The sequence below is a fragment of the Sus scrofa genome, chromosome 15 (genome assembly GCF_000003025.6).
Source record: "Sus scrofa isolate TJ Tabasco breed Duroc chromosome 15, Sscrofa11.1, whole genome shotgun sequence".
In the NCBI taxonomy this organism is placed as follows: domain Eukaryota; kingdom Metazoa; phylum Chordata; class Mammalia; order Artiodactyla; family Suidae; genus Sus; species Sus scrofa.
This window is the reverse complement of record NC_010457.5, coordinates 45,069,028-45,357,385: the sequence shown is the minus strand read 5'-3', so window position 1 is coordinate 45,357,385 and position 288,358 is coordinate 45,069,028. Positions and strand designations below refer to the sequence as shown.

Sequence of the window (288,358 nt, the reverse complement as noted above, 5' to 3'; positions counted from 1 at the left end):
TGAGAGAGATAGGTTCTTTCCCAAAGTCTGAGTGTGCAAAATGGCCTTCCTGCTGTAGGAGCAGAAAAGCTTACAACAGATACCGCTTCTGTGAGCCTTATCACAGTGTATGACTGTCTGAACACACACATGGCAGGCCCTGTGTGCTGTGGATTGCCTGCCTGCCCAGCACCTGTGAGAGGGCTTAATCAGGGACTGCCACTCTTTGGATCCCTCCCCATGCAAAGGGTAGACTGTGGCAATGCCTGGCTCGTCATCATAGGCGGGGAGAAGGAGGTCTTGCCGACGAAGAGTGTGACATCCTTGCAGAAATCTCAGTTCGTTGCTTGAAATGGTAATGCACTAAGTGTTCCTCTGCTGCAGCTTTCATGCCCCAGAGCAATGCTTATTCAATAACCACCGCAAAGGGGACCCTTGAGGGACCCAGGGTTCCCAGGAAAATGGGGCTCAGGGGATGGAGGCAATGTGATGGCGCCAAATCCCAGGCACTAACCCCTCAGCCGTTCGATTGGGAAACAGTTTGGTCAGGGTGCCACCTCAGAGGCCCGGGGTCTTAAGGAAATTGAAGAAGAGGTGCTGAGCCTGAGTTGAAATGTTTTCAGTTTCGTCTTGTGAGTTTGCTATAGGAGATCCTGTTGCAGTGATCAGAGTCATATACATGTATTATTACATCAGACCTGAGTTTGCACTAAATGAGGCACATCTGCAAATGAGGAGCCTTTTTGTCTGGAAAAGACAACACATCAGGTCTCATCAGGACAATGAAGCCCTTATGTGTTGTTTACCTTGAAAAATGAAAATCTATGCTCCCCCCAATTCAAGAAGCCTGGGAGCTGTCTCTGGGCCTTGAATCATGAGAGCAAAGGATCACTGCTTAAAAATATCAAATTTATCTTCACAAAAGATTCCTAAGGATTTATGTAATACATTTTTAAAGCACCGGCAAACCATCGAATCAACTGGAAAGGCAAATCAGCCTTTGTTATCTGGCTGAAAGCAAATTAGTGCTTTCAGAACACTGGCAGCGGTTGTTGGAATAGGCATCTATTGTTCAAAGTTTCCTTTCTTCTTAAAGGACTTTGTTCTAACAAATCCAGTGGAGCCCATTTTCCTCCCTTGCGAAGGGAGGATACCTAGAAGATACCCAAGTGATTCAATTAAAAGTGGATCCTCAAAGTCAAAGTCATGAGGGTTCAGACATACATACAGTCCTGATTTGTCTTTCCTGTTCTGCTCTGCCGTTTTTTCCTGCACTCATCCTTAAAGTCTTCAAGTTACATAATAAAATGTCAGATATTTATCTGACAAAGTGTAGTTACTCCATAAGTAGGTTTGAATAGATAAATGCGAATAAGATACTTTTGGAATTGTTGAGTGTTGGTACAGAATAAAGAAAATTCAAACACTGAATGGAGAAAAAAACCTTTTGCCTAAAACAATGCATATATCTTAGTGGCTTAATTATTTGGTTAGAATTTTTTCTTCTGATTTTCATTTTAAAGTCATATTATTTTTCCAAAGAAAATTCTACTTTCTCTAAATGCGTTTTGTTCCATCTGGGTAAAATCTGCTAGGATTCTGTATACACACCTTTTCTCCCTGATTATTTTACTATTTTATCAATAATTCTGGGAGGAAGGTAATTGAACTGACCAGCAAATACCAAAGATAGATGAAAGGAATGATCCTTAAAGTAAAGACCAGATGAATGGCTAGCTTCCCTGCCTATACGCCTAATCGCCAGAACCCAATTCAATTAAGTTCTGAAGACTTAAGCTTAAGCTAGAGCAGGCCCAGGGGATTCTTTCTAGCCTCTGAGATCCCTGAATTATAAAGTCCTAACTCTCTTCACTTTTAAAGGACTATTGGAAATCCACAGCAGACCTGAATGTGGACGTGGACAATAGTTTGCAAACTTTCTGGGATTGTAAGCATCATCTGTCTCACTTCCAGAGGTGGGGGTTCAGAGTATCTGGTGTGGGGCCTCAGACACCACTTTTAAGTCACCTCACTCTAAGGTGTGGGTTTTCTTTAAAGAGAGATGGGTTTTGATTTGACTTTGGTAGACCCACGTCTCCTAAGAGCAAATTCATAATCTGCTGGTTTCTTCAGGGGCCATCAGACGGGCATCAGCCCCCATCCAGCTGAGTCAAGCTTCCCACCCTGAAACCAAAGCTGGTCTGAAAGCTCCAGTGATGGAGAGAGGCTAGAGTGTCATCTCCACACCCCAGTCTGTGAGTCTAAGGTTCTCAGCAATGCCATCAGCAGACTCATTATTCAAGACCCACAGCTCTTTCATGTATTTTCTGGTGAGTGTTTTACATTTCTGTAAATATCAACAGATTTCGGAAAGTGAGTGTATTTTTTTTTTTTTTTTTTTTTTTAGAGCTGCGCCCAGGGCATATGGAAGTTTCCAGGCTAGGGGTTGAATCAGAGCTGCAGCTGCCGGCCACAGCCACAGCCACAGCAACACCGGATCCTTAACCCACTGAGTGAGGCCAGGGATCGAACCCGCGTCCTCATGGGCACCAGTCAGATTCATTTCTGCTGCGCCACCACGGGAACTCCAAGATTAATCTTTGTAAGCTGTTTGTGTGAGACCAAAGTCAGCTCTTGCAAACTATGTGCAGGAAGGAAGAGAAATGGTAGCCTCAACAGCCTGGTTGTAAAACATGGAAACTTAGTCTCAGGTCTGTGCTATGGAAGATACAAACATCTGTGTTGCTTTGAAATCATAAAATAACATCTTCAGCAGAGGCTCAAATGCTTCGTCAGTGTCCCATACATGTGTGTTGAATGAATAAAAGAATAGCTGTCATTGAGGAGACTTGCTTTTACCCAGCAGACATTCTCTTTGTCTGTAGTTCCTCAAATTAAACAAACTTTCCCTTCTGGGGTTGTTATCTTTTCTTGTCATCCAACTGACAATATAATTATACTTCATTTCATGGACTAAGCATATTCCATCCCCAGCTTATAAACTTGACAGATGGGTGGATGGAAGGAAGGAAGGAAGGAGATTAGATTTTAAATATACTAACATATTTACTTTTTAAAAATATAGCAGTTTTATTGAGATTCAATTCATAGCCGACATAATTCTTCCTTTTAAAGTGTCAATTTAGGAGTTCCCTTAGTGGCTCAGCAGTTAACGAACCCGACTAGGATCCATGAGGATGCAGGTTCAATCTCTGGCCCACTCAGTGGATTAAGGATCCGGCATTGCCGTGAACTGTGGTGTAGGCGCAGACGTGACTCGGATCCTGTGTTGCTGTGGCTGTGGTGTAGGCTGGCAGCTGTAGCTCTGATTGGACCCCTAGCCTGGGAACTTCAACATGCCGCAAGTGTGGCCCTAAAAAAGCAAAAGAAGAAGAAAAGTGTCAGTTTAATGACATTAGTGTGGTCACGGAGTTGGGCAACCATCATCACAGTCAATTTTAGAACATTTTTATCACTCCGGAAAGAAACTCCGTATTCATGAGCACATTAGCTGTCACCTTCCCTTCCACTGCGCCCCCACCCCCACTATCCCCAGGCAACCACCTAAACTACACTCTGTCTGTACAGATTTGCCTATTTGGGATATTTCATGAAAACGGAATAACCACGATCCCTGACCCGAGTCAGGGCCTGAACCCAGCCTCTAGCCAACGTTACACTCAGTGCTCTCAGTCTCTCCCAGAGCATCCTTATGCTTCACCCCAGAAACCAGTAACCGCCCTATGTCCCTTCTCACCAGCACGCCAGCCAGAAGCGCTACCGTATCTTGTGTATCAGCTTCCGGACATGTTTCCTTGTGATCCTAAAGGTGGCCCCAGCTCCTCTCTTCCATTGAGAGACTTTCTCAAATGCAAGTCAGACCAGGCCGCTCTCCTGCCCTGACCCTGTCATGGGTGTCCCCTGTCTTAATCTCCACCTGTAGCCTATGCTTTAGCAGGGCTGGTGCAACGTCTGCCCTTCTCTCTACTTGATCTCCCGTCATTCTCCCTCTTACTCTGTGAACTCTTACTCCGAAGGCCACTTCCACCACATCACTTCCTCCTTGATCAGTAGCCCCGTCCTCAGCTAGTTGGTGTCCCCTTCTCTTAGAACTCAAGCTAAATGTTTCCTCACCCTCCTCTTTTTTTTTTTTTTTTTTTCTTGCCGCACCTGAAGCATATGGAATTTCCCAGGCCAGGGATCAATCCAAGCCGCAGCTTTGACCTACACCACACTGTGGCAACACCAGATCCTTAATCCACTGTGTCACAGTGGCAACTCCTCCTTACCCCTCTTGACCAGGCGGTACACTCTACCTCTATACCAGCTGCATGCAAGTTCAACTGTCAAAATACTAGTAGCTGGAAGAGTGGGTAAGGATCCCCCCACCCACCCAGAGCCTTTAGAGGGAGTGTGGCTCTGATTATACCTTGATTTCAGACTTTCAGCTTCCAGAAACCTTGAGAGAATACATTGCTGTTTTTGTTTCTTTGTTTTTAAGGGCTCCACCCATGGCATATGGAAGTTCCCAGGTTAGGGGTCTAATTGGAGCTACAGCCACAGCACAGCAACGCCAGATTCCAGCCACCTCTGTGACCTACACCACAGCTCATGGCAACGCCGGATCCTTAACCCACTGAGCAAGGTCAGGGATTGAACCCACAACCTCATCGTTCCTAGTCAGATTCGTTTCCGCCACTCCATGACAGGAACTCCAACACTGCTGTTGTTTTAAGCCACTCAGTTTCTGATAATTTGTTACAGCAACCACAGAAATGAAGACACTCTCCATATTGCTAGCTAGTCAGTCTAGCTCATCAGAGATTTCTTGAGCTCCTCCTTCACACCAGGTACTGGGCCATGTTTTGGGGAGGCATAGAGGATAAACTACCATTACTGTCCTCACAGAACTTACAATGTAGTCATTTCATTTCTTCCATTTAAAAATTAAAAATTTTTATTGAGGTATAGTTGATTTACAGTATTGTGTTAGTTTCTGGTATACAGCAATCGATTCATTTATATATATAAATGAATATATAGATTCAGTATTTATATCCAGTATATTCACTTTTTACATCCTTTTCCATTATGGTTCATTACAAGACAAGATATTGAATATAGTTCCCTGTGCCATTTCTTCCATTTGTGAGCAGAGTTGAAGTCTCATTTCTGTAGAACAAAATGATCTGGTTGCTATGGACAATGCTTGAAGAGAATTTCGGAGATAACAAGAGTAACAGTGAAAGAAGGCATCAGCTCTAGAGCAGAGGAGCTGGAGGCAGGGAGCCCATTCGCTGCCTCCTTTGGGATCTCACTCTTGGCCTTTTGCTGTCCCCACTCCTGTCTGCTCTTTGCCTCATCTGTTTCCTTCTCTCTCAGGAAAAGCAACGACGATCACATTACTCACCTGATTAAAAAAAAACTACCCCTGGAGTTCCTGTCATGGTGCAGCAGAAACGAATCCGACTAGGAACCAAGAGGTTGCGGGTTCGATCCCTGGCCTCATTCAGTGGGTTAAGGAGCCAGCGTTGCAGTGAGCTTGGGTGTAGGTCACAGATGCAGCTAGGATCTGGCCTTGCTGTGGCTGTGGTGTAGGATGGCAGCTGTGGCTCCAATTAGACCCCTAGCCTGGGAACCTCCATATGCCGAGGGTGTGGCCCTGAAAAGACAAAGACAAAAAGAAAGAAAGAAAGAAAACTACCCTTGTCTCTCATTCTTATGGTATTAAATTCCTAACTCTGCCCCTAATCCATTTCTACGGTTTGACGGCCCCCTATATCTCTCAGTGCTTCATTTCAAGTTTCTCAGCTGAGTCCCCTCAATGTGCCATGTGTCAACTCTCCTACGTTGGCCCCACATCCAGGGTGTCCCTCCCCACTCTCTGTCTAGTGAACTTGCATTTGTCCTTCATAGCCTCGATTCTCTGTAAGGCCCTTGTGCTTTCACTTTCTTTTATTTTCTCAATGATTACAAAACAAGTCACACTGCATTGGAATAATTTATTGCCAAGGGTTCTCCAACTAGGCTGTAGGCTAAGCAGAATTCTGAGATTGTAGATTCTTTAAATTTTTGGAGTCTCCAAACCAAGTCTGCAACACCAACAAAATCTGCTACAAAGTATTGATAAATTGCCTGGTGAACTGAATGAATTATTGAATGAATGAATGAATGAATGAATGAAGTGGGAAGCTTAGGATTCTTTGGTCAGAAGATCACCCTCTCCTAGTAGCCACAGGTTGGAAGAACCAGAGACGAAACACTTTGCAGCAAGTAGCAGGATTTGACAAATGACTAATGCATGGCATGGAATTCAGGGGGCAGGGGTTTCTTTTTCAACATTTCAGCAGGTCCCCTCTTTAGGCATGAACACGAGGATGTGTAGCAGATGGGAAGAGAGGAAGAGAAGATAAATGAGCCCTGTCTTCACCATGCTTAATTCGACTTTTCAACAAGTGTGTACTGTCATTTCCCTATGGTGTGGAAGAGACAGGGCTTCAGAGGCTTGGATGCTTAGGCCTGTGGAGGAAAAGGAAGAGCCCAGATCACCAGCCCCCTCCTCCTCATGCTTTCTGAGTCTGATTTGACTTTGCTACTGAAAAGTGGGGAGTGGATGGTAGGAAGAAGTGGGATGCGCTTTCAGAGGGAGGAGAGGGTTACTGAGGCAAGGCCCTTCCTGGAATAGTCAAGTTCTCACCTTGCCCCTTGCCCCTGCCCTTCTGCTGCTTAGGAAAGTCTGGCCTCAAGGTGGTGTCGGCACAACAAGCAGGAGGAGAGCTTCTGCCATATCCCAGAGCAAGGTGTGCTCAGAAGGACCCTGCCACTCCAGCAGTGGTGTCTGGAGGGCTGGGGCAGTCTGTCCACTAGGAGCCCTTGAAACTGACCAGCCTCAGCTCAACTCTGGGGCAGGGCCCCAAACCGAGGAGACCTGGCCAAAAGTTAAGCAAGATGGGGACCACAGAGATAAAAGAAAGAGCCAGTCCAGATAAACATGGCAAAAAAAAAAAAAAAAAGAAAAAAAAAAAGAAAAAAAAAAGAGAGAGAGGCAGGAATTTCTAGCCAGGAATGGCATATTTTTGAATACAACACAAGATAATGTTTAAAACCAGAAACGCTGGCTTGAACCATATCTCCTTCCAAAGTTTAGAAAAACTAATTTCAAATTAAAATGTAAAAAAGGATTGAAGTCAAGTCCCATATTAAGATACTATCTTTAAATGATAATAAAGAGAATAATTGTCCAACAATCAGTGAAATCATGCCAGAAAGACCTGATCACAAAACAGGTCAAAACCATAACTTACTATTACAAGGTGAGCCAAATACATTAAGAAGACAATATGAAAGAACAATATAAATCCAACTATAAAAAGCAGGAAATGGTTAAACTCAAGAAGAAAAAGAGATACAAAGAATTTCAGAAATAAAATCTAAACTAGATGGAACAAAGAGTTAATAATCACAACAGATAATGCCTTAGGAGAAATAGAAAGTAAAAGGGAGGGTTAAAAATCTAAATCAAATTAAGAAATAAAAAAAATATTCAAGAGAAAGTGACAAATATGCAGACAGGCAAAGAACACTGAACATGCAGTGACAGGAATCCAGGAAGAAAAAAATCAAAGCAAAGGAATAGAACAAATATTGAAATTGTAATGCAAGGAAACTTTTATGAAATTAAAAAGAAGAAAAACTAACTCAATATACTGAAAGAATACTTCACATATCTGAGGCTATCACTAGAACCATTAATATCAAACCCCCAAATTACTGGATTTTAAGACCAAGAAAAAAGTCCTTTGGGCATCGAAGCAAAAAGGGGAAATGACTTTGGAGTTCCCACCATGATGCAGTGGGTTAAGAATCTGACTGTAGTGGCTTATGTCACTGTGGAGGTGTGGACTTGATCCCCATTCCAGTGCAGTGGCTTAAAGGATCTGGTGACCTGGTGTTGCCCCAGCTGTGGTGTAGTGATGCAGCTGTGGCTCAGATTCGATCCCTGGCCCAGGAAATTTCCATACTCTACAGGCGTGGCCATAAAAAAAAAAGTGATTTATAATGAAAATGCTTTTTCCAACACAAAACTTTATGGCAGAAGAAAACAGACTAACATATTTGAGATACTAATTAAAAGAAAGTGCGAGACAAAGATTTTTATATTCTGCAAAACTGACTTTCAAGTATGAAAGGTTCAAGCTGTTATCAATAGGAAAGAATTTAGGATATATTGTGCCTCTGAGTCTTTCCTAATCAATCTATAAGAGAGCAAGCTTCAGACAACCAAACTGACCAGGAACACGTGGACATAAGGTCTAGTGATGAACATGAAATAAATAGTTACTATAGAACAAGGGAGAGGGGGCAGTGTCTATGTGATTTGATGCTGTAGATGTGTTGCAACTTTTTATTATTTTTAAATTTTTATTATTATTATTATTATTGTCTCTTGAAGGCTGCACTCATGGCATATGGAGGTTCCCGGGCTAGGGATTGAATAGGAGATGTAGCCACCAGCCTACACCACAGACACAACAACTCAGGATCCGAGCTGAGTCTGTGACCTACACCACAGCTCACAGAAATACTAGATCCTTAACCTACTGAGCGAGGCCAGGGATTGAAGCTGCGTCCTCGTGGATACTAGTCAGGTTCATTAACCACTGAGCCACGATGGGAACTCCAGGTATAATTTTTAAATGGAGGGAGAGTAAATGGGCAGAGAATTTGAGAAAAAAAAAAAAAAGGAAATGCTTTCAGTAGTCTTGCTGGTGGCGGGAATATTTGTGCTGTTGTTCTGAGGCCATCAAGTAAGGAACGTAGAATAAAGCATGAATCTTAGCCTGGACTATTCTGATTATATTATCCCTGTGTCATTAGGAACCAGGATTTCAGGGTGGAAGAAAGGAGATCCAGATAGAAACTAGAAGAGGAGTAAATAAAACTCCTATGTCCTGAGTTTGAATTAGAAATACCATTGAACAATACAGGGAATATAGCCCATATTTTATTTAGCTAGAAATGGAGTATAATCTTTAAAAATTGTGAATCACTATATTGTACACCTGTAACTTATATAAATTATGTACTCAATTATATTTTAATGAAAATAATAATTTTTAAAAGTTAAGTGGAAAGTAAAAAAAGAAATACCAAAAAAACCCTAGAGATTTTATCTTTAAATATATTTTTTCTAGCTTTATCCACTAAAAAGAAACATATCCAATAGCATTGCTAGTATCCTTGTTGTGGTTTTTAAAATACCACCTCCATTACATAAAACCAAGTCTTCTTGAAAAAGAAGTTGATCTCATATCCTCTCAAATATGTATGCAAAAAAATGCAATGAAGAACCTAAAGATATACACCAAAACAGTAACAGTTATTTCTTAGGTCTGGGAATGGCAAGATTGTAAGTGATTTTAATATTCTTCTTTATATTTTCTGCATATTGCAAATTTTCTATAATGAGTTTGCAATTGAAAGAAATAGAGTTTTAAAGCAAAAAGACAGAGAACAAAATTATGTTCTGAAAATACATGTATAAAAATAAATGTATTAAGGTATATGCCTTCAAAGAGGATCATCAAACAGCTAAGAGGGAAATTTTAAATCTTTTTCTTTTTTTTTTTTTTTTTGTCTTTTTGCCATTTCTTGTGCCACTCCCGCGGCATATGGAGGTTCCCAGGCTAGGGGTCCAATTGGAGCTGCAGCCACCGGCCTACGCCAGAGCCACAGCAACGCCAGATCCGAGCCGCGCCTGCAACCTACACCACAGCTCACGGCAACACCAGATCCTTAACCCACTGAGCAAGGCCAGGGATTGAACCCGAAACCTCATGGTTCCTAGTTGGATTCGTTAACCACTGTGCCACGACGGGAACTCCCTTAAATCTTTTTTAAAGGTAGTTATACACACACATCTGTCTCTCTTGACAGAAAGAGAAATGGCCTTGGGACCACGTTGGGAAACGTGCTCCCAGAGGTGACTGTGGAGGACTTGGGGCTCCCCGGAAGCCTGGCCTGCCCTGAAATTATCCCAAGGAGCAAAGGGAATGTAAGCAGTTCAGGACATTATCTTCCATTTCACACGTTTACACTTGGTTGCTGGGAGCTGGGATCCAGAGTCTATCTTTCCAAAGAAATTCAAACAGATGGACACACCTCCCACCTGAAGTCCCCCAACCCAGACATAAAGGATCCTATCTCTCCAGCTGAGCCAGGAAGCTGGCACATGCAGCATCTTCGGTAAAGTGTTTCTATGGGAAGCGTCTCCCCATGGGTTTCCATGAGGACAGCAGAGCCCAGCGGTCAGTGCAGGGAAGGTACATGGTGGCCACCGAAAGAGAAATGATGGACCCGTTTACCTAGACCCCAGTTTTCTTCATATGTCAACTCCCGGATGCCTCGATTTCCCTTCTGCCAGACCAAGACCATCTCATGTGTTATTTACTTGGCAGGGGTGCAGTGACGATGAGTGAGAAGATGTTTATAAATACCCTGAAGGCCCCGGGGACGCTGGTGGATAAGCATAAGGTGCTGCACGTGCTGCACTAGGTTGGCACACACAGAAATAGAGGGGACAAATCCCAAAGGAGAAGTGGAGTCTTAAAAATAACCTCTGGAGCCTTTGTTTGGTTGCTGTGGGTGTTATGTAGGTCTCTGGGTGCAACTGCTGAGAGCAAGGCGATGATAAAATACAGGGCACAAATTGATCAGCGGCCTTTCCAGAAGGCTCTGTGGTCTGTGGATATGTGCGAATGTGAAGCCCAACAAGGCCTGAATAACAACCAGCAGTTCCAGAGAAACCCTGTAGTAGGATTTTGAGGGTCTGTGGTTCTCAGACTTAAGGGAGGATTCAAATCACCTGTGATTTTGATAAGAGATGTATTTCTGGGCCTTACCTCCAGAAACCATCATTGGTTTATTTGGAGTTCTACCCAGGAATCTGTATTTTTCCCCTTTTTATGGCCATACCTGTGGCATATGGAAGTTCCCAGCCTAGGGATTGAATCAGAGCTATAGCTTCGCAGCAGTGTGGGATCCAAGCTGCATCTGCAACCTATGCCTCAGCTTGCAGCAAAGCCAATCCTTAACCCAATGAGCGAGGCCAGGGATAGAACTTTCATCCTTATGGATACTATGTCAGGTTCTTAACCCGCTGAGCCACAATGGGAACTCCAGAATCTGTATTTAAATTAGCCTATTCTTCTGCACCCCAAATTTGAGAATTAGTGGTCTAAATTTTACAGTCTGAAATTGAACTAACACATCCTTTTCTGAAGATAGAGATGGGCAGGGCTTACTGAATTCTAACCCTCATTCTAAATTCTGCTTCAGAATGGATAGTGATGGGGACGGGCAGGCAGAATCTTCTGGGACAAACTCCACACCATTACTAAGTAGAGTCATTTTTGCACCCGGAGCAGCAAGTGGTGACTGACTGAGGTTGTGTCGTGAGTTGGAGAGGATAAATACTGCATCTTCATGCTGTTTAATAGGGTGGCCACTAGCCACCTGTGACTACTGAGAACTTAAAATGGGGCTAGTCCAAACTGAGATGTGGCGTAAGTATAAAATACACATCAGGTTTCAAAGATTTAATGCAAAAAAGAGAAATGATTTTATAAACATCTTTACATGCATACATGTTGAACTAGTACTACTTTGGAAATTCTGTGTGAACTAAAATAGACCGAATTAGTTTCACTTGTTTTCTTTTGTAAATGAGGTTACTAGAAAATTTTTAATTTCTTATGTGACTCACATTATATTTCTACTGGATAGTATTGTTCTAGATCAGTGTACTGCCTCCCTGGGTCTTAATTTATAGAAGTCCTCATCTTGGCATGTGCTCCTTCCGGATATTACTGATATGTCAAGAACCTGTTTTTCATTGCTATCTTAGCAGGAGTAGGTAACAGCTCCTCAAAGAAAAAGGAGGAGGAAAACAGGCCTGACCCAGCTCATTCATTAGTTTCAAAGCCTGCCAGACACAAATACCCCTGCAATATAGGCAGTCAAAGGGTATAAATGAGGAGTTTCCACTGTGGTTCAACGGGATGGTGGCATCACTGGAGTGCTGAGACGCAGGTTCAATCCCAGATCCAGCACAGTGGGTTAAGGTATTGCCACAGCTGCAGCTTGGATCTGATCCCTGGCCTGGGAACTCAGTGTGCCTCAGGGTGGCCAAAAAAAAGGGAGGGGGGCTGGATATAAATGAATAAATCAATGAATCACTTAGAAGATGTTAAAATTTGCAGCAGTGTCCAAAGTGCATGACCACCTGTGCGCTATAAAGTAGCTCTGACTCCTGGTGCCCTGCTCCCAGCTACACCTCTGGGGAAGGGAAGACTGAGAGGGATGCAGAGATAGGAGGAAGGAACTGGTACCCAGCGCGAGCGGGGACAGGGGTCAGTGTGGGCCCACTCACTTTCTCCTGGAGTACCCCTTGTTGTACCCAGACACGCCTGTCCAGTCCTGTCTGCAGTGACTTGAAAGTACCTCTTTGAAGAATGTTTCTTTAAAGTCAGTCATTACATTCTTACTCAGGTTCTTTTATCCCTGGCCCAGATGCCGAGAAAGATCAGATGAGAGCACGAGCATAATTCTTTCCAATGACAGAACAAGCAGAGAGAAATTTGTAGGTTATTTGGGAGCATGACAGATTTTACACCTAGAGAAAAGTGTAAGAAAAAGAGATTCTCACCTTGTTAACTAAACTGGAACTGAAAATAAAGATTCAGATGTGTTCTGACTTCTTGGCAGCCCCGGGTGCGATGGTGTCCTAAAATTCTAACAAGATTCTAACACTCTCACGGGCCTCCATCTTTCCTGGCGAGCAACTTGGGACATCTCTGATGTGTGCCTTCCATCCTAGGGGTTTGGGAAGTTTGACAAGATCTCTGCTTGAATCTCAAGATGCTGGGAGCCATCCATCCTGGCTTGAATTATGGTGATTTCACTGAGTGACCCCAATTGTAACTTTTGGAGGAGGGGGACTTTTAAGGGCCACACCCGTGGCATATGGAAGTTCCTAAGGCTGGAGGGTTGAAATTGGAGCTGCAGCTACCGGCGTATGCCACAGCCACAGCAACACGGGATCTGAGCTGCATCTGTGACCTACACCACAGCTCACAGCAATGCTGGATCCTTAACCCACTGAGAGAGGCCAGGGATTGAACCTGCAACCTCATGGATACTTGTTGAGTTTGTTACTGCTGAGCTACCACAGGAACTCCCCCAATTGTAGCTTCTTGATGTACAAGAAAGAGCTGCAATTTGTGTCCACAACACCCAACTTTTCAGACTGCAAAATTCATAGCATCTTTAGCTTCAGGTGTGACCTCTTTCCCCCAGCAGAAAGAACTAGACCAGACTGGAAACTACATTAAGTCAGAAAGAGGGAAATTGTCCTTCCCTTCTCTCAAATCAGCTACCTGGCAGGACAGCATTCATGAGAACCCAAGACATCTCAGTCACCAGCACTGAGTTATACTAAATTGATTGAGTTATAAATCCAGGAGTTCCCACTGTGGCTCAGTGGTTAGTGAAGCCGACTAGCATCCATGAGGACATGGGTTCGATCCCTGGCCTCACTCAGTGGGTTAAGGATCCGGTGTTGCTGTGAGCTGTGGTATAGGTCGCAAACACGGCTCGGAGCCTGTGTTGCTGTCGCTCTGGTGTAGACTGGCAGCTGTATCTCCGATTGGACCTCTAGCCTGGGAACCTCTATATGCCGAGGGTACAGCCCTAAAAAAAAAAAAAAAAGAAGTTATAAATCCAGGTGAAGCAGCAGCGTGGAAGGGGAGTCACAGACATACTTTGTTGTCACATCCTCCATCTGGCCATGAGCTATTCCTCAGCCGTACAGGTCACGGGGGCCAAAGAGTCTTCCAATTCCACCATTTTTGTTTTACTTTTGGTGGATTTTCCGACAGGAAATGGGAATTTGGCTGATAATTACCAGGCGTACAGATAAGGTTTCCTCATTAAAGTCTCATAAAACCATGAAAATAAATCACTGCAAGTGGAGAGAGAAAGAAAATCTTGTGTTTAGACTTTTCCATGACCACTTAGGCCAATTCTTTTTCCTCTTCCCGCCCAGCGACTCTATTTCCAGCCAGCACAGGGCCTGACAATCAGAAGAAAGAATGTAGAGGCCTCACGGTCCTTTTCTGATTTCAAGTTAATGGCTTGGTATGTCAAGGACAGGCTGAGCCTGGCAGAATAAATTATGAAAGTGCAGCTGAAGAAACACAGTGGAGGAAACCCACATAATACACGTCTGCAGATATGATATAGACATAAATAAATAGTTCATTTTCAAGGCAATCAAAGGGGTCCATTTGGCCTGTCCTGGAGATCAAAGCTGGTGGGGTCACAGGAGCAGCTGACAGTCCCAAAGGTGACTCCAGTAGAAATGGGATCAGCCTGCCCTTTCGTCCTTCCACCTCCAGAGGTGTTCTTGTGTCTGAGCATCAAAGCCAGGCCTTCAGGACCCTGATGCCTTTCAGCTTCTCCCAGGAATGTGTCTTCAGGAATTTCCCAACTCAGCCACAATCCCAAGGGCTTTCCAAGTTTTCTACCATCTTTTCTCTGGTCCCAGGTCCCAGTTTGGGGACGTTTTGTCTTCTCCAGAGTTTAATGCGTCCTGCTGATCGAAGCAATGGTGAAACTGGATCCCTAGATGTTAGCAGTGACCTTCCAGGTGTCCTGACAAATACCTGACCTTGGTATGTTCAGATCGCTTCCAAGGGGAGTTCCCCTGTGATGCAGTGGGTTAAGGATCCAGCATTGTCATTGCTGTGACTCAGGTTCAATCCCTGCCCCTGGAACTTCCACATGCTGCAGACAAGTCCAAAAAATATATTTTAAAAAAAAGATTGTTCCCAGGGAAGCTGAGCCTGCAGCCCCTCCATCACGAGAAGGCCCTATGAGAGCAAGGGGAGACCCACTCTAAAGTCAGTAATTTCAGACTAAAAATAACCCAGATCATTCATAAACCATGTTATTAAATGAAACTATCCAGACAAGATTACTCGGTGGCAGGGTGACTGAGATGGACTTGCTGAGGTGAAACCTGCAAATCCAAGCAGGCCTGTCTCTCTGTTGGGTGGACCAGAGGCATTCACTGGGACCCAGTCCAGTGTTCATTTCCCCCTTCCTACGAGACTGGAACATGTCTTAGGCAGAGGTGCAAGGTACTTGAACTTTTTTTTAACTTTTTCTTTTTTAAAAAAAAAATTAAAGTATAGTTGATTTACAATGTTGTGCCAATTTCTGCTGTACAGCAAAGTGACCCAGTCATACGTATACATACATTCTTTTTTTCATATCATCCCCCATCATGTTCCATCCCAAGAAAGTCCTCAAATTTAAGAGGGTTTGGATTTAAGTCTCTGAGCCCATCTGCTCTCCTTCAGGGGCAAGTGCACATGGTCATGAAGCTCCAGACAAAGGGCTCCATCTGCCTCCAAATGCTTTAGTCTCCGAGCTGCCATAACCAAATACCAGGCTCCGGGGCTTAAACAACAGATATTTATGTTCTCACAGTTCTAGAACCCAGAAGTCCAAGACCAAGGCTCTAGCCAGTTTGGTTCCTGAGGAGTCTCTCTTTCCGGCTTGCAGGTGGCTACCTTCTTATTCTGTCCTCCTCTGGAACTTTCCTCAGCGTGTCTGTACCAGAAGAGAGTGAGGAAAGCAAGCTCTCTGATGGCTCTGGTTACAAGGACACAAATCCTATTGGATCAGAGCCTTACCCTTATGATCTCATGTGACCTTAATTCCTTCTTCAGAGGCTCCATCTCCAATCCAGCCACACTGGGGGGTTAGGGCTTCAATGTACGAATTCAGGAGAGACACAGAGATTCAGTGCAAAACGGTTATGTCACTCTGTCGAAGGAACTGACCATTTTAAAATCTCCTTTCTTAAAGATCTGCTGAGAAAATAGATATGACAGCCCTGGGAGACCTGTACAGGTTGGTCATACTCTGACGAGCAGGGTGATGATGGACCATCAGATGATTTTTTTGTTTGTTTTCCTCATACCCACCTTTCTAAGTGCATTTTCTACCCAGTGGTTTTTGTCTGCTGCTTGTCATCTGTCACCTGCGCCTTCAAATGAGCCCTGAATGGCCTCCCCCAAGACCCAAACCCCCCAGCCCAGCTGCCAGTCCTCCTCTCCGCTACACGCTCTGTCTCCCAGCCCCTCCCTCTCCTCCCCTGCTCTGGTACCCCAGCCAAAGTGGGGGATGTGGTGGTCAACGGAGCCATGATGTGTCTTGCATTGGAAGCTCCCGTCCCAGAAAGGCATTTTCCACATAATTGTGTAAAGTCTCCATTTACCCAGGTAACTTTATTCAATTCGATCTGTCTTACTTGATAAGGAAGGGTGCCTATTGTCCTGTCTTTTCAGAAGTTTGGGGGTTCTTTTAAATTTTTTTTTTTGGCCCACCCACAGCAAACAGAAGTTCCCGGACTAGGGATTGAACCCACACAGCAGTGAAATACAGTGACAGTGCCAAATCATTAATCTGCTGAACCACACAGGAAGTCCCAGAATTTTTTTTATCTTTTGTCTTTTTAGGGCCACACCTGTGGCATAGGAGGTTCCCAGGCTAGAGGTCTAATGGAGCTACAGCTGCTGGTCTCCACCACAGCCATAGCAACGCCAGATCCAAGCCATGCCTGTGACCTATACCACAGCTCACAGCAATGCTGGATCCTTAACCCACTGAGTGAGGCCAGGGATCAAACCCGCAACCTCATGGTACCTATTCAGATTTGTTTCCACTGCGCCACGATGGGAATCCCCCAGAAGTTTTTTTAATTAATGGCAAGAACTGCATGCAAGGAGTTCTTCACTGAACACTCTAAAAGTATCACCAAGTAGAGTGAAGGGAGCCTTAGTCATTCTCTCTCCACCATCCAAGCTAGGGTAATCTAGCTTGTTACCCTTTTTCTCTAATTGAAAACATCCAGGCAAAAGCTTCTTAAATCTCAGTGTCAAGAGCCTAGAATTAGTCATTCATTTACCTGAATTTTCTTGGAAGGAACAGCATGATGATTTCCATAGGTTTTGCAGCTATACCTTCAGGGGTTCCATTTTATGCCATGTATTAAACAGAGTCCCTTGTTTTGTGAAGTGTTGTGTGACCCTGCAGAGGGACAATCCCTGTTTGTCAAGGGGAGTTTAATTATCCAGATAAAGTGCCCTAGTTGAATGTTGGGCCTATTGTAGGAGTGTTTGTTGAATAACTACGTGAAGTTTGATTCTGCTATCTGCTCCTATTTTCATGCTCTTGCTCTTATGGGTTGTGATTTCATGATGATAAAGGTGGGAAGAGTTTTAAATATGAATTCAAGCTGAGAAGAACTGCTGGCTATTCACGGGAAGCATCTGGTGTTCCAGCAGACACTTTGATACTGCCATTACTGTGAGTGGTGTGCATCACCAAACTGTGGTTTGGGGGCACATACGGACTCTCTATGTGTTTGCCTCCATTTGGATCGAGGCACTGCTGAACAGACAGCAAGGCACTCAGACTTTCAAGGCCGGCTGTGTCTACACAAAGCATCCACTTGGTTATATAAGCGGTGCAATCTAGTCAAGGGAATAAGACTTTTTGAAATTTAAAAGTCAGGAAGGGGTGGACAAAGAGAGGAACTTTTCAGTGGAGAAAGCTGACAAACACTTCTTTAGTTTTAGCGAGGTGGCCAAGGTCAAGATCAACAGTCATAACTACATGGATATGTACCCTTAACATGAGGTGATGACACTGGTCCTTTACATTCGTGACCTTCCTTTCAAAAACTCATAGCAGCAGCCTAATCATAAGAGAAACATCAAGCAAATCCCAGTAACGGGGTGTCCTATAATCTACCCAACCAGTAGCTCTCAAAACTGATTTCAAAAACAAGGAGAGTCAGGAGTTTCCTTTGTGGCGCGGCAGAAACAAATCCGATTAATATCCATGAGGATGAGGGTTCAATCCCTAGCCTTGCTCAGTGGGTCAGGGATCTGGTGTTGCCTTGAGCTGCAGTGTAGTTCGCAGACACAGCTCAGATGCCGCATTGCTATGGCCGTGGTATAGGCTGGCAGCTCCAGCTCTGATTTGACCCCTAGCCTGGAAACCTCCCTATGCTTCGGTGCAGCCCTAAAAAGCAAATTAATTAATTAACAAAAACAAGGAGAGTCAGAGAGACTGTCCCAGCCCAGAGGAGTCTAAGGAGACATGACATCTCTATGTGAGTCGGAATCTGGATTGGGTCCTAGACAGAGAAGGACATTAGGTTAAAGGTGAGGAACTCTGAATAAACCATGGACTTTAAGAACGATGTATTGATACTGGGGTTCATTCATTGTGACAACGGTACCGTACTGATGTGAGTGAGATGTTACTAACAGAGGAAATCCCATGAAGGGGGTAGCATATTCCTATATACTCTATTTACTATCTGCTTCATTTTCCTGTGACTATAAAACTGTTCTCCAACATAGTCTCTGTGAGGATGCAGATTCGATCCCTGGCCTCACTTGGTGGGTTAAGGATCTGGCACTGCCATGCTGTGGTATAGGCCAGCAGCTGCAGGTCTGATTCAACCCCTAGTCTGGGAGCTTCCAATATGCCACAGGTGCGGCCATAAAAAGAAAAAAGAAAAAAAAAAGTAAAACAAAACAAAGCAAAAACTGTCCTAAAAATAAAGTGTAACAATAATAGCAAGAAAGCACATGCAAGGCAGTTTGCCAGGGCAGGGGATATACCAAGAATAAGTGAAATATTTATTGCACCTTAATGGGCCATTATGTTAAGGGAAATAAGTTGGACAAAGACGAATACTGGACAATCTCACTTATATGGGAAGTCTTAAAAAAAACAAACTTGTAGATTCAGAGAAAAGATTGGTGGTTGCTTGAGGCGGGGAGTGGGGGATGGGCAAAAGTGGTCAAAAAGTACACACTTACAGTCCCGGGACTGTGAAGGGTAGCACGTTCAAAAAAACCGAAGAAATAAAAATGCCACCACAGCCTTGAACATGAACGTCTACTAAGGAGTGGAGACAATAATCCTACTACGTTTGGGGTCTTCCATTTTATCTACTTCTTTAAAAGAGTTAATGAAAAAGTCAGACACAAAGGTCACATACTGTATAATTCTGTTCGTATGAAACATCCAAATAGGCGTAGAGAGAGAAAGCAGATGAGTGGTTGCCAGGGGCGGAGGCGAAGAAGCAATGGGAATGACTGTCAGCTCCTTTGGGGCTGATGAAAACGATTTCGAATTTGATCATAGTGATGGTTACACAATATTGTGAATGTACCAAACTCTATGGACTTGCTCTCTTGAAAACAGTTAATTTCACATTAAGCAAATTTTACACCCATCAAAAATAATTAATTATAGGAGTTCCCGTCCTGGCTCAGTGGTTAAGGAATCCGACTAGTCACAATGAGGTTTCAGGTTTGATCCCTGGCCTTGCTCAGTGGGTTGAGGATCTGGCGTTGTCGTGAGCTGTGGTGTAGGTTGCACACGTGGGTCCCAAGTTGCTGTGGCTGAGGCGAAGGCCAGCGGCTGCAGCTCTGATTCCACCCCTAGCCTGGGAACCTCCATATGCCAGGGAGCGGCCCTAGAAAAGGCAAAAAGACGGAAAAAAAAAAAAAGGTAAATGATAAAAGTCCTTTTCGTTTGGAAAAAGACAGTTGGGAAGGTACACTTTGGAAAAGGGGGTGTGGCCGCGGGGCCACATTCTTGCTGGTTTGTGGTCTGTGGAGGTGGAGGCCAGGGGGTGGGGCTGGAGTTCCCATCCCAGCTCTGTGGTCTGGAGAGTAATGTGGGTCTCACCACCTCTGTTTGTAAATTGAGGGGAGAGAGCCAGGGTGGGCGCTAGAAGACCCTCCCAGGAAGAAAAATCCAAGGGGTCTCAAGCAAAGTGTTAAACATTGGCGTGTGGGTGTCAGTAGGGGTGGGGGAGGGGAGGGGGGCCTTCCCTAAACTGACCGGTTTTCCTGGCCTCCTGCAAACCAAGTAGGGGAGCCAGGCCCTGCGATATGGGAGGTTTCACCTGGGCTTCTGACTCACGGGTTTCCTGATGCCCTTCGGCAGTGCATCAGGGCCCTGGGATACGCAGTTTTCAGAAGGGCGAGCTGGGAGCAGGTTGAATCTTGTGCCCGGGTTGGGGACTCCTGTTCCTTTTCCAGAAGCATCTCCAGCAGCTGGCAGATCAGGGCCTGTGCTCTGCTGCTGGGGCCAAGAAAGGACACCCGCCCCCACTCCCCCATGTAGGGCACAACCCAGGAAACCCTGCCGAGGAGGTGTGGGGCGGGGTGAGGGTGCCGGAGAGGCTCTTTCCCCTCCCTCAGCCCAAAACGCCCTTTCCTGGATGCGCGATGCCCCGTGATGGGGATTCACCACGACTGGCAGGGTGACCTGCTCAGGGAGGCCTGGTGCCCGGAACGTGGGCAGAGGGCGCTTGCAGGTCTCTTTCCCATGTCGGTGGTTGCCTCCTCCACCCACAGGACTACCTTTGGCTAGGTGCTCCCTCCTGCATTCATCTCCATCGTTGAGTATCTAAGTGGTCATGCCGGCCTAAGTAAGGGGAAGCTTCCCCACTGACCAGCCACTATTACCTAACTCAGAGCTCCCTCTTCTGCCACTCTGTCTAAGTGCCAGAGCTGGAATTGGAAGGCGAAGCCATAGTTTTCAGGTTCGGATCAAGAAACTGAAGAGTAGGGAGTTTCATTGTGGCTCAGCAGGTTAATGAACTGAATTCTCTCTGTGAGGATTCAGGTTCTATCCCTGGCCTTGCTCAGTGGGTTAAGGATTCAGTGTTGCCATCAGCTGTGGTGTAGGGTGCAGATGCTGCCCAGATCCCAAGTTGTGTGTCTGGCAGCTGTGGTTCTGATTCAGCCCCTAGCCTGGGAAATTCTATATGCTTCAGGTACAGCTGTTTTTTTTTTTTTTTTTTTTTTTTTAAAAAAAAGAAGCTGAAGTTTAAGATCTTTTTGGTTTTTTGTTTGTTTGTTTTCTTTTTTTTTTTTTAATGGCAGTACCCGTGACATATGGGCATCTTGCATGATACCACTACACCAGTGGTACTGTTAAGTACCCATGAAGTATGGAAGTTCCCTGGCCAAGGATTGAATCCCAACTCTCAGTCAGATCCTTTAACCCACCGAGCCAGCTCAGGGATCGAACCAGAGCCTCCGCAGTGACTGGAACTGCTGCAGTCGAATTCTTAACCCACTGCGCCACAGTGGGAACTCCTGAAGTTTAAAATCTTTAGTACCTTCAACAACTGTGAAAGATAACATAAAGCTGACACCTGTTTAAAGCACAGGGCAAGACGTGTTTATTTTATTTTATTTTTGCTGTTTAGGGCCGCACTGTGGCATGGAGGGTCCCAGGCTAGGGGTTGAATCGGAGCTACCCCACAGCCACAGCAACTCAGGATCTGAACTGCATTTGTGACCTACACCACAGCTCAAGGCAACGCCAATCCTTAACCCACTGAACAAGGCCAGAGATGGAACCCACAACCTCATGGTTCCCAGTCAGATTCGTTTCCACTGCTCTACAACAGGAACTCTGTAAGCAGGAGGTGTTTATAATTCACCTTCTGAAATATGCCATCAGGAGGCGCCCAAAGCAGGCATAATGAAAAGCTGCTAGATGCCATTTTAGGCTGAAAATGGCAATAAGTTATGTCAGAGATAATGTAAATAAGAAAATTTCAACCCTTTGAAATAACCCTAATAATAATTTTTAAAAATCTCAAAACATCTAGTATACCTTTCTTCTAGTGCATGCTAGAGTAATAACATCTTTTAGACATGGTCATTCAGACGTGTGTTCCTTCATTTATTGAACAAACATGTGTCAAAGATTTAGGACGTGCACATTAAGGAGGTAGTGGAAATACCGGGAAACAATCTTCGCGCTGCCCAGAGTGACTCCATCAGGGAGCACAGGAAGTGGATAATCAGCGGACAGGAAATCCTCCACCTCGGTATACATCAGGATGGCATGAGAGGAAGGCTCAAGTCCTCACTTTCAGGTTAGGGAACGTTCCCAGAAGAAGAGACTCCACCACTGAAATACCTAAAAGCCAGTTCTGGGAACCTCGGGTAGCTCTGTGGGCTCACCCTGCAGATTTTTGAGTCTGCAGTGTCTCGAGAGCAATGTCATAGTCAAACAGGAGAGTTAGACCTGGTTGCATACGCCACCCCTGACACTTATGGCTCCGTGAGAAGCCTTCCCCACCCCATGCTCCCTCACCCTATAGGCACACACATTTTGGTGTAACGGCTCAAAAGTTTCCCCATCTGGAATTCCCGTCGTGGCGCAGTGGTTAACGAATCCGACTAGGAACCATGAGGTTGCGGGTTCGGTCCCTGCCCTTGCTCAGTGGGTCAACGATCCGGCGTTGCCGTGAGCTGTGGTGTAGGTTGCAGATGCGGCTCGGATCCCGCGTTGCTGTGGCTCTGGCGTAGGCCGGTGGCTACAGCTCCGATTCAACCCCTAGCCTGGGAACCTCCATATGCCGCGGGAGCGACCCAAGAAATAGCAACAACAACAACAACAACAAAAGACAAAAGACAAAAAAAAAAAAGTTTCCCCATCTCCTCAGAGTTCCCTTTGTAGCTCTGGGGGTTAAGAACCTGACTAATATCCATTAGGATTCGATCCCTGACCTCACTCAGTGGGTTAAGGATCTGGCATTGCCATGAGCTGTGCTGTAGGTCACAGACTCAGCTCAAATCCTATGTTGCTGTGGCTGTGGTATAGGCCGGCAGCTGCAGCTCCACTTAAACTTCCCTATGTCACAGGTGTGGCCCTAAAAAAAAAAGTTTTCCCACCTCCTAACTTAGAATCAAGAGGTAAGAGATCTAGTAACATACTAACTCTAAAATCCAAAAGGCTTACAAAAACAAACATGTCTTCTTCTTTTTTCTTTTTTTTTTTTTTTTTTCCTGTCTTTTTAGGGCCACACCTGTAGCATATGAAGGAGATTCCCAGGCTGGGGTTTGAATCAGAGCTGTAGCAGAGCAGAGTGAAGATATGATGACATGATGCGAATACTTTTTTTTTTTTTTTTTTTTTTTTAGGGCTGAACCCACAGCATATGGAAGTACCCAGGCTAGGGGTTGAGTCAGAGCTTCAGTTGTTGGCCTATGCCACAGCCATAAGAACAACAGATCTGAGCCACGTCTGCAACTTATACCACAGCTCACAGCAACACCAGATCCTTAACCTGCTGAGCGAGGCCAGTTCTTTAACTGCTGAGCCACGAAGGGAACTCCACAAAAACAAATGTTTCTTACTCATCTTCTACATCCATCATGGGTTGATGGAGGGCTCTACTCCACATGGACACTCAGGGACCCAGGCTGATGGAGGTGCACCTTCTAAACATGTGGCCTCTGGAGACACCACAGAACACAAAGAGGAGGCTGGAGAGCCAGGTAGGGGCTGTTGTGGCCAAGCCTGGAAGTGACAAACCTCATTTCTACCCACAGCTCTCATCAGAACTCAGCCACCTGGGTCCCGTCTAACAGTAAGAGGGGCCGAAACATGCAGGGGAGCATGTGAATTTCCAGTAAAAGCCAAGCATTTCTGCCATACCTGGACTGTCATGGGAAAGACGAGTCAATCAAGGGAATAAGGGGCAAGAGTGAAAAGCATTTTGATTTCCAGAGCAAAGTGTTGGCACGTTACCCTAGAGGCGCAAAGAGGCTCAAGGGAAAGGCCAACGTTCAAAGGGTTACATTAGAAAATTAAAACAAATCCCAGGATGAAGGATGGATTAGAAGAGGGCCCTGAAATGAGGGAGGCCAGTGCAGAGGATGTCACAGCCCTGGCATTTGGTAATAGAGCTGTAGTTGTGCGATAGAAGGAGAGAAGAAAGTGGATGAACAGTACATTCTCTGTAGAAGATTAATGACATGGACTGTTGAGATTGGAAATCCAGATTTTGGAGTCGAGAGGTGATATTTGAGACCACGAGCACCTGCCAAGGAAAAGAGGTGAGGGGTTTGCCCAGAGCTTGGCAAGTGGGGGCTGATGGAGGTAAGAAGGCAGCTGCCTCAGGGGCAGCAAGTGTGGAGAACATAAGACCTAGGTCTGGGCACTCTTTCCTTTTGGAGATTTCTTCATGGATCTTCAGATGAATAAATAGAGATCAAGAATGAAAGTCAGGATTGTTACTGCTGAATAAGTTTGAGGCTTTCTGTATTTTCCACATAATCAAAAATTGAAGCTATGTTACCTTGTAATAAGATTATAAGGTAAGAGATTTAGTTTTTAAAGAAGTAAAGGAAAATGTCAAATTAAAAGCAAATGTCAGAATTCTCATCATGGCTCAGTGGAAATGAATCTGACTAATATCCATGAGGAGCAGGTTCGATCCCTGGCCTCGCTCAGTGGGTTGAGGATCCGGTGTTGCTGTGAGCTGTGGTGTAGTTCACAGATGAGGCTCAGATCTGGTGTTCCTGGGGCTGTGGCACAGGCAGGTGGCTACAGCTCCGATTCGACCCCTAGCCTGGGAAACTCCATATGCCACTGGTGTGGCCCTCAAAAAAAAAAAAAAAAAGCAAACATCCATGTTCATCAACTGTAAAACCAATACTTCTTACCTAAAAATCTGTCATATTTTTGTTCTGTGACCTCGCCTACCCCCCATTCCTGATACACATATTATGGGAACCCAATACCCACAGGGACTAGATAGGAAGGTTCTGTCTGGGTGAATACATCATCATCATCATTATCATGACACACACACACACACACACACACACACACACACACACCCTGTTACGGCAACTCAATGGTTCTCTCTGCCCATCTTTATCAATCATTTTCTGTCCCATCAACTGGTGAATTACACTTTCTATTTAGACTAAAAAATATCACATTCACTGGATTGTAGGAGAAAATGCCCTTTCTAGTCTTTCCACACTCTCCCCTTAGGCCACCACCTCCCTTCCTTATTTCACGAAGCTCCTCTCGAAATGCCAGGTATTGCAAAATGTGAGCTTTTGGGCACAAGACGAAAGAAAGCCAGTCAGAACACAGGTGAGTAAGCAAATTTTCAGATGCTGTTATTAAGAAAAAGAAAGAAAGCTCAGCGCCTGTGCCGTATGGGCAGAGTTAGGAGCCTTGTCTTCACACGTGAAGGATGACATCCTATTAAAAACACAAGGCCTTTGGGCTTCACGTTTGACAATCTCCATCCATGGTGACTTCAGGAGTCTCCTGTATCAATACCCATGATAAACCTAAGTGATTAAAAAAAAAAAAAAAAAAAAAAACCACAGAATAGCCCAGCAGACTGCCTAAAAGTACTGGCTTTGGATTTAATGAGATTCAGATGCAAAGCCTGGCCCTGTCACTCACCGGGGAATAACTCTAGGCAAGTCCCTGGACTCTATGCGCCTGTTTCCTCACCAAGGGAGGCCAGCCCTGTGCCTCGTACCCAGGGAGCCCTCTACAGATGCAGAGCCCTCTTCAAAACACTCCCTGATGATGCAAAAGTGAGGCCCCAAAATTTCATTAATAGGACAGGGCTCAGCATTCTTAGGCCTGGAAAGGGATAAACATTTGGGAAGTGCTGAAAACTGTTGACTGTGAAACGACTTCAGAATCGGTTCCTAGGAGTTCCCATTGTGGCTCAGTTGTAGCACCTCAACTAGTATCCATGAAATTTGGGTTTGATCCCTGGCCTCGATTGGTGGGTTAAGGATCCAGCATTGCTGTGAGCTGTGGTGTAAACCACAGATGCGGTTCAGATCTGGTATTGCTGTGGCTATGGCTGTGGCTATGGCTGTGGCTGCGGCTGTGGCTGTGGTGTAGGCTGGCAGCTGCAGCTCCAATTTGACCCCTAGCCTGGCAACTTCCTTATACTGAGAGTGCAGCTCTTAAAAAAAAAAAAAAAATTAGTACCCAGAAATCTTGATTTTCCCATGGTTGATCCTTTTTCAGCTCCACCCAGAGCCCTGACTGATTTCAAAACCAGCCGTGCAGTTTGGGAAGCAATTTGTAAGAAGATCATCAACAACAACAAATCTAACTCTGAGCTCCAAACTGTTCTCCCTTAAACACTTTGTGCCTCTTATTTCCTCCATAACATGATCTCTCTTAATCCCACTTAAAAGCATGGTTTCACTTTTCAAGAATTACGTAAAACTGGAGTTCCCGTCATGGCTCAGTGGTGAACGAATCCGACTAGGCACCATAAGGTTGTGGGTTCGATCCCTGGCCTTGCTCAGTGGGTTAAGGATCCTGCATTGCTGTGAGCTGTGGTGTAGGTTGCAGACGCGGCTCGGATCCCGCGTTGCTGTGGCTCCGGTGTAGGCCGGTGGCTACAGCTCTGATTAGACCCCTAAGCTGGGAACCTCCATATGCCGTGAGAGCGGCCCAAGAAATTCCAAAAAAAAAAAAAAAAAAAAAAAAAGAATTATGAAATTCCTATCCATTGCAGCAGATAGGACTGTATATTAGCATTGGCTGCCCTGCTTCTTGATAGAATTACTTCACGGCTTTCCATGCTATGGCTTTCCAACCACGGTACCCTTTGTGGTCCCCCATTAGACAAAGAACCAGTGAAACTCGAGTAGCAGTCCATACACGTGAAGTGTAACATTTGCAAAGTCACCGCTCTAACCCTGCAAAGAGGGGACAACATTAATTACCTTGCTCCTGGTGTGGAAAATGACTAAAATGACCCACGCAATGGGGATGTCAAACTGTCTTTTTTAATCTGGCACCTGCACTGAAAATGCTAGGAATCCATGACACTTACAGTTAAATACCTAAGATTACCGCGCACAAGTTCAGACAAGGCTAATTTAGAAATTATCGTCAAGACTCACTGAGGAACCGTCATCATTTGGGAGAGAACAAAAGTTTAAAATACCAGAAAGCCCCGTGGCAGGACTTACTATGTGGTTTCCCCATTTAGAGACTGAACCGAAAGTCAAAGTCATTGACTTTATTGAGACTAAAAGACACAAAGATTCAAAGATATGTGGGATTATGAAAAATCTGTGTTATGGAGCTGCTGCCAGAGGAAAGGTCTTTCTAGGAAGGAAAAGAAGAAAAACCTAAATACTGAACCTCCCTTCTCTCCAAGGTTTTGGCGAAGAACAAAGAGTTCACCTATGACTAACGTTTTTGTGTTAAAGTTTGTGACATTTTTTTCCCCACACCAAATAAAACTGAGACAGGAAGTAGTAAAAGATAAAAGTGCCAGACTACAAGAAAACCAAGATCTATTCTAAAATGTACTCAGACTCTCAAGAAACCTTAAGTATATCCCAAGTCATCTTTTAAAAAGGAAAAAAAGAGAGCGTTCCCATTGTGGCTCAAGGGGTTGAGAACCTGACTAGCATCGATGAGGATGCGGGTTCGATTCCTGGCCCTGCTTAGTGGGTTAAAGATCCGGCGTTGCCGTGAGTTGTAGAAGATTCAGCTTGGATCTGGAGTTGCTGTGACTGTGACGTAGGCTGGCAGCTGTGGCTCTGATTCCACCCCTAGCCTGAGAACTTCCATATGCTGTGGGTGTGGCCATAAAAAAGAAAAGAAAAGAAAAGAAAGAAAATCTCAGAGAAGTACTTTTTATATCTTACAAATAATAGGAAGGAACTTTTCCTCAACATCTTATCTGGCCAAATGAAGACCCTGTGACCCATTTCGAAGAGGCTGCCTGTGTCTATCTGAAATATTTTTATTCAGAATATGAATAAATAAGGTATTTTTAACCAAGGCATGACAGATGTAAACCAAAACTAAGAGGGTGAGAAAGGAAGATTAGCCTAAGAGCATTACATGCAGCATAATGACAAACTAAAACCTGGCCAAGATCAGATAAATTTCTTAGAGGGGGGGAAAAAAAACCTGTGCATTGAATCATAAAGTTGAGTTTTCAGTTCAGTAGCTCATGTTTGGACAATGGCAAGTTCAGGCCCATTACGAAGGTGGGTGTGGTGCAGATGGAAAAGCTGGTGGATGGGGGATTAGAACATGAAACCATTTGGCACTGTTAGCCAGTGACTGCTCCAGAAAGGACAAGAAAAACACACAAACAGGCAGAGGGGTGACAGGTGTGAGAGGCCAGCCTTGTTTTGAGAGTTTCACACCCAAAATCCCAACGGAAAAGAAAGAAGTGGACCCGCCTGCTCTCAGGAGAGCCTGACCCCAGGGTCCCACCGGGGGTGGCAGGCTGGCAGCCAGGCTGCCTACTCCAGGGAAAAACCATTAAAATGGAGTTGCTACTTGTTTTTGACATTCCTGTGACCACTTTAAAACACAATCTTTCAGCTTCAATCTTCAGATTACCAGCTCAAATATCATAAGTGCAGAGTTGGCCTGGGGCAGAACTGAAAAGGAGACAAAGCTAGTTTCTTGGGTGGTCGAGGCTGTCTCTTGCTGAGCTGTTTTCCTGCTGTTTCCTTCCTGTCTACCTCCAAACGTGTTGGGGTCTGCATGTGACATGGAATGGAGGCGGCTGGTCCTCCCATGGTGGGTGTGACACATGCTCTACGAGGCCACTGCGGCTTGTGGTACTGATGTGACCTTGCAGGGCACAGGGCCCATCTCTGCTTGAAAGGATGGAGGCCCATTGAAGAAAGAGTAATGGGGGAGGCAGTCGGCAGGGGAGGGAACTACCTCTCAAATTTAACCCTGGAATTTGGGGGGAGAGCCTCAGATAACACAGAGCAAGGGACCTTGGTTCCTGGGCTGGGATCTCGATGGGTGAGTGTGCTCTCTGAAGATAAGCCAAGAGCTGGGATTCCAGAATGCCAACAGGTTCGTGCCAGGCTTTTGGAGGTGGAAAGTCATTAGCTCAGCCTTTGAAAGTAGGGTTGTTTCAATGCTCACACATGCTGTGTTTTCTTTTCTTCTTCTTCTTCTTTTTTTTTTTTTTAAAGACTGCATCCATGGCATATGGAAGTTCCCAGGCCAGGGGTTGAATCAGAGCTGCAGTTGCTGGTCTACGCCACAGCCACAGCAACTCGGGATCCCAGCCTCGTCTATGACCTACTCCACAGCTCACGGCAACGCCAGATCCTTGACCCACTGAGCGAGGCCAGGGATCAAACCATTATCTTCATGAATACTAGTCAGATTCGTTTCCACTGCGCCACAACGGAAACTCCTTTACTAGTTTTATTAAGAAAGTGGTGGGCTTACATCGCAACACAACAATGGGAGGAAAAAGTATGTATACATGTATGTGTAACTTGGTCCCCATGCGGTACTGAGGAAAAATAAATAAATAAATAAAATTAATTAATTAATTTAAAGAAAAGAAAGTGCTGGGAGTTCCCCTTGTGGTGCAGTGAAAATGAATCCGACTAGGAACCATGAGGTTGTGGGTTAGATCCCTGGCCTTCCTCAGTGGCTTAAGGATCTGGCATTGCCATGAGCTGTGGTGTAGGTCGCAGATGTGGCTCGGATCTGGCATTGCTGTGGCTGTGGAGTCGGCCAGCAGCTGTGGCTCCGATTCAACCCCTAGCCTGCTTCGGGTACGGCCCTAAAAGCCAAAAAAGAAAAAAAAGTGGTGACCTTTCATTCTAGGCTTTCTCCCTACCTCCTAACAAGGCCCAAGACTCACTCTTTTTTTTTTTTTTTTTTTTTTTGGCTTTTTGGCTTTTTGTCTTTTCTAGGGCCCTTCCTGCGGCATATGGAGGTTCCCAGGCTAGGGGTTGAATCAGAGCTGTAGTCGCCAGCCTATGCCAGAGCCACAGCAACTCAGGATTCAAGCCGCATCTGCAACCTACACCACAGCTCACAGCAGCGCTGGATCCTTAACCCACTGTGCAAGGCCAGGGATTGAACCGGCAACCTCATGGTTCCTAGTTGGATTCGTTAACCACTGTGCCACAATGGGAACTCCAAGACTCACTCTTAAGGGGCAAAAAAAAAAAAAAAAAAAAAAAAAAATCAGATCTATTTACTTAGCAAACACAGTCAAGGCTTTCCTTGTGCCTCACTCCAGGGAAGGTTCTGGAAGCTACAACAGGGGACTTCCTTCCTGGCCCACAGGGAGCCAGGTGCTACCTCCCCAGCTAGTTCCATTCTAAGCTTTATCTCTGATAGTGAATGAGAACATTTTATTTTATCCTCCCTTAAAGGCCTATCCGATGTCGCCAGCAGTTCAGGGTCAGTTTTCCAGACCCTTGTCTCTTTGCAGAGCCCGCTGTGGGCATGGATCCGAGCTGACTGTGCTCTTTTATGGCTCTACCACACTGATGAAATGGTGATACCCAGCACATCACCTAGTGACTCGATCTGCTTGCCTGTGAGTAATTAACAGGCAGAAACTTGCTGCACCCCAACAGCCCGGCTTTTGATCGCACTGAGTTACATCTTCTAACAACTGTTGTAACAACATCTTGCCCACGAACAAATTTAAATCGACACAGTGTACACAACAGATTCCAGGTAATAAACTATATTAAATTACAATGACTTTCCTACACTTTGGTTCAGACCAATATGCTGGTCAGGCCTTATTCTGAAAGGAGTGGAGTTTAAAAGTCATTGTTTCCCAGCTCTTCCTGTGAAAGGCAACACCCAGACAGGAAAAAAGGAGAAAAGACAGAAAACACAAGGGTGTTATCCCTATAGCTCCACATGAAAACACAGATAGCCTAGCCTCCCATGAGGAAAGTCTAAACTTCCAGGCCTTCTGGTAAAGCCTTTCTGTCTTCCTCGCATCCCCAGCACTGTTTCAGCCTTAGGCTCAATGCCTAGACCACATATATTTCAGTGCTTGCAAAACACTGTGAAATCTGTGCATCTATCTATAAATAGATAGATATATCAATATATCGATATATCTATATTTATCTATATATCTGTCTATCTAGATATATATCTTAGGAATTCCCATTGTGGCTCAGTGAGTTAAGGACCAGGACCCAACATTGTCTCTTTGAGGATGCGGGTTCAATCCCTGGTCTTGCTCTGCAGGTTACGGATCTGGTGTAGGCTGTGGCATAGTTCTCAGAAGCGGCTCCAATCTGCGTTGCTGTGACTGTGGCCAGCAGCTGCAGCTCCGATTCGACCCTTCGCTTGGGAACTTCTGTATGCTGCAGGTGTGGCTGTTAAAAAAAAAAAATCATAAAAATACAAAAAAGAAACTACATGATTGACCCCAATTCAAATTCAATTAGCTGTCTATTGTTTTATCTTTCTAATACATAACACAGTACCACCGATTGGGTATTTAACACTGAAATTTATTTTCTCACAGTTCTGGAAGTTCAAAGTCCCAGATCAAGGGTTGAAGGGTTAGTTTCTTCTGACGCCTCTCTCCTTGATTTGCAGATGGCCGTCTTCTCCTTGTGTTTTCACAGCGCTTCCTTCATGCGTGTAGGCATCGTAACCGCTTCCTAGAAGACCATCAGTCACTAAGGCCCACCCATAGACCCTCAACTTACTGTAATTACCTCTCTAAAGGCACCACCTCTAAACAGTCACATTTTCAGGTCCTGGGGTCAGAACCTCAACATCTAAATTTTGGGGAGACACAGTTCAGCCCATAATATTTATAAAATATGTCCATATGATTGTTAAATTTAGAATTCACAAATATTTTATTCGCTAGAGATAGTTTATAGATTGTAAATGTTCTCACTTTATACAAATTCCTAGGTGCTCCCAATGATTAAAAAATTATGCCCAAGTGAAAACTAGATAAACTGCTTGCAGACAAGTATTCACAGAAGTGATTTATATTTCTAGCCCACACTTCCCTTCCAAACTCCACACTGGTATAATCTAACCTCCTGTTTGACACTTGCATGTCTAACTGACGCCTCAACCTCAATAGGTACAAATCCCCAAACCTGCTCACCCACAACTTTCCCCATCGTCCTCACGGCAGTCACATCAGGCGCTCAAGTTAAAAACCATGGAGTCCAATCATGGATCCTGAGTTTCTTCTCAACCTAAATACAATATAAGGAAATCCTGCCAGCTCCCAACTTCAAAATGCGTTCATCTCTGGGCACATCTCACCTCCTCCCTGCAATGGTACCCATCACTGTCACCTCCTGCCAGATTACTGCTTTGGTCTCCTCACAGTCTCTCTGATCCAACTCTTGTCCCTTCATGGTCTAGCAGCAGCCACAGCAGTCTTGGTAACATAAGCCAGGCCTTGCCAAATCCTGGAATGCTTTTCTGTATCACCCAGGGTAAAAGCCAAGGCCCCCAACAGCCTACAGAGCCCATCACATTCTGGCTCCCTGCTCCCTCTCGGAGTTCCTCTCTCCCCTTTACCCACTGTCCTGGGCCTCCTTGCTCCTTTCCAACATGTTGGGGTGCTTCCGCTTTAGCAGTTCCTTCTGCTGGGAACAGCCTTCTCCTAGCTAATGCCCAGATACCCGTCAAGTCTTAAGTCAAACCTTCTCTAAAAGGCTTATCCCACCCACCATATTGGAAACTGTAACGTGTCCCATCCCCGCTCTGGGTATTCCAAATCTCCCTTCCCCTGGGCTGCTCTCTTCCATGAAGGGCACTTTCCCCCTTCTCGCCCACCCTCCCCTTAGTGTGTTTCTTCCCAGTGCTGCCCCCACCTGCCTGCCACCTGCTGGAGGTCAGCTCTATGACTGATGTCCACTGCACAGTTGGTGCTCAATCAACATCTGTTGAAGGAGTGAGTCGATGAGCGAATTCAGGTACAAAATTCTTTTCCACATCTTTCAATAATACATCAGAAAGTGGTTCTGAGTGTAGGATATGGAGGAATCGTAAAACATTTGTGTGGGATGTTGCTTCTGGAAGTAAGAAGCTTAGTCTCTAAATATTCTGCTCTGGTGGTTTCTTCTATCTGATTTTTTTTTTTTAAGCCTGCTTCTCTCTCTTTTTTTTTTTTTTTTTTTTTTTTTGTCTTTTTAAGGCCACACCCGTGTCATAAGGAAGTTCCCAGGCTAAGGGTCGAATCAGAGCTGCAGCTATCAGCCTACACCACAGCTCACAGCAACACCGAATCCTTAACCCACTGAACAAAGCCAGGGATCAAACCCATGTCCTCGTGCCTACTAGTTGGGTTTGTTACTTCTGAGCCACAATGGGAACTCCTAAGCTTGCTTTAAAAAAAAAAAAAATTTTTTTTTTTTATCCAAGTGTAGTTGGTTTACAATGTTGTGGCAATTTCAGTTCTGGTTTTTTAAATAAAACTTTTATAAATCCTAACATACTGCCAAATAGTCTTCTGATTTCTGAGGTAATTATTCACTTTCTTCCTATTTCTCCACCTAAATAGCTCCAGGGTCCTCATCTCTTCCTTAGGACAAGGTATTCCCTGGACTAATTCTAAGAAAACAACTTTCCACAAAAATGTCTTTCTGGAGCCAGACAACCTGGGTTTGCACCCTGGCTTCCCTTTGCCATCCATCCAATGCAACAGTAGCTATCACAGTGCTCATTTGAAGATTAAAGGAATTAATTAACACAAATTCTCTAGAAGACTACCTGGCATACAATAAGAACTAAGTGTTAGCTCTTTTTCCCTCTCAATATTCCTGTATCATGAAAAACTTGTCTGTTAGATATATACTCTATTAGTTTAACTTGGTTTTAAATAGTATCGATCAAGATGACTCCAAATAAAGCAAAACAAAACTAAAAATTCTATCTGCATCCCGCAAAATATCTGGACGGCTTTTAAAAAATGTGGAATGATCTGACTTAAACATAACATCCGCAGTATGGTCACAATTCGCTTTGGGAAAATGCCAAAGGAAACTTCCAGAGGACAGGCAGCTTTTATCCAGAACAGCAGAAACTTGAGTATAACAAAAGTCTCAGGGACTGGAAATTAAGAGAGACGTGCTACAATATTAAGATGGCACTGATAGAGATTTTGCACCTGAGCCCTAAACTGCAAATCATTAAGGGCAGGCACTCCTGAATTCAGATACCAAGTGGCTTTCAAGCTGCTTTTCAGTGAGATGTGAGTAACTCTCGGCAGGCTGACCCAGGTGGGAGAGAGGAGTTGTTAAAGACCAGTTAATGCTTCTCCAAAGCAACTCCGGGGAGTCCGCGTAGCAGGCAAGAAATAAATCAGTCCCTTTAGGAATAAAAAAATATAAAAAAATAAAAAAGTCAAGTTATTCACTCACTCATCATCAAGTCTGAGGGAGACTTGATGGAACTGGGTGAAGTCCAGGCTTTGGGGATAGAAGGTCAACTCAAAAGTAGGACGGAGATTTATGACAGAATTTTAAAATTATAAGTGTCTTTAGAAATGGTCGTTTTGTAGTTGAGAGAAATTAATAAATTGAGAGGTGAAGTCCACAGCAGAAAGAAAAGAAAAAAAAAGTTTTCTCTCCTGAGACATGCTATCATGTAAAGACAATAAAACATTAAAAATATATTAACTTGCAGTGTCAAAGAGACTGGAGAGGGAGCTCTCTGCAGATGAGGGATTTCCGCAAAATTCGGTCTGGCAGGAGGACGGATGGATGGATGGATGGACCCCACGAGGAGGAGGAAGCAGCGCCAAGGGCTCCCCCAGGGGGTTTGGACCAGAGGGCAGGAGAGGTGGCAAGCCAGACAGGACTCTTCCTGGGCTCAGGATGGCAAAAAGGGACTGAACTTGAGGCTGCAAACGCAGATTCTTTAAATATTAGTAAATTAAGCAATTAGTGTCCCAGCGTATTACACAGAATGCTATTACCTAGGCCTTCCAAAGCTGACAGATAGGAATTTCCTTTTTGAAAAATGAAATAACCACTCTTCCCCCACCCAAAGACCTCTTCATTCTGGCATTCGATGGACTCCTGGCATGACAGCAGCCTCCCTTGCTAATAGCCCTAAAAGCAAGCAAGCAAGCAAACAAAAGCACCTTACTCCAGTATAGAAACCTCTCAACCTGCTTTTAGAATCTTACTCTTAAATAGGAATGGACAACCTGGGGTCAACGAAAAGCACCAAACAAAGAGTTCATGATTTTAAAAAATTGAAAAATGTGATCCCAGAAGGAAGGAATAATGTGGAAAATAGGGATAAGAACGAAATAAACACACAACTCTAGCATTCCCAAAGAAACTGAAGAATTATACTGTAGCTATAAAATGAAAGCAGGATGTTTTGATAAGGAAGGGGTAAACAAGATGAAAGTTCTTACAAATTAAAAATATGAGAGCCAAGTTGGAATAAATCAACAGGGTAATTGCAGGAAGGAGTCAAGGAAATCTCCTAAAAAATATAACTGATTGACAAAGACATAGTATAAGAGAAACTACAAGAGGACTTCTCTTGTGGCTCAGCAGATTAAGAAGCTGACTAGTATCCATGAAGATGTGGGTTCAATCCCTGGCCTTGTCTCAGGGGGTTAATGATCTGGCGTTGCTGTGGCTGTGGTGTAGGTCGCAGATTGGCGTTGGTGTGGCTGTGGTGTAGGTTGCAGACTGGCGTTGGTGTGGCTGTGGTGTGCGCCAGCAACTGCAGCTCCAATTCAACCCCTAGCCTGAGAACTTCCATATGCCACAGGTGCGCCATTAAAAGGGGAAAAAAGAGAGAGAGAGAGAAACTACAAGAAACTAAGAGAAATATACTTGAGGTCCTATATCCAACAAATAGGGGTTTGGGGAGGAGAGATTAGAGAAAATGGAGGAGTGAAAATTAGCAAAGATATAAGACAGAAAAATTTTGAAAAATAAGTCTCCACATTTAAAGAGTCCATCGTAATAAAGGAACAAATGAATGAATGAAAAAAGACTTGTATCCAAGCACATCATTGTGAAATTTCATAATACTGTGGATAATAATAAGAATCTAGTAACTTCTTGAGCAAAAAATTGAGTAACATACAAAATATCAGAAAACAGAAGCAACACTTCAGCCTAGGAAAGAGCAGAGGGAAAAGAACATTTAACTGAGGCAAATAGTTAATCAGTTCTAAGGGTGGATTATAGACACTTCCAGACAGGATAATCTGCAATTATTTGAAGATATGCTTAAGCTAAGTGAAGAACAGATAAATAAAAGGTGAGGAGAAACAGAGGTTCAGACAAAGTGCAGATGGAGGTAGGTCAAGGGAATTTCCATGTAACAAGGGTGCAGAGAAATTAACCAAGCCTGGAGCAGGAAAATTAGGGCTGTGAATGGGGGATTTCCTGGAAACCACTGGGCACAAGAGAATGCCTAATATTATAGAACATCTGAAAAGCTTGAGGACATAATAAAGAAGAGCAACACAAAAAATAATAATAATTAAAAACTCCAGGATAAACAAAAGGCTGTCTACAAAAAGAAATCTCATACGTAATTTTGTGGCTTTTTAAAAATTGTGGTGAAATGCATATGTCCCAGCATCATTTGTTGGAGAGGCTATTCTTTCACCCATTAAGTGGTTTGGCACCCTTGACAAAAATCAATTGACCATAGATGTTTGAATTTATTTCTGGATGGATTCATCCTTCTAAATGAGACAGCCTAAAAAGGGCAGAGCATCACCTATGCAGGATGGCAGCCGAGAACGTATAACTAGAATTTATCATGAGGAAACATCGGACAAAGCCAAATGAGGAATGTTCAAATAAAAAGGAGCATGGAGGGTTGTATTCTTCAAAATCGGTCAATGTCACAAAAGACAATGCAAGGCTATGGAAATATTCCAGATTAAAGGAAGCTGAAGAGACACAGTAACTGAGCAGAACACCTGGCCCTCTACCAGATACCATACTGGAGAAGACACACCGACAAGGGCATTATTGGATCAACTGACAAAACTCAAATGTGGATATTTCGGTTAGATTAAAAAAATATATTTTTTTCAATGTTAAATTTACTAGAGGTGAAAAATAAGAGAAATGTAAAGGTAAGTGTAAAGAAAAGAAACCATTTCTGGGCATCTGAGCCGTTACTTGTCTAGAATGAGACTCAGGGCCAAGAAAAGTTCTTACACTGATCAGGGTGCAGGGCAATTGGTGCTGTTGCTGGAAGCTCATGACCACAGAGATGCAGCAGTGCTCAAAGGGTCCAGGCTGTTTGGAGTCTATTATGAGCTTCAACAGAGCATCAAAAATGAAGGACCATAAGATTCATGATTAAAGCTAGGCTCCAACAAATAACTCTTTTCCTTTTGGGGCTAAGAGGTCCTGGCTAGACACTGGACCTTGTGGGGGGAGGGAGCACTGACCACAGGCCAGAGTCAACAAGACACCTGATACTAGCTGTTCATGAACTGATGCTATCTGGTCTGCTTGGCCATAAAACTGGAAATTTCAAGAAGTGCTCAACCATTACAGAAAGATGAGACATACAGGTCGATGCCTGACCATTCCTGAAGGCACAAATCAGGCCCAAGAGAAAGGCACTCACACCCCAGCATGCTTGTCCTGGCCACGCTGGCAACCTCCGCCGACAGGCATGACCTCATGGCAGATTCCCAATGGCCAACTGATGAGAAAAGGTAGCAGTTCCAGCCAGAGTTAGAGGCCCTGTACCATATGCCAGCACCAGCCCAAAGAGGGCTGTCAGTCATTGTCACCCTGGACATCGGGGAAAGGGAATCCTCCCAGCGGGCAGCACTTTGCCTGTAAGAGGAGATGGCCTAGAGTAAGACCCAGAATCGATCCATGGAGTGGCTAGTGGCTGGACATATGGTCAGAGACAATGTCATGGTTTAAAAATAATAATAAAAGCCATATATATAATATTAATCTAATTGTATTAAAAGATATATATATATATTGCATATGTACAGGGTATTATAGATCATAAATCTATTAAATATATAAGATATATTAATATATACTTATTAAAAGATGTATATGCACATATACATGTACATGTACAGATAATATTAAAACTGGATGCCGCGATGGTAAGATGATAGGTGGTTTTTAATCTTTTCCTTTAGAGTTTCCCAGATTTTCTTCACTGTGCATTATTTTTATAAATAGGAAAAAAGTTAAATATTATCTAACAAAGAAACTTGCTTGTAGCTTGACTCTGAAGAACCCAGCGCTTTGTGGAATTTATCTTGTTCTGAAGTCTGTTTCTGTAAGCAACACGGTGGTTAGTCCGGGGAAGCGATCTGCTATGATCCTCCGTGAGCCTGGTTTGGCTACTACCAAAGACAGTGGAATCATGCTCTTTACAACCCATTCAGGCCTGTAAATCGAGGGCGAAGTGATACTTCCTGTGGCCCTGAATGTACAGGAGGCAGTTTGGCACCACTGGGAGCTGGAGGTTTTGGGTGAGACTGGCTGGAGTTTGATCCCGACTCTGCTGTGGATTACTGTGGCCAACACCGCTGACCTCCAAGTCCAAATCTCCTCTCCTGCCCACCACCTCCCCTTTTCCTGATAGTGTGATTGAAATAATTAAGGGTGGCGAGTTACGTACGACAGCCCTGTTCCAGGACTGAGCTGTACACACCCTGCTGCAGGCAACCACGGGAGGGGAGAATGGAGCAATTGGAGGTGCTGGATGGGCAAGGGGCTGGCTCCATCTTTCCAGATTCCAAAACACTGCTTGCTTTCATCAGCAAGAAAGGGAGTCAAAGTCTCAATTTACCTTCTGCCCCACAGACTCTGATGGCCTAAATCACAGTGAAGGGTGCAGCGCAGAACGAGGGGGAGGGGTCAGGAGGACCCGTCTCACTCCTCCTTCTTCCTCAGACCTGATTCTTCGGAGGTTATGCCCAAATATGGGAATCTCCAGGTACCAGGAATACTCCCCAGTTAGATGGGACACAACAGACTTGGAAAAGAGTGCTTACAGGTTTTGAAGGTTATGAAGCCAGAATACTCTCCCAAAAGCATGGCAAGAAGCCTCGGGTGTGGCACTACTCTGTGTTCTCTAGTTTGGGAAACACCTTCATTCAAGGTAAACTCTATTCATTCATCCCAGGGCAGGGTAGAGGGTGGAGAAGGAAGCTTGAGAGAGATAAAGGAGCCAGCTCTGCAGTGAGAAAAGCCTTCCATAAACTCCATGGCCACAAGAAAGCCCCACAGCTCCTCTTGGTCCAGTCTCAATTCCTTCCCTACATCAGGAGAGGAGGAACCAGATGCTGCAGGGCCACCAGCAGTCCCCAAGGCGGAATGAGCACTGCTGCCACCTCTGCGGGTCTGGGTGACTTCATGCTGAGAGCTGGGAGCACTTAATCCCCAGAGACCCTGTGCACATACTTTAGAGTTAGACAGGTTTGGATTTGTAGGCTGGATTCAAATCTTATTAGCTTTGGGCCATGAGTCAGGGACCAAGGGCCCTCACACAACTTAGACCTCTCACCCATGACATCAGGGTGCTCAATTCACCTTCCGAGCCATCATTTCTAATGAAGAAGGGCCTAGCATAATGCTGGAGAAGTAAGGAAGGCTTAGTCATTACCAAGTTCACTTTTCTTCAGGCGGCTGCAGACTTTCCACAATTTTCTAGGGAGCTGTTGTTTTTCCTATGATTTTGAAGGCCACAAGGGATAAAGCAAGTAGAAAGGAATCAACCATGGCTCTGGAGGGGAGTTCCTGTGGTGGTGCAGTGGTTAACGAATCCGACTAGGAACCACGAGGTTGCAGGTTCGATCCCTGGCCTTGCCCAGTGGGTTGGAGATCTGGTGTTGCCGTGAGCTGTGGCATAGGTTGCAGATGCGGCTCGGACCCCGTGTTGCTGTGGCTCTGGTGTAGGCTGGCAGCTACAGCTCCGATTCGACCCCTAGCCTGGGAACCTCCATATGCCATAGGAGTGGCCCAAGAAATGGCAAAAAGACAAAAAACAAACAAACAAACAAACAAAACCATGGCTCTGGGGAAGGAGAATTGCAGGAGGCTCGGCCATGGGGAAGATTAGAAGTGGCCATGAGCCACTGCTCTGCGGCACTGTTCACCTCACAGTCCCCTCTGCACTCCAAGTTTGCCACATCTGAAATTCCTCCAGATAACCCAAAGCACCTTGGCCTTCAGCACCAGCTGCAGTGACTGAGATGGGGGCAAATTAGTCCATCAAGTGAGGTTATTAGCCCTCAACCCCTGAATCCTTTAGAAAAGAAAGAAAAAGAAGTGTGTGTGAGAAAGAGGGAGAAGGAGGACGAGGAGGACGTGGAGGGGAAACAAAGGAGAGAAAGAAAAAAAGAAGGCGCACAGCTCTTTTTTTGCTGGTTTCCCTGATGTCATTTATTATGTCTGGGAATGACGGTCTTGCAGAAACATCTGGGACTCATCGTCTGCCTTCTGCTACCCCCGAGAAGAGATGCTTTCTGGATATTAATCTAACATGGGGCACGCTATAGGCCTACCAAAGGGAACAGCAGGCTTTTCTAATTTATGGTGCCAGATGAGAGAATTTCGAGATTTGCGGGAACGCTTTCATTGCAATGTCAAGGTGGGAGTCCTCGGGCCGCTCCCCATCCAGATAAGCACAAGCCCCATCTGCTCCAGCGAACACTCAGACTGCGGAAAACCTGCTCACCTTCCTGGTTTTGTGCAAACAGTCGAGAGAAAAAAATAACATTTCAAGGACTTTTGAGATGCTCGTCAGCTAGGGTAAGAACAAAGATGAACTTTTTTTTAGATTCAGTCCAGCCATTACAACTGAGATTCTCGTCTGCAGATATTGATGATTACTAATAGCTTGAAAAGAGGCACCTCCAGGGGAGACTGACAGTTACTTAACCTCGGGTGGAAACAAGTTGGTTCAAGTCCAAAATCACCATCCAGAACTGACAATGAATTTGCTGTCACCGCTGACCATTTAGCGTTCCCTTCGATGTCAGCAGGTCTTGGGATAATTCTGAAATGATTTCTCTGATGCCTTGATTTCCTTTTATAAGGAAGGAAATTCCCGCTTCAGAGGACGTGTAGGACTATGGTCAATATAATGGATAAAAAGATGATTAATAACCGGAAAAATATATCAGCATCTTGCCAGAAACGATAGTGTTTGTTCCACGGGTATATGGAAAAGATGGTTTTAAGTCAAAAGGCAGCTGCAAGAAGTGCGCTTTTTGATGACTTAAAAAAAATTATAGGATTTATAGGATCTTTTAAAAGCAATCATTTGCTTATTGCCAATTTGACTGCTATTTTAAATTAAGGGAAAAAAGGTCTCTAGCTTTTATGTGTTAAAAATTGTAACTGTTTATTGGGGCCTCGGGGCCCAAAACTCTCATTTTATTGAAGCTTATGACATATACTCGGCTATTAACCTTTAACAGTGAAACCAGAACATTCCTTCTAAGTTCTAGCATTCAATGAGAATATAAACATTTTCCTCCAATATCCTTTTATTACAGACAATTTCTGGTTCAGTGAAAGTGCACTGCATTACAAGACAACATTCGAAACACCGGGGAGAGATATTTTTTAAACTATTTATCATCCTATGGGGTTTTAATTTTCTGCTGACTGTTATAACTTGAGAATGGAGGGCCTCGCTCTGGGGGGTGGGGGTGGGAAGCTATTTATGAATAGTTTGTGATTTGGAGCAGCTGCTTTTCACTATATATCATCCTTTTTTGATAAGCATGTTTTCGCAAAAAGCTACCACTAATAAGCGGGTGCGTCTACCCAAACCGCAGCAGAGCTGTTACCTTGAAAGAAAGATGTCGAAGAGAAAGCTCCTCCAGATTGAAGTATCCTTGAGTTTCTTCATTACAGGAGAATAATAAATCGGAAAACATGTTGCATCTCGGGAATCTAATGTTACCGATAGAGAAGAATACTGTCAAGTAGTTTCCAATGCTGCTTTCACTCTGGACACACATGAAAAACATCTTATAACGAGAGGTTGCATGCTCATGGGAATTAGAAATGCTTTTCATTCAACCCCTACAAACAGACTGAAATATCTGGGTTGTATTGTAAATGTTTTCCTAGCAAGCCGGAGACCGCATCGCACTCACATTATGCTTGGGTACTTGAGAATAAGTGGGAACGATTTTGAATTTGAATATGCTGTTCTTGGCCATCCAGATGAAAAAAAAAGATATGTAAGCCAAAGGGTTGCTTTCTCTCAAAATAGTTATGATTAGAAATGACTAATTCATTGCCCATGGTGTACTTCTAAAGGTGAAAAAGTCAAGAAGTCCTTTATCTTAATATTCTTTTTTTCTCTTTTTGTCTTTTTTAGGGCCGCACCTGCGGCATATGGAGGTTCCCAGGTTAGGGGTCTAATCGGAGCTGCAGCCTCCAGCCTAGGCCAGAGCCACAGCAACCTCAAATCCGATCTGTGTCTGAGACCTACACCACAGCTCATGGCAATGCTGGATCTTTAACCCACTGAGCAAGGCCAGGGATCGAACCCACGATCTCAAGGTTTCTAGTCAGATTCATTTCCGCTGCGCCACGACGGGAACTCCCTAATATTATTTTCTTAAGACTTAATTAGTAGATGTGTCCTTGCCTTCAAGAGACTCTATCAGCAGGCAGAATAATTCTGCAGATGATGCACCAGAACCTAACACTGGAATAAAAATGGTACAGGAATGGTTACAGTCACAAAAAGTACCCAAATGAAAGTAATCTTTAAATATGTTAGAAAATCAATTTTATTATAACTGCTGGCAGGAATGTAATTGGACACAACAAATTGGGAATGGTAATTTGACGACAGATTTTAAAAGCCTTAAACATGCATCTAGCTTTTGACTCAGGAACTCTAATTTCAGGAAACATTCAGATTTCTTCAAAGATGTTCATTGCAGCCTAAAAATTCCAACATCAGGAACATGTTTAAAGAAATGTCCACCAATGAGAAACAGAAGGAAAATGATTCAAAGAAAGACCCATTATGCAGCCATTTCGAGTAAAATGGCAGAAGAACATTTCAAGTCATGAGAAACGTTCATGATATCTATGGGAAAAAAGGTTACAAAAGAGTTTTGGACTAGGTGGTCTCAATTTTGTTTAAAAATACGTAAAAGCATTAGAAGGAAAGACATACTGTATACTGCTTGGTATCATCTTTGGGTGACAGGACAATACATAATTCTCTTTTGCTCCCTTTCTGCTTTCTTATAGTTTTCAGATTTCCTATAATAAATATATATTCTTTTTTTAATAAAAAAAAAAATAAACGTTAACATCAGTGAGACGCAACAAACAGACCAGACATTCCAAATGTTTACCTGTTCCCCACCTGTGAATTGCTCTCCCCTTCTTCACGCTATTTGTGTGATACTGCTGCACTATTGTTTGTGTGAACACACACGTGTGTACTGGAGTCATTTCGGCCATTGTCAACACAGTGATACAAGGGGGTCAGTGGTTCAAAGACAAGGCTATGATGGTTCAGGAGAGAGTTGTACTATAAGCCTAACTCCAATTTTACTCAAGTTCTTTTTCAAATAGAAACATTCTATCATAAATATTTTTCAAATACCAATGATTTTGTTGAAAAATTACTCATAATGATACCTCTCTAGGAATACTGATAAGAATGCCCCCCTAAGAATATATCAGGACCAGAGCCACAAGATTTTGCTTTGAAGTTTCTTGAAAGAATGGATGTTTAGTTTTTTAGTTTTTTGTTTTGCTTTTTAGGGCCATACCTGTGGCATATGGAAGTTCCCAAGCTAGGGGTCTAATTGGAGCTGTAGCTGCTGGCCTACACCACAGCCACAGCAATGCCAGATCCTTAACCCACTGAGCGAGGCCAGGGATCGAACCCTGTGTCCTCATGGATACTAGTCGGGTTTGTTAATCACTAAGTCATGATGGGAACTCCTTTAGTTCTTTTTTTCAGAAATTTATTATAGTTGATTTACAATGTCTGTCAATTTCTACTGTACAGCAAAGTGATCCAGTTATACGTATATATGTATATATATACACATTCTTTTTCTCATATTATCCTCTACCATGCTCTATCACAAGCGATAGGATATAGTTCACTGTGCTGTACAGCAGGACCTCATGGCTTATCCATTCTAAATGTAATAGTAGGATCTTTATTTCTTAGGCTCTTCATTTAGCTGGCCAAACTTTAAAACAAACCAGGATAAAATGAGCTCTAGGCGACGATTATGGCAAAGTTTACCTTACCCTCAGTGCCTACCTTCCCTCTGCCCTTCTCATGCATGCATTTCTTCCTTCCCTCATGTATTCATTCATTCATAAATATCTATGTGTCAGCACAGAAAAGCCAACAAAGGCACAGCCATCCCCACCCCCGAAGCTCATTACAGACTAACGGGCAGAAAGACATATAAACAGACTCTTGTGAAATTAGGTGGAAGGTCATCCTCACCAGCATATCCTCCTATTGTAGATTCTTTTACAATATAAATATCTTTGAAAAGAGAACTTTTCTAGATAGTTATTGGCTTTCCTTCTTCTTCTGAAAGACAGGCCTGTAGGAAAGAATTGATGAGCCGGGACTAGAAAGAGGCTCATGACAAATTCACCTGCTTCCCTGGTTGGCCAAGGCGCCACCTTGGGTATAGTGTGCTCTTCTCCAGAAGCATATTTAAAGGGGTGAATGTGACATTGGATACAGAAGCAATGGCTCCAGGGGTCTGTGTTGGTGAAGGGACCGTGCCAACAGCTGGCAGGTTATTCACGCGTAGAAATAACATGAACATGAACGTGAACATCTCCAGATCGTCATTAGCATCCCTAAGAATGAGGTTTTTTTTTTTTTTTTTTTTTTTTTTTTTTTTTTTTTTTTTTTTTTTTTTTTTTTTTTTTTTTTTTTTTTATTGAATCGCTGTACCACCCCCGCCACCCCTCCCCCGCTCCCACCCACTCACCACGCCATCCCACTGACACAACCCGCACTCATTTCCAGTCGATCGTTAACCACTCCCACAATAAGAATGAGGTTTTCAATTTAAATAGGATTCTGGTAATTGTGGGAAGGAACTTGTTAAAGGTTTCCTGTCCTTGGAAAATGTTTGTGGGTATAGAACATCTCCATAGAATGTGCTTCAGCTTGCAGTGCATAACTTTGCGTTTGGATTTTTAGAACTGTGTCTGATTCTGGTTTGCACATACATTCCTAGGTATTATTTTGTGGTTATCAAAGGGAGAGGAAAAGAGGGAGGGACAAATTGGGACTATGGGATTGACAGATACACACTACTATATATAAAATAGGTAAACTAGAATACACTGTATAGCACAGAGAACTATAGCCATTATCTTCTAATAACCTATAGTGGAGATAATCTGCAAAAATACTGAATCACTATGCTGTACACCTGAAACTGACATAATTTTGTAAATCAACCATAATTCAATAGTTAAAGGAAACGAATTATACCTAAGGAAGCAAAAAAAAAAAAAAAAAAAAAAAAAAGTGGAAAATGTTCCCTAATTTCGGAAAGTCATTTAAAGAAATCACCTGGAGTTCCCGGGAAATGAATCCGACTAGGAACCATGAGGTTGTGGGTTCGATCCCTGACCTCTCTCAGTGGGTTAAGGATCCGGCATTGCCGTGAGCTGTGGTGTAGGTCGCAGACGCGGCTCAGATCTGGTGCTGCTGTGGCTGCAGGGTAGGCTGGCATCTGTAGTTCCTATTGGACCCCTAGCCTGGGAACCTCCACATGCCGTGCGTGCGGCCCTAAAAAGACAAAAGGCAAAATAAATAAATAAAAATGAAAAATAAATAAAATCACCACCAAACTTCAAGCTACTTCTTCTTTGGGGGGAAGGGGCAGGTGGTGAAGCAAACAAACTCAATCTTAGGAAGTTTTTTCCCCAAATTCTCCGGCCTGAGCGCCATTCTGGACTTACAGATTCAGGAGTTTCTGTTGTGGCTCATTGGGTTAAGACCCTGATGTAGTGTTAGAGGATGTGCTAGAGGTTCTATCCCTGGCTCCACTCAGTGGATTTAGGATCTGGCGTTGCCACAAGCTGCAACAAAGTTTGCAGATGCAGCTTGGATCTGGCGTTGCTGTGGCTGTGGTGTAGGCTGGCAGCTGCGGCTCTGATTCAGCTCCTAGCCTGGGAACTTCCATAGGCTGCAGGTGTGGCCCTAAAAAGAAGAAAAAAAAAGAAAAAAGAATAGACTTACAGAAGCAGAATCCTGAGGGCTAAGGATGTGTGCTTTGAAATAGTTTCTCCAGCAACCATTCACACCGCCCCGGTTCACTGATGAGAACCACTGCTCTAGATGTTCTGGAAGGTGCACAGACAGCCCACAGGAAATCAGCTGTCCATTGGAAAGACCAGGAGTAAAACATTTAGTCAGGCAGAAACTCAAGACCGACTGATGTCACATGTAGAAGAGATCTACAGAGGACTTGGCTGGGCCAGGCCCTGTGTTAGGCTCTGCAGGTACTTGAAGATTGAGCATCTCCGCCTGGGGCTCATGGAGCGTGCTCTCAAATGGAGAAGAGAGGGAGGCCACTGGGATGTGCCCCCCCCCCCGAAAGAGGGTCCCAGCTGCTGGAATGTTGCCACCAGCCAGGCCTCAGCAGGAGCTCCCTTCTGGGATTGTCTGGGCCAGAAAAACCACCTGGCCTGGGATGCACGTCCCTCCCACGGGAGGCCTGCAGCCAGTGACCGGCTGCTGTGGGAGTGGACGGTCTGACTCCCTCATCCCGGCAGAGCCCACTCTGCAGGGTCATCCCAGGGTCATGACCTCCTCGGGGGTCAGCTGAGGGTCTGATGAGCCGGCCTCACAACTGCGAAAGAAGAAAAGGTTGTTTCCATGTCTTGGCTGTTGCAGATAGTGCTGCAATGAACATTGGAATATATGTACCTTGGTTGCATTGCTGCTTTTCCACACGAGGGGCTGACTTTCCCTCTGAATCTCCTAGGAGGCAATAATCACATCTTTTACTTTGTGTCCCTAGAACCTAGAAGTATGCCTAGCAGTCAGGAGGAAAGCTCTGAATGTTTGCTACCTAAAAGAGCCATTGAATCAAAGTTAATATTCAAATGAAATTATAATATGCACAGGTATGTGTGTGTCTAATGTTTCTTTTGGGCTCCTTCCACGAACGGTGTATTATTTTAATTTCTGAACTTAGAAAAGTAGTATTCGAGGAAGGATCAAATTTACATCTCACTGGATGAAGGCAGTCAAAAGGTACAAACTGCCAGTTATAAGATAAATAAGTACTAGGGATGGAGTTCCTGTTGTGGTCAGTGGTTAACGAACCTGACTAGCATCCATGATGACTTGGGTTCGATCCCTGGCCTCGCTCAGTGGGTTAAGGATCCGACATTGCATGAGCTGTGGTGTAGGTTGCAGATGCAGCTTGGATCCAGTGTTGCTGTGGTTGTGGCATAGGCCGGTGGCTACAGCTCTAGATTCGACCCCTAGCCCGGGAACCTCCATTTGCCGAGGGTGCAGCCCTAAAAGGACAAAAAGAAAAAAGTACTAGGAATGTCATGTACAGCATATTAACTGTAATTAACACTGCTCTGTGTTATAGATGGAAGTTGTTGAGAGTAAATCCTAAGTGTTCTCATCACAAGGAAAAAATATTTTTTCTATTTCTTTAATGTTTTATCTATATGAGATGATGGATGTTCACTAAACTTATTGTGGTAATTATTTTATGACATATGCAAGTCATCACACTGTATACCTTAAATAGTGTGGTATGTCAATTATATCTCAATAAAACTAGGGGGAAACGCTTTAAACCTCTTTTATTTATCTAGCTTTGCAAAACCTAGTCTACAACTACAGTGCTTCAAATTTTTATTTTTTGCTTTTTGGGGCTGCACTTGTGGCATACAGAAATTCCCAGACTAGGGGTTGAATCAGAACTATAGTTTCCAGCCTACACCACAGCCACAGCAAAACACCAGATCAGAGGCACATCTGCGACCTACACCACGGCTCACTGCATTGCAGATCCTTAACCCACTGAGCGAGGCCAGGGATTGAACAGGCAACCTCGAAGTTCCTAGCTGGATTCATTTCCGCTGCAACACAGTGGGAACTCTGGGCACTAAATTTTAAAAATGCATCTGGGATTTCCTGTTGTGGCTCAGTGGGTTAAGGCTCCAGTATTGTCTTGAGCTGTGGTGTAGGTCACAGACGAGGCTTGGATCTAGCATTGCTGTGGCTATGGTGTAGACTGGCAGCTGCAGCCCTAAAAAAATAAAAAATAAAAAAATAAAAATGCACCTGCTTTAATGGACCTCCTTTTTGGGGTGATACTTTTATTTTTTATTTTTATTTTTTTTTTTGCTATTTCTTGGGCCGCTCCTGCAGCATATGGAGGTTCCCAGGCTAGGGGTCCAATCGGAGCTGTAGCCACCGGCCTACACCAGAGCCACAGCAACGCAGGATCCGAGCCGCGTCTGCAACCTACACCACAGCTCACGGCAACGCCGGATCGTTAACCCACTGAGCAAGGACAGGGATCGAACCCGTGACCTCATGGTTCCCAGTCGGATTCGTTAACCACTGCGCCACGACGGGAACTCCTGGGGTGATACTTTTAAAGTCTATGATTGAGATAAGTTTATTGCAAATGATGACAGGAACTGATTGAAGTGCAGCATGAGGAGTTCCTGTCATGGCTCAGTGGTTAATGAATCCGACTAGGAACGTGAGGTTTCGGGTTCGATCCCTGGCCTTGCTCAGTGGGTTAAGGATCCAGCGTTGCCATGATCTGCAGTGTAGGTCGCAGACACGGCTTGGATCTGGCGTTGCTGTGGCTCTGGCTTAGGCTGGCAGCTGCAGCTCCAATTAGACCCCTAGCCTGGGAACATCCATATGCCGTGGGAGTGGCCCAAGAAATGGCAAAAAGACAAAAAATAAATAAATAAATAAATAAAATAAAATAAAATAAATAAATTAATAAATAAATAAATTGCAGCATGAATTGACAAGCACTAGAATTCCAGGCACAGTGCGGAGGATCAGAAGATTCTCAGATTCTGAGGGCAAATGAGTTGGTTGTGACCAATCATTTGGGAAGAATATTTAATTACTGAGTAATGACTAAGGAAAATGATTTAATCTCCGGCTTATCTGAATGATTCATTGGTTTCCCCTACATGATCACTTTTACTCTGCTCCTAAAGAAAGAAAAAATCCTTACCTTTAATCCTGGGGTTTTTTTCCCCCTCTTAATCCTACCTCATCTGAAGACATTCTGGATTACGTTCTGTTGAGACCAGGAGACAATTTTTGCTCTGGAAAGCAGGAAGCACACAGATCTGCCACTTGAAAAATTAAGAAGGCTTTTTATACTCAAGAGAATCCTGCAAGCTGCGGAGTCTAGTTCCCATCGGGGGCCAGTGGCCAGAAAGTACTGTGGGAAAGAAAAGAAGGACCCGGCTGCTCGTGGAGTATTAGAACACAGGATGCACCCAGGTCACAATTTCTGACCTTTCTTCTGGTTACTGTATTCCTAACATTTTATGTTTTCATAAACAGTGCCCTGTCTTTAAAATGATAGACACAGGAACTTCTATATGCTGTGGGTGCAGACTTAAAAAGACAAAGTAAAAATAATAATCTACACTTAATGTAGGAACATTGGACTATATGGAAAACTATATGGAAACTATACAGACTACATTAAGAGGTAAATTTTCATAGAGGCGATGCTTTCAAAAAGAGTAGAATTAGAAGACACTATTCAAGTTACCTAAAGCATCTCCCAGGGGAACTAGACAGTGTCCTTGTTGAATTCTGACCCCCAACCACATCCCAGGGCAGGACCCAAACCACCATTCCTAAACCCCGGTGCCACCGAGAATAACACAGTTCTAGCATGCCTGCTAAATATGCCCATCCCCAACATCGCAGGTGAACTAGAGCTTTGGGGGAATTTGGTATTAAGTCAACCCAAAGCAAGGCTTAAAACCCTTTTTTTTTTTTTTTTTTTTTTTTTTTTTTTTTTTAGCTAATTTGAGTATTGGGGAGGAAAAGCAAGTCCTTTGCTAGAATTCTGGTTAGGCTTTTATTTTATTTATTTATTTATTTATTTTTTAATTTTATTTTCCCACTGTACAGCAAGGGGGTCAGGTTATCCTTACATGTATACATTACAATTACAGTTTTTCCCCCACCATTTCTTCTGTTGCAACATGAGTATCTAGACATAGTTCTCAATGCTATTCAGCAGGATCTCCTTGTAAATCTATTCTAGGTTGTGTGGGTTAGGCTTTTAAAACAGTCATTGCTGCAAAATGAGTTGGTCACAGCTGGGGACACGGTTGTGGGCAGCTATGACAAAGATCATCAAGAACTCAAAAACAAGAATTTGTTTGAAAAATGGTGTGATGGAGTGGAGGGGGAGAGAAACGAGTAGATTAAAATGAAACATTAGCTGTAGTCAAAATCTCACAGAGGCAAAAGGAGAAGGAGCAGGAGGTTGGGGGAGGGAATGAAAAAAAAAACAAAAACAAACCCAAAACAGAAAGAAAAACATGTGGCTAAGATAGGGGAGAAAACCCCTGAAATTCAGAGAGAAAGTACATTTTTTGTTATATGTTCATGGAATGTTTGCATAAACAATAGTCAGTTGTCTTTAGATTTAAGATATGGTTAAAAGGAAACATACTGTGTCCATGGTCATAAATACTCCTACCACTTTGGGGAAGACCTACCCCCCACCGCCACCCACCACCTGCAGCCCCGCCAAGCACACAGCCTCTCTCAAAAAGGCTCCCTCCAGAGTCACAGCTCAAGAGCAAAGGATGGGGCTCCCACAGCACGTGCCCTTGCAAGAAGGGACTGAAGCTTCCCATCCAGCTTTTAATCTTTGGAAAACGTTTTGACGTTTCCAAAGCCATGCCCTACTTACTGGGGTTCTTTTGTAACAGGGAAGACATACCAAGGCAAAGGAGCAGCAGCAGATCATAAGCCATCTCCAGAAGGTTAGGTTAGATGCAGAGACCAGAAAAGCCCCCAAGGCTGTTGAAATCCTTTCTTGCACAGCCCAGCCTACCAAAGATTTCAAAGCTCATAAGGGCCACGGAGAAGCAATCATAAGAGGAGGTCCCCCTCACCCCTGGCCCCAGGAGACCCAGGGAATAGTATAAAGGTGGCATAAATTATTTAGCTGAGGTCATAGTCTTGGACAGGAGTCTACAGTCCTGACTTTTGAGACAAAAATTGGGAACATAGGGTTGGAAATGATAAATGTTGTACGACTCCAAAAGTGAGAAAGAGGCTATACTTTCATTATGACAATGAAAGTGGGAAGGGGTGTTCAGAGAGGCCCTTGTGAAAGAGAAGGCATTTGATCTGAACCTGGAAATATTGTTAAAAATCAGACATGCAGAGACAGGAAGTGGGGAGAAGAAAGTGGGATCTTATCAAATATATGAATACGTCACTTTCTTTCCAAGTCCTGACAGTGTGACATAGGGAAAAGGCATAAGAAATAATATGTATGAATCGTGTCCTCTCCCCCCTCAACCTTACAATTCTTTAGTGCAATCCCAGTAGGACCATATAAGCCCATTAAGTTTTTGATCTTCACCGTCCTGTCGTATGAAGTAAGCCACCCACTTAGGATAAGTTGAGAAAACTTTCCACTTTATTTCACTTCCATGTTTACCCTTATTTATCTAATCAGTTTTATAAAGTACAGTGGATGAACCACTATACATGTGCACTGCAACTGGATAATTAAGTAGCTGGGTGGGGGGGTGGCAGCCAGGATGCTCATTGCTGGAGGGAGGTTACAGATGAGCAGGGGAAGGAGGCTCCATTGATCAAGGTAAGAGTGGATTAAAGTTGGATTCATCAGTATGAGCTCACACTTGGCTTACTAGAGATGCAGATGCTACATAAGGAAATAGGTGTAGGTGTGTATACACAGGTTAGTACACATGCAGTGTCTCCCTACGCTATCAGTTGGGGTTGCTTAGAAATAATGGCTCTCCAGTACCTGTGGGCATACCTGGCACCTAGATCTTGGTTTCTAAGATGATCCTTCAGTAAAAGAAACCAGGGCTCCTTGGAGAAGTGACTGATTGTGAGAATGTGGCAGCATATAGGGAATGAGTCTAGAGCATCCTACAGTGCCAGGAAGTTCAGACTTGTTCAAAACCAAGTGAACTCACAGCCACAATGATGTGGGTATGTCAAAGGGATCCAGGAGCCCACTGAGGGAGCAAACAATAGCAGAAGCTGGGGAAATTGAGACATAATATAAACAAAGTGGTAATGGACTATCGCTCAAAACATAAATATCTGGAGTTCCTGTTGTGGCGCAGTGGTTAACGAATCCAACTAGGAACCATGAGGTTGCGGGTTCGGTCCCTGCCCTTGCTCAGTGAGTTAACGATCCGGCGTTGCCGTGAGCTGTGGTGTAGGTTGCAGACGCTGCTCGGATCCCGAGTTGCTGTGGCTCTGGCGTAGGCCAGTGGCTACAGTTCCGATTGAACCCCTAGCCTGGGAACCTCCATATGCCACGGGAGCGGCCCAAGAAATAGCAACAACAACAACAAAGACAAAAAGACCAAAACAAAAACAAAAACAAACAAAAAAAACCCATAAATATCCATGAGGGTGTACTGGTGTGAATAAATTACAGTATAAATAAATGGGTTAGGAGAGACAGATTTCCTATACAGAATTTCAAGTGATCTATTTAGATACCTTCCTTCAAGAGATGGCCCATAATTTCTCCCTCAAATGTGAGCTGGGCTTGGTGACTTTCTTCCAAAGAGGATAGTATGGAAATGAAGACAAAGAGGAACTCTGTAGCGAAGACACCTGCCAAACGTGACGTTAGGCCAGGTGATCAAGGTTAACACAGACAGCGGTGAGTCATGTTGATGATATGCATTCTTGCCGTATGATGAGGGGGCATTTTACTTCTGTGATCTCCTTCCCTGTAACATATAACTGCAGCCTAATCTCAAGAAAAGCAAAAGACATACCCAAATCGAAGACCACTGTACAAAACTCCTGTCCAGTACTCCTCGAAACTGTCAAGGACGTCAAAAATAAAGTCTAAGAAACTTGCTCAGACCAGAGGAGGCTAAGGCAACATAATGACTGAAGATAACGTGCCCTAGACAAGCTCATGGCACAGAAAAAATGACAGGAAGGATAAACCAAGGAAATCTGAATAAGTATCACTTTAGTTAGTAAGGTATCAGTTCCTGTCGTGGCTCAGCTGTAGTGAACCTGACTAGAATCCATGAGGATGCAGTTTGGTCTCAGGCGTTGTTCATGGTTAAGGGTGCGGCATTGCCGTGAGCTGTGGTGTAGGTTGCAACTGCAGCTTGGATCTGATGTTGCTGTGGCTGTGGCATAGGCTGGCCACTAAAGCTTCTATTCCACCCCTAGCCTGGGAACTTCCATATGCTGCAAGTGTGGCCCTAAACAAATAATGATGTATCAATATTGGTTCACTAATTATGGTCAATGTACCATACTAAAGTAAGAGTTGTTAATAATAGGGGAAACTGGGTGTGAGGTCTACAGGACCTCTGTTACTGTGGCCACAATTATTCTGTAATTCTAAACCTGTAATAACATGCCTGTTTTAAAAATGCAATGAAAGTGCTTTGCTCTCAATAAGCTACCTACAAAATATTCTGATGGTTGAAATCTTTAGAGAAGTGGAAGTATTGGTATTTCTATCAATTGGTTAGAGCAAAAGTTAATTGTAAAAAATAACTTCTATTGTGCCTGTTTCTCTGACTTCTTCTAGGGCCAGATGGAGGCCCTGATTCATCTAATTAGATGCCTTTTAAAGACAGGAGATACGGAAGGGAAATAACTGTGGCATCTTCTGTTTCCAAGGTCATCGCCCTGAGAATTTTGAAACCTTCCTAGTCTGAATATTGATCCTTTGACATGTGACACAGATGTGCCGTGAACTGCCATCAAAAACCTGTGAAGGGAAGAGAGAAAACAAAAGACCCTTGTCTTTTCCAATCCATTTAAGATTTGTTAATCCATCACATGTCTTGTCAACAATGACAAGCAATGTGAAGTTGTGCTGCTTAGGAAAGACCCACTATTACCTTTGCAACTGGATGAGATGGCAAACGGTGAAAAGTCGTGTTTGTGGAGGATAGTCAAGGACGAGATTTTAGGCAGTTCCCGTTGTTACTCAGTGGTAACAAGCTGGACTAGATTCCATGAGGATGCAGGTTCGAGCCCTGGCCTTGCTCAGTGGGTTAAGTATCCCACGTTGCTGTGAGCTGTGGCATAGGTCGCAAATGTGGCTCGGATCTGGCATTGCTGTGGCAGGCAGTTGCATCTTCAATTTGACCCTTAGCCTGGGAACTTCCATACACTGCAAATGCGGCACGAACAAGCAACTACAACAACAACAACAACAACAAACAAACAACAAAGAAAGAAAGAAAAGAATGAGATTTTAAATCCAGAACTATTCTGTTATTAACATTAAAGCAGGTGCCTTTCAGGGGAAATTTTGCCCGAAATATGGAACATGGTAAAGAATGGCAGACGCTGGCTTGAAACACAGATACAAAAGCGTTCAAAAATAATTTCCCAGGATAACAAATTCTCAACACATTATTAAAAAAGAGTCACACTATATCTTTCTGCATGGTATCTCCTTTTGTCTTGTTGCCACGTACAGAGAACCTGGGTCTAATGCAATAATAATCTATGTATCTATTTAATCATCTATCTACCTGTCTACCCTTCCATCTTCTATCCATCCATCCATTCATCTAATCTCTATCCACCCAGCCATTCATCCATCCAATTTTCTATCTCTCCATCCAGCTAACCATCTATCTAATACATTATCTATCAGTCAATCCTCTGAAAGTCTGGGGATTTCTCAGGACAGATGCTAGTCCTAAATGTGACTGAGGAAGAGAGAGACTGCTCTTCAGTGAACATCAGTAGTTGAATCTTGCTGTCTGAATTCCAAACTAACATTTCTGGCCTTATTCTCTTAGCTAACACATCAAATCCCCTTCTCCCTCTCAGCATAATATTTTTAAGGCTGTACCTTTCAGAAGATTCACCCCAAACCCTACCCAGCCTATCTTGAGTGCAGGTGCCTTGATCTTCCTGGAAATTCCTGCATGGTGTATTGTGCCCTGGGAACATTCATCACACACAATTATTCCCTGTGTTAGATGACTAGTTATTTGCCGTACAGGAAAATTCTGGAGCCCCGGAGCCCAAAGAGGGGGAATAGCACTCATTCCCAGTATTCCCATAGTAGGGATAAGATTTCCCGGTTAAATAAAAATACTGAAGGTAGGTGAATAACTGCTTTTTATTATTCAGTGCCTCTCGATTTCACAGCTGTTAACAGCACAGACGGCAAATATCGAAGACTCTGCTTGAGTTTCTTTACGAGGAAAAAAAAAAAAAAAACCCACCACTCTAAACACTTGGAAATAAGTTAAACCCATACCATTTCCTCTGGAAAGAAAAGATTTGTATGAACTATGACCATTCTCTCAAAGGAGCCAGAACCCTGCCTCCCATCTTCTTAGCGAGTCACCACATTTTCTCCATGTGTCCAGTCACTGGATGGTTCTGAGGGTAACACACAGTTACCTTTCCTCCAGCCCAGCGGCTTTTGGTCTTAGTGTAAAACTCACAGTGTACTTCCAGTGTTGCTGTTCTTCCTTGCTCTGAGCTTGAGAAATGAAGGGTCTCTACTGAGACAATGAAAAAATACAAACTAAAATAAGACTTGTCCTCCAACGTAGTCACTTTGGGTTTCACACACTTACCCCTAAATGACGCTGTCATTGTTCAAAACGGTCTGGGGAAGCCTGCTTTGGGTCTTGCCTTTACAAGAAAACCAGGCTCAACTTTACAGCTCCGTATTGTTTTGGACTAAGTATGCGGTTTTCTTTACTCGTTTGCATGACAGCAGATCACTTTGGGTTGGGAAAAATAATGTCCATTCTCCCAGGACAAAGATTTGCCACCACTGAGGAGAGTCAAAGAATGTATAATAGATTCCGAGGGCAATTAACACGGAGGTGATCCAAAGTTGGATCCAAAGTTGGGCAGGAGCCTCACTGGAATATGTGAATAGCCTCCGAGCATGCGCTAGAGAGGGGAATCCTGTTTGTTTGGGCGTGGAAATTGTGATATGAGTGATAACAAAACAACACAAAAAACCTGATGACAAGACTTTATGATTTCATTTAGAAAACAATTATGTGCCTCTACAAGCCTCCCTTTGTGTTAAAGTTGAACAGCTAGCTAAAGATGAGATTTTTTTCAACATTCCTAGAAAAAGATTTTGATTAGAAATTTCCATTTTCAGCTGTTTTAATTCAAAAGCTCTAACAACCAAGATTGTGCAATAAAAATGTATGACATCATATTAATTGAGGAGAGAAAGAAACTGGCCTCATGGAAGGTATTTTCTCTCAAGTGCCAAAAAAAAAAAATCCACTTAGACATATAACCAAATGTTATTTAATATCTTAAAAAGTAACACAATCCAAAATGGATAGTTCACACAACACTACATAAACAACATGAACACAATATTACCATATGGAGGGACTTTCAAATATAGACTTACAAAAATCCCTGTGCTTTTTTTTTCTTTTAAGTTATTATACTAAGCATGACAAGTAATCATCATTTACAATATGGTACACTGACACGATAAAAACCATGTTACAAATGTGCTGTTATAAATCAGTAACGTTAGGGAAGACATTTCATGAACTGTAATTATTTCATATGAAATACTATACAATATAAACAGAACATCCATCGTGGATGACCTTTACAGCAACCAGAGACCAAGTAATTTAAAATTTTTTTTTCAGTGCAAACACATTTTATTCAAGGCAGTCTTGGCTGCAAAACTCCTTTCTAACATACAGTAAATCCCACTTGCACTTCTTAATTCATTTACCCTAATGTAATAGTCACATTCAGTCACTCAGAGAAAGATACCTGCAGAATTATGATCCCTTTAAACTTAATGTTGAAATTTAATTCTCTTCTAGAAAGTTGTACTGATGTCAACTACTCTAAGGACCTTAATCTGTAGCCGTCAATACTGACATCAAGGTCACCCTAGGGCAGCTCTAGCCTTAACCCACCCTTGTGTGCACTGTATCACACACTGCTTTGCCCTTCCAATGTGGAAACCATGGCGGTGTATTGGTATCTAAGTTGGGGGGAGGATAGGAAGTAAGCAGGGAAGGGGGACCTCCTTGAGGAAAGGAAGGCGAGGAGCCGTGTGTACTTTGAGATGAATTTGCTGTCATTGCAGGGGATTCATGTTGGAGGAGACATTGGATCTCAGATTGGTACCACTTTTTGATGGGCTCCAGGGAATGCGCATGCCCAAACCAGCCTTTGGACAGGGAGGGAGGCAGCTGTTCATGGACCAACCAAACTTTTAGCCTTGCATCGGCTTCCAGAGTCACTGCTGCCTCACCTGGGAAACACCCCCTTTCCTCATTGGCAGCGTGTGTGTGTATTCACACTTGAAGCCAGCAAGGAGCAAAGCCCCGTCACTGATCAGGTACAATCATCAGAAGAATATTTGGTCCCCCTTGAGCCTTGAAGAATTCTGAACCTTGCAAATCAGCACCTGCAAGTCCTAGAATGACTCTGAAAACACAGGGCTCTGTGTTAGAGGAACCACAGCTGGGGACTCCCTCTCTGGGATGTTGCTGCAAAAGACGCAGAGATTAACTCCACCAGGGAGACGCCAGTGTCTACTGCCTAGACCGGGAAATTTAATAACGATTCTTCTCATAGATGTAATTTACAAAATGTCTCCTCAATAAAAATCTGTGGGAAAATATTGGATGCATCCTTAATACTGTAAAACTTTGGGGCCTGCTGACGGAGTGACAGCTGATGCTTTTATCTTACTTGGCAAAGATCAGATTGATAGTCATCTCTTTCCTGCTCGTATTTTACTAACCTAGAGCAAAGCAATGTCTTCCATGGCTTTGGCATTCGATTTTCCTGTGTTCTAGCTTCCTCGAGCCCTACATGTGAGCAGAAATTCGCTCACGAACAGAAGAGTATGGGAGGGGGGCGGTGTCTGGGGGGTCTGGTGAGGAGGGGAAAGGAAGGGATCACTTCCACTGGGGTCCACTGTCACCTGACAGTGTGCTGCTAGCTGGTTCTCTGACTGGCTTGTGGTCACGGGGAAGGTCCCCGACCGGGATCTTTTATCTCCTAATTTGAGAAGAAAGACACCCATTTAAAACTAGATCAGCTTCCCTGGGAAATCCAGATTCTTCAAAGTAGGGCTCAATGTATTGTACTGAATTTCCGTCGTGCTAAGAAGCACTTTGAAGAGGACTTGATCAAGTTTTTAATGAAAATTGCTGTTTCAGCACCTTCCTCTGCCAGGAGCAGTCATGTTCCTGAAAGACAGTATTTGAGCACAGGATTTAGAGAAGCTCAATATGAAAGTGTAAACAAGGGTGTATGTCCAGACCTAACATTGGATTGCAATGGCATTTGGGTGCATTTTGTAAAATTCCCAACACCCTGAACTTTTTTTTTTTTTTTTTGGAATGAAAATGGACGAAGGTGTCAAGTTGTATTTGTTAACTCTGACTTTATTAGCACACATCAGAAAAATAGCATTGTATTTCGTCATGTCTCGTGATGGTCTATCAAATGGATAGAAAATAGATCATTGGTAGCTGCCACTGTGTTTCTGGGTAATCGTATGTCATTCCTCCTGTTTATTTGTTTCAAGTTCAGGTATTACAAATGTGACCTGCTTTGTTAGTTGTGAATCCAAATGCTCTGGAAGCGCTTTGAGAGCCTAAAATAAATTTGCAAAGTCATCATAGGTTGTTGTTGGTTTTTAATTAAGCTCCAATACAGCCCGTGTTATAAAGGGTGAGATTGTTCAAAATATGGTCGCTATTGTATCATGAGCAATATGCCTATAATTTAAGTTAAAAACTTTATTTTCAAGTACACTTTGTGGCGATAAGTGGTTTATCCTGGGTAGAATTTTACAAAGCTGTGCCAACCTAAAAAATACAAACAAGGCTTTCATTATCACTGAACAGGTTTTTGTTTTTTTCTCCCCATGGTGACCGCAATATAATTTAAATGCACACTTTAGAAATGCTGGTTGGGTTATGACAAAGGGAGATCTGGGAACAGCTGGTGTTCAGATCGTTGTGACTCCAGATTAACTTTCAATGGAAGCTTCCTGAACCTGAACTTCAACGGCATCAGAGAAGCAGTAATTTGCTATTTTGTCCTTCGAGGCCTCTTTCAGCTCTTATATGTGTTTCCTCTATTTGATGGCACCCCCCCTTTTCATATGCGCATGAAGGTCCCCTGAGATGTGCAAAATATATAAAACGAAATACAAATTATCGAACAGAAGCGGTGGATATACAGCACAGCTCTTTTAATTCAAATGAAGTCTGGGCTCAATATGGTAGCATGCAAGTGAAGGCGGAGAAGCCCAGAGTGCTTCAGAGGTGGCAGTCCAAATTTCTTGTGTGTCTTGCGACCGAGAACCTAGAATTCAGATCAGATTCGTATAGGAGTAAACAGCTCGCTAGATCATGTTTACCAACTGGCTCTTGGCCAGAGAGAACTCTTAGCAGGAATGGGTCGGGGGCGGGGGCGGAGGAGACAAGAAATTTAAACTTCCTCTCGTTCAGAACAAAATCAAGTGCGCTTTCGTGGGGAAGAAGAGGAGAGACAGGTTTACAGCTGAGAGTGAAATAATGCTGGAAAAGAAAACCATGGCAATGAAACAGCCACGAGTCCACATAGGTCATCACTCACTCACACACACACACACAAACACACACACACACACACACACAACGCCATGGCCTAATGGTCAAGAAAATTTTCAACTTTTCGGAACAACACACGTGAACGCACTGCTGCCGCTTCATCAAATTTATGGAGGTAGTTATATGTAAAAATAAAAATTACCATAAAGTAATATGCTGCATCATAATAATACATAAGTGTGCAAAATGCTGACAGATGAGTTGACCCTTTAAAGTTGAACGCTACACAGAGATTCAACCAGATTCAGTTCTGTAAACCTTTTCCGTTGATAAACTCTACGTGAAGTCTAGATAAGCAGCCGTGAGACACAGAGCTGTCTTTTCCCTGGAGGAAAGGATGCTGGGCAAAGCTTGGAGCGGGCCACTGAGGAGGTCCCCGCAGACCATCTTGGGTCATATTTGTAATGTGCTTCCCGCCAACCACTTCTCCCTGTTCAAGAAAACTGATTCCATTCAGTGAGAATATTTCTGCAGGGAATGTCTGCTGACACCACACCCTCACTGAAGTCCATTGCTGCTATGCGAATGGCTGCTGCTCTAAGGGAGTTTTTTTGCTTTTTGCTTTTTTTTAAAATCATGTACCCCATAGCATCAGGCAAAGAGTGTACACATTTTATTTGAACAATGTCTTCTGTAAACCTATTTCTCATGAAATCTTGATAAGTTCCTATTTTAAAGCTTCTCTTAAAGGTAATGCTTTCCCTTCCTGTTCACACAGTATCTGATGATTATAATGGCTACTTTAGGAGGATCAACTAGAGGCTGACGTATTGTTTCAATGGTTCTATTATTTATGAACTGATAGTATGATACACAGTTGAGGGCAGGTTTTTTGGGGCGGAAAAAAGAATTTAGAATAATTTAGTAATAACTCTATGGTATACAACTCCCCAAGGAAACAGACTCTGCGTACAGTCTATTGGATCTGTTATTGTTCCTTCCGGACAAATTTAAGCAACGAGACAGAGTGCATTTCTGAGCAATCAAGGCATGCCTTGGAGGAAGTAAGGCATGGGACTGAAAGCCAATTGACTTCAGCATTTTAGGGGTGTGGGAGTTTAACCAAGAAACATGCTTATGTGTAAGCACAAAAAAGGAATAAGGAATCCACATAAACTTGACCAGTCCAGTTTGACCCAATGCAACTTCCAGATATCTGAAAAAGCATGAGGGGGTACACAAATGTTTCAAGAAATAGTCCAACTGCGTATAGGACTCCACTCTTTAGACAGATGGCTGCTGATTCAACCTAACACTGAAGCAGAAGTGTTTCACAAATTTGGTGCCAATTCCTGAAATCTGGGGTGAAGCTGTTTCAGATTTATTTTTTAGATATTTATTGTATGGCATGAGGCTCCAAATATCACCTGCCACTCAACTAAATAAAACTCTCTGTTAGACCGTTTACTGGTGTCACAGATCACCTTTTGCGAATACTTTTCCATTATGGGCAGATTTATTGCGTCATTCTGATAAAATGAGGCGTGGGAACTTTGGAATGCCCCTTTCCTAGAAGGCTGAATCTTGATTATTTGGAATCCCTTTGAGGACCTTCTTTGTGCTCAACATGACATGGTAAACCAAGAAAAAGGTTAACAAACCATTCCGAAATCAGCCGGGCTAAAAACTATACATCCGCCTAAAACTGCCTCCTGAAATTGGTTACGAAGTTGTCTGTAAACATTCCTGTGGCATAGTTCATGTATATGCATAATGGTTATTCCGATAAATTTTCAGGGGCGTACAAGTCAGGATTACACCACACTTGCAGAATGATCACATTCTGTTGTTAATTACATGGGCACATGGATATTTCTAATCAAAAATTATTTTTAAAGTTTTCTCTCTAGATATCTTCCCAGGAATAAAAGGCCTGAAGTTCAACTCTCCCTAAATTTGCTCTTTCCTACAACCACTAAAAATGATCTCCCACAGCCTAATTTAGGCATTCTATTTAAAACTACATAAAATAGATTTATGTCCTTCCATTAGAAAGAATAACGCCCAGGCCATAGTCTTCATGTGTATCACAAAGAACATTTTGCTTTTTAAACAAACTAATTACCATATCTATTACAGTTAGATAGCATTAGCCTAAATTTTGCAAGGAGGAAATGATCTTCCTTCAATGTTTGATTAACACCTTTTAAAGTCCACATCACCTCTCCCATCACTCAGTGCTCCGTCCCAGCCAGGCTGGGGAACTCTTCCTTTGTCCATTTCAGATTCAAAGGCCTATATTCCTGTTTGTGATTATGGAAGGTTGTAAAACAAACAAACAAAAAATCAGACAAGCATCTTGACACTTAAAAGCAAAATCCTGAAAACAGAACACTCCCAGTTACTTGGATCTCAGACCCCTTCCGACACACGTCCACCAGCTCCTGCAAAAACTCACGAAAACGCACAGTGCAAAATGATTGGTGCCTAAAAGATTCCCACGCAAAGGGCTGGCTGCCCTCCTGGTCAGTTTGGCATCGATTTCCCTCAAGGTGGACCCTGGCCTTCGACCTTTTTGTGGTGGCTTTGTTTGTTTGTGTTTTTGGAAGTGTCAAGGATCAGTTCTGCGGTACAGGGTGGCCGCAGACTGGGGGGCAACACGCACCTGTGGCATTTTAAAATGGACTTGGCAACGGCATGACATCGAAAATGCATATAACACTTACAGTGTCTAGACTTCCCTATGTGTGCTCAGTTACAATTAGTGAAGCAAAAGTAGACATATCACCCCTACTGCTATTCTTGTTGCTACAGAGCCATACATGTGAAAAGCAATACTCTGAAATAAAGACTGTGTTGTTGTTGTTGTTGTGTTGCCCTAGCCTACTTATTAGCAGCACAGTTTCCATCAACACAAAAACTGTGGCTGAGATGCTTGTCTTCCCAACGATGTCACATCAGTCCCAGTGTCGTAAACATCAGTCCCAGTGTCGTAAACTTGGTCGTATCAAATGAGACAGGAGATCTGAGGCAGGATGACTATCACACACTAGTAACAGAAGCTTGCAAGCAGTTGGAAGGTTTCTGTAATTTCTCGGCTTCGTTGGTGGGGGGGTCCGTACTTGCTCGGAAACTGAAGGCTGGGCCAGCTCCACCGTGGGCCGGGCTCCAGGTAGGGTTCTGACGACGGTTACTTTCAACAATGCTCGACGTGTTGGAAGCCAGGCTCTCCCGAGTGCTAAAAGAGTAAAAAGGTTTTGTTTTGTTTGGTTTGGAACATAAATAATTATACGTTGAGCCCCAGAGGAAGAGCTAATGATGGAGTTAATGGATTTCCTCTGTTGGTTCAAGATGTCATGTCCATAGCATCTCATACTGATCACTCACATATGCTTCTCCAACCTGGACTCCAAAAGCTTTCACAGGACAAGTTCTAAGCAGCGGTGTACTGAATTGAGGGTTTTTATACAGCTAAAGGCACTTGAAATGCCTTCCCTTTCCTTTCACAGTCAGGGCAACACCTTCAAAATTTGATGTGCTAGGTGGCTAGCACATCTGTGTTTAAAAAAGAATAGCTGTCGTATATATACATAGGTAATGATTTCATTTCAGGCTCGAAACTCATTGATAGAATGGTTCCTGAATACACTCAATGATTTTACCCTACTGGTTCTATTTTCAGTCTTGGTTAGCAGATTCTGGACTTTGATGGTGGGCTGCAAGCATGCCGCTAGCCAAATGGCCACAGTGATGGAAATACAATTATTTTTTTAAATGTTCATACCTCTGTTTCAAATGTATAACACTTTGGTTAAAATACATTCTATTTTCAGATAAGGAATCTTAATTTTTTCCCCATTTACATTTATTCCTCCTTTTCCCCCGCTTTGGCAGAAATATTTTATTTTCTAAAAGACTCTTATAGAATAGAGGTGGTTTAAAGGAGTGAGTATTTTGACTTCTCTTTTAATTTTTTAATTTAGACATACTTGAGTCTATTTAATAAGATTACTTGGCCTAAGTGACGGGAACTCTATGGGTTTCACGTTCAAGGTCCTCAAAATGGTAACAAGAAATTTGTCAGCTTACAAATAGGTTGAAGAAGCCTGCTCAAAACATGGGTTGATTCCATAACTGATTTAAGGTCACAATACAAAGCAAACCTTCTCACCACCTCTTTTCATTCCCATCCTAAACGGACAGCGATTTTGTCTGAAAATTACAGCTTGGCTGCCATTCCAACAGGTTCTTTCATCCTGACCCCTTGTGGCCTTAAGTTTGCTCTTCTTCAAGAAGCTAAGAGATAACTGTTTAACAGGAAGTTTGTTCACTGACAGAAAGAAAACCGGACCTTTCCAGACTGCAGAGTGTACTCCAGAAGGTTAATACATTTGTAGAAATCACGTTTTTTTCATGATGCTTCTGGTAAATCTGGGCATATTGAAAGAATACTCCAAAGCGTCATCACTGAAAGGATAGAAAGTGCTAGACTTACCTCCTTACCTGCCTTACACCCCATTCTAAGGAAATTCATCAGTGGTTTTCCAGGATTACAACTGAGGGTCAGGCGGAGAAAGGAAAAAGGGCAATAAACATGTAGAAACCCAAAGATGTCATGACACATTCCTTCAGCTTCATTCTTAATTACAAGAGAAACTGTTCATGGCATCTGACTTCCTCATCTCTCACACAGGGAGAGTGATGGGAGATACTACTCACTGAGTGACTCTGAGGAAAAAACAAGCAATGGTGAAGAATTTGTACCCCAAAGAGCTAGACACACCTTAGTGACCTCTGTTGTACATCTGGCATCTAATGAATTAAACAGCCACTGTGGGGGGGCTGGGGAACCTATATATTACCAATGACATCTTTTCTACAGGAAAATGAGGTCCGAGGGGTCCCCTTTCAAACCAGCTTTCGTGGCACGAGTTTAACATGTATCGAGTCCCTACTGTATGCCAGGCACCGTGCCAGGCACTGTCAACACACGTCACTGCAACAGATCATCTAAGGGGGGAGCTATCTGTGCTCTGAGAGCCTGAGACCGCCTCTCACCACCACCAATGTGTTAACAGTGATCAATATACACAGCCTTCCAGTGTTTCCAAAGGATATATCTCATTATTGCTGTAATACTGAGTACAGCGTGTGACAGTCCCAGGGAAGCTCTGGATAAGACGATGAAACAGTTCATGGGGATGGAGGGTTAGCAGTAACAAGATTCTCAAATTTAAAATTTCTTCTTTTTTAAAAAGAGAGCTAATGGGGGAGTTCCTATTGTGGTTCAGCAGTAAAGAACCTGCCCCCTTTCCATGAGGATGAGGGTTTGATCCCTGGCCTCACTCAGTGGGTTAAGGATTGAGCTTGGCTGTGAGCTATGGTGTAGGTCACAGATGCAGTTCGGTTTGACCCCTAGCCTTGGAACTTCCATATGTCATGGGTGTGATCCTAAAAAGAAAAAAAAAAAAAAAAAAAAAAAAAAAAAAGGAGAGAGACAGAGAGAGAGTTAACAGAGCACAACCTTAAAAAGAAGATGGCATGGGAAACAAATCTGACTAGGAACCATGAGGTTTGGGGTTTGATCACTGGCCTCGGTCAGTGGGTTAAGGATCTGGTGTTGCCCTGAGCTGTGGTGTAGGTCATAGACGTGACTCAGATTTGGCATTGCTGTGGCTGTGGCATAGGCTGGAGGCTGCAGCTCTGATTCAACCCCTAGCCTGGGACCCTCCATATGCTGAGGGTGTGGCCCTAAAAAGACAAAAGACAAAAGACAAAAAAAAAAAAAAAAAAAAAAGAAGAAGATGCAGGATTTTATAGGCAGAAGAAGCGAACCAAGAGGCCCTGCAGGTCTTCCTCCAAGGTCCCCCTGGTTTTCATACTGTGTTTTTAGCGACTGGTTTTCAGCCTCCGATGTGGAACAGCAGGCTTTGCCTGTCAGGACTTTTCAACATTAGATCTCATGGCACAGTTTAAGTCTCTACCTGGTTGTCTTCTCAGTGCACTTGGTTCCCAGCAAAAGGGAATTGAAGAATTTTGGACATACGGCCAAACAGGACCCCTGGGCCAGCATTGAAAGCTGAGAATATAGAGACTACCTTTTTTTGGTCTTTTTTTATTTTGGGGGGGTTTGTTTTGGAGGTGGGGTGGGGAGCAGGTTGGATTTTCACTGTTCAGTGAATTACTGATTGCAAGACCTGAGAAAATGGCCCACTTAAGATTCCTGTATCTCTCAGTGGTGGAGGGGTATCAGCATGATAATATTATCTAGTGGAATCATTCCTCAAGCTAGAGAGTGAAACTCGCTCTAATACAAAAATGCACCTTCACAGACCATCCCCACACATCAGAAAGGCAACTGAGTGAATTCATGGAGCTGTGGAGAAAACAAAGTTTAAAAGTAGATATAGAGGAGTTCCCGTCATGGTGCAGTGGAAACAAATCCGCCTAGGAATCATGAGGTCTTGGGTTCAATCTCTGGGCCCTCTCAGTGGGTTAAGGATCCAGCATTGCCGTGAGCTGTGGTGTAGGTCACAGATGCGGCTCCAATCTGATGTTGCTGTGGCTATGGTGGTAGGCTGGAAGCTATAGCTCTGATTGAACCCCTAGCCTGGGAATCTCCATATGCTGCAGGTGCAGCCCTAAAAGTCCAAAAAAAAAAAAAGGAGAGCTACATAGAGAAGAACTTTGTCACCCAGCTACTAACCAAAGGACATTACATATGAAAGGCATAAAAATAAGGAATTGTTCTGAGGATTCTCTAACTGCGTGAAATTTCTGGGTGACCTACGTATTCCTGTAGAGAAAAGTCTGCCTAATAATAGTAACAGACAGGTAGCTCCTGCGTGAAGATTGTCTCCTCAAGAGGACCTTTATCTTCTACTATGACAAAGCATTTGACCTTGAGTGTATTATTAAAGATATGCAAGTCAGCTTACTTCAAGAAATAATCCCATCTGTAAAGTCCATTGATCTGTACTCCAAATTTAGAGATACTAAGATATATTCTGCGGAGAGACAGGTTCAACTATTACATGATCATTTCTGGTTATCTGCCCCCAGACAAACAAAGACCTCTCAATATTAGGCAGTGGTAGGGTTTTGAGTTAGACCCCACTAAACTACTCTCAATGTCTCCTTAGTAGCTATTTCTGGGGTATTGCGGTTTTCCCTCCACGGAGATCCAGCAGCCAAGAGGCCATGTGAAGAGCTGAAAAGCGCTGTAGGAGAAGCACTGGGTAAGGAGAGGCTGTATAATAAGAAACAGTAGAGCAGAAGCTACAGCAAATGAATGACGCCTTCCACCAGCGATGGTAGTGAACTTCGACCATCAGTGACAGACTTTCAGTTAGGCTTACCCGGTATTCCCCACTAGGAAATCAAGAGGAAAAACAAGAACAGAAGAGGAAAGGAGAAAGAAAAGAGTATATAAAATAATTGGTATATAAATTAAGATTAGATTTGGGATTAAAATGTATTTAGCAAAAATTATTTCTTAGAACAGTCATTTAATAGGCTGGTAGTTTTCAGACTGAGTGTCAGGACTCCCTGAGGTCTCTTAGGGTCCTTGAGGGATGGGCAGAGCTGGGAGGCTCCTGGTCTCCCACCCACTGGAACCAGAGTGAAACAAACCTCAGAGAGGTTTGTTAAAGATATGCAAATCAGCTTACTTCAAGAAATACTCCCATTCATAAAGTCCACAGTCTGTACTTCAGACATAAATTTCCACACGTGTGTTAACTTGGAAAAGAAAGTTACATGACAATAATAATAATAATAGTAATAATAAAGAACTAGCCCTTTAAGAAATAACAAAGGCCTAATATGGGACAGATTCATGAATCCCAATTCTGATGTTGGGATGCTCTGTCCCCCGATTATCCAGAAATAGAGTGAAATGATTACAACATAACTAATTTTTAATTCTTAAGAATTAAAATAAGTAGATGAAGTACATAATCATCTCCCTTGTTAAAATGATAAATAACGTAAAAAGTTGGGAATCATGACTAATGGGAGATGTCAATCTCTCCCCAGTATTTCTGCATCTCAGAGTCACCAATCTGGAGTAGAATTTAGAAGAGGAATCAGGTCCCAAGGTGTTCTTGGAAGAGAAGGAAGAATTAAGGAGAAAAAAAGAAAGTTGCATAGGCGACCTTTTGCTTTCTAAACCCCTGAACTACTTCAGGGTGTTGGATGTGGCCACTGGGCATGTACACTCTCAGCTGTCAACCCTTTGCCGAACCCACTAAAAAGAAGGGACTGTGATCTGTGAGCCTAGACGGTGTCCATTCTGCAGGAAGAGAAAGAAAAGTGCTAGTATGTGCTTTGCTCTAGTGGAGCACAGGCCCTTCATCTTTCTGAGACAGGAACAGGTTCTAGGTGTCTGCAGAACTTGGGAGTGGTGAGAGAAAGGTGTATGAGAGTAAGGGGTGCAGGCTGACCTGAACTGGTAACAAGTTTCTAGATCCACTGGAAAGTTTCGATATGATAAACTATTACATTCACACTAGAGAGGCTTCTTATCCTTGACTCAATCAAGTTATTCCCAAGCCTCACCTCCCACCCTGACACTGACTACTCATTCTGCTTAAAAAAAAAGTTACTATTTCTGAAGACCTTAAAAAAACAAAACAAAACAAAACAAAAAACACCTCTTCCTTGATCAGCGTGGTGGTAATATAAACATTGAAGGAAAAATACTGGGAAATGTTGGTCTTAGTTAGATTGGACGGGAAGGGGCCAACCCACCAGTCCAGATTGGTGATCTCTACAGCTGCAGAAACCTTTGTTTCAATTCCTGAAAAAGAAGTCAGAAACAGGTTGTTAACAATACTGCTCACACCACTCGGAACCCTCACTCACAGCACTGAGACTGAAATCAGACACTGTCTGCATGAGCTGCATAAAGCCCCAGGCCCCAGTGGGTGTATGTGTGTGCAGAGACGCCTCTCCCTACCGTGGGGAGTTGAATCCACTGTCCACCGTGATGCTGCTGCTGTCCATGCTGTCCAGACGTGCCGAATGGGTGGCTCTCTGGTTGCTGCTGCTGTCAGTTTCCTTGGGGGCAAGGAGGGTGAGGTTCTTCTCAAATTTCCTCTGCAAGTCTCTTTCCTTCTCCCTCTCCAGGAGCCACTGCATGGTGCCCACATCATCTCTGTTTTTCTCCTCCTCTGTGTTTTTGTTTGCCCCTTCCTCAGACTCGTCATCATCAGAGACGTTGTAATAGTCGAAAGAGGCCTCCTGGTTCCCCCCAGACTCCTGCTGACGCTGGGAAGCCGGCATGGCTTGTGCGGCCGAGGTCCCCAGGGACGGCTCCAGTTTCTCGCATCGGCCTGGCAGTGTGTCCGCAGGTGTCTTCGGGTGAGATTTGAGGAGGGACAGGCTCGATTTGTGATAGCTGTTTACAGACAAGGTGCTGTGAAGAGGTTTGAACAGTGTGTCTTTGCTGAATAGCTCTTTCCTTTTGTCCAGGCTGCTGGGCTCGGTGCTGTGATGCTGGACGAGGCGTCCATTGGCGATCCCTTCAGCTCCGGTGCCCGATGTGGCTGGGCCTCCACCTGGCCCCTTTGGTGACTCCTCCTTGTGCCCCACAGGCTCCCTGGAAGAATGTGGGGCTTGCCTGTCTGACAGAGGCAGCTTTTTCACCCCTTCCGCCAGGGTCAGAGTGTCATGGTCCTCTTTATTCTTTCCCAGAGGTGATGGCGCCGTGAGCACCGTCTCACTGGAGGTGTTGCACTGGAAATAGTCATCAGCAGCCGTCTTTGCTGGACAGGAGTTGAGTTCCCCATAGGATGGCAAGGTCTCAGGTGGTTTGCCTGGCTCCAGGAGGCTACAAGCACTGGAAGGTTCCTTGCAGCCACTGACTATTTCTGGAATGCACACCTCTTTGTAGCTTGTGGACGAAATGTGAGCCCTTTGATGACTGACAGTCTGTGCAGGCCTTAAAGTACTGTCGTCAATGTAGGATTGGCTGGGGGTTTGGTCATCCTGGCTACAGCCTTCAGCCAGGTCCTCAGGTGTGCCCAGCGAGGAGGCCCCCAGGGGGCCTTTGGAGTTATCCATGGATCTGGACCTCTCCTTGGCCTTGTTGGATCTCTCGTTCCGGGACCTCCGATCCTGGGTATGGCTGTGGCTTCGGTGCACTTTTGAGTGGGAGCTTCCCCTGGAAGGCTCAGGAAAAGGCATCTCAGTTCTCCTTTTGGCCAGTTCCCCAGACACGTCCCATTCTGGGGTCATGGGGAAATGAGACTCGATCACGTTGGCACTGCTGTGCATGATGAAGTTGTCACCTTTGTGTTCGATGATGAAGCAGCCCTCCCGGGGGGCCCGGGTCAGAGGGTCGCAGAAGTCATACTCTCTCTCACCCGGGATGTCCAGATGGGAACCATCGGACGGGTCGCCCTTGGACACTCGTGTCTTGCTGTGCGACCGAGACTTTCCGTGGGACTTGCGATGCGTCCTACTCTTTTTACTTCTTCCGCTGTGGTGGGCGGAGGACCCAGCTTTACTCCTATGTGCTTTCTCTTCTTCAAGTTTCTTCATCAGGGCCGTGTGCCTCATGACGTTTTCCACAGTCAAGTCCGGGTTAATACGCCGAATGATCTCCATTTCCACTTCCCGAGGGATAGTGGTCGGCGTATCCTCATCGCGCAGGGGCCACTCTTCGGGAGGAAACTGGGCGGAAAAATTGGCGAGCTGTTTGGTCTTGTCTTTTTTAAAACTGAGCCGGAATAACTTGAGCCCGAATTTTTTGGACTGCTTTTCACTATCTTTAGGTTTGGAGAGAGTCTCCGTCTTATAGGAGAAGTTGACAGTACTTTTGCTCTTTTCAGTGGGTGGCACCTGGCAGAGGGAAGGGGGGCAATACGGGTCTTTGCAGTCCTTGGCGGGCTTCCTCTGCAGGGTGGCCGCGTGCCCGCCATGCACATCTTCCCTGCAGCAGTGGCAAGAGTCGCAGTGGTTCCTGGGCAACGTTCTTTCCCTGACGCAGCCTGAGGCAGAGGGCGTGATGGTTCCGGGCTGGGGGGAGGTACACTGAGACCTGTCAGGTATCCTCTCGTCCAAATGGTACCATTTACTGTTAGTTCTTATGAGGGACGGAGTTATGAAATAAGTCTGTGGGGTGACGATGAAGTAGCCATCTGGAGTCGGGTAGATCTTCCTCTCCCGGACCAGCGTGTTCAGGGTGTGCCGGAGAATTTCTTGGCTTGGGGTGGGAACACCTGAAACCACAGGACACACATGTGAGAATGAAGAGGGGAATGTGTTGATGATTCCTGAGTTTGTACAGTCTGCCACAGACAATGTTTGTGCTTTCTCCCCAAGATAACCATGTCCAAGCCCTAAGCTCCATGGGATGGTGAGGGGGGCGGAGCCAAATTCAAATTTTTTTTAGCACCGCATCCACAGCACATGGACATTCCCGAGTTATGGCTGAATCAGAGCCGCAGCTAAGGCCTACGACACAGTCACAGCAATGCCAGATCTGAGCCATGTCTGCAACCTCCAGTGCACCTTGTGACAATGCCTGATCCTTAACCCACTGAGCGAGGCCAGGGATTGAACCCGAATCCTCATGGATACTAGTTGGGTTCTTAACCCACTGAGCCATAACAGGAACTCCCAAAGGTGTTTATTAAGTGTAGCAGGAATCCTAATTTTCTCTGCTAACTCTTACGAATGTTACTACCTACAGAACAGGAAAATAGAGAAGCTGGGAAGAGAGAGAGATGGATGTTAGATGGAGTGAGAATGCTACTCTTGTGACAAAGCTTTATTGAACTGAATTGTTAAAGACAGAATATTTTTAAATGAAGGAGAAACATCTTACATGATATAAGTTTACAAGAAAAGACTTTTTCAATAAAAGCAATTACGGAAACAGAGTCGAAAGAGCCATGTTGGTATCAAAAAACAAATCTAAAATATAAAGAGGCTACAACCCATACTTGGAGTTCCTCCATCCATGCATTTATTTAAAGAGTAAGCAGACCTAATAAACCTCATTTTATAAATTACATAAAGGGCAACTAGACTTAACCATTGTTTAGGAAGTACTCTCCAACTGTGAAATCACCACCTTCAATTCTGAAAGTGACTATAGCACTGGTGAAATTCAGGTGAGAACTTCCTCTTCTTGGCATAAGCCAGCAGGATAGAGGTTTTGTTTTTGTTTTCTTTTCTCCCAAATTCGTAACCAGGGTGCTCTAACAAATAACTAGTGAAAGTTTACATGCTCTACGTCTATCTGGTCACTGAATCCCAAACTACTGTATTTGCTAAGATAGAAATTTCAGAAGAAAATCAGAGATACTCCTTATACAGTGACTGATACTGTTCTCAAAGAGTTTTTGTTAACATTTATGCACTGTCTACCTGAAGAGAGAGAATTAAGAATGTACACTCCGAGTTCCCATGGTGGTGCAGCAGAAACGAATCTGACTAGTATCCATGAGGAGGCTGGTTCAATCCCTGGTCTTGCTCAGTGGGTAGGGGATCGGCATTGCCGTGAGCTGTAGTGTAGGTCGCAGATGCAGCTCAGATCTGATGTTGCTGTGGCTGTGGTGTAGGCTGACACCTGTAGCTCTGATTTCACCCCTAGCCTGGGAACCTCCATATGCTGCAGGTGTGGCCCTAAAAAGGAAAAAAAGAAAAAGAAAGTACACTCTTAGGAGAGTTACATTTTCTGGGCTGCAGTGCATTCGCTTTTTTAGTGTTCTCCATTCTTCAGTGCCTGCAAATTGAGGGTGATAATACTTCTAAAATTGACCCAAATGACATCATTTGGAAATAGGTCAGGCTGAGTTATACTGGCAATACTCAACTGTGTCTGACCCACAAAAATGGCAATTTCAGTGGAGACTGAGAGCTTGGGCTTCAGGGCCAGACTGCAGGATTCTGCTTGGTCCATCTGAATGCAAGGCCTTGGGGATTTAAGGCCACTTACCATATAAGCTAGCAAAGCAGTTCTTCTTTTAAGTACAAGTGACCCACAGATTTCTCTACAAAACATTCCAACTTGGTGATATTGTTATCAGCTGTTTGGCTGTGACCCACAACTTACTATTATGTATTTGTTATCTTCTTTTCGTTTTCTGTTTTACAGCCCAGTAATGGGAGATGGGTAACTATGTTTGGAAAAGCTGGGGGAATATCTCATGAAGCTACATAAAAATAGAGGGATTTTAAAAGCTGCTGGGTTTTAAGAAGAGGCTACCCAGGTGAAAGGCTAAAAAGGGACAGCCTTCCTTCACAAGAGCATTACACTGGGGTGGCCTCTGTCGCCTAAGGTGACTCTCACCTGGGATTATCTTACTACTGAAAGGAAAAGGAGTTGCCTGGAAGTTAACAAAGAAAGACACACAATCAGTCGGTGAAGAATATTCAGAGATAATAAAATGTTAGAAAATTTAAGATCATCTGTAGGTTGCAGAGGAGGGTTCATGTTAGAGATTTTAAACAGTACATGGAATTTCAAAACATGGTACAGCTGACCCTTGAACAAGGCTGGGATTAGGGACACGGAACCCCTTGCAGTCAAAAACCTGGGTACTGCTATCTCTTCCTCAAAAACAAAGGAATTGATCAGTGACTCATCCAAGGGCAAGAAGCTGAAATAATGTGGATAGAATCAGGACTCAAACTTGGTTCTTCTGATTCCACATATTATGGAATCTAACTGAACTGATCACGAACACTTTCCCACACTTACTTAGTGATTTATAAAAGGAAATACAGGTACTATGTTTATTGAAAAAAATTCACATGCACAATTCATTGCTGTGCTATTTGAAGGTCAACTATAATTAGAAAGCACTAAAAAGTGTGAAAAAAAATCACTGGAAGAGAAATATAAAGTCGCTTTGGGGCAATAGGAAAAGTGGGGAGACTCAATATGGTGGGTGACTAGTTTAGAAGTGGTCCTTCCACCTTCTCCCCATGGGTGGGCTGCATGTCCCTACGCCTTGATTTTGAGTTTTGCCAGGCTGATTCTGGCCAATGAAATGTTAGTGGGTATGGCAGGACCAGAGGGCCGCAGAGCCCCAGGGCACCTGGGCTTGCTCTCTGGTGCCTCTGTCACCCTGATGAGCAGAATGGGTCCCCTTTTCCAAAGGGGATGGAGTACAGGTGGAGCAGAGCCACCTGGCAAGGTCCAGCCTGGATCAGCTGACTCACAGAGAACCCAGTCTCACGAGCGGCGTAAATGTTCATTGTCATAGTTACTGATGTTCTGTAACTGCTACCCAGCACTTGTGTCAAAAGCTAATGAAGGCAGCCAGCAGCTCATAGACACTGATGTCTAAAGTCTCTTCAGGTCGAATGAAAAATGTGTCAAGTGTTTTTCACTCATTTTTAATTTTTTTCTGTTTAGGGCCATACCTGCGGCATATGGAGGTTCCCAGGCTAGGGGCTGAACTGGAGATGCAGCTGCCGGTCTACACCACAGCCACAGCAACATGGGATCCAAGCGTGTCTGCAACCTACTCCACGCTCATGGCAACGCCGGAAACTTAAACCACTCAGTGAGGCGGGGGCTGAACCCGAGTCCTCATGGATACTAGTTGGGTTCATTACTGGCTGAGCCACAATGAGAACTCGGTTTGTCACTCATTTTTAGTGTAAGCTGTTTTAATCTAGGGACGGTTGAGTTCAATCCAAGTTGGCAAAACGATGGCCCAATAATGTGTTATATTTGACCTGCATGTCATTAGCATACACATGTTAAAATATACACACACAGACACCACACACACACACACACACACACACACCATTGTTACTATGTAAGGGAAGTCTAGAGACTGCAAAGTGAATTTCCAGACAGTCGTAAAAAGTTAGGAGGAGTTCCTATCGTGGCGCAGCAGAAACGAATCTGACTAGGAACCATGAGGTTTTGGGTTCTATCTCTGGCCTCGCTCAGTGGGTAAGGATCTGGCGTTGCCTTGAGCTGTGGTATAGGTCGCATAAGCAGCTCGGATCCTGTGTTGCTGTCACATAGGCTGGCAGCTGTAGTTCCAATTCGACCCCTAGCCTGGGAACCTCTGTATAAGCCTCGGGTGCGGCCCTAAAAAGCAAAGTAAATAAATAAATAATAAAAAAAGTTGCACTTCTTATTTGAAAAAAAAAAGTTAGAAGATTTGGCTGCCCTGGCAGGGTTCTACATTTGGGGCGGAGGAGGGGATACCATACACTGAGCTGAGTGTGAGCTGCCTCTCTTGAGACAGGACACAGAATTCCCTACCGTTCCTAACATCTCCTAGCACTGGAGGCATCAAATGCCATTCATACAGCATGTGGACTATTATCTTCTTTTAAAAATATTTAAGAAAAAAAGAATTATTTTGTTTCATTTTTTCTTTTACAATAAAGTCATGAAAAAAACCATCATTTGAAAAGGCAGATGTACCCCAATGTTCACAGAAGCACTATTCATAATAGCCAGGAAGCAAGCAGAAGTCCACTGACAGAAGAATGGATAAAGAAGATGTGGTACATTTATACAATGGAATATGAGCCATAAAAAAAAAATGAAATAAGGCCATTTGCAGCAACATGAATGGACCCAGAAATTCTCATACTAAGCAAAGTTAGATGGTGAAAGACAAACATCATATGATATCCCCTACATGTGGAATCTAAAAAAAGGATACAAATGAACTTGCTTGCAGAACAGACACAACTCCTGAGACTTTGAAAAATTATGGTTACCAGAGGGGACAGGTTGGGGGAGGGCGGAATGCACTAGGACTTTGGGACTGGCATATGCACACTGAGGGATATGGCACAATTTGCCAACAGGGACCTGCTGTATGGCACAGAGAACTTTACCCAATATTCTGTGATAACCTATGTGGGGAAATAATCTGAAAGAGAATGGATGTGCGTACATGTACAACTGAATCACTTTGCTGGACAGTGGAAATGATCAACCCTCCTTCAACAAAGCTTTAAAAAGAAAAAAGGTCAGACGAATACTTTATCAAATAGCATATTCTTACAACTCAGCAGGCCATGACACAAGCATTCGAGATATGTTTATTTTGGACATTACTCTCTGTGTAGCTGAATCCCTTAGGACTCAAATTTTCAGTTGTTTCTGACTCAGTTCCATCAATCAAGATGTTCATGTACTTTAAGAAGGTTGTGTTGCAAAGGTTAAAAGGAATTGTGGTCGTTTTCCACAGAATTCTTCCTGGATTCTGATTTAATCTCCTTTCTCAGTGCAAATTAAAAAATACTACAGCTGAAGAAGGCAAATTATTTTTGTAGTTAACACTGGTGCCTTGACTTGTAATTACAGAACTGAGAAAAGTTGCTGGTCAGTTTTGGCCAAGAGTGTTTTCCGGTTATATTATAACTGTCCATGTGAAGTCCCAGAACCACCAGAACACATGTCCTTTTGGAAAGCGCCTTGTTCTTTCCGCGTTTACCTGGGAAACAGGTGGTCAGGTGCTCCATCAGTGCTTCTTGGGTGACAGGTTTTCTTGCAGAGTTCATCGCGGAGATGGCCAAGCATAAGATTTCCCCGAGTGGGATAAACTGAGATTGACTGATGGGAGACATACTGATGGGCGATACATCACCTGCGGAAAAGACAATTTTCAAAAAGTGGTTCATTAAGACCCAGCCAGCTGTCACGCACACACCTTCACACACGCGCCTCCTGTGACTCTCACCTACTCCCTGGGCTACGAATGCAATCAGCTCTCCACACTGCAGTGTGTTACAGTCACGTCCGCTCTGGTGGAAAGACTTCCACAGAGGCTCCCATCGCCTTGACAAAGAGTTGCCTTTCAAACCCAAGATCACGTTTAAATAGACTTAGTGGTGAAAGGCTTGCAACAGGGAGCTTTTTAAAGTGATTACTGGTTTTATGAACTTGGAGCTGATTTGCTTTGTAGCCGTCATGCAAATATTGACAAATGTGTTTGTGGTAACTTGAGGATTCATTCATTCAAATTCATTCATTCAAATGCTGGGTGCCCTTTGCACATCAGGCTTCTGCTGGGGGCTTAGGATTCACCCGGGAAAGTGAATAAGCCCCCCTTCCACGAACATCTCTGCCCTCAAGGAGTTTCTGTTTAAGTGGAGGAGACAGACAGACGGAAGTCCACTGTGCACCAGAGAAGGCTGACTGATAAACTCTGGGGCAGAGAGGGTAGGGCAATGTACACCCCCTGGAGGTGAGAATGAGGCTTAAAAGTGAGAGGTTTCACCAGGGTCCTGCAGCCTGAACCCAGTGGGCTCAAGTAGGAGTGTGCCCGGTGGCTGGGAGTCATAGGGTATTTTCTGGGGTGCAGTAGAGATGGGGGACAGATATGTAGGGACAGCTATGAGCAAAGAGCTGAGTGCCCAAGGCCTTCATCCTGTGCAGGGTGGTGAGCCAGAGAAGGAATTTAAGGAATGACAAAGTCAGGTGGGAATTTCAGGAAGATGACTCCGGTGGCCACGTGGAGGATGGACTTGCCATCCGGGAGGGCTGTAGCCTCCTGCACACGCCTGCATCCGACAGAGCCAAGGCAGGCAGAGGAGGCTGCCACCCCACAGCGACAGGCCGACAGGCCCTCAGAGAGACGTCAACAATCAAGGCACACAGCTGTCTTCCTTTTGCCCTCTTCTCATTGTCACAGTGGGCCATTCCAAGTCATGTTCCAAGGAAGGATCCCTTGCATCCCCCAGAGAGGCTTCCGGGGGCAGGGTAGGTTGTCCCCCTGCAGCGGTAGGGGGAGGGCAGGGAAATCTGCTCCTCCTGACATCTGGGTGCCACCTGTTTCCTACTTGGGGTTCTGTAAGGTTTCACTTAGAAAGGGGGGAAATTCTCAGCAGAGCAGAATGTCTGCAAGCTTCTCAGCTTCTTTCTCTTTTTTCCTTTTCAGGGCTGCACCCATGGCACATGGAGGTTCTTAGGCTAGGGGTTGAATTGGCGCTTCAGCTGCCAGCCTACGCCACAGCTACAGCTTATGGCATTGCCGGATCCTTAATCCACTGAGCAAGGCCAGGGATCAAATCTGAGTTCTCATGGATCCTAGTCAGGTTCATTACTGCTGAGCCACAAGGGAAACTCCCTGATTTCAGTCTTGTAATAAACCACTGTGATAGCAAGAACTGGACTGGGGTCAGCCTGTGCCCCTGAGCAGCACCCTCTGGGAAGGTATCTGGCTCTGAGGTGGACCAGCCTCCTGTGCCCAGACATGATCCCTAGCTAGATAGGGGGACTCCTGAGGCCCTTTGGGAAAGAAAGTGAACCCCGCTTGGATGGGCTGGATGAGACAGGTTTTTTTTTGTCTTTTTGTCTTTTGGGGGCTGCACCTGTGGCATATGGAGGTTCCCAGGCTGGGGTCTAATTGAAGTTGCAGCTGCCAGCCTATGCCACAGCCACAGCAATGCCAGATCCAAGCCGCATCTGCTCCTACATCACAGCTCACAGCAATGCCGGATCCTTGACCCGCTGAGTGAGGCCAGGGATCTAACCTGAAACCTCATGCTTCCCAGTGGAATTCATTTCGCTGCGCTACAATGGGAACTCCTGGATGAGACATGGTTTGATGGATGAAACCAGGTGGGAATGAAAACCACCAGGTGAGGGGGCACGTCTAACAGGTGCACCAGGTGGAGCAGCAGGAGCCCAGTGTCCAAGGTGGAAGCCTGACCACCCCCCCAACCCCCGCCTCTCTCAGCCCAGCTCAGTCTGATGCTCCCCTCTCTCCTGCATTCCTCGGGGCCTCAATCAGCTCTGCCGTAGCTCTCATACCCTGCAAGATGGGTCTGAGAAGAGGGAGACAATTCCCCAATGGCCAGAGGGAGGGGGATACCCACATCCAGAAAAGGAGAAGCCAGCAGAGGTAAAAGTCAGCAGAAACCAGGAACTGGCCTAAATTAGAACCCACAGATTGCTGGGGCCTGTGGGATGTGAGAATTATAGACAGATCGCTGAGAGATGCTTGCAGATTTTTGGTGGGGCAGCAGTGAATGGAAGCTAGAATGTGGAATTTCAGGCTCTTTCTGGGGATGGGAGTTTCACTGTGCTGGTGAAGCTCAACTCATCTTGGTGACTCAAAAATGACAGAATTGTGTGGGCTGGGACCATCTCGGTGGGCAAGCTTACTACTGCCTAGAAGAGTGTATTCAAATCTTTTGAAAACTGTTGTACCTTTCGTTCAAACAAAACCTTATTCAAAAGGCGTCTGTGTGAATGATGAACTAGCGGTGCGGGTAAGATGCAGGCGAGGGGGAAGTGTGGAGCTACTCACGTTCAAATCACCCTCCCTACGGTGGCACAGCTGCTGCCACACTAAAGATCTCTCCTGTGAATCCTTCTCTCTCCCCCCACCTTCTACAGGAGAGGATGAGGGGCAGGGAGGCTGGTTTCCTGAGGAGTTGCAAGATTGGCCAAGTGGACCACAAAATTACCTAGAATGATTTTACAAGTCAGAGGGAGAGGAAAATGGGGGGTCAGTGGACAAGGGGGGAGCTCAAAGCATGATCCAGTGCTTTTGGATCTGTGTTATCATTTGGGAGGTGAACACGTTCTAGAATTTTCCTATCATAATTAAGGATGTCTCAGAAGACTAAAGATACAAATGTACCAAATATGATTTTTTTTTAAATGCAGGTCTGTTTTCTGATTTTGTATAGGTTAAGGAGCTTGAGTTCTCTATACAAAAGAAATGACTATTATCAAAATTAGCTAGCTTAGGTCATGCTCGACCTTTTGCTTTTAGCTGAGATTTTTTGTTTCATTTAACTAACAAATACCGAAAGTTTAGCCATCTTCTAAGTTAATTTCTTTTCATTCATTGCAGCCAGTTGCAGCCAAGGGGCGGGCATGTTTTAAGTGCCTTGGAAATTCATTAGCATTGAAAAAGCTCAGTTTCACTATATTACCAAGTGTGTGCAAGACATTTTTTGTTTTGTTTTGTTACAGTTTTTGTTTTTTGACCACACCTACATCATGTGGAAATTCTGAAGCCAGGGACTGAACCTGAGCTGCTGCAGTGATGATGCTAGATCCTTAACCCTGTGCCACAAGAGAACTCTCTGTACAAGACTTTTTAACTCAGACTAGAAACCGAATGGAATTTGGATGCTCTAAGTGACTATCTGCATGTCATCTAGTTTTTATACTGCACTAAGATCAATTATTTTCCACTCCCATCCCACCCCTAGCCCCACTGGCCACCCTGTCTCTTTTATGCCCAAATCCTTCCTGGATTGCCTTCCTCCACCCCATCTCCAGTGCAACCCCTACCCCATTCCACCATTACCTCTCATCTGGCCCATTATGATGGCATGATGACTCCCAGCCCTCCCTTCTACCCGGCACTCCTTCTCCACAGACCAGCCAGGCCTTCTAGAAAAATCTAAAACACGCCACTTCCCTGCATGAGATCCTACAGTGACTGCCTGCTGCTCCTAGAAGGAGATCAGAACTCTTCACCAGGACTATGATGGCCAGAGCAGGGTCTGAGTCTGTCCACCCACCTCTGGGACCACCCTCCCTCCCCACCTCCTCTCTCAGCAGGCTCACAATCTCCTCTGGTCTTTGAATGTGACAAGCTTCTCCACTCAGAGCCTTTGCCTTTATTGAGCCCCTGCCTGGGATGCTACTGGCACTGATCTCTCTAGGAAGGGCTCCTTGTCCTTCTCTGGGGCTCCAATTTAGGGGCCTCCTTAGGAGCCCTGTGCAGGGCGCCTGATCTAACACTGTCCCAATGCCACAGCGCACTCTCCCTCTTGTTACCCAAGACTGTGGTTTATAATAAGAAATATGTTTGCAGAGTTCCTGTTGTGGCTCAGCAGGTTATGGACCCAAGTAGTATCCATGAGGTTTGACCCCTGGCCTTGCTCAGTAGGTTAAGGATCCAGCGTTGCTGCAAGCTGTGGTACAGAGCAGACCTGGCTCAGATCTCGCACTGCTATGGCAGTGGCTCTGATTTGACCCCTAGCCTGGGAACTTCCATATGCCGTAGGTGCAGCCCTAAAAAGCAAAAAGAAAAAAAAAGAGAGAGAGAGAGAGAGAGAGAGAGAGAGAGAGAGAGAGAAAAGAAATATGTTTGATCTTCAGCCCCATATCCAGCACAGAGCTCCTAAAACCCGTGGAACTTCCTAAGTGATGTGAGAAATCAAGGTGTCTTGTTATGTGAGTGAGGTGACTTGGACCAACACCTGAGGATGGGCCCATAGCCTAGAGAACCAACCATGTGGTTAGAGGGTTGAAACTTTCAGCCCTGCCCCTGACCTCCCAGGAGGGAAAAGGGGCTGGAAGCTGAACTGGCATAGTCGTCCACGGCCAATGGCTTCATCAAGCATGCTTTGGTAATGAAGCCTCCATAAAAAACCCAAAGGGTGGGGGTTCAGAGAGCTTCCAAGGTTGCTAAACATGTGGAAATCTGGGGAGAGTGTTGCACCTCAAGAGGGCATAGAAGCTTTGTGCCCTTCCTCCTCCCTGCCCTGTGCATCTCTTCCACCTGGCTCTTCTGAGCTGTTCTCTTAAGACCCATAAGCTGCTGTAGCAAATTAAGTGGACCCAAGGAGGAGGTCATGGAAACCTCCAACGTACTGCCTTTCAGAATCACAGGTGACCTGAATCACAGGCTTGCGACTGGCACCTCAAGTGGGAGGGCGGCGAGGGCAGTCTTGTGGACTGAGCTCTGAACCCGTGGGATCTGATCCTTTCCAGGCAGATGGAGTGGAACTGGGGCGGGTTGCAGAACACTCAGCTGATGTTGGAGAACCTCTGGTGGAGTGAACGCCCCCCTCCTCCACTGGGCGTGGTCTCAGGGTCTCAGCAAGTCCTTGTCTTCACTCTTTGAGTGTGTGCACGTGTGTCTGCTTGTTCCGGTGTTACTGTCTGTCTCACCCACTAGAAGGAAACATGAACCCCACATTCCCACTACGTTCTCAGAGCCTAGAATAATGTACCAGACACCCAGTATATGTTTCTTGAATGAATGAATATCCACTTTTAACATTTTAATCCAACGAATTGCTCAGGGTATTTAAAGCATTGTGATTTTATCATATATTTTGCTAAATAATTGCAAAATAAACAAAAAATTTAATAAGAGACCAAATACACTTGACCATGCAATTTCTAAGACTGCCGCTTCTAACTTCTCCCCAAACACAGCAGTCACTACAGAAAAAATAATCATATTTTAAGCAAGGTGTAAGACAGGCATTTAAGATCTATACAAAAAGAATTACAGGTATCGATCAACACACCATAACACATTATTCAAGTTTACCATGATTTTCTGTGGATCATATATCAGATCTACTCAAGGAGCCAACTGGCCATTCTTAAAATATGCTACTAGAAAATCTTTCCAACAACTGGACCACATTCATGGTCAAAGAAGAAAACAAGGGAATGTAAATACCACTAAAATATTGTTGGTCACCATAATCTATGGAAACTACCACATTCTGCATAAACTATGAATTGTGACCTGTCTATAATTTATAGGCTAGATGTCTCTATTGTCAGAATTAGTACTGAACACATTCATAAAGAAAAGTCCTGTAAAAGTTCATAACTACTTTGAGGGCTAACCAATTCTTGCTAACAGCTATAATTCTGTCCTACTGTTCTAGAAAGAAGGGGTAAATAGGTTTTTATTTCAGCTTTATTTTCTTACAAACATCCATTTAAGTACAGTTCTCAGGGAACATCTGTCAAAGCCAAGATCATTTAGGGAGAACCAAGCACAGTGCCTTGGACAGAGTAGTAAGCAATCAATTACTGCTAAATGAATTTCAAATGTGAGACGACATGACAGTATTTCAATTCTAAGCAAACTTTTCAGATTTTATTTATTTATTTATTTTGTCTTTTTTCCATTTCTTGGGCCGCTCCCGCGGCACATGGAGGTTCCCAGGCTAGGGGTCGAATCGGAGCTGTAGCTGCCGGCCTACTCCAGAGCCACAGCAACGCGGGATCCGAGCCACGTCTGCAACCTACACCACAGCTCACGGCAACGCCGGATCCTTAACCCACTGAGCAAGGGCAGGGACCGAACCCGCAACCTCATGGTTCTTAGTTGGATTCGTTAACCACTGCGCCACGATGGGAACTCCACTTTTCAGATTTTAAAAGCCTTTAACATGAGATTTCAAATATCTCAGTGAATATTTGGACATTACTTTCATTTAAGGAACTAGTCAGCTGAGAAGCATGAGGACAGAGATAAATGTGACTGGTGGGGCTGAGATGAGCGGAAGATGAGGACGCAGCGCTAGAGGCGGGAGGGAGCATGCGCAGGGCATGAAACAGTGCGCTGCGCTGGAGCAGCTGGGGGCGTGTTTTGGCACAGCTGGAGCATGCTGGTGGTGGGATGGAGAGAAAAGTAGGAGCCAGATCCTGGTTGACCAGGAGGCTGAGATCTTACCCTCAATGCTGGAGGGAACCGTGTGTGTGTTTATACAGAGGAAGTACATGACATGTTTGTGTGAGAAAATCACTCGTGCAACTGTGGGGAACAAACTGGTGGCTCTTACAATCTCCAGGCAGTTGACAAGGAGACTCTGATTTCTGCCTGTTGAAATCAGATATATGCTGACTTTCTCTGTATTTTTTTTTTTATTTTTTATTTTTTTACCTTCTACAGCTGGTGACTTCCACCTTGGAAATACATTTATCACACACATGCATTTTTACAATTTAACCCATCAATCTATTCTCCCTTCTAACTTCTGGAATTATTTCAAAAAATGCTCTCTTGCATAACTCATCCTTCCAAGAAATCTATTTGAGTGTCTATTAGATACCCCAAACCTTTGGGCACTCGAGTTCCAAAACTGTTCCTATCTTGGTTCTATTTGTATGTGTGTGGGGAAGTACTTTAATAAAGCTCTGTCCTCTCTGACTGGTCTTCTGTCCATTTCCCCCACAGTCACTAATTGAGGTTCTCTGTACTCCCTAACTTTCACACATGAGGGGGGAAAATATAACTAAGAAGATGTGATTTCCATGAAGAAGTTTTCTGAAGAAGCTTACATTCATCCTTCTCAGGTGGTACCTAAAAGATACCTGCCAGAAAAGCAAACACAAATCTATTTCCTTTTGTCTTCAAGAACCCATCCTCCTACAACTCTATACAAAAAGGAAAGCCATAATCTTTCCAGGTGAACCACACCACAATAAGCTACAACCTCGAAAGTACCAGAAATCCACCTTCTGTCTTAGCCTTCTTTAAATACTCTTTTTTTCAAGCACCAGCATTCCATTTGAATTATCCCATTTGCCATTTTTTAAATTTTCTTTTTCTTTTCTTTCTTTTTTCTTTTTGCTTTTTAGGGCCCAACCCATGGCATATGGAGGTTCCCAGGCTAGAGGTCAAATCGGAGCTACAGTTGCTGGCCTATGCCACAGCAACATAGGATCTGAGCCACGTCTGCGACCTACACCATAGCTCACAGCAATGCCAGATCCATAACCTACTGAACGAGGCCAGGGATCGATCCCACAACCTCATGGTTACTAGTCACTACAGTGGGAACTCCCTGTTTTCCATTTTTATTCTGTTTTCCATCCTAAATGTCACTGTACTCTGTACTCTGGATCGAAGCATTACCTTTGACCTGAGATGAAGTTTGTGAACCAAGGTAACCTATTTACAAATGAAGTTCTGAAACTACTCATTTATCATTGGGAAATTCCCAATATAAAAAGATATTCAAGAAATATTTTTATAAGTACCCCATCTCTTGCAATTATCACTCTACATCTGTTTCCTCATCTGTAAGATGAGGGTTTGAATGACATGATTTCAAAGATTTCTTCAGGCTCTCAAGTTCTGTGATTCTCTATCAATGCAGCAGAATTCTGGCATAAAAGCAAAACACAGTCCTCGTGTCTGTCTTGACTTTCATCTTGCTAGAGAAACCATTCTAATGCTCATCCAATCTGAAAAAGGAGGCTTTAATTTTTAAAAGGGTAGTGAAATAGACTGGCTATTAATTTTTTCCTTTGTAATAAAGGCTGCCTCATTCACTCTTTTCTAATTCAAAGTCCTGCTCAGCTTTGCTCCTTGGACCAAAGTATGCCTGTTTTTGTTCTCCGGACTGCAGAATTAACACTAAAACTAAAATTACAGATGCTAATAAAGTTACCACATGCAGTAGATACCGTAACTCATAAAAATGGTCAAACATGCCTGTAAAATGTACAGTGGGCACAGCGATAATACAAGTCTATTCCTTTCAACAAACTATTCATAGAAAGACGAATGTGCTGAGTTTTCTCTTCTATACCCTTGGGAAATCATAAACTCTCTGAGGTTAAGGGAACAGCTTCTAAGAGGCAGAGGATCAGACAAATCTTGTGTTTTACAATTTAGTTCAATTTATTAACCCCAATTTTATGTATAAATGTTGTTCGATCCTCTTAACAGACAGTCTACTAAAATATTTTTTAAAGGCTATTCTAAAAAAACACACACTCCCTTCCTAGGTACCCACTTGCAGACCGAAACAGCCTTGCAGGAGGGCAGAACATACAGCCCCCATTAACTCACTTGCTGCTTCATTTAAGCAGCTTTCCTTTGAAAACAAATTACTATGCTTGACTTTCGAATGTTTGTATCTGAAATTTAAAAGGAACGGGCATTGAAAAAGGCACTTTTACCAGTTGCTGGCATGTGTGGCTTAAATGCCACAGATCTCAAAAATGTAAAGCTCAGCCTTCACTGCAAGTGTGGATTGCAATAAAGTTGACATAAAAACAAAAAAGAATTTTAGAATATTTAGAAATTCTCTTAACAGCTTTTCTAAAGTAACCTAGTGCTTTATTTCAATAGTTGATGGGGTTCTCTTAAAGAAGGTCTAATTCCTAAGCTATTACCTGAATAAATTGTTTTGATTCAAAAGAAAATGTAAACAAGGGGGTCCCGTTCATACCACAGTTAATGGTGTCTATTAGCTGGGACGTACTAAGAAACTTCCAACGAGAGTCAAGTTAAACAAGAGTGGTCATGGGGGCAGATGGCACGTACACACACAAAAACGGGTTAACGTCCAGCCATCCCCGAATCTGCTTAGTGGTCTGTCTAATGCAGGGAAGCTCTAGGTGTAATGACAGATCAATTGGTTCATTGGTTTAGAGAAGAAACCCATTATCTTCCCCAGTCTACAAGCTTTCATTAGTCATATTAGCTATCACTCTTGTTACTGAGATTTGACTACTGATTTAAAACAAACAAACAAACAAAAAACTGTCATTGGATAAGCAGAGATGGACAAGCCACAAAGGGTGAAGAATCAGATAGAGAAAGCAATCGATGGATGGTGAGAATCCTAGCTAGGGAGTTGTCTTCACCATCACCAAGGATGATGACTGACATCTCTCTAATTACAACCATCGAACACTTCTGGACTGATCTATTGCAACAGATTTGCAGCTGAAAAGTCAGGATGGAGATATGAGCCATCAGGTCAATTATCTCTTTCCGCAATTCAAACCTTTGTTAAGAAGGCTCTGAATTATAACCCAAGTGGGTATATGCTAGCACTAGGGAATAAAACCTATTCATACATCGGGCCCTTAAAAGCCTGCTAGGTAAACAGGTGCTACACATTAAGACTCCAATAACTGCTAGGATGTTTTCCATCACCTGCAGCCTCCTTGCTCCCTAGTTCCTCACCCAGGGCTAAAGTTAAGACCATTTACCATCAGCAATAAAATCATGATGAAATACCAGTCCTAGATGACAACAGAGTAATAAGAGGTCTCAGATGTCATGAAATTCTATAAGGTGCCAGGCTAACAAGAGTCCTGTGCAAAATAGTGTCTTCCTTTTTTTCTATAGGAGCATCACGTAGGACTGAATTTAAGTCCCTATTTCAGTGCTATCACGTACTTCTCTTCCTTCTCCATTCAGAACCTAGCCTAACAGCAGAGACATATTAGAGGCTCCAAATTCCGCTGATGATGTTTTTCAATTGTAGTTCAATAAATCAGTCTAAAATCTCTAGGGTCATGCTCTTGCACTCTTTTGACGTTAGAATCACCATAGCTGATTCTCAACCTTTGAAGTCTTCGCTTCACCCGTTTAGATGACACTACTGCACTGTGACCAATTTCTGTAAAATACAGTTTTAACAGAACAAGAAGGCCTAAATAAATACAGCTCAAATATATATATTGACAGTTCCCAAAGTACAGCCAAAGCATAGAGAAAGACTACTACCAACTCCACGGTGAGCGCACACCTACCATCTGCTCCAGCTGTCACTGAAAGGATTATAGACAAGTACACTGGGACAAAAGAGTACAAAAGGCCAGCCAGGCACACATACACAGAGAAAACTCCCAACTCACTGTACCAGAAGTAACTTTTTTCTCCAAAGTCTGGCATTACAAAACAGTGGTAGAGGCCATGGACTTTGCAACTGAAACTTTAAGTTCAGAGTCCAGTTCTGCGCCTCATTGGCTGTGTGATTTGGAGCAAATTAAGCCATAGGTTGAGTGTCAATATCATCTTTTGTAAGATGTACAGAGTGATGTTCACTTCATGGAGTTACTGAGAGGATTAAATGAGATAATGGATGTTGACGGCTTACATGGTCCTGAGACCTAATAGATATTTAATAAATGGTAGTTAGTATTAAAATTATTGTCCCCAAAACTATCTAAATTTATTCATTTTACTCTTTTATAGAGTTTGAGTTTCTACAAATAGGAAAATCATTTGGTCATTTTTTAAAATGTCTTTAAAAAAAAAATCCTAACATTTGTGGGAAGGTTAGAGGCAGTGGTCTTTCTTACACTAGGCATGGATTAGTTTTGTCAGATTGCTCACCTCTTGATTCTTATCTGTGAGTGAATGGAATATTTTGCCTGGGAGGCAGAACAGTTAAGATATATTATAAACATACAGCATTTGGGATGTATTATGGGGCTGGAAGAGAATGGGAAACATGCATTACAGGGGGACTTTGGAGAGCAAAGACCATTAGGAGACGGGAAATTGTTTGGACAGAGAGTTGCAAGGATACAGAGAAAGTTGGCCTATTTTCAGATTTTGGCTGGGCCAATTTTTCCCCAGGAAAGGGAAAGGAAACTCAGCATTTAAGTCCTCTTAGTGCCAAAGATCAGTGATGCTAGGAGTTAAATAGTTTCTGATGGAACCTGGGATGCAAAGATACATTATGTTTTTCTCTTATCAACCATGTATGATGTGGTTTCCATATGCAGGGAACTTCCAGATGACTTGAATTGTACAGAAAAGGTACAAATCTTAATCTTTGCCTTCAGTGAGTAAACAATAATATAAATGTGTAAAAATACAAGCAATTAGGAGTTCCCATTGTGGCTCAGTGGTAACAAACCTGACTAGCATCCATGAGGATGTGGGTTTGATCCCTGGCCTAGCTCAGTGGGTTAAGGATCCGGCGTTGCCGTGAGCTGTGGTGTAGGTCACAGATGCAGCTCAGATCCTGTGCTGCTGTGGCTGTGGCATAGGTCAGCAGCTACAGCTCTGGTCTGACCCCTAGCCTGGTAACTTCCATAGGCTGCAGGTGTGGCTGTAAAAAAAAAAAAGGCAAAAAAAAATATAAGCAATTATAACATATTCCCATTATTATTTAAAACATCCTTAGAAGAGCTATAAGAAGAAAATACAAAAATGGCTAGTAAATTAACTCTATAAGAGGAATTTGATCTAATTGTATCTATGGATCATCTATCTATCTATGAAGAAAAATTCATTCTGTGATAGGACTAAAAAATGACCTCCTGTTGGAGTGATCGGAGAAATCCTTATGTGAGTGGGAGACTTTGAACAGCATGAGTAGAGCTGATGGTGTGGGGATAGTACATTCTCAACATGGTATGATATGACCAAGCAGCCCGTGAAACTGACTCAACATCCTCAATTTGCACTGAAGATGCCAAGTACTATGCACAAAGAAACAGCATCTTTCCAACGAAGAAAGGAAACAAGCATTCTTTCCTTCAGTGAAAGACTGAGCTATGGGGGTGGATATGAGAGCAAAGAGATGTTCAAGGAGCCTGTCCAATGTATGGCTTGCATTACTGAAAAATGTTCTAATTATTATTACAAATTACATTTAATGCTCTCAGAAATATTTTTAATAGAAAGTGCTAAAACCATAAATTTGATGAGCTGGTAACACCATGCTTTCATATTTGCCAAGTTTCACTTTGGAAACACAGCATGGAATGCACCTTTGAGAACCATATTTTACCATCTCTCTATTTAAAAAAAAAAAAAAAAAGGCTTTTGTGTGAAGAGCCCATGGATGTTGTAAGAAAACAGCTCTGTCATAATCTGAATCCTAAAGCAGACTCTGTTGAAATATGCTTACTTCCTTAGCAGTTAATAGCAACCTCTGTATGATGTTAGTGTTGGAAACAGTCCCTAAGCATATAAATCAGGCTTTCTGGGATTTTAGTGCATTGCATGTAGGTTAACAGGCCAACTAACTCACCAAATGTAGGGACCAGATTGAGAAGAAAGAACTTCAAATAATCTTTACTGAGTGCCTCCATCAGAGGAGTGGGAGAGAGACTACGGCTGATGGAAACCTGAAGCAGTTTAATTACTTCCTATGCGCAAATCCTAGAGCTGACTTTTCAGTTCTGATGTGAGGCTGGGGATGAATCATGCAGGCGAGGGGGCATCTGGTGGGCACCTACAAGGGGGTGCTTCCGCTGCCTAAGACTGAGGCTGAGGGTGATTTTCACAGCAAGACCATGTTTCAGATGACAGGGCACATGTACAGAAGGGAGGTGGTAGACATTTGACCGTATTTCTTTGCACACAACAACTCTTGAAAGAAAAGCAGGGGAGACCTACCTGACCCTTTCTGGACTGGCTCCATCCCCCAGGTAGCTTTGGCGCTAAAGCCTGGTGCATGCTAGGGGGTAGCATTCAGGCACAAGAAGGAGCCAGTAACAGAAACGGACGTCCTAGAATCTGGAATAAGAAGAAACAGTAAACTTAATATCCTCAACAGCATTGCAGACTGGCTACTGAGGGTGCATGGGACACAGTAGGAAGCAGGTACTTTACCATGGTACACCTACTTTAAAAAAAAAAAAAAAAAAGAGTTGCAGAACTTCGGCCCTTCTCATTCAGGGCTTGAGATACTGGTAGGAGCTCAGTTCGAAAGCTGGCAAAAAGCCCCTTTCAAAAGCTTTGTGGATGGACTTTGCTGGTTATGATTTTGGGGGACAGGGGAATTCTCTTTACCACCCTTTCCTCCTATTTGCATGCAACAGCTGAAAGCCCATCCCATGCCTAGGCCAGCTACCACGGCCACTGGTCCTGAGCCAATAGCCCACTGCAGTGCCTGGGGAATCTGCAGTGTCACTCCTCTTCTGCCTTATGCTCTGCAAAGTGAAGTCATAGGAACGGATCAGCCAACCTGACTTCTCATTACCCTGCCCAGAATCCTTTGTGAGCTGAAATGAGTCATCACTCCCAGAAAAGCTACAGCCTCTGGTTGTCGGTAAGGGCTCCTTTGTTTGTGCAGTGGGGGCCTCGGGCCTGAGAATGCACGGGAGGGGGGTGGGGGACAGCCAGTGGCACACCCTCCTCTCTCTCCAAAGGGCCCGCCCTTACCCCCCCTCCAAGCACCGAGCACCAACTCAGACCTTTCCATCCTTAAAACAGGCAAAAGGACACATACCTCCGGATGCTTGGAGAAAACATACACACACACATTAACATGGATTCGGCATCATATACTCACCAGTTTGTAATTATAAACCTGACACATGCGCTCTCTCTTTTTTTTCCTTTCTTTCTCTCTCTCTCTCTCTCTCTCTTTTTTTTTTTTTTTTTTTTTTTTTTAAGGCTGGCTTTTCCTTGTGGAGAAGGACACGTCTGCCTCCTGTGTGTAACAGGCGGTCCTACTGTACCAGGATCAAAGTTTAGCTGCAGCAGCGAGCTATTTGTCATAAATTCCAGTGGCTGGGCAAGTCATCACAAGCCTGGGTCTCATCATTGCCGACACGCCGCCGGCGGGCTTGCAGCAGAGGCAGCCAGCGAGCCAGTGCAGCTCCTGCCGCCGCGGAAGGCAGCGTGGGGAATGAGGTCACTGTGTCAAGAGCTCGTCCTCAGCGGGAGATGCTCCGGAGCTCACCACACCACTGAAACTGAACGGGCTCAGATGATTCAGAGGATTTTTTTTTACATCACGGAGCCTCCTCTGCTTTTTCTTTTAGAAAAATTCTTTTTAGAATTTCTGCATCTAAGATCAGTAAGGTTAAAAAAAAAAATCCCTTCCAGATCTGTGCAAAAACATCCTTCTCATGGCACTGTTTGCACCGCACCCTACCCCACTCCTAATGAGCCCCACGTGTAATCACTCATGCATAGGCACGTGTACATATTGTATTTACACACACACACACACACACACACACACACGGACACACATACACACGAGGAACTTCTTTCAGCAGAAACGTAGAGCAAATGATTCATCTCTATTTGCAGTACCAGAAACAACACAGGAACAGATCAAGAAGGGAAGGGGTGGGACTAGGGAGAGAGAAGAGGATGAGAGGAACAGCTACCAGCACATTAAAACCAGAGAAAAATGGAGTTCATAAGAGGAAAAGACTAATCAAGGACACCAGGAATGCTGTTGTGTTAGTAATAATACTGCCCCAACTCCCCCATACACAGTAGTAGCAAAGCAAGCACTTCCCACTAGCTCACTCAGGATCCAAACAGATGGCGATAAATTATCCCCTGCTCAGAACCTGAATAGACTTGACTGGCCAAGGATATTTGCCCAGCAAATTCTCCCCATCCTCATCAACACAGTAGCTAATGGACAATATAGATGACATAGACAATGCAGCCCGAGCTGGGAAGTGCAGATGTGTAATGATGCTCTCAGCAAGATGCTGCCGCATCTCTAGTTAGAAGGATCCCCAGGCGAAAGCCCCACAAGAATCACACCCTCTCTTGACACCTGTGATTTAGCCCATCTCCAAGGACCTCTTCCCACAGAGCTGGGGTACATCCAAGCCAGGACACACCCTCCCCTCCAAGCTGAATCCTGTAACCCCACACAGTGACTTCTACCCTGCCTTCGGAAAGCCAGAAAATATATAACCTCCTTCTGTATGGCAGCTCATCCAACATCTGCAAGTAATAATCCCATCCCTGTGTTCCAAGCCATCTCTTCTCTAGCTGCCCACAGTTTGGGACACTGGAAGTAAGGTACATACTCTATGTTCACTGATGGATCCTTGGGAATATTTGACCTCAACATTATTAAACAAAGCTTCTTCAGCTCCTTCTACCTTCTGACACTTTTCAAATCCTCCGCCCTCATGGTTCCCTGCCTTTGCTTCCCCTCGGGCATATCAATCTCCCTCTTAAAATGACCTATGAAGAACCAGATAGACCCCAGCTGTGTCTCGCCCTGCCCCCACCCAGCACCATAGCCCCCTCCCACGCTCTGGACTCTATATTCTCCTGGTCTAAGACTGTGGTGGGTTTTTGGTTATTGCCATGCTTTCAACCCCTAGACAATTTTTTCCACATCATCTGTTATTCAATCAGGTCTCATTCATGCAGTTAAAAAAAAAAAAAAAGAAAGAAAAAGAAAACCACATCAATTATGCCTTACATGCCTCCTCAGAAATGGACTGGTCGTGATTTTCCCTTCCAGTCTATTCATTCCTCTTGTTAGATGTGCCACCTGGGCTCCCATCTGAGACAATGACTCAGCTTGTGGCCCACTCAGCACCTCCTCCTAAGGCACTGCACCCTTACTCACCTCTCTCTGAGTTTGGTTATGTTCGTAGTCCTTATAAATCCACCTAATTCAGCCCATTCCTGGGAGGCACATCTGAAAGGAGGCCTAATAAACCCTGCACTTTAAGAAGGCAATGACGTAATTATGTAAAAGTTAAGATCTAACTAGAGATCTCTTGACCCCTGGCAATTTAAGAGCCCCTGGGGAAGAAGCTCTAGGTCACTGGCCCACCTCTTGATGGCTAAAATCTCAAGTCTCCTCTAAAATACAGAAAAGGTTAAGAACATGGATACAGAAAACAACAACAAAACATCAAAGGAAAGGGATGAAAAATTACAACCAAGAATGTATTCAAATTTTCTAGTATCTGAACATGTACATTTCCATCTACATGTGGGCCTACTATGCCCATATAAAGAAACTCATCTAAGCTTTACTAGGGCCCACTAAGTGCTGTGATCATCATCATCAATTTTTTTTTTCTTTTTTGGCTGCCCCATGGCACATGGAGTTCCCAGGCCGAGGATCAATTCTGAGCTGCAGCTACAACCTAAGCCGCAGGAGTTTTGGCAATGCTGGGGTGCAACATGTGTCCCAGTGCTCCAGAGATGCTGTGGATGCTGCTGCACCACAGAGGAACTCCTCCTCCATCATCATCATCATCATCATCACCATTTTTAAAGAGATTAACTGCCTTCCTCCAGCTTCTACAGCTGCTAAGTGGCAGGGGTAAGATTTGAACCTGGGAGAGGAGGCACCAGAGTCTGCCTCATGACTCTTATAATAAAATAACCGTAAGATAAATCACAATTTAAAAAAAAAAAACCTTATCCCTCAATTTGAACCTTGAAATTGAAGCCAACTGGCTTGGTTAGCACCTGAGGCCAGCGAGGTGAAGCTCACAGGCTGGGTCGCCTGTGCTCAGATCTACAGCCCCTGAGGGACTGTGTTCTGGCCTCAGCTGCAGACTGCTACAGAATGGCCATGCAAAGGGATACAACTGACTGGCCCAAACCATAACCCCAACCTCACTTTGCAGTCCTCCTGAGGAGTTTCATGATGGACACTTATTAGCCTCAACTCAGAAACAAAGGCACATCTTTGATACCAGTCTGATAGAGAGATAAAGGCAAGACTCAACCACAGACATCATTAGCAGTGCTCCTCCTCTGCCTGGCGCCTCGTGCTCCTTTGAATAACAGCTTCGGTGCTACAGTCGAGACTTACAAACATCATAGAGAACATTGCAGAGGTGATTTCTTTGGTGGATGAGGTTTGGGCAGAGGTCCTGTTTGGCATGAGACTGGTTCCTTGGCAGAAGAAGCTTCAGCTCCACGTGGTGACATGGTCACACAGGGTCTTTTTTTTTTTTCTTTTTTGTCTTTTTAGGGCCACACCCGGGGCATATGGAAGTTCCCAGGCTAGGGGTGAATCAGAACTATAATTGCCAGCATACACCACAGCCACAGCAACTTGGGATCCAAGCCATGTCTTCAACCTACATCACAGTTCATGGCAATGCCAGATCCTTTACCCACTAAGCGAGGCCAGGGATCAAGCTCTAGTTGGGCTTGTTAACCACTGAGCCATGATAGGAACTCCACTCAGGGTCTTTAAAAATGCTTGGGAGTATGGAATTGCGGTTGCCAAGGAGGTGGAGTGGGAGGAGAGGGATGGAGTGGGAGGTTGGGGTTGGCAGATATAAGCTATTATACACGGAGGGGATAAACAACAAGGTCCTGACATATAGCACAGAGAACTCTATTCAATATCCTATGATAAACTGAAATGGAAAAGGATATTTTAAAAAGAAGGCATATATATGTATAACTGAATCACTTTGCTATACAGCGGAAACTAACACAATATTATAAATCAACTATACCTCAATTTAAAAAAAGTAAAGTTAAAAACCTGCTTGGATAACTAATGGTATAGCATGTCTTAGAGTGACTGTACTTGGTAAAGAAGAGCCACAAATCTCCTTAAATCAATTACAAATATTTACTGGGTGCCTAATTGCAAATGTTTAAGAGAGTATATACAATGCAGGGTATATGCATTGGTACACAGACTTTTTCATGAACAGATGACACGATCTCCACTCTCAAAGAAGCTTCTAACGCACTTGAGGAGATAAGATATTTACAGGTAAAAAGTGCCATGAAGACAAGACAGGATCTGTCAAAGGGGAGGAACAGTTAATAGGCACCTCTAAAAATTCATGAGAAAGAGCTTGGGGGATTCCCTTTGTGGCTCAGTGGTGACTGAACCAGACTAGCATCCATGAGGATGAGGGTTAGATCCCTGGCCTTGCTCAGTGGGTTGAGGATCTGGCCATGAGCTGTGGTGTTAGGTTGCGAACACAGCTCAGATCCCGCATAACTGTGGCTCTGGCATAGGCTGGTGGTTCAGTTCCAATTGGACCCCTAGCTTGGGAACCTCCAAATGCCTCGGGTGCGGCCCTAAAGACAAAAAAAAAAAAAAAGACAAAAAAGAAAGAAAGTGACTGGGCTGAAGCAGCTAGGAATGGTTTCAGGGGAAGAGCAGGTTCATCCTAGAATCTGAACCAAAGGAAAAGGGTGTGCCATCAGTTAGAACATGAGCACCGTGAAGAGAGGGGTTTCTGCACGCTCTGTTCTCAGATGTGTTCTTCAAGAGAGCCTAGTGGATGGCAGGCACTAAATCTGTGCTGAATGAATGAATGAATGAATGACCTGGAGAGAGGAAGTATGAACCAGGTATGGAAGTACTGGTGGGGGGTAGGTGGGGGACAGTGAGGTAAGGGCAGAAGGTTCTTACTGGGGAGCCAAGGGAAAGGAGGCAAGAAGGGATGACCCAAGATCAGATTTAGAAATCTTTTAACGAAAAAGAAAATGATCCACCTTATACTTGTGATCAATTTCATTTATTAAAGCCATTAATAAATCTCCTTCCTAAGAAGCATTACCCCCATGCGAATCCCACATTCTCTAAAAGCAAGCATTTATAAGCTTATGGCAGCTCATGAGAGGGAATATATGTTGACTATATAGTCAGATGCTGCTTCCCTGGGGGACCTCTCCACTTCCCATCACCAGGCAGAAAGAAGCGATGCCAGGGCTCTCTTCCCTTTGCAAAACTGTACCAATAGGGAAGGGGGAAAGTCCTCCTCTGCAGCAACATCTTATTAAACTCATGCTAATACAATGTAGTTCAACTCAACAAACATACATTAGATACAATGTGCAACAGGTAAGACACTCTGCTTTTGCTGAGATCAGTACAAGGATGAAGAAGTGACAGCTCCTGTCCCCACGGTTCTGCATCAGTATCTGAGTCATTCAAGGCAAAGCAGGATAGAGTAGCAGGAGAACAAAGAGAGATGGTTACTTTGGAGAGAAGAGAGAGATGGCAAGGAAGCCAGGCAGGAACGGGGCCGTGTTTCAGGAAGGAGGCTGCTCTTGAGGGAAGGAAAAGGGAAGAGAAACGTTGAGGATGTCTTTCCAAGTAGCGTCCACAGTGACCACGTGGGTGGAAGACAGGATGTTTAGGAACACGTCTGGCACAGGAAGACACATGAAGGGGATGGTAGAGACGAAGCCAAAGAGTAAGTCAGGCTGAGATAAGATTTGGAAGAACATGACATTCTAGGAGAAAGGCATGAGAGGTTTTTACAGGGGGGAGATGCTACTGATGCTGAAGATTTAGGTTACTCTGGCAACAGGATATGGGATGCATCCAAAGAGAGACATATTTAATTACTGAGTCAAGGGAAGAGCCTAATATTGTGAGAGACCAAACTAGATGAAGAGTGCTTCAATACAGTACAGAGAGGAAACACAGAGATATAAGGGGCTTTCCAGTTTCACAAAGGGACAGCCCCAAATTTCCAGCATGAAATACCAGAATACGATCAGAAATGCATTTGTAGGAGTTCCCGTCGTGGTGCAGTGGAAACGAATCCGACTAGTATCCACGAGGATGTGGGTTCAATCCCTGGCTTCATTCAGTGGGTCAGGGCATCCGGTGTTGCTAGGAGCTGTGGTGTAGGTAGCAGACTCAGCTCAGATCCTGCATTGCTGTGGCTGTGGCATAGGCAGGCGGCTACAGATCTGATTCGACCCCTAGCCTGAGAAGCTCCATGTCGTGGGTGCAGCCCTAAAAAGCAAAGAAAGAGAGAGAAGGAAGGAAGGAAGAAAAGAAAGAAAGGAAGGAAGAGAGAGAGAGGGAGGGAGGAAGGAAGAAAGAAAGGAACATTGTACACCAAACTCAACTTGTCCAGAATCTATCTATCCAACTGTCTGGGCTATGGCGATAATCTGATATTTGGAGCAGTGCCCAGGTAGAACATTAGTTCAAATTGAGAAATAAAGGGAAGAGGTGAAACCCTCCAAACAAAAATCCCTGGGCACCACCAACAGTTCAGACTTTTCTGGTTACACGAAAGTTGGAGAGAAGGCACAAATTAGAACTTCAAGGAAAGTGCTTTCAAAAACAGAAAGTTTCAAAGTTTTCAATGCCTTTATAGCCCAGGATTTATGTGCGTTTTTATTACAAGGGAAAAAAATTTCAATTAAAGTTAAATACGATGCAACACTATATAGGCAAATATTTCAAGAGCAATAAATACATTTGGCATTCCTACGAATGTTAGGGAGCACCAATGTGAACTCAAAGTGAAGAGCATGGCTATTCTGTGTAATTTAAAAAAATTATCAAATGCCTTTGGATCAGTCAATTCTCATAGGATTAGGAACATGAATAATGTCATTTTTGAGCCAGAGGAGACATGGAAGGTCATCTAGTACATTATCACTTGACTGAAGATAATCCTAGGGTCTAGGTGGCAAAGATGACTTGCCCAAGGTTACTCAGAGTAAGGAGCAAAGCCAGCATCAGCACCAGAGCTCCTGATTCTCAGTGTAAACATCTCTCCCTGACTCCACAACACCTTGCACCATCTAGTCAAAGAAACTCAAACTCACACTACAAATTAAGGATGCACAATTTCCCATACTGCACGATGGGATAGATTATTTTTCCGCTCTTAGTCAAGATTCAAAGAGGCAAAGATGAAAGTAAAGTGAGGAAAACTGAGAGCCTGTGAGTTTTCAGTTTAAGAGACAGAGTTTAAATATGATGTTTTGATAGTAAGTGGTAAGAAAACTATGAAAAAGTGTGGGAAAATGTAAGGTTACCCTTCTCCATTATAATTTTATTACAATGGCATCTGGATTTCTGGATTATTCATTTCCAACACACCTAAATATATCTGAGACCTTTCTACTTAGTCTTTTTTTTTTCCCTCTCTTTCGCTGCTTAGGGCCACACCTGTGGCCCAAGGAAGCTCCCATGCTAGGGGTCAAATTGGAGCTGCAGCTGCTGGTCCAACACCACAGCCACTACAATGCCAGATCTGAATGGCATCTGTGACCCACATCACAACCCACGGCCACAATGGATCCCCAACCCACTGAGCGAGGCCAGGGATTGAACCCATATCTTCATGGATATTAGTTGGGCTCATAACCTGCTAAGCCACAAGGGGAACTCCCCCTACTTAATTTTTTTTTTTTTCCAGCGCCTGCAGCATGTGGAAGTCCCCAGGCCACAGCAGCCACATGGGCCACTGCAGCGACATGGGCCACTGCAGTGACAGCACCAGATCCTTAACCACAAGGGAACTCCTCTACTTGGTATTTTTCAATTGCAGAAGATAATGATGGGATGTCCAGGGAAGTTTGAAATATGCAGGAAAAAAAATATTCTGTTTTGAAGTCTTGCTGAAATTCATAAAGCTATGCATTATACTCTCTAATGTATTGTTTTTTCCTAATAATAAAAATTTAAAAATTGTTTCCATTGAACACCATTCAACATTATTTTCCAAAATTTACAAGTGAACTGACCCTCCAGGAAGGCTGTCCTCCAGGAAGCCTTGATCTTGAGGTTGTATAAACCTGCAGTGCAGGGCCCCCGGTCCCTGGAGGCAAATATGCCCCCAATTTGAGAAGCAACAACTACATCTGAAAATACACCTAAAAGTGGTATTTCCCAATTAGCGTTCAAAGTTATCATGAGTATTTCTGCTGCTTTAAAGATATGCCATTATTGAGTCCTAGAGCTCTTTTAGCTGGAATTAGTTAGAAGGTCAAAGAGCTAAGAAACTGAATTACTTTATCACTGGCTTATTTAATTATGACCAAGTTATCCTCTCTGTGGGTTGCATTCCTCCTCTGTAAGATGGAATTGGGAGGCGGGGATACGAAAGTTGCAAAGGCTGCCATATTTTTCCAAAGGAGACATATCTCCAGAACTGACCTCTGACCTCAAGGTGCTTCTAATTAACTAAGGAATGAAAAGTAAATACACATGAAAAGGAGGTATCACAATACTTCCCCAAGAAAACTATGAATAAGAGGGGGAAAATGACAAACTAAGTCCAGATGGACTGGAAAGTAAAGAAATATCGGCTCAACCTCTCCATCCCGAAGCTGAACTCAACGTGCCTGGGTAATATTTGTACTTCTGACAGCCTCCCGTAGATCCTGTCAGAAGGAGAGAGCTAGGCCAACACACGCTTCTGGGAAGTTGAGGTACCTTCCATAGACTGCTTTCCTGCTACTTCAACGTACCCTGAGCTGACTGTTAAAGGCTATACTATCCCTATTCCCAGAATGAGCACAGGGTTCAGACTGTACCTTCAGTGCCCCAAACAGTGCTTGAAAACCGTGGTTTCAAATTGATAAATGGGCAAAAGACCTGAATAGACATTTCTCCAAAGAAGATACACAGATGGCCAACAAGCACATGAAAAAATGCTCAACATCACTGATTATTAGAGAAATGCAAACCAAAACTACTATGAGGTACCACCTCACACCAGTCAGAAGAGCCATCATTAGTAAGTCCACGAATAACAAATGCTGGAGAGGGTGTGGAGAAAAGGGAACCCTCCTACACTATTGGTAGGAATGTAAATTGGTACAACGACTATGGAAAACAGTATGCAGGTTCTTAGAAATCTATATATAGAATTACCATATGACCCAGCAATCCCACTCTTGGGCATCTATCCAGACAAAACTTTCCTTGAAAAAGACACACGTACCTGCATGTTCATTGCAGCACTATTCACAATAGCCAAGACATGGAAACAACCCAAATGTCCATCAACAGATGGTTGGACTGAGAAGGTGTGGTATATATGCACAATGGAATACTACTCAGCCATGAAAAAGAACAAAATAATGCCATTTGCAGCAACATGGATGGAACTAGAGACTCTCATAATAAGTGATGTAAGTCAGAAAGAGAAAGACAAATACCGTATGATTTCACTGATATCTGGAATCTAATATATGGCACAAATGAACCTTTCCACAGAAAAGAAAATCATGGACATGGAGAATAGACTTGTGGTTGCCAAGAGGGAGGGGGAGGGAGGGGGAGGTACTGAGAATTTGGGGTTAATAGATGCAAACTGTTGTCTTTAGAATGGATAAGCAATGAGATCCTGCTGTATAGAACTGGGAACTATGTCTGGTCACTTATCACATGATAATGTGAGAAAAAAGAATGTATACATGTATGTGTGACTGGGTCACCTCACTGTGTAGTAGAAAATTGACAGAACACTGTAAACCAGCTATAAAGGAAAAAATAAAAATCATTATAAAAAAAAAGAAAACAGTGGTTTCAACACCGAAAATGATCAAATATTTATTGACCAAAAACAAAACATGACTTGAGTTCATTATCACAAAATGCTATGTATCCACTAATTTATTTTGCCGACATTACAGGTCAATCCTTGGAGTCATCTTCACACATCATCTCATGGAAGTTAGATCATACACCTTTATTCATAAGGTGTTTATAAAACTAGGAAAAACTCATACAATCCTAATGTCAAAAAATACATGCCAATCATATTTCACTTGTATCTCTCAGTAATGAATGGATGAAAACAAGAGAATTTCATGGTTATCTGGGGGTACAGTGATTATATATTTGCTCAGTGTAGCTACTGGCCCCATGTGGCTACTTAGTTTGAATGAAATTAAGGGGGTTCCTGTTGTGGCATAGCAGAAAAGAATCCGACTAGCATCCATGAGGATTCAGGTTTGATCCCTGGCCTTGCTCAGTGGGTCGGGGATCCGGCATTGCTGTGAGCTGTGGTGTAGGTCACAGATGCAGCTCGGATCTGGTGTTGCTGTGGCTGTGGTGTAGGCCGGCAGGTGTGGCTTCAATTTGACCCCTAGCAGGACTTCCCGTGTGGCTCACAACAATTTGACCCCTAGCCTAGGAACTTCCATATGCCGTGGGTGTGGCCCTAAAAAGCAAAAAAAAAAAAAAAAAAAAAAAAAAAAATTACAATTTTGGTTCCTCTGTTTCAAGTGCTCAATAGCTACACAGTGCTAGGGGTCATCATACTGGATATAGCACATAGAGAACATTGCCATCAGTTCAGAAAGTTCTAACTGGACAATACTGATCTGGTTAATTGATAAGAATGTAAGGTATCACTCACTTTGACCATGAAAACCTGTAATTTTTAAAACATAATTTTAAAAGTGAACATGTACAAAATCAAAGAATTTCTTAACGATCTGTGAGTGTTGGCACATATGGAGATCTCTGCAGCCACCATCACTGTCAAGATAGAGTCAGATATAGAGCAATTCCATCATTTTTACACCCCCCAAAACTTCATGCTGCTCTTTACATGTCCCCAATCTCTAGAAACAACTGAAATGTTCCTTGTCCTTAGCATTCTGTCTTTTCCAGAATGTCACATAAATGGAATCATACACCTGTAACCTTTTGAGACTGCCTTTTTTTACCCTTACCATATGGTTGGGTCATATGGTAAGGGTGCATTCACCTTTGTAAGAAACTACCCAACTATTTTCCAGGCTGGCTATACAATTTTGCAATCCAACCAACAATGTAGTTCTCGGAGGTGTTTTTTTTTTTTATTTTTATTTTTGTTTGTTTGCTTGTTTTTTTGTGGATTTCTTGGGATTTTCTACATGGACAATCATGTCTGCAAATTGGAGCAGTTTTATTACAACTTGTAAGCATTTCATGCTTTTTTTTTAAGAAATTTTTATTTATTTATTTATGCATTTGTCTTTTTACCATTTCTTGGGCTGCTCCTGCAGCATATGGAGGTTCCCAGGCTAGGGGTCGAATCGGAGCTGTAGCCGCCGACCTACGCCAGAACCACAGCAACACGGGATCCGAGCGGCGTCTGCAACCTTCACCGCAGCTCACGGCAAAGCCGGATCCTTAACCCACTGAGCAAGGGCAGGGATTGAACCCGCAACCTCATGGTTCCTAGTCGGATTCACTAACCACTGAGCCACGATGGGAACTCCTTAAGGAATTTTTAAAAGGCAGTCCAGTATGATGTTAAGTAGGAATGGTGAAAGTGATCATCCTTGCCTAGTTCTTAAGACTCAAAGGGAGAGTATTCAGTCTTTCTCTATTAAGAATGATGTTAGTGCAGACCTTTATTCTTTATCAGGTTCAGGCAGGTGCCTGCTAGTCCTGGACTAAGAGTTTTTGTCAGGAATGGACATTGAAGTTCATTGATTGCTTTTTCTGAATCAACTGATATTATTCTTCTTTAGTCTATTAATATGATGTATTATACTGATTGGTTTTCAAATGCCTTGCATTCCAGGGCTGTTCCCCACGGTCGCAATTTATTATTTTTATATATTGCTGGATTTAATTTCTAATATTTTGCAGAAGATTTTTCCATTTATGTTTAGGAGAGACATTGGTCTGTGGTTTTCTTTTATTGTGGTATCTTTGGTTTTGGCATAAAGATAATGCTAGTTTCATACATGAGTTGAGACATGTTGCCTCCTCCTCTATTTTGGGGAAGAGATCATGTAGAATTGGTGGTATTTTCCCATGAATGTTCAATAGGATTCTTCAGAATTCTATCTGGATGTGTCTTTGGTTTTGGTTGGGGGAAGGGTAAAGTTTTAACTATAAATTAAATATATTTAAAGGATATAGGATTATTCAGGTAATTTATTTCTTCTGGGTGAGTTTTGATAGGATGTTCTTTCTAGGGTTTGGTCTATTTCATCTATATTGTTGAATTTATGTGCATAGAGCTGTTTGTAGCTTTTTGCTTGTTATAATTTTTTTTTTTTTTTTTTTTTTTGTATTTTGTCTTTTTAGGCCCGTACCAGCGGCATATGGAGGTTCCCAGGCCAGGGGTCTACAGCTGCCGTCCTACGCCACAGCCACAACAATGTGGGATCCGAGCCATGTCTGCAAACTACACCACAGCTCACGGCAACACCAGATCCTTAACCCACTGAGTGAGGCCAGGGATTGAACCTGCAGCCTCATGGTTACCAGTCAGGTTAGTTAACCCCTGAGCCACTACAGGAACTGTTATACTTTCAGTGTCTATGGGGTCTTCAGTGACACATCTTTCACTCCTTATATTGACAATTTGTGGCTTTTATTTGACTATCATATATTTATATGTATTCATAATACATAATTTCAGTTTTAAAATCCTACCTTGGTTCTACATTATACCCTCTATTCCTTTCCACTCTAGCATTTCCATTCTTTTTAGGGGTGTTTATCCACAGTTCTTGGATCGTCACTGTAATCACTGATTTAAAAATCTGTCTAGTAAGTCTAACATGTGACAGCTCATGATTCCTCATATATGGAGGAATTTTGAGTAATATTAATTATTATGTCATGTGAGTTTAAGTCTTTACATTCTAAGGAAGACATTGACTTTTTATTTCCTTTTAAGATGATCAACTTGGTTAGGTTCTGGCTGCAATTTCCAAATCTCCTTGTCAGGAGGGGTTTGAATGTCAATGCGATCAAAGCCTTTGCAGGGCTATTTGGGTCTGTCCCCTGGGTACACCGTTCAGTGGTCAGTCTGAGACCTCTGAGTTGGTCTAGTTTGCAATTCAGTTCTCAAAGAGCTTGGAAGGCCACTCAGGGTCAGATCCACACATGCACAGCTGCCAGTTGAGCCCAGGAGCTCCTACATTTTATGTGATCACTCTTCCCAGCTCCCTCCTCTCTCTCATCTCCTGATGCTTCCCAGTTCCCTGGGACCCCCTTTCATGGTCTCTCTGCTGGGGGCTGGGGCTTTAGCGTCCTGGCCCAGCAGCTACTTTCAGCAACTGTGTCTCAGCTGGGTGCCCAGTGGTGGGAAGGCCGAAGGGGTAAAAAGCAATGGGAACTCACCCCATGCCCTCAGGATTATAGTTGCTCTCATCAGAGAGGGGGGCTCCCCTACCTGCACAGTTTTAGATGACTACCTGGCACTTCCTGCCATGTCTCGGTAGGGCTGACTGCAGGCTGGACAAAAGAGGAAACACTCCCTCTGAACATAGGAGTCTGCTTTCCTGCTCCTCAGGCCAGAAAGCAAGGCCTTTGATCTTGAAGATCTTTGGTCCATATCAACGTGCTCTACTGGGCTTTGGGCTAACTCTGAGTCTATGCCAGGGGATGCTAGAGATGGGGACACAGGAAATGCACAACCAGTTTGGTGGGACTTCAAATTCTTATCTCCTCTCCAGTCTGCCTGCTACCATTTACTTTTCAATCCCAGAGGTGCTCTGTCCAGGGTTCCTAGCTGCATTCCATGGGAAAGAAAGTGCTTATTCCATCCTGTTCAGAAGTGGAATCTTCTTTGTACTGTAATTACTTGTTAGAGTTTCAATAATCATAGTAATAAATAAATGATAAATAGGCATTATAAATAATAGAAGCAAGTCCTAGTTTTCCTTTGATAAAGGCTTATGTTTATTTTAGGATGTTGTTTGAGATTTTTTTTTTTTAATTCAGCCTCAAAAAGGTATCATTTCAGCTCATCCATCTCCCCCAAAACTCCAACACCAAACAACTTCCTCTCACCCACCTCTGTGAAAATTGCAGACAGACATGTTGACTAGAATTTGCTTCTTTCTTTGTGTCCCTGGCCTCCTTAGCACAGTATCTGCTTTGGATTTATGAACCAGAAACTAAAATGATTGACATGGGTGCCATTCTCTCCTTTGCCAAGTCCACGCTCTGGCACGAGGACTAATGCACTTTGTCATCAGTGTCAGAAGGACCAGGAGAAGAAGCAGCCACACTCTCTGCAAACCAGATCATTAGCATCAAATTTAATCACCAAGTTCCCTGCATCCCTTTCTGACCCTCTCTCTTCCATCTCCACCATACCTAGAGAAGCAGTGGGTGATTCAAAGACAATCCCCCCCCCCATTAGCTTTGGCTTGAGGCCATGACAACTTAGACAAGATACAGGTGTGGCCTGAGAATTTTACTCAAATATGTCCAGTCCTCCTCTTTGTACTTCATTTGTTGCCATTCATGATCCCTAGGGGGGTGTCACTCAAATTGGTTCCTATCTGAACATGACTAGTTTCTGGACTCTAACAACTCAAAAAATTCCACCAGAAGCAAAACTCTCAAACATTATATTCTGACAATTATACACCCAGCCATGAACAATTTGACCCCCAATTCTAACAGCCTCCTCACAGAGGATGCCACCAGACGGGTCCACCAGAAAGAGACCTGTGATATGTCAGACCATATCTCTCATGTGGTATGGCGGAGCTACAGCAGTTCCATCATAACGGGACAGCCAAAGGCCCGAGGAATAGGAATTGTTCATGGATCACATGTGAGGGGGCAAGGAGTATTTATAATGTCCTCTACTCCTGGGGGAAGCTGGGAGTCCTTCTGCAGCATGACTGGCTTTGTTGGAAAAGGCTTATGTTTCATGGATGAATTTTTCTCCTCAGCCCAAATGAGGATTTTCATGCTGGCCACTGGCAGCAGCACTGGGGGCAGGAGAGAGCAAGGAAGAGAAGAAGACCCCTTAGTTCTAACTGCTTCATTGGGAGCCCCCCCTGCTGTTAGCGGGGAGTCACCCCAACATTTTCCTTGAGTGTCTGTGGTGACTACCCTTCCTTCTGCGTGATTCTCCTTGGACAGCTGATGGGGAGGTTTAGGCAAGGTGGGGGACGGGAATGGGACCCTGGGCTTGCCCTCCGTGGGTGACAACCCAGGTTTGCTGGGCCCTGAGGTGCTCCTCCACCCACCTGAGAACACCCAGCTCCCACTGCCCACCCTGGGCTTGGGGAGTCACTGAAACTGAATCTTCAGTGTGGGCATCTCTGAGAGGTATTCAGAGCTCGAAGGCCACCAGAGACGTCTGAATATGACATTCGACACCGTGACTTATTGAAACAACGAGGAATTGTAAAGTGAGTAAAATCTGATTTCTAACCTCAACTCCGGACAGAAAATTCAGCCAAAACCACACACACGCACACACACACACAGTTATAGAACAAGAATAAGACAGCTGGCAAAGATGTATTTTCTCATGTCTGGGCAAAGAGCAGCACATACAGTCTATATAGAGGGGAATTGGTGACTAATCAGCTCTTTCATATTTTGCTTTTCTTAAATCTGTAATCCTACTTCAAAATTTTCTACAACACCAGGCATGTATGTTTAACATCTAAAAACTGCAAAGCCTGCAAATTATAACACCAGAGTCAACAGCCCAGGAATAAGTCCAAGTCAAACTCATTTTAAAAAGTGGCACAACAGGATCAGTAGTGTCTCTTCAGAGCCAGGATGCAGGTTCTATCCCCGGCTCGGTGCACTGGAGTAAAGATCCACATTGCCACAGCTGCGGTGTAGGTCAAAACTGTGGCTCAGTTCTGATCCCTGGCGCTGGAGCTCCACATGCCTCGGGGTGGCCAAAAAAGAAAAATAAGGTAAAATAAAATAAAATAAAAGTGTCTTTCTGGAACATTGTTAGTCGACTATACTTCAATTAAAATTTTTAAAGGAAAAAATAAATAAAAGTTGTGTTCCTAATATTCAGCTACTGATACAAAATAATTTTAAATTTATAAAATTTATCAACCAAAGTCATCTGCAGTTCCTTTAAAATAAAAGAATCGTGGTACATCTTTTTCTTCCACATTTTAACTTTTATCATTTTCCTTGCTGATAAAATTGCTGCCATGCCAAGTTTTTAAGTTTTTATCATCTCTTTTGTTTTTCTGCTAATGTCTTTTTCTGTTTTTTTTTTAAAGTTGTATTGAAGTATTGAAGTTGTATTGAAGTAGATTTACAAGGTTATGATAATTTCTGCTGTAAAACAAAGTGATTCAGTTCTACATGTCCACACATCCATTCTCCTCCCAGTAACACAAACACTGATGAAGACTTCTCTTAATAATCTTCAGATTAGCAAATTTTTCTGTTAATTAAAAAAATCGGCGTGTCTACCACATTCATGTTTTGAAAAAATGGAGTCGATTCCCATAGAAACAGCAAACTGTCCTCTTTAAAGTTCCACAGCCCAGAAAATGCTTGGGTGTTTTTTTGTTTGTTTGTTTGTTTTTTTAAAGACCAAACAACTGATGAAGACAGACATTATTCCCATTCTGATACAATACACTATTACCTTATGTTAGAATCTAACATACACTTGCCTGTATAGTGGCGTAAAGACATAGATATTTAAAATTTCACCTTCTTATGTTCCACTAGCTACCTTTTATCCCTCCTACCCTCACCCTCCTCCCCAACCCAACCTAGTCTCGAGAAAGAAAGAAAGAAAAAATTCCCTGGCAACAAAGCTCCTTTTGATAAATCGACTTTGGGGCACAAAGTGGTCTGGAAAAAAGTGTCAGTCTTTTCAGCACTGGGCTTGTAGCAGTGGAAGTGGCAGGATTTCTGTCTCCTGAGCTGTCCTGTGCCGGTCACCTGGGAGCTGGGTGGTCCGGAAAGCTGGAACCAGCACTTTCCAAATTCTGGCCCTACCTCTGTGCTTGTCTGCACAATTATTTCACCAGTTCACAATAAAAAGAAGGGGAAATGAGGACACTATGGAAAACTGTTCATAGAGATAACTTCAGTTAAAAGCTGCTTTTTACAATGCCCTTCTTTCCTCTTGTTTGCATGTGTGTGCGTGCGCGCGTCTTTATGTACATGCGTATGTGTGTGATGTCTTTGCTTTCAATGCTAAATGGCCTCTTTTTTATGATGATAATAGATGTAATTTTTAAAATGTACTTTCTTGCCAGAACTAAAAGTTGGTGATCTTAAGTTGATCCACCAAACTTTACTGTCATGTTTTTGGTCTGTCAAGTCCAAGCCGTCAGGTTAGATCTGAGGAGGAAGGACACAGATGCTGACAGTCCTAACACACACCCTGCAGCCAGCCCCCACCCCATGTGCGATGGCCAGGATTTGAAAGCAAAGGGTTACTGACCCTAATATCATCTTGATTTGTGAAAGGTATGTTTTGAGCTACTTAATCAGCATGTACTACTCAATTTTTTAACTGGACCGTATCCTTGTTTTCCCTTAAGCTCTGTCTTCTTTATTTTGTCTTCTTCTGTTGTTTATTTCTTATTTTTATTTTTTTAGGGCTGCACCCGAGGCATGGAGGTTCCCAGGCTGGGGTCGAATTAGAGCCATAGCCACTGGCCTGTGTCACAGTCACAGCCACAGCAATGCCAGATCTGAGCTGTGTCTGCGACCTACACCACAGCTCACGGCAGCACCGGATCTTTAATCCACTGAGCAAGGTCAAGGATTGAACCAGCATCCTCATGGATACTAGTCAGGTTCATCTCTGCTGAGCCACGACGAGAACTCCTTGTTTTGTTTTAAATGAACTTTCATCTTTCAGTTTCCAAGATTAATGTTACTAAGTCACCAGTGTGTAAGTTTTCATCGACGTTTTTAGCTAGTGATCCTTTGAATCCGAATCTCATACTTTCCTTTTTCGTATCACCATTCTCATTCTATCCTACAAGCCAACGATGTCTGATTTCAGAAAACTAAAACAAAAACAAGCGAGACAATCAGAGCATACCGCACTTGACAAATCATCTGAGTGAGGTACGCCCTGAGCCCCAAACATCCAACTGTCACAAGCTATGAGCAACCCTCGGGGGTGGCCAGTGTATGTTCCAGGATCTTTCCCACCATTTTTCATTCTTCCTCAAGGACAACCAAACACCATCACAGACCCCCTTCTTCCTCTGTCACCATTCACTTTTCTGATAATGGCACCCGTAAGCATTGTCACTTCTGCACACACATCTCCATCATCTTTAATCACTTTACTCTCACTTCCAGGGCCTACCCAGTAACTCAGAAATTCTCTCCCTTCCCTCTTCCTGTTGATAACAATATCTACACTGGATTGAGTGCCTATATGTCCCAGGTACTATCAAAGGGGGCTTTACTCATGCCGAATCATTTATCTCAATAAATGATATTATCTCCATGTTATGCATGAAAGCCAGGAGAGTTAGGTAGCCTGCCTAGGGTCCCAGGCAATAAACAGCTTTAATGACAGCTAATCATAATAATGATGGTATTGATACAGTTGTATCAATAACTAGAAAGGGGAAAGGTTTTAAGCAAAATTTGACTGAAGAAGTATTTGCTTTTTCAATAGCTCTCAAAAGTACTGAGAAGATTAAGTCACAATTTCCACATGTCCTAAGTCATTCTCTCTAATTATAAACATATTTATGCATTTGTTGAAGACGGCTAACAACTATTTTTAATTCTGTGGGGTTTTTTTGTTTTTTGCTTTTTGCCTTTTCTAGGGCCGCTCCCACGACATATGGAGGTTCCCAGGCTAGGGGTTGAATCGGAGCTGTAGCCACTGGCTGACGCCACAGCCACAGCAACGCGGGATCCGGGGCGCGTCTGCAACCTACACCAAAGCTCATGGCAATGCTGGATCCTTAACCCACTGAGCAAGGCCAGGGATCAAACCTGCAACCTCATGGTTCCTAGTCGGATTCGTTAACCACTGTGCCACGATGGGAACACCTTTAATTCTGTATTTCTGTTTCAGCATTTAGAGTCTTCTATTTCTCCGCAGCCATCTATAGCACTTTTATTTTGTGAACTGAATCCTGTGGTTTGGCCTGAGTACATAACCACCGTGGAGCACAGCTTCTGGAGAAAGTGAGTTCCTGGAAGGGTGCAGCGTGATGAAATGCAAGGTCTCCGACGGACTTAGGGGACCCATCAGTCTGTCAATCAGACACAGAAGAGCTGACTTCGAGGACTGTGGTTTCTTTCCAGCTTTGGCTTTTCAGTTCCAAACAGTTGACTTATCAATTTCTTTGGGGAAACCAGTCATGTGTAAGTCATTAAAAGGAAATCTGGATTCTCAATTCACATCTAGGGGCTGAGTTTCCTTTGGCTGCTTCTAGAAAGGAGTGCACAACTTTCTGCCTCTTCTCTTCGACAGCTACATCTCCAAAAGACGGACCCCTCCCACTCTCCCGGTTGTAAGCCTCAGGTAGACAGAAGTGATAGGGGCCAGACATCACTCTCTTGTCCTAAACCTCTCCCCTGACCTCCCAACTCTCTTTCTCTCTCTCTCTCCTTAGCAGACAACTCCATCTAGATGTCCCCAGTGCCTCCAACTCCACAGGTCCAAAACTCAGTGTATGATCTTTCCCATAAATCTTGCTACTTCTGGTCTCTCCTAGTCTGCATTATAGCACCACTGTCAATGGGGGCACGTGACCCATGAATGTAAGATCCCTGACTTCTCTTCACTGACCATTGCCCCTGAGCCATAATCTAAAGAGTCAATAAAGCCAGTCTACTCAATGTCTGGATGTCTCTAAGTCTGTTCTTTCTCTTCTGCTTTGCTGAAAGCCAGATCTCTGCTTTGTTGGATCACTGGAAAAGGCTCTTGCTGGTTTCTTTCACCCACCTTAAGCACAACTACTAGAATACACTTCCTGTCTGATGCTCTTATATTTATCAAATATGCCTGCTCTCAACCACTTGAAAATAGGGAGGCAATCAATATCAAATGCTCTACCTATCAACAACATCCCTAATTTCCAGTGGACAGTACCTAAACACAAGTGATAACAATTTCTTATCATATAAGAAAGACATCCTTCTAGAATATCAGAGTTGAAGTACAAATCCTTTTTCTTCGATCCCAGAAGGGAAGATAACCCAGTAAGACTAAGAGATTTGGTCACTGGAGTAATTAAATGCCAACAGGAGATAAAGAGTATTGGCATTTATTGAGCAGCTACTACATGGCAGGTGTTATTACAGGAGGCACTTATGCAGACAACCTTAGTTAACACAAGCCTATGATTAGGAATAATCCTCATTTAAAGACCTAGGACTAAGTAATTTGTTCTATGTTTCCCAATAAGTAAGTAGTACTTCCATTTATTTAAATGGGGTTCTGTCCAGTATTCCAAACCTTTACACTTGTCACCATTCCTCATCCCCCCTCACCAAGAAAATCCTGAAACTTAGGAAGCAATGAGTGGCTAAAAGATTCACATATACCCTATAACTGCTTCCATTTAAAGTCAACCACAATGCTTTCTCTCGTTGAAATGTCAAATTTCAAGAATATAAGACTTTTATGGTGACTGAAGGAAGAACTAGGTATAGATGAGAAACAAGTCGATGATAAGGAAATTCAACTGGCAACCTACCTAAGATTCCAGAGAACCCTTCCACTTCCTGAGTCTGAGGTCAAGAGTAACTTTTCCACATAAAAACCTACCAATTGTTTTTAACAACCCAATAAAATATATGTATCAGCACCTACTTTATACTTAGCACTAGTGAGGTACTATGAGGACAAGAGGAAAATAAAGACATGGTACTGCCCACCTCCAAGTAAGTGATCAACTCATGGATGCTAAGATAAACACACAGTAACCGAGAAAGGCAGCATTTGCTATTCCAGCATTAGGCATTATATATATTACATACAACTTTACCGTGTAGTCCACCTAAATAATAATAGTTCCAAATACAAAAGGATTTGACATATTAAAACCACTCAAACAGGCAAATTACACAAAAGATCTGAAAAGTAGCCCTTTCTAAACATGACGTTGAATATGACTTAATAATCCACCTGAAGAACAGAAGTGACTTGCCATGATTATTCTCTAAAGCAGGTCCTCTCCCCTGTATATCTTTCAGCACTGTTAACTCAACTAGAAAACCCTGTCCTCATGAATGGAGGAGAAGCACATTTCATACCAGTCCCTGTTTCAATTATTAACATACTGAATTAGCATACTGTGAATTGGCAAGGTTTTATTTTTATCGTATTAGAACTGCAACATTTCTAAATGGATGAAATGAACACGCGACACTGAGTTTCCTATTACAAGATGCGTGCCACTTACAATTATTTTAATGGAACTCTATTAATGAAGTTAAAGTTATACAAATGCAACAAATGCAAGGTTTTTGATGTCATCGCAAAGTCCATGAGAACAGAGACCACGTTTTTCTCAGTTGGGGATAAGTTACTCCCTTCTCCTTTTGTTTCCATTTGAAAGAATTTCCCTTAGAATCAAGATCTGGATGTGTGCATGGGCCCCCCTCACTCCCACCCCTGGGAGGCAGTGACTCTTGTGACTGGAGAACAGGGGAGAAGGATCAACTTAGAGGATAAGTTAGGGGATAAGTGACCAAAAGTCACACTGAAGGAATGTAGAACAATTAGGATTTTGTCTAATTCCAAAGCCTTAAGACGTGATATTCTACCTTCCAGAGCCCTTAATTTTGTTCTCCTTCTTTTAAAGTTTTGCTTTTCTTGCAAAAACTCTTGCTTCTACTGGTCAATAAACTCTACTTTATAACTATGGTGGGTTTGTGATTTGTTGGTAAAGAGCGAAATTTTAAAGAAAAGTAATTTTTAAATCTCTTGAATCCCTAGAGTTATCTAAAAGTACCTTTTCCCCGTCCCCAGGGTTGTATTTTTGAAAACGTTACAAACCATTGGTATTATCAATGACACGTTATTTTTGAGCCCAGCCCTCTGCTAAGCCCCTAGCTTCATTTGATAATAGTAGGGATGCAAGCGAGGCCCTGCAATACTGTATCTGTCATTAGTCTCTAAGCATCAGGCTTCACATCAATCAGAAGTCATTTACTGTGGAGCCTGTCACAGGATATAATGACTCAAGTTCATTGGGACTTGCCATGCCTCCTCTTCAAGAGGGCTTTCGAACTAGTATAAAAAGACTGTGAAACAGTAAATTAAACAGCAAGTTTCATTTCATCTTTAACATGTTAATTTTGCATGGTAAAGGCTCTAAAATGACTTAATAATGAAGGTTTTGCAATATCGTAATCTGATCCACAGAGACAGACTCAATCACCTACATAAAAGAGATTCGAATGTTACTCCTTGATGAAGGGAAACAAGTCAGCATAGAAAAGCCTTCTCAGAGGATTAATAAACAGGATTTCCAAATTTTAAAGTAAGGATCTCTTATGGCCCAAAAGATAACGAAGGTAACAAATCCTGCCAGTAACAATTGGACTGTATTACAGAGTATCTGATTCTAGGAAAACTTGGAATCATAAATAAATCAGAAAACTGTTCAAATTAGCAAGGCATGCCGGAGATTTGAAGTCACACAAGTGACTTATCCCCAAAGAAATGAAGGTAACAGAATATCAAATTTTTCTTAGAGAAAAAGTACCTATCCTATCAACAGGTGGATTTTTCTAGCGTGCCTGACGGGGTCACTGCATCCTGCTTTGTTTTAGACAAAGGACTCTGGCCTTCTTCCAGGGCCTCCTCATTTATGGAGTAAGTGCAGGCTGTTTGGCCCCAGGCATTTGTGCCACTAGACAGAATCAACATGTTGGTGAAAAGTCACAACCCAGGATCCTATTGGCACTGCAAGTATTTTGAACCAAATTATTTAAAACCTAGATATACTATCACATTTATTTATCCTTGGCTCTATTTATAAGAAGTCTTTGTTTACTAGTCTTTGTAAACAAAGGCTGAGAAACCACACAGATGAGTAAAATTAAAGCCGGCTGTCAATTCGTTAAAAGAACGAAGGAAAGCGTGGTTTGCAGCAAGACCAGATCCTGGCTCCTGCTGCATGGCCTCGGATTCCGTGAACTGTGATGGCTGGGCTGCAGAATTATCCGGTTTCAACCACATGCCCGTGGCCTGACCTCAAATAAAGCAAGGTAGCTGGCAGAGTTCACTGCATTATGTAGCAGCAGAAACCATTTGTTACGTTAAGGTGTTTTTACTCTTTTTTTTAAAATCCATTTAAAGGCTTATAAATTTTTATGAACTCTTTGTGAGGTAAATACAGCAGGGTGGCAATATGACAGCTGAATGAGTTCTGTCCACAAGCCAGCTTCCCCTGCTTTCCATTTGTGACAAGATGGACCAGGTCGTCCACTTGGCTTCCCCCTTGCTATACCTATGGCATCTGGAGACACAGCCCTAACCTCTCCAGGCCACTAGGTTACTGTGTACGGATGTGATAAAACATCCTCTAATCACTCGAAAAAACCCTGGCGAGAATCCAAGTCATAGCATCATCGAGGGCTGGAGTTAGGGCTTAGGATTTTAGCTCATGGTCTCTGTCATATCAGCACCTTGATGTATTTGCTTCACAGACCGGCCATAAACAGTTCTAGATCTTCTGCATCCATAAATTCGGCTTCCCTTTAGAGCTTTAAGTTTCAACTGTTAAACCATTGTTCGGCTTATCACTGTGAAACAGTCAGGTATTATGTTCAATTAATTAAAAAAAAAACTACATAAGATCAATATTAGGATATAAACCAGCCAACTTCAAGAAATCTAAAAGGAACTTCACCTCCCTGACCAAGCAAAACCAACATTCTTTACAAGCGCCTTTATATTTACTAAAAGATTTATCATAAATAAAAGACTTTTAAAAGTAATCAACATCAAAATAGTCTCTAGAAAGGAACAAGTTTGCTTACCCAACACAAATGCCCTTTAATACATCATTTATCCATCAGTAGATATGGCCACTGATGCCAGCAATCAAAAGAAATGTTGACTCTAAGCAGAATGACTAATATGGAGGGTTATCTCTTTTTTTAGAATACGCTTGAGATTCTATAGGCAACATACCCACGTGGTAAGTTATCTATAATATACACATGCACATATAAAAGAATGAATAAAAGCAGCTGTAAAACTTCTTAACATGTTGTAGTCAGTAATGAACGCAAATAGGAATGAAAACACTCGAGACTGCAGTCTTTTGGAGGCAGGAGCTCATAAACCCCAAAGATTCAGAAGCATTACCTCATTGCAGCCTTGAGACAAGCTGAGCATTCACTGTAGGTCTTACCCAGCATTCCCTGGTTCACACAAAGACAACAGAGGCGTGACCAATCACATTGTGGCTAGCAGGCACTGTTTCAAAGCCCTCTCCCAATATTACCCATTGACATGCTCGCTGGCAGCCTGCTGAACTTGTCGTCATGGCAACACATCCCAGCTGCTCACCGAGCCTTGTTATATTACTTTCCCTTTTCACCACTCACTTAGCTAATTAAAAATTTAGGACTATGTTTTTGCATGTTGGATGCAAACTGAAACAATGCAGGGTCCTTTTTTCTCCTCTCCCCTCTCCCACCCCCCCCACCCCCATGGAGCTTTTAAAAATGCTGGGAAAAGCGATTTGAAGGACACTCCCATGAAGTCCCAATATAACCAATCAATAGAGAGACTGCATGTAGCTTCAGCCAGATGGAATTTGTCGCTAAACCTAGTCTGCAGCAAAAGCAAAACCGAACCGTGTACATCGCATAGGATGGTCTTTCTGTTTCGAAAAAGACAAGCCAATTCTGCAAAGATGATTTATGTTGAGATGCGCGCATTATCCTTGGTCAAAAATGTTCTTAAAATATATATATAGTTTTAATTTAACATGATTCTGATTTAAAGCAGCCTTTTACCCATAATTCCACAATGCAAGCAGGGTAAATAAATAAATATAGCACAGAGGAAAATATCCTGTAAAAAACTGCCAATATGGCAAGTGCCAGAAGAGGTTTTCAGCAAAAAGCAAGCCTGAGAACCTGCCATATGTTTTAGATTTGACCCCCAAAACGTACCACTGCTGGGGCAGGATAAAAACAGCAGTTCTGCAGTTGAAAACCCATGGAAAGAAAAATGCCAGCTTTTGTTTACCAAAGCTCAGAGACATAAATTAAACCTCCCAAACTCAGAGATGATGGTTCCTCACACAGACAGCCTTTTAAAAACTCTCCTTATATCGCCAGTTACGCCTCATCACTAGGGCTGATGCCAAAAGCATTCTAAGGATTCTACGGTAAAAAATTTCCCTTGCTATTTCAGTGCTCCACTTAACATATTTAATCAAGTAGAAAGAACATTAAAATGTGAAACTACGTTCATTGTGAAGAAGCAGAGATAATACACATGAAAGTGGTTTTGAAAACCCAAGGGTTATAGTTTATAGGAAAAGTCTGCACTAATTTCAATTAAATGGAAAAATTGAGATACCAGCATCAGGCCTAGAGAGGGGGCTTGATTTTCTGCTTCCTGCCAGGCAGGTCTCCTCATTTCTCTGTCTGAAGTCATCCAGCACTGCCTGACTTAGAGCATTCAGCCCACAAGCACCAGGAAGCCCAGAATCAGACAGGCAGGCCATACCTTCTCCAGTACTGCCCACATCTCTGAATTTTCAGGTCTACCGACAATTACCACGGAAAAGAAGTCCCACCCACTGAGATGGTTAGAAAGAGAAACCTCAAACAAGCCGCAGAGAATTCTAATTTGTCTGGGAGGGATGCGGGAAGAATGCCAGCTGCTGGGAACATGAGGAGGGATGACTGGCAGAGCCATTCTGGGTATCAAAGGTAAATATTGTTTCGTTTTTCCCTGACTTCTAGCTCTAAGTAACCAACAGATGGGACATCTATGATGAGGCTCTGGGTTAAACATGGTAGACTGTAAACAGCAGCTCCCGACTCCCACTAAAATGACAGCAAGAGGAATAAAAAAGAAGAGAATGAGTGAGAAGACGAAAGCAGATGAAGTCCTCAAATAATTTTGGAAGCTGGACAAGCAGATGGATGAGAGGTAGATGAATAAAGAGAGTGAAGAAAGTTTAAATATAATACAAGAGGAAAAGCAAACCACGGATGGTGGTGTGGGTGTCGTGATTCTGAAACAACTTTGTGTGTATGGTGAGACTGAGAAAATTTGTAAATATATTGTGTGAGAAGGAATACACAAATATGCACGGGGGAAAGGAGAGAAAGAGCTCTGTGGGGTGTGTGTGTGTGTGTGTGTGTGTGTGTGTGTGTGTGTGTGTGTGTTTCTTCTCCTAGCTCTGTCCACTGAAAATCTCTAGAAGTAATGCTACCCCAGTAGCAATGAGCCCACCTGCTCTTCATGATCTTGGGTTTTATTTTTTCATTTCACTTCATTTCACTTGTTTCATTATATTTTTGCATTTTAGGGCCGCACATGCAGTATATGGAAGTTCCCAGGCTAGAGGTCGAATTGGAGCTACAGCTGCCGGCCTATACCACAGCCACAGTAATATGGGATCCAATCCATGTCTGTAACCTACACCACAGTTCACAGCAACGCTGGATCCTTAGCCCACTGAGCAAGGCCAGGGATCAAACCTGCATCCCACTGCACCACAACAGGAACTCCTGATATTGGGTTTTAAGTACTATTCCCCACTAAAGGTAAAAAGGAGAAATGATTGACTCCAGATCTGAGGCAGGAAAAGCTTAAGTGTACCAGGAACATCTTTTTGTGCCAGAAAGCAAGAAAAGGGTCAAAAACTGATGAGGACCACCTTAGAAGACTCAGGGACCAGATTGAAGGGTTTTCCACAGCTAAATAGGGAACAAATTGAGCATCGAATAGCATGTATGCAAGACTATAACACATTGAATAAAAAAAGAATCCATGAGTTCACCGTTAAAACAAACAAACAAACAAACAAACAAAAACAGAACCCTCCTATGCTGCTGGTAGGAATGTAAACTGGTACAACCACTATGGAAAACAGTATGGAGGTTCCTCAGAAAACTAAATACAGAACTACCATGTGATCCAGCAATCCCACTCCTGGACATATATTCAGGACAAAACTTTCATTCAAAAAGATACACGTGCTCCTATGTTCATTGCAGCACTATTCACAATAGCCAAGAGATGGAGACGACCCAAAGGTCCATCACAGAGAAATGGATTAAGAAGATGTGGTACATGGAGTTCCCGTTGTGGCTCAGTGGAAACGAGTCTGAGGATTCATGAGGATTCAGGTTCAATCCCTGACCTCCCTCAGTCAGTTGGGGATCTGGCATTGCCGTGAGCTGTGGTGTGATCTCAGACATGGCTCAGATATGGCATGCTGTGGCCTTGGTGTAGGCCAGCAGCTGTAGCTCCAATTTGACCCCTGGCCTGGGAACTTCCATATGCTGTAGGTGCAGCCCTAAAAAGAAAAAGAAAAAAAAAAAGATAAGGTACATATACATAATGGAATACTACTCAGCCATAAAAAATTACAAAATAATGCCATTTGCAGCAATGTGAATGCAACTAGAGATTCTCATACTAAGTGAAGTTAAGTCAGAAAGAGAAAGACAAATACCATATGATATTACTTATATGCAGAATCTAAAATATGGCACAGACAAACCCATCTACAGAACAGAAACAGTCTCACAGACATGGAGAACAGACTTGTGGTTGCCAAGGCGGGGAGGGGGATGAACTGGGATTTTGGGGTTAATAGAAGCAAACTATTATATTTAGAATGGATAAGCAATGAGTTCCTGCTGTATAGCACAGGGAACTACATCCAATCACTTGTGATAGAATATGATAGAAGACAATATGAGAAAAAGAATATGTGTGTGTGTGTATGACTGGGTAACTTTGCTGTACAGCAGAAATTGATAGAACACTGTAAATCAACTATAAATAAGAATTTTTTAAAAAAATTACAAGATGTGCAGAAAAGGATAGTTCTTAAAAAAACACAAGTGAATGCCAATTCATAACTTTAGAAGAAATTATAGAACTAGAATTTGCATTTGTAACCATCAGTGTAATAAAAGTGATACATGCAAAAACTATTGATGCCCATAAAGCCATAAAGTAAAAGAGTGTTGGAGATTCATGTAGTCTCAGAATACCAACAAATATTTAATTACAAAGAGGAAAAAACAAAGGACAAGCCAAGCTGACACCACTGTAACCAAATGATCAAAATGGGCATCATCAGTGAGACAAAGAGCCAGCGTGCCACCTAATGCCATACACTGAAAAACACAACACAACCCATGAAGTACTACACCCCCCCAAAGATGTTTAATCTAAATTAATCATAAAGCAATAATCAGGCAAACTCAAATTGAGGAACACTCTGCAACACCACCAACCTATAATGTCTTAAAAGCCAAAAGGGAGGTAGAAAACTCTTCTAGATTAAAAGACTGAAGACATGCCACTAAATGCACAAATGATGACTGATGAGAGCTTAGAATTCAAAAATAAGATTAAAAAACAGCTATAGAGAACATTATTAGGATAATAGGAGACATTTATGAACTGTACACCAGATAAGAGTTTACAGCAATGATTCACTTTTGAATTTGATAATTCTAGTTTCACTATGAAAAAGAACATCCTTGTTCTTGGGAGATGAAATAATTTATGGGTAAAGTGTCATGATATTTGCAATGACTCTCTAATGGTACATAAGGTGGATTCACAATAGCTGGATGGGTGGACGGATGGATGGATGGACAGATAGAAGAAATGTGGCAAAATGTCAACAATTAGTAAATCTAGGTGAAGAATATACTGGTGTTCATATCATCTATTTTATCACTTTTATGTTACAAGAAATAAGTTAAAAGCTAGAGAGGGAAAAGAAACCTGGTATGTCCCTGGAATGCAGGTATTGCTTAAGGTGAGGTACGAAACAGACTTAAAAAAGGACTATTCTTTGCAAAACCTTATAAAGAACACTTGGGCACTCAGCCTCACTTCTCTATCAAATAGAGCTACCACTCGACCTTGGCAGACAACAAAAATTTTACATTCTGGAGAAGTCAAACCATTATAGCCTTTTGTTTTGTTTTGTTTCGCTAATGGCCATGCCCACAGCATATGGAAGTTCCCAGGCCAGGGATTGAACCCAAGCCACAGCAGTAACCTACATCACAGCTACAGCAATGCAGGACCCTTAACCTATTGTGCCAGGCTGGAGAATGAACCCACGCTGCCTGTTGAGCTACAGTGGGAACTCCCCAGATAGCTATTTGACTTAGGGACCCCAGGCACAGTTGAGGGGGATAAAAAGATACTGAATAAAATGGGCTGATGTGCACAGTGACATACCTCAGCTACTAGAATGCTGGCAGCCAGTCTAGAGACTGGAAGATGCTTCTGGGAAAACTGTCTACTCCAAGGTAAAAAACACTGTAGCCCCTTCAGTTCTCTCTTCAGGAGGGTCTGACAGAGGAGAACCCCTCTCCTCAGAAATTCAAAACCACATCACAGTGCTTCTAGAGATCAAAACACAACAAAAACTAGAAAGCAAACTAAAGAAATAGAGACAAGGCACAGAGCCCTCCCCCAAACCCCTAAAACTAATATTCCCAGCAGGCTTCTAGGGACGTGGCTCAGCCAAATAAGGAGGCAAATCAAGGAACAGGAAGACATGGAGCCTGGAAACCAGTGGATCTAACAAGGAATGGTGAGAAGAAAACTCCCAGTTAACAGGCGTTCCAGCCTAGAAAGCAGTCCAGAACAGAAGAGGACAGGATGCTCCCAAAGAAAAGTGTCTAAGAAAATAAGGGAATGGACACATTATTTGAAATACTAGAGCACTCTGAGAAATATACTAGTGAGTGTATGGCATACCTGGGAGAAAAAATTGAAGACAAATAGATAAAAAACTCTATGCAACTTAAAAAATAAAGACAATTAACAACTCCAGGCAAACCAAATGGTTATACAAAAAAAAGTAAACGTACTCATATACAAGATGTGGTGGTTTAAAACATAAAAGTTACATAGTCATCATAACATGAACACTGATTACTTATCTTTGCATGCCTATATAACTGCATTGGGAGGATAAGGTGATGGGAAGTGAATATATAAGGAAGCTAAATTTTTATTTACTTTATTTTTTAGATAAAAAATCTAAAATTAATAAACCAAGATACAGTATTATAAGCACATTATTTAGAAACTGAATGAATACCAAAGAAACAACTAAAAGAGTCTAAAGGGAAGTGGGAATTGGAAATGATAGGGGATGGATGACAGGTGATTTGCTATTTTTCATGATAGAGTCATCATTCAGTAACCATGACAGATTGGTTCCAGGACCCCTGTGATAGCAAATACTGGGATGCTCCAGTCCTTTATATAAAAGGCATAGCATTTGCATATAACATTTGTACTTCCTCCCATATACTTTAAATCACTTCTAGATCACTTGCAATGCCTAATACAACGTAAATGCTATGTAAATAGTTGTAAATACAATGTAAATGCTATGTAAATAGCTGCTAGTGCAAGGCAAATTCAAGTTGCTTTTTGGAACTTTCTGGAAATTTTTTTTCAAATATTGTCTATCAGTGGTTGTTTGAACCTACAGATGCAGAGCCTGTAGGTACGGGGACTGGCTGTACCAGATAGGAGTGTGTGTGCACACCTGCATGCGTGTGCACACACTTACTGCAACAGTTGTATTATTTCCGTTTTTAATCTAACCACATAATTACCTTTGTAAAAGTAAAATTTAAATTATAAAACAAAACAGTGATAAACAGCACAGGCCTAGGGCAGAAATCAATCCATTAGTCACACCTTTACCAAGTACCTACTATGGGCCCAGCACTTACCAGGTGTGTGACTTTGGGCAAGTTTCTAAACTCCTAGGGTGCTGGTTTCCTCATCTGTAAAAGGGATATAGTAATAATAATATGCATTTCATTAACCGTACACAGCACAGAAAAAAAGTCTCAATCAGGTCACCTATGACTCATCCTACAATGAGTGTGGTCCTGGGCTTGCCACTGGGGAACAACCTGAAGAAGAGACAGCCCCTGCCTCCTTCCTCTAGAGGGAGGAGTAAAGAGGGACTTACAATGCAAGGCCAAGAAGATGTAATGCCGCCTGGGGCAGGAAACACATTCCTGTACCCCACTTCCCCTCAGCACCCCATAAGAAAGATTAGCGTCCCCAGAGTAAATTCCAGAAAATACTTTAAAAAATGTTGTGTTTGAATCAGTCTAGGAAACACACTACACCCCCTCTGAGCAAGTCACCACTCATCTTAGCATATTTATGGCTCTAAGCATAATGAAAATAGCTTCTCTTTGTTTAATCCAGTATTTCTCAAAGCAATCTGACCATGGAACTCTTTTTTCATTCTACAAGCCTAAGTGTCACAAAATCAGTCCTCCATTTGCACATTCCAGGAGCCACTGCTATAGATTTTAAGACTGTTAGGATGGAGAAACTTTTTTTTTTCTTTTTTCTTTTTAGGGCTGCACCTGCAGCATACAGAAGTTTGAAGGCTAGGGATGGAATTGGAGCTGTACCTCTGGCCTGTGTCACAGCCACAGCAATGCCAGATGCCAGCTAATCTGCAACCTTCGCTACAGCTCTCATGGCAATGCCAGATCCTTAAGCCACTGAGAGAGGCCAGGGATAAAACCTGCATCCTCATAGATGCTAGTCAGGTTCTTAAGCCACTGAGTCACAACAGGAACTCCTGGAGATACTTTCAATATGCCTCTATTTCTTGGCCATTTAAATTCCCTTTGGTTTACCCCCAATTATTTTGAAAATTTTTTAAGTCTGCAAATTTTTTAAGTGGTGAAAATGTTACTTAATAGAAAACTCCCTAACTACATTACCTTTGTGAAAAGGAAACTACGACGTATTGAAGAGATCTATATATGCTTTTGAAAACGACCATATGGTTAATTTCAAATAATTCGGAACCAAGAAAAAGCTCCAATAATGTTTTAGAACAAAGGTTAAAAATCAGTAATAGATTCTTTATTCTGATGTTCAGAAGACCACTAGGAATCGTGGGTAATTTGTGAAATGGGACGAGTTATGGTTTTTAAGCCATCATAAGCCCTCCATTAAAATACCTTATTTAAAAAAAGGCACATGTGGGTTCTGCAGCAGTTTTCCTGTTTTGAAATATGCATGACTTGGATGATTTTCCGTTCACTCCCTCTCTTGCCTTTTGAGAAAACTCATAAATACATTCTTTCAGTGCTGAAGTTTTCTGAGACAGCGAGGCTGGGAATCCAGTGTTGCTTATCTCACAGAAAACAACGGCGCTTTAGTGAAGAAGAACTAAAACGGGTTAGCGCAAAAGCACTGGACAGTGCAAATGGTCCATCACCTATTTTTTAAAAACTGGAAGAGAGACAACCTTCCTCTGACTCACTGGTGGGAATCTCTGGGCAGAGGCTGCCATGGAATTTTCCTTTCTGTTCCTCTTCCGTGAACCGTGGCTCCAGACCTGTTGTCCATGATGAAGGAAAAGAGACTTTCTAATGTGTCTCAGGTGGCCACACACTCTCCTGATGTGACTTTCATCTGCTCCTCTTTGCTCTTCTTACTAAAACTGAAAGCTCTTTACTGTGGGGCATAGGATGCATTAGACTAGGATGCCAGCTAACATCTCTTGGCCTCCATTCTCTCTCTCTGCCCTGAGCTCCTGAAATCAGTCCTCTCTAGGCTTTGCACAGCTGTCGGTTTACTTGTGTGGTGTCCCCAGCACACTGAAAGCTCCTTGCAGGAACCAGGTCTGATATACTGTCTACTGCCTGCCCTTCCATCTCCTCAGCACAGAGTGAGCTTCTACAAAGTTGGCCTCATCAGGCCACCGGCCAATGACACCCTGTGGGCCCCAGCATCTTCTCCCCACCCTGCCTCCTACCACCCCCTCAGAAGCTCCAGCCACACTGGCCACCCCACTGTTTTCTGCTGCCCAACCCCCTCCACACCACTGCCCTGCCTGGGTCAGAGCCCCTGCTTCTAAATTTCCTTACAGCCTGCTTTGTTTCCTGCAAGTTCAATTCTCTCTCCTGCTAAACTGTAGGTCCATGAAAGCCCTCTGCTTGCCAGCAGACATCCTCAAACAAATCCCCAGCATCTAGACCTCCGTCAGGCCCCAGTGTCTCCATAAACATGTGCTAAGAATAGGAATAAATTCATTTCTAAGTGCCTTAGCCTGCCTAGAGAAGTAAAAGCTACAGGAATTCCAGCTTCAGCTACCCTTTCTATGAAATAACAATGTAATTCAATATGTGTAATGCAGTTAGCACATTAATCATATATAATAAAAATGCCATAAGGGTGAGAAGAGCATGCTTAAAATGAAAATTTTATGATTTTTTTTTTAGGGCCTCACTCACGGCATATGGAGGTTCCCAGGCTAGGGGTTGAATGGGAGCTGCAGCTGCTGGCCTACACCACAGCCACAGCAATGCCAGATCCAAGTGTGGCAGCTCATGGTGTTCAAATTTCTAAACAACTGAGAGGGGCCAAGGATCAAACCCGAGTCCTCATGGATACCAGTTGGGTTCATTACCGCTAAGCCACAATGGGAACGCTGAAAATTTTATGATTTTTATCAGGTTATCAGCTATCATTGGGAACCCTTAAATTCCTCAGAGGCACATGCACGATGAGAGAAAAATGGGGAAGAGTGACAAGGCTGCAGGTGGAGTGTAAATGCTGAACAAATGCAGCACATGTAAAAGCATAAAGTATAGAATATAATCTGGCTAAGTTTCTAAATTTATAAGACCCCCCCCCGCAGCCTGAAACAGCAATAGGAACTCAATAAAGGAATAGGATTTAAAATTATAAAAAATATTCAATGAAGATCTGAAATGAACTGATCTTAGAATGAAGTTACAGCAAAGCACAAACCCCAAAAATTAGGACGATAAGGACAGTTTCTTGGACTCAAAGATAGAGTAGAACAGAGGAAAATGATAACTCTGAGTTCCCAAGTTTAAAGAACAAATATCGTGATTCCTTTCAAAACTTGCCTATTTGAGCATTTAGTCACTTAGCTCCTGGGTTTTTACTAGTTGAGATCATTTCTGAGTTCTCCTTCTCTCCTTTCACGTTACATTTCTCCTTCTTCCTTTGGTGCCTGATCTTTACATCTGGTGAGTGGCTGTGAACACTGCCTCACCCTAACTCTGAAGCTAATAACTTCAATTTCCCTATAAGGACATTCAAAATAGCATGGAAACGCGAACACCACTACTGCAGTGAGTTAGCAGACATCACTGACATTATGTTTCTCCTGATCTTTAAGAATGAGTATCTTGGAGTTCCCGTTGTGGCACAGTGGAAACAAATCTGACTAGGAACCATGAGGCTGCAGGTTCGATCCCTGGCCTTGCTCAGTGAGTTAAGGATCTGGTGTTGCCATGAGCTGTGGTATAGGTCGCAGACACGGCTCGGATCTCGAGTTGCTGTGGCTCTGGTGTAGGCTGGCAGCTACAGCTCTGATTACACCGCTAGCCTGGGAACCTCCATATGCCCTGGGAGCAGCCCTAGAAAAGGCAAAAAGACAGGAAAAAAAAAAAAAAAGGAATGAGTATCTTCTTTCAGTCACAGATAGACTGGAAGCACCGAGAGGAAAGGATCTTAAGATTTACTGAGCACCGGCTGAGAACTAGGAACAGTATTTTACATGTTCTCTCAGGGAATCCTAAATTCAATGAGAGCCAGTAAGTTAGGTCTCATTATCTCCATTCTACAAACAAAGCATTAATAAGTTAATAGCTCATCCTAAGGCTACAAAGTCCCAAGAGCAATGGCCCTGGGAGAACCTGGGTCCCAGCCTCCTGATTATTCCCCCCAAACTATGCAGTAGCGTGGAGCTAGATTGGAAAACACCCCACGTGCCCATGTTGAAATGCTACAGATCAGTCTAAGGACAAATAATAAATGTGCAGCCTAAGAACAGTCTCTCCATCTGCTTTTACTTTTGAAAGAAAATAAAGCTCCATATGCATGTCAAGTGTCCCTCTCTACTTACCCTTACAACAGAGTCTTGTTATAAGAACTTAGGACAGCACAGAATCAAGTACAAAGCCAGCTAATTATAATTCAATGCACCAAGTGCTGTACAACTAGTGTGTACAAAATGGTGTTGTGTACACTATGCTCTGCCTGGGGTAACCCTGAAACATGCAACAGAAAAGGTGACAGCCAAGGAGGCTTCCAGAAGGAGTTTGAGGGGGAAAAGCATTTCAAAGAAAGAAAAGAGTGCTTGCAACACAAAAAGCAGAGCTAACATTAGTGAGTGCTGCGGAAAGTAGCATAATGTCTTTTTTATCAGAGGAAATCTTGGTTACTCCATTTTGCGCAAACGCCTTCCTGCCACCGCCCGCCTCTTTCCCTCTTTTCCCAGTAACAATTTGTTTCAAATTAGCCAACCAAGAAGAATGTGTGCCCTGACCTGACCAATGGGAAGGGGACAGGTACATCACCTGCGTTAGGCATAAATAGGGAGGGTCTTTTCTTCTTTGCGTGCACTTTTTGAGCACCTGCACCCTTCTGCAGAAGTAAAGACCCTTGTCGAGAGCTCCCCATGTTCGCATGTCTCATTTTTCGACACTGATGATCCGAGCCATGTCCCCAACAGTGCTGAAGCGTAAATCCTCACAACAACCCAGTAAAGTGGTACTATTATCAGGGACAGGAAAACAGAAGCATAAAGAAATTAAGCACAAAGGAATAAAGATATATGCATAAAGCATAAAGAAATAAAGGTATATGTGGATATATATAGTCCATGGATAACAGAATCACGCTGCTGTACACGTGAAACTAACACAGCATTGTGAATTGATTATACTCCAATATAAAATAAAAATTAAATAAAAAAGAAATTAAATAACGTAGACAGCCAGTGGAAGAGTTCTGAATATAACCAAAGGACTAAACAACAGGGCACATTTGGGGATGGGCATCCTACAGGAGGCCAAAGACAGACCCGCCCTACAAACCACAGGATTAATAAATGTTACTTGTTATTAAGTTGTTGCTATGTGCTTGGCATCTTTCGTACATAATCTCACTTAATCCTCACAACAATAATCTCTGAAGTAATCATTCTTAGAACAGCCATTTTACAATAGAGCCAATTAAGGCTAAGGAAAGGTGTATAATTTGCCTGAGGTCATATGGCAAATAAATGCTGGACTCAGACACTGAAATCAAGTTGGTCTGGCTATAAAGCCCATGATTGTAACCACTAGGCTATCTGCTACTTTATTAAACACTGAGAGGTCATTTGGAACAATTAAAAAGCATTTGTTTCCCTCGAACTCAGTGAATATCTCATATTTGTTTTAGAATGAGACCAGTTATACCTGGAAAATAATACTGCATTCTTACCCAAATCACTTACACCCTGAGAGCCCATTTGCATAGAAAATATTTTAAATTGTTCCATTTTTAAAAAACCGGAGTCCTAAGGGAGCTATGTAGCTACATTCAAAATGTATTATTCAGATTTAGAACATTAAGCATCTCATGACTGAAGCTTTTTAAAGAGCTTAAAGAAACACACTCTAAAAGGAGGATAAGGTGACTCTGGTTCTTAGCAAGGAGAGAGGAAATGATGCATCCTAGGAGAAAAAAAAAGGAATATTCTAAGCAAGGACAAGGGATCATTTCCAAGAGTCTTAGTCAGAACCTACACTGCAGAGCTTGCAGTTGCACTAAAATGGTGTGCTCTGGCTTCAGGGATGGAGAGCAACTTGGATGCACATGGTTTTCGTCATCCCTCTGCAACATTCCTAGCTTCCAAGAAAATCGAAACTTTCTGTTTTTACAAAACTTTTTCTCCCAAGAAATGCCACGGGTCCCATTTCTAAATGCACCTTGTCCCCAACACAACCAACATGAGCACTGCTAACTTCTGTTCCAAATACACATGCAACCTGAAAATGACCTATAAAATCTAAAGGACAAAATTACTTATTGATTTAAAGGAAGAAATAAACCATAATGACATAATCAACAAATAATCAATAAGTCTTGTCTCCCCCACCTCCACCCGCCCCCAATTCTGTGACGGGATTCTCCTGTGTTTATGCTTGTTGGAGAAATGTTTAAAATACAAAAGAAATTTTAAAAATAACAGACGCTCACAGATCTATGACCTCAAATTGGCAACTGTTGAAATTTTGTCTTTTGTCATACTTGTCAATTTTTTCTATAGAAGAAATGAAATATTTCAGGTAAAGGTGATGCATTCATTGTCTCCATACCCAGGGGCAAGCACCCCCATGAACCTGATGTCAATCCTTCCTGTACATTTAAAACACTTTTCCAAACGTAAATGCATGTACAAACAGTATTTGGTATTTTTAAGCACCTAAAAAAGACTAGATAAATGCAGAGTTCCCTTCATGGCTCAGCAGTTAACGAACCTGACTAGGATCCATGAGGATGCAGGTTCAATCCCTGATCTTTCTCAGTGGGTTAAAGATCCGGTATTGCAGTGAACTGTGGTGTAGGTCACAGACACGGCTCTGATCCTGCGTTGCGGTGGCTGTGGTGCAGGCCAGCAGCTGTAGCTCCAGTTTGACCCCTAGCCTAGAAACCTCCATATGCCCAGGTGCCGCCCTACAAAGCCAAAAACAAACAAACAAAAAAACCCAAAAAACCAAAAAAGATTAGTTAAATGGTATCATATTGTGGATTGTTCTGTAACTATCTTTATCTTCTTTGTTGATATGCCCAGTGCCCAGTACAAGGCCTGAACAACATAGATATTAGACAACTATCTGTTGAATGAATGAAAGATGGGTTTATAATAGAGAAATTCCATGGTTTATTGAATAAATACGTTCTAAAGTAGTAGATTTCTTGGTGTGCAAATGCAAATAGACAATTTATAAATGAATGACTTTTTCACTCAAATTTTTAATTTTTTTATTTTTTTGGCCACCCCATGGCATATGGAGCTCCAGGGCAAGGGATCAGATCCGAGCTGCAGCCCCAAACTAAGCCACAGCTACGTCAATGCCCAATCCTCAACGCACTGTGCCCGGCTGGGGATCAAACCCACGTCCCAATGCTCCCAAGAGGTTGCTGATCCTGTTGTGCCACAGCGGGAGCTCCTCTCTTATGTATTTTAAATTCATGCTGAAGGTGCTCAATCATCAGGGAGATACAAATCAAAACCACCAGGAGACAGCACCTCATACCTGTCAGAATGGCTATCATCAAAAAGACAAGGGACAAGTGTTGGTGAGGAAGTGGAGAAAAGGAAATCCTAGAACACTGCTGGTGGGAAGGTAAATTTTAGGGCAGCCACCATGGAAGATAGTACAGAGGTTCCTCAAAAAATTACAAATAGAACTACCATATGATCCAGCAATTCCACTCCTGGGAATTTATCCAGAGAAAATAAAAACACTACTTCAAAAAGACATATGCACCCCTAAGTTCACTGCAGCATTATTTACAATAGCCAAGACACAGAAACAACCTGGGTGCTCACTGATGGATGAACAGAAAAAGAAGACTCTGCAGACACAAGGTTATTGCCCGATAACATCCTATACCAATGATTAATGTAATCAAATGATTGAATGTGCTTAAAAATGAAAGATCAGTGTACTCTTCCAGCCTAAACTTTCATCTGGAGTAATGAACCTTATTAAATTTGGAATCTCTCAGTTTATTTTGTACACCACTCTAAAAGCTGACTGTATCCCAAATTTACATGTTTTTCTAGAACAGTTTTAACTCACTCCAACCAGAATTGGAATTCAAAGCCCTAGCGATTAGATGAATTAACCCATAATGCTAATATAACACTACAAAGACTAAAGCCTATTTTTTTATGACCAGGATAGAGTTTATAACTAACTTCAGGTCAATAAAAAAATCTATTAGGAGTTCCCGTCGTGGCGCAGTGGTTAACGAATCCGACTAGGAACCATGAGGTTGTGGGTTCGGTCCCTGCCCTTGCTCAGTGGGTTAACGATCCGGTGTTGCCGTGAGCTGTGGTGTAGGTTGCAGACGTGGCTCAGACCCCGCGTTGCTGTGGCTCTGGTGTAGGCCAGGGGCTACAGCTCTGATTCGACCCCTAGCCTGGGAACCTCCATATGCCGCGGGAGCGGCCCAAAAAAATAGCAAAAAGACAAAAAAAAAATCTATTAAAAGGTAAACTACTAAAAGAGAGTGAGTTGTTTTTCGAAAACCACATGATAGAGAAAAATCTTTATAAATGTCACCTCTCTCTTCATTTGAACCTGTGCTAGCCTTGCAGTTCTACAAAGGTCTTGACTGTCATCTGTTTTCTCAAGTTGAAACAGTAGTCGGCCCATGTCTTACCAATAAAGAGCTATTTTTCCCTCTCTTTTTGGAATTCCTGAAAAGTCAATTTACCAATGATTATATATTTGTGTCTATAAGTTATAAAAATGAAAGAAGGTCTAAGCATCACACAGGTATGAGCTCAGAAGAATCAGAAGCACTCAGTGATCCTGCAGCAGACACCAGAGACCAGATCTGGGACCTGAAGTCTGGTCATGAGTGTTTTACAATTTATCTAAGTTTTTTTTTTTTTTTTTTTTTTTTTTGGTTTATGTTTTGTTGTTTTAAGCAAGAAGCTTTGCACATATGTCTACCTCAAATGCTTAAGAAGTGTTTGACGAATGCCTAAACTAAAAGGAATTTAGCTGGTTGATCGACCAATAGGAAATTGGATTGTGCTTTTGTCTATCCTCAATGTCAAAGTTTATTTAACTGTTGGCTGCTGATCTGTTAACATCAAAATTACACTGATGGAGCCAAAATCAAAGATTCCTCTGCTATTTACACATTAGGCATGAAGGCTAATTACTTCCTAACCCTTGAGGGTTTTAAGCACTTTTGATGTACTAAATACCCCTGAGGACCATATGTATTTTTAATGAGTTGAGGACACAGCCTTCAACATATGTGTAATCTAATAACTGCAGAGCAATAGTGGGTTGCCAGGCATGAGGACGTGACACACGTCAACAGAAAGATCACTCTGGCACTTGTGGCAGTGAAGTCTCCCATTCGCTCTCCAGCCAAAGTTTACAATAAGAAAATTCACTGTCTGTTGATTTATATTTCATCCCTGTGTTCCTTCCGGTGGAGCTTTTTAATGCATGATACATAAACTTAATAATATTAATACAAATTCCATCTACCATTTGCCAACGACTTTTGTGCCCCATGCTCTGTGCTAAGTACCTCAATGACACTGCGTGATGTCACTTGCTTATCACCAGATGTTCAGTATGCTTATTCGGTATAGATCCCCAGTATACAAATACAGGGGTGCGCAAGAAATATTTTCTGAATGAATGAAAGAACTAAGGAGTAGGAGGAGAACCAGAAGAATGGGTGAGAATGAATATTATGAACAAATGCATATTACTCAAAGACTGCATCAGTACCCTGATCCCAAAGTTCAGAATGGTCATCTCTTACAGGAATTAATCTGGTTCATGAAAAGATAAAATAAGATGACCATTGCTTCTTTTACCATGTAAGTGAAGCTAGATCAGAGCTTGCTTCCTTAAAAATCGGCTGGTTAGACATACCAGCTCAAAAACAAAACAAACCAAAATGCCAAGTGTTGTGCCTCCTCCTGAGTGTCTCATCTCGGTGTTAGCTCGAATGAAAACTGGTTTCTGTGACTTGGTATTTATCAACATGCATTTACTGAACAATTATTTTATGCAGGAATAGCAAACAAAATTGCAAGGGGTTACGATAAATAGAGTTGGAAATTTAGAGAAGGCCATTTAAGTTTAGAATAAAATACAGTATAAATTGTTTAGGATTCATAAAGCCAGGTTTTCACATTGCTGATTAGGAAGTAAATTTAGCATCACCAAATTAGACAACATTACTTGACCTCTGTCGGACATCATGTCAACAACCAGTTTGTGTTATCTTACAGTTTCAAATTTGATTGTGTTCCGTTCCCATTGACAGCAGCATCTCTGAGGAGCTGGCTGTTGGGTGGTTGCTGTGATAAAAAGCAGTATTGTGCAAAAGTCACTGTGGCGTATGAATAAGGGTCTCAGGTTTAAGAGGCTGTGCAGTGCCCAGCACGTGCACATATCTTCTTAGCTAGTTACCAGAGTTATTTAAGAACAAAATAAACAGTGCTGAAATTGCTACTGAGTTATTGGGACATCATTTAATCAATTCTTTTTTTTTTTTTTTTTTTTTTTTTTTTTGTCTTTTTGCTATTTCTTGGGCCGCTCCAGCGGCATATGGAGGTTCCCAGGCTAGGGGTCGAATTGGAGCTGTAGCCACCGCCCTACGCCAGAGCCACAGCAACTTGGGATCCGAGCCGTGTCTGCAGCCTACACCACAGCTCACGGCAACGCCGGATCATTAACCCACTGAGCAAGGGCAGGGACCGAACCCGCAACCTCATGGTTCCTAGTCGGATTCGTTAACCACTGCGCCACAACGGGAACTCCCTAATCAATTCTTTAGTTGTTTGGCCCTAACTAATTAGTAAACCCAATAACGAGGTTATTTCTTTGGCCCTAAGAATGCTAGGAAAAAATTACTCAGGCATGAAAGGGACCAGGAATCCACAAAGTCAGGGAACTAGTGGTTGATTTCAAGGGCACTTTGATTTCAGAAATGATGAAAATGTGCATCTTCAAATAAGAGAATGCTGTGGTTATGATCATCCCTGACATATCTATCACCTTGTTTAGAATTTTCAGGAATACTGCATCACCTCACCACGTCATTTTGCAGTAGAGGAAGTTGAGGTGCAAAAAAATTTAAGAAACATGGCCCCAGGTCACAGAGCTAGGAGAACACTGGAACCTGAACTCAAATCCAGGCCTGTCGACCCCAAAGTCGGCCCTCTTCCCTCTACCACAGCTCCTATCCCTCCAGCAACTACTATGACACATCACATGTAACGCTTAAGAGATGCTCAGCAGTTATAAAAAAATCTGTTATCAGACTCACAGACACAGAGAGCAGACTTGTGGTTACCAAGGGAGAAGGGGAGGGAGTGAGATAGGCTGGGAATTTGGGGTTAGAAGATGCAAACTATAACATTTAGAATGGATAAGCAATGAGGTCCTGCCGTATGCACAGGGAACTATGTCCAGTCTCTTGGGATAGAACACGATGGAAGGCAATGTAAGAAAGGGAATGTATGTATATGACTGGGTCACTTTGCTGTACAGCAGAAATTGGCACAACATTGTAAATCAAATATACTTTGGTTAAAAAAAATATATATATATATATATATAAACCCCCCCCAAAAAAATCCATTATCTGCTGTGGATTGAGTGGTGGCTCCCCAATATACCTCAATCTCAACTCCCAGACCAGTGACTGTGACCTTATTTGGAAAAAGGTTTTTGTAGATGTGATTAAGTTAAGGATCTTGAGATGAGAAATTCATCCTGGATTTGCTGGGTGGGTCCTAAATCCAATGACCAGTGTCCTTACAAGAGAAAGTGAAGAGAAAACACAGAGAAGAGGAGAGGCCATGTGAAGGCAGAGGCAGAGACTGGAGTGGTGCAGCCACCAGCCAAGGACACCTGGAACCACCAGAAGCTGAAGAGGTGAGCAAAGTGTCACCCTTACGTAGTTCAGAGGGAGTGAGCCCCTGCCAGGATCTGGATTTCAGACTTCTGGCCTCCAGAACTGTGAAAGAATGTGTTTTTGCGGTTATAAGCCACCCAGTTTATGGTATGTTGCCATAGCAACCCTAGGAAACCAATACACCATCCTCAGGCCTGAGGTACCAAATGATTAAGTTTGTTATAAATCACCTAAAAATCCAGGAGTTCCTGTCCTGACTCAATGGTAATAAACCAACTAGTATCCATGAGGATGTGGGTTGGATCCCTGGCCTTGTTCAGTGGGTTAAGGATCTGGCATTGCCGTGAGCTCTGGTGTAGGTTGCAGATGTGGCTTGGATCTGGCATTGCTGTGGTTGTGGTGTAGGCTGGCAGTTGCAGCTCTGATTCAACCCCTAGCCTGGGAACTTGCATATGTCACCGGTGTGGCCTTAAAAAAACAAAAAAATAAAAATAAAAATAAAAATCCAAATTACCTGGTTAGCTACTGAAAACCTTTATAAATCCAAAATCTGAAAGCCATATATATATGTGTGTATACACACACACGCCAAGGAGCTGACTCTGACCAATTTTATCACATGGCTCTTGTTTTTAAAATAATTCATTTAAAGAAAAAATATTTGTAAGTGGTAGCCTATTAAAAGAGCATTTTAAAATCAAGGTGATACAAAGTAACAACTCATGTTACAAGTTCATGGCCAGAAAAAAAAAAAAATCCAAAACTTGTTTCAAAACAATCATCTTACAATTAGGCAGAATGTAGTTGCCAAGGTAAAAGATGAGTTATGGAGGCCAACGTTATCACACAGAAGCCACAGTATTTGAAAGAGCAAAACTTTCGTAATAAAATATATGCCTACTGTAAACAAAGGGATGGGAAATGAACTTGAAAAAACTCTTTCTTTTAAAAGAATAGGAAGAAAACCATGCAGACCCTACATGTCACAGGAAAACCACAATGGACAGGTATTCACTAAAAGCACCTGGATAGAGGAGTGTTTCTAAGATGTGCTTACAAACCAAATGTCTGCTCGTTTCTTCAACTTCAGATGGATTCATTTTACTAGCACTTCTCAAACTATCTGTGGTAAAGTACACTTTTGCAATATATAATAAAAATGGATTCCTGGGGAAAAAAATGAATGAAAGACAAAAAAATCAACCAAATTTTTATCATTAGATGCACACATAAAATCATATTTCAATCAATATAAGAAGAAGAAATACAATATAGGAAAAAAGATTTACAAATATTACACATTGTCCATGGAAAGTGTATTCATAGGTCATTCATTTAGAGAAATGCTATTATACCCATAATTCTTTGTCTTTTTGTAATTGTAACGAAATCAAATATATGGAAGAAATAGTATTCCCCATATTAAATGTCTATATGCACACTCAGAACAAACTAAGTATATGTGTAAAGTTTTTAACGTGACAAAGAAGCTTTCTGCTTGCTTGTTAACCTACTAATCTAAACTAGACGAATGGCAGTGTTACGGCAGATGCTGTGTCTCCAAAATGCTTGTGTTTAGTTTTAATAATGGTCATCATAAAGAAACTAGTCTCCCCAAAGTTAAGCTATTGGAAATGGGGGCGATTTTAAAGCAATCCAGCAAGCGTGGGATTTTTTTCAATTTTTACTCAAAATACCACCAGAAATGCTGTATGGCAAAAGTCATCTCTAACCCTCCATCGGGAGTCCATGCCAGCAATTCATCCAGTAAAGGCAGAGCTGGGTTTAAATCATCTCCCAATGAAATAAATGGTTTCCAGATTTTGCAGCCTCTTGGGTTATAGAAACCAATCTTAAAATGAGGTGTCGTAATGAGGGCCTACTAAATGCAGCTCATGTCACACCTGCTCCGTGAGACAGTCCCTGGATGCTGCTGAAACATCAAACTGCTATTGGCTTTTATGTGCTACGCTCAATTTTCTAAATATATTTTAAACCACTTTATTGAGGTATGGCTGACATACAAAAGGCTGTACATGTTTAATGTATACAAATTGAGGGCTTTGGAGATAAGCATACACGTGGATCTGAGTAATAGCCATAGTTAACTACGCTGTACCCTATAGTTAAAATCTGCTGAAAGGGCAGATCTTATGTTAAGTGTTCTTCACACACACACACACACACACACATACACACACACACACACACCCCATCGTCATCATCATCACCATCAACAAAAAGGGCAGGAGGAAACTTTTGGAGGTGATGGATATTTTTATACTTTTATCACTTTGATTTCATAGCCTTCCAGGTGTGTATTTCACAAACTAAGGTGTAAAAATTTATATATATGGCCAGAGACAAGATTATGTTTCAAGTGACCTTGATTAACACAATTTCTAGCTCTGCCTTCAAAAGAAGACTACTTCTTTTTTAAAAAAATTAGATTACCATACTAAGTTAAGTCAAAAACAAGTATCATATGATGTCACTTATATGTGTAATCTAAAAAAAGGATGCAAATGAACTTATTTGCAGAACAGAAACAGACTCACAGACTTTGAAAAACTTATGGTTACCGATGGGGACAGGTGGCAGGGGGTGAAGGATGGACTAGGGGTTTGGAATTGGCATATACACACTGAGGTATACGGAATAATTGGCCAACGGGGACCTTCTGTACAGCAGAGAACTCTACCCAATATTCTGTGATAATCTATATGAGAAAGAATCTGAAAAAAAATAGATGTGGGTATATGTATAACTGAATCACTCTGCTGTTCAGCAGAAATCATCAAAATCTTTTAAGTCAACTATACGTCAATAAAACTTTAAAAAATGAAAAAAACAAAAGGGTCTGGTAACAAAATTTTTTTTTTCTTTTTTAGCTTTATTGAGGCATAATTGACAGGCCTCCTCTCAGTTTGTTAATGTAAATCCTTGTGGGCACATCTGCCAACCCCACTCTGAATAGCTCTCCAACGAAAGCTGACGTTCCTAAGGAAGGGGCTTATGGCTTTCCGTGCACTGGAAGTAAGACAAGGAGACACGGTCTTCTCTCCACTGGAAATTCTCTCCTTCAAGTCAGGTGAAGAATTTATTACAGCCTTTCAAGAAAGCGAAGTCTAAATGGGGAACTGAAATTAACTAGAAGAATTCTGTATTAATAATTATTTTAAATGGCAGGTTTTTATCTCAGCCAAACCATCACACACATGAAATAGTTTCAATGTGCTCGGGATTCTCTTTGCATGGTACTAAGCTTCTCTTAGGCAGGATGTGACCCCAGGAAAGAGAAACCCAATAAATGTCCATCAAATGGAATGGAAATCAGCATAGTCCCCAGCAAGTGATGCTTTAATTGTGCATCAGACACCCCTGCACTGTGTGGAGTCCATTAAAATACATGCCCTTGTAAATTCAATATATCATCTTGATTATTTCCCTCCTTACCTATGATGCTATTTCAGAGTGGGTTAAAATCAATAAGATAATACATTGGTTTAAAAAAAAAAAAAAGAAAGAAAACTCATCATACAGAAAGCATCAATCCTCTGGCCACAAAATTACATCTCTAACTGTTTCAAGAATTCTTCAGTCTTATAAAACTCTTTTCAAACATTAGTTCTAATAGAAATAAAGCTATATAGCATTTACAGGACATATAAGTGGTTATAAGAGAGAACACTGTATGGAGTTTAAAATAAGACAAACGGTCACGCAGCATCAATTATTTACACAGAACCTCTAGAAATACAAGCAGGTTGAGAATTCTAAATATCAAAAAATTCCATGCACCTACAGCTCTCCTTTAAATAAACTTATGTAAGGTTACATGTACTCAAAAAATTCTCATTTTCTCACGATCTAGTTTTTTTCATTTCAAACACAGTTCTAACTACAGAATATTCCCATATAACTACAATTTCAATGCTTTGGTCTGTATTTTCCATTTTTGAGAAACTTTTTTATACCAAAAGACCATCACCACCATAACAGCTTATAATAACTTATCACACTAAAATAACTTATCACACTAAAATAAAACTTTGGGAGTTCCCATCATGGCTCAGCAGAAATGAATCTGACTATATCCATGTGGACGCAGGTTCGATCTATTCGACTCCTAGCCTGGGAACCTCCATATGCCATGAATGTGGCCCTAAAAAGACCAAAAAATAAAATAAAATAAAATAAAACTGTGGGAGTTCCCATTGCGGCTCAGTGGAAATGAACCTGACTAGTATCCATGAAGATATGGGTTCGATCCCTGGCCTCGCTCGGTGAGTTAATGATCCAGCGTTGCTGTGAGCTGTGGTGTGGGTCATAGACGTGGCTCCCGATCTGGCATTGTTGTGACATGGCGTAGGCTGTCAGCTACAGCTCTGATTCACCCCTCGGTCTGGGAATTTCCAAATGTCGCGGGTGCAGCCCTAAAAAGATAAAAATTAAAATGAAATGAAATGAAATAAAATAAATCTGTATATTCAATAAACTCATGCTCCACCGTGAAAGAAAAAAATATGCAAAACCCTCACAGGAGAAATAGGGAAATCCATCGATCACAGCTCGACAGACACTGAAAAGCCAGGCTGATACAATGAGGAGTGAACAGAAGCTGATGGACATTGCATAACACAGTGGCTTCAGCAGAACCAATAAGAAAATCGCACAGGATCTCCAGATGAAGAACAGCCTTTGCGAAAACCAGGAGGAAGGCTGAAGGAGTACTCAAGTTTAAGTTCTATGCTAGAAGTCAGTCACCCTTAGGAAGCTGAATTGGGGAGATGAGGGTATCTGGTTTAAGTTTATTTACCAGTGTAATGCTGGAAGTTCCTACAGGAAGCATTTCTTTTGATATTAAAAAAAAAAAATTTTAACCTTTTTTTTTTCCTCCGGGAAATGTTTTGAAGTGTAAAATCCACATCTAAAATGCACAGACTCCGTTTCCACAAAAATTCAGGATGCTTCAAGGTATGTAATGTACCATTTATCACACTGTCTACCTTAAAAATTAAGAACCTAAAAATTAAGGACCTAGAAAAAATTTCAGCAAATTATTGCTTGTTCATCCCCCTCCTGGAAATGAAACAGCTTTTATTATGAATGGCTGGAGGAGGAGGGTACAAAGGAAGAGGCAGTTCTTAAGGACAACCTGGGTCCCAGGCACAGGGTCAGTTCCTGTAATAGGTTATCATCCCATTAATTCCCACATCAACTCTATAAATGAGGCATAAGTGCTTGTGTTACAGATAGAGAAAGAGGCTAAGAGAGTTTAAAAGGATTGTTCCAGATCATGCAGTCACCAAGTACCAGGGATTCTGCTGGTTTGACTTCCCCGAGCTACCAACCTGCTCTGCCCTTATGTCCTGCCTCTGACTACTCACCCCATCTTTTGTCCCTCTCCCTCCACTTTCCCTCCTGTTTTTTCTGGAATAAGTAGATAGATGTAGTCACTTCTGTAATTCTCTAGGGCATTGATCCCCAGATGCTACCTTCCAGGTGTTAAGGCAAAGACAGCTCTAACTACCAACTTAAAATTGCCTTTCTCCTCTTCCTTGGCTTCTCTTCCACTGGGAGGAAGCGGAACTTCCCATTAGAGAAGTTTGGGACATCAGTGAGGCCGTTTTCTTTGCCACCAGCCTGGAGAACATGTCACTGTGTCCCATGGCTGATGTTCCTGGGATTCTGGAGGCTCTGCAGTGCACAGAGCAGACCCCCAGAATGCGTGTGCCTATGCATCCTCCCCGACGTTCGGTGGGACCTCGGTCACGTGAAATACGTATTTGTGATTATCTGTACTTAGAACAGAACTCCACTCTACATATGGACACAAAACTGTTTTGCCCAGCTTTAATAAATGCTGAATTTTCCAGGATTATAACTGCATGCAGAACACACTGGACTTTGTTCGAAATGCTGCCTTGAGTTAGTCCTCATTTCTGAAACTGTGCCCACAACAGATTAAGGTTTGAGCCACGCACACACTCACGTAACACAGCTGGGTCAGCTGCCTCTGTACTTGTGACTCCCGCTCCATGGGGAAGGGAGGGCGTCTGAGGACTTTAGGACAGCTTCGGATGAGCCACATATTATAAGTTTTCATGATTAACAAAACAGTACTTTATTATACATTACCTTCTCATTCCCACTCATTTGACAATCGAGTAACAAATCAACTCTTGAAATTATGTGCGTAGGTAAGGTTGTATTTCTGGGTGGGAAAAGAAGCGTTACAAAGTGTTTGTTGTAAAAAGAAAAAAAAGGTGGTAGGTCTGTGGAGGCTAACAAGTAAGGGAACTGTTGAATAAAAGAATATGGATAGTTGTTCTAATTAACTCTGTCACTAACTGCTGTATAACTAGGTAAGTCAGTAAAGAAGACAGAAATAAAAGACAGGCTTAGGAAAATAAAAGATGACTATATACTTAGATCAAGGTGCTGAATTAAATCCAACCCTGATTTACGAGAATGAGGGTGGGGCAGGACATTCAGGAGGAAGAGGCAGTGACTATTCAATCAAACATCATGTTTATATTTATTTATTTATTTTTAGTTTTTTGCTTTTTAGAGCCATACCTGCAGCATATATAAGTTCCCAGGCTAGGGGCTGAATTGGAGCTGCAGCTGCCAGCCTATGCCACAGCCACAGCAATGCCAGATACAAGCCGCATCTCTGACCTACACCACAGCTCATGGCAATGCCAGATCCTTAACCTACTGAGCAAGGCCAGGGATCGAACCTGTATCTTCATGGATACTAGTCGGGTTCGTTATTGCTGAGCCACAACGGGAATGCCTAAATTTATTCTTTAAATAGGTTGGAATCAGATTTGAACTTCTTGTCAATTCCAGAGACTCTTTCCTCTTTCTGTGAATTCTATTTTTTTTTTTTTTTCTTTTTGGCCACCCCGCAGCATATGGAGTTCCCAGGCCAGGGATCAGATCCAAGCCACAGTTGCAACGTAAGCCACAGCTGCAGCAAAGCAGGATCCTTAACCCACTGTGCTGGTCGGGGATCCAACCTGCGTTCCAGTGCTCCAAAGACGCTGATGATCCTGTTGTGCCACAGCGGAATCTCCTTACTGTGAATTCTTTTTGTTTTTGTTTTTGTTTTTTGCCTTTTTAGGGCCTCACCAGAGGCATACGAAGGTTCCCAGGCTAGAGGTTGAATCGGAGCTGTAGCCACTGGCCTACGCCACAGCCACAGCAACACCAGATGCGAGCTGAGTCTGCCACCTACACTGTAGCTCACAGCAACGCCAGATCCTTAACCCACCGAGTGAGGCCAGGGAGAGAACCTGCGTCCTCATGGATGCCAGTCAGATTTGCTTCTGCTGAGCCACGACGGGAACTCCTCCTTTTTGTGAATTCTTAAGACCCCCTACCTTTCCTTTATTTTCCTACTTTTTACTCTCCCTTTTTCTATTTTTCCACTTAATTTTTAAAATTATATTATCTCCCTAAGACATTTTGAATCCTTTTGGGGCAGGGAGAATTAGGTAATGTATAAATAAATAAATGCTTTTCCAAACAGAAAATGCTGCAACATTAACTACCCCTTCCAAACTGAAATTGTGAGTAATATCCAAGTTGGGCACAAGGTATTGTGACATAAAACTCCCATTTTTGAATAGGGAGTTTACGTAATCACTGTAATTTCATTAAGATTAAAGATGCATAAGAAAGGCCATCCCCAGTTATGTCATTTGCTAAATCTACAGTTCCAAGTTTAAAATGAATCACTATCACTTAAAATACGTTGGGGAAAGGTATAACATTTCTGTCCACAAATTCAAAATACAGGTTGAATGTGAAGTGAATATTCTGTTTCTGAAAATGTCCAGGAGCTTAAGAAGAGAGCTTTCTATTGACTCCCATCATGACTGTAAATATTAGGATAATATAAACATTAACCAAGAAGGCACTGTCATATTTATATTTTTTCAATGTCCTTGGGAACGTGAATTTGCCTCCTGCCAATGTCACATGTATGTTCTAAAGATACAGAGAAAAAATAGAAGCAAGCTCCTCAGAATAAGTGCTTGGGAAATACCAGGTATTTTTGAAGTAGTACTCTGCAAAAGGCCATAAATAGTGTTCAAATGAGGAGCTCTCATGTGGGACATTTCTTTAGCTCTAAAGCTGCAGAGACACCCACAGTTTCTACAATTCTGACAGGCAGTTAGGAAACACTGATGCTATAAGAGGCTGTGTGCCCCCCTTTCCAGCCAAATCTAAGTTGCTTCAAGAGGACCGGCCATATCAGCCACATTCCCTCTCCCGAGGCTCAAAATGGGAACTAGACTATTCAGGATTGATACGGCAAATCTAGGGGCTCAAGATCTTTATGGGGAATTAAGAGCGTACATAACAATACTAGTATGTTACACAGACGGATTTTCAGGTTAATACATCAGGGGAAAAAAAAATGTCTCTCAAACATCGCTACTTGCCCATCTGCATCGATACTTCAAATGTAAAGTATCCAAAACGGAACTCACCAACACCCCTACCGCAAACCTGTTCTTCCTCCTGGGGAAGAGAGGCCACTCTCCCAGAAACCTGGAGGCCACCCTCAACTCCCTCTTCCTGCTCACCTGGAAGATATGCTGGTTGGGTCTCCAAAGTACATCTCAGGTCCTGCCGCCACTCTGCCTCTCTGCAGTCATCATACACTCCTAATGGTCCCCTTCTCAGGGTCACCTGGGTCCCTAGAACAGTCCTGACTTGGTCTCAGCCTTCCCTTTTGCCTTCCGCAAAGCAAAGTTTTATGACATCACTTTCTAGTCTAAAACCTTCTATGGCTCCTTCTTTACGGCCTCTTGAATAACATGCAAATTTCCTACCCTGGTAAGGGTAAGCCATGTGTCTCATGAAACAGTTGCAGCTTATGCCTGCTAGTTGGGGGTATTTGTTAACAGTGCCCCTTCCAAGCTGGATGATAAACTGTATGGTCAGCCTTCCTACAATGCCCTCCAGATTTGCCTGACTCTTCAGACACAGTTCCGGCTTCTCCTTGCCTTCCAGGAATAGTTCAGTTCCTTCTTTCAGTTCCCTTCTTTCCCAACAGTCTGCAGACCCTAGGAGAACACAGGGGCCTGTATCTTTTACCATCCTTGGACTCCTGGCCCCTAAAATACTGCTGGTATACAGACACTGGAGAGCACTGAATAAACCAAGAAACCCAGGAGTCTGGTAGTTCTATAAGGAATATATCTTAGTAGGTGAGAAATGAGGACCTTCAGGAAATTAAAATGAAAAGTTACCGAGTAAGGTCAGCAAGCTAGTGTCGGGGTTTAATACAGTCATTTCAACAACAAACTCTAGCTCCCCGATTGAGTATTTGTAAGGGTTATTTTGATCCTAATAAAGACACTCCCATTACCCTCCAGTAGCAATTTCTGTAATGGCTCATGTTCAGTCGCTCTGATTTGAAGATATCTATAGATGTCACATATGGTTCCTGGATTATCATGCAAGAAAGAAAGAAAACGCTGTCGATCTGGATCAGTATTTGAACCAAGTTTTCAGAAATACTGTTGGATGGCATAAAAAAAAGATAGCTTCTCCCCCCCACACACACACACAAAAAAAAAAAAAAAAAGGAAAAGGAAAGAAATAGTTTCCTGTTATTCTATTAAGCTTTAAAAATTAATACTGAAAGCCAATTTCCTTCTTAAAAACAAAAGTTATGTAGCTAGGATAAATAGCTGTAATAAATGTACAAAAATAATCAGGGGACATAATAAAAACAAGACAGCTGCCGGACCTCAGAAATGAATTTCACCACAAGCGCGTCAATGCCTCAACCCTTCACCACCCAGTGTTGCCAAATGGTCTTTTTTGAGGGGACACATGGGGGTGAAGTGCGAGTGAGAGTTATGAATCCTTAGCAAGAGTCTCTTTGTTCATTTGGGCTTAATGCTTCCCAAAAGGCTCAGAAGAGCCAGGTGGGACTGTAACGAGAAATTTCATCATTTTCTCAAGTCTCTCTTAGTCACTTGAAATACACACAACAATCAATCAGTCATTGAAAGATATGCTATTTCAAAGTTATACTCAGATAGGCAATGACCCAATATATCTACACTTAATGTAACATAAGGAGAGAAAATACTTCTTCTAAACCCACCAGACCAAGGGCCATTCTTTTCCTTGAATTCCTCAAATATTTGTATCTAAATATGTACAGGGTTTTTTGAGGGAAGGCAAATGTCACCACCAACTCAAAAAATAGCAGAAAGTACTGGACTTAATTATAGCCAGTTACTTGATATACAGGGTACAGCAGCTCTACATTATTTTGGTCTCACCCCATAAGCTGTACAAAATAAACTAATCATTAGTAACGGATGGGTCTCAAGACTTCAGCCAATCTCTACATCTTCAAATGTGACTATACTCTACATCAGGTTCCCAGTAACTAAAAATATTAAGTTACTTCTTTATATCTTTAAAGATTGTGCATTTGAGGGAGTTCTCTTGTGGCTCAGTAGGTTAAGGATCTGGCGTTGTCACTGTAGTGACCTCCGTCACTGCTGCGGCAAGGGTTCGAGACCGGGCCCAAGAACTTGGGCGTGCCACGGGCGCAGCCAAAAAAAAAAGATTGTTCATATGAAACTGAAGACAGCAATTAAAATATGTATGTTCTCAAGTCACTTACAGGAGGTCCTTTTTCTGGCCTTGAGTTACATCACAGAGCCAAACTGTCACCAAATTTTGCATTTCACCACACTTTATCCAAAGCTTCTTTTTCAAAAAGAACTATGGCTTTCTCAGACATCTTCAACTTCTTCTAAGTCCTATCACCAAAAGTGGTGGTTGTTATACTTTTCAGGACCATTTCCAAAGGAAAACCAAGTTTTCAATTCCCTCTTGTCTCAGAAACCTTTTTTTTTTTTTTTTTTTTTTTTTTTTTTGCTTTTTAGGGCCGAACCTGCAGCACATGGACGTTCCCAGGCTAGGGGCCAAATCGGAGCTTCAACTGCCAGCCTAAGCCACAAACACAGCAACGTGGGATCCGAGCTGCATCTGTGACCTACACCAATGCTCACGGCAATGCAGGATCCTTAACCCACTGATCGAGGCCAGGAATCGAGACTGCATCCTCATGGATACTAGTCCGGTTTGTTACTACTGAGCCAAGATGGGAAATCCTTGTCTCAGAAACTTTGAGACCAGAACCTCAGAGCCCAGTGGGGCTGGACCCTGGGTGACAAGCTCAAACCACTCCCTGGGTTAGTGGCCCAAGTCCGTTGACAGGACACACAATTAAAGTCTGTGCCTCCGCAAAACTACAAGTTTAATCTAGACCTCCTTCATAATCACCCATCAATAACTGAAATCTCTAATAAGTCTCTGAACAGCAAGGCTTTCCTCTATTACTCTCCCCATAGTATTCTCCCCCAAAATACAAAATTCTCAAGAATTTTAAGATTCTTAAGAGAGCAAAAATCCAGATTCTTTTGGGCACCGAATTAGCCTTATGTGGATGTGTTTTATTACTGTTGTTGTTGTTTTTTTTTTTTTTTTTAATCCCAAGAGCTTCTCTTCTGCAAATAAAGGCAGCAACTGGCACTCTGAGCACTTAGTGGACAATCTGGGAAGAAGCAGCAATGAACAGGAGGCAATACCGGATACAAAAATGTCCCATTGTCAAAGCCGCTCCCTTCCTCACCAGGGTGAAAGAAACAAATGCACTCAATGCACTGAAGACGGATGCTATAAACTGAAAATGAACCAGTTAAAAAGAAGCTGCCACAGAGCTGGTAAGTTCACAATGCAGAAAGGGAGCCCTGAAATAATACACTGCGGGTCCGAACACACATGCAAATGCGTCCCTTCTGGGGAGCACCATGACTGCCACGCTGGCCCCATCACAGCCTCTGCCAGGCAGTCAAGAGCAAGGAGGGGCACAGAGGCAGGTCAGATTCTGAGCACTGTGGAGGGAAGCCTGAGCCTTGGCGAGGCATCTGCTCCCTTACCCACAGGGCGAGAGGAGGGTCTCTCCAAAGGGAGCAGAGAGAAGAGAATGATGGCAGCTCCTCACAGAGGCAGAGCCTTGAGTGGGAGCCGAGAAGGGCAAAACCATGCGGTAATTAGGTTGCACCACCAGTGAACATGCACCCTCCTGCCTCCTGTCAAAAACATCAGCTGGCAACCTCATAACTAGGAAGTCCTAACTGCTACTTCCAGAGCAGGAACACGTGTACAGGAAAAAGCATGGTGTCCGTCCTGAAAATCCAATCTATTTTAGACACACTATGTTAAACTGCTCCCCACAGGTCAGGGGATGCTAATCACTGGCAGGGAAGCCCTTCCTATCTCTAAAACAAAACAAACAAAAAACCCTCCAAAATTGTATAGAAATAGATAATTCCTTTTTTTTTTTTTTTTTTTTTTGGTCTTTTCAGGGCTACACCCATGGCATATGGAGGTTCCCAGGCTAGGGGACTAATCAGAGCTGCAGCTGCAGACCTACACCACAGCCACAGCCACAGTCACAGTCACAGCCACACGGGATCAGAGCTGTGTCTGCAACCTACACCACAACTCACGGCAACTCCAGAGCCTTAACCCACTGAGCGAGGTCAGGGATCAAACCGGTATCTTCATGGATACTAGTTGGGTTTGTTACCGCTGAGCCACAACCGGAACACCAATAACTCCTTTTTAGAGACCCAAAGCTGCTTACTGCTATACTCAGACCATACATTTATTACTGATAATAATAACTATTAAGGGAGTTCCCATCATGGCTCAGTGGAAACGAGTCTGACTGGCATCCATGAGGAGGCAGGTTCAATCCCTGGCCTCGCTCAGTGGGTTAAGGATCCAGCGTCACCGTGAGCTTGGATTTGGCGAGGCTTGGATTTGGCGCTGGCAGCTACAGCTCCGATTCAAACCCTGGCCTGGGAACCTCCATATGGCCCTAAAAAGACAAATAATAACAATAATACCTATTAACTATTATGGAGCACAAGTTATGTGCCAGGCAGTACTCTCAAGGTTTTGCATATATTAAGGGATCTAATCCTCAGAACAATGCAATGAGTGGATGCTATTATTACCCCATGTTACACAGAGAACACAGAGAGGCCAGGCTACACAGCCTGTACCCAAACTTGGGCAGCCTTCTCCTAAACCTGGGCCCATACTACTTGGTGTTGGCTCTGCATTCAGAAGACCAACAGAGAAGCCCATGTGTACAAAGAATTGATAGCTGGCTAGGAAAAAAGATCAAGGTCAATAAATGCCACTCACCATGACGTACTGTCTGATTCTCATGCTATGCTGCCATTTTTGCACTACTAGCACGTTTCTTCTTTCTGTTAATAGTGAGCTGATATTTTACTCAATGCCCAGTGTCCATCTCCTATTCTCTTACAGAGCTGCTTAAAAACACCATTTGTTTTATCCTCACTGGAGGATGACATACTATAGGTTTCTACTAAGAAAACTTAGATCTGGATCTGAATCCCAGCTCTGATGCTTACTAGCTGTGAAATGCTTGACCTCAGGTTCCTCATCAGTAAATTGATATAATAATAGTACCAACCTCATAGAATCGGTTGTCCTAATAAATGAAAGAACATAACTAGCATCTAACAGGCCCTTGATAAATGAAGGACATTATCACCACAAACTCTAAGATATTCTTTGGGGAAAACATGTTTATTATTTATTTCTTCTGAAATATTTACTTACTTATCACTTTATTTTTTTCCAATGAATTTGATTATATTTATACATGTACAACCATCATCACAATCTAATTACTTATCATTTTAAATGTCTACTTATTTTTAACTTTTATTATTTATTTATGTATATCTTGGATATATATAGATATAGATATAGATATATATCTATCTATATATATTTTTTTTAGGGCCACATCTGAGGCATACAAAGTTCCCAGGCTAGAGGTCGAATCAGAGCTGCAGCTGCTGGCCTACGCCACAGCCACAGCAATGCAGGATCTGAGCCGCATCTGCAACCTACACCACAGCTCACGGCAATGCTGGATCCTTAATCCACTGAGCAAGGCCAGGGATCAAACCTGAGTTCTCATGGATACTAGTTGGGTTCGTTACCATTGAGCTACCACAGGAACTCCTGGGTATGTTACTGCTGAGCCATGCTAGGAACTCCTTGGATATCATTTTTTAAGTTTTACTTTTTTTTTCTTTTTACAGCTGCACCTGTAGCATATGGAAGTTCCCAGGCCAGGGGTCAAACTGGAGCTGTAGCTGAGGGCTGAGGCCTGAGACACAGCCATGGCAACACTGGATCTGCGCTTAAGGGAACAATGGATTCTTAACCCACTGAGACACGCTAGGGGTCGAATTGGCATTCTCAAAGAGATAACATTGGGTCTTTAATCCATGAAGCCACAATGAGAATTTCTTAAGTTTTACTTTTAAAATTTATCTTGAATAATTAATTAATCTTGAGTATCTGTTTATGCCATATGTATGTATTATGTATTTTAATGTATTACTTATGAATTTTTAAAATATCTGTTCTCATACAGATGGTAGAAAGAAATACTTATGTTTGAAAATAAAGCAAAAAACCACGAGGTCTTTAAGGATGCAGAATGACCTCACCCTCCCAGAAAAAAAAAATTTCATTTTAATTTCAAATCTACTAATTTAGAATTTAGGGATTATGGACTAGGGTTAGGCTGGAGGTCATCTTTTGTTAATACAAATAAGGGGCGTAAACAAGGTTTCAAGGGACCATATCAGCTTCCGAAGAAAGAAAACCTAACCTGTTCTCAAATACTAAGAGAGCAGTCTCTCATATGGCCACAATTGATATGCTAATTATAAAAAATTTATCCATTCATTAGATACCCTGAGGACATGAAAGTAATGACTCCATTTCATTAAACATTCTATAAAATTTAAGTCTTTCGCTTATTTAGACAAGTTTTCCTCCTAATTATCCCAAATTAATGCCATTCTAGTCCTAGTTATATTTATTACATTGTCTAGTGTGGAACATTATATACATAGCAAGTTCCGTCTGACAAAAGCCTAATTAGATGACCAATTTTTCTTGACTAGAGCATGAGAAGAACATGGGTGGTTTTTAAGAAAACATTCTCAGTGATACCATACCCAGATTTGAATTACCTTGAAACAACTTTAAACGTTGAGTTTTGGATGACTTAGCTTGAGAACAAGATTCCAATTTTTGCCTCTTGTAATTCTGCCTAATCTGGAATCACTTTTTGAATAGTTAGAATACCATCACCAGAGAACTATCCAGAAGATGAAGCAGTATCTATGGATCACCTTTCTGCACACCATCAGGACCATAGCTCCAAATGAGATGTGGGCTCCAGCTTCACTGGAAGGTTCCAACACCAGGAGAGAAGGATCAACTTCCTAATTACTCTTGATCCATCTGTTTGGCAAAGTGCCAAACCTAAAAAAAGTCTGAATGACTGGTTTTTCCACTTCTGCATTCAGATTAAAGAGGACTCATCATGAAAATACACTCAGCCAAATTAAATTAAATTTAGAACCAAGTGCCACCACAAATTCATGGTCTTCAGCCTCAGCTGGGCTCAAATCGCTCCCAATCCATCCCTCACATCCCTCTTCAGGTATCAACAGAGATAATTTAACTCTTCATCCCCCCCATCACCTGCTGCCCCTCTCACAGCCGATGGCCCACTCCGGTTACCAGGACGGACACCATCTGCTTGAGGCTCCTCAATATTCCAGGCCGGTTACCGTTATGAGCACACCTGTGTCCACTCTCCTCCTGTCAATTTCTTCCTCCAGGTTCCTCACCCATCCTTCGCCCTGAGCCGGGATGATCTCTCTCTGAAGCAAATTCCAGCATGCCACACTCCTGCTTGAAATAATTCTGTCACTGGAGCTCCCTTCGTGGTTCAGCGGAAACAAATCAGACTATCATCCATGAGGATGCAGGTTCGATCCCTGGCCTTGCTCAGTGGGTTAAGGATCTGGCGTTGGTGTGGCTGTGGTGTAGGCCAGGAGCTACAGCTCTGATTCGATCCCTGGCCTGCCTGAGAACCTCCATTTGCCGTAGGTGCGGCCCTAAAAAGACAATAAATAAATAAATAAGAAATAATTCTATCACTCATTACCATCCAAAGGTAACAACAGCTCCTCAGTTTGAAATGTAAGACTTTTCTAGATCGTGGCCTCTACTCCTTTGCCAGCATCCCCCACCACCCCCATGACCTGCAAAGGGAGAGACTTGCCTATGCGAACCCTCCTCTCTCCACCTCATTGCCTTCCCATCTTGAAGGGCCAACTCGGGGCTCAGCACACTTCTGAAGTCCTTTCCTGTTGCCAAGATTTCCATGAGGCGCTCTTGTTTGGAGGTGCTCCTGCTTTTGCCCCAGCACTGCTTACTCAGCTTCCCTCCTTTGAGTTCCAGTTCCTGCAACGGCTTCCCCTACGTCTCCAGGGAACTGTGGACATCTCGAAGGCAAGAACTGAGCTTCATTCTCTAAAGCAAGTCCAGGCGTGTGGGCCCTGACCCAAGCACTGGGCACTGGTGTGGACAATGTGAGAGGAAGTGCACGGATAAATGAATGAACGAACGGAGGAGCTCGTTGTCCTGGGAAAGGAACGCAAAATCAGCAGCTACCAAACCCAACTGTACATCAGAATCCCCTCGGGAGCTGTTAAAAACACGGAACTCTGGATCTCATCCCAAACCTACAAATCTGAATACTTGAGGAATGAGGCCAAGACGTGTGTCTGCTTTACAAGCTCACTGGATAATTCCGCAGAAGGAACTGACTCAACGCTGGTCTACAGAGGGTGTCCAGGAGCCCCAGTCCACACAGAGTGTTCCTGTCTTGGTTGTATCCAGGTGAGGCTATCCAGAATGCCAGGACAGTAGCAACTCTGATACTGCCAAATGGGTCACAAAGTTGCACCAACCCCGCATTAGCTCCTGGTAAGAACCTGTGACTTTCTGCGTTTTGCTTTCCACAGTTCACCTCCAAGTAGAAGCCAGGCTCTCAACTAGGTTTTAAGTAATCCAAGGGGAAGGGAGCATATCTTTATATCCCACAGCACTGCCTCATGTCACATACTGCAAACAGGAATCGCATTTGAATAATCAGAAGTTGACCTAACCCATATTTAAGTATGTCTCTCATCTGGGGGGGGGGGGAATAATAAGAAAAAAGAGTATTCAAATACAAGCACAAAAGACAAGAACCCTTTTGTTGCATTAGCTCTATCTTACCTTCCACTGTGCTTATCAACCTGGGGATCACAAGCCTCTTATAAAGAAAGCCTCCAACCTGCATCCTGTTTTTCTCTGCAAGAAACAGCTACATAGAGATCACTTTTCCTCCCAGCTTCCCAGAAGAGAAAGATCATTTGGGACACAGTCCAGCTAAGACTATCTATACCTCCTAAACTCCATGACTATGACCATCTCACATCCATTAGGATGGTGACAAGGAAGGAAGGAGTGAAAGGAGGAAGGGAAAAGAAGAGAAAAGAAAAAAAAGAAAAGGCCAAGTGTTGATAAGGATGTGGAGAAATTGGAAGTTTTGTGCACTCTTGGTGAGAAGGTGAAAAGATGCAACTGTGGTGGAAAACAGCATGGTGGGTCCTCCAAAAATTTAACATAGAATTACCATGGGATCCAGCAATTCCACTTTTAAGTATATATCCAAAGGAACTGACAACAGGGACTCGAACAGATATCTGTACACATCAATACTCATAGCAGCAATATTCAGAACGCACAAAAAAAGATGGAAGCAACCCAAGGGTCCATTAACAGAGGAAGGGATAAACAAAATGCAGTCTATCCATGCAACAGAATATTAGTCAGCTATTAAAAGGAAGGAAATTCTGTCACACAGTGCCACACAGTTGAACGCTGAGGACACTGAGCTCAGTGAAATCATCCAGTCACTAAAGGACAAATACAGTATGATTCTGCTTGGGTGAGGTACCTAGAGCAGCCCAATTCAGAGACAGAAAGTAGAATGGTGGCTGCCCGAGGCAGGGGAGGAGGGAATGAGGAGTTACTTTTCATTGGACACAGTGTCATTCCTGCAAGGTGAAAAGGGTTCTGGAGATGGATGATGGTGATGCTGGCTGCAGGCTCAAGGCCACTGAACTATAAGCTTAAAAATGATTAAGATCGCAAATTTGATGTTGTGGGTATCTTCACTGTGAAAAACAGATTTTAAAAAATACATGACTGAGAAGGAGACTACTCGTACCTGAGGTGTCATGGTCCCAAAGCTGGGGACCACAGTGAATCTACGTTAGTTCTGGCTCAGCCGAATGTCATTTCCACACATTTCATTTACTGTGCGGTGTTACATCCCTTTTCTTTAAAGAAGCCGTTGACTACTCAAATCTCTCCCAGACTGCCTTCCTGGCAACAAGTTAAAACAAGAGACATGCAGATAGTAAGAAATTCTAATCTGACCAGACAAAATACAAGGAAGTTTGACCTTTTTCATTCTGTGCATTTACCTATTTTTTGATTCTAAAGTTAAAAATACAGAGAAGCTATACATTGCATTTTTTACTTAAGAGCTGACAATTTTGTATTATATTTATTTGGTATTTTAAAGTCTAGTATGTAGAGAATTTAAGTGCTCCCTGGTTAACTAGCCATAAGATGGGGGGTGGGGGCGTTAATAAAACTTTAAACTATGACACGGTGTCTAAAAGCAATTGTTTATTTTTTTAAAAAAAAATACACTTTATATCATAAAGCTTTGGGGTTGTTCTTGAATGTCCTGAAGAATAGGAGTTTGCTCCTGTACGTGAATTACTTTGTATTATGTACTCCAAGGATTATGCAGGTGCTAAAGCTTGCAAGCAGAAGTACTAAATGGAGATTATGCATTCATATTATTCACATTCACTCCGTTGCCATGGGTTACAACTCATCCTCCTTGACCACCAAAATACTAGGAGAAATTGTAAAGGATTTTCTCAGTGACCCTCCTATGGGGGAATCACAAGGACAGTTTTTTTCTTTTTCCCCTAAATTAGAGCTCTTAGAAAACATATCTGATGTACTCTAAATCAGTCAATGGACTCTTATCAAAGATACAATGCAATTACTCAGTTTTAACCACTGATACTTTTTAAAAATCAGAATCACCAAAATCCCTAGTTCATTAATGACCTGATTACCTTGGACTGAAACCTATCTTATACCATTCAAACCCATTTAACACCTCCTTTTTTTTTGACCCCCCCATAGCATCATTTTCTTTTTTTTTTTTTTTTTGTCTTTTTTTTTTTTTTTTTGCTATTTCTTTGGGCTGCTCCCACGGCATATGGAGGTTCCCAGGCTAGGGGTTGAATCAGAGCTGTAGCCACCAGCCTACGCCAGAGCCACAGCAACGCAGGATCCAAGCCACGTCTGCAACCTACACCACAGCTCACAGCAACGCCGGATCCTTAACCCACTGAGCAAGGGCAGGGACCAAACCCGCAACCTCATGGTTCCTAGTCGGATTCGTTAACCACTGCGCCACGACGCGAACTCCAGCATCATTTTCAATTACTGTGCTGGGTACCGTCAAATGATTCCATTATTTGAATCCTGGCCTGTGGGGATGCTTAGAATAACGTTTAATGTAAACTCTCACAACAACAGATGGCAAAAGTTAGACTGCGCGAAATCTCATGTTTCTTCGCTTTTTCATCACAGAAAAAGTAGAGCACAAGAGAGAATGAGATGAGTCAGCAGAAGAAAATGGTTTACAAATGAATGAAATCATTTGTACTCGGAGGGGGGACTTCCTTCCATTTGAAGTTTCAAGTTTTGTTGCCAGGCGCCTTTTGTGCCAAACAAGTTAAGACCTAGGAACTGTGTAATCCCAACAATTGCCTTGAAGAATCGGGGGTGTTCACTGCATGACGGACAGCTCCCGATAACCCTGAGCCAATGAAGTGGGGGAACTCACAGTTGGATGGATGAGAAACCCCCTCTAATGTGATAAGAAGAGGAAGCATTAGAAACAGCAGCAGAGAAACATTCCAGCAACAGCCTCCCTCACCCCCAGGGCCCTGCCAGATTTTAAGAGTCTCTACTGCTCTTAGGGCAAAGCAAGGAAACCCTTAGTACTTCAGCTGATAGAGTAGAAATTTCTTTCCAAATAACATACACGGATATTTGAAGTTAGACTCATGAGAAGAGGCAGCGATCTCTAAAACCTTTCCTCCTGGTGCAACCCAGGCTTCTCAAGTGAGCTCCCTACAGCAAGTGCAAGACGAACCACTGGAGCAGTGAAAGAACACATTTAATATTTATTTTAAAGTAGCTGGAGTTCCCATCTTGGCACGGCAGAAACGAATCTGACTAGGAACCATAAGGTTGCGGGTTCTGTCCCTGGCCTTGCTCAGTGGGCTAAGGATCTGGCGTTGCCATGAGCTGTGGTGTAGGTTGCAGACGCGGCTAGGATCTGACATTGCTGTGGCTGTGGTGTAGGCCGGCAGCAACAGCTCCGATTGGACCCCTAGCCTGGGAACCTCCATATGCTGTGGATGCGGCCCTAAGAAGACAAAAGACCAAAAAAGGCTAATTTTACCAACAGGCAGCATGTAGACTAATAGTTAAGCACACACAAGATTTAAAATGTGTGTGTGGGGGGGTGTATGTATGTATAAAATTTCACTGTTGTCCTCTGTGACATTCAAAATATTCATCAGTGGCTGCCTCCCAGAATTGGTCTGAGGACTAAATGAGGTTATTCCTATGCGTTGGCTGGTACCAAGTTCATGTGCAATAAACAATGTTTCTTTGGAGTTCCCGCTGTGGTGCAGTGGGTTAAGAATCTCACTGCAGTGGCTCAGGTCGCCTCGGAGGCCAGGCATGAGTTCGATCCCCAGCCCAGCACAGTGGGTTAAGGATCTGGCACTGCCACGGCTGTGGCATAGGCCACAGCTGCAGCTTGGATTCAATCCCGGGCCCAGAAACTTCCCTATGCTGCAGCTGTGACCATTAAAAAAATAAAACAACAACAACAAAACACCAAAAAAAAAAAAAAAAAAAAACGCTTCCCTTCCTTGAAGGAAAAGGGAACTGAGGGCCCAAAGGCTTGCTCTTCATATCTGCATTTCAGGAGCACATGGGAACTCTGTTATTTTGATAAGAAGCAAGTTCTCAGACCAACAGAGAAAGCCTGTGACACCACCCAGGCCCTTGGACCTCCAGCTTCCCACCACTGAGCTGAACAGAAACCTTCCAGGGCTTGTCTACACAACACAGCATAAGGATTAACAACGCTGCTCTGGAGCCCTCAACCCCACTGAGCATGGCTTCACTTGACAATGGAAACCTCCACTTCTGGCCCTGCAGATCAGGATGGTACACCATCACTTATCATGCCTCCGGCGTCCCAAACAAATGTTCTTTGCAATTCCCCACATGTTTAAACCACCCACAGCAAGCAGGGTACAGCATATGGGAAAATAAGATCCCCAGTCTCCAAACACCATGCTTTCAGCAGCAAAAGCCAGGGCTTTTGTCATAATGTAGGGCTATAATTAGAGGAGGCTTCTGAAGTTCAATTAGTCGGCCGCAACCATATAAGGCGAGCTACTCAGTATACTGGAGGTTCTTCTTGAGGTATTTTTTCCCCTTGACTTTCAGGAAAGGAGGACTGGGGAAGGGCAGCATGTTGAGAATGAGAAGCTCTGAGTTCTCAAGTCCTGGCCGCCCATGGGCTGTGTGTCGGCCTCTGCAGTGAGGGAAGGAGAGGTGGCAGCAGCTTTGAAAGCTTCGGAGGATGGGAACCCCCCCCCCCGCCCCGCCCACCACCCCACTCAGGCTGTCATCCCAGAGCCTCAACTCCTGCTGCCAAACCATCTGGTCCATGGAAAGCTGCTGAAATATTAACACATGTGAAAACCAGATTCCAAACCATAGCACTCCCTTGCCCCAACCTAGGGGGGGCCTGCTGGCCTGAGATACCAAGGGGCCGTCATGATTTTTTAAAACTCACCAAAGGAGGAGCATGCATTGAGTTGGGAGGAGAGAAGGAAGGTGCTGGGCTGGACTTGAAAACTGGTCTCCAAAGACGTACCTCTTTTTCTCTCTCTCTCTCTCTCTCTCTCTCTCTCTCTCTCGCCCTCGCTCTGTTTCTGTGATGCTTGTTTTTATTGCAAATGCAGACACATACAAACGCACAGCTCAACCCTCAGCATACAAGAGGCTTTTTTTGCTTTACCTTCCACTGAGAAGTCCTAAGAAGTATCTCTGACAATGGGGGGGGTGCCGTTTCCCTGATTTTCAGTGGAGCCAAATGCTCTTAGATTTCTATCTCACAGGAATATTGAATACGCAACGACTCTCTACCAGTTTTCCTAAGATGGAAACTCAAGGACAAGAGAGCGCAGTTAGGTAAATGAATAATTCTGTGGCTTTCTTAGAAGATCACATACCCCAATCAATAAGTAATGGAATTTCTGATTAGTGATTACATGAGTACCAAGGATAAGAATGAGATTTAAAGCTGTTTTTCACTGTGTCCGACCCTGGACAAGTCGCTATTGTCTCCCTTCCTCTAATATCCTCAGGTGTAAAATATGTAGGAACAAGACACTCTTGCAGAGCTATGTCCCCAAAGAAATGATACAGTAGCAAAAATGTACTAAATTCCTATGGGTCAGACCCTACGCTAATTATTGTGCATGCAATTGCTCATTTCATCCACACGGCAACTCTAAGTCAGATGCTATTTTATCCTCATTTTTATAAATGAGGGACAGAGGATACATTGCCAAGATTATACAGGCAGCAAGTGGGTACCAGGACACACATCCCGTCTAACTTCAAAGCCCTAAATCACAAAGCTCTGCTACTATATAAAGGCACTTTATAAACATAAGAAGCCACTATTACAAATCTGGAAAAATCCACCTGACACTATGACCATCCTCATTGTTCAGCTCTTCTGAGCATCTTCAGTCCTTGGCTAAACAGACTTTTTAAAAACAAACATCACAGCTATTTATTGTCTTCCTTATAAATAACCAGTTAGCCAGTGTGTTAGGGGTGGGGGAAAGGTCCAAATACTCCTTTCAATTATTTTAAAACCAATCAAAATGAACATTCAAATGAGTTGACTAGGTTCACAGGAAGCCTCACTAAAATTAAAAGCTCCAGTACCTCATCTAAAGTGATGTCTTATCTTAGACGTTTGGTAGACTCCAAAAAGGCATACTGTTTTATAATTCACCAAAGACCATGCTGGAATTTTTTTTTAATTTTTAAATATTTTTTGGCTTTTTAGGGCCGCACCTGTGGCATATGGAAGTTCCCAGGTTAGGGGACGAATTGGAGCTGCAGATGCAGCGATGCCAGGGATCAAACCCACATCCTCATGGATCCTAGACGGGTTCGTTAACCACTGAGCCATTAAGGGACCTCCATGCTGAAATTCTTAAAAATCCCAAGAGAGGAGTATATATGTACAACCTGGTGGATTCCCAAAATGCCCCAGTGTGAATGGATCAGGATTACAGACAGGACATAATGACCCGGGAGGACTTTTATCAACCGTAGGGTAGAGACTACAGTTCGGACAATGTAGTTAAAGAAAGAAGCAGAAACACAGAGGTCTGAGATTTCACTGAAATTATCAGGAATGTTAATAAGGCAATGGGTCCCCGTAACCATTTGCTACTCCTAGTTTGTGCCTGCTACACACCTAGAACTTGCTGGAACAAAACCAAATGAGACTAGAGCCAAGTTCACAAAGAGCTCACAGTTAGAAGATCAGACAGGAAGATGAGGACAGATGTGTAAGTGATGCCAGAGGCGAACAGGATGCTAAGGAAGAACTGAGAAGGGGCAGCTCAATCAACAATCCACCAGGCCAAAGAGGCTTTGTCCAGTATGAAGACGAGCTGAGTTCTAAGCACGAAGTACTTGGATGCAAGAGAGAGTGAAACTGGGTGTTGTTGGAGAAGGAAAAACAAAGGCTCTGAAAACTTTTACAAAGTGAAGGCAACTGGTTGCAAAGTAAAACACAGCTGTACTTCTCTGTGTAGCTTACACACAGTTGACTCTTGAGAGCATACTTTGAAGTGACAGCTTTGAGAGCCTGCTGAGATTCTATTTGCTTCCTTGGGGTTCTTCCATTCCTATGCAATGGAAACCAATGCAGTGGCTTATTAATTACATAATTACATTACATAATTAATTACATAATTCGTGCAAAACCCCGTGAATACATACCATTACTATTCCCATTTTGCAGGTAAGGAAACTGAGGCTCTGAGGAAAGAGGTAATTTATCTACATTTACCTGGGCAGTCCTAGAAAGGCTGGGTTATGAAGCTATCTGGATCACATCTCTGCTTGAAATCGCTATACTACACGGCCTCTCAGAAAAGGAATTTACTGAGGAGTACGGAATAACTCAGAAGAGCAGGGAGGCCTGGAGAGCCAGGCTTGGACCTCTGTAGCCAGTGCCACTTTGGCGAGGACCTCTCAGCAGCCACGCCTGGCACAAACCCTGCAGCTGGCACCACCCATACTGCAGCACATAGGACACTTCCTGCAGAATGCCATCTTGCTGCCACACCACCACCACCCAGGGCACATGTCTCACAGTCCCTGCCACCCCACCCTACTCACCAGATGCTGAGTCTGGAAAGGACCATGTGAGTGGTGAAACCATGACTGAGAGGCAGGTGGGACAGGACAGAAATCCCACAGCCAAGTTCAGCATCTCCATGGAGAAATGAGGTTCTGCCTCCTTCCAACACCCATAAGGTGGGGTGCTGGTTTCCTAGGAATGCCGAAACGCGGTACCACAATCTGGGTGGCTTAAGAGAATTTTACTCTCTCAAAGCTCTGGAGCCCAAGAGCCAGAAGCAGAATTGTTCCCCCCCCTCCTCCGGGGGGGCAGGGATTCTGGGGGAGCTTACCTTCCTTGCCCTTCTTCTGGCTTCTGGCTGTGACTGGCAATCCCTGCACTGCCTTGGCTTGGAGACCCATCACTTGAATCTCTGCCCCACCTCCACAGGGACTTCTCCCCCGTGTCCAAGGCTCTGTTCTTATTGCTAGGACACCCGTCATAACGGATCCGGGACCCACTTGACTCTGCATAACCACATCTCAACTTAATTCCATCTGCAAAGACTCTATTTCCAAATAAGGTCATATTCAGGATTGCCAGGGGTTAGGAGTTGAGCATATCATTGGGGAAGACACATTCAACCCATAGCAGTAGGGAATCACATACAGGTGGGGGAAGGGGGTTCAGATGCTGGCAGCCCCAAAAAAATGATAAATATCCACCATACCTCAATGCCACAGGGGGCTTCATTTCATCTAATAATGAAATAAATGATTTCAAAGCAAACGTTGGCTATGCCGAAAGCAGTAAAGGGGTCTATTAGCTCTCTTAGGGGAATCAAGTAGACAGGAATTTGCAGTAGGGTTGAGGTGGGGGTGTTAATTACAAAGGTAGAAGGTTCCTCCCTCTAAAACTGTGACCATCAGAAGGAGAGGGCCAAGCATAAGTCCTGCTCCCTTTAATGCCCACAGGCACCTGCCAAATATTTCTCTTTCATCTTCAAAAAGAGAAAACTTGGCCTGGAGGAGCCATCATGGATTTAAGTAGAAAGATAAATGGAGATTTTAACCGTGTGTATGAGTTACCTAAGCCATAATTTTTTTAACTGAATCAGTATATGACAGATGTCTGAAACATACGTTATTTACATAGCTGGTCTAGTCTTTTGCGCTGCTGCTTGCATAGCTCGCAACTCTTTTCAAACCTGACTACAGATATCAAAAGCATATCCCTTTTATCAACAATACAATAGCTTCGGAATAAATGCAAACACTAATCAAACAAACCCCAGGATTGAAAAGCACTTTACTCTTAGGAAAAGAGCAGATGATCTCCAAGTGATCCAAACTGTGAGTCTCCAGGTTTTCAGAAACCCAAGGAGGACTCAATGTTAATGGAATCCAACTGACCCTCCATCTGCTGGAAATAAAAATAAGCAAGTCATCTGTTCCCCTCTAGAAGCGGAACATAAAGTACAAAAGCTAAGTTGTTCCCATGTTCTCACTAACACGGCTAAGTGGCTGACCCCCAAACTGTACCTGGAGCCTTTACTGGTCACGTGTGTGCCTACTTCTCTGGCTGGACCACCAGCCTGTTACGATCGACATGGAACTCATCATCTGCTCCATTTCCCCCTGGTCTCCAGGCCATTTGTTGCATTTTTCCAACAAAAATCTCTGATTCACCTTTTGCTTTCTCTCACCTCTTCAATCCAGTCACTTACAAAGAACAGCCAGGGCCTTTGTCCTCACAGGTGTCCCTTTTGCCCTTCACCCCCATCCCTCCTTCCTCGGCTGATAGTGGGTTTTCACTATGAGGCGTGAGTACCACTCAGGTGTGTGAAGGCATCTCAGGTGGTGCCTGGTTGAATTATTTTTTTTTTCCTGAAACAGTAATACATTAATTGTAATGGGGCTTAGAAAAATAATTGTCAAATGAAACCTATAATGTCATATAAAATTTATAATTTTTCTTTTTAATCTGTTTAAATATAAAAGCATGTAGAATTAAAGAAAAATATTACGTAAATAACAGCGCAGATGGTATATGGACTCAGTTTAAAAATTCTTGAGGGTGGTGTGCTAATGCCTAGCTGTGTTGGGAAACACTACTCTGGGGTGGTCCCTCATCACCTTAACTGCTTGATCACCTCTGTCCCCTCAACCATCTCTCAGCAGGACTCCTAGTCTCCCAACTCTCTTGTCTTCCATCTATCCTGCAAGCCAGGGCCAGACACCTCTTCCTAAGATGCTCCTTTCATCATTTCTCTCCCAGACTCACAAATCTAATTCCAACCCTGCAAGCTCTGAATCCCATCTACATTTCAAGATTTCACTTGACCTAGCTACACATTATTTCCAGTGACATCCCAACAGCAAATTTCACAAAGATGTTTTCCTTTCCAGCTTTGCGCCTTGGTTCATACCGCTTCTACAACCTTCCTCCCCAGTCCTTCTCCTTCTCTGTCTCTTTAAATCCTACCCAGTTCTTTAAGATGCAAGTAAGTCCTCCCTCCAGGCAGCGTTTTTTATTAGGATCTCTTTTCTGAACCCCTATTCCACTTATACCAACCATATCAACCACCCCACTTAACTCTCGTTTATATTCCAGTATTTACCACTTTCTACCCGTGGGCTCATTGAGAGCTAGTAACCACAACAGGAGGTCCTGAAGAGTAGAATCTTCTGTTTTACATAACTATCTTTCATAGTTATACAGGATAGCTCACATTAGGCGTTCAAGACAGCCATGTTCATTCATTCATCCAATAAACATTTCCCGAGTCTCTAATAGGTGCCAAGCTCTCTAGTTGCTGGAAAAACAGATGCAAATAAAGCACATACTGCTACAAAGGAACTCACTGTCTAGTAAACCCGAGGTGCAGCACAGTGTCACCGTGTTGCTATAACACAAGTCCAGAACAAATGTCACGCAGGAGATCTGCTCCAGAAAGAGAAGGGGTATTCGAGCCTGTTCTGGACGGCTAGATAGCACTTGCCTTATAACTTAGCTAAATATCAGCCCTTTAAAGATGGGGAGCACCTTCTCAGCAGTGTGACATCAATTACAAACAGCACAAAAGGGCAACAAGATATTGCTGAAGGTAAAGAGTTTCCAGAGCTTGGAGCACAGGGTGGAGGGGAAGAGGAATGGAAGGAGGGAAGCAGAAAAAGCAGGGGAGGTCACATCATGAAGAGTCTTGGTCTCAGACTTCATCCATAAGCATGTGAAATGTGAAAAAGAGCTAAAAGGTAACAGGACCAGTTTTGCTTCAGGAGGGATTAAAAAAAACAAAAAAACAAAGCTCCTTTGGGGACATGGAGCATGAACTGGACATGGTCAGTTTGGAAGCTACTGTAATAGAAGATTTAGACAACAGAGATGAAAAGGGAGGGAGAGATTTCAGAAATATTTAGGTGGTAGAAATCAACGGGATTTTCTGGCCAACTGCTTGCACATTCCGATGTCAAATAAAAATAGCCTAGGGATTAACTACTTAAGGAAAAGTTTACTATCTACTTAAAAAATTACCCATGTCATTTCTTTCCTGTGTTACTGTGGCGAAGGTTACATTCGAGTTGACTATGGCCTATACTCTTAAAAACTACAAGAACTTCTACTTTAAACATGATAGATTAGGCATCATGCAGTTGCTATGACTGATCTACAGAAGCCTGTCCTAATTGCAAAGGTCAGCAAACGATCCCACGGGCAAGGATCCAGCCAGACTTCGCTCCTTGGTTATATCTGCACTCAACAAAAGCAATCTTGCACCAAAGAATATACCATTGTCTGCACTGCCCTAACTCTCCGGGGTATAGAGAATTTAAGCCACAATTGCTCTGGAAGTGTAAAAATGCTAAGTTTTTTATATAATACACTCATATTCCTTTTTTTTTTTCAAATAAAAACGTTCACAAGAGTGTAAAAGACATTGAAACACCAAGAGAGGTGACCTTTTGCAAGCACATTCATGTTCTCCCGGGAAATAAAGAATAAAGCCATTCACCACCAAGTGCAATATTCCTCACTTCTACAGGCCTGATGAAAGGAGTCAACACAGGTAGTTCCGCATTAAAACACTGTTGGAGCAGTGAGGCTGAAAATGGATCTCTACAAAGGAGGAAAAGGAGGTGACAGGGTGCTGTTTATTAATACTTGCATATGATGAGAACCTGCCTGAGTTTAATCCATTGTCCCCCGACCCCTGATCTGGCCCCGGCCTCCCATTAGTTTGGTCACCAGGACAAACCCTAATGCAGACACTTAATGTAATGTCTGGGCATGACAGGAAATAATAGGACTCCATTGCAAAACCAGCACTAGTCCTACACAGCCCACATATGGAAGCACATGACTCCAATCAGTAAAAAGGGCAAAGGTTATTTCTAACGATTTCTGTGTAAGTGCCCCAAGATCCTGGGCTTGCTCCGTTACAGAGCCACTGCGGAGCCCAACGCTATAATGGAAACGTGAGTCTATAATGGAAACGTGGGTCGGGAGACCCATTACAGACCAGGAGAGGTCATGTGACTCACCAGGGACACAGCTGGTTTGTGGCAGGCCCAGATTAGAACCTCGGGTGTCCATCCTCGACTCCCAGAAAACTCTCGTATTTCTTAAAATAACAGAACATAACGAACTGGGCCACACAATCCACTGTGCCCCAGAATTCGTTTCTATAAAATGAAAGCGAATAGACTCATCAAGGCAGAGTCCTGGCCATTCCTCCCCACTGGTTACATTAGATCAGCAGGCCAACTGATTGATATATTTTCTTCAGATGTCAGTTGGGGCTTGTGGTTTCTCTTTCTTTTCAAATCTGTTAAAGCCAGAGTATAAAAACTATCTAATTTACTGTTCTTTAAAATGACAAGCATCACAAAGTACCATGACCTTGGCAGTGTCTTGTTCACAAGGGGCATCATTTATGAACACATTCTGCAGAAACTTTATAGTGGAAAAATCACTTTCCAGTCTTCATCAATGGACTGTCCCTGAACTTGGGGTGAGGGCACGTGCAATTTAAATCATCAGCCATCCCCAGGGCTGGGGGAGAGGAGAGTGAAGAAAGTCAAAAGTTAGTGGTATCATTTGTGTAAAGAAGTCACAGTTCAGGAGTTCCTGTCGTGGCACAGTGGAAACGAATCTGACTAGGAACCATGAGGTTGCAGGTTCAATCCCTGGTTCTGCTCAGCGGGATAAAGATCTGGCATGGCCTTGAGCTATGGTGTAGGTGGCAGACGCGGCTCGGATCCTGAGTTGCTGTAGCTCTGATTGGACCCCTAGCCTGGGAACCTCCATATGCCGCAGGTGTGGCCCTAAAAAGAAAAAAAAATAAAGGTCACAGTTTACAAGGTCCTAACAGAGAAGGTTCCAATGCCTTCAACAAAAGGTTGTGTGCCTTGAAAATCATTTTATGGAGGTAGGTAGGCATGTTTTCATATATAAAGCCCTAGGCATTATACAGATATTTCCCTCTTTGTGGGGAGTTTTACTTTTCTCTCTAGTTAATTAATATCATAATTTCTAGTTTTGGAAACTGTGGAAGAATGATCTGTGTGCATGTGGCCTAACCCCTTGCTCAGATCACAGACGCACATTTTATTATTCATCTTGATTTGAACAAAAGGCGAGGTTTCCCGCCTTCTGCCCAGAAACCATCTTTGGGAAATTAATATTCAAGATGAACAATGAACTCATCTCACAGCCTGTGAACTTGCTGGTTGCCTGGAGGCCTGTGAATTCTTAGGATTATTTTTGACTTGGTAGCATGAATTGGGGGCTTAAATAGTCATAGAAGGCAAGTTTGAAAGTTTCAGAATTCTCTATCCAACTGTCCATTTGCAGGACCTCTTTAAGTTTTATATGTGTCTATTTTAACATCCTGAGATTAAGTCTTGTTTATCCTGAAGGTACACGAAAAAGCCAAGGCTAAATGTCAAGCCTTTTGCTGTAAATCACATTTCAAACTTATTAGTGGAGAAAAGACTGTTTGAAAAGGTGCTGTCTCATTAGAAAGCGATTATGGAATGCCCATTACATTTTTTGCCTTAAATAAAGAGTTAAACTTGAAGTACCTACTATATGATAAGTAAGCCTAAAAGGACAGCATTTAAAATTTCCAAGGATCTCTCCTTCCCCATAGTTAAAAAAAAAAAAAAGTGATTTTCCCCATATTTTTAAGGACTACTTGTGAGGGAGGTTTCTAAAAACAGTCTCAACTGCAGTTATTTTAAGTCATTTAGTACATCTCTGAAGAAGCTTATCTTGTCCTTTGAACCCACAACAGGAAATTCTTTTTTACTGAGAATGAAGTATGATAAATACTAGGCGCTATTATGCCAACTGACTGGACAAACAGAAAGAAGTATGAAAAGCCGCATGTGTTTCCAAGCTGCTTCATTTTCTATTTCATTTTATGTGACAAAGACTCTGTTTGTATCCAGAGTCGCCAATTTGATACAAGTGGATTTCCTTCCCATTTCTTAAGGGGAAGAGAACTTCTGGCAAATGATCTCAAAGTGTCTCAATATACCATCTATTCCTACCAACACTTACATTTGGAAAGGCACCATATCTGAAAAGGAAATTGATAAGCTACTCCCAACCTCTCCCAAAAAGATGCGTATGAGAAAGACTCCACCTGCTCTCCCATTGCAGGTGTCTGTCTTAATATTTACTATTGCCTTCCATTAGCCCCCAACCCTTTATATTACATGTATTAGCTAATATTTAAAATTAAGACTAAATAATAGCTCTCTACCTTTGGACAAAACTTAATTACATCCAATCTTGTAGCCCCATGAGAATCTAGCAAAGCACTTTACTGGGGAGTGGGGGCGGGGTGACCAACTTCAAAAAATGCTGAATGAATAACACAGCTCTTCTTCCCCCATCCTTTGGGTTTCTTTTCTCAATAGGAACCTAACATTAAATCTGCACAGAAAACCACCAACCTGAAAGAGCTGACCCTTCACTATCACTGTAGGACCAGCTTACCATTGCGAGTCAGGAAATAAAATAGGAAAGTCAAAGAAAATTGAAAGCTTCTCCCTCAAGTCCTCAAAAATGCCTTGCAAAATGGACAACAGCCAAGAAGTTCTTTAGCAAAGGATGAAAATGTGATCATAAGGATGCTGTGGCACCAGAGATAAAAACAGTCTCCCTTGGAATGTGCCCGAAATCATTAAAGAGTCTTACAGGTTTGTTGAAGAAATTATGGCCACCTGCTCTCCTATAGCCTCATATTTGGTATCAGGACTGATCCCCAAGAAGAGCAAAGAAGAGGAGAAAATATCCAGTGTGGAATGAAGACATTCAAACCCTAAACATAGGAAACCTGAGCTTGTCTGAACACTCAGCGCAGAACGGGTTTATAGACATATATGTTTTGAGGTTACATTTGGATTTAGGTGTATTTCAAAATTTACTGCCACAAGCCTGAAGACTATAGCGACCACAGCCGTGACTGACTTCAATTACTGAGTATAAACTGTAGTTGTCACTTCCTTTACAAATTTGGCTTTTTGTGACAGAGAAAATCAAAGGAGCCTTATTGCCAAGCAGTACCTCCTGATGTCACCAGATTTTGCAATTAAAAAGATGGTTATTTTATTCATGGAAATGCAGTCGTAAGACATTTTTAAAGTATGAGATACTAGCCCCAGTTAAAAAAAAAAAAAAACTTGCTGTTTTAGGAGAAAGATAGTAGAGCTAGACTTTAAGTACCAACCGCAAGCTTAGAGCAATCTTCCTAGTTAAGACAGGATTTAGAATGATTTGGTACAGAATGCGTTTTCAAATATAATCTTGGTTCTTCCATTCCATTCTGTTTAGAAGAAAATGAATTCTTTTAGAATGAAAAACAAATAAACCATACTTGGTGTCTTATACATCATACACCATTACATACAAGTGGTCAACAGTAAGTAAGGAGAAAACAACGAAAAGAGTTGCACGATTTTCCTGCTCCAGCATTTCAAGTATTTTATCCCAAGTCACACAGCAAAGCCAACCCGCTGTATTTCCAAAGGACCTAACTGGCGCCTTCAGAAATGCTTCTATGCGTTTTAAGGTGCAACCTCTTTTGAAGCCTTCATGCCTGTTTATCGTTTTGTTTGTCCTTCCTGTTTAACATGCAAATACATGACACAGCCTCCGTTCCTTCCATACGACCTAATTCAAAGCAGCATATGTTAAATCCACGCAGAATCATGTGAGCATTCAATCCGCAGACACACCATTACCCATTCAATGAGCTTCCAACACAGTTCTCTGCGTGCAATCAGACCAGCCGGGGATGCAAGCAAACCTCTTCCCCGACTCAAACCATCCAGAACTGCACGGAACCTGTTCCCTTTTAAGAAAGACGGGCCGTTTAAATACCCACTAGGATAATAACTGGCCACAATGCGGGAGTGAGCAAGCCGGTACTGCAGGCAACGGCGGGCACAGGCTCTCCCACAGGCTCAAGGAGGCTGGGCGCCCGAGCTTGCAGGCATTTATCTGTGCAGCCAAAACGCCCGGCACGTCCCCCTCCCTGATTTTACCTAATAGCTCTCAAACCCCATATTGAGAGGGCCTGCTGTGGCTCTTGCGGAGGTACAAAATGGTGGATGTGAGCTAATTTTTTCCTGCTTTCCCCATAACTTATCGCATCCATCACCGCCCGTCCTCCCGGGGAAGCACCCTGGCCGCTGCGCCCCAAGCACGCCCGCGGCCCCAGGGACATAAACGCGGTTACCGACCTGACGTCATGTAGCCCCGCGAAGCCTGGGGCGCGAAGGCCGCGGGGAAGCGCTTGTGCAGGCGGTAGTCCTTCTCGCTGCGGGACCTCATGCGGTCCGAGGCCCGATCCGAGAAATCCGAGCTAGGCCAGGCTCGCCGCAAGGTTGTGCTCCGGGTCTTCTTCATGGTGGGGAGGGCGACCCGCTGCCCCGATCCTCGGGGCCTCAGCGCCGGGGCGCAGCGCGCGGCTTCATCCGTCTACGGCGGGCACGACCCGGCCGGACTCGGCGCGCATTTTCCCAGCCCTTCCTCGTCGGCGTCTACACCGCCAGCGGCGGGTCCGGCCCTCCCCACGCCCCCACACCCCCCCACGGCGAAGGCTCCGATTTTACACACGTCCCACAATGCATTACACTTCATTTGCAATCCGCCCGGCTTATAGCTTCCAGATTCCTGGGGGGAAAGGCACGTTAGGAGGCTCCCCGGCCAGGAGGAGGCGGGGAGGGGGCGGGCGGGGTGGGGGCGCCGAGACTTGCAGCGTGAAAGCAATGGGAGCGCAGACAATGGCCCGATTCAGCGCAGGAGTGCTTAGCCAACTGTGAGCCACGGCACAAAAGACCCAAACAAATGAGGAAGCCGAGGCCTCCGGAGCTGACCCGGAGACCCTCTCTGCACTGGGCGGTTCAGAGCGAGGCGTGGGGATGACAGTGTCCAAGTCGTGTCCCCCTTGGCCTATCAGCCGCGCGGCCCGCAATCCCCGGCGCAGGCTGGCTCTGCCTCCCCTGCAGTCCTTGGGAGGCAGTCTTCATTACAGAGGCTCGGATGGGGGGCGCGTGTGCACGGGATCCGAGCAGGCTCTGCAGTCAGCAGCTGCGCCAGGCGGGCTCCTGCCGAATCCAGGAAGAGCCCGAGTTGTCCTCGCGACTGCAGCGCCTCTTCGATCTTCTTCCTTCCGAGGCTCGCGGTGCTGTGCGTGTGTGCGTGTATGTGTGTGTGCGCGCGCACCGACACGCATGTGCCCCCCCTACACATGCATGCTCCTACTTACTGGCCGCGGCGGTGACGGGAGCCATGGCTGCCAAGGATGCGGAGCCTGCCAATCGACACCCGCACGGTGGCACCGCTGCTCAGTCGCGAGCGCGCAGAGCGGCTATTGAAGGACAGGAAGCCGGAAAGCCGCCCAGCCTCATGCTAATCACCGAGCTGCCTTAAGTTAGAGCACGGATCCTGTCAGGCTTCTCATTTTCATGTAAAACAGCCCGCGGCGGCTCTGGGACCTTGGCTGGTGCCCCAGTCCGGAGTCGGCGCTTGAATATTTACATATTTTTAGGATGGCGCCTCCCCTTCGCAGAAGGGGATAGAAATGGTCGGTGGGAACAAGACGATCTGCGGTGCCCTGTCTCGCCCACCTGCGCCAACCCCGAAGTCATTTAGAGACGGGGAGGGGGTGCCACCCAGAGCTCCTCGGACAGCCGCAAACCCCCTGGCCACCTGGTCCACGCCGCCTGGAGAACGCGGTGGGGACGACTCTGGCTCTTCTTCTCTCTCTCTCGAGTCCCCTGTGTCAGTCACTACCAGCCTGACGACCTGCGTTCAGGTCCACGGCCCCTTTACACCGCTCGGCTCTGCACAGCTGTTTCTGGTCCAACGACCAATCGCTAAAGGACAACAATGCGCGCTGCGCGGGAGGAATGGAGGGGGCGATGCGCCGCCCCGGCCGAGCCGCGGGGCCCGGGATGCGGGGCCCGGACGCGGAGGTTACGCCGAGTTAAAGGCGCGCTGCCACACTGCGGCGAACCCCGACTACGCTGCGCTGCGGCCGTTTTTTTCAGCAAGGCTTATTTCCCCATGCAGGTTTCCAAAAATGCTTGGATGTTGTCATCAACAAAAATAAGCTCGGTTTTTCTTACTTGCGCTTTTTTCCTTGTGTGACGATGCAACATTCGAAATCATATTTTCTGCTGTTTTTCATGTCAGCAGGTGCCAAGGTGCAGAGACAAGGTTATGAAATCTTCATGAAGCTATGATTTTGGTAGGTGGATGCCACAAACCTCCCCCCCCCAAAAAAAACCCCACATTGGGTTCTAAATGGTTAAGACTCAGTAGTTTTAGCACAATTCGGTGCTATTCCAAGGCTTTAATCCTTTGGGGCGGGGGCAGCAAGGTTCTTGGAGAACCACGCAGAGGGGGCGGGGTTTAAACCACAAAAATAGAATCTAGAACTTTCATTCAGTATCTCAAGGCTGCCGTCTGTAACCTGGGGCCAATGGAACCTTGGGATATGGCGTAAATAAACAAATAAAAATCACTAAGCATCATATATAACTTATGTTTACACTAGTCAAGATTTATTACTAACTGTATACCAATTAGCAAATGTTCAGTGACATTTCTTAAAAGTTAGAAAAGAATAATCCCCCAAAAGGCACGTTTTGCTAAAATGTCTTCCCTACTGTAAGAGGATTGCTAGTAACAGAAAGACTCCAGCTATAGAAGAGCAAATGTGTAAAGAACCATAAAGGTAATAAAAAATAACTGTATTAATGAATGCATGAGATACTGACATTTAGATATCTCAATCCAATTCAACAATTACTCAGTATCTCCCATGAGCCAAAAGTGGTAATATGAATGATTATAATAGTTATGACTGAAGGCTAATGGGGAATGCTGTGGCAACTGTGATACTTATTCATTCAACAAATGATTATTGACTGTCTGGTATATGCTGTGATGGGTGCTGGGCAAACAGAACACCACACATGGCCCCATATAACTTATGGTCTAGGTAGTGAGCAATTAAAGGCACAGATTGTGTTAAGGTCTACAAAGAAGAATTATCTCTATGAAAAAAGGCCAGTTAATCTGAGACCTGCAGGAAGTGGCGTATCCAAGATGATGATGTTTCAGAAAGTGGGAACAGTATGTGCAAAGGCCCTGAGGTAGGAAAGAATCATGGCTTCTGCAAGAAGTGAAAGAAGGCCAGTGTAGCTGGAATTGGTGCATGAGAGGAAAACGTGTGATGAGGTCATGGAGGAAGCCAAGAGCCAGATCATGCAAGGACTTGCAGGCTACATTAAGGGTTTTGTATTCTATTGTATTATGTGAACCACTGAAGGGCTTGAGGCAAAGAAGCAATGATAATTTTAGAGTTTCAATATACAAAGGGCTTAAAAGAGGGAATCTGTTCAGGGGGAGGGGTCTGCCAGGAATTTTCTGGAGAGTAAGTTCCAATTGCACTTGATTTAAAACTGAAAAAATATTCATTGTTCATATGAAGAAATGGAAATGGGTTGATGGATATTTTGGAAAGAGAGCTCTAGCTCCACTCAGCTGGCCTCTGAATGCCGGCCTTTAAAAGAGTGATATTAGCTGGTGTCTACCTCAACAGAATGTTCTTGGAGCCAAAGCCAGATAGCCAGACACAGAAGAATCAGGTAGTAAATAAACTGGGTTAGTTAGCTGAATCAAATCAGATACTAATGTAGGAGAGGTTGGGGCAGTTAAGTAATTTACACATCCAAATTAAATGGCAACCTCAAAAGAAGTTATGAAGGTAAGACGTGAATCTAGCAAACAACACATTGTGAAACCAATCCTATGTGAGGAAAGTAGAGGTGGAATCCCCTGTTATTATAGCCACTGTTAAAATCAGACGCAGTGTGTCCATCTGTCCTGTGGCAAGATTCACTCTGGTCACATGCAACCCCAAGTTCTAGCTTCAAACCTCTCAGCCGACTTGAGACAATCAGGTGTTGGGGTTCTGAACTGTTCATCAGAGAAGCTCAGTAATAGAATCCCAGTTGTCAATGCTAGGAAAGTTTATAATTAAATAGAGAAATGATACAGCAAATCACTTTCATAGTATTCATATTCTGAAAAATCAGCCTTAAGAATAAATTGTAATAAATTGTAATAATAGATTAGAGACACTAATTAGACACACATTTGCTTTGTGATTCTAATCCAAATGTATACAGTTGGCCTTTGAACAACCGCGCTAACAGGAGTATAATTTAAAGTAGCCTTCTCATCCATAGTACACTGCATTCAACCAGGACAGACCACGTAGTACTATAGTATTTATTATTGAAAACTACCCACATGTAAGTAGAACCAGACAGTAAAACCTCTGTTGTTCAAAGATCAACTATAACTGCCTTTAGACTTGCAATTTTAAGGTGAAAGGCAGAAGAATTTTGACTTCGACATGATCCACATTTAAAACTTTGGTTTATTAATCATAATGGAAAAGAATATATGTATAATATATATAAAAAAAACTGAACCACGTTGTTGTACAGTACAAATTACCACAACACTGTAAATCAACTATAGCTCAATAAATTTAAAATAAAAATAAATAAAACTTTGGTTTATTAGATTTAAAAGAGTTGAATGAATTTAAGAGTTATAAGCATGTAAACTCCATGAAGGCAAGGGATAGTTTCTGTTTTATTCATTGTAGTTCATCGTTCTGCTTTGTTCATAGCTGCATTTCCAGTGGAGAGCACCAACTGGCACAGGCGTGATGACAAATGAAGCCTGGGTAAGTACTCTGAATCACTTGGTTTGAAGTCTTCCATAACTGTACTTCTGAATGGAGCTAATTATTGAGTAGAGGAACTTTTGCCTTCAATTTGAATTGATCATATGTTTTTTAAAGGCCTCCTAAGAGTCATTAGTTTTTATTTTATTATTTTTTAAATATCAAATTTACAGACAGAATACCTTGAATCTAAAATTGAGGTGATTTGCTGTCCACGGAAAGATCCCCTTTGGTATGGCAAGAGAGCTAAGTATGCAGAAAGGAAATAGGTGTTTACGTATTTCTGTATGTCTGTGACATATTCATGGAACTTTGTGAGTAAAATATTTGTTAAATGAAAATCAAAATTCTGTGTCTGATAGTCATCTTTCTGCTTCTTCCAGAAATATAACTTGAAAGATATATTAATAGTTTAATTTGACCAAAGTGCTTAGTCAAAAAATATATATACAGATAACACACCTCAAAGTCAGGCAGTTACCAGGTTATAAAGCTAAATGGAATCTGGAAAAGAGCATGTTGCAGGAGGACGAATGCTTTTTCAGAGGCCTGAGGTGGAAAATTTGGGGGCATTTCTTATGTGACACACATCTACATTCATATATTCATATGTATTCATATGTATGTTGTGTGGCCTGGGATATTTTGGCATCCAAAGGCAGCTCACCATGTATTTGGTGGATATGTTTTGTTCTCCTTTGCCCGAGCTCCAAACTGCTAGTTACAACTTTATCAGAAAGCTTGAGCATCCATTACCTTTCTGAGAAAATGCCCTCTTCCTGTGTGGACTCACGGTGTGGTTGCCTGAGTGGTGGTCACACCACTGGCGTTTAGGTTTGCAGCTCCCGATAAATAATGTGCTCTGGGAAACGCTTGTTCTGAGATAGGTTAACAAATGTGACTTGAAAACCGGGTCCCACTGTAAGTTCAGACGATGTGCTAAAGTTACAACAGGCTTGCTGGACCTTGCTGAGCCTTTCATGTGCAAACGCACCTTGTAAATCTATTTAAAAAAAAAAAAAAAAAGGCTCCTCAAGCTCTAATTATAGGAACACTTGTGTTTTCAACCACAGGTGATGATTGAAACACCCTCGACAGTGATAAATCCATGGGGTAAAGTATGTTTAGGAGAAGTCTTAAGAATAATGAGATGGTGTAAATACTGTTCCTTCCATCCCTATCAAAATCTAAGCTGAAATGCTCTGTCTCTCTACTTAGTACATGGTCACCTATCACCCGCTCCCAAAAGGAGTAATAGCATTCTACTTCCAAAGGTAGCAATGTTTGGGGATGGACAAACTCACCAAGGAAAAGTAACACAAAGAGGGGCCTGAGTCTTCTGGAAATTTGTGGCTGGAGTAGGTTGGCAGGATCTTGATAACCATATCCAGACCAGACTAATCGCAGTCAGAGTAATAGAGGGCAGTGAAGTGTGGTGGTTCTAAGGAGAGGGCACTCCTGTCTTTGCTGCCTGAGAAAAGTTAACCTTTGAGTCATTTTTTTCCAATGGATGGTAATAATCTCTCTCTTAAAGTGAGGGTTTGAGGTAAATATATAAATGTACCAGCTCACTGCTGACAAGCAGAAGGCATCAAGAAAAAACTAGCCGATTTTATTATTACTCTTGATCACTAAGGGGGAAAGCATTTTTAAAAAACCTGAATTCTCTCTAGATGCTCCTGTTTACCTATGAATCCTGCTTTGCATCAAGTGACAAAACAAACTGAATCCCAGTGGGGGCCAGAGATGCTACCAGCAAGTAACACCATGGTACTGAGTTACATAAATGAAATACAGAGCATCCACACACTGGCTTTAGAAAAGAGACAGAAGAAAATACCCAGGCACAGCTAGCATGTACCCAAGAGTGCAACATTCAGTGGCGCCCAGCACGCCCTGCTCAAAATGGAGAAGTGACTGAGATCAAGAGCAGAAGACCAGGGAAGGTGGACAACACCTGCACCCGGCAGCAAATGGAAAAAGCAAATGCGAGGAAATTCTGACACATGCTCCAACATGGATGGACCCCAAAGACATTAGGCTAAATCAGCTAGACGCAAAAGAACAAATATTGTACGATGCCTCTTAGATGTGGTGCTTAGAGTCATCCAATTCGTAGAGACAGACAGTCCAATCGTGGTTGTCAGGACCTGGGGGAGGGGGAAGAGGAGTCAGCGATTCCCAGGCATGATGTTTCAGTTTGGGAGGATGACAAAGTTCTGTAGGTAGATGGTAGTGACGGTCACACAACGACATAAATGTTAAGGCCACTGAACTGTGCGAAAATAATGCAAATATTAAAACTGAAAAAGTAAAAGGAATCGAGCCCAAGAGGCAAAGGCACGGTCAGGAAGTGGCTTTGTGGGGATGGCAAGGAGGGCAAGCCGTTGTGAACAGGTCCACTTACCCGTGCCCGTGGAGTGTACACACCCTCTCCTTTTTTACCTTTGAAAACAAAGACTGGTATCAGGTAGACCGAGAATAGAAAACAAGCTCAAAAGTAAACTAGCAGGGTCAAGTTCCACCCAAGTATTATGGGAAAATGATTCCTTCAAGGGTGCATTTGAATTTGTCAAGATTTAGAGAAATTTTTTAAAGGTTTTTTTTTTAAGTTAATAGGCACCAACGTTTTTCGCTCTTTAAAATGTGTATCAACAAACACTCCATTTCTACCAGTTGGAATAAGGAACCTGAGCAAAGACACAGTGGTCAGAAGTGCAAGAAGGAAGCCCTAAGTAGTCTTGTTTGTCTGAAAAGCAAGGAAACGTAGGGGATTCTCAAGCGACTAGGCTGGAAAGGCATTTGGGACAGTTGGGAGGCTTAGGATTTGAGGCCAGTTAGTCTGTGCCTAAATCAAAAGGAAAGGGGGCCGCTGAAAACTGAGCAAAGGAGAGATGTAACCAGGTATGACTTACAAATTTAATCCAGTGGGAACTGGCTGTGCACTTGAGGGAACTTTCTGAGGGGACAGGAATGTTCTTAAAACTGAATCGCGGTGATGGCTATGCAATTGCATAAATTCATAAAAACGTACAGAACACTTAAAAATAGATGGATTTTTGTGGCATACAATTATACTTCAATGATAACCTCAATGATACTGTTTAAAAAATGAACTCAGCCACAAAGTGGAGGATAACCTGGAAAACTTAAAGACCTCAGCTAGAAAACCAGAGAGGAAGGGACAGCCATCATGCAATTGAGAGGGTGCAAGTCAGAATTTGATTCTAGCAGAAAGAATGGAGGAAAGTGAACAGGGAATGTTGCCAGCTTTGAACCTGTGACCTGCACAGGTGACCTCATGAGAGGAGGGGGAGTGGAGGGCAGACGAAGGAGAGAGGGTCACAGAACATCCCGAGCTTGTGCACCGTGTTCCACACATAGAAACAGGGAAGTCATTACAATTCTGGATCCACCCCTTGCTTGAGCTTTGAAGTCCTGCGTAGTTATGCGACTGATTTTGGTTCTTATTGCCCTACTTTTCAATATTAGATAATTCCTAAATATTAGACATACACACACTTTTCTTCTTGCGAATATAACTATCTCTCCATTACCAAATCTGTTGACAACTTCAGTCCTTATCTGGCTTCTTGCTTGGCACTATTGCCTACTCTCTCCTCTTAAAATGTTCCCCTCTTTTGTCTTACGTTTTTTATGGGGGGGGGTGCACCTTCGGCATATGGAAGTTCCCAGGCTAGAGGTCGAATCAGAGCTGCAACTTCCGACCTATGCCAAAGTCACAGCAACTCTGGATCCAAGCTGCATCTGTGATCTACACCACAGCTCATGGCAACACTGGATCCTTTAACCCACTGGGCAAGGCCAAGGACTGAACCCGCATCCGCATGGATACTAGTCGGAGCCACAATGGGAATCCCTCCTTTGTCTTTTCTGTTGTTCCTCTCCACCAGCCCTCCTCCTAGCTCTCAATTCCACCTCTGCCCATTAAACCCTGGTGTTCTCTGGATTTCTGCCCCATTCACCCCTCTTCACCTTCAGTCTCACTAGCTGAGCTCAACAACATCGACTGCTCTGTTTTAACCCCAGTAAATGGATGATTTCCCAAAACTCTCACCATCAGACCTTTCTCCTGCTCATCAAATCTTTATTTCCTACTGTCAAGTAAGTATCTTACTTGGATGCTCCATGGACAATCAAATCCAAGCCGCTCAGTGCACACAGGAACCATCTCTATCCCCGTTCTCCCAACCTCTGGCTTCTGGGAATATATGTCTAGACACAGCGAATGGCATTCCCTTGTCCTCTGGAAAACTCGCATTCTTCCTCAAGACTCACACTGCAGTCAGCACTCTGACAAACTTTCCATCTTCTCCCTCTCTTGGCCCACCCGCCCTCCTCCTGCAGAGGGGAAAGCCCTGGCCCCGTCTGCACAGCCGTGGCTGCACCTCCTTTAGGGTGCTCACAACATCATCACAGAAGGTGATACTATGCAGAGATGTCCCCTACCACCCTGGCTTTCAGGCTTTTTGAGACCAAGGACGGTTTTGTTCATTGAACAAATGTTCACTGAGCCCTTGCTATGTGCTCGTAATGGCTATAAATTCTGCGATTCAAAGTTTAAGTGCAAAATAACAGCCCCAAGATCAAAATCATCTGTGATTGAAGAGTCTGCATGCTCAAGGGAGGAGACAGCAATAAAGAAATTAGTAAATGAAACAGAATATGAAATAATGATGAGTGTAGTGAAGGAAAATAACGCAGGGGAGGAAGACTAAGATGCAGGTTTGCGATTTAAGATGGGGTATCTTTTGAAGCCTTGTGCCTTTCAAAAGGTAGGTCCTCGATAAACAGGTGCCAAGATGTGCTGACTTTTGTGCAATGTTGTGTTCCTAGCAGAAACCCAACAAATGCCCATGGATTTATAAAGTGGATTCAGGGTTGTTAAAGAATATTATACCTACTCCGTTTCCCTCAGATCCACTACTAGCTAAGGAATAATAATAATAATAATGGCTTATGTTTGCATAGGACCTTACAGTTTATTAAGCCTCATTAGGTCTGAGGTCAGCAAAGCAGGAGTTGTCACCATAATCAGAGATGAAAAAAACGGAAGGCTCAAAGGCAGAGTGATTTGCCTAAAGTCATACAGAGGCTAAAGAATCAGAACCCTTCTCCTGAGTTTTCCAGTCCAGGATTTTTTCTGCCCCATCCCGCTGCTTCTGAAATGATGGATGTGGATAGTTTCTGGATTGAGGGTTATTTGTTAATTGCTTTTGGGCAATTCTGAAGGAAGTTCACAGACACCTTTATATTGCTACAATAGCCCCCAGATTTCTAAGTTATTAATAAGTTTTTATGAATATATGTGCACGTAAAAGAGAAGACAAATTTCTTCAGATGACTCAAATGACTCCCTGGGCTGGTTCATACAGATGGTGCGTGAGATTTAGAAGTAAATCCACACGCTTCCTTCAGACTAATCAATCTTGAAAGTTTTCTTTCCTCAATTCTGTTTGCAGGTCACCACAGACCTGCTTCCCAAGCCAGTGAAAAACCACACTATACCACAGATGGATTTTACAGGATGGATCTTTTTTCCAACATGTGGCTTCCCGTAATTTAGAGAAACATTATATATGAACAATTAAAATCATATATGAAGAAAGAAGCAAAGGTCCAAGAGTTTCCTGTTCTATCAAATTACAGTAATTTTTTTAAAGGCCCAAGATATTTAAATTCCTGACTCTATTTAAGAATAACTACTTTAACTCCCAGCAAATGGTAGGACTTTTCTGTGACATCATTTAATAATTACTAATGACACTTTAATATACACAGAGGTGATTTTTTAAATAATTTCTGCTAAGTCCATTTGAAAGATTTTTTTAACTTTCCTTCAATATTTCAAAATTTAAGTAGTAATTAGGTTTATGGGTAATAATCTTTAATCTTCCTATTATTGTCCATTTGATATTTTAAAGGTGCTGTGACACTTCTATTTTAAACACAGTTAGCTATAACCTAACAACTTTTTGTAGTAGCTTTGATTAGTTACCATGTTATTTATTATTCAACTAAGACTTTTTTTTTTTTTTTGGTCTTTTTAGGGCTGCACCTGAGGCATATAGAGGTTCCCAGGTTAGGGGTCGAATCGGACCTGCAGCTGCCTGCCTACACCACAGCCACAGCAACTTGGGATCTGAGCCGCATCTGTGACCTACACCACAGCTCACAGCAACGCCCAATCCTTAACCCATTGAGCAAAGCCTGGGATTGAACCTGAAACCTCATGGTTCCTAGTCATGTTAGTAAATGCTGAGCTACAACAGGAACTCCAACTAGGACATTTTTTAAAGTAAAAAGGATGCTATTAATTACACTAGCACAAAATGCTTAACCAGTACCGTCTTGGCCAAATGAGCAACAGATGGTCACTTACTTTTAGTGAAAGAAAGCTAGTCAAAAAGCTTAAGATCTGTTTTATAAAAGGAACAAATAAATCTAAGTGGGGAGACAAGAAAAATCACCAGTGAGATCAGTTATTTTAAAATGTAAAACAGTAGTATGAGGGAGGGGGTCTCTATCTGCTCTTCTCTCTCCTCTGCCTCAAGGGGTGGAGACTCGAAGATCTTAGGCAAAAGTTTAATTATTGGCAAGTCATATATTGCATTGGTTCTGCTATGACCCCATTTACCCAAACCAAAAACCAGCTCAGGTAGTTGCATGCAATGGCAAATGTTTCCTGCAAGGAAAACACACAATACAGCAGAACCTCTGTTACCCAGACTCTTCCCCCCTTGTTTTCCCAGGTCCCATGTAGAGAATGAGGGGCTTTTTTCTTAAAAGGCCAGTGATGGCTCCCTCCACTGGAAAACTGACCCATTTAAAATTTTTTTTTATATTGCCCCACCGGAGGCATATGGAAGTTCCCGGGCCAGGGATTGAATCTGAGCCACAGCTTCGACCTGTGCTGAAGCTGATGCAACACTGGATCCTTTAACCCACTACACCTGGCCAGGGACTGAACCTGAGCCACCCGAGCCACTACAGTTGGATTCTAAACCCACTGGCCACAGCAGGAACTCCCATTTTAATTTTTTAAAAACAAAACCACATCAATTTATTTTGCTTTCTGCAATTCAGTTATATCTAAATATTCTGCGACCAAATGGAGTCCCTTGCCCAGAAGCAGGGAATGAAAGTGAGATGCTGAAGACACACAAAGGTGGGTACTGAAGATCCAAGTTCCAGCTGGAGATGTCAAGTTCAAACCACCAAGCTGAGCACGCTGGCAGCAGGGGGAAGGGACACGTGCCAAGTCCTGACATTTTGCATGTGGAATGGGCTTTGGAATACAAACTAGACTAGATATGAGCATCCAATGTGTGTGGACACATCTCTGTGCCAGTCAAGAAACCGTGACCTGTCTATCCTCTTTGCTTCTCAGAAGGAGGGAAATATTCTAGAAATGGGAAAAGGCCAAATGCAAAGAAACAGCTACAAGAAAGAAACAGAAGGCAATAAAGGAAAAAGGTGAAACCAAGGATGTGATGGAGACACAGTTTTGCAACACAGTTTTCTTCCAAAATTTCAGTGGGAGGCTGATTTCCAGAGAAATATCTGATCTGGCTTCCTGGCTTCAGACACTGTACGTTTCAACATCTCCACCTTCTCAGACATAAACCTTCTACAGCTTCTCCAGTACCAGGACACATTTTTAGACCTGAATTATTTAAGATTCAGACCTAAGGAAATCCACCCACCTTTGGTACTGACAAAGAAATGCATTCGTGGAGCCATGCACCAATACGCTAGTGAAGAGGTGGGCACTCCAAGTGGGATAGTTTAAATTTAGATCCTGTCACAACTGAAATATAAAACTGGCTTAGATGAGAGGCCGCATATGTCCTAAGTATGCATCAATTATGAGGACTTCCGTTTGGCTTTTATGTGTCATGACAGACTAATATAATCAGCGCCACAACCTCAGCAACAAAAACATCACAGCTTACAAGAAAGGCATTTTATGCACTTGTCAGTATTCTCAAATGACCAAGTTCAAGAGCTCCAGCACTGCAACTGGAGCAAAAGGTTCCTCTCAGCTGTGCACAGCCACAGGAGGCCAGGAAGGGGTTCATGGGCAAAGGACAAGAGAAAGAAGAGGAGGGGCCTGGAGCCTTCTTGGAGGGATGAAGTTTTCTTCACCTTCAGATTTTTGCTCAGGTAAGGCTTTCTCTGCCAGGATTCTGCTAAGGTGGATAGCTTAGGCATTCCATGTGAAGCCTCTGGAAGACATCTGTCAGTGCCTGAAACCCGGCACCCCCACTTCCCAGCTGGGCAACCTCAGACACGTCCTATTAACGCCTCTAGTCCTTGCTCTTCCTCTGCAACACGGGGAAAACAAAGGTGCCAATTTAATGGGGTTGTTCCGAGGATTAAATGAAATACGTGCCTGGCAATTAGTTCGTGCTCAGTAAACATTAATTCAATCCATTTTAATTAACACCCTATCCCGAGTCCAGGGCCAAAAACTCCGACAACTCCTGACTGCCAAGTCAGGTGCTGCATCCCTGGAAAGCTCAGAAGGTTCTTCATCATACCACGTTAAATCGTTGAAATAATTTTATTCTCTCTTTTTGGGGGGAGGAGAGGAGAGCCACCCGGAGGCACATGGAGTTCCTGGGCCAGGGATCAGATCCGAGCTAAAGCTGTGACCTAAGCTGTAGCTGTGGCAACACCAGATCCCTAACCCACTGTGCCAGGCTGAGGATTGAACCCGCGTTTCAGCTCTCCCTAGACCCCACTGATCCCGTTGCAATTCAAGAAGCATTCTTTTTTTGCCCATAATTTTGGCCTAACTTTATTCATTTATTCACAGTTTGATGCCATTAAGTCAGGTCACATATCCCTAAACCAAGACCACTTCACCAAATTGAACTCTAAATTATCATCCCCCCAACCCCACCCCGAAGAATGAGCAGGTAGGCACATTGGATGACTTGAAGTTCATCTCAGTGTTGGGGAAAAAAAAGTCATAAAATATTAAGAAACATAACCCCAAAATAATCAATAAGCATTCTTGAACTTCAAAAAAATCTAAAATAAATTACTTCTCCATAGTCTCCCAAACAACTCAAAGACCCTAGAAGGGTTCAACTCAGTGCAAATACATTGACTTCCAGGTAATTTTTGTCCAATATTTTGTTTCCTTTCCTTTCTTCCATCTTCCCTTCTTTCTCCCTCCTCCTGCTTCTTTTCCCTCCCTCCCTCTCCCTTTTCCTTTTACCTTTAAATGGTCAAACCTTGTTGCAATTTACCCTGTACACCAGCTTCCTTGCTCAGCATGAATAGGCCAGTTCCCCTGGCTCTGACTTGCTAGCTTAATGGTACTGAAACTGAAGAGCCAAGAAATGCTACGAAATCTTTCACCTGGAAATTGATAGTGTTTCTTTTTTTTTTAATCCCGGGGCTTTTCAGGATATGTGGTCTGCTATATTGTTGGAAATGGAATCAAACAGCTATTTTTTGTGGTCTCTAAATAGGAAGAATTTCTTCATAATTATAAAATCTGCTTTTTTCACACACATACATGCACAAAGAATAGAGAATATTAAAAGAAACAAACACACACACTCATGAAACAAGAGTTCCCAGCCATCCTTTAGCCCTTTCAAAATCAGTTTTGTCTAATAGGATGATGGTCCCTGCTCTCCCCCTTCCTCCCTCCCTCCCTCCCTCATCAGGGGGGTTATGGCCACTCAGAGACCTGCAGTGAGCGCCACTCCTAAGAGGCAGCATGGGAAGTTCAGGGGGTGGGATGAGAGTGATGGAAGGCACACCAAGCCAGTCACAGGGTTCTTAAGCTCATGCCCTGCTTCCACTACTCACTTCCTCTGGCATCTTGAGCAAGCATCCCATAGCTTCTCTGAGCCTGTATCATTTTACCCATCAACCTCAGTGAGGTTCTGAAGAAGATCAGAGCCCTCAGGGAGAATACCAAGTATGGAGAAAGAACACCGGGGTGGAAGTTCCATGCCAGCCTTTAATGATTCCCAACAGTCAAGTCACCAAACCTCTATGAATCTCAGTATCTTCATTTAGGAAAAGCAGGGATTGCATTCCACAGCTGCCATGTCCCTTTCCTGACTCAAACACTGTGACGTGTTATTATAATGAGATAACAAATATGGGTAGACAGTGACGTCAATGTAAAGCCCTATATCTCACTTTTATATAGAAGAGGTGATTAGGACCAGAGTAATAATAAATACATGGTAGGTCATCATTCTCTTTCTTTGTGACTTTAAGATGATAATAAAGCAAGTCATGGTAAAATTTTCCTTTGGAACAAAAGGAATAGTACAAAGAAATTCTTCGGAACTCATAATTGTAAGTTTGACACTCTTGGTTATGCCAGATCAACACTAAACAGAATTTGAAGTCAGACCAGAGCTTAGGTCATGGCTCAGCTTCTTAGAGCCTCTGTTGACCCTGGACAAATTATTTAACCTCTATAAGCCTCAGTTTTCTTATCTTTAACACGAGAACAGTAAAGATACACAGGGGTTCAAATAAGTTTTAAATAAGATAATACACGTAAACCTCTTGGCTCAGTCTTTGCCCAGAAAGTCTCTGCCATCAAAGCTGAGCGAATGGGGTAAAACTTAGTAGCCAAGAATTTCCAGTAAGTATTTATTTGATATACTTAAAGTCTTACTGGGGGGGAGAAAAGCTTGTTATTTCCCCAAAAGTAAAGAAAAGTACAAGCAGCAGCCCAGCTCAACTTTGGTGTCTACAAAGGCAAAAAAAAAAAAAAAAAAAAAAAAATTTCAGTCTGGGGAGGAAACACCCACCAAACAGGATGCACAGGTGTTCCCTCATCTTCCTCCCTAATCCTTAGATCCTAGACCTATGCACAGACCACCGGCAGCTCCAGCTGTTCAATACACTGCCTAAGCCAGCACCTCGGACCCCTGGGGGCCGGCCCTCCAGGCACTGCCCCTCTCCCTCCCTCTTGGCACGACCCTTGGCCACCCTCCAAAACAGAGCAGGTTTGGAAACCATTAGCATTCCAAAGAAAAAAAATGAGTAAAATTTTAGTAAGAATTATTGCTGTCCATGAGGCATTATATTGCAGGAAGCACAGTGCCCAAAGCCCTCCATCGATTGGGCATTAAATTTGAGGGATTTTCATCCCAGATGACACAGTGGCACTATCCCATGGTCCCTGCACCTCCTGAGAGGTAGGGTCTCCAACCTTTCAGAGTCTACTTAATGGTATGTGCACACATATCGGGCGCCGCCAGAGATGTCTACACTGGGTGTTCACCCTGCTTCCTGGTCAGTCTGCGTGGTTTTCTACCTCCTCATCAGTCTCTGATTCTTCGCCAGATCCCCCAGTTCTGAAGTTGACCTGTGTTTCTAACTGTGGTCTGTCTCACCCTCGTGGTGTGAAGGTTCCATCCACACTCTCCTCCACCTCCACCTTCAGCCTCCCTGTCGCCGGCTTCCCCCACCAACTCGGGTCCCACCTCAGCTCTGACTTGACCCAGCAGGTGGCAGAAGTGGGACGGGGTTGGAGGGGAGCTAAAATGGGGCATCCGAATATACAGGCAAAAGGTAAAGACGCTGAGGTTGAGGATGAGGATGAATCTAAAATTGGGGGCAGGGGGCTTTCTTCTTTAAGAGGGGGGTGGGGCTCTCACCTCTAGATAAGGGCAGCAGAAAGGAAGCCATTGGCATATTTTTATCAAATTAGGAAGACTTAAAGGAAGAGAAAGGAAAGGAGAGAGAAATTAGCAGGCTGACAGAAGATTACTCCTGGGAGCTTGTGCCAAGGACCTGTGGTCAAGAATGAGCGGAAAGGAATGTATATGCATTACTGTATGAAACAGATGATTTAACGAGAACCTTCTGGATAGTGCAGGAAAATCTACTCAATAGTTTGTAATAACCTATACGGGAAAAAAGAATGGATATTTCTATGTATGGTTGACTCACTTTGCTATACACTTGAAACTAGTCTAACACTATAAGTAAACTATACTGCAATAAAATAAAATTTTAAAAAAAGAATGACTGGAAAGGAAGTGTGGGTGGAGAGAAGCAGAAGTTATTCGGTTCCCCTGGACTCAGGCTGAGCCTGGCAGGTGCCCCTGCAGATCTCATGCAAGTCCCTGGCCAGGGCTCTTCAGTGCCAGCGTCCTCTGATTCCAAATTGCTGCAAAGCTGGAAAAAAGAAAATCCACCTTCCCCCAAAGGTTCAGGCCCATCCGACTTTGCTAACTTGATGTGTTCATTTTGTTTTGTTTGTTTCTTTGAGGTAAGAATTTGCATAGTTTGCTAGGGCTGCCATAACAAAATACTACAAACTGAGCAGCTTCAACAACAGAAACTGACTCACAGTTCTGGAGGCTGAAAGTCCAAGATCATGGCGTGGGTGGGGTGGGTTCCTTTTGAGGGCTGGGAGGAGGAATCTGTTCCCAGCTTCGAGCCCAGCTCCTGGTGGTTTGCTGGCAATCTTGTCATTCCCTGGCTTCTGCTGCATCACCCATGTCGTCACGTGGCATTCGCCTGTGTGCACATCTGTATCCAAAGTTGCCCATTTTATTTTTTTATTTTTTTGTCTTTTTAGGGCCACACCCACGGCATATGGAGGTTCCCAGGCTAGAGGTCCAATTGGAGCTATAGCCGCTAGCCTACACCACAGCCACAGCAATGACAGATCCAAGCCGCGTCTTCAACCTGCACCACAGCTCACAGCAACGCCAGATCCTTAACCCGCTGAGCGAGGCTAGGGATCAAACCTGCATCCTCACGGATACCAGTCAGATTCTTTTCCACTGAGCCATGACGGGAACTCCAAATCTCCCCGTTTTATAAGGATTAGGGGCCATTCTACTCAGGTCTGACCTCATCTTAACTAATTTCATCAGCAACAACCCCATTTCCAAATAAGGTCATATTCTGAGGTCCAAGGAGTTTCGAAGTCAACATAGGAACGGGGGGCGGTGGGGGGGACAGGGATACAATTGAACCCCATCAGTGTTGTTGGTAACAATCCTCTGAATCCTTCAAACTCCTAAACCAAAGCTGGATTCATTAAGAAAAAATAAATAAACTGAGCAAGATGGCCCAATAATGCTTGAAGAACTTCTTTGGCAGCTTATCAAAGCAAAACATCCCCTTTGGGAAAACCTGTGCATATCACTTACACAAGGAAGGAGCCAACTTGTTTTCCGTGCTCTGGAGAAAGGAAGCATTTGCCCCCTTCCCTCATCCACAGCCCAATTAGCCCAAGGAAGAAGGGGTAAACCAGCTCGGCCTCCTGGCCACTGGTATAATGGTGGGGTTTGAACACCATCCAAAAGAATGAAGTGGGAGAAGGAGGGTGGGGGAAGCAGCACTTGAGATGTTTAACGCTCATTAACAGGACCAAGAATCTGTCTTGTTCTTGTGCAGACTGTGAACCTCCAGCTTCTTCCTTGCCAAGCCCCAGGGCCCATAAACAAGCAAGTCAGAATAAGAAGTAACCACGGGATTGGCCAAGAGCAGGCAGGAGAACCCATCCAGATCCCAATTAGGCAGCGCTCTCTCTCTGCCAGACCTCACAAGGGCCGCCTCCTCCAGGCTCCTCCGAGGCCAGGAGGAAACAAACAGGACCCGGCCTGGATCTACCTGGGCTCCAGGTGCACATCAGAGAGGCGGTGGATGCAGAATGGAGGCAGCCTGATCATCACTCTGTGGCCACCCCAAGACTCAGTTTCCTCAACTGGAAAATGGGGGTAATAATAGGACTCTTAAGGCTGCTGTAAGGTACAAAGAAATTAATGCCCATGAACTGCTCAGACGATGCCTGGGCACTGCAAATGGTAGCCCTGATTACTGCTTGCGGGGTGGTGGTGGGGGCATGACCTCAGGGGGGTTCTTGCTTGGTGCCTTGAACCCTCATCCTTTGAAAAATGAAGTTGTCTCAGAAGAAGAAAAAAGGAGATCTCCAACACTCTATTTTTCTCCCATGACACAGGAGGATCCAGGTGGGCTTAAGATACTTGCCTCCATCCTAAGGTATCAAAAAGATCCTGGAGCCTAATATTTGTTAGATGTATAACCTGGAGTGAAGTCCAAAATTCTCCCTAGGCCATCTTTTCCTACAAGGTAAAAAAGGGAGAAAAACAGCTTTCTCTGACTGTTGTGTGACGAGTAAGTAAGAAAACATATGTAGGAGTTCCCGTCGTGGCTCAGTGGTTAACAAATCTGACTAGGTATCCTGAGGTTGCAGGTTCGATCCCTGGCCTTGCTCAGTGGGATAAGGATCTGGCATTGCTGTGAGCTGTGGTATAGGTCACAGACACAGCTTGGATCCCTCGTTGCTGTGGAGTAGACCAGAGGCTACAGCTCCAATTAGACCCCTAGCCTGGGAACCTCCATACGCTGCTAGTACGGCCCTAGAAAGGATAAAAAGACAAAAAACCAACAAACAAAAATGTATGCAGCTTGCTCAGCAGGTGCGTGCTGACAACTGATGAAGGCTTGGGTCATGAGCGGCAACATGTCTGATTATAAAGTGGGAAAAGCAGGAAGAGTCAAGGTCACTAACCCTTTACACTGCCTTAGTGACCACTAGCAGGGAAAAGAGTTTCCTTCCTAAGGACACATTGCTTCATTTCTCCAGGACCTCCTATGCTCCCTGTATGAGCCCCTGATGTGAATGACATCCTCCAGTTAAGACATCCTAGTGCAGGGCCGTGCTGCACAGCCCTGCACCAGAACCACTGCATAATGGTCCTCAGCTGATGTGTCAAAGAAAAGGCTCATAACATGGACAGGAAGGTGTCTTTCAAGTCCCTAGCATGATTCTTTGCACACAGAAGGCATTTAATGGATATCTGCAAGAGGGAGGGAGGCAGAGGAGAAAGGAGGTGACCGGATTGTCACTAAGGATTGTTTGTTCTACATTCAACCAGAGAGATGTCAGTGTTTGGGGCAGTGCTTTCCAGACGGCGAAAGGCCATTTGAGAGGAAGGTGGTTAGAAGGAAAAGACTTAGCTGTTGCCTCTCCTTTGCTGAGTACTTTGCTCTACAAACACTTGCCTAATTCCAGTCTGGCTCTCTCTTCACTCACACCGGGCAAGGGTTGTGACAGAGCACCAATAGCTGCGGACACAGAGTAACTGCCCAAGTGTCCCGTTCCCACATGCTTTGTGTCCCCCAAATATCTTCAATGGGCTCACAGACATGCAGGCAGGATTTATTCTCCACGTTTGTGTTACTGAAAAATCTGGGCAGTGCCACAGTTAGAAACATCCCATTTACAAAGCATCTCTTAGGTATAAGACCCGACTCAAGGATGCTTCTCTTTATGCCCGTCCTTTCTGCTTGGCAGCAATCAACCTTAACGACCATCACATGCATCTGCTACACCTTATGGCAACCACCTGAAACCTGTCCCAACTCTCTGGCCTTCATACCCGGTAGGACCCCCTGCTTCTGCCCCTTGCCCCTCATTCCCTTCCACAATGTGTCCCCCCACCCCCTGTCATATGAGCCCTAATCTCTAGGACCAGGGAATTTCACCCCCCTGGCTAGCAGCTTCAGAGGACACTGGACTCTTAAAGCACTTTTTTGTGCAAACGCTGGCATAAAGGGGGCTACGGTTCCACTTTGTAGGGAATTTTCTGTTGGTTTGGGCCTTGAGCTATGGGCCAATTGTAGAAATGAACTTTTTAAACATATATGCATTTTTATTTTTTATTATTTATTTAATTTTTTAGAGCCGCACCCTCAACATATGAAGGTTCCCAGGCTAGGGGTCGAACTGGAGCTGTAACTGCCGGCTTATACCACAGCCACAGCAACACCAGATCCAAGCCATGTCTGCAGCCTACACCACAGCTCACGGCAACCCCGGATCCTTAATCCACTGAGTGAGGCCAGGGATCGAACCTGCTTCCTCATGGATACTAATCAGATTCATTTCCGCTGAGTCACGACAGGAATGCCCTTAAAAAATATGCATTTTTAAAGCAGGGTTTCCTACAAACCCCACAGTCAGAGAGTGACACACCAAAAGGTGGAATGAGCAGGACCACTGATAAATGGCCTATCAGTGAGGGAGACACAGAGATGTCACACACCACCTGGCCGGACGTTCACATTGTTTAGCTTCCAGAAGTTGAGGTGTTTTCTCTTCCTTCCTCAGGGCACCACTAACAGAGCAAAGCTGGGAGGCAGCCGACCCAAGCATGGTCCCACAGATGCAGGAGAATCATCATAACTCAAACATGGCAAGGAGGTGGCAAACGGGCCTTCAGAGATTCCGGTGGTCAACTCTGGTCACCAAACAGCTGCTCCAACTATAGGATTTATAGCGTAATTATTAATTTATTCCTAAGAGAGTTGTGCTTCTTAGACCAGCCAAAACCAATGGCAGAGAGAAAAGGTAAAACAAAGATACAACAAGCACTATGAAAGATGAGGAGAGCCTTTGTCCAAATTTGGAAAGGTTGTTGGGGTGGGGGGACGGGGGGGGGTGTCGGTGACTGCTGTCTGTGATGGGAGGTGGGAGGAAAAAGTCTAAGCAAAGGTGTGGCTGTGCCCCAATGAGCACGTGACACAGGTGCATTACAGCCCGGAAGTGAGTCTGACTCAGATACAGCAAGTCTCAAACTAGCCACCGATCACACTTCTCTCCACTGTTGGTTTCGGGTGTGGAATGCCAGTAACACAGCACCAAGCACGTGGCTGTCTGTGCTTCCACTGCTAGTTTTTTCCTTTTCTACTGGCTGGTTTATATACTGGGGTGTTTAACGACTGTTGCCTTCAAAAAAAGCCTGCCTCCTGCTTCACACCCCTAGGACCCTGCTTTTCCTAATTTTTCTCTAAAGAAGAAAAAACCTCCTATAAACATTTCTGGTGTCAGTCAGCTTGACAAAATTCCTAACGTTCTCATTACCACAGACGAGCAATGAGGAGATTTGTTCTTTGGACTTTATATCCTACAACCCAACTTCCATGCCCATCTGAATTATTAATGAGTTGGGACAGTCATTCAAAGCCTGCTCTTGGCTTCCATCGCTGAAGAAATTAAACAGGCAAAGTTAAAGAAATAAGAAATCTTATTATCAACCACCCCCCTCAAAGAATCAACCCGTCTCCCCTAACTTGTGGTGAACAGAACACACCTCCAACCATAAAAGTTTCTATCCCACACAAGTAAACTAGAACTTGGGAGGCTGAAGGTTTTCACACCTGCCAACATGAAGGAAACATCAGTTACAAACCCACCACCAAAAATAACCATGGTGACAAGTTTCTTTAACACACTGACACTCAAAGGGATACAAAGAAGACAGCTGCAATGTCTTTGGGAAAAAAAACCCCATCACATTAAATGTACTAGTTTAAGAAATAGCCTCATGGACATAGAGAAGAACTTGTGGTTACCAAGGAGGGAGCGGGATGGACAGGGAGTTTGGGGTTGGTAGATGCAAAGTGTTACATTCAGAATGGCTAAGCAATGAGGTCCTGCTGTACAGCACAGGGAACTATGTCCAGTCTCTTGGGAAAAGACCATGATGGAAGATAATGTAAGAGAGGAAATGTTTATATATATAGGACTGGGTCACTTTGCTGTACAGCAGAAATTGGCACAACATTGTAAATCAACTATAATTTTAAAAAAGAAAAGGCTAAACAAAAAATTACTAGTTTAGGTAGAAAGAATTAAAACACTCAACAATCAAGTGAATATTTAGTAAATTCCTCAGTGACTATGAAGTCTAGGCGCCTTTTTATCAGTGATACTGATAGCCCTTTAGACCCTTCCTCTTTTCATTGACCTAAAACACCCACTATTCTTAACTGAATTTGTGTCCGCTTTGAAAGGAAAAATATATTTGGAGTAAAATGATCATACAATACTTATACTAGATTTTTTAAAACAAAGCAGAGAAGATTTGATAGCATTATGGAATTCCTGCTAATTTATTTGTTAATAATAGTATTGTGGCTAGGGTTTTTAAGTGTCAATCTTTTGGAGATGCATATTGATATATTTATGAGTGAAATAACATCTGGGTTTGTTTCAAAATAATCTTAGGTGCGAGAGCAGGTACGGATACAGATGAAACAAAATGAACCATGAATTGCAAACTGTCAAAGCTGGCTACTAAGTTTGTGTTTCTCTTCTCTCTACTTTTTTGCACATTAGAAATTGTGCATAAACGGGAAAAAGTAACGAAGCCACATAAAGTCGAAGTTTTTAAAATCCCCAACAATAACATGCATTCCTTGGAAATTTTTCCTCCTGAGTCTGGAGAGAGGGGAAAGATAGTGCTACATTCTCTTCTGAAATCAGTGACCAAAACCTCTGGGACAGGAGTTCCTGTCATGGCTCAGTGGTTAACAAATCTGACTAGGAACAATGAGGTTGTGGGTTCGATCCCTGGCCTTGCTCAGGGGTTAAGGATCCGGCGTTGCCATGAGCTGTGGTGTAGGTCGAAGACGCGGCTGGGATCCCGCGTTGCTGTGGCTCTGGTATAGGCCAGTGGCTACAGCTCCAATTCAACCCCTAGCCTGGGAACCTCCATATGCCTCGGGAGCAGCCCAAGCAATGGCAAAAAGACGACAAAAAAAAAAAAAAAACCACTGGGACAGGAGTTAGGAAACAGAGGGTCTAGACTTACTGGCTTTGTGACCTTAAACAAGTCTTTTAATTTCTGCGGTCTTCATTGCTTCATTTCTAAAGCAAATGGGTCAGACTAGCAATTTCCCAAGATCTCCTCCAGCTATAAGATTCTATGAAATATGAAGCCCACTTAAAAATAAGCAGCAAAATATGTCAGGCAAGCAGTCGAAAGGGCAAGCCAGGCCTAGTAAATCCTGACAGCTGCTAAAACTCCACAGCACATTTGTCCGACTACAAGAACGAACTATTCAACTTAAATGTTAGGAGAAAGATATTTCTCTGACATTGGCCAACATCTTGGCTTTGTTCCTCCGTAGGCAGCCAGAGGTATGCTCCAGAACTGGTATAAAATGAAGTGACAGAGTTTAATTGAATTAGGTTTCGCTGAACTCCTACAATAGTCCAGGATTAACTGACCTACTGGGAAATGCAAAAGAGTTTTAGGTCTGGGAAATGCCCTGTTTCTTTTTTTATAAGTGCTTTAAAAAATGGGAACCCAGCACTTGGGAACCCATAAAGATAGGTGTGAGTGGGGAGGAAAGGGCCGAGGGACAGAAAATCCCATATACAGGGAAACAAAGCCGGTCTAACGGATCCAGGGAATGGCATTTCATCTCAGGGATTTGGTTTCCCAAATTCCATTTGGACATCCTTGTCAAGAGAGAAGAGACTGGAATCTGCATGAGAACATCATTTTCACTGTAATTTTTCACAACAGTGAGCTGGGTATTTATGTACATTAGATCTGAAGTCCTAATTTCTGTCACTTTCTCATGCTTCCCACATAGCACTGTTGGTCATAAAGCATATTACAGAATGTGACTTTAGCTGGGGCCCTCATTACATGTAATTAATTCAGTTCTGGGTCAGTTCAAGTTTAAACCAGTCAAAATAAGTTAAAGTTGTTGGTTCAAATTAAGTTCCACCTCCCAAACGGAGACGCTTAAAGGTATCTGGATTTATAATGACTTTAGTTATTATTTGCCTGTGTTAAGCAGCTACACGGATGATGGCTCACACACCAGAGAGAGAATGAAATCTGATGGAAAATTTAAATTGGGGTGGGGACTGAGTGGAGATGAGAATAACATAATTAAACACAGAAAACTTACTCTTTCTGTGCATGTCTGACTAAACAGCATCTTACACAGAGACTGTAATACTTTTATTAGGTTTTTCTATGCACCCAGGTAGGAACCCATGTTAAATTCTGGTTTCCAAAAAACAACACTTTGATTTAGGCATTTAACAAATATTTGGACTGCCCACTGTGACTCAGCAGGTTAAGAACCCGATTATTATCAGTGAGAATGCAGGTTCGATCCTTGGCCTCACTCAGTGGTTTAAGGATCTGGCGTTGCCGTGAGCTGTGGTGTAGGTCACAGATGGAGCTGGGATCCTGCGTTGCTGTGACTTTGGTGTAGGCCAGCAGCTGCAGCTCCAATTTGTCCCCTAGCCTGGAAACCTCCACATGCAGCAGGTGTGCCCCCCCGCCCCCCAACATCTCTCTCTCTCTCTCTCTCTCTCTCTATATATATATATATATACATACATTTAAGAGCCTAAAATGTGATGTGCTTTAATCTGCTGACCAAGCCTTTTCTTGTTCTTCATGATTTGGCTTAAGATCTCCCTTCCTTCTTGCGCCTGAGGTTGTACTTCTTTCATGGGTAATCTCTGAGCTTAGAGGTAACTTCAGCAGCCCTTGGAGCTCAGATAAGATAATTTACTTCAATCTCATTGATAGCAAAAAGGATCTTAAAGAGATCTGTACCACCCCACAGAATTGTCTGTCATATTTAGAGAATGTTTTCACTCTCATCCTTTTATTTGGTCTGGAGCATTAATAAGCCAACCAAGAGACAAAACTAAGTGGCATAAATGTTATTTTAAAAAATTTTTAGGAGTTCCTGTCGTGGCTCAGTGGTTAATGAATCTGACTAGGAACCATGAGGTTGTGGGTTCAATCCCTGACCTTGTTCAGTGGGTTAAGGATCTGGTGTTGCCGTGAGCTGTGGTGTAGGTTGCAGACACGGCTCGGATCCTGTGTTGCCGTGAATTTGGCGTAGGCTGGCAGCCACAGCTCTGATTAGACCCCTAGCCTGGGAAACTTCATATGCCACGGGATCAGCCCAAGAAATGGCAAAAAGACAAAAAAAAAAAAAAAAAAAAAGAAGTGAGAAAAAAAATTTTTTAATTAAAATATAGTTGATTTACAATGTTCTATCAATCTCTGCTATATAGCAAAGTAGTGGTCTAAATTTTAAATAGCCAACAATAGCATGTATTCCTTGGGAAAATTTCCTCCTGAAAGTCTGTACACAGATGGGAAAAAAAAAATCACTAAATCCTGTTCAGAAATAAATTACCAAACAGTCAAAACTACTACCCCATAATGTTCCTTATCTGTCAGAGCTAAGAGGCTAAAGTTTCACACTTTGGCTGTTCAGATTTTTAAATGAGAGGAAAATAATAAAAATAATATTGATCTTTCTGCTGTCTCTTTACTGGGTCTATCCTTCTCTCTCCATCTCTCATCTTTATCAGCATAAATCCCAAGTTGACCCCAATCTAAACATTGCAGTCTTGTCTCTTCCATCCTCCTGGCATCCAAACACACTTTTCTGGTCATATTTCATGTAAATGACAAAATTACCTTGCCTCTGCTCTGGCCATGATAGTCTCTTTTTAAAATTCTAACAGTATCTTTCAATTCCTCCTCAAAATTAGCACAATGTTTTACTCCCCCCCCCATCATGTCTTCTGAGTTGGTTGGTTGGTTGGTTGGTTGGTTTATGTCTGGACACATTAGATTAGAATCAAATAGTCTGATAGCTGGGAAAGAAGACTTTTAAAGCCATCTACTGCTACACCTGCATTGCTCAATCAAGAAACTGAGGCATAGGAGTTCCCATAGTGGCTCAGCAGAAAGGAATCTGACTAGTATCCATGAGGGCGCAGGTTCGATCCCTGGCCTCGCTCAGTGGGTTAAGGATCTGGCATTGCTGTGAGCTGTGCTGTGGGCTGCAGATATGGCTCGGGTCTAGCGTTGCTGTGGCTGTGGCGTAGGCCGGCAGCTACAGCTCTGAATTCAACCCCTAGCCTGGGAACCTCCATATACCTCAGGTGCAGCTGTAAAAAGAAAAAAAAAAAGAAGAAAGAAACTGAGGCACAGAATGAGTTTCCCTAGGCTATGCCACGACTTGACAGCCCAGTGTGGACAAAGCCCTGGGTCTCAGACTTCTGATTCAGTGCTCATTGTACCATAACATGGATCATTTTTCCACATCCCACATTTCGTTCTTCTCAGGTATAACCGATCCCTCTTCTACTTATCGTCTATTTATGATCTCACATCCTAAGCGTCCTGTGAAGGCAGCCACACACCTAAAACAGTTCCCGCCCACCTCTCCTTTCACTCAGCAGCAGCAAACCAACGATGCTGCTTGTGACTCCTAAAACTGTGCTCCATTAGGAGTTTGGGATTAACTGTCACCCACTATTACATATAAAAGAGATAAACAACAAGAACCTACTGTATAGCACAGAAAACTATATTCAGTATCTTATATAATGGAAAAGAATCTGGAAAAGAATATATAAATATATACAAAAATAATACATATATATACAGAATCGCTGCTGTACACCTGAAAATAATACAACATTGTAAATCAACCACATTTCCATTACAAAATGGGGGAAGATGCAGCACAAATGCAAGGGATCCAACATTGCCAATGATAAAACGATGATGTTGAGATGTACCTTACTTTAACTTATGGCTCCACAAGCTTTACTGGCACAGCCACATCCCACTGTCCAGCCACATTCTGAACCCACACAAAAATAGAGGGGCTGGGGAAACCATCCATCCCCAAGGGAGTTCTGTGGCCACCTCTTTGCTGTGCTTCTGGGGAATTTTTATCCTGTGGGAAACCTGTACTTACACCAGCATTCGACGATTGGCTGAGAGTAGGAAGGTGTGAGAATGGTGCATGTGGGGTCTGTGGAGGCGGGGAAGGATGCAATGGTGAGAGGAAGGGGGGACAGAAGCTATCATAGGACTGCCAGGCAAAGGGTCAGTGGAGGCTGGGCTTCGGCTATTGGAAGTCACTGCAGCTAATTTACACTAATTCCATCCCCCATACACACATATACCCTTCATAATCTAAAATAATGACACATATAAGATAATTCGAGAGACAGTTATGGCTTTTTATCTTTTGTGGAAACAAGCTGTGAGCCCATGAAGTTGCTCCGTAAGTGCCAAGTCCTTTCATTACTCCAGCTATTTTTTTAATGACAGATATCATTGTGCAGATTTCATCACAGCTTAGAGCTCAAAAAAAAAAAAAAAAAAAAAAAAAAAGAAAAGAAAAATCCATCAATCAGTAGAGAACAATTCCAGAGAGTGTAATTCTTTAGGGAAAAGAAAAACAAAGCAAAGCAAAACAAAAATCGGTTTACCTCTTATAGGCTATTCTTTGTGTCCCTAATCTCAATACAAAGGTTAGGATTAAAAGCATTGGCATTAAAATCGCCTGCAGTTTCTGCTTTGAAGTCTAATGATGACAATAGAGGAAACCTTTGGCAACTTTGGAGAAGGCAGAGTCCTTCAAAAGCCTTTGAAATGTTAAATACCTAAATTGAAGAAGTCGTTATAGAGGAAGACTTTTCATAAAAAGTGCACGACGAGCATGCTTTTTAAATTCGCACTCATTCGCTTTTCTTTCCACACCAAGACTGCATGTATGTTCTAATTCTCTATTGTCTGCAATTTGAATTCAAAATCAAAATTGGGAACAAACTTCTAGGATTGAGTGCAGGAAACAACTCTTAAAACAGAATAATTGGTCCTTCTGACGTAATAATTAATTTATTTTGGAACTGCTCTCAATTTTTTATTAGGCAAACCCTCCATTGAAGGTCTAAGAGATAGTCTTTCCCCAAAACAACCCCCCCCCCTCCAATTTCATGTTTCCAGCGAGGCCTGGTCTTGGCAAAGTTACATAAAAGGAGCTTGAGCAGGACAGCTCTCTGGGGATCCAGGGCTCCTAGGTGCAAATCACAGCTTTCTCCTGCTAGCAGGTGGCCTTGGATGGCTTTCTAAGCTGTCTGCAGCTGTCTGCTAGTCTAAAACATTCAAATAATCATTCTTATCTCAAAATACTGTTGTCAGGATTTAATGGGATAAATTATGCAAAAGAGTTAAGCACAGTGTGGCATCAGGCAGGTGCTTAGAATTCTTAATAGAGTTTTAAAAAAATGAACAACAACAAAAAAATCCTTTATCCTCAACCAGAAGCACAAAGCTTCCATGCATCCCAGCCTGGTGCCCATAGGATGCAAAACAATATCCCAGCCAAAGTTACAGGCCTCTTTCCTTCTTTCATCCACACTAATCTTCATATGTTTGGATCTATTCATTCATTCCTTCATCGGTGAATTAATCTACAGACTGGACTGATGCTTACGTACTGAAGGGCGCTCATGGTTTCCCCTGCTCAGAAATATTTTTGCAGGAACCTGTCCTGCAATGATGTTCTAGTCCAGGGTTTTTCACACTGTTATGTTTGGGATCGTATTAAAATGCAACCCTACTGTACAGCACAGGGAACCGTATCCAATCTCTTGGGATGGAACATGATGGAAAATAATGGGTCACTGGGTCACCTGGGTCACTTTGCTATACAGCAGAAATTGGTACAATATTGTGTATTCACTATACTTTAAAGATAAGTAAATAAATAAAATGCAGATCCCACAGGTGAGGATGGGGTCTGAGAGTCTCCATTTCTCTTGCGCTCCCAGGAGAGACTGATAAGCTGGACCATGGATCATACTTGGAGGAGCAGGGTCCCAGCTCAGCAGGACAGGTATCCAAGACCCATAATATTTATTCCGAGCTCAAAGAGAACTTGAGTTTGGTTTTTAATCCCGAGGATGGAAAAAGTGGTCAAATTCAGCTGGCACATAAGATTTCTTAAATTTTTTCATTCTCATAGTGTTTTTTTAGAAATGGAGGGATCTTAGATTTATAGCCTCCCCCACCCCCCCAAAAAAATCTGGAGTTGCCATCGTGGTTCAGCGTGTTAATAACCTGACTAGGATCCATGAGGATGCGGGTTTGACCCCTGGCCTTGCTCAGGGGGTTAAGAATCCAGGGTTGCCATGAGCTGTGGTGCAGGTTGCAGATGTGACCAGGGTTCTGCGTGGCTGTGGCTGGGGTGTAGGCCAGCAGCTGTAGCTCCAATTCGACTTCTAGCCTGGGAACTTCCATATGCCACAGATACGGTCTTAAAAAGAAAAAAAATGAGAAAAAAACCTGTATGTTGTAAAATAAATAAATGATAAATCAAATCCTCAATTAAGGAGACTTGGAAGACCAGAAGGGGGAGCTCTCAGGCCCTGTGAAGACAGCCCAGCCCCACAGGAAGACTCCTCTCCTCTCCTGGCAGGGACTCAGCCAATGAAAAGCCAGGGACTCTGTTTCCCACCACCCACCCCACACTTCCTTCTCCTCCCTGCAGGTTTTCTCCTTCCTTTGTGGGGTGGGGACTTGCCCAGGGCTCACCCTGGTTGAAGACACTGAATTGCAATTCTCTGCTGATCCCAAAAAACCCCATCTCTGCTGAAGAAATATCTGGCCATCTGTTCTTTTCAGGCCAACACTATCACAGCCTGGGGCCTTTCCTGCCACGTGGTGCTGAGTGGTGGCCCCGTGGATGGCCCCCACACTCTCCAGAACCCCAGAGCCCCGTGGTCCTTCCTCCACACAACGGTCAAGTGTCAGTGGCTGTATGTTACGGTGCCTGCACTGCTGCGCACTTTCCTCACACTGAGACCTACTTCTCAATTCCCAAGTCACAGTGGTACTCAGAGGGCCACGCAGTTCACACAGTGGGCAGGAAAGCCCCCTTGGCCCATGTCACCCGTCTGCATCACTTCCCGATCGCCCCCACTCCCTCTGCAGACAAGAAAGGGAGGGCACAGCAGTTCAAGAGCTTGGCTCAGGCCACAGCTGGGGGCAGAGAGAAGGCGAGGGCCTGGGGCAGCCTCTGCATGGGTGGGGCCTTTTCGCACCACTCCAGTCTCTGCAGTGGGCTGCCTCTCCTGTCCCCGCTTAACCTGACTAACTACTTTCATTTTTCAAATCCTCCTCCCTGGTGGAGCTCCCTCTCTGGTTATTCATACTGTAAACAAGGAATAGCAAGGAGCCTATTAGTCACCCCTCACTGGTAAGAGCCAACCAGGGAGGGTGCTGAGCCACAGCTGGCATTGTCCCCAGAGGAAACGAAGCCCAGGCCCAGGCCCAGGGCCTGCCGCCCATCCCCAAGAAGACAAGCTCGCTAGGCCTTTGCAGGCACATCTGGGAGGCTGCCAAAAGCCTGGGGCCTGGCCAAGGCGGGGACAACAGCTCAGACTGCCTGGAGTCTCCCCTTCAGGTTCCAGTGATAGACACGGCCTCTGTCAAAACAGTGTGTGTATCCGGGACAGGGTTCACGTGTCCTTGGGGACCGCTGGACCTCCAGGGGAGCACGTGGGAGTCCGAACATCAGCAAAATGTACCTGTACAAATGCTGGCTGACTTGGGGTCTCTAGGTCAACAGTGTCCAAAGTATTGATGTAAGATGAAAAGAAGCCAAACACCATCCCTCTCGTGAGCCAGGTTTTAAGCTGACCCTCCTCTCTACTCCTCTTTTGACAAAACACCTCCTGTCACTCAGCTTGCTCTGAGGGCTTTGCAGAGAAGCACCAACTACCGCTGCGTGCAAGGCAAGGGAAGAGCCAGTGGATGCAGAGGCTGGAAGCTGGGCTCCCAGAGCACGGAGGGAGGATGCCGCGGGTCACACGGCCCCGTGTACCCAGTCCCGGCTCTTCTCCAGAAAGGTGGTGCACCTGGGGCACACACACAGACTCCCTAGAAAAGCGATTGGGCCTCGGGAAGTGCTATCAGCAAGGAGGAGAACACAGAACCCAATGCCTCTGCCTTCTGCTCCATCTTCTAAGACCTTGACTGTGGTACCCACCACCTCCTGTCTAAGACTAAAGCCTGTAGGAAGTGGAGGGGGGGAAGGGAAAGAAGGGAAGAACCTGTTTTTAAGAAAGTAATAATTAGTAGTTCCCATTGTGGCTCAATGGATTAAGAACCCAACTAGTACCCAAGAGGATGTGGGTTCAATCCCTGACCTTGCCTAGCAGGTTAGGGATCCGGTATCCATGGCTCAGATCTGGCGTTGCTGTGGCCATCGTGTAGGCTGGCAGCAGCAGTTCTGATTCAACTCCTAGCCTGGTGGGAACTTCCATATGCCACAGGTATGGCCCCCCCAAAAAAAGAAAAAAGAAAAGAAAAGAAAACTAAAAAAATTGGAGCTCCATTTCTCCCCAACCCGCATCACCTCAGGCCCCTAATGACAAGCTTGGCTGGTGATGACTCGGGGCAGAATGCTGGCCAGTGAACAAGGCAGAAGAGAACCACTGGAAGCCTGTGGAAAGGGAGCTCTCAAAATGTATGTGGCTCTATCCCTGAGAGTGCACAGAAACCAAAGCTTTGCCTGTGACATGTAAATTTAATTATACTGGAAAAGTACATGATTCATGTAGAGTTTCTGCATATCTATGTGCCCAGTTCTACAAATTGGGAGAGAAAGGGTAGCAGAAAGAGTTCTGTACAAATGCTTAAAATCATAAGTCCGTTTTAAAACATTCAAAAAAGTGATACAAGTTCATCAATAAGCTTCGGCCCTCCTGAGACACTCTGAGATTGCAGGAGTCAACCCGAGATTACAAGCTGCTTCAGGAGAATTCTGGAAAGCCACTCTCTGGCCCCATGGCCCTTGCCTTCTCTGAGAAACGGTACATACCAAAGACTTTCTTCTTCAGTTCTGACTGCAGGGAGGACTGAGGTTGAAGAGAAGAGCAGACACACCCAAAGAATAATGACCTCCAAAAGGCTCACTTTTCCCAGGGAATGAAGACTTTCCCTCAGTGACACGGATAAGACAATGTCCCAAATGGAGATGCAGCTCCAAACGTGGGTTGCCTGCACCCAGGCTGTTATCATTTTTTTTTCTCCAAGTCTCTGCCATCTGTTTCTTGCCATCTGCGAGGATGCTGGTAGAACCGTGTCTGAGTGAGAGCATCCTTCCCTGAGGAAAATGGAATGGCTGTCCATTCACCATTTACTTCCAGGAGCCACAGCAAAGCAGGATCTGATAGCTGGCCCAGGTGGCAAGAAAGGTGGGCTTCTGTGCAACAAAAGGCAGGTGCCTGGACTTGAGTTGGGACAGCAAGTCTGGAGGGGACAGCAAGTCTGGAGGACACAGTTCATCCACACTCTCAAACTGGGGATGATGTCATTTCAAACTCCCTGCAGAGCACTGGGGTTCCAATCCTGGGAAAATGAAGCCATTTCCGTGGGGGACAGCCCTGGGGCTTCAAGCTGAGACAACTACAACACTGCATTACTGGGGAGCTTCGCTGGGCAAGTTTAGGAGAAGCACAATAATAATGGGGATGAAACTAATTATATGCCTGATTGAAATAGCTCTCTTCTGAAGAACTCAAAGCCTGTTCACGTACACTGCCTCACTTAGGCTTTCAACATACCTGCGAGAAAGTATAAGGGTGACGTTATTAAACCCACAGAGTCTATGAAAACAATCCCAAATCACAGTGGTTCCCAAGACAGGTTGCATATCATGTGCTGCTAACATAGTCGACAAAGGAGCCTTCAATACCCTCCTAAAATCTAGAAAACTCCAAGAACCAAAGTGCTCCACGTTTTTATATGTGTGCAACGCAAAAAAACACTTACAGGCAGATCTAAACGTGCCAACAGGATGTGACACATAGGGAAAAGACTTAAGGCTCCCTTTGTATTAAAAATCAAGAGACAGCTTCTGAAAAATAAGTAACACTTTAAAAATCTGAGAAGTAACATTCACAGCTTAGACACAAGTCTCAGAACGTGACGTTCTGAAATGTTTAGGTCTTAGGGTTGATTCCAGGGTTTTCATGGTTCTTCAAATTTTCACTGAAAAAGCAAACAGCAGAACCACAAAGATGACGGACTAATCTCATTAGAACAGATCTGAATTCCAAAGTGTCAGATACATAGATACTGGAAGGGGAAGAAAACACAGAATCAAAAAAAAAAATAAAAATAAAAATAAGCAGATGGTCAAAGAGTTGTGGAAACCAGAGCCATCAATTTATGTGGGTTTATCTTGTTTGCTTCCTCAGCTTTTGGCAAAAGCAGTCCCCTAACCCTAGCAACAACTATATCATATGCTTCTTAGGTTACAACATACCCAGCTTCTAATTTTAAAAACTACCACTTCAAAACCTACAAGAAGCCCCTTTTGTCATTAATGTTAACTATACTATTCAAGTCTCTGACACATAGCTTTTGCATTTCCCCCCGTATTTTAATTTTTTTAATGCACTTGTGTTTTTTTAAAGTACATATAATGTTTATGGAGTTCTCTTGTGGCTCAGCGGGTTAAGGATCTGGTGTTGTCACTGCAGCGGCTCAGGTCGCTGCCGTGGAGTGGGTTCTAACCCTGGGAGCTTCCACATATCCTAGGTGTGGCCAAAAAAAAAAAAAAAGAAAAGAAAAGAAAGCAGGATATATTTTTAAAATAAATAAAGCACATATAATGTTTACACATATTTTGGAACCTGACTATTATTCTGCCTTTAGGGTGTGTGCTTCAGTATAAGCCTGAATGGCAGAAATTTCTAGTAAATAAGTCATCTTGAGCAAGATCAAAATGGCTCCCCCTGATGCCATGCTGTCTTGGATAAGTTCTAGTTTATCTATACCATAGGGACTTTTTCATGCAGCAACACTTTCTATTACATTATTGCATTTGTATATGAGGTACAAATTTTCATCCTTACAAAAGTAATTAACTTGGATACATAAGGTCCACAATCTTTCTATCATAAACTTCTATTCCTGTAGTGAATTACAGCTGCACTTTTTTTCTTTTTTCTCTTTTTGTATTGAATGTTTCATAAGAAGAGCTCACAGTCTGTCAGAGACATTTTCCAAACGATAACTTATTACATAAGGAATTCATTTTTTTCCCCCTAAAAAGAACTGGGCCTGAGGTGGTAGTTACAAGGCAGAATAATCACAAGCAGATGTAAAAATACTTGCACAAAGTAAAAAAATAATAATAATAATAAAGTAAACTTCATATGTTTTGCTCCTTTAAAAAAACTGTCAGATTCGGCAGGCAGTAAGTTGGCTCCTGATTGTCATTAATTGCCATTATTATGTGCTGCTGATGGCCCCTAATGGTACTGTTTTTCTGAGCAGTGGTTTTATATTATTTTTCTCACACAAAAGCCTGTTCACACATACCACAATGTTCTCATAACCAAAGCTAAAGTGACTAGGAGATTAAAAGCAATTAGCGTACTTTTACTCACTGGCATGAGTCCTGAAAGTAGATCAGGATACACATTTTTCAAGGTTGAAAAACTTTCGAGTTGAGCAATATTTGGAAAAAGCAGGAAACACCCATCAGAGGCACTAAAAAAAGACATGCCCTCTGAAGGGCAGCCAAGAAGGGGGCAAAGAATTCTTAAGCCCTGAAGAGACTTCACAGTTGTTGAAGGGAGAAAGACAGCTAAAAAAGATAATAAAAACAAAACCCCAAAAACAAGGCACACCTAGAGCAGCAGATCTGATCCCGACGAATGGAGACTGTGGGTCCCGTGTAAAGATGGCCTTGCCTCTAAAACCCAGGCAGGAACAGCACCTGCTCGGCAGAATGGGACCCACTCACCCCATCACTGTGGCCTCATGCAGATAAAACAGAGAAAGAGTCAAAGAAAGACAAAGCTCCGAAATAATTTTAGGCAACCATTAAATAAGCCACATAAAACCAGGGGAAGAAGAGCTGGAATTAATAAAAACTGTGAAATAAAGAATCCCCTTCTATAATATTATAAGTCAACTACACCTCAGTTCTTTAAAAAAAAAGAAACAAGGTGTTATGAAAATTTTAAAGAAAAAAGAATCCTTTTAGAAAGTACACTTTTATAAATATTTTTGGTGGTCATTTTCATATATTATTTATTTTAAAAAATTTTTATAAACGGGGAGTTCCCACTATGGCTCAGTAGGTTAAAAACCTGACTAGTATCCAGGAGGATGTAGGTTGGATCCCTGACCTCGCTCAGTGGATTAAGGATCTGGTGTTGCCATGCACTGTGGTGCAGGTCACAGATACGGCTTAGATCTGGTGTTGCTGTGGCTGTGGTGTAGGCCAGCAGCTGCAGCTCCTATTCGACCCCTAGCCTGGGAACTTCCATATGCCACGGGTGCAACCCTAAAAAAAAATAAAAAATAAAAAATAAAATAAAATAAATTTTTATAGGAACATAGTTGATTAACAATGTTGTGTTACACTTTTATACTTTTAAGAATAAAGTTCCATCGGAGTTCCCGTCATGGTACAGCGGAAATGAATCCGACTAGGAACCATGAGGTTTCCAGTTCGATCCCTAGCCTCACTCAGTGGGTTAAGGATCTGGCGTTGCCATGAGCTGTGATGTAGGTTGCAGACACGGCTCAGATCCGGCATTGCTATGGCTGTGGTGTAGGCTGGGAGCTGTAGCTCTGATTGGACCCCTAGCCTGGGAACCTCCATATGCCAGGGGTGTGGCCCTAAAAAAAAAAAATTTTTTTTAATTAAAAAAAAAAGTTCTATTAACCAACAAGGTCCTATTAACCAGCAATCTCACCCTCAAGGTAGTAATAACTGAAACCCTCCCTCCTCAGTGTAGCAACTGAAATTCATAATTATGATGTTGAAAGACTTAGAACAATGGAAATACTATGAGGATCATAATCGTGTGACACCTAAGTATTCAAAGACAGAGTTAAATCTCCGAAGATTCTAATTATTAAACACTCTCACTCTTATAAATCAAATACGTACACAGATGTTCTTTGAATTCAAACCTATAAACCACAATTCGCTACAGACTGCACTGTCCCAGCAAGAAACAATGTCATTAATGGTAATTCCTGTCACAATCCAGAGTACAAAAAGCCAAGATAATCCCCGAGGTAGGTGAAATTACTAATATTATAAGAGTATTAATGTACTACTTTGGTGGGCCATGCTACCAAAGGCATTTTAATCATACTAAGGCTCTAGGACTCAAGTGCTAGTAGATAATATAATAGCACTATGGATTGGGGATAACTAGTACTATAATGTCACAGCTGTATAAAGAATTAAAATAGGTGGGAGATCCCACCATCGCTCAGTGGTGACGAACCCAACTGGTATCCATGAGGACATGAGTTCAGTTTCTTCCCTCACCCAGTGGGTTAAGGATCTGGCATTGCCATGAGCTGTGGTGTAAGTTGCAGATGCAGCTCGGATCCTGAATTGCTGTGGCTGTGGAGTAGCTGCAACTCCAGCAGCTGAAGCTCCAATTTAACCCCTAGCCTGGGAACTTCCATATGCTATGGGTGAGACCATAAAAAGACCAATAAATAAATAAATAACAAAGTTGTCCTCTGTTAGTCAGAAACCCATTCCTTGGTCCTGCTGTATAACTCCTGGCATTACTACATCCCAGAAATAGAAGCGAGCAAAAGAAAACTGTCTCCAGGATTCCATCAGACTGTGAGGAATGATTTTTTTTATAAAGTTTATCAATTTTGTTAAGGTCAGAGGAACTTCCAAAGAATGGTTTCTTCCGTAGCTTAAGTAGCTTTATAGATTCATCAGTTATTTCTGTTTATACAATTATGTGATCTAATAAGTTTTTTCAGAAGTCCCGAGAAGGTAACCCTAGTCCAACTTTTATCAAAAGAATCACAGGAGTTCCCATCGTGGCACAGTGGTTAACGAATCCAACTAGGAACCATGAGGTTGCAAGTTCGGTCCCTGCCCTTGCTCAGTGGGTTGACGATCCGGTGTTGCCGTGAGCTGTGGTGTAGGTTGCAGGTGCGGCTCGGATTCTGCGTTGCTATGGCTCTGGCGTAGGCCAGTGGCTGCAGCTCCAATTCAACCCCTAGCCTGGGAACCTCCATATGCCGCGGGAGCGGCCCAAGAAATAGAAAAGAAAAAAAAAAAAAAGACAAAAAAAAAACGGGAAATCTTGTAAAAAAAAAAAAGAATCACAACATCTAAAATTACTGCTATAAAATTTGGTGGTGATGATCATTGTACAACTATATGTGTAATAAAATTCATTGACTAATAAGAAATTCAAAAAAAATAAAATAAAATTACTAAAGCCAAAATTAATAAAGGCAAATTCTGAGTCATCAAATTAATAGTGTGATAAAGGAGCATTCTAAGTAGTCTGAGAGGCCAAATTTAACCTCTCCTCACTGACTCTAAGGAACGAAAACATTTCCTGAATTCAAACTGTGTAATCATGTAGTATATAGATATAGTAACACAAATGACCTCCAATGATGAAAATATAGCTTAGCAAGTTGAAAAGGTTTTTAAGCTTTTATTACAGTTTTTAACCTTCCACAGGATTCCTAGGGCTACAGTAAAAAAAAGAGCTTAGAAATACCTTAGAAACACCTGTTTCTACCCATCAATCCATGTGCACCACTGATAACAAACAGGATTTGGAAAAGCTTTCAATGATAGTTTCTAGTCATCTTTAAGGACTTTGACAGTATGTTTTAGTGGTAGATTCTATTTTCTTTTTTCTCCCCTCTTTTTAAAGTTTTATTGATGTATAGTTGATTTACAAGGTTGTGATAATTTCTGCTGTACAACAAAGTGATTCCATCATACACATATCCATTCTCTTTCAGATTCTTTTCCCACCTTTTTTTTTTTTTTTTTTTTGTCTTTTTAAGGCAGCACTCGTGGCCTATGGAGATTCCCAGCCTAAGGATCAAATTGGAGCTGTAGCTGCTGGCCGACACCACAGCCAGATCCGAGTCGCCTCTGTGACTTACACCACAGCTCACAGCAAAGCTGCATCCTTAACCCACTGAGCAAGGCCGGGGATTGAACCTTTGTCCTCATGGAAGCTAGTCAGATTCATTTCCACTGAGCCACTATGGGAACTCCCCCACCTATTTTCTTTATTGTCTATTTTCTTTCCTTTTGGTGGCAAAACTGTTTTAAGACAGCAGAAGAGCTTGCTTTCTTGTGTTTGTCATGTATATTAAAAGCAGCATCGCACTATACTGGTAAACTTCAATTTCACTATCCAGAACCTTCACATAGCAAATAAATACATAATCAGTGTTTATTTAGTTGTTTAAAGTTACAGAAAACATCTGAATTTTCAAAAGGTAGCTCATCTCTTACCATGAGGATTAACAGCCAAAGTCAAACAAACCCGAGGAAATCCTCCAAACACCATATAAGCCCCAAAAGATTCGAGGGTATTCACTCAATTGCAGTAAAGACATTTTCATGGACAAAAGGAAAGAAGGAAAAAAAATGTTTACTTTCAATAAAAGGGTTTATTTATTATTATTTTCTTTTTGGCTTTTTGTCTTTTCTGGGGCCGCACTTGCAGCATATGGAGGTTTCCAGGCTAGGGGTCTAATAGGAGCAGAAGCTGCCCGCCTACATCACAGCCACAGCAACACCAGATCCAAGCCGTGTCTGCGACCTACACTACAGCTCATGGCAACACTGGATCCTTAACCCACTAAGCAAGGCCAGGGATCAAACCCGAAACCTCATGGTTCCTAGTTGGATTCATTAACCACTGAGCCACGATGGGAGCTCCAGGGTTTACTTTTTTAATAAAAGGGTTTACTCTTAACAAAAGGGTTTACTCTTAATAACACAGAAAATTCTGTTAAGCCAGGCACCTTATTTCCGCACTCTTGAGGTTTTGCTACGTTCCATAGGGTCCTGAGTTGGAGGAAGAGACTGGCATTGTTGCATCCAGGAGAGAAGCTGAGCATAAGAATCCTCAGCAATCAGGACCACAGTGCTACTGTGACATGCCTCCCTCTAGGTAAATTAGCAGTTCCTTATTTCCCTAAGCTTCTCACCATGCTTGGGGACCTGGACCACCTTCGCCTCAGGGATGACATTTGTCCTTGGAGGATGTTCTACCCCCTCACCAGCACACCTAGATGGCCTACTAAGATTCAGACAGGTCTTCTGTTGTCCAATCCGTAAGTACAGGAAGAACTTAAAGACAGGCTCATCCATGGCTTTCTGAGATTCTAACATCTTCCCTAAAAATGTCCCTATACCCTATTAGCAAAATCATCTGTGTGATTTATTGGGCTGATGTCTAAATGTTTTCCTAACATTTTACTTCAGATGCCACTGAGTAGGACAGTCACGGTGAGAATGCTGAAGAGAGGCATTTAGGGTAAATACAGATTGCCGAGCGAGTGCTCAGGTCCTAGACGTGGGAGATACTCCAGTATTTGAGAGGCATAGTCATTGCATCTCCTATCCTGCCAATTTCCAACTACATGAATGAAAAGCTAGAGTTCTGGGAGTTTCCTGGTGGCCTAGTGCTTAAAGGATCAGGTGTGATGCTGCTGTGGTATGTGTTCGATCCCTGGCCTGGGAACTTCCATTTGCCATGGACTCAACAACAACAACAAAAAAGAGGTAGTTCTGACTCCTTCTTCTGTATCCCCAGCTCCCTGTGAATGCTCTACTAACACGTGGCACCTTATGATAAATTGCCTCCCTGTCAATGACCCCCTACGAGGTCTTCCCCCTGTGAGATATCGTGGGGAAAAGCTATTTACCTCTGTATCTCCTGAGCGCAGTACAGAAGCTGGACCAGCAAAGGAGCTCAAAGGACCAAAAGCAATGGCTCAAGCCAAGTCAAGCACTAATTCTATGGGACAAGAGCCTGGATGGGAAACATACCCTAAGTTCTTAAAGGGAAACCTATTCTTGGGATGATAAAGGACCAGTAACAGCCAGTTCTACTGGAAAACAGGATCATATTCTGTTCTGAGAGACTGCCACTTTTTTAATTTATGTTCAGTGATGATCTGACCAAGAAGGAATGCGACTTAACTATTCTCTGAAAGTTCACTGGGTGCTCTGCCCCGAGCACCCTGTCCAGGAAGTAGCTGGTGGATCATGTGAGCCTTGGCTCCTTGGGCTTCACAAGTTCTATTCTTTCACCCTCTCTTCCTATGTCAAATCTTTTGAAATCTCTCTTTAAAACCCTCTGTAAATAATCTTGGTAATTTTAAAGACAAGCTGGGAGTTTCAGAATCAATCAGAATTTGAAAGTGCTATAGGGCAATGAAAATGGAGGTTTAGAGAAAAACTTTTTTAAACATATGAGGGACCTGCTTACAGATTATACATGGAGTCAACACATTCCTACCTTGATTTCCTCTAAATCAAGGTTTTGTAGGCAGCTCTAGAGCTGAAACCCAGAGATGCAGAGTTTAGCCATTGATTCCTTGACACATAAATAGCGCCCGCCCATGGAAAAAAGAACTAGAAGCAAAAGAGAGCTTTTCTTTCTTTCCTCTAATTTGGACCACACATAGCAAATGTGAGGAGGAAGTGCTTCAACCCCTAGTCGTGGTGATTTATAAAATAAAAGGCACCGATCATTTCATATACGTTACGTAGACTTACATTACCTGCCCCTAGCGATCTATGAGCTAATATTTTATACCTTTTAAAGTGAGTGCAAAGTCTCAGCCAATCAAGCCTGTGATAAAATAAAGTTTAAGTTACAACCAAATTGGCAGTCCTCATATACGAGTCATGAGAAAACAAATGTCAAAGATTTCTACTACTGACACTCCGAAGGCCCAGTGATTAAATGTTCATACATGCCTTAATTGCTCTATTTCTAGATTTCTCAAAGTGATATTAAAGTTAAATGTAAAACTTAGAGCAATAAGAACAGGGTCCCAGGGAAGCTGCAAAAGGCCATACGATGAAATAGTGTCTTTTTCAGTGCAAAAATCTGTTAGATTCTCATATTCCTTTTGTACACATCTCAACCAACAATACTCTGAGAAACCAAAGAGAAATCTTACAGATCAGATATTAAATTCAGAATGAGAATAACAATTAAAAACACCGAGCTGCTCTAACATTCTCGCCACCGAGCATGAAGGTCACTCGTCAGTCACACCTGAAGCGTTGTCAGGATGTTGGGTTCACGTTAAATCTGATTAATAAACAAAAGGAACAACAGGGGGGAAATGAGAGCTCCTTGAACCTTTGTTCCTGTTAGTGATGATTACGCTCATGCTAACAGGAAACAGTGACAGAATTCCAAATGGTAGTAAATTATAATCTGGAAAAAGAAACGAAAATGACAAATAGCACGCCAGAAAAGAAAAAAGAATACAAAGGTGAATCTTATCTAAAGGGGATGTTTCTTTGGGAGACCCACCCGTCCCCGCTCTTCATGGCTCCATGACTTCCAGCCAAGTTCTACGCCGTCAGATAATCCTGAAAGGAGTCAGCCCCAAGCCTGCATCTCTCTCAAGGGGTCGGTCCTGCAGGCAAAACCCTTTTTCTTACTGTCCTGGGCAATGGCTTCCTGGAACGGTAAAGCAGAAATCACTGTACTCATAAGGAACAGGCTTAGGAAAGTCAAGGAACAGGTCCAAGGTCCCAGAGCTTGTTCAGGTCAATGCCAAGACTGAAACTCGCTCCTTCGGATTTCCAAGACACTCCACTTAACTCTATTGTGTCCTGCAAACCCAGTCCACCTGCCAACCTTTTATGTCATTTGTATTTTTCACGGGGATTTCTGGGAAGGAAGGGGATAAACATAGTGGGAAATACATCATTCCTCTCTATAATTAGTTCAAAGTTAGCTAGCTAGCTAGATTTCTTTTTAGAAAAAAAAATCACTAGCAGCATTTCTTCACATTGTAATAATGTGGGAATGACCTGAGTTAAGGTAACGTAATGGAACATCTATGATCACAAACTGAAGACCTTAGACTGCTTGGGTTCCAAGCTCAGCTGTACCATTCATACGACCATGACCTCTCTTTCCGTTTCCTAATCTGTGCCCTGGTGCTAACAACCCTAAGATCTACTTCACCGGGTTACTAGAAGACTTAGATGAGTTTGCGTATGTTCGCCATATAGAAGAATTTCTTGGACATGAGTGCTATAAAACTGTTAACTATCTTTATCTTGAAGGGAGGTGGCCAGCATAAAATAAATACTGCAAAGAAGACTCAATAACTTTGATGCGAAAAAAAAAAAATTCTGAGACTTCCCGAAACACAAATTGATGCAGTTTTAGAAACACTAAGGAGAGGCTTCAAAACTTTAAGTGAAAGAGCAATTAAAGGAAGAACAACAATAGCACCAAATAATACAAACACATCATTGCCTGGGTCTCTGGCAGTTAGACAGTAATTCTGATCTAATGAGGAGTATATAGTATCTACCAGTTCCCTCCCCCCACACCATCCTTCTCTCCCTAAATCATACAAAATGCCTGATTAAAACAGACGCCCTGAAGTTCCCGTCGTGGCGAAGTGGAAACGAATCCGACTAGGAACCATGAGGTTGCGGGTTTGATCCCTGGCCTTGCTCAGCGGGTTAAGGATCCGACATTGCCGTGAGCTGCGGTGTAGGTCGCAGACGCAGCTCAGATCTGGCATTGCTGTGGCTGTGGCGTAGGCCAGCAGCTGTAGCTCTGATTCGACCCCTAGCCTGGGAACCTCCACATGCCGAGGGTGCAGACTTAAAAAGCAAAACAAACAAACAAAAAAAAAAACGGATGCCCTGAAGCGCTGAACGCTAAACCATCCCACTCAGAACACCAGGAGGAACAAGATCTTGAGACTGCTGCAACAGGTTCTCTGGTTATCATATGATATCTTGGAGGCTGAGGGGAATCAGCAGTCAGGTGTTCAAGCTCATCTTCTTGAACAGGCTGAGCACAAGTTACCAGACAACAAGCCAAGGGTGGCCCCTGGCAGATGGGCAGGAGAGCTGAAGGCACATGCCCCACCCACTTCCCCCCAGAAGCTGAACTGGTCCCAGGCATGCACATCTTTCTCTCCCCCTGCCCCCCGCCCCAACGAGGCTGCGAGAAAATAAAATATTCCAGATTTGCTAGGAAAGATCATCGGATTCATGGGGAAGTGAGAGGGACTATGACGAGAAGAGACTAAAACTAGGAAAAGGTAAAGTTTTTCAGGAGGATTATAAAACAATTCAGGACAGATAGTCAAGGGGGTAGTGAGACATAATGCTGGATAAAGGTTAAGGAAAATACAGGTGGAAAGGTTTGGGTTTGATCCAAAAAGGGATGTGCAGAATAATATTCCTATAAGATGCCATTAAAGGGGATGAGGTAGTTCAATAAGTCTCTATAACTAAAATACAAATTTTATATAATATAAAATATTGTTCTATCTCTCTTCTAGAGACTAACAATGCATATTAAAATATTAAAAGCACCGAGACATCCTGCAGTAAAGAGTCCCATCTACTTCTGTGTTTCTTCATATTTCAGGAATTTTTGCTTTGAAAATTTAAGAAGTGGTGGAATTCCCATTGTGGTGCAGTGGAAATGAATCCAACTAGGAACCATGGGGTTTCGGGTTCGATCCCTGGCCTCTCTCACTGGGTTAAGGATCCGGCGTTGCTGTGAGCTGTGGTGTAGGTCACAGACATGGCTTGGATCTGGGGTTGCTGTGGCTGTGGTGTAGGCCAGAGGCTGCAGCTCCGATTCAACCCCTAGCCCGGGAACCTCCATATGCTGAGGGTACGGCCCTGAAGAAAAAAAAAAGACAAAAAAATAATAGAAGCGCTGAACTCCAGGCAGAGTATTAAAATAAAGTAACATTCACATTTTTAAAATGTAGCCCACAGAGTTAAGAAAATGAAGAAGACGACACAGATGGAGCTGGAGCTAGGAAATGGAGAGAAAAAACAAGCTTTAGGAGACCAGAAAACCTGTGAGGAATTACACAAAGCTGAAGCTCGGAGTGAATCAGGCACTTTCCCGCAAACTCTGCCAGAGTTCAGGAGGGTTTCTGTGAATATCTATCAAAAACATTTCCTGCAACTTCAGATGTAGTTATGTAAATCCCTATGTAAGAACAAGAACAAAAATTAAACGAAGAGGAATCTGTATGGAAACAGGTACGGAAGATTGCAAGTGATCTATAAATGGACTCTTTTCCAAATACAACCCTGTAGATAATAATCCAAAATCAAAGCCACCCGTGGTTTAGAACATTTATCTTTTAAACCAGATAAGACTGGTTTCGGCTTTGACACCCTAGAATCCAGAAGTACAAGCCAATCATGGCACAACAGGAATGGAAACGCCGTGAGTTCAAAGGGCAAAGTAATTAACATTAGTATTCAAAGCAGGAGTGGGTTTATGATTTTCAACACTTTGAATCTCCATTTATCCAGATTCTTCATGCTAAGCATATGGAAGTGCTTTACAAATGTGGTTTCTAATCCTTCCATAGAGAGAGGACTTTCAGGCTCCGGAAATAATTGAACTCTTTCAAGGGACCATTTAGTAAACACGAAATAGCAACTATGGGCAGGTATTTTCCAAATGGCATTCCCAGAACTGGCGTTCCCGGAGATAGCCATAGATGCTGCATGTGGCCAGCCTTGGGAAATGGCAAGGTCAGTGTATTTCATTCCTGCAGAACTTCTCAGAGCCTTTACGTCATTTTACACTGGGATTCTCCAAGGGAGGAGGCGCTGTGCAGCGCATCCACGTTGACTCAACAGAGACCCCATGAGCACTAAATGTGATTGATGCTCCACAAATAACCTGTTGGAAAACACACGACTACCCGCTCTTGCGGGAGTTAACTGGCTTCTTTTTTTTTTTTTTAGCTTTTTAGGGCTGAACCCTCGGTATGCGGAAGTTCCCAGGCTAGGGCTTGAATTGAAGCCGTAGCCACCAGCCTACACCACAGCCACAGCAATGCCAGATCTGAGCCACGTCTGCAACCTACACCACAGCTCACGGCAATGCCGGATCCTTAACCCACTGATGGAAGCCAGGGATCAATCTTGCATCCTCATGGATCCTAGTCGGGTTCATTATCCACTGAGCCATGGAGGGAACTCCCAGGAGTTAACTGGTTTCTTAAGTGGGATGATTCTGAGTCTTTGTGACATTAATAATGCAAAGAGGGGAGTTCCCTGGTGGCTAAGTAGGTTAAGGATCCAGTGTTGTCACTGCTGTGGCTGAGGGCACTGTTGTGGCTCAGGTTCGATCCCTGGCCTGAGAACTTTCACATGCTGCAGGTATGGCCCCCCAAAATAATAACGCAAATAGGAGGATCAGTGGGCTCCCTGCGTGGCAAAAAGAGTTCTGCCACGAGGTTTAAGGCCTCACAGTTTCAACTGCCTCACCTCTGAGAGGAAATAATCAGACCTTTCTTGTGGGCCTCCCAGGATGGTCGTGAGCATCAGTGGAGACCTGACCTGAACGTGCTTTAGGAAAGGCAACCACGATGCCCCACGTTCAGCAAGACCCTGTGAGGAGGGAATCCCTGCCTCCTCTGAACGTCCCCCCTACTTCCTTCCATGGCACTGACTGGGTTTTTGACCCTAAAACCCATTTCGATCAAAACAAAACCCAATTTCCTCCCATGGACCACTTTCTCACGCCACTCCAGCCCTTCTCCTGTTCCCCAAACACATCCTTGAGACACCAGGCCTCTCCATCCTCCACGGGCTGCTCCCCCCCCAGGTCTTCCCCAAGTCCTTTTTCAGGAAGGACCTTCCCCGACCACCATTTCAGAAGGACCCTCTGCTGGTCATCCTTCAGCCCCCTCACCTGTCTTATTTTTGTCAACACTTCACATTAGCTCAACTCATCAGATTAATTTATTCACATATGTGTTTGCAGTCCGGCCCCTGACTCTAGAAAGGAAGCTCCCTGAGGACAAGAATCCTGGTGGCCTTGGCTGCTGTGGTCCAGTGCCTGGAATCCAGGAGGCCTCACGACCTTTCTACTGAGTGTTAGAAGCTTTGGGAAACAGTGACTGTACTGGAAGTTCCACCATCATCAGGGACCCAGACACCTTTTTTTTTTTTCTGGCCACAGCCGCAGCATGCAAAAGTTCCCAGGGCCAAGGATCGAACCCGCACCACTGCGGTGACCAAAACCACTGCAGTGACAACGCCACCCAGAGATTCTCAACTCTCTTTGGGGTCTTGCTTTAAACTAAAATGGTTTTCTGTTTATATTACCAAGAGTACAGTAATAATGCTAAGTATCCCTACTTTTGAGGACCCACAAGGAGCCTTACAATGTGCTAGGCACTTAATCTCTTATTACATTGCAGCCAAGACAAAGACACTGAGGTGCAGAGAGAACAAGTAACTTATTCATGGTCACACAGGTAGTAAGCAAAACTGGGATCCCGAACCAGTCTGTTCTAATTCTAAAATTGATACGAGTTCTACTAAAGCCTGCTTGAAAGTCACTTCTGAAGTCAGGACTGAGCAGCAGAGGTGGGGCCCTGCTGAGGGGACGAGGTGGCTCCCTCTCCCCTGGGGGTTCTCTGGACTCCCCAGAGGTGAAGGCACCTCCTTCTCTCACCTGGGGGCTCACGTTCACTCCTGAACTTGAAGTCCCACCCAGTTCCTGTGTTTCTCTCCATGGCACTTACAGCTTCTTTGGAAGAAACAGCCCATGCAGTGAGGGGAGATCTGGGAGAATAAGTGGCCAGGGGGAGGAAATACGCTTTGATTGTTTCCCCTGCAAATAATGACTTGCATCTCTGGATTCATGTTCTGTAACAGCAAATGAAAAAGATCTGTTGCTCTAAAGAGCGGGTCACCTTGGAGTGATCAGCATGGCTGCCAAAATATAATCCCTCCACTAACAACTAAAGGTAGCCCAGACAAGTTGGTACAGGAGAAGTTTGGCTGGCGTGCACGGCGGGAAAGGCCCTCACTTACAGCCCAGGAAGCTCAGATGGAAATAAAATTGCTTGCTTTTCCTTCCACGTGTCTGACAGATCCCCCTTCCCCCAGTTTCTACAGGCTGTATTATAAAGGTGTCAGACCCTGTCAGAAATGTAATGGCAGCCACACATTAGCAAATAAATAAAAAAGAACATTCTTTTGTCCTACCTTTGAAGTTTTGTTAAGTTACTCTGAATAGTACCCCCCACCTCTGCCAAGTTCCCTGTTTCTTGCATAATGAGATACTTTCTAATTAGCATATCACAAATATTCCTGATCTTCTTTACAAGTCCGGATACATTTTTAAATGTTTCTTTTAAAGTACATCAGGATTTTTCACACTCTGGAAAGAAGCAGAAGAATTAAAGCAAGGTGTCAGCTCAATTCTCCCTTCTTTTTCCTTTTTCTTTTCTTTCCTCTCTTTTTTTCTTTTTCTTTTTAAAACTAGGATGGAGACTTGCAGCAGTGGAAAGGTCATAAGTCTTAGGAGCCAGAAATCCCAGATTCTGGTTTTGGCTGAGCTGCTAATTAACCCTGTCACTTTAGGCAAACTGCTTCACCTATGATGCCTCAGTTTCCTTTTCTGTAAAAATGAAGAGGCTAGACCCAATGGAAAGTCCCTCATAAAACATCGCGATGAATGTGAAACTCGAATAATTCCTTGTCTCCTTATTCAAAAAAAAACTGGAACAAGTTCTTTGAGCTAAAATTTCACAGTGAACTAAATACAAATTGGGTATAGACATCAAGAAAAAGGATGCGATTTTGAAAATACAGATATTTAGGAGTTTGCTTGGTGGCTCAGCGGTAATGAACCCAGCTCATGTCCATGAGGACACGGGTTCAATCCCTGGCCTCGATTGGTGGGTTAAGAATCTGGCATTGCCGTGAGCTATGGTGCAGGTTGCAGACACGGCTCGGATCCCGTGTTGCTGTGGCTGTAGTGTAGGCTGGCAGCAACAGCTCCAATTGGACCCCTAGCCTGGGAATTTCCATATGCTGCAGGTGAGGCCCTAAAAATACAAAAAAAAAAAAAGATGTTTAGCTGTAGAATTGTGAACTATGAATAGCAAGAAGAGTTTTTTGCTGGCATAACTGTACCGGAGAGGTATAGTTATAGTTTTGCCTGGGTTTAATGTATTGACAAATATGTAAACACACACACACACACATACACACACACAGACACACTCTCTCTCTCTCTAATCTGCCTTTATATATATCAGTGAATAAAACTGACATGAACTAATCCTAATAGAAGAAATACTGAGACAATGAAAATAAAATCTTAGACATCGTGAAGGCTTTTTAGTCTCTTGCCAGCCTAGAAAAAACAAATCCAGGCAGTTCAATAACATAATCTGGATTGTCCAGTCACACTTGGGTTTCTGGTTTTGACTCGGAATATCAAAATCATAAAAACACAGAACTTGATCTTAGTTTCGATCATGATTTCCTGGGGAGCTAGGGCCATGCTGGTTCTCTGTGCTTCACCATTTAATTAGCCTGATCAAAACCATCTGCTGGACGGATTAAGGCTTCCTTGATGAGGCCCTTCACCCCCTAGACCTGCCATCTCTTTCTGGCCAGGGCCATACCAACACCCACAAGCTGGCTCCCCACCTTCCTGCCAAGGACTGGATACCGTGCCCCATTTCCCATGGCCCTCCCCCTGCCACCCCGTCCTCTTTGATCACCAACAGCTCAACTTGGTAAGTGCCTGTTGCACTTCAAGAGCAGCTCTGAAGCCACTCCATCAGAGCCCTCTGCCCCCAGCAGCGTGGTCCTGCCCTATTGCATCCGTGTGTTGACACAGCTGTCTCCGCTCTGACTGCGCAGGAGCTGAGGCTCGGGGATGCCTTGTCACATCTGCAGCCCCCGGATCCTGCAAGGCAATGAAGGGAAAGAGAGAATGGACAGAGGGAGGAGCCAGGCACTAAATGAGGTGCCAAGGATACATCAATGATCGTCCCTCCATCATCCCCGAGGCTCCACCTTCCTGAGAGATGTACCATATAAAGTGTTCTTGTATGATAACCACCAAAATCTGGTCTAAATCATCTTATTCCTAATGAGGGAAGGAATATACTGAAGCCTGAGAAAGTCTGAGAAAACTTCCTATATAAAGAGGAAGGGTGTGTGTGTGTGGGTGTGTGTGTACGCAGACAATAGGAAGCCACTGATGTTTTTTGCACAAAGGAACAGCAGGAATGAAAAAATGTTTTAAGAAGATTATCTAGCAGTGGTATACAAATTCACTGAAATGGTGTACAGATTAAAGTAAAAATTATTTCAAATCATTATGCAGCCATGAACAATTATTACACATAATTGCATTTACAGATGTGGGAGAGCGAACATACAGATGAAGTACAAAAGAAGCAGGCTACAAAACAAGGGAGAGGACAGAATCATCTTCTGTAAGAAATTGTTCACATTTTTACTTGTGGGAGTATTTAGATGTGTAGCTACCAGAGTAAAGTTTAGGAGATTAAATATCAGAGCTGTAACAGGAATGCTATCTGAGTGGAGAAACGTGATTTTTCTCTTCTTTCTGTCTCTTTGTTTATATCTGTATTTTCTAATTTTTATTCCACCATGAATATGAGCCACTTGGGTAATTTTTGTAAATCTCCTCCCAAGAAGTAAAGAGCCCATTTATTGATATTAAAGAGGACAGGAAGCGGTGGTGAGGATCTGGCCGCTGGCAGTGGCAGTGAGAGTGGAAAATAGGAAGCAGAGTTGAGAGCAATTATGGCGGAAGTGCTGACGGAAGCGGGTGGGTGACTGGGAGAGGAACTGAAGGGAAACCAGAAATCTGGGTGACACCCCTGGATTTCCAGCCTAAGTAAGCAGGCGCCATGGCTAGAAATGAGACGGTGTGGATGGCACTTAGCTTGGAGGAGATCATTTCCTCTTAGACCTGGTGTGTTTGCGATGGTGACAGTCATCCAAGAGAGACTGAAGTCAAGGGAAAGCCTGGGGCTCCAGGAGGCTGTGGGTTTAGGACTCACCCTCACACCCAGGTCAGGTCAGGTGCCCCCTGTGGGTTCCCATGGCCTCCGTGTCCCTTCCCGAGGGATGGCTTCCTGACCATAGTGACATGAAGTGTCCACAACCCTCTTCCTCCCCGGACCACAGCCTCCAGGAGGTAGGTGCCCAGCTGTCCCGTCAGCATTCCGCTCCCAGTGCCTAGATCAACCAACGCCCAGTGCACAGAAGGCCTATGACGCATGTCTGGGAAGTGGGGGACCCGAGCCCTCTGTGGTGACAGCTCAAGTCGATGAGAGGTTGGAACACCCAAGGGGGAGAATGAGACAAGCAGGCCTGAAACTTGGGAAACACTTCACTGAAGTGTGGGCGGGAGCAAAACAGATGCAAAACAAGAACAATGCAACCTTCCTGAAACCAAGGTCGGGGGAGGGTTGCAAAATAGAAAAGAGGACAGTCAGTGACTCGGGGGGGGGGGGGGGGGGCAGCACTAGGGGAGGCAGGACTGGAAAAAAAATTCATCCATTGCAAGGTTACTGAAGATTCAGGGGAGAATGATCTCCAGAAGAAAATAAATCCAATGGAAAGCACAACCGCATCTTCAGCAGGGTGGGGAAGAGGTAAGATAACAGAGCTCAAGGAGAAGCTGGGTCAGGGTAGGACCTGGGCCAGATGCGTTAGTACCAGGAGGCAAAGCGTCCAGGCCGCAGCAGGGGCTGGCTTGCAGGGATGACCTCGTAGGAGGCAGAAGGATTACCGCTGAGACGGACGAGGAAAGTGCGCCGGCCCTCTCTAAAGCCCTGAACCACACAATGTGGCTCAATTACACATTCGTATTTTCACAGACCACCCTGCCATTCACTGCAGATCAGTCAGGGACAGGTGGCTGAGCTCGGCTGCTGCTTCAGTGAAGGCGTTTGCAGATCCCCGGGCTGCCCTTGGCATGAAGACTGATCTAGGACTGGCCTGGCTGGATCCCAGGGTGCACACTAAGGACCTTTCTGAGAATGGTGTGTCCCTGCTGCCAGACTTTGCCAGAATCACTCAGGGAGCCGCCACCAAGGCCAGGAATGAGTCTCCAGATGGGAAGCTGACTCAGAACTGACCTGCCAAGGCAGCTTCAGGCTTTGGCTCAGCCTGTCCTGCTCCCGACCCACGCTGGAGCTGCTGAGACTGGAACAGTCCCAGAACCTGTGTGATGAACTCAGGATTCCTATCGATCGAGCTGGCAACTGCTAAGCAGCTAAAATGCTAAATGTCACTCCAGAGGGTGGCAGGATGGAGGAGAAGGGCCTTGCCTTTGCCCTGCATCCCCACACTTCCAGACAAATCATTAACATCCCTCCACACATCATTCCTACCGTGCCTTCTGCTGAATTTGACCTTGTTGCTTACAAGCATTTTGCAAGAGAAGAGATCAACTGTGCCCATTTAGCACCTTTCTTCTTAAGATTGAGGACGTTTATGCTGACATTTAAAAATATGTTCGAAACATATTCACAAACTTTACCAAAGATTTTCCCACACTGAGCTATTTTCAAAAGGGATGCGAACGTGACCATAAGCTTTTCTTCAGCAACGAGCTTAGATTTCCAAGCTACACTCGCCATCAGTTACTTTCCAGCAAGAAAAAAATGAACACGTGGAAATTCTACGAGTGTTTTGGGGACACTGGGGTCCATTTAATATATTGAAGCAATAATTTATCAGATAGGACCCAAGGGTCCAGATAGCCTCTCGAGCCCTTTCACATATGCTAAATTACACCCCCAAGACCAGTCTAGGAACTTAGAATCTTCACCATTAATTAAAGAAATGGATTGGACCGTCCTAACACAAAAGAACACCCTGCAAGTAGGAAAAATTCATGTAAACACTGTCATTGCAAAATGAATCAAACCCAACATGTGTGATTCAACATAATTGCTAACTAGCTTTCAACAGGTGTGGGACCCTTCCCTCATTTTAATTTAGTCAAACACTAGACTGCTCTGACAAGTTGTGACCAAAGAAAAACACTGCAGAGAAGAATTCTTACTAAACATTAAGATTTTAAGGCTTGCAGGCAAAGAACAAATCTATCCGTGGAACATTTCATATCCAGGAGACTAGTCTAAGCATCAAAGAGCTAAGATTTTAATGCTGCCAAACTAGCCAGGAATTGCCAAGTATTATACGAAATTCATATGCGCACTAAAAAAATGCTCCCTGTTTATAAACAATCTTTCATATGTGTTGGAAGGAAAAGCACTAAGTGACAATTAGTTGGCTGACTTCTGCAATCTGTCATTAATTGCTATTTTCAAGTTAAAATTATTCCATTCAATGTTATTCTCAGTGTTCTACATCAAACCGATTTACAAGAAAGTTGTTACTTCTCAGTGAGATGTCAAATAATTTACCTGGTCCCACTGACAAAGGATTTAACTCTTTGTAAACATTTAAGCACTTTTTCCTTTCTCATGTAAACATTTTAGATCAATGGGCCTCTCTTATTCACTGCTTGCTAATTTTAAAACGTATATTCACTTTTTTATTTAAAAAAAAATAATAAGCCCATCTCCTCTCTTCCCATCCTCATCTCCAGCCACCCCCCCACCCCCCAGTGAATCCAGTTTTTTACAGCTAGACTTTGTAGGTTTAGGTCTAAGGTCTCCGAACAAAGATCAGCCCTGATTAAAACACACAGGCTTGAAAACTTTTATGTTTGGTCTCTATACAGGTTTCAACCATAGGGAATGTAGCTGTAGGCTCAAATTATGTCAGTCAACACGAGGCAAATAGTAATCAAGGATATTTAATGCGGGCTCATCCAAAAGTGCCTTCTTGTGGACAACAAACAGAAAAGTACTATAGCTATGGGATCTGGGACAGGGATGAACCCATCGATTCACTATTCCCCAAGCACTGAAATGTGTTTCATGATGATCTTTCCCACAAGTTTCTGGAAAGAACACAAAAACACACTGCACAAAGAATCTGCAATCAGAGAGCAATTTACAAAAAATTCTGCACTTCCAGAGAAATCACGCAAGTACGGAGGCCCGGTATAATAAAGGTTTATGGCAATAGTAGCTCCCACCTGAAACACACAAATAACTCCTCCTGATATTCCAGGTTTTAGACAAATGAACTATCAGTGACCAGGAAAAAAAAAAAAAAAAAACTCAGATTTTACGAAGCAGTGTATTTAAAAATTCAGACCAGTTTCTGAGTTTCTTCCATCTAACAACATACCCCAGAGTTTAATATACTTACTCTCCGGTCTGGGTCCTGGCTTTCTGGTTTTGCATGGGGTCTGTAGAATGTACAGATGGTAATAATCTGTGGCTTCCTTCAAATCTTGACGACTGCTGCTTTTATTCTCTTGATTTCCTTTGGTGCCAAAGATGTCGTTCTAGTGCAGAGTTACCACATGTTACGTGAAACTGCTGTCAACGTTTTATTACATTCAGCATTTCAGGTTTCCTGATAGCTAACTCCAGCATTAAAGATAGCCATGCTCTGTATATTGTTCAATCCTCTTTCTCTTTTTTTCCCCCTCCCTGGAAGGGTACTTGGGCACTCCTTAAGCAGCCCGGAGATTTCAAACTGTATGTTTCCAGACCACATTAAAATAAATACTAATGCAAGTCATTTCTACCTTCAGACATTTCTTTCCATTCCGGCTTGCTCCGGCAGCATTAATTTTCCCACACTCTCCTAGGATGGTGAAGGCTTGTCTGGACAAGTAAGATAACACTTGGGCAGGAGATTAAAAGCCCACACTGAAGTCATTAAGTACCTACAGGGCTGGGCCCTGAATCCACTCAGCACGGTCTCCGAACACCGTCAACTTGACTTGAAACGCCACAGGAAAAGCCTAACGACTAAGACAATCTCATTTCGGCATTTCCAGGCCCTTGAACCACCTGTATTTTATATAACGAAACAGCATTTCAACGTAAAAGCCAGAACAAGGAGGAAATGCCTGACTTTTGTTTCATTTCACCTTGAACCTTGGGAACCGTGAACCATTACTGAGGTCTAGAACTAGGATGACCGTAAGTCCTATTTTGTCCCAAACACTTCCAGCGCAGAATTATTCCTAACACTGATGTTTGCTCTCAAAAGTGTCCTGGTCTCATCAATACTTGGTTATCTTACCTATAGGTTTGACTTGCCATGTGTGTTTGAAAAACTAGTGGACACCTGGACCTCCAAAATCACAGGTTCAAATAATAATTTAGCCATTCTGACCATTTAGAAGATACATCTGGAATTCCCATCGTGGCACAGTGGAAAGGAATCAAACTAGGAACTATGAGATTGTGGGTTCGATCCTTGGCCTTGCTCAGTGGGTTACAGATCCGGCGTTGCTGTGAGCTGTGATGTAGGTCACAGACGTGGCTCAGATCTGGAGTTGCTGTGGCTGCAGCTCCCATTAGACCTCTAGCCTGGGAACCTCCATATGCCACTGGTGCGGCCCTAAAAAGACAAAAAAAGACAAAAAATATATAAGACACATCTTCCTCCTAGATATTATGTGCACTTAGGCACTCTCCTTTTTTTTTTTTTTTTTTTTTGGTCTTTTTAGGGCCACACCTGCATATGGAGGTTCCCAGGCTGGGATCGAATTGGAGCTGCAGCTGCCCACCTACACCACAGCCACAGCAACGCAGGATCCAAGCCTCGTCTACGACCTACACCACATCTCACAGCAACTCTGGATCCTTAACCCACTGAGCGAGGCCAGGGATCAAACCGGTATCGTCATAGATACTAGTCGAGTTCATTACCGCTGAGCCACGGGAACTCTACACTTGGGCACTCTTACACCAACTTACAGAATCATCTGTCTTATATTGATCATAATTATTTTTCTTTTTCCTTATTAATATAAAGCTTGAAAAAACCTACCTTGAACTTAATACAGAGAAAAGAATCCTTCCTGCCTTAAAGGAATATTCCCTCCAAAGTACAGGGTGTGGTCAGATTGCTGAAGCTAGAATAATTTTGATGTGGGTGTGATAAGACAGGATCTCCCTTCCTCTAGTTTGCTGCATGATTAAAGAAAGAAGGAGAAAGTAGCAACAGATTCTTCTTTGGCCATTTTTTAAAGAAACATCACTAAAGAATCTTGGGAGTTATCCATAAATAACAATTACTATTAAGGGAAATCATAAAGAATAAATGCAAATGCTTGTCCTTGAAAATTTAAATAAGTCTTGTAGGCAAAAGAAAATACAGCTGTACAGAGAAACTGGGTATAACTGAAAACATTAAGAAGGAAGAATCGGGAGTTCCCGTCGTGGTGCAGTGGTTAACGAATCCGACTAGTAACCATGAGGTTGCGGGTTCGATCCCTGCCCTTGCTCAGCGGGTTAAAGATCCAGCATTGCCGTGAGCTGTGGTGTAGGTTGCAGACGCGGCTCGGATCCCGAGTTGCTGTGGCTCTGGTGTAGGCCGGTGGCTACAGCTCCGATTCGACCCCTAGCCTGGGAACGTCCATATGTTGCGGGAGTGGCCCAGGAAATGGCAAAAAGACAAAAAAAAAAAAAAAAAAAAAAAAAAGAAGGAAGAATCGACTGGAAATATGAAGGCTCTAGGCAGAGAATTCATGGAGAAATCAAATGAATAAGAAACAAAGACATCCTACTGTACAGCACAGGGAACTATATCCAATCTCTTGGGATAGAACATGATGGAAGATAGTATGAGAAAAAGAACAGATACATATGTCTGATTAGGTCACTTTGCTGGACAGCAGAAACTGGCACAACACTGTCAATCAAATATACTTGAAAAAAATAAAAAGAAAGAGAAGCATTTGAGGGATGATTCTGTTATAGAGGCTGAACTCCCCCTCCATGCCCTCTCCTTATCCAGTCTCACTGCATCATTATCCTAATGTGGATGACTCCAGCCTTTATTTCTAGCTGTACTCTCTCTAAGCCCAGTCTCATATAATCAATTACTGACATCCCTACCTCAAGGGATTTTAGCACCAAATATAATTGCTGCTTTGACATTCCATACTTTTATTTTTTAATTTTTTCATCTTATTTTTTAGGGCCATGCCCATGGCATACAGAAGTCCCCAGGCTAGGGGTCAAATTGAAGCTGTAGCTAGAAGCCTATGCCACGGCCACAGCAATACCAGATCTGAGCCACGTCTATGACCTACGCCACAGCTCACAGCAATGTTGGATCCTTAACCCACTGAGAGAAGCCAGGGATCAAACCCATGTCCTCATGGATTCTAGCTGGGTTCGTTACCATTGAGCCACCACGGGGCCACCTGACATTCCGTTATTTTTGATAAAGCCAGGCCCTGAGGTTCAAATGCCAACACATCTTCCTCTTGCCAAGTCCCTGAGTGCTATCTCCAAGAAGTGCTTCTATCTATCCTCTGTAAAGCTACACCCCTTTCATCTCCCTCTCAAATGGGACCACTTGATCCCTGTCTGCAGCAGGCTCGGCCAAATCTTCAATTCCTATCACCAGCCCTACCCTGAGATGTGCGGCCTCTCATTTAACCTGAGCCAGCTCCACATTGGGGTCTGACATCAGGGCACACTGGCTGACAGTCCCTCCCTAAAGTCCCAACTTTGATCAAAGGGCTCCTCGTTCCCAAACCTCAGCCTGCCTCCAACCCTCAAATAACAGGGCTTCGCCCCTAAGCTTTGTTCCCAAGCTCTTGTTTTGGTAACTGACTGGTAAATCTGGCTCCTCCTGAGTCTGGGGCTCTTGCCAGTTTCCTAAGTCAGTCCTGAAAAATGCTTCCCCAGTCTCCAGTTCGAGGCCTGGAATCTGCTAGCCCTTGTACTCCGTGTTCATACCCAGAGTTAACTAGTTGTCTAAGAGCCTGGACATTGCCACGTCTGCCAGAAACTGCTGGCCGGCTCTAAAAGTAATGTAAACTCCCACCAGGCAAAAGCCAGAGCCAGAAATGAGGCACTCAGCAGAATCCTATCTGCTCCATCTGGGCACTGACGTGGGCTCTGAGCCCCAGTCCCAGCTTTGGAAAAGCCACAGGGTTTGGCTTTCTATGACTGAGTCAACTCTTCTGGTTTCACACCCATTATGATTCTTTGGACATTTTGTGTTTCTGACCCTCATTTCTAACCCTCTCCCTTTCCCAATAACACTGAGAGCTTGCTCCAATCTGACCTTCCAAGCAGCCCCCTCCCATCCTTACCTGCCATCCCGCCTACTTTCTGCCAGTGGCCACCACTGTCCACTGCCTACCTAACAGCTTCTCTTGCTCTTTCTTCCTGGCTTATAGAACCTGGATGCTTTGATCTTGTGAAGGACAGACCCTTCCTCAGCCCTAAGGAAAGAATCATAACTTGTCATTGTAATCTCATTTCTTCTAGCCAGTGACTGAAATGAAATGGCACAGGACCTACGTGTGGCTAACAAGAAGTCTTCTGCAAAGAATTTTATTTTATTTTATTTTATTATTTTATTGTATTTTTGTCTTTTTAAGGCCACACTCTTGGCATATGGAGGTTCCCAGGAGAGGGATCAAATTGGAGCTACAGCTGCCAGCCTATACCACAGCCACAGCCATGCCAGATCCAAACCACGTCTGTGACCTACACCACAGCTCACAGCAACGCCGGATCCTTAACCCACTGAGCAAGGCCAGGGATCAAACCCTCATTCTCATGGATACTAGTCAGGTTCGTTAACCACTAAGCCATGATGGGAACTCCTGAGGAGAACTTTCTGTCCCAAATTTAAAAAGAAAGGAAGGAAGGAAGGAAGGAAGGAAGGAAGGAAGGAAGGAAGGAAGGGGAAGGGAAAGAAGGAAGGAAGGAAAGAAAGAAAGAAAAAGAAAGAAAGAAAGGAAGGGAAGGGAAGGGAAGGGAAGGAAGGAAAGAAAGAAAGAAATAAAAGAAAAGAAAAGAAAAAAAGAAAGAAAGAAAGGCACCAGGAAAAGGCCTTGTGCTAATCCTCTGCCTTGAATGCACAGGAGATATCTGGGGCTGCAGCAGCCACCTTGAGTTCAAAAGGCAAGAACAAAGGCCGCAAAAGCCAATACTGTAATGACAGTGAAAGAGAAAAATCAATAGGGCCTGTGTTTCTGATAGCATCATTGGGCTACTTCCCCAGCTCTTGCCTGTCCAACCCAGGTTCCGCAATATGTGATTCAAATAAATTCCTGCTGTTTGAGCCAATATTAATAAAGTTTCTGTTACAGGCAACCAAACACTGTTCCCCTAATAGAACAGACACATGAACTGCATAACTTTCTAGGGAGCCTGTAGTGTGTTTGGTGCCTGAGGTGGGTCAGTCAATATCCCCCCATTTCCTTTTCCCTTCTTCTCATTCAATCTCTCTCCTCTCCAATTTGCTCTGTACCAAATGTATTTGCACTCAGCTCACACATATGTTTTCTTTTATATATACAATACTTTTAAAGCACATGAGTAACATCAGTGAAAATAGTGGAGTAGGGAATTTCATGGGCCAGCCCCTCCACAAAACAGCTAATAAAAACTGTCAGAATCAACTTTATCTGAAGTCTAGAAACTGGTTAAAGGCTTACAGCAACCAGGTGAACACATAATCAAGAAAAAAGGCAGCTAAACATCAGTAAGACAGATCTGTGGCATTTTAACTTACCTCCTAACCCAGCTTGGTGATGCCACAACCCACTTTCCTGGTGTAGGTTACTGGTGCTGGAAGAATCAGAGCAAACCCTGTTTTCAAATAATTAGGATTATGTTTGACCTGCCTGGTGGCCCCCTGAAGAACGGATGCAAAGGTCTTATCTTTATTCCCTCTAATTCAGAACTCTCCCTGAGTGAAGAGAAAAGCACCCAAGTGGCATGTGTCAAAACTGTTTAAAGGAAAACGAATTATCTGGTGCCACTTAGGGCAAGGGATACTGTTTGGGACAAACAAACAGACCTACCAAAAAGCCTGAAGAGTGAGATCCTTTGGGAAATAAAAACTTTGAAAACGCCTACATATTCTTGGAAATCTAAAAGCTTATGTGCATGGTATATGCTCAGAAAAGACCATAATAGCAGGTCCTAATCTCCCATTTCTAGCTGACTTTTAGGCTCTGTGCAAGCAGGAGACGAAGGCTAGGGCAGAGGTGCAGACTGTGTGGCTGTGTTAAAGGCATGTTGCAACACACACAGCCTACTAGCTATTTAATTTTTGTCTTTTTTTTTTCTTTTATCCATACTTCTTTTTTTTGTGGGGTTTTGTGTGTGTGTGTGAGATGTTTAAGGAAATATCCATCAAAATTGTTAACTGACCACTAGATATCAGTGGCTTTGTATGACAAAGGAAAGGCACTAAACAAAGATCACCACAACAAAAAACAAGCATGATGAGGCCTGAGAGGGAGGGGGAATCTGATTTCCAGTGTAACCACATTTCAGTATTCAAAATATCCAATTTTCAACAACAAAAATTTACAAGTCATGTAAAGACACAAGAACATATGACCATACATGGGGTGGGGGAAGAAAATAATAAACATAGTTTCTGAAGAAGCCCGAATATTAAACTTACTAGACAGACTTCAAATCAATCATTTTTTTTTCAACCATTTTAAATATGTTCAAAAAGCTAAAGGAAACCATGAACAAAAACTGAAGGAAACCATGAAAACAATGCCTCACCAAATAGAGAATATCAATAAACAGAGATTATACAATAAAACCAAACAGAAATTCTGTAGTTGAGAAGTATAATAATTGAAATGAGGAGTTCAACATCTGATTTGAGCAGAGAGAAGAATCAAAGATTCCTAGTAGAGAAAAAAAGAATACAAAAAAAAAAAAAGGAGTTCCCGTCATGGTGCAGTGGTTAACGAATCCAACTAGGAACCATGAGGTTGCAGGTTTGATCCCAGGCCTTGCTCAGTGGGTTGACGATTCGGCGTTGCCGTGAGCTGTGGTGTAGGTCGCAGACACGGCTCGGATTCTGTGTTGCTCTGGCTCGGGCATGGGCTGGCAGCTACAGCTCCAATTAGACCCCTAGCCTGGGAACCTCCATATGCCGCTGGAGCGGCCCCAGAAAAAGGCAAAAAGACAAAAAAAAAAGAACATAACCAAAGAAACCTATGAGCTACCAACAAACATGCCATCATATGCATAATGGGAGTCCCAGAAAGAGAAGAGAGAAAAGGGCAGAAGGAACATGTGAAGAAATAATGGCCAAAACACTTAATCTCCATATCCGAGAAGCTCAACCAACTCCAAGCATAATAAATTCAAAGAGTTCCACATTGAGACACATTGTAATCAATGAAATCAAGGTAAGAATCCTAAAAGTGCAAGAGATAAGAGATTTGTCACATACAAGGGAGCCACCATATGTTTAACAGCTGACTTCTTGCCAGAAACCATGGAGGCCAGAAGGCAATGTGATGACATTCTAAGTGTTTTTTTGTTTTGTTTTGTTTTATTTTTCTTTTCCTAGGGCCGCACCTGTGGCATACAGAGGTTCCCAGGCTAGGGGTCTAATTGGAGCTATAGCTGCCAGCCTACACCAGAGCCACAGCAACATGGGATCTGAGCCGTGTCTGTAACCTACACCACAGCTCACAACAATGCTGGATCCTTAACCCACTGAGTGAGACCAGAGATCAAACCTGCAACCTCATGGTTCCTAGTAGGATTCATTAACCACTCTGCCACAATGGCAAGTCCTCTAAGTGTTTTTTTTTAAAGAAAAAAAAAACTATCAACTAAGATTATCTTATTCAGCAAAACTATCCTTCAAAAATGAAAGAGAAATTACGACATTCTCAAATTTTAAAAACTGGGAGAGTAACCTGCCCTACAAGAAATGCTACAAGGAGCCCTTCATGTTGAAATGAAAAGACACCAACAATAATTCAATCCACATAAAGAAATAAAAACACCAGTAAAAGTAACTATATAGGTAGATATAAAATTCAATATTCATGCATATTTACCTATTTCCTCTTTCTATGTGATTTAAAAGACTACTACATAAAACAATAACTGCAAAAATCTATGTCAGTGTGCACACATGGTATCAAAATGTAATTTGTGACAGTAAAGCACAAGTGCACAAGAGTATATCTGCAGTACAGTGAGAGGCTGCATTTCTAAAGCACTGAATAGCAACAACCTCCTAGAAAAGACATCCTCTCTTCCTCTCTTTTTGCTACATCCTTTCCACTTTGTTGGTTAACCGTTTGATCTTTCCTTGCATTTGAGTTTTCATTCCCTCTGTTTAAAACTGCTTCCAGATTAACCAGCTTCATTTTAGAAAGCCCCAATACTTTGTGATTTTCTAACAAATAAAAGTCACTCTTCTTGGTCTGGCATCAAAGATCTGGAATGCATCTCTTTTCCATCTTTTTTGCCTCATCTCTAAGAATTCTGTGTGGCATATTCAACACTACAGAAAAACTGAACTGTTGACTTCCTATTAACAGTCTTCTCCAAACCCATCCTCTACCTGGCTTAAGCTTTACTGAAGCTTTTCCAGGTCTGGACGGAATGACCTTCCCCAGCCTTGTAAGTGTAAAATCCATCCAGCTGAATTCCTTTGTCCATCTTCCTCCCAGAAGCCATCTCTCCTTCTTCTGGACTCCTGTACCACTTCTGCTATACTTCTCTGTAAATATTACTTTCTATTTTGTATTTAGCTATGGCGGACATTTCTTATTGTTTTGTTTTGGGGGGTTGCTTTTTGTTTTGTTTTGTTTTGTTTTTTGATTGTCAGAGAGTCACCTCTGTAACTTGAAAAGGTCATCTGATTGGGAATCCAAGGAACCGAATTACAGACAGCCTTGAATAGACTACTAAGTTTTCTATGTCATTTTTTTTTTTTTTTTTTGGTCTTTTTGCTATTTCTTGGGCCACTCCCACGGCATATGGAGGTTCCCAGGCTAAGGGTCGAATCGGAGCTGTAGCCACCGGCCTACGCCAGAGCCACAGCAACTCGGGATCCGAGCCGCGTCTGCGACCTATACCACAGCTCACGGCAACGCTGGATCCTTAACCCACTGAGCAAGGGCAGGGACCGAACCCGCAACCTCATGGTTCCCAGTCGGATTCGTTAACCACTGCGCCACGAGGGGAACTCCTATGTCATCATTTTTAAAAACAGAAAGGAAGCAACATCTGCTTTATGAGATTCTTGTGAGAATTTAATGGTGTTATTTGAAGGAACATTTTTGCCTGGGGTCAGAGACCATATTTTAGTCATATTTAGGTCTAACAAAATACTCATAATAGGTAAGTTGCTTAATAAGTTTCTGTAGAATGAGTAAACCTGCTAACTCTGTGGTGAGATGAAGCTGAATAATTTAAAATAATTTACAGGCATTTTTATTAATGATCTTAGCCTCCTATCCACAATCTCTACCAGAAGTAAGCAATACAAGAATTTTTTTTTTTTTTTTGGCTTTTTCACTTTTAGGGCCACACTCACAGCACATGGAGGTTCCCAGGCTAGGGGCTGAATCAGAGCTACAGCTGCCGGCCCATGCCACAGTCACAGCAACTCGGGATCTGAGCTGCATCTGCAACCTACACCACAGCTCACAGCAACACCAGATCCTTAACCCACTGAGTGAGGCCAGGGGTGGAACCTGTGTCCTCATGGATGCTAGTCAGGTTCATTAACTCCTGAGCCACAATGGGAACTCCAAGAATTCTTTTAATGAATGCAGTTAAATGACTCACCTTAAAGTTTAACACAAGCAATGGCTTATTTTACTACAAACGGACATTTTGGTATCCCTCAAGGCAAAAATTCTCTGAACTCAGGTCTCTTTTCGCAATTCAACAGTCAAATTGTCAAACAAAAGTAGGAGAAAGAAAACAGCATCAGGTAGAGTAAAAGTATACCCAGTTTTTATTTAAGAAAAGATTTTCAACACAAAAAAGATGACCTAAATGAGTAAAACTGCTGATTTTATTGTAAACTAAAGCAATTGTTTGCCTCGAATTCACTTACCTACTAATGTCGGGAAACCTAAAGAGGATAAGTTTCACAGACTTGATTTTCTAAGAAATCAACTGTTGCCTTCCTGAAGACATTTCTCAGCACCCAAATATTCAATTAGACCATGAGAACTCTCTAAGACAGTGGGGAAAAATCACCAAATTGAATAATGATTTTTTTTTTTTTTTTGGCTTTTTGCCTTTTCTAGGGCCGCTCCCAAGGCATATAGAGGTTCCCCAGCTAGGGGTCCAATCGGAGCTGTAGCCGCCGGCCTACGCCAGAGCCACAGCAATGAGGGATCTGAGCCAGGTCTGCAACCTACACCACAGCTCACGGCAATGCCGGATCCTTAACCCACTGAGTGAGACCAGGGATCGAACCTGCAACCTCATGGTTGCTAGTCGGATTTGTTAACCACCGCACCACGACGGGAACTCCAATAATGATTTTTTTGTTCTTGTAAAAAAATCTATTAGACTGTTAAGATTTGGAATTGGAACTGGGTATAGATAAGATTAAACTATGTAAAATTGATTATACATACAGACAGTAACCGAGTAAAAACAAAAGTAAAGAACTATGGGTCAACTATAATTATAATTATTAGAAAATATATTGGCATATGAAAAATAATGTGGAATAAATGGATTATGGAATTATGGGTGAGGTTTTTTCTTTTTTGAAAATTTCCCTCATGTCATTACTTTTTATAGTAACTAAAACTCAAAGTAGACAAGAAAATCTAGGGGTTTTGGTTCGGGGATTTTTTTTCTAAAACCAGAAAAAAAAAAAAAAAAAGAAGTTTGGAGTTCCCTTCATGGCTCAGTGGTTAACAAATCTGACTAGGAACCCTGAGGTTGCGGGTTCGATCCCTGGCCTCACTCAGTGGGTTAAGGATCGGGTGTTGCCATGGGCTGTGGTGTGGGTCGCAGACGTGGCTCAGATCCCTCATTGATGTGGCTCTGGCGTAGGCCGGCGGCTACAGCTCCAATTAGACCCCTAGCCTGGGATCCTCCATATGCTGCGGGAGCGGCCCTAGAAAAGGCAAAAAGACAAAAAAAAAAAAAAAAAGAAAGAAAGAAAAGGAATTTGAAGCCCTCCTTAGTAAATTCTGTTTCCCAATTTTTAATATTTTAATACAAATCATATATTTGTATAAGATCTTTAGGAAAATTACTTTCCTTCTCCTAAGATTATAAACAGTTTCTACCATTTATTTGCACCATCATTTTCTAAGTTGCCTATAAAATTTAAATTTAAGAAGCATGAAAATAACTGACAAATCATCTTCTGTATTTTTTAATTTGGAGCAGAAAAATTCCTCAACACTAAGTTTGGAAACAGCCAAGAAATCTTGGGTTTGAAAGTAAAACTCCAAATAGAATGGGTAATTAATCTTCTCTTTTTCTTTTTAATATTGGTGCTTTTCTATTTAAGGAAAGGATTATGAGGTGTTTTCTTTTTTTAATAATCCTCTGGAAGCAGCATTTACTTCTTATAAATAAGAGAGAAACATGTGCACTGACTATTGTAACATGCTTACTTTGTTTGATTTTCAGGTAGGCAAACCTGATGAAACACTCCCTAAACTCTTGCCTCTCATTTGCTTGTCAGCTTCTGCTCTCTCACAATCCTCAAGAAATCAGAAAAAGAATATTTTAGCCACTGGACTACAGCATTATGGCCCTGCAATATTCGTGTCACTTAATGTTTAGGAGTTTTGAATACCTCTTTAATTAAACATTTAAGAAATGGTTAATGGGTTTACAGATACACTTTTTAAATCTGAAAGCCACCCAAGACCTTCTTGGTCTATAGGTTACATACTTTTACATTTATTGATATTTATATATTTTGTCCATTTAACTTGGCTTTGGCTATCGGCTGTCAAATTCTAGTTTCCAGATGAAATGAGATGTTTAAAACTACCTGTTAATAATTCTGAAAGAATTCTCCTGAAATATTAAGACGGAGGGTTCTATGATGCTATTAATCAGTGGGTATGAATATGTTGAGCTGGAATTCACTTTTTTCTTTTTTTCTTTTTAGGGCTGTACTTACAGCATATAGAGGTTCCCAGGCTAGGGGTCAAATCAGAGCTGCAGCCGCCAACCTACACTACAGTCACCGAAACATCAGATCTGAGCCTCATCTGCAACCTACTCCACAGCTCACAGCAACGCCAGATCCTTAACCCACTGACCAAGACCAGGGATCGAACCCGTGTCCTCACGGATACCAGTCGGATTCTTACCCCACTAAGCCACAACAGGAACTCCTAGAATTCACTTTTATATATACTTCTTTCTGAAAATCTTTACCTTCCCCCAATTTTACGCACTTCAAAATTCACTGAGACTTCAGCCAAATGAAGTGCTTACACTTTCTTTAGGAGTTATTTTACCTTGTCAATGAGAATGTGGAAAAACAGTGGAATTATTACAATAGAAGCTCCAGGAGGGCAAGAACTTCCACAATTCTGTTCACTGACTGTTTCCACGTCACCAGAGCATAGCACCAGGCACACAGTTGGCACTCAATAAGTGTTTGTCCCATACTTGATGAATTTATAGAACTGAATCATAAAAACACTGAACTAAGTCGCCAACGAATGGCAAATAGAAATGTTTTTCACGATTACTTTCTAAAGTTCAGTCTCATGAACTCTGAGGCTCTTTTCTAGAACCCAACAGAGCATCATTTAATCAGTGTGGGACAGCTCGCCTTGCTGACATGCAGGCAAAGCACCACCGCTTTAGGTAGTAGGATCCATTTGGTAAATTGTCATTTAACTACACTTAATGACAACCTATTCACCTGTGGGAGCGGCTGCCTCTCGAAAGGTGAACAATAGCTCTCTTTGCCTTGGAAGAAACAGACTGAGTGCATCTGAGCCTTTTAACAGCCTCCCTATTTATAATTAGGAGTATTCTCTGTACTCACACCATCGCTGGTGTCATTAGAGTCTATAAATATAAATGCTTTTCTGGCGCCTCCTTTTCGTCTCTGCAACTCCTTGGCAACTTCCATTTTGAATCGTCCTAAGACATTTGTTCAGAGTCCTGAAGTCTCCAAATGGCTCAAGGAAATGGTATCGCCTGACATCAGAGTCTCCGCCCATGACCCCTTGTACTGCAAAGGCAAGTCCCCTTTAGATTCTCTTTAGTATCTCTATCTAAAGAAAGAGGAGGAGGAAGGAAAACCTCTTTGAAGTAAAATTTAAACAAAATATGTGAGGAAACCTCATGTAATGTGAGGAAAGGACTAACTCTCTGGAGACTCTTTTTTTTTTTTTGTCTTTTTGCTATTTCTTGGGCCGCTCCAGCGGCATATGGAGGTTCCCAGGCTAGGGGTCGAATCAGAGCTGTAGCCACCGGCCTACACCAGAGCCACAGCAGCAACGCGGGATCCGAGCCTCATCTGCAACCTACACCACAGCTCACGGCAACGCCGGATCGTTAACCCACTGAGCAAGCGCAGGGATCGAACCCACAACCTCATGGTTCCTAGTCGGATTCGTTAACCACTGCGCCACGACGGGAACTCCTGGAGACTCTTTACTTTTGCCCACCGGCCGTTCCAGGGGAGTCCCCCTTGGTCCCCACTACCGCCCTGACCATGCACACGCTCCCATGACCATTCAGACCACAGGCTCCTTTTCCTCAAGCATCTCTCCCAGGCTGGAAGGCCACTTCCCTCCCCACCAACTACCTTCATCTTTCCACCCCTGAGATAATACCATTCACCTCCAATCTCAGGTCTAGGGTTGTCCCCAGCTACTGCAGCCAGACTAACCTTTTCCTGCTCTCAACTCCATTAACATGCAGTGGCTGCAAAATGCCCCAGGCTGGGCTGGTGGGGGTGAGTGCTTACTACTGCTTCAACCAAAACACCCCCTTGCCTGTTTGTTTTATACATTGGGCTCCAGGTATATATTAATGAAAGAAAGGATTGTCATTAAAAAAATAAAGCTGGAGTTCCCGTTGTGGCGCAGTGGTTAACGAATCCGACTAGGAACCATGAGGTTGCGGGTTCGGTCCCTGCCCTTGCTCAGTGGGTTAAGGATCCGGCATTGCCGTGAGCTGTGGTGTAGGTTGCAGACGTGGCTCGGATCCTGCGTTGCTGAGGCTCTGGCGTAGGCTGGCGGCTACAGCTCCGATTCAACCCCTGGCCTGGGAACCTCCATATGCCGCGGGAGCGGCCCAAGAAATAGCAACAACAACAACAAAAGACAAAAAATAAATAAATAAATAAATAAAAAATAAAGCTAAAATCCAGAAACCATTAACTGTCGGTGTTAATTCTGGCAAACAATTGGTTACTGGATGATTTAAGATTTAGCTCATGGAGCTCCAGTCGTGGCTCAAGAGAAACGAGTCTGACTAGTATCCATGAGGATGCAGGTTCCATCCCTGGCCTCTAACAGTGCGTTAAGGATCTGGCATTGCCTGAACTGTGGTGTAGGCTGGCAGCTGTAGCTCTGATTTGACCCCTAGCCTGGGAACTTCCGTAGGACATGGATTCGGCCCTAAAAAGACAATCAATCAATCAATCAATCAATCAACAGAGAGTTCCCGTTGTGGCTCAGTGCTTAACGAATCTGACTAGGAACCATGAGGTTGCAGGTTTGATCCCTGGCCTTGCTCAGTGGGTTAAGGATCCGGTGTTGCTGTAAGCTGTGGTGTAGGTTGCAGATGTGGCTCAGATCCAGTGTTGCTATGGCTCTGGTGTGGGCCAGTGGCTACAGCTCCAATTAGACCCCTACCCTGGGAACCTCCATATGCCCTGAGAGTGGCCCTAAAAAAGGCAAAAAGACAATAAATAAATAAATAAATAAATAAATAAAGCACAAGGCCACCAACCACCATTCTGCTCCCTGCCCCACCTCCGTGGCCCTGCACTGCCCATCTGTCCAGGATCTGGCCAATGGTCCCATGCCTTGTTTGGGGGACATTCTGCCTTGGTGTCGCTAAGTACCCCAGGCTCCGCATCTGGATGATCTCCCCAGAAGAAGCCCTTGAGACGAAGGAAGGAGGGTGAGAAAGCTGGACAATCCACAGATCTTTCCCAAAGCTGTCACCTGCTCCCTCTATCTCCAAAACAAGGGCATGGATTCTAGGACTGCAGAGAAAAGATGAGAGGAGAGGCCAGAAAGAGCTGCCTGGGTAGACAGATGGCATTATTTACTGTGCGCTGACTCTGCACGCATTTTGTTGGTAATGCCATCTCCTCCTCCACTTACACGTTTTCAACTCCCACCTGTCTGGCTGTGTCAAGGGCGGGTGCAGACAAGGATAAAATCCTAGAGGACCAAGACACCCTCCTCCCCCTTGGGTGGGAGGACTCACTCACGCCTCCTAGGGACCACCCCCTGCCCATCCGACATGCCCCAACAGCACAGCAGGCGCTCTTGCCCTGCACCTATGATGCTGCGAAGCAATTGCTCATTAAGCTCTCAAAGCCGCTCCCTGACACAACATCTATTAGGAAGGAGAGAGAAGACACTGGAAAGAAATCAAATAGTCAATCAAAAGTAAAAGCGTCTGAATTTTATACACAGCAGTTTAGACATGTCGTAGCCTAGGTCCACAGCCTGTGGTCCTGGTCCGTACTTAACTGTGTCCGTACTTAACAGTGCCCTCAGGAGAACATTTGCACCAGGAACTAGCAGCCTGGGAGACACAAGGCAGACACATATGGTGGTAGCCTCCGAAACGGGAAAAGACGTTGTCAGAGAAACCGAAACGACAAACACCTCAATTTGAACTTCAGCGCAACACATACAATTTTTGTTTAAGTAATCCCTATAGAGTAACTAAATCAGGACTCAGCAAACTGTGATCAGCACACCAAATCCAGCTCGCAGCCCTATGGCCCACAAGCTAAGAAATGTCTGTCTGTTTTTAAATGGTTGAAAAAAATAACACTTCGTCACAATGACAATCACACAAAATTCAAATCTGGATGTCTGTAAATAGTGTTTTTTTGGAACCCAGCCACACTCATCCATTTACAAGTGTCCGGGCTGCTTTGGTGCAACAAAGACAGAGCTTGGAGTTGTGACAGAGCCCACATGGCCCATAAAGCTGAACATATTTACTATCTTGCCCTTTATAGAAAAAGTTTGCCAATCCCTGATCTAAAGTTCAGTTCCCATGAAGGCAGACAAAACCTTCTGTACACAGATGTGCCTGAGTAAGTATAAAAAGTGAGAGGAAAATACAGGGTACCTAGATACAGAAGCAATTCCATCTCCCGTGTCAGTGTTTCCCACACTGGCCTCCGAGCAGTTCTGGAGATGAGGCCATGTCCCCTGAGGAGGACATCTGGGCAAGGTTCTGAACCACTCATCCCCCTCCCCAAAAGAGTCGTCCTGCTTTCATCCTTGCATACTGGGGCACCATGCATAATTTTATTTGAAAAAAGGGGGTTTCTCTTCCCCCAAAATAGCAAAGAAATTTGAAACTCACCATGACTTATTTTATCTAGGAGAGATGACTGCGAACTCAGGCACATTTCAAAGGCTGTGAATGAAAAGGGACCATTCTGCACCTAAAACCACACAAACCCAGACTAAAACCCAATCAGCTGGTCCTGCTAAGAATAAAACATGGGCAGCCACACGGTATGTTCTCAGAGGACTTGATTTCTGAGAGAAGGCACTTTCTTCCACCTCAGCTTAACCCCTTCTGCGCACGGCCCTGTAGTGCCTTTTACGAAACATATAAAACCACAAAGCGATGTGATTCACAGGCCCCTGTGCTGGCCACACACCCATTTTCCTGGTGGCAGCCAAATTGAAAACTTTAAAGAAACTCCAAAGAGGGTTGCAGAGTACCTATAATTTATTTTTATAAGTAATGAGTCATTAACAGGTCCTTCAGGAGGTAATTAAAGGGAAACTGATAGCAGCTGACTATAAGGCTTGGAGCTTTCCTGTTTGCTTTTTTAGTAAAGTGATAGTCTTCTATACTCCACTCAAAGCATCTGAAAATCAGTTTAGTCATGTAGTATGGAACTAGTAAACGGATATAGGCTGGGTTCCACCTAAAAACAGCAGCTCTGGTACATACTTATTAAGACTGAGTCTTGGGGGTCGGGGGGATGCACTGAGGGTTTGGGATGGAAATGCTATAAAATTTCATTGTAATGATTGTTGTACAACTATAAATGTAACAAAATTCATTGGGTAATTAAAAAAAAAAAAGACTGAGTCTTGTAGAACGCCTGGGGCGGTTGATACTTCTTCAATACTCAGATCGAGAAAGGCGGTGAGAGCTACTAAGGAAATAAGGAATCACCTGTGTGTTCTATTTTAATAAATATATGTTGTAATGAGCATAAAAGATCAAGTGACTTCATTATCCACCTAACTTTTTTTTTAATAGGGATTAAACAAGGAAATTAATTCTATAGGCCACACACCGGCAAGAACAGAGTGCTTGCTGAAAGCAAGGCCAGTATTCATCATCCCCAAGTCAAATCTTTTTCCATATAAATGACTCTTGGAATCGTATGAGTCTGTGGGAAAATAAAAGTCTCAACGTAAGTATTTATCTTATTCTGATTCTTCAATATCCTGATTAATGCACGGTCAGTTCTGTATTTGTTTTCATTGTTCATCCCATAACCAGTCTGTAATTAGTTGTTTATTTTTCCTGCCCCCGTTTTCTAAACTTCTTACCTCTTCTAAAAAGTTGTTCCATATGTCTCACTACATGTGTATCCAGTGATCATGCTGTATACCTCAAGCTTGTGCAGTGCTGTAGGTCAATTATATCCTAATGAAATGGACAAAAACATTTTTAAGTGCTTTTAAATACTCTAAAATAGTGAGCAAGGCAAGTTCCAGATGAGTCTCACTTTAAAGTAAGAAGCAGTCTGGGCAGTAAGAGACTGGGAAGGGCCCCGCCCACATGCTATGGAGGGTTCTGATTATTTAATAACATATGTTGAAAATGCTCTCTCAGATCTAGTCTGCAGTGTCTCTAAGAACACACTGTCATCACATTCCTGAGCACCTCTGTAGCCAGATGAATATTTTAAGACCAAATCTCAGGCATGGAAGAGGGGCTCTGACCAGTTAGAAATATGCATATTAGACAAGCCCCATAGTATAGAATTCCCAGTGAAACTGCTCACTTGGTGTTATAATCAATTTAAAAGAATTTCTAAGAGGCTGAGTTGAAAGCATAGCAACTCTGCGCAGTCGAATATAAAAATATAGCAAATACACACACACTCATATACAATCCCTCCTTGCTATAAATATGCTCTAAGAAAGCATCAGTGCAGTGGTTTTGCAGTAATGAAGTCTATGTCAGATCGATTTTGTTTTTCTTTGTTTGCCCCCTGGCGGGGAGACTAGACATAATCCACTCGGATAAAAGGGAGACAAAATAGCCTGGAGTTCCCTTTGTGGCTCAGCAGTTAATGAACCCGACTAAGATCCATGAGGATGCGGATTCGATTTCTGGCCTTGATCACTGGGTTAAGGATCCAGCACTGCAGTGAGATGTGGTGTAGCCCTGCAGATGCGGCTCAGATGCTGCGCTGCTGTGGCTGTGGTGTAGGCTGGCAGCTGCAGCTCTGATTGGACCCCTAGCTTGGGATCCTTCATATGCCAAAGGGTGCAGCCCTAAAAAAACAAACAAACAAAAAATAGCCAAAAGAATTCATTCTTCAGATAACAAGAGATGGCCATGAAAGTACAAGGACAAAGAAAAGACATGTGAAACAAGCACAGGGTTTTCCAAATAGTCTAAGAATCAATATTTTACATCACCTGTCCATCCTCCACAACAATCAGCCTTTCATGAACACTGGCCACTTCTAATAATAAGGTATTTGAAACATTCTGATCGAGGTCCAAGCAACTTGATTCTAAAAAAGTAAAATCATTACTTGTGTTCCCTTTTCCCTAATCCCTCCACCCTGGCGCGCACACACACACACACACACACACACACACACACACACACACTCTTCCAGGGAAAAGAAAGGAAGCTCCGCAGGCTACCTTCATGCACCACTAGCTTCCTCTGTGCTCCTCGACGGGAATATAACACAAAAAGGGAAACAAACAAAAACCTTCGGTGTTCACCCAAATTAGCTATAGACTCAGGACCAACTAATTTGGGCATTTTGAAAGTGAATCATTTCATAATTCATACTTAAAAGTTATAAGAATGTCTAACTTGTGCAAACTGCATAATATATGTGTGGCATTTCATCATATGTAGCTTGTAAGGACCAAAATGACTCATATATTCAACTTCCTTCCATGAATTATTCATGACCACTAACTATTAATTTACACTAATTATCAGACAATTAATATAAATTACTAGAATGCCCAATAGAAAGAACATGAAGTGTAAAGTCAAACAAACCCACAGTATTAACTCTAGCCTCTATCACTAATTTACTCTGTAATCTTGCAGTGTAAACATCGAGGCGGTGAAAGTAACTTTCTCAACTGTAAAATTAGGGACTTAAGTGGAGAAGACCCCTAGGGTTTGCAGTGCTGAGGTTGGGTCTTCGCAGAAAGAGCCACATTTTCCATTTCCCTTGATCAGAGTGCCCTCCAGTGGCTCCTAGGAATAATTACATAATTCTAAACTTTTTCAAATAAAGTCTCATACATATACACACACATATATAAATGTGTGTGTATGTGTGTATATATACATATATATATGTATGTATATGTGTGTGTGTGTATGATATGTATATGAATGTCAAACTCTGTAGTACCCAAACTTTTTATATCAGTGTGATGGCTAATTTTATGTGTCAACTTGGCTAGGCCATGTATCCACACATTTTGTCAAACACCAGCCCAGGTGCTGTGATGGTATATTTTAGATGTGATTAACATTTAATCCATAGACTTTTGAGAAAATCAGATTACTTTCCATAATGTGGGTGGGCCTCATCCAATCAGTAGAAGCCTCAAGAGAAAAAGATTGAGCTCCCTGAGGAAGAAGGAACTTCCAGCTTGCAAGCCCCCAAGCAGTATGAGCAAATTTTGAAAATTAAATCTCAATCTCAATCATTCTCTCTCTCTCCACATATTTATAAACACACACACACATACATACAGAGACACACCCACACAGCCACACATCCAACTGGTTGTAATTCTCTGAAGAACCTTGACTAACACAACCAGTGATTCTTAAGTGCTTCCCAGAAAATGCATATGTACTTCTGTCCCCAGTGAAGACTTCTGCAAGTTATGAGACCTGTTGGTGGTGAGGGTCTGTGACTGCGAGGGGCTGGAGGCAGAACAAAGTGCTAAGCTGCCCTCATCTACAAGTAAGCAGGCCCCCTCATCCATCACTGTCAACAATGAGCTGTCTCAAGTGGGGGCAGCATTAAGAGAGACTAAAATCTCTGAAAATTTTAGCACTATATTAAGCAAGAGTATTACTGTGCTGGCCTTAGAGACAGTGTCTCTTCACACACTGCCATGGCCAAGGAAAACTTCAGAAAAAGCAATCTGGTCATTTATGATACTCTTCTTGATATCTTTGATGCAGTCATTTCATTTCTCGGTAAAAAACAAACAGACTTATTCAGCCAAGATTTATACAGGTATGTTCATCTCAATGTAATTCATATTAAATTTCAAAATGATCTATAAGAAAAATGAAAAAAACCATGGTACATGCACAAAGTTACCTTTTGGTCATTGAACATATTTTAAAGAATTCTAACGATCACAAAATAGTGATCAGAGAAAAAAGCAGGATATGGAATTTAATATATAGTTTTTTATGTGTAAAAAATACCACTAAATGTGAAAAAAAATCACTAAATATATTTCTGAGCAGTGGTATTGTATGTGATTTTAATTTCCTATATTTTCTAAATGACCCCCAGTGAATGCTATCTAATAATTTAAAATAAAAATGTGTTCATACAGGAGTTCCCATTGTGGCTCAGTGAAAACGAATCTGACTAGGAACCATGGGGTTACAGGTTCAATCCCTGGCCTCGCTCAGTGGGTTAAGGATCCAGCATTGCCGTGAGCTGTGGTGTAGGTCGCAGACGTGGCTTGGATCCCAAATTGCTGCAGCTGTGGCGTAGGCTGGCGGCTACAGCTCCGATTAGACCCGTAGCCTGTGAACCTCCATATGCCACGGGTGAGACCCCAAAAGGACAAAAGAACAAAAAAATAATAAAAGTGTTCATATAGTGCATGCTACTCAGACAGATATCTGTACACTCGAGTTCATAGCAGCATTTTTCACAGCAGCCAAAACATGAAAGCAACCCAGCTGTCTATCGGCAGGTGATGGATAGACAAAATGTGGTATACCCACACAGTGGAATATTATTCAGCCACCCAAATGAGTGAAATTCTAATGCCTGCTGCAACGCGGATGAACCTTGAAAACATTATGCTCATTGAAATCAAACAGACACAGAAGGATAAATATCAGATGATTCCATTTATGTGAGGCACCTAGAAGAGGCAAATTCATAGAAAGTAAAATAAGGGTTACAGGGATTGGGGTACAGAAGACTGTGTATTAAAATGATAAGTATTATGTTACATACATTTTATCACAATAAACAAAAAGTAAACGTCCTGAGATGCTTTTTCCTGCTGCTGCAGGAAGAGCTCCCTCTCTCTCAGAGTCCTTTCCTCCTACAACTAACGTACATACACCTTCACCCAACAGCACAATTACTTGTCTCTACATTTGTCTCCACTTTACTACAATAAGTCCTAATACACAGGGATGGGTTCCTATTAATCCCTGTATCTCCAGCACACAGGAGGGCACCTGGCGCCTAGCAGGGGCACAAAGAAATGTTTTCCAGTTATGATTACATGAAAGACAGAAAAGACAGCCCATTCAAAGCTGAATCTCCTTCATCAAATGAGAGGCAAATATTCCAGATCAACTGCAATGTCCCCAAGTAAAGCCTCACAGGTTCATGGGGCTAACTAGAACAGTCTCAGAGAACTTGAGAATATGAAATCTCCTCGTCCATCTTCCTGAGGCGGACGCAAGAGGTCACAGACTCCTTCACAGAAAGAGTTGGTGACTGAGAGAGACACTCCTGGTGCTCACGAATGTCAGGTGTCCCCTCCCCAGGACATGAGGACAACGTTTCTTAGGTTCCTCTCCATTGGATGGAGCCACACAGTGAGGTCTCGCCAATGGCCTGTGGACAAAACAGATGTAGATCACTTCCAGGATGGGGGAATGAACAGTCCGGGAACAACTTGCTAGTTATTCCCAGAGCTGAGCCATAATGCAGACTTATACGAGAATAAAATAAGATGTGCCAACGCTGAGATGATGGGATTGCTCGTGACTTCCGCATAAGAAGAGCCTATTGACTGGCACTGACGTTCTGATTTCTGGTGGTCCCCAGGCACTGCTGCCCCTATTCAGCCACCATATCCAACCAACCTGAAAAAACAGGGTCTGCAGCCGAAGAGGACACAAGCCGACCCCAACAAGCTAAGAGGCGTCCAGACAACAAATAGGAAAAGTCACTGACTCTCAAAATGGGCAAAAGATTTGAACAGACATTTCTCTAAGGACAACATATGCCTGGCCAATGGGCACACAAAAAGGTGTCATCAGTTATCGGGGGAATGCAAATCAAAACCACAATGAGCTAGTGCTTCATACTCACTGAGATGGCTAAAATTAAAAGGACAATGTATCTTATGATGTCACTTATATCTGGAATCTGATATATGGCACAAACGAAGCTTTCCACAAAAAAGAAACTCATAGACTTAGAAAACAGACTTGTGGTTGCCAAGCGGGAGGGGGAGGGAGTGGGATAGACTGGGAATTTGGGGTTAATAGAAGCAAACTATTGCATTTGGAGTGGATAAGCAGTGAGATCCTGCTGTATAGCATAGGGAACTATATATCTAATCACTTGTGATGGAACATGATGAAGGATAATGTGATAAAAAATAAATATATAATGTATAACTGAGTCACTTTGCTGTACAGCAGAAATGGACAGAACACTGTACATCAACTATAATGGAAAAAATAAAAATCATATAAACTTAAAAAAAGGATGATGTAATATTACACAGCCATAAAAAAAGAATAATGCCATTTGCAGCAATATGGATGGACCTAGAGATTATCATACTAAGTGAAGTCAGACAGTGAAAAACAAGCATCATATGATATCACTTATATATGAAATCTAAAAAGGGATACAAATGAACTTACTGCAGAACAGAAACAGACTCACAGACTTCAAAAACAAACTTATGGTTACCCTTTTCCCCATAACTGAAGCCTGAGTTTCACTAAACATTTACACGTTTCTCAGTTTTCCATCAGGGTCATCAAAAACGAATTTTCATGATAACACAATTATCTGTGCTTTCGGGAACTGTCAAACCACCTGTTTCCCGACAGGAGTTGTAATTTGGCAGGACCCGTAATGAAAAAGTCCAAGTTCAAAGCAGAACCAGGGGCAGAATTGAGGGCAAGCGTTTCATTTGTACAGTTTTCGAGTGGGTGTGTTTTTCACAGGGCAACCTTTTCCCTGTCTGGATCCTGCCTCTCAGATCCTCTCCTCTCCTTTGCTTTCTAACAGTAAACAACGTCCACAGAAATCAGCCATCCTGCCACCGCCCACCCCCACCAGGAAAAAGAACCCAACACCCCCACCCCAGCAACTCCAGGCTGCTCAGGCCTGAAGGTCAGCCTAGTTTGGGGGCATCGCCACTGGAGAGGGACTGACCCAGAATCACATGAACCTTAAAGCCAGGCTAGGGATGATCTGAACTTGAGAGGTACTTTGAACAGAGAATTTTATCTCATGCATGATTTCATTACAGGCAACTAACAACAACAACAACAAAATATTTTCTAAAAACACAGACCTGCCTGTTAAAACAACCTTTTAAAACATTCTGCAGGAATTCCCTTGTGGCACAGCGGGTTAAGAATCCGGAGCTGTCACTGCAGGGGCTCAGGTCACTACTATGGCATGGATTCAATCACTGACCCAGGAACTTTCGCATCCAAAAAAAAAAAAAAAAAAGTTTTGCATAGCACTTTTATTCAGTAGTCCTCTATTACTGTGACTTTTCCCAAATGTGCTGATGGTGGATCAGGTGACACTGAAACCATAGCAAATTTCCTATTCTTGAAAGAGGATCCTTAATTACTGCCTTTCAGTTGTGAGTGAGGCACATGACTAATTTCTTGTCAATGAGCCACTGGCCTATGATGAAAGATATGTTTTCCACCCCAGCTAATTTCAACCAATAGATATGCCCCATTTCACCCTCCAATGCCTTCATCTAACCTCCACATGAGGAATGGCAAACAGCCAGGCAGCCCAGCCCAGACCAGTGCACACTGAGAGAGCAGCATCAAAGGTGAAGCCAGTTCCAAGGTCAGGGGACAAGGACCATCATAACTGCCTCTCCCAACCCCAGCACTCGGGCCTTCACTCAAAATCTTCTTTTCTCCCAAAAGAAGACGTATTCAACCACAGCTCCATTTCATTGCCCGATGGAGTTTAGAAAACAATATCACAGCCCATAACCATAATCTCTCACTGCCCCTAGAATGTACTCCAACCAAGTGAGAATTTAATAAACCTCTCTGCTTGCATTTGGCCAGTGGGAGGGAAATCTTTTAATTATAGTCAGAACATTAAGTTACATGTGGCCCAATTTTCTACCATGTGCAAAGAAGGCAAGTCAGCATAAAAGCAAGTCAGAAGGCACCCGCTGATCCAACTTACCTTATTAGGGGCAGAAGTGAGATTAGTTCTTGTCACACAGACACTGGAAATAGTATTTCCTCCCTGAGGCACTGTGTCCAGGGCCAGGTAAAAGTCCACTGACAGCCCAGAAATAGTCACAGTCACCTAGCTCCAGCCACTGCAGGAAACGTGGTACTTGGGACTAGCTAAGAGACCTATACCCCTCATCATTGCATAACAGGTAAACAGGCACAAGCATGCTCATCTTCGGGATTAATTAAGAAGCTGTCTATGGAGACACCTAGTGTTTGTGCCTGACACATAGCAGGTGTTCAATAATTGTTCCCTTCATGTCTTTTGGGGAGCATAAATTCCTTGATCCAGAGAGGAGACTAACCCGGTTCCATTTTCAACAGGAAACAGATCTGTTCATAAAGTGCACTGAAATTAAGATTAGTAGTTATGTGCTTTTGGCTGCAAGTAACAGAAACCCCAAGTCAAGCTGGCTTAAAATTGCAGATGATATATTGGCTCACATGGCTATAAGCTCCAGAAAGGATGAAAACCTTAATTCAAAAAGATACATACACCCCAACGGTTATAGCACTACTTACACTAGCCAAGACATGGAGAAAAGCCAAATGCTCATCAACAGATGACTGGTGTAAGAAGATGTGATACATACATACAATGAAATCTTACCATTTGCAGCAACATGGATGGACCTAGAGATTTCCATACTATGTGAAGTAAGTCAGGCAAAGAATATCACCTGATATTTATATGTGGAATCTAAAAAGATACAAGTGAATCTATATACAAAAAAGAAATAGATTCACACACACAGAAAACAAACTTATGGGAAAGGATAGGGAGGAGGGGTGTAAATTAGGGGTATGGGATTAACAGATACAACCCACTATACATAAAATAGACAAGCAAGAATGATTTACTGTATAACACAGGGAACCACAGTCAATACCTTTTAATAATCTATAATGGAAAATAATCTGTGTACATATATATATATAATTATCTATCTATATAGAATCTGGATAGACAGATATCTGAATCACTTTCCTTGTACACCTAAAACTAACACAAATTGTAAATTGACTACACTTCAATTCAAGAAAAAAAAGGGAGAGAAAATTAACTAAATGTCTCACCAAAAATCCCATAGTTTCATGATTCAGTTTTAAAAATAACTTTTGGGGAGTTCCCATCGTGGCGCAGTGGTTAACGAATCCGACTAGGAACCATGAGGTTGCGGGTTCGGTCCCTGCCCTTGCTCAGTGGGTTACGATCCGGCGTTGCCGTGAGCTGTGGTGTAGGTTGCAGACGCGGCTCGGATCCCGCGTTGCTGTGCTCTGGCGTAGGCGGTGGCTACAGCTCCGATTCAACCCTAGCCTGGAACCTCCATATGCCGCGGAGCGGCCAAGAAATAGCAACAACAACAACAACAAAAAAAAAAAAAAAAAAAAAAAAAAAATAACTTTTAATGAGTATGAAAAATGATTCAGACATAAATTAAATACAATTTCTCTAACCAAAGGAAAAAATGATGTATTTTTAAAAATATAAACCACCTCTTTGGATAAAAAAAAAAAAGAAGAGTAAAAGTTTCTTGTTTCTTAATGCTAGTTGGCAAAATATCGGTGGAGGAAATCAGTCAACTTTATAAATGCTGCTTGAATAAAACAGCTGAAATAAGCAAATTGTTGTTCTAATCTCCTGGTTGGCACCCAAACCAAATCGCTTTCTTTCTTATGCCTGTTCCAACTTAAATCTACTTGATGAAACTCACATGTCTGCAGCAGCAAGTTTCAGCAGTAGATTTTGTTCCATACACATGATTCTCTGTCTAGTTTTAAAGACCAATCTTGGTTAAACACAGAGAAAATTCCATCAAACTCAAGGTAAATCACAACACTTTACTTTGAAGTTAAGAAGACCCTCAAAAGGGGGGGGGTGAATAATCTCAAAGCAAACAGAAATATACACAGAATTTCATTTTTCCCTTCCTCTGGATGTTTTCTCATTTGACAAGACATTTTCCAGCCCATTAGAGCCATACTGAACAATGAAAGCACAAATCTAAAAACTTACATCTGTCACCACTGGGATTCTACCACTGAAATGTGTGTATTTACCACCTACACCCCTATGTTTATTTACTTTACTCTAAGACACAGTCATCACTGAGCTCACAGATCAGATTTCTATCAAGAGATCTTTAAAGGAACAAAAAAGCCAACATCACAACTTCCCAGGTGCCTTTGAAAGAAGAATCAAGTGGAAAGGCAGAGATGAAGAATGCAATGAAGAAAATATTCACATGGGTGGTTTTAGATTCTAGATACAAACCACCAGCCATAACCATCAGCTTCTCCTGGGGCTGCTTCCTCCTTCCTCCTTCCCTCTCTCCATCGAGTCCTCTGTTCCTGCATCACTCACCCCAAGCTCGTCATCTTGGGGGCAAACAAGCCAATGCCTTCTGCCATTTTCTGAATCCAGTCAGTTACCATGGCCAGCTGTGCTCCCAGGGAAATATCTTTCATCAATACGCAGACACGAGATAAATATTTGCTGAATTAAGTTCAATAAGGACTTATTTTCAGGCACTCTGCTTCAGAAATCGCTATGAAACATAGGCTCTCCTTTGTGTGGATCCCGATTTGAAACAATGAACTGTAAAAAATGTTAATGCAACTGGCAAGGAAATGTAAACACAAACTAGATAGTTGATATTAAGGAACAACCAAGAACATTTGGTGGTATGATTATGGCATTGTAGTTAAACTAAAAGAAGCCATCATTTTGAGATAGATACATAAGCATTTACAGTGACGTTTTATGCCTGAGATTTACTTTCAAAGTGGGGATAGAGGAGCAGGTGGGATTACTGATGAAATAAGATGGAACCTGTATTGATAATCATTGAAGCTGCCCAAACAGGAAAGCATTAATTATATGAGTCCCTCTATTTCTGCATATGAGCAACATTTTCCACATTAATAAAATGGGCTTTCTTCTTATTGAAGTGCAATTTCTTTTCCACTTTTTTAAAACTTTTAGTTGATTTAAAATGTTGTGCCACCATAGCCAGGACACGGAAACAACCCAAATGTCCATCAACAGATGATTGGATTAGGAAGATGTGGTATATATACACAATGGAATACTACTCAGCCATAAAAAAGAATGACATAATGCCATTTGAAGCAACATGGATGGAACTAGAGAATCTCATCCTGAGTGAAATGAGCCAGAAAGACAAAGACAAATACCATATGATATCACTTATAACTGGAGTCTAATATCCAGCACAAATGAACATCTCCTCAGAAAAGAAAATCATGGACTTGGAGGAAAGTCTTGTGGCTGCCTGATGGGAGGGGGAGGGAGTGGGAGGGATCAGGAGCTTGGGCTTATCAGACACAACTTAGAATAGATTTACAAGGAGATCCTGCTGAGTAGCATTGAGAATTTTGTCTAGATACTCACGTTGCAACAGAACAAAGGGTGGGGGAAAAAATGTAATTGTAATGTATACATGTAAGGATAACTTGATCCCCTTGCTGTACAGTGGGAAAATAAAAAAAAATAAAAATAAAAATAAATTAAAAATGTGCCAATTTCTGCTGTACAGCAAAGTACTCAGTCATACATACATATATTCTTTTATATATAATGCTATTATTGTATATTATATACATCAGTATATGTTATATATATATATATTATTTTCCATCATGGTCTAGCTCAGGAGACTGGATATAGTTCCCTAGGACTGTATTGTCTACCTGTTCTTTTTTTTTTTTTTTTTTTTTTTGTCTTTTCTAGGGCTGCTCCACAGGATCTGAGCCGCATCTGCAACCTACACCACAGCTCAAGACAATGCGGGATCCTTAACCCACTGAGCAAGGCCAGGGATCGAACCTACAACCTCATGGTTCCTAGTCAGATTCGTTAACCACTGCGCCACGACGGGAACTCCTTGTTTATCCATTCTAAATGTAAGAGTTTCCATCTATGAACCCTAAACTCCCCGTCTATCCCGAACATGCTGTTTAAGTGCTAAGTACGGAGGTCGCAGTCAGACTCTCTGAGTTCAAATTCTGGCTCTGCTATACGGCAGCTGGGGGACCTTTGGGCAAGTCACTTCATCACTCTGTATCTGTTTTCCCATCTTATGTCAGTAACAGCACCTACCTCCAAGCTCTGCTGAGAAGAGGAAACGAGTGATGCTCTGTGCAAAGTCTGACACACCCCAAACACTTTATGCATCTGCTCTTACTGCTACCAACTCTATCACTACTATTACCACGTTTTGTATTATGATTACCAACTCAGCTTAATGCTGAGAATGGGGAGGGGGCATAAAGCACATTCTTTATCTCTTGAGGGGTTTTTGGTCCAGCCGGGGAGGGGGGACACATAAAGAAAAGGAGAAAGAACATGGCAATAAAGAGCAAGGTCCCTTCCCATGAATTATCTCACCAAACCCTGTAGGTCAGGTTTGACAGCAGGACAAGGGGCGGTGAGGGTCACGGGGCTGCCTGGCACAAAGCCCTGGCTCCTTCGACAAGCCAGCAATTGAGGTGTCACCATAACCAAGTGGCGGAGGGAATGGCAGTGAAGAAGAGGAGTCGCTCCTTACACTGCTGGGGGCTCAGGGCAGAAGGCTTCCCAGGGAGAGGAAGGAGCTATGCCTCCAAGGCCAGGGACAGAGACAGTGATGGGGACAAAGAGGCACTGGAGCCAGAGGAATGGGACAGGTGGCCCGAGGTCTGCCCTGGGGTGAAGAAGCAGCCATTCTGATGGGAACGGGGCTCAGGCTCAGGAAGAGAAGCGTGCAGGCTGAGGCTGGGGGAAGGGCTGAGGGGCAGAGAACAGGAAGAGGGGCCTGACCGGAAAGGCCAAAAAAAAGGAAACCCCAAATCTGAGAGAACCTGATGACAAACTGGGTCAGTTTTCTCAAAGCTGGTCCTCAGATCCACTGCACTAGCATCACCTGGGATGCACACTGAATATGCAGGTTCCCAGGCTTACTCCTGGCCCTGGGATGGAGCCCAGGAATCTGTTTTTAATATGCTCCTTTGGGAAGTCGGCTGTGCACTGCAAACTGAGAACATCCAGGTTAGACAAATGGGAAGAGCGGAGGAGGAAGTCAAATTTGACCCAAGGTGTTCAGGGACAGAAAAAGGTGGCAGTTTTCAGCTCACAACCAAATGGCACCTCACTTCTCCTGCCCCCTCCCCACCAGGTGTCAGCCCCTTGCCAGACTCATGAGTTGCCCAGAGCAGCCCCCATGGCTGCGGCTCACAATCTTGCTCCCCTCCTGCTTCCGCCCCAGTCAAGCCTGACCCAGCACCGCTCCCCACATTTATGCCCCTCGAGGCACCACTAGGTCGAGGCCTCAAGTGCTCCTGGCAGAATAGCAATGGAAGTGAGTATTGAGAATGTGAGGGCGACGCCGGGAGAAGAGGGTGGTGCCCTCCAGCTCGGGCCAGCAGGCAGAGGGGCTTTCACATGTGCACCTGTAAAACCCCTTGCAATACAGACACCTGAACCAGGGAGCAACTGCCCACAGACTCGGGCGAAGCTCCTCCCCCTTCTGTCCCAGGCTGCCTCTGGGCCCAGTTTGTGCAGGATTCCAGGAGATGCTAGGACTTGACCTTGGGGTCCCCAACACCAGCTGAACTGGGGCCAGAGGCCAGACCTGCCTTTGACTGCCCCTGGCCTGCTCTGCTCCATCCTGCTCTGGAGGCCTTGTTTAACCTCCTCACCTTAGGATGCCCCCTTTCTTCCTCACCCATACCCTCCCACAGGCTCCATGACAAATCAGCTTAAGATCTCCAAGGCACCATCAGGTGGGAAAGGATGGATGCCTCAGCTCCAGCGGGCAAATACCACGACTGACCTTCTGATACCCTGGAGTGAGCCTGGATGCTTGGTTCTACCTTGGTCTCTTTTGAGCAAGTGTCTTGGATGCGCAGCCTCCTCGGTCTCTAGAGCAAGGATGAGCCACCATGTTTCTGCCCCGTCCCCAAGCCCACGGCCATGTGAGGAGGGAGGGGAGACAGTGGGCATGCTGGGCCTGCAGGCCAGGAAGAAAGCCATTTCGGGCCCCACGCTTAGTCCAGGGTAAGCACGCAGCCTGGCTGCACTGACCCATCCCCGCCCATGAATCTGGGGTGCCTGTCCAGCTGCACAAGCTTGAACTCGTCACCACCCACCAGCTGCTGTAACGCCAGGAGACCCAGAGGAGCTGGGGCCAAACCAAATGCAGGAGGTCTGTTTCTCCTCTGATGCCTGGTATCTGATGCACACATTGAATCTGCACAAAATGCTCTGGCTGGTTAAACCAATGATATTTTCATAAAATGTACATTTTTCTCTTTGCTTCACTCGAAAGTTTATCCCACAGGTCAAATAAATAGTTTTTGTTAACCAGTCTGTCAAGAAGTAAGGGTGGGGTTTGGGGGTTTTGTTTTGTTTTGCTTTTTGCTTTTTTTTTTTTTTAACAATCACACAATATTTTTGTGGTTATCTGAGAGCTGTGGAAGTTTACCAAGATGACTGGTTGTCCCGTATCATGCTCCCTAGTACACTTTTCCGTATCAGATGTAACTGGATTTTATCTAAGGAAATTACCCAACGCCCATGACCTAGAGAAAGAAAACAGGCTTAAATGAAAGTAGAATGTAGGTGAGAAATAATTTATAGTAAAATGTAGAGAATGTTGGGAGTGGGTGAGAATATTTTATTAGCTTCATGACTCAGATTTAAAAAATAAAGCTTAATATGGAGCACCCCAGCTGAAATTCTCCCCATTCTGGCCAATCTGTATTTATTATAGGATTATTTTAACCCAAATAATTTTCAAGTAGGTGACAGTTTACAGGATGAGGCTCAGAAACTGTTCCATAAAACTGTCAAATTACTTGAACCCTTGAGTTCCAGCAAAAAACTTCTGGAAAGCATGGTGGCTGGTTTTACAAAATACATGGCTGGACACGTCTGTGTGTCTGGGGGAAAAGATCGAGGCCTGAGGCTGCATAAGAAGGAGGGAGTTGTACTGTCATCATACATTTTTTTTCCCATTACCCTTTATTTTATGAGTTTTTATTGTTATTTCCCCAATATAATTTTTTTTCTACTGTACAGCATGGTAACCCAGTTATCATCATACCTTTTTTGTTTGTTTGTTTGTTTGTTTTACTTTTTAGGGTCACACCTGCGATACATGGAGATTCCCAGGCTAGGGGTCAAATCAGAGCTGCAGTTGCCAGCCTACACCAGAGCCACAGCAATGCTAGATCCAAGCTCTGCCTGTGACCTGCACCACAGCTCATGGCAACACCAGATCCCCAACCCACTGAGCGAGGCCAGGGAACAAACCTGCACCCCATGGACCCTAGCCGGGTTCCCTAACCACTGAGCCACGAAGGGAACTTCCATCGTACCTTTTTTAATGTACTGTGTCCACTGCCCTTTGCAATACTTAAAATGTGCCAAAGAAGGAAACCTTCGCCTGCGGGGCATTTAAAGTCTAGGGGCACAGATGGAAAGACACAGGACAGCCATAGAAATCACGAGTTGAAAGGCCTGCTCCCCCAGCAAGTTTTCAGACCTGTGGAAACTGGCCAGCAAATGGATTGGGGAGCATCCAACATCTGTGGGCACTGTTCTCACTTTGGGGGGACAACCATAACCACGTGCTTGGCTCTAACCCCTCATGGTAGTTGTGATCATTTTAACCCAAAGGGGATCCCTGTTAAAGCCTTGCAGTTATATTCATATTGAAATAAAAAAAACAGATTGAATAAGGCTTGGAGAGCTCCTGAAGGATCCAGGGGGCCCACGGTAGGCTGGGCAGAGCAGGTGCATGTGAGAGATGATGGGCACCTGGCAGGCCTATGGGGTCTGGCAGGGCTGGGCTGCAGTTTCAGCACTGTCCCCTCTCTACCTATCTGACACTGGATAGGAAACGTACCCTCTCTAAACATCGGCCTCTTGCCTCTTGCAAAATGGAAGTAAGAAGAAACTCACTGAGTTTCTGTGAAGCTTAAACATGTTAATGCACATAAATGGGCTCTCTCAGAATCTAACATCTAGCGAGGTACAGAAAATCAGAGCTTTCCAGCTCAGTCTTAAGCCACCAAGGAACCTGCCATCTCTGGAGGGACATAGGAATCCCTTCCAGACTCACAGGGCATGGGGTTGACTCTGGCCGGCCAGACACCACCCCAGACAGGAGCCTGTAAGGCTGATGGGGCGAGGAGGGAAGGCAGGCTGAGGAGAGCAAAGCAGGGGCCTGGGTGCCCTGGGCACTGACCTTGATTCTGGGACACCCTGGCTGTGAGGCTGGACCCCAACCCCATGACCTTCCCGTGACCTTCTCACACTTCAGTTCCTGCTGAGTGAAGGGCCACCTTGGGGACACACTGAGTTCTAAGGGCCTGTTTGGACTCAATTTCCTAAGCTGCTCCCGTGTGACCCAGACCCCAGCCTACACACCCTGAGGCGAGAGCTGGAACCCTGCCGGACAGGGTGCTTCACTCACTGAGGAGGCTGTGGGCGGCTGCTGGTCAGGGCCCAAGGGCAGCCCAGTGCCTGGCAGCTGCAAGGAAACACACTACCAGCCTCACCCTAGTGACCCACCGACCTCCCAGCCACCCTGCAGCGTGCCAGGCCCAATACCTGTGACATCGAAGCAAAGAACACAGAAATGCGTGAGGCTGCAGCCCCTAACCTTTAAAGCCGGAGTCTGGATCATCCTCAACTGCCTTCAGAGTCACAGGCAAAAATACCCAGGAAACAGCACAATATTACAGTTCTCTGAACGGACAAACGGTGCTCGTACCACCAGCGCTCTGGCGTAAATAACCCTGGCGTCATGCCTTCCCCGTACTTTACACAAAAGCTCTCGTACCTGCTAGCACAGGCTTCCACCTACTAAGACAGAGAGGAAAATGAAGCCATTATCTGCATTCCATGAAGTACCATATGGTTACAGGAGGGCAGCCAGCCAAGGGAGGGTTCAACCCAAGCCTCTGTGTACAATTCAAAAGCAAAATCAGTCATTACACTCTACTGGATTAGCATCAGGGAGGAGGGCCAGGCAGCCAGAACGGTGAGCAGAAAAAAATTCTTCACCTTAATTGTTTTCATGTCTAGTCTCAAGGTTGCTATTTTTTTTTCTTTTTTTCTTTTTAGGGCCGCACCTGCAGCATATGGAAGTTCCCTGGCTAACGTGACCCACAGAGCGAGGCCAGGGATGGAACACTCCTCCTGATGGATACTAGTCAGGTTTGTTACTGCTGAGCCACGACGGGAAAGCCTCAAGGTTATTTTGATCATCTCAAAAACCGCAGCTGGCATCAGCCAAATTTCACTCAACCCACAGCTTGTTTTTCAAACAGCCAACTTTGAAATCAAGTATGAGGAGTTCCCACTGTGGCACAGTGAGTTAAGAATCTGACTGGATCGGCTCTCGGAGGTCGCAACATGTGGCTTGGATTCAGTCCCTGGCCTGGGAACTTCCATATGCCGCAGGTATGGTCATAAAAAAATAATAATAATGAATTCTTTTGAAAAACAAGTATGAAAAATTCAGCCCTTGGCAAATACATCACCGAATAATACATTGTTATGTATAAATAAGCAGACAAACCAAAAACAAAGAAGGTTAAAGTGTAAATCAACTATAATTAAAATAAATAAATAAAAATTAAAAAGGTTAAAGAATAAGTGGCTACCTTTGTATTTTTTTACTCCTTTAAAAAAAAAAAAAAAAAAAAAAAAACTCCAACAGATCAGGGACTTGCCTGAGCCCCACAGCTATTAAACTGAGAGCAAGAATGAGAACCTAATCCACTGAGAGTTCTTGACACCACACCCAGGCTTATCATCTGACAAAGGCTTCTCTCCACCAGCCCAGCGAGCTGCAGGGGCTGCTCAGGCTATCCTGAAGGCTGCCAGAGGTAGGAAGGGTGCTAAGCACTGGACCTCCTTCTGGGAAAGACCCTAATAATAGGGACAAGCAGGAGAAAAAAGAAAAAGTGAGAGGCATAAGCACAAGCAGGTTGTCATGGACAGGGTTGATGATTTTAGTAACGAAATAAAAATAACCTGGAGTGTTCAGATTTTCTTCGCTGTGCAACCAGAACACACTTCAAAACAGAATAATGAGGGAATGATGCAAAATCACTCAACTGAGGTTTTACTTTATGATGCTTATGCCATAATTCACATGCTCTAAGCCCTCTGAAACTCAACGGTGTCATAAAAGTATTTCCTAGAACATTCGCTTATCCTTTTTTAAGGGCATCGCTCTGCCACTTTCTCTGCCAGGTGAAGTTCCCAGGGGGAGAAAAACCACAGCCCTAAAGCTAGTAAGTCAAATAGAGGAAGAGCTATACCTTACCACTTGCAATTTACCCTGGGGCGGTATTTTTCAAGTTTTCTCAACCACACCCCTTTTTGTTTTTGTTTTTTGTTTTTTGGTGGGGTTGTTTTTTTTTTTGCTTTTTAGGGCCGAACCCATGGCATATGGAGGTTCCCAGGTAGGGGTGCAATTGGAGCTATAGTCGATGGCCTGCATCACAGCCACAGCAACCCAGATCCAAGCCTCATCTTCAAACTGCACCACAGCTCACAGCAACCCCAGATCCTTAACCCACTGAGCAAGGCCAGGTATCAAACCCACAACCTCATGGTTCCTAGTCGGATTTGTTTCTGCTGAGCCGCAATGGGGACTCCAACCACACCTCTTTTTGGTAAACATAAAAATCACTTGCTGTCCTTTAGTTTTACTTGAAATTTCACCATTAAGTACATCAATGAAAAATATCAGAGGGGTAATGTTTTCAAAGAAAAATATTTAGAGCAACTTTGAAATATACACCTTTTTCTTCATCACATACTTTTTTTTTTAGGGCCACACCCGCAGTATATGGAAGTTCCCAGGCTAGTGGTCTAATCAGAGCTACAGCTGCCGGCCTACACCACAGCTCAGGCCACGCCGGATCCTTCACGCACTGAGCGAGGCCAGGGATCAAACCCAAAACCTCACGGTTCTTAGTCAGATTCATTTCGACTGCACCACGACGGGAACTCCATCACATACCATTTTTAAAGAATGTGGAGGATGCACGCTCACCCTAAGAACAGTGCCAGTCGTTCTGTAATCAAGTGTTCTGCTGATTCTTTTCAAATCCAGAAGCAAAAAAACCAAAGCAAACCAAACCAGAACAGGCTAGCTGATATATGTGAACGAAAGAAAGAAAGCAATACCAGGAAAAGTATGTTTGTTTGTTTCAAAATGCAAATAAGGAGATCACCACAGTGATCTGTAAAATATGTCTGATTCCTGAACCAAATCCCTTCTGTAAAACTCTTGGGGTCCTCTTTTCAGGAACATGGGGGGAGGGAAAATCTCTGCCCATAAACTTACAAAAGTTACGTCCCACCCGTGTCAGGAGCAGACTGCCTAAATGCTGACAAGGGTGTGAAGAAAAGGAAACCCTCCCACCCTGTTGGTGGGAATGTAAACTGGTGCAGGCATTATGGAGAACAGTATGGGAAGTTCCTTAAAAAACTAAAATGAGGGTTAACATATGATCCAGCAATCCCGCTCCCTGGGCATATATCCAGAAAAGACAAAAACTCTAATTCAAAAAGATACATGCACCCCAATAGGCACAGCAACACTATTTACAATAGCCAAGACATGAAAACAACCCAAGTACCCATCAATAGACAAATGGTTTAAGATGTGGTATGTATATACAATGGAATATTACTCAGCCATAAAAAATAATGAAATCATTCCATTTGTAGCAACACAGATGGATCTAGAGATGATCATACTAAATGAAGTAAGTCAGATAGAGACAAATATCATATGATATCACTCACGTGAAATCTAAAAAATAATACAGATGAATTCACTTACGAAACAGAAACAGACTCACAGACATAGAAAACAAATTTATGATTACTAAAGGGAAGGGGGAGATAATTTAAGAGTGTGAGATTAACAGATACATACTACTATATATAAACTAGATAAGCAACGAGGACTTACTGTATAGCACAGGGACCTATATTCAATATTTTATAATAGCCTATAATGGAAAACTATATATACATAGACAGACAGACTGGACGTGATGTAACTTCCTAAAAATCTCTTATAGGAAGCCATGAGAGTGTTACCAAATTTAAAATATAAAGAGGTGGCTTTAACTCTTTAAATTGGCTATAAATCTATGAACTATATATAATGTTGGTCTTTACCTCTTGAAGCATCAATTTTTATGTATTCGGCTTCAATTTTTTTTTAACCAAATATGCAATGATCCAAATGGAAACTGTTCATACGTGCAAAGAAGTTGGTCTTTTCCCTGGAGTTCCAAAGCAGGAGTAGTATGTCTTTTCACTCACAAACCTGGTGAGTTATTTCCCTCTGATAACCCATCAGAGAATGAACCTTGTAATCAGTATTCAGTGGTTTATCAAGCAAGATACATCCTCTGTTGTTTAACACACTCTTTTGGATGGAATTAACCACCCAAGTTAGTAAATTATGTTCGTAAATTAGTGACCACCTCGTTAGTAGATTATGGAGCAGTTTTGGAAGCCAATGTTTCTAAGTCAGCCTCAAAATGGTTGGGGGGTTTTCTTTGCTTCAACTCAGCTGCCTGGCTTCCAAGAAGGCTGACCCCATATCAAAGCTGTAGTGTGGGTACTCTCCTATCTTAAGAAAAAGCACAGTCCTTTTTCCTTCTATCATGACTTCAGGTATATATGGCACCCAGACCAGAAACACAACTTCAGGGATCACAGCAGACAGCAAAAGTGATCTATGGCTAGGCTGGAAGTTCAATAGCTTCAACTGAGTCTTCGGTCCAGCCACTTCAGCACCTGCCTTAGAGCTGGACAAAGGCATCGTCCGAAATTTCTTCTCCGATTCCTCTCCAAAGAAGTTTCAACAGATGTAAACAGTCAGTTGTCATGAGAACGTCTTTCATGAGAACTTTTTCTTTTCAATTAAGAGATGATCAGAGTTCCTCTTGTGGCTCAGCAGTAATGAACCCAACTAGTATCTATGAGGATGTGGGTTCAATCCCTGGCCTCGCTCAGTGGGTTAACAACCTGGCATTGCCATGAGTTTCGGTGTAGGCACAGACACAGCTCAGATCCCAGTTGTTATGGCTGTGGCATAGGCTGGCAGTTGCAGCCCTGATTTGACACCTAGCCTGGGGACTTGCATATGCCTCAGGTACGGCCCTAAGAAAGAAAAAAGAGAGAGAGAGAGATGACCTAATTTTTCACAGCTTTTCTGGATTTCTCGTAACATGTTCCAGTTCTACCCGATCTCGTGTGTTGGAGAAAAATGAATTTTCCAGAGAGAAAAGAGGTTCACCCTTTTAAAAATAAGGTTTTCATCACTAAGGCTAAATGATATCCTTACTCAGCTTTTAAAAAGCCACACAAGGAGTTCCTGATGTGGCACAACAGGATCAGCAGCATCTCTGTACCACCAGGACGTAGGTTCAATCCCCAGTCCGGCACAGTGGATTAAAGGATCTGGCGTTGATGCAGCTGTGGGGCAGATCGCAACTGCGGCTCAGATCTGTTCCCTAGCCTAGGAACTCCATATGCCTCAGGCGGCCAAAAAAAGGGGGGAAAAAAAAAAAGGCATACAACATGCGTCTTATTCTTTACAACGTACATTCGTGAATCCATACATGACTAATGCCTCATGAAATTATTTATTATCTTCTGAATTCACACAGGAATTCTGGAGATTGTTTGGTAAGCCTTGCAAAGTGAAAAAGATGTCGATGTGGAACACTGGAGGTTAAAAGCTACTGCAGGCATCCATCCATGTAAGCCAATTTTTGGATCATTTCATGTATCCTAACACATACAAAGACATAAATACAACTTTTTGATGTTTTCTTTTTAGGATATATACATGCACATCTTCCCTTGTCCTCCAAAAAAACCAGGAGCTGCAAAGCAATGCTTTTCATTTATGTCAGGTTCCGAATTGTTATTCCTGCCTTGGGTGACCCGACACGATAACTTACAGTGACCTGATTTAAAAGTTCTGTGTTTACCTCCTCACAGTCGTGTCACATGGCTGCACATTAACAATAAAGTCCATTATTTCCAATTATGATCTCATTTCACACCCTTTCCTCTCAACTATGAAAAAAGAACTCTTTGGCCCTTCCTTGACAACGAAAATATTCAGTGATTGTAGTTTCCCCTCTGGCTTGTTCAAGAGCTAAAGAGACTGGTTTTTCTCTGTGGCTTTTCTCAATTACCTAATTTACTTACTTTCCTTTTAATTGAAATATATTTTACGTGCCATCTGAGTTAGTGGGTTTTTTTGTTTGTTTGTTTGCTTTTTAGAGCCTCACCCCCTGCATATGGAGGTTCCCAGGCTAGGGGTTGAATCAGAGCTACAGCTGCCGGCCTATGCCACAGCCACAGCAATGCCAGATCCGAGCCGTGTCTGCAACCTACACCATAGCTCACAGCAACGCCAGATCCTTAACCCACTGAGCGACACCAGGGATCGAACCCGCAACTTCATGGTTCCTAGTCGGATTCGTTTCTGCTGTACCATGAAAGTAACTCCCAACTTAGTTTTTAAAATCTATATTCCTTGTCTTATTTTCCAAAGCAGTGTTGTAACTCAAATGTAATATAGGCTGTTAACTATAATCATTATTAGATAGATAGATTTTGCTAAAAGTATGCCTCCTTTGGATATAGTTCCATTTCTCCTATTTACGCACCCTCAGGATGGACTTTTTCAAAGAAGTAACATACAATACCCCAAAAAAGGAAGACTCTTTGAATAGAATATTTTATTCAACTTTCTCTTCGTTAAATTTTTACATTCAACAGTAACATCATTTCTCATTGAAGAAAATACGAAAACTGGAGGGGAAAAAAAGAAAATCACCTGTAATCTGATTACTTAAATACAACTACTGCTAATATTCACAATATTAATATTTGTGTTTTTTAATTCAAGAAATAGAATTTGCAAAGGTTTCCACATGTCGGTCACAGACCGGCCACAGAACCTACTTTGTGAGTTAAAAACACAGACTTCGGGCTGTCCAGCTGGTGATTCTGATTTAGGAGATCTGGGGTAGGACATATAGGATTAATTAATTAATTAATTTAAAGTTCCGCAAGTGATTCTGATGCACAGATTTGTGAATTACCAGTTTCAAGCACAGATTTTGGATCCCACAAGACCTGGGTCCAGACTGGGTCCTGTAGCTTAACATGGCTGAGCAAGGTTTTGCAATCTTTTTAAGCTCAGTTTCTTCATCCACAAAATGGACACACCAAGAGCCATTTATGAAAATCAAGTGAGAAAATGTACTTGGCACAATGCCCAGAATACAATAATTATTATATTTACATAAAATAATTATCATATACCAACAATGAGTTATTCTTTCCCATTTTTCCCAATGCACCTGGTTTGAGACTTTGTTCTGATTTGAATTGCTATGAAATATTACATATGGTTTCAAGAATATTATATATCATAAGCATTTCTCCATGTTGCTTCCTATGCATTATAGGCATTTTAATGGCTGTATGGCATTTGTCAGCATATAGAACCATATTTACCTAATGATTTTCTACTCATGGCTTTTAGGTTACTTGAATCTTTCTTTTTTTTTAATTGTGTAATGAATAGCTTCCTATATATAGCTCTCTGTAATTTCAGATTACTATTCTAGATACAGTCCTAAGGTAGAATTATTATATCAAACTATGTGAATATTTATTTATTTATTTATCTTTTTGCCTTTTCTAGGGCTGCTCCTGTGGCATATGGAGGTTCCCAGGCTAGAGGTCTAATCAGAGCTATAGCTGCCAGCCTATGCCAGAGCCACAGCAACACCAGATCTGAGCCACGTCTGTGACCTACACCACAGCTCACGGCAATGCCAGATCCTTAACCCACTGAACAAGGCCAGGGATCGAACCCAAAACCTCATGGTTCCTAGTCAGATTTGTTAACCACTGAGCCACGATGGGAACTCCCAAACTATGTGAATATTTAGATGGCTTTTATTTATTTATTTATTGTCTTTTTAGGTTCACACCCAAGGCATATGGAGGTTCCCAGGCTAGGGGTCATATCGGAGCTGTAGCTGCTGACCTATGCCAGAGCCACAACAATGCCAGATCCGAGCCATGTCTGCAACCTACACCACAACTCCTGGCAACACCAGATCCTTAACCTACTGAGCAAGGCCAGGGATCGAACCTTTGTCCTCATAGATGCTAGTCAAATTTGTTTCCGCTGAGCCACAATGGGAACTCCTGGATGGCTTTTAGATACACATTGCAAAGATGCTTTCACAAAAAATGTTTTTTTCAATTTATACTACCGCTGGCAGGGTATCAGAGATATCTCACCATGACCTTCACTGACTAGTCTTTTTCTTCCCAGTGTTGAAATGTGTAAAAGGGTAAAATAAGGCATATTAACTGTTTATTTGAGTAACAAGGATCCCAACCAGGCGCAGTCAAAACCAAAAAATGGTCGGGGGGGGGCGCTCCCCAGTGGGGGACTAAAGCAGGGTGTAATTATAGAGAAGAGAGAACTAAAGCAATTATTTATTTGGCTGTAACTTAAATGTTCGGTGCATGTGAGAAAATTTAGTCTTTCAGCTCTTATGAACAGCTGTTCTTGAGTTTCATTTTCTCAGATTCAAGAAAAATCTAATTGACTCTGGATTCAGTTTGCTTACATTAAGCTACCCAAAACTACCAGAACTACCAGAACTACTCCAGTCTAAAGGCCTCCTTGTCTAACTACTTTAACAAAAGGTAGTTTAGAAATTACCACCAGCAGCCAGTTAGCATTAATCATACTCGTAAGCACACTTATGCTATACTTATAAATCTACGTCACATGGAGAATTGGCCGAGGACGCACAAACTGAGGTTTACAGTCTCTGTCTTCAAAGAAGTTACAGTCTAATGGGAAATACACATTCAAAGTGAACTGCTAATACAAGCAAGTAGAAGATAAATGCCAGGTATTTTAAAATAGGGATCAGGAGTTCCCGTCATGGCTCAGTGGTTAACGAATCCGACTAGGAACCATGAGGTTGCAGGTTCGATCTCTGGCCTCAATCAGTGGGTTAAGGATCTGGTGTTGCCATGAGCTACGGTGTGGGTGGCAGACACAGCTCGGATCCCGAGTTGCTGTGGCTCTGGCGTAGGCCGGTGGCTACAGCTCCAATTAGACCCCTAGCCTGGGAACCTCCATATGCCTCGGGAGCGGCCCTAGAAAAGACTAAATAAATAAATAAATACCTAAAAATAGGTGATCATATAAAACAATAACCATTTTCAACCTTTGTGAACTGAGAAAGCAATACTTTTTTTTTTTTTTTTGGTTGTGCCTGTGGCATGTGGAAGCTCCCAGGACAGGGATTGAACCCGTGCCACAGGAGCAACCAGAGCCGCTGCAGTAATAACAGAGCCTTAACCTGCTGCACCACAAGAGAGCTCCAAGAAGGCAGTATATTAGTTAAAATGCCTGGATAATTGTTTTGGCATGAGGGCAAAGTCAGTGCAGTGACCTACCTACTTGGAAAATTAAATATGTTAGCAACATTACAAAGGACCACATTCACTCATTCAAGTCCACAGGCTAAAGTCCTCAGAACTTTTGCGCACAAAGGGTCAGGGCTCAGAGAATATGACTCACATTCCCTCTCTTTGCACAAATGTGCATACTCTATAAATCCCTCTCCTAGAAAGTAAAAGCATTTGTCATACTCTTGACCCTGGGATTGGCCAATCCAGATTTACATTCTTACAATCCGTCTTACACTCATTGAAACAATGGGAACTCACCAATTCACATCCAACTGCTCTTCAGAAATAACTTACTTAAGTGCTAATGTAAGTTAGCATTTAACTGACTGCTCCCTCTTCTATAGGAGTACATTTCCAGAATTTTTAATGGGAGAGGAGGATAGAAAAAAAAATAATTAAAAAAATGTAATCTTATTTCAGCAGAGCCCCCCCACTTTTTAACAAATCTAAAGTCATTTCAACAGTTAGGCACATTAAAAGGTACTCCGTACAATATGACTTTATCAACTAATCATCACTTTGAGTACATATAATTTCTTTTTTTTAGGGCCAAACCCTAAAATACTGCATAAAGAGCACTGTAGCACAACCTTTTTTTTTTTTTTTTTTTTTTTTTTTGCTTTTTAGGGCCACACCCACAGCATGTGGAAGCTCCCAGGCTAGGGGTTGAATTGGAGCTGCAGCTGCCAAGCCTACACCACAGCCACAGCAAAGAGGTGAGGCAGAATATTAACTCAGAATATTAACTCAGGTAGCCAGTGTAGGAGCATGGGCTTCTATGCATTCTTTGATATGGCCATTGATTAACATTTGCGGTTTAAGGGCTCCAAGGAGTAACGTCCCCACAGGCCTGGTTTACCGCAGGGAGTGTACCTACGCCTAGATCGACATTAATCTCTAATCCCCTGTGACTCAGTTTACAGGATGAAAAAGACAAAGAAACTATGAGATTTATAGGACATTTCCACCCCTAGGACCCTACTGGACAAGGACTGATATGGGTAACTGGATAAGGCCACTGGGAGAAGACCACATCTCTCTGGACCCCACGTTGATACCCCTCCCACCTTTAAGGAATAAAAACCCCTATGGGACAATAGAGAAAGGGGGGGGGCTCTTCTCCCCCTTCCCAGTAACCCTGGGAGCTATCTGCTTCCCTTTAATAAAAACTTTGCTTGCTTGCTGCCTGTGCATTCACGGAATTCATCCTTCAACCGCTGTGAACAAGAACCCGGATTCTGGTATTATCTTTCAGGCATCAGAGGGATCCAAGCCTCATCTCTGACCTACACCTCATCTCACGGCAACGCCAGATCCTTAACCCACTGAGCAAGGCCAGAGAACGAACCTGTGTCCTCATGGATACTAGTCAAGTTCTTCACCCTCAGCCACAACAGGAACTCCTGAGTACATATAAATTGAAAGTCCGTTTATCCAAACTGCATGTAATTTTTCTGGTTAAATTTGCTTTTTACATTTTCACGCCAAATATAGCTACATAGTGCTAGATTTTGTGGAACCTAAGCTTTCTTACTTTTGGCAACGTTATAAGGAGTGGTCACCTACTTGAAAACAAAATTTTACTATTTTAAGAAAACAGAGAAACTTCAGGTTTTCTGAGCCTTGCTTCTTCCATAATGTCAATGAGATATATAAAATGTTCATCTTTGTTTTTAATTTTTTTTGCTTTTTAGGGCCGTACCTGCAGCATATGGAGGTTCCCAGGCTAGGGGCCAAATGAGAGCTACAGCTGCTGGCCTGCACCACAGCCACAGCAATGCCAGATACGAGCCGAGTCTGTGACCTACACAATAGCTCATGGCAATGCCTGATCCCTGGTCCACTGAGGGAGGTCAGGGATCAAATCCACACACATCCTCATGGATGCTAGTCAGGTTCAGTACCGCTAAGCCACAACAGGAACTCCCCAAATGTTCTTTTTTTCCCCCTTTTTTTTAGGGCCGCACCCGTGCCATAAGGAAGTTCCCAGGCTAGGGGTCGAATCGGAGGTACGGCTGCTGGCCTACACCAGAGCCACAGCAACACGGGATTCCAGCTGCATCTGCGACCTACACCACAGCTCATGGCAGTGCCGGATCCTTAACCCACTGAATGAGACCGGGGTCAAACCCGCATCCTCATGGATCCTAGTCGGGTTCATTAACTGCTGAGCCACAAAGGGTCCTCCCAAAATGTTCATTTTTAAAAGAATAAAGAGGAAGGAAAAAAACTCATCAAATTAAACCCAGTAATTAGTCACATGTTGCTGAGTTATTGCCATCAGCAATTTCCATTTGATTTTGTCTTCGAAGATTTCCTCAAATCAAAGACGCACCTCTGTTACAAGAAGCTTCTATTCTCTTTCTTGTCTTTACTTATATCTTGATTTGGCACAAGCAGTTTCAAGCATAAATGAATTTCTTCCACATGAAGGAGAGAGAAGATTTAAAACACAGGAAAAGTGACAACTTCCAAAACTGTCACCCAAAGGAACAGCCTAGACCAAAGACAGGTTTTACAAAGATGACTGTACCATCTTAAAATCTCTTTTTAGAACTGCTTGAGAATGCTGCTTGCTCTGTGAGCCACTTTAACTCAGTAACAATGCCAAAACCACTCACTTTTCTTCTTTTGACCTTAGATCTAAGATTCTTGCAAAGTATAGACTGATAGGCAAAAACTAAACAAGACAAAACAATCCAGTTTCCAAATGACATCAGTATAGCCTCTTTACAATAAAAGAGTGCTGGAGTTCCCACTGTGACTCAGTAGTAATTAACCTGACTAGTATCCATGAAGATGTGGGTTCGATCTGTGGCCTCGCTCACTTGGTTAAGGATCCTGCGTTGCCGTGAGCTGTGGTGTAGGTTGCAGATGTGCCTTGGATCTGGCATTGCTGTGGCTGTGGTGCGGGCTGGCAGCTGCAGCTCCAATTTGACCCCTAGCCTGGGAACTTCCATGTGCCGCAGGTACAACCCTTAAAAGATAAAAAAAAAAAAAAAAAAAAAAAAAAGCAAACAAAAAACAATAAATGGGAGTTCCCATTGTGACTCAGTGGTTAATGAACCTGACTAGGAACCATGAGGTTGCAGGTTTGATCCCTGGCCTCACTCAGTGGGTTAAGGATCTGGAGTTGCCAATGAGCTGTGGGGTAGGTCATAGATGCGGCTTGGATCTGGCGTTGTTGTGACTGTGGCATAGGCTGGCGGCTACAGCTCTGATTCGACCCCTAGCCTGGGAACCTCCATATGCCAAGGGTGCAGCCCTAAAAAGACAAAAGACAAAAAGAAAGAAAATTATATCCAGGATGGTGTCTGCTCTAAGGCATTAAACACGTAGAAGGTTCTCCCCTCTTTTCCAGAAAGTATCAGAAAACAACCTTGGATTGATGAAAGTCACTTCCAAAGGTGTGTGTAGCCTGGACTCTCTGAAGATAACGTCCCTTAGAAGAGCAGGTGCTGAGCTCCAGTGGCCTGGAAATGGACACGTAAGGAGAGCTTTGGTTTGTAGAAAATTCAGGGGGAGGGGGTGGACTTTACTTAGAAGTAGAAAGGCAGAGATGAAGTCATAATCCTTTGTTGCAAGATTTAAGAGGAAGGTCCCATCGTGGCGCACCAGAAATGAATCTGACTAGGAACCTTCGGATTCCATCCCTGACCTCGCTCAGTGGGTTAAGGATTCAGCATTGCCGTGAGCAGTGGTGTAGGTCGCAGACATGGCTCGGATCTGGCATTGCTGTGGCTGTGATGTGGGCCGGTGGCTACAGCTCCGATTGGACCCTTAGCCTGGGAACTTCCATATGCTGTGGGTACGGCCCTATAAAGTCCAAATGCCCATACCCAGGAGGGAAAGTAGATGGAAGAGGGGAAGGTGTCTGACACAGCATTGGGGGAAGGAAGGCAGCAACAGAAAGAGATGCTAAGAGAAGATGTGTGCACAGCCATTCTGAGCAGCATGCCCCGAGCATGTGGGGCTCACTGTGAAGACAGAGGCTGCTTCGATCTCAGGTGGTAAGAAGATGGAATCCCACTGGACGGTCCACTGCTTAGAGGTCCTGGTAAGCCTTTTAGGACCTCCAGGGACCCACAGATTCATGAGAAGTAGTACTAATCAGCCAGCATCCATGCAGACCCTGAGGTGGGAGTTGGGGGAGAGGGTAATAGGCGCCCGAGTGTTCAGCACTGGGAAGGAGGAGATAACATCCTGGTTTCAGAGACACATTATTTTACGTCATCTGACAGGCTCTCATTATAGAGAATCCTATCCTAGGGTCTTCACAAGAAATTGAGAAAATGAAGGAATTTTACTGTGTGTGTGTTTGAGCCCTAAGGGTAAAATCGACAGCACTGAGGTAGGCTTTCAAATCGCTAACATCCCAAGAACATTTCAAGTCCTGGGGTCTCTGCCCCATGTGGTACCCACCACCATGCAGTGGATTTTCACACTAGTTGGGTCTGCCCTCCTAGAAGCGTTTACCCTCCTCTTCACCTCCAAAGACTCTGATGAATCCTCTTTACCTCTTTATCCAAATCATTTATCAAACTCTTTAAAGAGATACCTCTACGAGTTCCTGTTGTGGCTCTTCGGTAATGAATCTGACTAATATCTTCAAGGGTAAGGGTTTGATTCCTGGCTCTACTCAGTGGGTTAAGGACCCGGCATTGTTGTGAGCTATTGTGTAGGTCGAAGATTCGGCTCAGATCTGGCATTGCTGTGGCTGTGGTGTAGGCCGGAAGCTACAGCTCCAAATGGACCCCCTAACCTGGGAACTTCCAAATGCCATGGGGCAGCCCTAAAAAAATAAAATAAAATAAAATAGAATAAAATAAAGAGATACCTCTATTTCTGACCCTTGATAGCGTCCAAGTTTTCTCTATCAAGAGAGACTGAAGTCGGAGCTCCCACTGTGGTGCAGCAGGTTAAGGATCTGACATTGTCTCTTCAGAGGCACAGGTTCAGTCCTCAGCTGGGTGCAGTGGGTTAAGGATCTGGTATTGCCGCAGCTGTGGCGTAGGTCGCAACGGGGGCTTGGATTTGATTCCTGACCAGGGATACTCCATATACCGCAGATGCAGAGAAAAAAAAAAAAAGCAAAAGAAAGACTAATATCAAAATATCAAGAGCTGAGGCAGCCTTTGAGGCATTAGCCTGCTGTGGCCTCCTTTGCCTGCCAAAGCAATAAAGCTATTTCTTTTCTCCTTCACCGCCCCGCTCCCAACAAATCAAGAGCTGCTTTAAACATCTTCCCTTGCCAGTGTGATTTAAGTTTATTAAAAAGCTCTTGGCATTAGACCTTCTCAAAGATTAATATATATAGCATTCATTATCTATTAATAGATTATATTCACAGCTTGTACCTTATCAATATATTTAACCTTCTCATCAAAATATACTATACATCAGACAATTACTTCCCCCCATTAAGGCATGCCTGTGATTACACTAAATCTACAGCTATAATACAGAATGGAAGGGTCCAAAATTTGTTTTACCCATGTACCAAATGAGTAGAGTAACGATGCAGGTACAATCATTGAGCTTCAGGTAACTACACTAAAACCTACCCCTTACAATGAAAGTTCTCCTTCTAAGGTGATCTCACATCATGGTGTGGAGTATTTTTAAGAGGAATGAAACGCTTGAACATATTTGTAGTAAGGATTTTGTACACAACCAACTTCCTTGGATTTTTTTTTCTTCAACCTCAAAACAGGTGATGGACCTCAGGAATGGAAAGCACTCAGCGCAAGAGACCCAGATGGACACCCTTTCAGTTTCAAGCCCCTTTAAAAAGAACTTGGGGGATTCCCGATGTGGCTCGGTGGTTAACAAATCCAACTAGGAATGATGAGGTTGCAAGTTCGATCCCTGGCCTCACTCAGTGGGTTAAGGATCCAGTGTTGCTGTGGCTGTGGTGTAGGCTGGTGGCTACAGCTCTGATTAGACCCCTAGCCTGGAAACCTCCATATGCCACAGGTGTGGCCCTAGAAAAGACAAAAAAAAAAAAAAAAAAAGACAAAAAATAGAATAAAATAAAATAAATAAAAAGAACTTGGGATAACCGGCAAATTCACCTCCTAATGTGAGAAGGAAGTATGTGTCCAAAGATAGCATTCAGCCATAAGAGGTGAAATTCCAAAATCTCTGCAAAGCCTCTATGTTATCATAAGAAGGCCTTAGGTCTCAAGAAGTTCAATCTAAATGCTTTATGACAATGAAACTGACACACCTTTACTGATGATTTCTTCCAGCCAGGGTGAGGTAATTCATAAAAACATTTTTATGACTGGCTAGAAATGAATAAAACTTGAAATGCATCATGGTTCACCGTTTAGTCTTCACCCTGCTGTTTTACTATGAGAGATAAGCTTCCCTAACAGTGAGGCCCACGTTCCACGCTTCTCTGGATATTCCACGGACCCCAACCCAATATGCTGTATTTATAGGATGCTCAAAAAATGCATTTGTGTCTGAGGAGTAAAATCCCAGGAGGCCCCACATGACCTGGAGTCAGCCAGCGCCTCTGACCTCATCTCCTGTCACTCCTCCCATTCTTTGGCTGGCTTAACAAGCCCAGCCTCCTGGGCTTTCTTTTCTGTTCTTCCTCCAACATTCAAGCTGACTTTCATCTCCTCCACGGTTGGCCGACTGGTTGGCCAACTGCTCATCTGTCAGTCAAGTGCTCCCTGAAACAAGGGGTATTAGAGAGCAGTCACTCAAAGCACTGGCAGGGCATGTGTCTTTTGGGGTAGATAGTGAAGAATCTGGCCTCTTTTGAGTAAGCCCTGCAGAAAGATTATTAACCACGCAAAGCATGGGACCGACCTATCTGGTGTATAGGAAGTTCAAGGGTGACAGTCTCAGGCAGCATCCTGGACCAGCACTGCTTTCCCTTTTCCCTTGTGTTTTCTAAGGGAAAGGAAGGACCTAGCCACCCCCAACCAAACCCACTGCCACTGGGCCACCAGCACCCTACACTGTTGGGAGGTTGTGTTTATTGGGGAAGGAAATTTTGGCCGGGACAGCCTGAACTTGAATCCTATCTGTTAGAAATAAGCAAACAAAATAACACCCTGGGTCCAGATCTCAGCTCTTTCACTAACTAGGCATCCTTGGAGAAGTTACTTGTCATTCTGTTGTTCAATGTCTTCATTTGTAAAATGGGTAAAATAATGACACCTAAAGAGTCTTTTTAAAGAATGGTTAACGAAAAGAAATTACTTAGAAAATAGTAACCAGAGTTCCTGTTGTGGCTCAGTGGGTTAAGAACCTGATGTAGTCTCCATGAGGATGTGTGTTCAGTGTGGGCCTCCATCAATGCGTTAAGGATCCAGAGTTGCCGCAACCTGCAGTGTAGCTCACAGATGCAGCTCGGATCTGGTGTTGCTGTGGCTGTGATGTGGGCCAGCAACTGTAGCTCCAATTCAACCACTAGCCTGGGAACCTCCAGATGCCACAGGTTCGGACCTAAAAAGCAAAAAAAAAAAAAAAAAAAAAAAAAAAAAAAAAGACAATGGGATGGCAATATCAGGCATTCAGTGAATACATATGGGAGTCAATTTAGCATCTACTCAAAATACAGAGCACAATTTCACAATATTCCTGTGTCCTGCACACACACACACCCCTTTTTAGGGTCCTGGAAACCAAAAGTCTGAATTTTTTTTTTTTACATGCCCAGAGTAAGTTATTTCTAAGTAGTGTTTTTGACTATTCTAGCAAGTCATTTCTAAGGAGTGGATTTGAATATTTCAAACAAAAACTACTTTTCCTTTGAGTTGCTTAATTCCCTACTTCTTGATGAATCCATAATCATCTCCTCCTTGTCCAACCCCCACCTGAAATGTGTGTGGTTAGAATCACATACTTTTGGAATTACAGGCAAAAGTCATTTGGAATTGCTGGCAACTTAAATACTCATGTTTCAAGTTACAAAGCAAAACACTAACTCATTTTCAATCCTGCTGTGACAGTGTAGGCTTGCCTCAACCGTGCTGTGATGCAGCCAGAGAAGGGGGTCTGGGCAGACCTTTTCTCCATTCCTCTCCCCATCCCAGGTTGGGTTAAGCACACACACACCACGCGTGTGCACGCACGCACACACACACACACACACACACACACACACCCTCACTGGGAGGATCTAATGGAGTAATTCTATTACCAAGGTGTAAAAGGGCTCTCAGGGGCTATCTGGAAATCAACCAAATTTTGTGGATAATTATTTACCATAAGCAAATAAAATTTAAACTGGCATTTGCCTTCCAGTTACTTAAGAGGAATACTCATGACTGATGAATTTAATTCAAGTTCAACAAGTGGAAATATAATGCCTTCTATTATGCTCATCTATGTGTCTGGTTTTGTGGCTATTTCATACCCATGAAATAATCAGGGAAAAATTACAAAACCACATAAAAGTACCTGATAATACAGGTAGTACAATCTGAGGGACCAGCTGAAAGTTATCCTACAAGAAATGCATTACTAACAGTAAAGTACTAAAGATAGTGATTGACTCCTTATTTTGCATATAAATTAGACACAGTCAGGGAGTCCTATGATAATGGCACTCACTCTCCAAATTAACAGCTAGACTCCCTTGAGTACACCTTTGTGGTCTGGTTTTGTTTCTTATATTCTTGAGCTTATGAACTTGTCCACACATATACCATGGATCAAAAAAAGACATGAGCCAGTCATCAGGGGCTCCCAGCCTTTGGAGGTTCAAAGCTCAATAAAAGATCTTGCTACAAAATATCAGGAAGTCTTGCAGCAGACACTGAGTTTCCCTGAGAGAATTTTTACAGTAAACTGTTCCAAATTGTCCTTACTGAAGCAAACCTGTAACCGTAGGAGAGAGTTTGAACCCTCAAGGCAGTTCAAAAAAGTTACCACTTGGATTCCCAAAGAGGGGATCCCCTGCTCCTTTATCTGATGCCCGTTTCAGTAGGTAGTGCCTTTGTTCGCCGTCACAGTACTGAGTTAAGAGGGGAGTCAATGCAACTGCTCTATCCACCAGACAGCTTGAAACAGCTCAGGCTACCTAGGCAATAGGCAATAATCAATCAACCACTGCAATCTGGAACCTTTAAAATTGCCAGAATAGCTTTCGTTGCTTAATATGACAGATCACCAATTCCTATAAGTTCACAAATTCTGCTAATATGAAAAAAACATATGAACAGCTGAAATAGTTACAAATCACAAATGCTATTGACATAATATCTGGGATTTCGAATGGTGGGGGAAATTTATAGATGAAATAAGATTGGCCATGTGCTGATAAATTCTGAAGTTGATTGATGAGTTCATGGGGATTCAATAAAGCATTTTCGATTACATAGTGGGACACCCCCACCCCCACCCATCTGTGGTTTTGCTTCTCCAGTTTCAGTTTGCCAAAGTCCACTGAGGTCCAAAAATATTAAATGGAAAATTTCAGAAATAAACAATTCATAAGATCTAAATTGGATGCCATCCTGAGTTGCTTCATGAACTTTCTCTCCATCTCTTGCCATCCCTGGATGTGAATCATCCCCTTGTCCAAGCAAATCCATGCTGTATAGGTTACCTGCCTGCCCCTTAGTCACTTAGTAGCCACCCTGACAGCATCAGTTCAACTATGGAGATACTGAACTATTTGTGTTCCAGGAACTATTACTTTACTTAATAATAGCCCCAAAGCACACGAATGATGATGCTAGCAATTTGGATAGTCTCTTACTGTACCTAATTTTAAAATTAAATTTTATCACAGGGAGGTAAGTATAGGAAAAAAATAGTATATACACGGTTCATCCAGGGTTTGAGGTATTCTGCTCTGGGTCATGGATAGTATCCCGGCAAATAAAGGAGGGGAACCATCGTACTACTTTTGTATATTGTTTGAAACTTTGCAAAACAAAAAGTAAAAAATAAGTATGAAGCTAAGTTTAAAAGAAAACTATTAAAATGCGATCTCTACAGTGCATAAAAATGACTACATATATTCTTACTTCCTAATGTGTTACACTGGGAGAGCAGATCAAGTCTCAGAGACATTAATCCCGGCTCTTTACCAAGGCAGCTTAATTACAGGAACTCCACTGAGGTTTCTGCTAACTTGGAAAAAGAAAGTTAAGGCACCTTTAGAAATGCAGCACAGGTTACAAAACACACAAGATGCAAGTTTTACTAGTTTTTTACCTACTCAATTTAAGGGAAGCTTTGTAGAGATTTCTGCTGTGCAAAACTAAAAACACAACAAAACAAAAAAATGCCATAAATTTGCCATATGCATAGAGGAAGGAGCATTAGCAGGTAAAGCTATTCTTTCAGAGTAAGGTAGCATAGCAACCCTGGCTAACGAAAAAGGGCGGCTTTTAGCTTTTGAACTTTTGACCTCTCCCAAAATGTCATGAAAGAATTTCTAAATCATGGAGCTGGAAAGAATGCTTTCTTTCCTGAAATCGGCTCGCAAAACATTACCATTTACCGCATACGCTTTGAGCCACCGAGCCAAAGCACAAAACTAAAAAGTATGGTCTAAAAGAAAGGCACACTGGATTAAGAAAAATACATACAAAGCAATGCAATTAAAAAAAATTAAAAAAAAAAAGCAGGTCGAGACAACACTGGAAGGTCGGCAGCGACTATCTCCTTTCAGGATCTCTTCCCCAACACTGCTTTCTTTTCTGGTTAAGAATCACACTTGCTTCTGTTTGCCTCTTGTCCCTCCCTTCCTTCCAACTCACAAAATGACTTGAAGGAAGATGCAGTGAAGGCAAGACTTTTAAACCTACAGCTCTAGCACGGAAATGCCGGCGGCTTAAAAGTCAACCAACTTCGGAGGAGGGGGAACGCGTGGCCCGAGCTGGCGCGGAGGGGCTGGGTCGCCGGCCCGGAAAAGAACGCGCACCTGGACTGCCCGCCGCCTCCACCCGCGGCCAAGCCCGCCGCTACCTGAAGCCGCCCGAGCGCTCTTTCTCCACTTCTCCCGCGTCCGCACACGCGCCCCCGAACGGAGCCGCGCGCAGCAGATGAGACCCGCAGACCCCGAGCCACCGCTGACCCGCCGAGCCTTCCGCGCCGCCGCCCACCTGGCCGGCCCCAGGCACCGCCCCGCCGGTGCAACAGAGAGGCTGTCGCAGGCCGGCCGGGGGCGGCGTGCTCGCAAAGACACAAGCCAAGGTGTAGTTGCCAGGAAGCTCCCCAATCCCGCGCTCGCCCAGACCCCGGCCCCTCCCCCGGCGCGGCGCGAGGGTGGAGGGAGGCGCGGGCGCCCGGGGGAGCGAGCCTGCGCGCCGGCTCGGGCGGGGCGGGGAGGCTCCCGCGGCAGACGCGACGGGACGGGACGGGGCGGGCGCGGCCGGACTCACCGAGGTAGCGGATGTGGAAGCCCGAGGGCGGCCGCAGCGCCCGGCGTGACCAGCCCTCGCGCAGCGCCTCCAGATGCTCCTCCTTGCCCTGGATCAGGAGGACCTGCTCGTCGATCCAGCCCAGGAAGAAAGTCTCGGCCACTGCGGCCGTGACCTTCTTGTTCCAGAAGTGCTGCATGTTCTCGGCTTTGAAGTCGCGAAGATCTCGTAGCCGATGTGGTGCCGGGCTAGCTGCCGGGGCTGGGCCGGGGCTGCGGGCGGGGGGGCCTCCGACCTCTCCCCCGCCGGCCCCTCGGCCGGGCCCAGGACGATGGCCAGAGAGTGAGGCGCGATCTGCAGAAACTTCTCCATCTTCCGAGGCATCGGGCGCCCGCCGAGCAACCCCGCTCACCGCAGCCGTAGCCTCCCGCCGCTCCGGAAAACAGCCGCGCTAACAGGGCTGCGCGACAAGGGGGGAGCGTAAATGGCTCCCCCCACCCCGTCCTGCCACCCCCCCGACCCCGCGCCCTGTGGCGCAGCCTCGCGGGGAGGGAGGGTGTGCGGGGCCCGCTCAGACCGAGGGCTGGCGCGCGTTACCTGCAGCTATGGGCCACCCTCCGGGCACCGCTCATTTTCCAGCCGTGGCACCCTCGCCTCCCTCGGCGCCCGGCGGCCCCGGCGGGGGGCGGGGACGCGGGAGGAGGCGGGCAGTTCACGCTGATCTCGGGAACCCTCCTGCTGGACTCGGCCGGAGGAATCCCCAAGAGTCCGCAGCGGGAAGTGGCAGAGGGGGTAGGGATGGCCGGAGGTGTGCGTTTAGGTGGCGGGGCCGGGGACGCTGGGCGACACTTGGAAGGCACCGATTCCCGACCTGTGAGTGTCGCTCCTCCCCACGCTCCACCCCGCCCCCACCTCCCACCTCCTGCTGGAACAAGTGGCTTCGCTGACTGGTTAATGTGCCCTTGGAAGTGGCTTTTTAAAAAACTTAGTCAAGCACGAAAAATTGTCATCAGTCCCTCCTCCCAAACTCTTGTGGAACTCTCTTCCTTTGGCTCCATCATGTACTGTGGGCCTGCTGGAGAAGAAACCCAGTAATTCCTAGTGTTACCTACCCAACGACCAGTTTAAGAAGAGGATACGGAAATTTACCAGGAAAGGTAATGGTTATGCTTCTTAATAATAATAATAATAGCAAAAACAAACCCCACTTCATTAAGCTTCTTTCTGTACAAACTCTGGTTTGCTTTTTTCTCATTGAGAAAGACTAATTGTATATCTAGACCCCCAATTAACCCCTAATGCTTCATACTACATTTGCCTGAAGCAGCTTCTCAAACTGAAGATTCAGAGTCACCTGCAGCATTGTCAAAATATGGGTACCTAGATGTGGGTCTCACTTCTTCTGATTCAATAGGTCTGCTATGGACCCTAATATTTTTTCTTTCTAACAAATTCCCAGCTGCTGCTGCTGCTGATGGTCCTGACCACACTTTGAAAATGCTTGAACTAGTATAAACGTTGTCCAGCTTGAGCTTGTGTGGCGGGAGGGATCGCTGTGGTGTTTGCTGTGGTATCCTGAATTCTATTATCATGAAAAAGTTACTAAAACCAAGTCTGAGGACCTGGGTTTTAATCTTACTGAGGATGACCTTGGGCACGTGGCCGAATCCCAGTTTCTCCCATCTGCAAAATGGGATAAGGCCCCACTCAGCCCACACCTCTGGACTGCAGAAAGCATGGTGCAAGGAAATGGTTGTAAAGTCCTCTCAGATAATAAGAGTTGCAGTCAGCATGAGAATGTGTGTCACACTTGACACAGAAGCCAGGGGCTCCTCAGGCCTCAGAAAGCCAAGGACTAGGTTTGAGAGAGCACTGAATCCTAATCACTAGACTACCAGGGAGGGGACTGGGTTTGGCATGAGGAAGGCAGCCATGATGATACATCCTGCCCTCAGAATTTCCCAGGTGCCCACAGGGTGGTGAGACCTGATAGTTTCTTGCCTGGCTGTTAGTGCTTTAGCACCAAGCCTCAATTTGCACCACTGCTGCCACATTCTTCACCCTCCTTGAGAATGCCTGGGTCTTGGAAGAGAGGAAATGGAGATGACTGGAAAAATGGAAGGAAAAGATGTTATATTTGTGACAATTTTTTTAATTTGCAATTTTTAATTTTTGACATGATTTCAGACTTAGAGAAAAGTTGCAAGAATAGTACAAAGAATACTCAAGTATCTTCACCCAGATTCCCCAAGTGTTAGCATTTTCCTACATTTGGTTTGCTCATTTATTTCTCTCCTTCACACACCATACAACACACAGTGTATATATAAGTGTACAAAATATATACACATTTTGAGACTATTTAAAACTCTTCAATATAAAGTTTACTCTTTTACCCTTTGTAGTTAATAAGTATTTTTTTGAGAGATACTTTGAGACTATGGAAATATCCTGTTACCTTTAAATTTTCACCCATTAGTTTTTACCTGTTCACCATTGGTGATTTTTGCCTGACTCCATATTTATAATGGTTGCCAAATTATAATTTTCTAATTTCACCATTCTTTATACATTTATTAGTTGGCAGTCTACCATAAAGATGAGCTTTTTTAAAATATATTTATTTATTTGCTTTTTAGGGCCTCATCTGAGACACCTGAAAGTTCCCAGGCTAGGGGTCAAATCAAAGCTATAGCTGCCAGCCACAGCCACAGCCACAGCAACGCCAGATCCGAGATGAGTCTACAACCTACACCATAACTTACAGCAACGCCGGATCCTTAACCCCTGCATGAGGCAGGGATCGAACCTGCCGCCTCATGGATGCTAGTTGGGTTCTCAACCCACTGAGCTGCTACAGGAACTCCAGGCCTTCTCTTCTTATTTATTCCTTGTTTGTTTACCTCATTGTGAACGGATGGACTTTTTATCCAGTAGGTTTACTCTTTATCATTATTTCGATGCTCAGATTATCCCAGATTTGGCCAGCGGGAGCCTCTAAATGCTGGTTCCTGCCTCCTTTTGAATTGGTCCCTCCCTAATCTGAGCACTTCATTCCTTTATGGCATGAGATGTTCCAGGTTCCCCTTCTACTTTACATGCCCCAGCCACGTATGGAATCCACCATTTTCCAAGGAGCTCTGGGTCTTTTCAGTGGAAAGTGTTACTTTGAAACCATCATCTGGCCACTAGATGTGCTCATTGAGACTGGATTGACATTTGTGTTATGGACAAATGTCCATAATGTTTGTTTAGCCCCCAAATTGGTAAGTGGAAGCCCTAGCCCCGGTGTGACTGGATTTGGAGATAGGGCCTTTAAAGAGGAATCAGATCTAGATGGGGGTAATGCCTTTAAAATAGACACCAGAGAACTTGATCTACCCCTCTGTTACCATGTGAGGACGCAGTAAGAAGTGGCTATCTGCAGGCCAGGAAGAGAGTTCTCACCAGAAGCCCCCCATGCTAGCTAGCACTCTGATCTTGGACTTGTGGCCTCCAAGGCTGTAGATATAAATTTCACAGTTGCTTAAGCCACCCAGTCTATAGTGTTTTGTTATAGCAGCCTGAGATGTAATATGTTTCTGTTTAGTGCACTTATTTATGAATGTTTCCTCCCTGCCACCCCAGCAAGATCTGAACTTCTCCCCTTTACAATGTAATGTGCTCAATCATCTGTACCTTAAATATTAGGTAGTGCGCTTAATAGAAAGAATTTGGATATGGAGTGGGACAATGTGTGTTCATTCCATTTATCAAATAAATGAGGACCCTCAGGCAGGTTAACCTCGCTGACCTCAGATTTCTCATCTTTTAAATGGATAGTCATTATGAAATGTAAGATAACAGGTAGGAGTTCCCATGATGGCTCAGTGGAAATGAATCTGACTAGCATCCATGAGGATGAAGGTTCCATCCCTGGCCTTGCTCAGTGGGTTAAGGATCCGGCATTGCCGTGAGCTGTGGTGTAGGTGCAGGTGTGGCTCAGATCCCGTGTTGCTGTGGCCGTGGTATAGGCTGGCAGCTATACCGCCGACGGTTCCCTAGCCTGGGAACTCCATATACTGTGGGTGCAGCCCTAAAAAGCAAAAAACAAAACAAAACAAAAAAAAACTAACAGGTGTAAAGTGCCTGGTACATGGTAAACAATCAATAGAACACTAGTTTCCCCTTTCTTCTCATTCACACATGGATATATATCTTTTTCCTTAGTGTGACTTCCTGCCTGACTTCTGCTTCTCTCAGAGCCCAGAATACAACTGTATTCAATGTTTAGACTTTTTCCTCCACTGAATGAAAGAAATGCTGCTCTGATTCAAGATGGAGATTCTGCTGCTCTATTGTTAACTCTATCACATCTTGCTTCCTTAAAAGTCATATAATTATAAAGCATTTCCAAAGAGGTCCTTCAACAATGCCTCTTGAACAAATGATATTTAACATCTCTATTAGTTACCTATTGCTGCTTTACCCCTAAACTTAGCAGCGTAAAACAATAGGCATTAACTATGTCATAGTTTCTCTGGGTCAGGAATCTAGGAACAGCCCAACTGGGTGCCTCTGACTCAAGCTCCCGCATGAAGTTGTAGTCAAGGCCAAGGCTGCAGTCTCATCTGAAGGCTTAACGGTGTGAATCCACTGCCAAACTTACTCATGTGGTTGTTGGCAGGATTCAGTTCCTGGAGGGTTATTGGACTGAGGGCCTTAGTTCCTCACTCTGTGGAGACCCACTCTGTTCCCAGCAGTATGAACCTCTCCATAAGGTAGCTCACAGCATGCCAGATGGCTTCCCTCAGAGCACCCTACTCAGAAATCACAGTCTATTCTTGGAAGTGACATCCTGTCACCTCTGCTGTATCCCATTTGCTAGATGTAAGTCGCTAAAAGCAAGCCCACACTCAAAGGAAGGGATCACACAAAGATATGAAGACCAGCAGGTAGGGATCATGAGGGGTCATCTTAGAGGGTATGTACTACAACCTTTATAATGAACCAGGAAAAGGTTCCATGATTAAGATATTTGCAATAAAGTGACAAATTAAAAGAGAACCTTTAAATATAAGTGCTGTCTCTCACATACAGATAGCAAGCTCTTCACACACACACACACACACACACACAAGAGATGTCAGCAAAACTCAAGCTTCTGAACAGGAAGGGCTATCTTAGAGTGTACATCTCAGAACTCAGTGGAATAAAGATGAGGAGCTACTTGATCCATCTTACACTGTCATCACCTGCATTGTCAACCTCGTTAACATCATCATTGCCATTTAATTACTGCTCACTGAATGCCAGTGTGCCAAGAACTTTTCACATGTGATATGATTGTGATTTTTTTCAGAAGACAGAGATAATGGCATTAATATTTTGAGATACATAACCCAACATATTTTCATTTTCCGTAACCCTCAGTTCCCAGTTGTCCTGCAGCACCCTCCGTGCATGCATGACTCAGTGGCAGGCATGTTTCTACTCTATGGTGGTTCACCAAAATTGCCTGCAAATATATCTTTTTTTTCTTTCTCAATCTTTCCCTCCCTTGCCCCCTACCCCTCCACAATCTCTCTTCTGGAAGCTCCCATTCTCAAGCAGATGCAGTAGCAGGAAGCTAGAACAGATAAATTGGACATTCCTTCAAATGTGGTTATGGTTGCCAAGGGGGAGGGGGAGGGATTGGAATGGACTAGGAGTCTGGGGTTAGGAGATGCAAACTGTTCCTTTTAGAATGGGTAAGCAATAAGATCCTACTGTATAGCACAGGGAACTATATCCAGTCTCTTGTGATAGAACATGATGGAAGATAATATGAGAAAAAGAATATATATATGTATGACTGGTCACTTTGATGTACAATAGAAATTGACACAACATTGTAAATCAACTATAATTGAAAAAATTGAAAAAAGAAAAACAAATAAACAAATGCCATTATGAAGACAGATAAAAACCATGGAGTTGCCTAGTGGTTCAGCAGGTTAAGGATCCAGCATTGTCACTGCTGTGGCACAGGTTCAGTCCCGGGCCTGGGAATTTCCACATGCCACAGGAATGGGGAAAAAAAAAAAAAAGCAAAACAAAAAACCAAACAAACAAACAAAAGTTGAGGAAAAATAAAAAGATATAGGGGAAATAATAACCAAGGAAACCAGCATATGTATAACTAGAGCATGAGATGAATGCCTTGGAACTGCTGAACAGGTCAGAGGCAGAAGAAACAGGAGAACCTACTGCTGAGGGAAGACCTCTTGCAGGAGGTGGGCATTGCTCTTGCCTAAAGGATGAGAAGGAGACTAACTTGCCAAGACTGCAATGGCCACACAGCTGTTGTCCCTGGAAATATTGTGCTGTGGGTAATACCTCCTGCAGAGAAGCTCTTGTGTGTATCAGCACAAACGAAAAAGCATGTGTTTCTTGGCAAGGAACTATTTCCTTCCCTAGGTTCAGTATCCGAGACCTTTTTATTGACCCAAGAGGTGGTAAAATTTCCAGGTTGTTTTCCAAGGAAAAGTATTTAACTTTTATCAAATGCCTTCTTCTCACAAAACTCAATGAGAAGAAACATTTATTATTCCAACTATTCCAATGAGAAGATGGAAGTTCACAGATATTAAGTAATTTGCCCAAGGTCGCACAACAAATAGTTGATAAACCCAAGATGTGAACCAGGCTTATGACTCCAGAGGCCAAGATTCTTCAGCATACACTGCAGCCTCCGAAGGAACTAAGAAGCTGCAAGAGAAACTAGTATTACTTTATTCAGGAGAAATTCTTTCACCCATTTGCTTGAAAAGTTCAGGAAAAACAGTGAAGAACAGCTTGGATGTCTAGTGAAATAAGAAACCTTCAACATCCTGGGGAGAACTTTGCTTCAGATTCTCAATACTGAAGTTCAAGATCAAGTGGGATTTTGTGCTAATGAAGAGTGCTTCTCCTCACCCCTGCTGTCAACTGCCTGCCATTCCGCAGGAAAACAGGGCTTTGCTATACTTGCCCTTGTCCAAACTTATCAGTTGCTGGTTGTCCATGGGATATAACAGACTCCCAACAGTCATCACTCAGGGAGGTACATTCCAGCCTAAGTGCCTTAGTTTGGAATTTCTGGTTGTGGCAGATTGTGTTTTCAAAAGATGGCTGCCACAACACTTCCCAGTAGATGCTTTTCTGTAATGTGACCTTGCCACTCCCCCATCAGGACATACAGTCTCTATCTCTGCCTCTTTGACTCTGATCAGGATGGCAATTGCTTTGACCAATAGAACAGAGCTGAACTGATGTTGTGCCAGTTCTGGGAGGAGACTCATTAGCCTCTGGGTTCTCACTTCTGCTTCTTGGAAGCAGCCACCTTGTACCAAGAACAGCTACCCTAAGATCATCAATGTGAAGAAGCTCAAGCTAGCCACTTGGAAAAGGTGCAGAGAGAGAGCACAGTGCCAGCCAACTCCCCCCCACTCTCACATCCCAGCTCAGGCACCAGACACATGAGTGGAGACATTCTAGCCCCAATAGATACCAAATATGGGAAACCAAGGCCCCAGAATAGTAACCCCCAATTGAGCTGTGTCAGGCACCTCCGGGCATTCAAGTCAACCCAATTGAACTTTCCAACTCTGTGGAGCCAAGGGGAGCCATCCCCACGGTTCCCTGTCTGAATTCCTGACCTACACGACTAGGAGCATAAGGAAGTGGTAGCCATTTTCCATCACTGAGTTTTGAGGAACTTGGTTACAAAGCAGTAGATAATTGGACCAGTTGCTGTCATAATATTTGCATGCTTCTTGTGGAAGTCTAAGGTTAAGAATCCAGGTGGGGGAGTTCCCACTGTGGCTCAGTGGTTAATGAACCCGGCTAATATCCATGAGGACATGGGTTCAATCCCTGGCCTCGCTCAGTGGGTTAAGGATCTGGCGTCAAACTGTGGGGTAGATGCTGCTTGGATCCCATGTTGTTGTGGCTGTGGTGTAGGCCACCAGCTACAGTTCTGATTCGACCCCTAGCCTGAGAACCTCCATATGCTGAGGGTGCGGCCCTAAAAAGACAAAAAACAAACCACGTAGGAAACAAGATTTCAATGACCTCTTGATTGTGGCATCTATGGAAAGTCAACTTTTATAAAGCAAGTATACCACAAATATTTTGGGTGGATTTAGACTCTTAAGTTCATAATTAGAGCACCCATTTATTAATGTGTCAGAAACAATGGCATTGGCACAAACCACTCAACAAAACCTTGCTGCAGTAAGAGTCCAGAATTTCCACAGAGCTCTTATAACATTGGGGTTACCACTTGTCCTAATTAAAAGCTTCTTAAAGGATTCTTTCAAGGGTAATCCACCAACACCCTTAATTGCGGTAGGACACTTAGGCAGTGTTGCGATTTTGTTTGATGCATATGACTACACGCTTACCTACAAGCTAGAAAGAATAGGACCAGTCATTGTCACTCTGGATTACATGTCTGTTACTGTTTATCCCAGATTAATAATAAAAATAGCTAACAATTATATGGTGCTTCCTATGTGTCATGTACTGTGGTAAGCACTTCATGTATACGCATTCATTTAATCCATGCAGAAACCCTATGGGGTAGATACTTCTGTTACCCTAACTCCATGGATCAAGAACCATCCGCAAAGAATGGAAGCAGTATGCTCAGGAGTCTTGGTGACTTGGTGTTAAATCCTCAAGCCAGGATTCAAATCCAGGCAATCTGGTTCCAGAGTCTGTGCTCTTAACCACTACACCAAAGGCCCTTTTCACTCTTCTTCAAAGAGTTAGTGATCAACTTGTTATTACAGCCACACATTATGAATCACTGACTTGAAGATGCTGACTCTTTTAGTGGTTGAGAATGAATTTGATATTGAAAAGACTGCAAAAGTACATCACATGCTTCACTTCTCCCAACAACCTACAGAGGACACTTACCTTTGTCAAGACCTCCATTGGTCTTCCTTACAGGGAGGGCATTTTGCTTGCCTGAGACACTTCCTCAGAATGGTCCAAAGTGCTCCTTAAACGCTTTGATTCCTAAGTGCTCAGATTCCTCACTCATTTTCCCCCAAAAGAATGAGTCTCTTCTAGGACAAAATTTAATATTACCACTGTAATTGAGAGCCTTGTGTAACCTAAAAGTGATCTCTAGGAATTCCTATTGAGGCTCAGCAGTAATGAACCAGACTAGGATCCGTGAGTATGTAGGTTTGATCCCTGGCCTCACTCAGTGGGTTAAGGATCTGGCATTGCCATGAGCTGTGGTGTAGGTCGCAGATGGGGCTCGGATCCTGCATTGCTATGGCTGTGGCATAGGCCAGCAGCTGCAGCTCCCATTTGACCCTTAGCCTGGGAACTTCCCTATGCCACAGGTACAATCCTAAAAAGGGAAAGGAAAAAAAAAATAGAGGATCCATTTGGAATTGATTCCACTTTATTTATTTTTAAATTAGGATAGGTTCCAAGTTCCTCTAGTAATAAGTTCACTGGTTCCTTCGCATAGTGCTCAGCTTTCTTACATAGGAAAGAAAAGAGCTGGCATTAGAACTACCCTGCCAGGATTTGTGCCCTTCACTATCTCTCCCACAGGTTGGGTCCCTCACATAAATGGCATCCTCCTCTGTGAAGACTGTGGGGGGAAAAAAACAAGCATGGCAAACTGCTGCCATAATACGTACTATACTGTCATTAATTTCCTATGGATATAAATGAGCATAGGTATATCACCTTGTTGCTAATTCATGTGAAATAGCAATAGCTGATATTAATTTTACAAAGCAACATGATAAACACAATTTATATATATATATATTTTTTCTTCTACTCACTGGAATGGAATCAGTTCATTATCTGTTGATTTTTTTTTTAATTGCCAAGTTCTACCCTTGATTTTTGTCTCCTCCAAATAAGGAAGTGAGAGCTCAGTGTGTGAGATCTCCAACAGTGGAAATTAGAACCTGCCAGGACCCTGTCTTGCCCAAGTGTGCACTCTCCAGTAAACAGCCCCCCCCCCCGCCCCCGAGATCACTGCAGATGTCAGATCTCCAAAGGCAAGAGAAGGGCCAACTAAAAATAGACAGTTTGAGGAAAATGCCCTGGTTAATCAGATAACTGCTATTGGAAACATGCAGATACTAAAACATTTTAAAAGGTAGAAACACAACCATTCACAGGGAAACCTTAATAATTTTATTCACGTTGTATTTGTTAAAGTGGAACTTCAAAATCATTTATCTATTGGGCCTTCAATTATAAACAAAATTAGATATGTACGGTGTTTTCCACTCACTTTAGAAATGTGACTAACCAGAGTTTAGAAAACGTGTTACATGTAGTTAGCTGTTCTTGCTGATTCAAAATAAAGTCATTAACGTCTAAGCATTTATCCCATTTATTCTAAAATTAGATTGTGGGCATGATTGCTTAGCTCTGTAAACAGCCTAATGTTCTTGGAATTATATATCTAACAAGTAAATGTATGCTACGTAAACTATATCTCAGTAATACAGTTAAAAATAAAAAATGATCAAATAATCTAATAAAATATGTTCTCAGACTATATCTTAATATGGATTGACAACTGTGGAATATGTAACCATGTGGCATGTGGGTCTCCGTTTGTGTAAGGGACAGCCTGTCTGTCATTGGCAATGGTGGGAGCATACACAGAGCACTCACAAGCTAGGAACCAAGCACCAGGAAGTAGGTGATTGACTTGAGGACCGTGACAGAGGAAGTAAGGAAAATGCACAGAGGGTTGGGAAAGTTCTAACGGGACTAATGTTAATATTCACTGGTGAAATTGGCCTATAGTTTTCTTTTTTTGTGGAGTCTTTGTCTGGTTTTGGTACCAGGGTGATGGTGGCCTCATAGAATGAGTTGGGGAGTATCCCTTCCTCTGCAATTTTTTGAAATAGTTTCAGAAGGAGAGGTGTTAGCTCTTCTCTAAATGATAGAATTCACCTGTGAAGCCGTCTGGTCCTGGACTTTTGTTTGTTAGAAGTTTTTTAATCACAGTTTCAATTTCAGTTCTTGTGATGGGTCCATTCATCTTTTCTATTTCATCTTGGTTTAGTCTTGGAAGATTGTACTTTTCTAAGAATTTGTCCATTTCTTCTAGGTTTTCCATTTTATTGGCATATAGTTGCATATAGTAGTCTCTTATGATCCTTTGTATTTCTGTGATGTCCATTGTTACGTCTCCTTTTTCATTTCTAATTTTATTGATTTGAGTCCTCTCTCTTTTTTTCTTGATAAGTCTGGCTAGGGGTTTGTCAATTTTGTTGATCTTTTCAAAGAACCAGCTTTTCGTTTCATTGATCTTTTCTATGGTTTTCTTTGTTTCTATTTCATTAATTTCTGCTCTGATCTTTATGATTTCTTTCCTTCTACTAACTTTAGGTATTGTCTGTTCTCTCTTGAGCTGCTTTAGATGTAAAGTTGGCTTGTTTATTTGGGCTTTTTCTTGTTTCCTGAGGTGGGCTTGTATTGCTATAAACTTTCCTCTTAGAACGGCTTTTGCTGCATCCCACAGGTTTTGGAGTGTCATATCTTCGTTGTCATTTGCTGCTAGGTATTTTTTAATTTCCTCTTTGATTTCTTCAGTGAGCCATTGTTTGTTTAGTAGCATGTTGTTTAGTCTCCACGTGTTTGTGTTTTTTGCAGTCCTGTTCTTGTTGTTGATTTCTAGTCGTATAGCATTGTGGTCAGAAAAGATGCTTGATATGATTTCAATTTTCTTAAAGTTACTGAGGTTGGATTTGTAGCCCAGGATATGATCAATCTTAGAGAATGTTCCATGTGCACTTGAGAAGAATGTGTATTCTGTTGCTTTTGGATGAAATGTCCTATAAATATCCCATCACTGTCTTGAATCCTCTCAGAAACCAGGCTTCGATTGACTTCTTCAGTCAAGATCAGAGACACAGTGTTACTCCAGCCATAGCTAGAATTGATGCTTTCTGCAAAAGTATGTTTTCTCTGTGGGTGTTCTGTTCTCCTCCTACCTCCGAGAACTCAACTGTTTTATAAATCACTAACCCCTTTAAGTTTATCCTAATCAACTCCATGGAAAAAATTAAAGAACAAAATATTGAGACTAAAAATAAACTTACTTATTCATGATTTTAGTACAGTTCGCCATCTTTACAAATCTATACCAGTATTTCCAACATGCTTGAGTTGGAGAAAGTACTGCAGCTAAAGAAAAGCAGTGTTGTGATTCTGAAGGCCATCAGACCAGTCCAAGCACTGTATTCCCAAGAAAGGGAAAATGCTCCTATGCTTTGTCATGCGTTAATTAGGAGCTAAGGGCTCTTTCAAATTTTTGCTTGGTGGCCCAGGTATCTAAGCGATTACCGCCTGGATTTGATGAGTCAGAGTCTAAATATTAAACATGTCCCCTCAGGCAGTGTCTGATTGTCAGATCTGCCCTTTTGTGGCTAGAGACTCTACCCATTTGGGAGGCTCACATCCCCAGGCTCTTATCCACCCTGCCAGCCCTCCTCTTTAAGGGATTATCCTCCACAGAGGTAGCCTCTGTCCTGAAACACCAGGGAAATCTGCAAATGTATGAGCCATGGAGAGATTCTTAGGGACTGGGTGGGGGTGGGTGGTGACTGGGGCCATGGGGAGGCGACCTGATGGTTTGTCTCCATTTCTCCTCCAGACTGCTTTTCCATCCTCCTCCATCCCGCTCTCCACCCAGGAGCCCAAATGCATGGATTGCACAACAGACTGATCCGCCCTCTTACTTCCGATTTGATTTGGCCAATAGCAGAAATTGGCAAGACACAGGAGGCCCAGAGGAGAGAGAGATGGGATCTTTATTCTCCCAGCAACTCCTGGTCATTCTCTCATGGAAAATGAGAAACAGTCTAATTAATCACTAATTACAAATATTAGTAATGAAATGACCAAGTAAAACATTTTCACACAATGAAACACTATCTAGCAGTTAAAAGGGAAAAAGTAGACGGATGTGTATCAGAGTGAACACATCTCAAAACACGTGTTGGATGAAAAAAGCAAATTCCATAACGGCACACTGTGCCGTTTATGAAAAACAAAATCCACAGATAATACGGTGTGTTTTGTGTTGTTTTTAAACAAACATCTATTTAGTATTTATTATGAGCAAGGTACTACACCAAGCACTTAGCAAATATTAACTCATTTATTTTTCAGAGCAGGTCCCCCAGGGAGGCTCTGATATTGCAGATTTCCTACAAATGAGGAACTTGAGGCCCAGAAGGTTTACTTGTACAGGGTCATACAGCTCGTAGGAAACACTTGGATGCAAATCAAGGTGGCCAGACACCACAGTCTCTGCTCCTAACCGTACTGCCTCCTATGACTCTGGAGAAGCCAGATGTTGGCCCCAGGATTGGGAAATGCCTAAAAAAAAAAAAAATGCTTCCATGGTTAGCTCAGAGCTCTGTCTCCATCTCTAGACAAAACATTGGTTATCCTCCTCTTCTGTCCAGTCACAGATCTTCTGGGGTAGATATTTGAATATTCATCCCTTGAGAAGTGTTCTGACCGTTGACAAAACCCTACCCATTGGAAAAAATAATGTCATCCATTCAAGATTTCCAGTTATGTCCTTAATAACTACCAAAAGCTGTGGGAAACTAGATTTCTGTTCTCAGGCAGAAGGGCTGTGCTGTGTTAGAAAGAATATGGCACTGAGTCAGCAAATCTAAGTTTCAGTCCTGGCCCCACCGTTTACAAGCTGGTGATGTTGAGAAAGTTACCTAGACTTAGGGATAAAGATGGTTGACTGGACACATATTCCCCAAATCCCACTAAAGTAAAGAAGAGGAATACATACTCTTATTAGACAGGGAAGCAAGCATTGTTCTTTGTGTGTTTGTTCATTTTAAAGAGGAGTCTTCCATGATCACTCACCAAACCAATGTTAACGAGGGTCCAGCACTGCTGTAAAAAAGGATTTACACCATATTGGAGACAGAAGGCCAGCATATCTGAAATAAAGCTACATTAAAGATGATGATTCGGGAGTTCCCGTCATGGCTCAGTGGTAACAAACCTGATTAGCACCCATGAGGACGTGAGTTTCGTCCCTGGCCTCTCTCTGTGGGTTGAGGATCCAGCATTGCCGTGAGCTATGGTGTAGGTCACAGACGAGGTTGGGATCCTGCGTTGCTGTGGCTGTGGCTACGGCTGGCAGCTACAGCTCCTACTTGGCCCCTAGCCTGGCAACTTCCGTATGCCATCGGTGCAGCCCTAAAAAAAAAAAAAAGTCAATGAATTGAACTGGCCGATAATCCTACCTTTTGCTTAATTGTCTGGAGAGTAGGTTTACTGTGAAATTTCAGAACAAAGGATCAGTGAGGACTGAAATGGTCAGAGACAGTTTCATGATGAAGAGAAACACGTGCTAGGCCCTAAGGGATGTGGACAGGGCAAGATATTTCTGGAGAAAGAAACATGGTAAGTAGGAACACAGCTGGTAGCTGAACCCACCAGGATGAGCCCAATTCATCTTGGAGAGTGGGCACCTTCCCTGTGTCTCCATAACCTATATATCCACCTACTCATCACCCACCAGCCACCCATCACTCACCACCCAACAGCACCTAAGTTTATAGGTCTTGGCTACTGTTTTCCCAAATGTAACTCAAGACCAGGAATCACATTGATGCTATATTACAGAAGGTCTTGAAAATCAGGTAGAGGATTTTGGACCTGATTCTGGAGGAACTGAATAAGTGAATGACTTCTCAACCGGGGACAGATGGTATTCTGAGACTATAAAATGTTCTTTGGGGAAATCCAGTCCACAGCACACATCCACAAAACAGACAAGGGACCAGGAGAGTCTCGAGCACATGTTATTATAAAAGGAACTGGGGAGTTCCCATTGTGGCTCAGCAGAAACAAATCCAACTAGTATCCATGAGGATTCGGGTTTGATCCCTGGCCTCACTCAGTGAGTCAGAGATCCAGCAATGCCGTGAGCTATGGTGTAATTCGCAGACCTGGATCAGATCTCACATTGCTGTGACTTCAGTGTAAGCCAGCAGCTGTAGCTGCAATTCAACTTCTAGCCTGGGAAGTTCCATATGCCTCGGGTGGGACCCTAAAAAAAAAAGCAATAAAAAGACTGGATATGGAAAGACCTTCCTTGGCTCATATAAAAAAGGGGCAAGAAGTTCACTCTAGACAATGGCCAGAAGAGCCAAAACAACAATTATCAGGTACTTTTGCGTTGGTGTTGTAAATTTCTCAAATCAATATTCCCCTACTGGACTGGGCAGAAATGAGTTACTGCCCATGGCAGAGTTACCAAAACATTCACCTAATGCCAATCTTCTTTTGGAGGAAAGAACTGATTATTTTGTCTTAAAGGAAAAAAAAAATCTTCACTTATGACAGGTGTACCTACATTTTTCTAATCATTCTGATGCCAACCTTGTTAAACCACAGGGCAGTGGCACATCCATTCACCTTCCCTTAACATGACCATTATAATACTGATTG

General features: G+C 43.3%; 2 protein-coding genes across 12 annotated transcripts; one reads left to right on the top strand and one right to left on the bottom strand.

Moving 5' to 3' along the window:
- Positions 56,225–273,583, bottom strand: STOX2 (storkhead box 2). 11 transcript variants are annotated; one of them, XM_021075612.1, is made up of 5 exons: positions 273,461–273,583; positions 272,885–273,323; positions 75,962–76,114; positions 68,488–70,753; positions 56,225–62,766 (listed from the first exon to the last, which is right to left on the bottom strand). In XM_021075612.1, the coding sequence occupies exons 2-5, from the start codon at positions 273,060–273,062 to the stop codon at positions 62,571–62,573; spliced, it is 2,793 nt and encodes a 930-aa protein (XP_020931271.1). In that variant the 5' UTR covers positions 273,063–273,323; positions 273,461–273,583; the 3' UTR covers positions 56,225–62,570. The 11 variants fall into 11 exon arrangements, with proteins under 11 accessions (XP_020931271.1, XP_020931272.1, XP_020931276.1 ...); XM_021075613.1 differs by lacking the exon at positions 273,461–273,583 and adding an exon at positions 68,280–68,328 and having other exon boundaries at positions 272,885–273,365; XM_021075617.1 differs by lacking the exons at positions 272,885–273,323; positions 273,461–273,583 and adding exons at positions 68,280–68,328; positions 166,120–169,380.
- On the top strand, positions 273,061–278,593 carry LOC110256910 (translation initiation factor IF-2-like). Its single transcript, XM_021074728.1, has 3 exons — positions 273,061–273,210; positions 273,287–274,020; positions 277,073–278,593. The coding sequence occupies exons 1-2, from the start codon at positions 273,061–273,063 to the stop codon at positions 273,956–273,958; spliced, it is 822 nt and encodes a 273-aa protein (XP_020930387.1). The 3' UTR covers positions 273,959–274,020; positions 277,073–278,593.

What these genes read in the sequence shown, in the direction of transcription:
- STOX2 (XM_021075612.1), bottom strand. Translation starts at nt 273,062, where the DNA reads ATGCAGCACTTCTGGAACAAGAAGGTCACGGCCGCAGTGGCCGAGACT. An exon ending in CTTCCACATCCGCTACCTCG is followed by an intron (nt 76,115 to 272,884) that starts GTGAGTCCGGCC and finishes TCTTTTCCGCAG; the next exon opens with GTGATGTATCGCCCATCAGT. An exon ending in AGTGGATTCAACTCCCCACG is followed by an intron (nt 62,767 to 68,487) that starts GTAGGGAGAGGC and finishes TTACTCTTTTAG; the next exon opens with CACTCGGGAGAGCCTGGCTT.
- LOC110256910 (XM_021074728.1), top strand. Translation starts at nt 273,061, where the DNA reads ATGTTCTCGGCTTTGAAGTCGCGAAGATCTCGTAGCCGATGTGGTGCC. An exon ending in GACGATGGCCAGAGAGTGAG is followed by an intron (nt 273,211 to 273,286) that starts GCGCGATCTGCA and finishes CCGCAGCCGTAG; the next exon opens with CCTCCCGCCGCTCCGGAAAA.